The sequence below is a fragment of the Sturnus vulgaris genome, chromosome 14, assembly GCF_052056855.1.
Source record: "Sturnus vulgaris isolate bStuVul1 chromosome 14, bStuVul1.hap1, whole genome shotgun sequence".
NCBI lineage: Eukaryota > Metazoa > Chordata > Aves > Passeriformes > Sturnidae > Sturnus > Sturnus vulgaris.
This window is the reverse complement of record NC_142256.1, coordinates 1,442,756-1,727,864: the sequence shown is the minus strand read 5'-3', so window position 1 is coordinate 1,727,864 and position 285,109 is coordinate 1,442,756. Positions and strand designations below refer to the sequence as shown.

General features: G+C 48.5%; 2 protein-coding genes and 3 long non-coding RNA genes across 11 annotated transcripts; 4 read left to right on the top strand and 1 right to left on the bottom strand.

Annotated features, from left to right (window-relative positions):
- Positions 1 to 7,249: 7,249 nt before the first annotated feature.
- LOC148222085 (uncharacterized) lies at positions 7,250 to 29,127 on the top strand. The gene is made up of 5 exons (XR_015806645.1): positions 7,250 to 8,594; positions 10,756 to 10,877; positions 13,218 to 13,373; positions 16,430 to 16,504; positions 27,117 to 29,127. It is a non-coding gene; the product is annotated as an uncharacterized LOC148222085 (long non-coding RNA).
- A 5,651-nt stretch (positions 29,128 to 34,778) lies between these two features.
- LOC148222084 (uncharacterized) lies at positions 34,779 to 41,673 on the top strand. Of its 2 annotated transcripts, XR_015806647.1 has the most exons (3): positions 34,779 to 35,806; positions 37,902 to 38,194; positions 40,825 to 41,673. It is a non-coding gene; the product is annotated as an uncharacterized LOC148222084 (long non-coding RNA). The 2 variants fall into 2 exon arrangements; XR_015806646.1 differs by lacking the exon at positions 40,825 to 41,673 and having other exon boundaries at positions 37,902 to 39,768.
- Positions 41,674 to 93,256: 51,583 nt separating this feature from the next.
- On the bottom strand, positions 93,257 to 167,524 carry LOC106853687 (gamma-aminobutyric acid type A receptor subunit theta). 2 transcript variants are annotated; one of them, XM_014877086.2, is made up of 9 exons: positions 166,888 to 167,524; positions 162,713 to 162,801; positions 141,140 to 141,207; positions 117,819 to 118,039; positions 104,126 to 104,208; positions 100,088 to 100,225; positions 98,512 to 98,664; positions 95,379 to 95,635; positions 93,257 to 94,384 (listed from the first exon to the last, which is right to left on the bottom strand). In XM_014877086.2, exons 1-9 carry the CDS (start codon positions 166,965 to 166,967, stop codon positions 94,007 to 94,009), a joined length of 1,467 nt encoding a protein of 488 aa, XP_014732572.1. In that variant the 5' UTR covers positions 166,968 to 167,524; the 3' UTR covers positions 93,257 to 94,006. The 2 variants fall into 2 exon arrangements, with proteins under 2 accessions (XP_014732572.1, XP_014732573.1); XM_014877087.2 differs by having other exon boundaries at positions 95,391 to 95,635; positions 166,888 to 167,022.
- Positions 167,525 to 167,539: 15 nt separating this feature from the next.
- LOC148222083 (uncharacterized) lies at positions 167,540 to 180,593 on the top strand. The gene is made up of 3 exons (XR_015806860.1): positions 167,540 to 168,075; positions 168,657 to 168,790; positions 177,203 to 180,593. It is a non-coding gene; the product is annotated as an uncharacterized LOC148222083 (long non-coding RNA).
- Positions 180,594 to 182,347: 1,754 nt separating this feature from the next.
- On the top strand, positions 182,348 to 279,228 carry LOC106853776 (gamma-aminobutyric acid type A receptor subunit alpha3). 5 transcript variants are annotated; one of them, XM_014877238.2, is made up of 10 exons: positions 182,348 to 182,413; positions 216,057 to 216,176; positions 220,199 to 220,320; positions 244,763 to 244,830; positions 248,206 to 248,426; positions 256,082 to 256,164; positions 259,934 to 260,077; positions 261,540 to 261,692; positions 263,958 to 264,169; positions 270,865 to 279,228. In XM_014877238.2, the coding sequence occupies exons 2-10, from the start codon at positions 216,088 to 216,090 to the stop codon at positions 271,192 to 271,194; spliced, it is 1,422 nt and encodes a 473-aa protein (XP_014732724.1). In that variant the 5' UTR covers positions 182,348 to 182,413; positions 216,057 to 216,087; the 3' UTR covers positions 271,195 to 279,228. The 5 variants fall into 5 exon arrangements, with proteins under 5 accessions (XP_014732724.1, XP_088029457.1, XP_088029459.1 ...); XM_088173331.1 differs by lacking the exon at positions 182,348 to 182,413 and adding an exon at positions 205,753 to 206,096; XM_088173333.1 differs by lacking the exon at positions 182,348 to 182,413 and adding an exon at positions 206,264 to 206,282.
- Positions 279,229 to 285,109: the final 5,881 nt, after the last annotated feature.

The following is a 285,109-nucleotide window of genomic DNA, read 5'->3' as shown; positions in this document are numbered from 1 at the left end:
TTCCTACTAATTTTTTTAGACATCTCCTGATCTAATATTTCCACATGTGGCTAATGAAACTCTAAAAATAAGAACCATTAAAACCAAGAAAATATCAATTTTCTTACTGATGGATTATTTTTAAATGAATAAAATAGCTAAAATGGAGATTGTATAGATAAACAGTGTGTGGTTTGGGGTTTTTTGAGATCTAATCATGGTGCAAAGCAAGAAAATAATATTACTTTATGACATGGTAACAGCTAATGTTGAAATGTGTTAAAGACTATGGGTAAAACACTTGCATTAGTGTAATGCAGCACAGTTATTTCTCTGTTGTTAGGTTGTATCTAAGTAGGTATCTGGAGTAGCTTTTGTTCAAGAAAACAGATATCTGTGAGGAATAATACCATGTGTATACTGCCTGAATTTAATAAGCAGTAAATTACATTCAAAATCTGATGGGAAAAGTTTCTCCTCAAAAAGTTCATGTCAGAGCAGCTCTGTCTCATCAGTGTGTTTAAATAAAAGGGGGAAATACCCCTAATGTGGCCTGCTCCCAAATTTTTCATCATCCAATTAATGCTTTAGTAAAACATCCTATTTAGGCAGAAAAAATGCTTTGGTAAAACCATGGTGAGTTGTTTTTCCATGAACTGCCTGCTGCTGTTTCAGTTATAGAGCCTCAGCAGCTGCAGATGAGCATTGCCAATAACTCCTCAACAGAAAATGCAATGTATCACCAGCAAAAAATCCTCTGAAAACTGGGTGCTCATCATCAAGTTTGGAACCTGCATGGAGGGGTAAACCACAAGGGGGAAAAAAGTCATCTCTCACGTGGGGAATCAGAATTCAGAAGTCCCTCCTTTGTCATGGGTTATTTGCACCACTTAATTAGTGGCTTGTCTTTATTTTCTTTTGCCTTTACTCAGAGTCAGGATTAAAAACACAAGGAACAGCTCACAGCTGATGTATACTCAATCCTGCAAGCTGGAAAACTGGATTAATTATATAAATAAACAATCTGCCCTATCTGTTCCATGGGAATTTTGAACAAAATATTCCAGATTTATGGAAAAACGAAGACTTTACTGAGAACAGTTTTTATAAGGGGTGCTAAGCTGCTGTCTGGCGTGCCAATACCAAGTCAAACACTCATTTTTGGAAAGCCAGTGCTGATTTTGTCCCCCTTGGAGCGGGTGGTGACCCTGTGGTGGCACAGGAGGGTGCAGCTGGCTGTGAGCAGGAAGGGTTAAGCTTTTTGGGAAGTGCATTGTTTGGAGTTTCCCAGCGGGTGGCTCATCTGGAGGTGCAGCAGTCAGGGAGCCTCATGTCCAGCAGCCACAGAGTCACCTAATCAGATGTGACTGACACTATTTGACATGACAAGTCACCCAGGAAAGTGCAGCAGAACAAAAAACATATTTTTTTCCCCTGAAAATTTCTGGTCAAAGCGGCTGCGTTTCCCCAGGTTTTGTTTGATGATGGGCAGGGGGAGGGAAAACACATGAAAAGGTTTCCTGATGTAGAAAAAACACAGGCTATTGTCACATGGGCACAATAAAACTTGGGCAGAGAGTGGTTTTTGCAGTCTTTTCATGGAGGAAGCCCTTGGGAATGTTATAAATACATGTTATGGTATAGGCTTTTCACAACTATTAAGGTGGATACTATATATGAGGTGTTGAAATGGTTTTTAAGATATAATTTTCTTTAGGAGTAACATAAGCTGATAAAGTGTGTTTGTAATAAGTGAACTGCCTGCTTGGTTGGATGACACCCAGTGAAGACACTGCTACTGATACACCAACCACCTATAGAAATTGAAGACCACAGCCTAAATTAAGACTGATAAGAAAAATAAGATAAAAAAATTTAATTAATAAATTAAAACCACAGCCAAGAAACACGCATGCTCTAAAAAGGCGGACTTGAAAGAGTGGCCATGTAAAACAGTTCTTGGAATATAAAAAAATAGTTTATAGAAAAGTTTGAAAATGTATGATTGGTCTATAAATATGCAACAGGCTGATGAATTTAAGGGATGTCTCCAAAACAGCAGGGGTGCTCTTGGCTGAATACCAAACACCCAACTGTTACAACCTTTTCCTTTATTATTTGTCTCTTATTGTCTTTTACTAAACTTTTAAAAATCTACCAAGAAAGTAAACCTCATTTTTCACAGGAATATTATTTCTGTTTGGGTGTGAGGAGCTGAAGGGACAGCAAGGATGCATTTGTGATGTAGGAACAAACATCAAACACAGGAGGGCTTCAGACAGCATCCACAGAAGAAATCAGACACCTGAGTAACGTTGTATGGTACAGGCTGGAGATTTCTTCTGTTTGAAAGCAGAGTTCTGGCAAAAAAATACTGGAAAATCCACACCCCTGGGTTTCACACACCGAAGGAGAAAAGCTCCTCTTCAGCAGAGTTTTCTCTTCACTTCTGGCTCAGTGCCATGCTCTGGACATGAGATGTTGGATCCCACAAACCTGGGATGTTTGAGCTTTCTGTGCTTTCTGGCCCTGCCCCCTGGAGAACACTGCTTTTGACCTGAGGCCTTGGAGAAGGCTCCAAATTTGAGTGATGGAGTTAAAATCACAGGTGTGTAGCTAAAATAAAAGTATGTAATATCACATGGTGAAGGGTTTTAAAATTAAGGTTTTTAGAATATAGTAATGAGACAAAATGGAGGATTTGGGGTGTTGTTTCTTTCTGTCTTCTTTCTTCTTCATGATTTCAAATAGTAGTTTCTAGTTAGATATCAACTGCTGCACTGCAGGTCACAGGAGTTTAGTTATTAGGTCAAAAGTACAAATAATATAGGTATTAATTCTCTATTAAACTATTTAACTTTAAAAGATCTTGTAACTAACTCAATTCACCTCCATTTTGCTTGTTTTTAGCTGTTGCAGAACTTTCTGTACTTTAGATAAAATTTAATAAACAACCAAGGCCGAACACAAGAAAATTCATCTCCTTCGTGTTTTTCATCATGACCCTGAGTGAAGACAAAAGAAAATTAAGACAAGCCACTAATTAAGTGTTGCAGTTACCACCTTTACAATGAGACACAAAATTTTCACAGGGATCCCAAAGTTACTCTCAGGATGAACCCCAGCCTTCTTCCACTTCTGCTTTGCCTGAGCATCCACACACAAGGATTGCAGCTAAAAAACGCCTTGGAAATCCTGATACACCTGCTTAGAGAAGGGACGATTTTCATTTTCTTTGGAGTCCTCTATAATTAGAAATGTCCAACAAGTTTATTCAAAGAAGAGTTCAGCTGCAGCTTGGTTTTGCAATGCTGCTTTCTCTTTTTTTTTTTTTTTTTTTTTTTTTTTTTTTTTTTTTTTTTTACTTTTTTTCTTTTTTTTTCTTTAAATAATTGATGGCTTCATTTAAAAATTGATTTATATATGTAGTTTGGACATTATGACAATCCTGTAGGAGAAATGATTGAAAGAGGTTTGTGAGAATTCAAACAAGGTAAGATATAATAGTAAAAAAATAGCTGAAGAATGTTCAGGTCCTAAGAAAATTATCCCATAATTAAGTTCTCTATGGTTTTTTATTTAGCCATCTTATGCTTTGTAACCTTTTCTCATTCTTTCTCAGTGGAGTTAAACAGGCAACAACTTATATGCAGGAAAATGTAAAGGTGTAATATATATATACACATATAATGGTATAAAGTTCAGGTTTCTACAGCCAGGTAATGAGAAATCAACACTCAAAAAAAAGTGAAGGCATTTGCTTTTTTGTTGTTGCCTGAATGTGGATTTAGGAGTTTAAATGTAAATCCCTGAGTTGGTGTTTTGTGCCATGTGACAGCCAGATCCATGCTGTGATAGAGTGGCTTCTCAAGAAGCAAGAAACTGAGGTATCAGCTTTCAAGAAGCTGCCTTTTATTTTAGTTCTGCAGTATTTATCCCCTCAGACTCCTGCCAAGCACAGGAGGAGAAGCAGCTGTTTAAAATTAGAACAGTACACATGTTAACAAGTGCCTGGACATGCTCTAGCAGAGGCATGGGAATACACTGGAAAACAACAGGAAAACAACAAGCTTTTAAGGCTGCTTTAGCTGCACTGAGAACTGGTGCTGTCTGAGAGCTCCAGGTCTCTAGGTGTGACCTCTTTTCCAGGCAGGGCTCCTCAGCTGCCTGCACATTTTCTGGGCAAAGAAGGAACTGGCAGAACATCCCTAATTTTGGATAGGTATTGGCACAGAGCATTCTGCTCTGGAGGAGTTTCTGTGATGAAAGTGTTGTTCCCATGCAGAATGTAACATTGGGAACCTCCAATTTCCTGTATAGAGGAGTTTTTATATTCAGGCAAGCACAAATGGGTGTGCTGAGTTGGTGCCTGTGAGTGTCAGTCTCTTCTCACTGGTGATGAGTGACAGATTAGGAGGAAACAGCCTCAAGTTGTGCCAGGGGAGGTTTAAGTTGAAATTCAGGAAAAAATTTCTTTGTGGAAAGGGCTGTCAAGCATTGAACAGGGAGTTCAGTGCAGTCACCATCCCTGGAAGTGTTCCAAGAACGTGTGGAGGTGGCACCTGAGGATGTGGTTTAGTGGTGAGCACAGTGCAGGGCCGATGGTTGGATTTGGTGATCTCAGAGGTCTTTTCCAACCTGAGCAATCCCAGGATTCTACATTGGGTTTAGGAGCTTGGTGGGGGACAGCTTGGCCCAGGTGGGGTCAGTGTTCCTTAGTTTTGGGATAATTTTGCTCTCACTGAGAGCAGGTAGAGCATCACTCACCCTTCCCCTTGCCCTGCCCTGGATGTGTTTGGACAGCTCCACATCCACATCTAAGAGCAGTGGGAGTTTTGCACCACTTAATTGGTGGTTTGTCTCAATCTTTTTTGTTTTTACTCAGAGCCAGGATTAACAAATACACGATGGAAAAGTTTTTTCTTGTGTTTGGGCTTGGTTGTTTATTAAATCTTATCAAAAAGTACAGTGTTTAACAGCACTTCCAGTTACCTGCTAGAAGGGAGGAAAATGGAGAGAGATTCAACTGCTACAAGGTTTCTTAAAGCTAAACAGTCCAATAGAGAATCAACACCTATATTATTTATACTTTTAACCCAATAACTAAATTCCCATGACCCTCAGTGTGACACTGAGTGACCAACCAGAAACTACTGCCTGAAAATATGAAGAAGGAAGAAGAACACTGAAAGAGACACCACCCCAAATCCTCCATCTTGTCCCATACTTATGACTATATTACAAAACCCTCAAATTTAAAACCCTTCACCATGTGAAAGCACACACTTCTATTTAACTACACACCCATGATTTTAACTCCATCACTCAAATTTGGAAACTTTCTCCAAGGCCTCAGGTCAAAAGCAGTGTTCTCCAGGGGGGTCAGTGCCAGAAAGCACAGAAAGCTCAAACATCCCAGGTTTGTGGGATCCAACACAAATCTGTATAGCAGTGGAAAGGGGTTTTGACCTTTTAAGTGAGGCAGAAATAAGATGCACAGTTACATGGTTGTCTTTTATGACAGGAAGAAAGAGCCAAGTTTTTTCAGAAACACACTTGGTTTTATAGCATGACTGCAACTCCAAGAGTAGAGAAAAGGTGATTGGTTCAGAGAGAAGACACCCCATGGCCAGGGCCTGGGCACACACCACAACAGGTGTTCTATCTTGTTATTAATTCCTTTTTATTTTGACCAAATGATCACCCTGGGAGAAATTCTCCCTAGCCTTGAGCTGGCCCAGCTCATGGGCTGGGAACAGAGCTGAGAAGCTCCAGCCTGGAATATTTTTCAGGCTGTAATTTTCTTACTTTCTCAATATGTGCCCCACACATCTGCTGCCCCTTCCCGACTCCCTTGTCCTCAGAAATGCCCTCTCAGCCTCCTGTCCCCCAGGGACTGGAAACCTGAGCCTGCGAGCCTGCAGCTCCCAGGAGCAGAGCACCACATTAGGCTGGAATGATGACCTGGCCAGGGGTGTTTCCCCAGGGGTCTCTCACAAGATATTATTTCAAACCTGGGATCGCCTTCCCAGAGCCTCAGGACTGAGTGTCAGCAACATCCCCTCTGTGTTTCCAGACCTCTTCCACTCTAATCCTTCTGTTCTCCTTTTCTTTTCCCCTTTCCCCCTCTCAGTATCTCTGTGTCCAGGTGAATCTCTGCATTCCTGGGTTAAGTTTGTTACTGTTTGTGTTCTGTAAACCCGACTCTTGCAAAAACATGGATTATTGAGGTTCTTAAATACAGGTACATTGCACTTCCCAGTTGGTGGTTATGGATCGATTTTGCATGTTTAAAAACTTCTTCCTGGAGTTTTCCAAGTCCACTTAAATAAAAATCAAACAAAACACTGTAAAGTGGAAGTAACAAAGTTTTTGAGGGGGATGGTTGAGACCCAACTGTGAGAATGTATCTGTTGTACTTTTGGTTAAATCACATGGAGATTAAGACTTTATTTTAGACAATACCTTGGCTACTCCTAAGAAGCACCAGAGTATCAAAAAGAGTCTTTCCAATGTGCTTTGGTTATGTTGCCTGTTACTCTGATAAAAGGTTGCAGAAAAAATTAAGGTTAAACTTCATGTTGTTCTCCCAGTTTCCTTATAATTCTGTTTTTCATGTATGATACAGCCATTAATGTCTGGATGAACAAAGCTATCTTGCAGAAATTCTAAATATTTGAATCCCAGCTTAATAGATTGAAGGAGGAAACATAATTATTTGTAAAGTACGCAAAAATAATTATTTATATTCTAAAAAAATAATAGACCCTTCTGAATTAATTTGTATATATCCTTTTTTCAGAGGGGATTGTTTAATTCCTGTTTACAAGTGTTTGGCTTTTGTAACTATGGTTTTGCTGTAAGTTTCCCCCCCTCTTTCCCCCCTTCTTTTTCCCATTAGAAAGCCATGCTGCAACCTATTTGTTCAAACAAAGATGTTTCCTCTCAATAAATCATCAGATGAGTTATTGGCTTCATAATCTTTACTTAAACTCAAAAATATCCACATGGGTGCACAGCATTTGGCTAATTAATTTCTGATAATTTGCAATGTTCACAGCCAGCTGCCAGGGGCTCCTGTGAGTGTTAATCTGTTAGCCATGGTGAACTGATTGGAGATCTGCTCCTGCTGGTTGCCAGATAAATTCTTCCTATGACAATGTCACTAGGTTAATTAATTCAATTAATGACTCCCAGTGCAATGTTTTTCTTTGTCTTTTTCATTTGCCACAGGCTGCTGAACAGGTACTCCCAGGGATGTATTCTGAAGTTGTGTCACAGATAAGGCATTATGTACCATTTGAATGTCTGAAGTGTCTTAATTTATTTTTTAAATGAAATTTAGTAGCAGTTAATTCCATCAGAAATTAATTTGTTTTCTGTTTTCTCTTAAATGTAAGCAGTCAATTACCCATCACCTTATTTGCAGGTGCAGTCATGAGTTTAGGTAACTTCACTGTTAGATAATTTTTACTCACTGTGTAAATTCTCTCTACAGGTGTCACAAACTGCACATTTGCTTTCACCCTTGAAACAGGAACTTCCAATCTCGATCATCCCTCAGGTGTATCTGCCTCATCACCCCAGATCCAATAATAGAACTGTTCTCTGTTTTGAACTTTAAGAAGTAGAAAAGTGCATCTTCCATATAGCTGGTGTTTTTTTCAGTAAGGAAAAAGTGAAAGGCAAGGTGCTCCCAAAAGGGAAGGTGGAAAGAATCTCACAGGCAGCCTCAGAGACTGTCAAGACTCTCTGACTTGAATGCCACCTCATTTTTCTGGGCACACCTTGGAGGGTTTGGAGAGAGCAGCCTTCATTTTTTAGATTAGCTCATCTAAAAATGTGAGTAAAGCACAGAGAAAACAGTGAAATGAGAATGAAAGTCAGTTTTTCTCCTTGAGCTTCAGCTAAGGAGCAAAGCAGGGGCACCATGACCCCCATCCCAGTCGTGGTCTCTGTTGATCTGCACCACCACTCCTTGGGCTTCCTGTGATCCCTCTGGATTTACATTATAAATTGATTTTGTACTGAGGTCACCCTGTATTCTCTCTACTGTGTTTCCCATCCGTGGCTTTATTTCTATTCCTTTTCTTGAATACGAGATGAAAACACGTTTGAATGTGAATTCTGGGTTTGGAAATGAACTGGAGCAAGCTGTAAATCCAAATTCCACCACCAGTGAAGTTCTGCCCTAGCAGCTGTTTTGGGTGAGCCCCTATTTGGTATGTGACTAAATCAGAATTATTTTAATCATCTGGATGACTGATTTAAACCCAGAGAAGGCTCTGAAAATCTTCCAGCAAAAGCCGTGTCTTGCCCTGGAGCATCACAGCAACCTGGAGGAAAAATGCAGTGAGGAACACGTTGAGATGTTACTGGGAGATCCTCTCAGCATCCCCCAAAAGCTCACAGCTGATGTCATCTCTGCAAGCAAGGTGTGAACGTGGAAAACCCTCTCTCTGAAGGATCCAAAGGAGCTGTCTGTTCCATCTGGAACAGAGAAATGCCAGAGGAATACCTGGCATTTGGGACTGGATTTTCAGAGACTCCTGGTGCTTTTCTCCTGTGCTATATTCCCCTCTCTGAATTGTGGATTCCAGGCTCCCCTTTCCCAGGTGAGCTGAGGGTGAGGTGATCCCATTGTTTGGTGAGGTTCCTGCTCTCCCCAAAGCAGGGACAACACCTCAGGTTCACTGCTGAGCTCTGCCAGCCTCAAACAAAGCCTGCCCTGAAGTTCATCTTCTGGCACTTGTCCTCTAATGAAAAGCCTGTTATCCCCCCGAGGGGCAAGTCACCACGTGCTTTTCTTCAAATCCAACCCAAACACACCGTTTTTAAATAGAAACACTCTGGTGGTTGGTGTCAGGGCCCTTTAGCAGAAGCAGCTGCCCAGGAGCAGCATTTCATTTTAGCTGCTATTTCCCTGCAGTAAATGCTGCCCTTTGTCTCCAGGAGCTGAGGGATAGAAATCAGGATATGCAAATTATGGCACTGGATCTTAATTATGAGCAGCAGGTGTCTGTGCAAGAGAGCTCAGGTGAGGGGGCACCACAGCTCCTGTGCCTTGTCCCTGTTGTACAAAGGCAGGGCTGCAAAGTTCCAATTAATTATCCTCGTTAATGAGCTCGGCGACCCAAGCCAAAGGAGAGGGGCTTGTCTGCTGCTCCAATTTAGCTTTCCCCACAAACAGGAGTTTAAAAACCAGTGATGCAGCTCAGACTCTGAAGAGCAGCAGGAGACAGCAGCAAGGATAAAATTACCATGATAAACCTCAAGAAATCAATTTGTGGGAGTGCAGACTATGATGGATCATCCTGCTGGAGAAATTAATTCTCTGAGGAACATTTCTTCAGGATGTCTTGACCAGAGGAGCATCTTCCCAGCCTGTTGGTAAATGTGACCATCTTTGGTCACTGTTTACCTTTAACTGATTTAAAAATGGGAAATTATTATGATTATTTTAAAATTTTTGTCAGCACACCACTAATCACATTGCAAGCATTAAGGTCAGGCAAGTTGGGGGCATAATTCATGGCTAAAATAATATATAAATTAGTGTTGGGCTGTAGTGTCTCTGCCTCATGTCTGACAGGCACAGGTAAGGGATGGTGCCTCCAGACCAGGTAAAAGCCACACTTTGTCCAATCTGAGTGGATAATTCAGTTTCTATGTCCATTCAAGGATGATTTTTGTACCAAGGGTGCAAATATTGTACCAATTATTGAAAAAATAACCATTATTTTTCCTTTTTGCTCAAGTTGCCAATCTGTTTTGTAATGAAACGAATAAAAGCCAAGTTAGATGCTGTGGTTTCAGCTGATTTAAGGTCTTGCTGCTGCTGTGTGAAAGAGAGAATCTCAGTCCCTGGTTGTGTGATGCTGGCTTGGACACACGTGAGGCTCTGTACTGAGTCCATTCAGCTGCCGAGCAATAGAAAACCAACCCAGAAAAAAAGAGTGGCTGAGATCTTCCTTCTTCCTCCCTTGTTGAGGTGAAACCACCCCTTTACCCCACCAGAGACATCATAATTCTCTTCTAAGCAGGGAAGTTTAAGTAGCAACAGAAGGAGCCCCACATGTGTGAATAGTCTGCAAAATATATTTTAATTGAGGGTGGTAATTTTGGGTGGGGACCTTGGGCTATTTCTGGCATAACCCATTTTTTTTTATTACACAGCTCTTGGATTGGAGCAGGTTCTGTTTGCAGCCTTTCAGCAGTCACCTTCCCAAAGTTTTTTTGGTTTTCTTTCTTCTTTCTGCCCCCTCCAACTGTGGCAATATCTAAGCAGACATCTGGGCCCTGATTATGCACACCTTGTGTGGCCACTGGGGCTGGTGCAAAGTGTGTGTAAAAAAGCATCATTCTTCTGTGGCAGTGTTTTACACCCCCTGGGTAAATGATTACCTGGGGTCCAGAGAAAAGAACTGTCAGCCTCAGTGCACCACTGTGCAGTTCTGCCACAAATTTGGAGCCCAGACGTTTGAAGGAATCAAATATTTTCCTCCTTAGGAAAACAAAATCAAATCCAGAAGAAAGAAAAAATCTCTACCCACTGTCACCATGTGGAGGAAAGGCATTTGGCTGGCTTGGAGAAGAATAACTGAATGGGAAACAGTCTATATAAACAAATAATTATTAAATAAAACAATTTATTTCTTTAGCTCTGCTTCTTCTTGCAAAGCAATAATCCCTGGTCTGTTTTTCAGTAGGAAACTTTGGGATATGGGTGCAAGTCTAAAATGGTGACATGCTATCCATTTGTAATTCTTTCCACAGCCAGGAATATTTCTGAGTGAGAACTGAAGCATCTCTGCTTGTTTGGAGGAAATGCTGTTACACAATGCAGGACAAAACAGTTCAAGCCACTTTAAACAGGATAAATGGATGAAGGCTTCAAGGTAGGATCATCTGTTTATTTACACCCATTGTCCCCTTGTTTCCCACACAAATATATTCTGTGTTTAAAATTTATAAAGCTGGGCAAGCCCTTCTCACGCTGTTCTCAGTAAAATATTGCTCACAGCATCTCTCCGAGGGGCTGCTGACAAATAGGCTCTTGTTGTCCAACTTTCCCTCTGCTGAGGTTAATGATTAAGTGGTTCAGGAGGTTAATTCCTGGAGATAGTGTTGTCTTTGGCTCGAACAGATGTTGGTAGTGCTTTAATGTGGTTATCAAACTCTGCTGCCCTTCATCCTTTGCTCTGTGCAGCCCTGGGCATTGTTCCCCCTGCATTCCAGGCCCCCTCTATGGAGATCCAGCAGAGCTGAACATACCATTGCCTCAGGGCTGCCTCCCCCGGGGTCACGCTGGGTGATGCCCAGATCTGCCACACAAACTGATAACAGCAAGATCTGTAAATATTTGGCAGTGCAGGAAGGTGCAGGATACCTGTTGGGGCTCATCTGTAAAGCCACTCACAGCTTTTCCATCATCCCAAGCCCCCACAGGGCAGAGCTTAGCCCCAAAATCTGCCCCTGCTCCCCTCAGCACCTCCTGTCTTGCCAGGATGTGAATCTCAAGGGTGCCTGAAGTGTTCTGTGCTGTAACCAGCGCCTTTAGCAGCCTGGTAAATCCCTGGGGGCTGGACCAATATTTGCAGCCTGAAGCTGCACCATTACAGGAGCTGCTGGATGTGTGCAGGAGTCCTTTATTCCCACATCTATTGCCTCATAACCAGCAGCAGCAGCTTAAAAATATATAAAAAAAATCATAAGCTTTATGATTTCTATAAACAGGCATTGAAGGGGTTAATTTTAGGCTGGCCTCATGCTGGAATTGGGTATATTTGAATGTCAATACTGCCAATGGCATAAGTGAAACATCATCTTGGATTTTACCCGTTTGTCATCATTTGTGAAATTACTTCCTGTCCTCTCCCTACACTGCTCCAGACCTGCTGGCAGGAATCCTGTTGGAGCTTTTTAACCTCACTCAGTCTGCATAGGACAGTATCATTTTAATTATTGCACTGGTTTTCTTGTTATGTGCATTTTGGTATCACTCACTGACAAATTGTATCCAGATCAAATACAGTATAAAGGACTGGATTTTAATTTGGGGAAGAATACTGTTAATTTGAAGGAGTTAACCGGATTATGGAATCCCATGAACTTTGTGTTTCTATAATATGGAGATTTTTAAAAGCAGTTTGCTGCTTCAAAGAGAAGCACATCCTGTGCTTGGTCCTGTGACCAATCTGGTCTTGTTACCAAAATACACATTGGTATTTTAAATAAGAAGATGCAAAAAAAGAATACAAATTTGGATTTCTATAAATAGTTCTTGAAATGGTTAATTTTAGGCCGGTCTCATGCTGGGACTGGTTATATTTGAATGTCAATTCTGCCATAAGTGAAATATCATCTTAGACTTTATCTGTTTGTCGTTATTTGTGAAACTTTAAATGGAGAGGAATTGTGGCATTTTGCTTTTTTTTCATTACAAGCTGGGATGAAACTCTTTGTTGGTCTGTCATCAATTAGAAACTCCCTCCCAGCCTGTCTAAACTCCCTCCCAGCTTGTCTTTCCCTTTCTCTCTCTTCCAGATCTTCCAGATCTTGCCCTCTCTGCCTTTGCTCCTTCCTTAGAGTTCACTCCCTGTATTTGCTGTTGGTGCTACAGAGGACACAATTCTGATTTTAATTCAATTCACAGTTCTGGAGTGGTGAGAGCCAGAGGGAGCTCACAGCTCTGAGGAGTTCCCAGTGTGGGACAGCCAGGCTCAGGCTGGGTACATTGGTCAGTCACACTGAGCTGGGCACAGACTCTCCAAAGTGCTCCTCCTCACCCTGCTGGAGCTGGAGCTGTGATTCCCAGAGGTTTCCACAACAGTGTAGTTTAAAAGTTCCTTTCCCCATGGATAATTTATGTTTAGCCAACAGTCTGGGTTAGGCTAAAGCTCTCTGTGCTGCTTATATCAAACCAGAGAGTTACAGAATCATGGAATGGTTTGGCTTGGAAGGGACATTAAAAACCATCTCATTCCACCCCTACCATGGCAGGGACACTTTCCACCATCCCAGGCTGCTCCAAGCCCCATCCAGTCTGTCCTTGAACATTTCCAGAGATCCAGGGGCAGCCACAGCTTCTCTGAGCACCCTGTGCCAGGGCCTGCCCACCCTCACAGGGCAGAATTTCCTCCTAACATCTACTTGAAACCTTCTTTCTTCCAGTTTAAATCCATTCCTGTTTGTTACTCCATGCTCTTCTGAAAAGTCCCTCTCCATCTTTCTTGCAGGCTCCCTTCAGGCACTGGAAGGCCACGATTAGCTCACTCCAAAGCCTTCTCTTTTCCAAGCTGGACAATCCCAGTTCTCCCAGCCTTTCCTTGCTCAAGAGCTGCTCCATCCCTCTGACCATCTCAGTGACTCCTCTGGATTCGTCTATGCCTGATGTGAGATAAAAATTGTGGTGATTTTATAAAACCCTGGAGGAATAGCCCCATGAATATTTCTGTGGAGAAGCACAGGCATGGAAAGATGGGATGGCAGGGAATGGAAGGAGCAGGACCGGGGACAGGAGCAGGGACAGGAGCGGGAATAGGGACAGGAAGGGGAGTGGGGACAGGAGCAGGGACGGGGACAGGGACAGGAGTGGGGATAGGGACAGGGGACAGGGACGGGGCAATGACAGGAACGGGGACAGGAGCAGAGACAGAAACAGAATCAGGGACAGAATCAGGGACAGGAGCAGGAGTGGGGATAGGGACAGGGACAGGATCGGGGACAGGATCAGGAATAGGGACAGGATCAGGGACGGGCTGTGCAATTCCTCCTCTGGAACAGCAGAGGACGCAGGAGGGCCCGGCCCGCGGGCGGATCGGAGAGAGCAAAAAGGATGGAAAACGGGCAAAAATCAGGGAATTAAAGCTTTTATGTGCTTTATACAATGTCTGACGCATAGGGAGAAACGCAGGTGACCACACGGAGCTGTCTGCAGCACGACAAAAGGAGCTGTTGTGTTTTAAACTCACTGAAAACAGCCGTACCCCAGAACCTCATCCCCTCCCCGCTATCCCTGCCTGTTTAGGTCCGATGTCACTGGGCATGAATTGGGAATGATGGGGACACTGTCCATCCTGAGGAAAAGCGGGGCTATGGCGCAGTGAGCGCCTTTGGATTTCCCCGGGGCTGCGTTTCTGCTGCTGGGGTTGTGCCCCCCTGTGCGCGCCTTGCACCGGGACATTGATTCCCATTTCTCCATCTCCGCCTGGAGCTGCGGGACTCCAGAGGACGGGAAGGGTTTGGTTTGCATGTGGGTGAGTTTCAGATGGCCGGCGGCGCTCTGGGATGTATCTGCTGTAATTGGTGCTTGCTCTGGGAGCAGCTGAGGACTGGGATGAGCGAGCCTGGCTGTCCCTGACCCTTCTGCCGGGATTCAGGGATGATTCCTGCAGAAAAGCAGCCCCTCGTCCCTGCTGCTGATTTCCAGCTCTTCTCCAGCTGCGGTCCTTGTAAAACACATCATCAAGCGCGGCTGGCTGAGAAGTAACCCAGCAAAGATAAGGAAATGATTCTCCTTCAGCTGCAGCAATTTCCCAGCTTGGCTCATCACAGAACTGCACACAGGAGGAACAGGAAAACCAGCATGGAGAGGGGGATGTGACTCTTAGCCCTGGGCCAAGTGCCTTTTACCAAGCTGGTGCTGAGCAAAGCTTGTTCTGAATTAGAATTCATTAAAAAAAAAAAAAAAAAAATTGGTTATCATCCCTGGAAGCACAAAATCCATGTTCAGCAGTTTCCCACAGAGGGGAAGAAATATAGTGCAGAAAGAGCTATTTTTGTTTTGAAATCCTGCGAGGGGAATTGAGCCCAGACCTCCACCTCACGGGGCTGGGGGATGTGACTGCTTAGCCAGAGCTGAGCCCTCTCACACCACAGGAGCCTGGAAAACCTGGGAGGAGAGTTAATTAACCATCCAGCACTGAGGAATGATCTTGGTGCTGGGAAAAGAAAGCAACCAAATAAAGGGAGCTGGTGCAGAGGAATGAGGGAATTAGGCTGGGCAGTGGAGCAGAGCAGCAGTTCTGCAGTGGAAAAGCACCACGGGCTGCAAGGGGCACCAAGAGTTTTCTCAAGGTCCTTGTGAAGGGTTTGGTGGAGGTGTTCCAGCATTTGGGACATGTCACCGAGGTTCTGCTGGGTGCCAGAGGTGGCAGGAAGCAGTGACACCGAGTTAAGGCCTTGCCATAGATCAGTCACAGCATGGTTTAGGTGGGGAGGGACCCTAAAAATCATCTCCTTCCAACCCCCTGCCATGGGCAGGGACACCTTCCTCAAGGCTACAGGGAAGAAATTCAAGCCATGTTCTAAAAGAACTGTACAAACCTCAGGGTAAAGGAGAAAAGTGAACTACAAGTAAGCAATTTGGTGGAGTTTTAGAATGGAGAAACTAATTTCTCTTTAGCTGAAGTGCTATAATGGAGTAGAAAGTCTGGAAGGTTTTTTTTTTCATGACTGTCCAGGCATGAGAAAAAATCCAGGTTCATTATTTTTCCCCTTGATTACATGTGTGAATTTTCAAAGTCAGCCAAGTCAGTGGGGTACACAGATTACAGTAAGATTAAAAAACAGCTAAATACTTACAGGCATCATCAGGTCCCTTTGGAAAGCCTGTTGGCTGATGAGTGTATGTTTCATGAGCATCTTTCTGGAAAAATGATGAGTTATTTCCTGCAGCAGAGCATGGGAGGTCTCAGGTTGTGTGAAAGTCCTTTTCAGATCACTTTTACTTGTGATGCCCCAGTTATTTAAAAGTCTGCTGCACTCTAGAGGATGAAAATATTTGTGGGGCAAAAACGTGCCTTGGATCCTCTTTTCTTTGCTCACGTCCCTGGGTGAGGCATTTTTGCACTTTGAAACAAGGAAAGTTCACAACAGAAATGTTCAATTAACTGTTAAACACTCTCATCAATTCAGGGATCATTTCCAAATCTGATGGATGAGTTCAAAATCTCCAATTCATTCTAACCATCAGGCGGAAAAACAGTTGAACTCCTGAGGAGAAAAGAGCAGATAAATGTTGGAATGAACTTGCATATCTTTGAGAGGTGCAGTGCTCTGCAGACAGTGAGTTATGAATAGGAAAACTTCCCAAGTGTGTATTGTAAGCAGAATAATAATGGGCAATGGCTCAAGCTAAGTGTTTTTTTCCTCTGGCTTCATTTAGGTCCCAGTTTAAAAGGCATGGAGTTTGTTTTAGTGTACACACGGGGAGAGTCTCACACCATGCACAATTATATTTCCCATGACAGTAAAAAAAAAAAAGGAAAATCCTATTAAAACCAATATGCAAATATTCAAGTGGAAGACGAGAGCTGAAAGAGGACTTTATGAATTCTTGGCTAAATGAGTAATTTCTTGAACTCTCAAAATTAATGCTAATTTTAAATTAGTTTATTCGGACAGTTAGGATATATTCTGAATTTTTAAGCAGTTCTGTTTCTCACAGGTGCACCCTATGGATTCACACTGCAGGAACTTCTGGGATGGTTTTTAATTAATGCAACCTGTAAGCCACTGAAAAGTGAGTGGAAACAAATGCAATTCCCTGCTCTATAATTGTAGGATTCTGTTTTGTGTCGCAGCACTCTTAAACTCACAGATTCTATATTTTATTAAAAATAGGTTATGTAACATGAAAAAACATAGTGAAGTACATTTTTCTGAATGCCATCAGAGTTTCCTGTAATTCTGCATTATGCATGAACAGACTCAATTATATTTCTATGAGATCTTTAGACTCCGGCTCCGCTGGTTTCCATTCAAACCTGCATTTTGAATATGCTGAGCTATGAATTAAAAACCCAAATTCAAACAAAACCAGCAGTAGGTGCACTGATAGCAGTGGAAAGTCTTTTTGCCTGGTAATATCCATCCTGTAACTTTTCAGGATATCCAGATTTCAGCTGTTCCTGCTCTTCTGGAGCTATATGACCTGGCATTAGTGAGCTATTCAACACAGAACAGAGGTCAGTGTGTTTGTTTAAACAATCATTAAGTAGTAATCATTTTAATACAAAAATGTATCCCAGCTACTCAATGGATTCTCAGGAGCACAGTGTCCACTCTGTGCTTAGGGTTGTGTGGAAAAGGAAGCTGGAAGAAAAGGAAGAGTTCTGCCTCCCATTCTGCAGGCAGAAAATTCTGTCACTGAGGGATCAAGAGACAAATCCAGGCTGATTCAGGGAGTTGGTAAAACTGAGCCTAAAATTAGTGAGTCTCAGGGTGCTGTTCCATGATACAGCTGAGCTGCTAAAGCTGCAGGTCCTGCTGGAAAGGGAGATTGACTGAGCCAGGGCAGGGAGCCCAAGAAGCCAAAATCCCGACTCACCCCTTCTCCTGGGAGTGGGAGAGAGGAGCAGGCCACAGGGCTCCCCTCTCTTTCTCCTGCTGTGCCTTCTCGAGTGGTTGCAGAGCTCTGGGGATGCTTTTTGAGCCTGTCCCTGCACCACAGCCCCAGGGCAGCAGAGGTTTGAGGATGGAAAAGGATTCTGCCCTGCTTCCCACCCCCACCACCACTCCCCTGGCACCCCTCCAGCACAGCTGCTTGGATTTCACTCTTAGATCTCTGTAATGCATCAACAGTGAAATTAATTTCACTGTGAAATAAATAAACTGTGGGCACGTGGGAATAAGTTCAGTTGGCAGAAAATGGCATTTATGGTACAAGTGTATCACTTCTTATTGTTTGTCAACTCTTTGAAATAATAAACTTCACTAGTTGACCCAAATGTAAGTACTAAAAATAAACAGATCAGCACCACTTTGCTTGGTTTTTACAGAATAAAAGGCTCCTGTTATTTTCACAGCCTGATTTTTCCATTTCCCTTAATACCCTGACCTCTCTTTACTGGTCCACTTATTAGTAACACTTACTTTTGGGAGATTGTAACGTCACCGAAAGCACGGAAAATACAATTCCTCCAGCCATTAATCCTTGTCTTGATGCTACCTCCACAGCACAAAGCCTCTCTCTTTTACTCCTGGCTTTTTTTCTCCCTCTTTTTCTTCCCCCTTTTTATCCCCTCTGTTTACCCCAGTGTAGCCACTCCACGAGGTAATTCCCTTTGTGACCAGCTTGCTGCAAACTATCTCCTATTTACACTGGCTGCAATTTTCAATTAAAGACAAGAACTTAACTTTAGTGGAGGGGTCCTGTAGAGTCCAGCATTTGGGACTTAAGATTTGCTTTCCCAGCTTGAGACTTTGAAGTTGGGAAGCTCAGAGAGAGCCTGGATGAGGTGGCAAAGTGTCTTTCACACAAGGGCTTTAAAGCAGAAAACATGTTAACCCCCAGGCTCTGGGGCTGGCAAAAACAAAAGGTAGGAAAACAAATCTCATGCAGAAATGAGGTACAGGCCTGGTACCCAGAAACATGATTTAAGTGGCTGAGTTAGCCTTTGTACAGTATAATAATGTCAGTGACATAAAAACTGAGCTGCTTTTAAAGAATATCTTGAAGTGTCCAGTCTAAACAGATTAGGCTTGAAGCAGAAGACTGTGAAATGCCACTTACCATGCTGTTTAAAGCTTATAAAAACCAACTGTAGGCAGAAGGAACTGTAAGCTTTTTGTTTGCTAAATAAGCAGGACACACGAGAAATTATCATCAGACAACGAGAAGAATTTCAATGTACAAAATTCCCCTTAGAGTTTCTCATTTTACTCTGTATATATTGGGGTAGCTTAGGAGACTGCAAATCAATTTTTTTTAATTTAAAAGATGGCAGGTGCCATTTATTTTCTGTTTATTTTGTACCTACCACAGAGTAGATCATATAAATTGGGAGATTTTCTGGCTATATTAAGTTATATATTATATCTATATCTATGTCTCTTATAGTAGACAGGAAACACTCCTGACTATTTTTGATCCTCTCAGCCCCCAGCTGAAGAAAAACCATGTCTAAACCAACCTTTTTTCCAATTTCTGTCAGCTCATCAGGCTTTAAACCCCCTACATGCTGCCTGCTAATAAGAATTAAATCATGTAATAGCCAGTGGATAAATTAGCTGAGCACAAATGCAATGCTTTATTTAACAATTTTTATCATTATTTCGAAGCATCCAAGAAGAACAGGGTCTGAAAAGTTTGAAATCTGAATTAGCTTAACTACTTGTGACAAGTTTACACATGAGAGACATCGAGACTGTGTGTTCTACTTGCTACTTTGAGTTTCGTCCTGGCTTTCTGTTTGAAAGATCCCAGCCAAAGTTAAATCAACCCACCCTTTGCTGATTTCCAACATTAGACATGTCCCCAGCTCTTTTTTTTTTTTTTTTTTTTTTTTTTTAACCTTGCTTTCAGGCTGACTTTCTCCCAATTGAAATTCAGTTCCTGAATGGTCGGTTTTTCCCTTGCTTCTAAACATTGATAAAAAAGGGTTTTCTTCACTCCCTCAATTTGATGTGACAGGGCCCTGACATGAATAATGGACGTGTTTCTTTCACAGGCAAATCAACTTAATTTAGCATGCTTTTATACTTTCAATAGCAAAGCCACAAGCCTGTAAATTCCATGAGATCCTTTAGGTTTGCAGAAATCTTTAGAATTAGCAGAAAATGTATAAAGTAAACAGCACTTATTTTGTCAAAATACTTGAATAACTTTTATACAGGAGCTAGAGATGAATATATCACTGCCTAATCAGATTGTGATTTACATGCAGTTGAGGATGGGCTGCCCGGGTTCAGCCTGCGCTTCTGCAGAGGCAGAAAAGAGGGGTAGGAGGACTAAATAATCACAAATATTAAATAGAATTCAAACCTCAAACTCTCTTCTGGAGGTGAGGGAGAAAGTAGAATTTGAAGAAGAGGTTTATGCAATGGAGGCTCTGTCAGGAGAACTCCATTCTCTGCCCATCTCCCTGGAGAAGTTGCTGCTTTGCAGCTTAAGAAATGAGGAGGAAAAAAAGAATATTATTTATTATTTACAGAGGAGGGTGAGAGACCAGAACAATCCACCAGCTTTAGAAAATAACCTGCCTGTGTGCACTGACAGATATTATTTGGGAGAGGTCAGCCCTTGGAGCCCTGCTGTCACAGTTTGACGTGTGCCAGCTCCATCCCTGTCCCCCTTTGCTGCCCAAGGTGTGTCAAAGCAGCGCTGGAAGATTTCCTTCATGCTGAACAACAGCAAAACTCCTCTTTGAAGCTTCAGGGAGCAGCTTTGGGCTCCTCCTTGGCCGTGTGGTTTTTGGGATGTACCAGGACTCGCTGGTACCTCCCTTCTGCCCTGCCATAAATCTGGTGTGAACACAACAAATACAAGGGTGAGCTCTGCTCTCTTCCCCGGCAGAAAGCCAAGGAGGGGAAATGAGGGGAACTCTCTCAGCTTGCCCTTTTCACCTTTAGGACTCATCTCCCAGCACTGCTGCTGGTAGCCAGCAGCCTGGTGACACTATCAAAGGAAAATAGAGGTTAATTCTATTGTCATCACTTATTATTGTAACATCAGGCAGCTGTAACAGCTCATTCATTAAAATATCCTGATAGTGGATCAGTGAATGGGAATTAGGTTGGTTTGGGGTGTACAAACTTTACTGCTAAAATCATTGTGTTTGCATAACAGAGTGTTAAAAAAATAAACCCTTTCTTTGTAGCATTACATAAATAAAAGAGAAACTAGTTTAGAAAAGGGTCTTCTCGAATGAAATGCTGCTTGACTCGAAGCCATCAGGCTGGGGAGGGAAAAGCCAGCCCACAGAGATGCTCTGCTGCATTCAGCCTTGCTTGCCTTGGTGCAATCAACGTGGCTGAGGGGATCCCACATACCTCCAGGTCTGTCTGTAATAAGTAGTTAATCAGCCAATTAGGGGAACCAACAATTACAAATTGGGAAGAGGAGAACAAGGAAAGAAGAGGAAGGGGAGTGAGTCAAGGTAGGCTGAAATCCCTTTAAAAAGGTTTCTAACATTAACTCCCAAAGAATTACGTTCTACCGTACCTTGACTGATTTGTTTCCCCCCTACCTCCCCCTTCCCCTTTTCCTACTCGTTGGGTCAGTTAATTGGCTGATTAACTAGCAATTACCTCTGGGACCAGCTCTATATAGGGTCTCTTTTAATCGAGAATTTTATTGACAAAGGCACCAGAGCAAATTCATCTCTGGTGCAAGCTTGCTGGAGTGAATGGCCTGACACCCAGGACAAAGTTGAGCCATTGTACCACGGGCACTGTGTTTTTAAAGCATTTGATTAACTCAGAACTTTTAAAATTACATTCCTTTTCTGCAAGATCAGTTCATTTTGGGTAGGAGAGGGAACAAGAGCTCGGGAGGGAAGTCAGATGGGCGATGTCTGGAGCAGCAATTTCCTCCAGCCCTGGCTCTGGATGGTGACAGAGCAGCTACACAGGGTGACACCTCCCTTTTTTCTCAGGCTGGCACTGCTGCAGCCTTGCTGGCACGGCTTTTTCCTCAGCATGTGCACAGTGATTAATTGGCAGCCCTGGAGTGTGGGGGTATCTCTTCATTGGCCTGGTGGGCACAGCTGAGCTCCCAGCCAGGGGAGAGGGTTCCTAACAGTGTTTGGGGTCTCAGCATAGATAGTAAGGCAGCTCAGCTGTCCCTGATCCCTTCTCAGGCCCAGTTTGGACCATCTTTTACATGACTTTCCTTCTCCTTGCTCCTGGCACTCTGCTGGATTCCTGCATCCCTATCAAACCCTGTGATTTGTGCTGCAGGAATCAAACCTAGTGCATTTATTGTATCAGAAAGCCTAAATGGGACACTGCAATTAGAAATCCTCCATTCTTGCATGTGCCTGTGCTGTCTGGAGCTGCTGCTCTGCTGGGAAGGGAATGCTGGACCGGGCTGGAGCCTCCACATGGTTACCAGGCAGTGGGGAAAGCACGATGCAGGAGGGGATGGAGATCCTGTTCTGGGAGAGCCAGCTCTGAGCACTGCAGCCAAAAGGCAGAGGATCAGATTATTGAGGGATCTGGCAAATTCCCTAGAACACTGGGGCCTGGCAGGAACACATCCCTCCCTGCATGAAAGGGGCTCTGTGTTTTACAGCTTCAAACAGCTCATGGGTTAAAGATAGGCCAGCCTGGGAATAGAACAGCCTAAAGACCAGGAATATGGGGTATCTGTGGGGAGGGAAAGAGTGGCTTTTTCCCTTGCTATGCCACGACAAAAACCCCCATCCTGCTGCAGACGAGGCAGTGACAGGTCTAGCAGCAGATCTGTGTCTGCCACCCTGATTGTGGAGCTCCAGATGCTGCAAGGAGCAGCGCAGGTGGGGCAAAGCAGTTTTGCAAATTGAGAGACAAAAGGCAGAGGAATAAGTCATAAAAGTGACAGTGGATGTTTTATAGAGGTAGAGGGACAGAGGTGGGGCACACAATTGCATCCTGTCCCTCTGCAGCTGTCCAGAATTTGTGGTGGCACCTTCTGTAGCCAGCAATGCCATCTGGAAATGTCCCTGTTTCCACCTGGGCATCACCTCTGCATGGGTGCTCACTCTCAGTCCTGTGGTGAGGGCATCATGTCAATGTTTTCTTGCTCCAGACCAAATTTCCCTGGCTAATCCAAGTTGTATTGTTAAAAATGTTGATGATACAGGTCCCTATATAATAAAAATGCTGGTATTTTCAATAAAGCCTGGTTAATCCTTTCTCTTCCAAACTTCTGCACTTGGAATGAAAGATTTAGACTGGAAAAAGCAGAGAAAAAGAGGGGGAAAACTTTTTTTCCCCTAATGAAAACATGCTATCTGGTTCAGGGAGCAGCTGAAAAAAAAATCAGTGGAAGAAAAGCCTTATCATAATTGGTCTCCTTACAGAAGACACTTGCTTTGCTGAAAAAACTCTCTTATCCTCATAATGATAAGAAACTTGTAATAGAATTCCCAGGATCTGAGGGATGTGGTTATCAGAGGGGGAAAGTAGCTGTGCCTATCTTTGAAGCAAATTCAATCCCACGAGGTATTTTTGAATCTGAGAACACCTGATTACCAGTTTACATGTGAACTAGAGAATAATACATTTGAATTATCATAAAAGTGATAAAACGTGTTCCTCAGACCCAGACAAAGCCTGTCACTTTGGTGGGCACAGCTCTGGATTTCCCTGGAATACAGCTCATCCTAAAGCTGGATGTTTATCAGTGTTATGGAGGGACTTAGTGGAGAGCTCACCCAGAAACATTGTGGATTACTGAAAAACATTCCTGTCTTTAATGCTGAAGGGTTTAGAAGCCTCAGATTAAGGACAGATACTCCTCAGATCCCAGGGCTGCACTGAGGCAGGAGGCCAGACAAAATTCTGTTTTTAACCTTTTAAAAGCAATGTGTATTTGCCCTATAAATTAAGATCCAAATTTCCAGGCAGAAGCAGTAACTCTGCTCCTGGCCATGAAGGGAGGAAGGAAGGAGCAGTCAGAGGGTCAGGATGGCAGCAGTGCCTCTGATCCCTCTCAGTGCAGGAGCTGGTGCTTCCACAAACCATTCCAAGAGGTTTTCAGCCATGGCAGACTATGAAGGGAATGGGTGACAGGTCCAGGATCATATCCCAGCACCTGCTAAAATCAGGATTTGCTATAGGCTAGAAAAGTTCTTTCCATCCTGAGCCAGTGGAGGTCTGTAAGCCAAGAGGTGAATGCTATGCTGGGCACTTTAGCATTCCAAATCTTCTGTCCTTGCAAAGGCAATGAGGGAAAAGGGATTTTGCGTCAATTGTTTGGTGGAAGATGATCTGGAGAAGGCACAGTTAGTCCTCTGCAGCAAAGGACACCAGCTGGGAGCTTTGTCTATCTAGGAAAATGCACAACCTGTCAGAAGTGATAAATAAAAATGATTTCTCATAGCTTTTGAAGCTCTGCTTGTCCTGAGCTGGACAGCTGTCAGAGTGATGGTGGAAAGGTGTGGTTAGTGTGGTTTTGAGGCTTGCTAGAGAAACAAGGACCTGGATGCACTATGTAAAAACCAAAGGAGTATTTTGTGTGTCTTATTCTTACCCCTACTCCTTTGGTGTCTCTTAATGTTCTGATGGGGTGGAGGGAGAGGGGTCTTTAATGGGTGCTAGTTTATCCCTACGTGGTGTCATCAACTCATCAGGAGGGAAAGGGGCCTCTTTCCAAAGCTGTGGGATGGCAGATCCTCTCCCAGTTGTAAACTGGGATTGAGGCAGTTTTTATTCACTGCTGAACCCGGATTAGACATGTAAGGAGTGACAGCATAGGCAGCCCATCATAACAACAGCACAGATATCACAGAACCGGACCAGAGGAAGAGAACTGGCTGCTTTTCAGTGAATCAGTCAGGTCCCCCTTGGGATGTGCCCTGCAGCCCCTCTGGCCAGGAGGCTGCTCCCTCCCACCCGTGCCAGGAGCGACCACGATAGCACAAACAGGTTGGGGGCAGTGATAAATACTGTCACCTGTCTAAAAAATGTAAAATACAGGACCCCAGTGCTGTTGTTTCCCTTCTCCTGCCCCCATGCATCACTGCAGAGGCTCTGAACAGACGAGCCCACTATTACAATGTTGTCAGGGCCCTGCTAGTTTTCTAGTTCATATCCTTGTTCATGCTGTTTGCTAAGTACTTGTTCACTGTGACAGCTTTCAGCAAAACAGAACACACTGAATGCTTCTTTCCAAACAGCTCTGTCCTGCTGGGCTTCAAGTGAAACAAGCCCTTCAGACTCCATCATGTGAACTTTTCATAAGGAACAATCTCCTTTAGACAATTCCTTTCAGAGATACTATCCGTGAAACTGGGGCTTGGGGATGAGGTGACATCACAGCCTTCTTCCTCTGGCCAGGGTCATGGCCACCAAAGTTGTATTTGTTAGGAGGCCTCCACATGGCATGGTGCATGATTTCCTTAATTACCTAATGTTTCCCCATTAAAAAAAAAAATAAATCTGCAACCACTTGAGAGTGTATTTAATATGTTTTCTGTTGAAAGAAAAGCAAAGGCTTTTGTGCAGACAGTCTGATCCTGGCTTGTGAAAATCAGAACTCACTAATGAAAACATAACTAGCCTGCAGTTAAATCTTAAAGGCAGATGTGCCAGAGCTGGTGGACCAAGACAAGCAGATCTTTGCTATTTCCCTGGTTGGTGTCTGTTCCTTGTCTGCTCTCCTGTGCCCTTGGTGGTAGCAGCCAAGTGTAGAAAAAAGCAGGAGGTTTGAAGAGCAAGGCAAGGTGTGCATGTCCTTACCTCTGAATGAGCACATAAATGGGGCAGAAAAGGCTGGGTTAGAGAGTCTGGGAGTGAGCAAAACCTTCATTTGTGCACTTCAGCACAAAGAACTGGGTCCCATGGTTCTCCCCCTGCCTCACTGCTTAGGGCAGACCTTAAAAAAGTTCTTTCACTTTTCCAGGCGGTGGAATTGGAATTGCTGATCCATGAAAGTTGTCCCAGCCCAAATATCACCGAATATCCACCACCCCGAATATCTGCCATGCGTGGGCAGGAGAGGAAAAGTAATGTGGTAGAAGCACCAGAGAAGCTTGAACATGGAGGAAACTGAGGGGAATGAAAAGTTTCAGGTTTAGGATTGGATGCAGAAAATGTTCTTTTGGGTAGTGGTGTGTCCCACTGATATAGGAATGGAGATGTAAGTGGCTTTGTGATTTTAACTATTCCTGATTTGTTAAAAAAGAAAAAAAGAGATCTCATGAGCACTTGATATTTTATCCTGGTATTTCTATACTGTATTAAAGAATTGTTCTTCTGCATTGCCTTACAAAGAAAAGGAAAACCCCAAAGTGCGTTAGGAAAGCATCACCCTTAAATAACTTAAAATGCTAACTGGAAAACAAATCTAAGTAAAATGTCCTTCAGGAGAATGTGTTAATAGCGTGTCAGCTGCATGGTGATATTTGTAGCTGAAAGCTCTTTGTTTATCCAACTTCCATGATGAAATGTATGAGAATTATGAGCTCCAGAATGTGTCTTTCCCTTAACACCGTTGTATAAGATGTTGTTTTTAACTCAGATGGTGTTTCTTCCCCTCTGTGCCTCTCTAAATGTTATTTTCTGAACAAGGTTTGATGTATGTGGCTGAGTCAATCTGTTAGCTAAACTTACATGGCACGTGATTTATATGAAAATTTTGTCTATGACATATATACTCTTTAAGATACTTTCTGTACCATCTTTGGGTGAAATTAATTATATAGGCTGAAAAATTTACTTTGTTATGTCCAGAAGTATCAATTTAGTTTATCTGACTTCCTATCAATCTTCATTCGTTTTTTCATTTTCAGTCAGACCAGGAAATTCCATCACTCTTTTTTTTTTGTCTGGCCAACAATTCAGGACTAAGAATGTGCAACACCAAAGCAGTAGGTCTCTCTTTTTATTCCACATGCTTCTAATGAGAAATGCAAAAAGTTCTGCATTTTGCCTGCAGGGTTCTAGATGAAGTTGGTAAAATTGGGGCATGATCCTGTGGAAATTTGTGCACACATGGAGTGGTTCTATTGCTGCTGTTGGGGAAGCCATTCTTCTTCCCAGCTGCATCCCACCTAAATGAGAAACCACTTCATGTGAAATTTCACAGGTATTTCTGTACCCAAACAAAGAAGGAAAGTTTGAGAACAAATTTTAAAGATATTGAACAGACAATAGATCTGATAGATTTTGGTTGGAGCATTTACAAATGGTCAATAGCTGTGATTCCCTCACTGATGTGGAAAAGGGAGACCATCCTCAGACTCAAGTGTTTGTGTTTCTTTTCCTTTTCACAGCTCAGTGATGTGCAATTTCCACCGAAGGCAATTCCCACTGGGGTTTTTTTAACACCATAATCAATATATTAAAATTATTTTAGCAACAATTAGTGACTAATAATTAATCTTGCTAAAAAAGAAGAAAATGAAAAGAACAACAGAAGGAATAGACCTCTGAAATAATCTCAGAATATTTACAAATCAATTTGCTTTAATGTCTGTTCTAAATGTAACCATAATGAAATCATACTTGGCATTGATATTATTGCTTTGGAGTGGTTTGCCTTAAATTATTCATTGTATCCTAAGCTGTCCAGTTCACATTCAGCAGGGACAGGCAATGATAACCAACCAATTTCAGGGTCAGCCAGGTGTGGGAGTTGGTCAGAGATCTTGGGGCTGTGCTGTACAGGAGCTCATAAATTACAATTTCCTTCTGTTTTGTGTCCTTAGAACACTCGGAGGAAAGGAGGAAGAGAAATGTCTGCATGTGAGAGAACTCGGAGTTATCTGCAATCACGGATTGCATTTGTTTGTGCTGTGCAGAGCTCGACTATTTCCCTTCCAAAGCGCCCATGGCAGGTCTGGAGTGCAGGCTGGAATAAACACAAACAGACGAGGCATTCATAGCCGGGGCAATTCTCCCCTTCACCCCTCTCTAAACTGAGGAACGCACGTTTCCAAGTGGGGGGATGAGGGGATTGAGCTTTTTTTCCTAAGCAACCCTTGCTTTTTCACGATTCATTAAACCCTTTCTCCCTCGCGTGTAATTGGACCCCTCTCATTTACATGCATGAGGGATGCATAACTCTGCGAGAGGTGCTGTGCTCAGGGAGGGGGGGGGTGTAAAAATAAAATAGAAAAAAAGAGAGGAGCCGGCCCTTGGGCCAGGGTGAAGGAGACACGGGCAAACTTGGCGAGGGAGAGGCTCTGGAAAGAGCCGGGGCTGTGCCAGGGCTCAGGGAGGGAAGGATGCCTCGCCTGACCCCGACCCTGGTCCTGGCATCAAACCCACCCCAGCAGTGACCTGGGCTACCCAGAGAAGGCAGCAAACAGCCCTGAGCCTCCACACAGGGGCACCCGGTTGGTTGGTTAATGAATGGATGAATTAATTAATTCATTTGTGGGCTCACACCCCACCTGCCGAAGCTGCACCGGCAGTTTTGGGATGCTGGAAAGGAGGAGTTCCCTGTTCCTCCCTTCCTTTGCACTGTGGAAAATAACTCCTCACACCCCATGGACTTTTTTTCTTGAAGACAATGTCAGAGTTTTAGTCAGCTTGTTCATGGCAGGGAAAAGCCTCCAGCCAGAGGGTGAAATATTTAGCTGGTGTTTTATACTGATACATTTCTGCTTAGGAAACAGCACCTTGCTCTCAGGAGAAACTGCTCCTCTCTTTCTCTGTGTTGCTCATCTTTGCCCAGCCCTTAAAGTTGCTGTGGCAATGCTGAGCTGCGTTTAAAAAAAGCTCTAACATCATCTCTCCCACTGGCAACTCCTGATTTATCAGTAAGGTGGAGGTATAATCAAGGTTGTTAAGATCTAGATACTGAATAGCAAAGCTTCTATTTTAAGCTGTGGTTTTGGCTATATAATGCATGGGACAGACTGCTGGGTAGGTCAGACAAAAAAAAAAAAAAAAAGACGGTTTGGTATCTGCCCTGCAGGAGAAGGACCATTCCCTCTCCAGGAATACCTGCTCTTCCTCCCAGCCCTCCCTCTGGGGAACAAGCAGGAATGATTCTTTTCCTGGTAAAGAAAAAAAAAAGAATGCAAGAAGCTGACTGGTGCTGTGGGCAAAGTGTAAATATCTTTACATTCCAGGGGAGTTTGTGGGAAGGGGCTCTGCATGGCATGGAGCCTTGATAATTCACTTCTGGAGACAGCAGCTGGCTTTACATGTCTTAAGAGATGCTGCTTTATGGTGGTAATAATTTGGTAATTTTTAAACCCTTAACAGTAAACAAGGAGTGTGATATGGCCCCATGGTGTAGCACTTAGATCTCTGTCTTTTGTTAAGATTTTTCTTTTAGTTTTTATTTTTCCAATGATTATTTTATAAATAAGTAGAGTACTTTTGATGGAGGAAAATATTGAAACGCTATGAGGGCTTATATTTGTTTGTGTGTTGTCTATGGGAAAAGTTTTTAAGGAATGAAATAAAAAGAGTACATAGAGGTATTAATGAGCGTTTCTTCTAAGCTCTTACTTTATATGCCCAAGCCCATCTTTTAGCTTAACTTCCATTTAAAAAGTTGAAAGAAACGAGGAAATCCCTGCAGAGAACAGCCAGCCACACTTCTGAATTTCAATGTGTCCTTCTAGACGAGCGCTTTTTATTTTAAATGGTAAAGTTGTTGCTTTAATCAGGAGACAATCCTCATATATTAGTTGTACTGGCTTATAGTTGTGAGAGCTAAATGATACACAAAACTGGATACACATCTTTGCAGGCCTATAAATGGGGAGGACTGAAAGCAAAAGTAAACACTAACCTTGCAAAATAAAAGAAGTTAAAAGATAAGTGTTAAGGACCTTTTCCTTTTTTTTTTTTTTTTTTTTTTTTTTGAGAATAAAACAAGATTTAGTAGCTTTCCACTTAATTTAAATGAAAAGAATCGCTACCTTACATATTGCACTGATAATGTGGGGGAGAGCGAAAACAAAACCGCCTTTGTGGCACTGACACCTCCTTTAGTTGTTGTGAAGAAACTTTTCCCCTCGGTATCTGCTAACCAATTCTAATTAATGCCGCACATTCCTCCACTGAAATCATTTAATGCATAACAAGGGGGTGGAAAAAAAAATAAAAAAAGGGGAGAGAGAGGGAGAGGGAAGAGATTCTCAATGCTGATGATTGCCCTGTTCGAATTATGGGAGTGAAAGCCCGGGCCCCCCTAACCTACTGTCTATAAAGCAGAGCTTTGAAAGAGAGCTGTGCCCTACAAAAGCTGTCAATCTGCACTGCCCCCAAAGCCTGGGTTCACATGGATTCCAGTGACAGCCCTCCTCCCCCACACACAATACATCAATCTGTCTCTCCCCCGAGCACCCAGAGCCCATTGTGCAGCCCGCAGGTGCCTCACACAGCACCCATGGCCGCCCTGGGAACGGCCCCACAAAGGGCCTGGCTGGCCACATGGGCCGGGGACACTCGGCTCCTTTGGGCTGCTCCTGCTGCAGGTTGGTTCTGCCGTCCCCCTTGGTCCACCTGGCCGCCCGGTGGAGAGGGAGGGTTTGGTGCTTGGGGTCTGGGGTCTGGAAAAGTGGGTGTGGAGATGGATGGTGGCGTTTCTGAGGGTCAGGAGATACAGAGACAGCAGCTGCTCCTGCCCAGGGAGATGGGAGGGAGCTCCAGCTCTCATCCCAACACCTTAATGGGCAAACAAGCCTTGAGAACCTGTCTTGTCACTTTGGGGCAGACATAATATACAAAGGGATGCACTACATTTCAGAAGGCTAACATCTGTTTATTACAACAGCTAACTTCTTTTATACCCTCTGCAATGTTTACACTTTATTCATTGGTTACAATAGATCACTATAACATTCATTGGTGCAAAACCATCTCCACCACTGATTTTCACAAAACTTTTCTAAAAATACTTTTCTAAAAATACTTTTCCCAACTGCAGGTTTTTTCTCTTCTCTTCTCTTCTCTTCTCTTCTCTTCTCTTCTCTTCTCTTCCTCTTCCTCTTCCTCTTCCTCTTCCTCTTCCTCTTCCTCTTCCTCTTCCTCTTCCTCTTCCTCTTCCTCTTCCTCTTCCTCTTCATCTCCACTTCTCTCTTATCTCCATACCAATGGCCGTGGTAAAATTCCTTTCAGCAGTAAACCTTATCAATTAATTCTCTCTGGCTCACAGACCAGCTGTAAGCCCCTTCCACACTGTCTGTTCTGAATTATCTGTGTCTGTCTGGCACAAGGGCAAGTAGGCACCCAGCTGTCCAGTGCTGGTGGCCCTGAGAGGAGCTGGCTGCTCACTTGGTCCTGGGCAGTGAAGGGCTGGCCCAGAACAGCATCCCAGGTTTTCTGCAGATTTTGCATAAACTGCTTTGTCAATTGGTGTCTCAGCTGGCCTCCATGTGAAATGGAGTGCAGGTTTTTGTCTCCTTTCCATGTTGATAGGAACTATCAGTTTTGGGAGACAAGGATGTCTGTGTGATTGCACGGGAGGAAATTCCTGCCTTAAATCAGTGGCAGCAGTAACGTGGATGAACAGAAGGGCTGCTGAGGCACAGGGATAAGGGTGACACTGGTTCTGCTGCTGCTGTCCATGTCTGAACTGTGAACGTGCCATGTTCTGCCTCACCCTGTCCCCCTTTAGATCTGCAGCATGAGGTCAGGTTTGGAGAATCAGGTTTGGAGAATCCAGAGGACATCCATGGAGCCTGGTGTGACAGGGAACTGCACAAGGAGGCTGCACATGGAGAGGGAGCTCACCCCTCACCTGCTGCTACAAGAAGTGTGTAAATGGCTGTTTCTGCTGGTTTTCCCAGCTCTTTAGAGCACAAAACTTCTAATCCCATCCACTGGAAATACACCATCATCTCAAGAAGAATTGCAACTTTAAATTTGCTTAATTGCCTTTTACTGATGTTAAAATTTGCATGAAATAAGCTGCTTTCAATTCCCCTTTACATATATCAAAAAAAAGCAAGCAAACAGAACATAACAGCACGAGCTTGACTTCTTAAAGCTCCTTCCCAGATTATTTTGTTCTAGGGTGTCCCAGGGAGTCTCCCTTTCTCCTCAGCAGTGCCACAGCTCTGTGCACCCTGAGCTGCAGGTCTGGCTGGGTGCTGAGGACATCCCAGAGCTCGTGGTGTGGCTCCTGCAGCCCTGAGCTGAGTGCAGGCTAATTGCTCAAATATTTCCTTTGCACTTGGTGAGGTTCTGCTTCAGCGGCTGCAAATTAAAGTGACACTGCAATTCAAGCCAGCACAATGAAATGATGCTCCTGCTGCTTTGATGTTGGTCCTTAGATAGATAACGCCTTAAAAATAAGGAAAAAAGAGGAACTGCTGACTAATTTGGTGCTAAGCATCAGCCAGAGATTAAAAATGACCACGTGCAGAGCCTGCTGGTAGGAGTGGTGATAACATCTGTAGGTGAAGACAGGTAAAAATCCTCTGGTTCACCTGCAGCAGTTAAGGGTGTTCCACTTTGCTGGCTGAACAGCTACATTTCAACTTGCATTAATCTGGGTGTTTATAAAACACCAGCCAGAGCTGGGGCTGAAGGAAACAGCAGTGCAGCACAGTCCAGGTGAGCCTATGGACAAAAGTGTTTGCCTTGAGCTTATTTAAGGAAAATATCCCCTATGCAGAGTGCTCTGCTGCAGGGAGACAAGGAGCTGAGTGTCTGAACAGAAATGGTTTCATGGGCATTGACATTTTCTCTGTTTGGACTGACAGAGCAGCCTCAGGCAGATTTTGAGCCTCCTGCCAAAATACATGGCAGAAATAAATTCATGCTGCTGTTGACTTGTTTCAATAATTTCTTACAACATGAGAACAAATGATCCCATTGCCTGATACTTCTGGTTTCCTTGATTCTCCTTCAAGACTAGATGAGTGTATTCTTCAGTGTATCAGAACACAGAAAAGCTTACTTGATCCAAGCTGAGTTTTATTTACAACAGGTTCCTACTGATGTCAACAGTAACTTTGCTCTGGCTTTAGGGATAGGACTGAGTCTTGTTTTGGAGGCTCACAGCAATTCTCATCCACGCTTCTGTGAGTGTTGCTGTCAAGTTGAAGCTTTAGTTTCCTTTTCAGGACTAGATTGGCTCCAAAACCCCTCAAAGATTCAGTGTTTAATACAGTTCACTAAAGACAGGTGTGCTCAGCCTGTGCTGGGACAGGGCAACAGTGCAAAATAAAAATTACCTGGGTAACATTATACTTTGCCTTTCTTCTGGAACTCAGCTTTTAAATTGCTGTGATGTCTTAGGGTGACTTTATGATGTTGAATTGTATCCCCATTCATCTATTTAGCCCAGAAATAAGTTTTGTGCCTTTAAAACTAGATCTGAGAGCAAAGTTGGGGGGAGAAGGAAAAGCAGTGGAATATTTTTGTGGCTATATTCAAAAACAAAGAGATAAGAGCTTAAGTTTTCTCTCAGTGCATGCTGTCTGCAGCACAGACAGTGGGAGAGATCTCTCCTTTGCTTTTAGTTTTTTTAGCTAGCTGAGGCAGAGAAGTTCCCTGGACTGTGGGTTTTTCTTTTCCTGAGCTGTTCAGCCCTGCTCTGACTGAAAACCCAGAAGAACACTGGGAGCTCACACCTGTGAGCTGCATTCCAACACCAGAGGGACTGAGACACTCAGTGAGCCAAGAGAAACCCATGAAAAGGACTCTGCCTCTGAATTTGCCATCTCTTCAGAACAATGAGAGGTTCCATTGTTTAATATTATTAATTTTTTTTCATGTTTGTGAGTACTTTGCTTGGTAAATAAACAGTTTTCTCCACTTTTCTTGGAGGAGATTTATCTCCTGAACAGGTGGGAGGAAGGGCTGCTGAATTTTGCCCTTTAGGGAATCATCCCTTTGCAAGTTCCCTTCCAGATTTGTCCCAAACCAAGACATGTGGCCACCAGTGACATGGAAATGTTTCCTTGAAGGCAGCAGTTCCACCAAGGGTTTTTGAGACACTCTTGCCTTGAGCAGCCAAAAAAGCTCCTTGATGTTCCTGACCCCTTTGTTGTGATTATCTGCACAAGAAGGCAAGGCCTGGCAGTCCTGGCCACACAGTGCTCTGATTCAAGCTTTGTTCTCCCAAACTTAAACACCTGAGAAGAAGTTTAAATCTACAGGAATAAAGTAGTGTAAATACAGCACCTCTCTTTAGAGGTAGCTGCTCTCACCCAACACTAAATAAAACCCACAAGGCTGTATCTCCAAAGGACCTGTCTTCTTCTTTCCTAAATAAGCAACCTCTTGCATACACACAGGTTAAAAATAAAGGCACAGCCTGGACACTAGGATGAGCTCAGTAAGATCTGATGCACGATTTGCAGCGAGGAAAGTGGAGCTGAGCTACAGAAGTGATTCATTACCTCTGCATTCAGCCCCAGCACAGCGTTGCAGACAGTTATTCTGGGCCTTAATTGCTTCTGTTAACATCATATTCTAGAGCTCATTAGTGATAAACAATGTGTATTAATATCATTCAGACAAGAACTAAAGATTAAGGTGGAAATCCATTTGCTGTGATGGCCATTAGTCAATTCAGAGCTGTTGAATGATGCTTGAGAATCTAATATGAATTGGGAGAGTCAATATTTCATCAGGCAGATCCTCTCATCCTCCTGTGAAAAGTTCTTTGTCTAAAAAAAAGTTACTTAATGAAAAGTGTGTGCTTGAAAAGGACACACACAAAGTGCTGCCCTGCTGGTCTCCAGCAGTTTCAGTCCTGAAGGGTGGGTAAGGCCTGCTTTGGGTCTGATGGAAGCATGGAGCAGTGATTCTCCCAGTGCAAGTCAGCCCCAGTGTTGCCAAATTAATTATTTTCAAATGTAGAGACTTGACAGCTTCACTTCTATTTTCTGGCCCAGGCAGGTCACTTTTTGTAAGTGAATACATGCTGGGATTTCTCCAGATGTGAAGGACTGAGGGCATAATTTATTGCTTAGTTTGTTCTTCATTAATACTGGGGAGAGCCCACAAATGGCTCAGCACCAGGGGGACAAACAAGAACAGCACCAGTGACACAAATATTCTTTTCGCACTCAGAAGTGCTGCCTGCTCCCTTCTCACACACCATTTCTTCTCCCCTTCTTCCTCAGTGGCAGAAAATGTCCATTTCTCTTCATAACTTTGCTTTGAGCGTCTTTTTCTTTATGATGTAGAAGACCCACAGTGCTGGAGCCCGTGTGATCTGAGGAACAAACGTGGTGTGGGTGATGGAAAGGCAAAGCAGCACCTTCAGTCCTGCACTGGGCCAGCTGCAGGACTTCATAGTAAGATCTGGAGTATCTTCAGAGAGTTAAAAAAAATAATCTTTAAGATTAAATTTAAGAAACTGCCTTTTTTTAGTTTCTTTAAAAAAATAGTAGACAGGTAGCATGACTATTGAGTTACTTATAAATCAGAAGGTTTGGAAAGGAGTTTATAAACACACACAGCCCAGCTACAAACAGGAATTTCCTACCTCCAGTGAAGGTGTGTTTTCTTAATAATAAGAGGATTGTACACTGAAAGGTCTTGCTTGGGTGGGCTCATAAAGTATCCTTGTTTGAATACATCTCCAAGATAAAATTTGTTCAACTCTGGGAAAAACGTTGTGACCTGTTTATGCAGAAGGTCAGACCAGATGACCCTAATGTTGCCCATCTTAGAACCCAAACTCCTGTGAAAGCTGGGAAAGTGCTAAAAAATCAGCTGGATGTATTTGAATGAAATGACCTGTGGTTTCTCTCGGTAAGTTTCATGTGTGAATTGCCTGCCCCTCACCAAAGGAATACAAATTTCTGCTACTATTTTTTTTTTTGCTTGTTTGTTTGTTATCTGGGAAGTGATTTAACTAAAGAAATTACTCTGCCCCACACCTAAGGAGGTCAGCTAAAGGCTTCTGCTATCAGAGATCACCTTTTCCCCGTGCTGAATGTCTGCAGAGGTGTTTGGGGTGATAATTGCTAATGTCAGCACAATGATCTCATGTTTAGCCTCGGTTTTTATTTATTCCCCAGCGCAATCATTATTTTCTCTTTTCAGAGCATTAGGAGGGCATTTCAGTTTACAGGAGGCTGCACAGCTGAGTGAGTGGCTGCCTTTGCCAAACCTCCGGGCTTTTCAGAGCACAAATGCCTCGAGTTACCCTTCTCACTTGGCTCAGCGAGCGGCTCTAGGTGTCCAATGCCCAGGGCTAATCCTGCCTTTATTCCTCCCAGCTGCGAGCTGGATGGGCTTTGTAGCTCCCGCGGGAACAGCCGGGCAGTGCGGGGCTCTGTCCCGGCGGGGGAGGCACTGCTGCTCAGAGCCGGGTCCTGGGGACACCCAGGGAGGGCTCCTTGCCACCTGCGGGCACGGAGTGCCACCTGCTGCGGTGCCACAGCGAGCAGGATGCTCTGGGAGAGGGTACCAAACTGAGCTGGGTGTTTTGGGAGCGGGTACCAAATGAAGCAGGATGCTCCGGGAGCGGGTACTAAACGGATCTGGATGCACTGGGAGGGGTACCAAACTGAGCTGGGTGTTTTGGGAGTGGGTACCAAACAGAGCAGGGTGCTCTGGGAGCAGGTTCCACACAGAGCAGGATGCTTTGGGAGCAGGTTCTAAACCGACCTGTGTGTTTTGGGAGCGGGTACCAAATGAAGCAGGTTGCTTTGGGAGGAGTACTAAACCAATCTGGTGTTTTGAGAGCGGGTACCAAACTGAGCTGGGTGTTTTAGAAGGAGCCAAACCAAGCAGGATGCTCTGGGTGGAGATTCCACAAGGAGCAGGGCGTTTTAGGGGCGGGCTCCACCCGGAGCTGGGTTTTTTTGGAGTAGCTTCCACACCAATCAGAATGCTCAGAATGGGAGAGGGTACCAAACCGGGCCGGGTGTTTTATGGGCAGGTTCCACAAGGAGCAGGATGCTCTCTAAGCTGGCAGTAACCACTTAAAATACTTTAATTCATCCCCATGCCATTTTTCCAGGCTAGAGCTCAGGTAATGCCCTGCTCAGGTGTTCAGGGGGCTACAGGAGGAGAAGCACTGATGGAATTGCTACAATTTATCTAAGAATTGCATGTCAGTCCTCTCCTGTTTTGATTTTTCAAACTTAAAAAGAAAGTTTTATTTTGTATTTTTTTGCTTTTTAGAAGCAGCACATTTTCAGATGTCTGTAACACTGACAAAATTTAAAACTGTGTTCCAGTTCCATAGTTCTAAAATGTATACCCAAATGATATTTTGCCACCTTAGCCTTTTGTGGATCACACCTGCAGCTAATCACCACAGAAGAAAATCTTAATTTATACCAATTGAGGGTGTTAATTTTTTTCATTCTCCATTTAAAAAAATATTAAAAAAACATCTATCTGTGAGTCAGAACCCTCCCTCTTGCAGACAATTTAATCAATGACTGTCAGAGCCCTGAGGGCACAAGTGGGTCCTATCCCTGTCCCCGGGGTCATCCCATCCCTTTGCTGCAGCCTGAAAACGATGAGCTAAACCAGCCTCATTTATAGCTGCTGTGTGCTAGCAAACCTTAGTACAGGCCAGGCTGAAATGATGCAGTTTTGATAAAAATGCTGACGCCTCTTTGTTCTTTTCCACAGCTCAGAGAACTGTGAAGAAGAGATTAAAAAAAAATCTAAAATAAACTAGATAGGATGCACAAGATGAAGAGTATTTAATCACCTTTAATCACAGTGCAAATGTGAGGACACCACCACGGGAGCGAGTGTTTGCACTGGTGCATCTGCTTTATTTTACCCATTATTTCTACCTATGAAATAGTGGCAGTTGTGACCCTCCCTTATTTCTAGAGCTGACATAATTCCCTGTCTCAGCCAGGGTCCAGCTGCAAAAGAGCAGGGAAAACAAACTGCTCTGGAATTTCCTAGATTTTGGAAAGGCTTGTAGGTTTTGAGTTCGGGTTTGGGAGTAGCTGAATTAGCTCCTGCATCTTTTGGGAAGGGATCTTCAGTCTTCAAACACATTGTCCTAAAAAAGGGCTTCCCTTGGTCAGATACCCCACATGGGGCTGTGTTCTCTTTTGGGTTTCTCCCACCTGATACTGGGCTGTATGGATTGTTTTTCCTTGTCCTGACAGCCAGAAGTCTGGCTTGTTCCTCTGGGCACTCAGGGCTCTGCTGTGGAACTTGTCCCTTGCAAGGACATCACCAGAAGCTGATTTAGTGCTTCTGGAATCTCTTAAATAGAACATGAGCTGACTGAGGGGGAAAACACTTTCCCTGCAGGCTGTGAGCACAGCTCTTGGGTGTTTAAAGCAGCTCCTGTGTGATGATAAGATTCCTGAGAGGCCTTTATGACAATTCTGGTTCCAAAGCAGCTCCTTTGGGGCCCTGTTGCCAAGGGAAGAACGTGCAGAGATGCTGGAGAAGAACTCTGGAAGAGGCTGAGTTGGGATGGGTTGGTCCAGGCAGTAATTCAGATTGGAAGGGACACCTGGATGTCACCTCTCCCACTGCCTGCACAAAGCAAGTCCAATTCTGGCAGGTGGATTGTGCTGCAGAATTTACAGCTGCCTCGTGTTTTCGGTGCCTTAAGTTCTAACTTTTATATTTTTCAGATTCTGTACTGCATTGGTGCGTGACTCTGAACTTCACATGAAGTGTTAGCAAGTTCTCCTCACAGCTCAGGCACACAAAACAATCCTTTTCCAGCCCAGAACCAAGGACAATATTGCAGCTTCAGGCCCATAAAGTGCAAACAGCAGCGGATTGAGGAGAGAATCTGGGCGGATGGGACTGCAGAACCTGGAGCTGGAATTGGACAATTAACTCCAGTATGGAAATGGACCAAAACTTGGAAAAGTGTGAAAACTCGTGACCTGCAGGACATTTTGGGTGGAACCACAGCCAGGTGAATCCTGTGAAGGGCTTTTGATAAATCCTTACTTTATTCCTTTAACTCTGTCTAGCTCTGTTCTAGGTAGCCTCTCCAGGCATCATTTTGAAATGCTGAAATTCTCTGCTCAGGTCCTGAGGGGTGGTCCCAGGGGTCCCTTTGGGCTGAGGGGAGGTCCCAGGGGTCCCTTTGGGCTGTGGTGCTGTGATGTGGCACCTCCTGCACGGGGAGATGAAGCTCTCAAAGCTGTGACCTCTCTGAGGAGCTGGCAGGAACAGCCCTCAGCTGTCCCTTGGCCAGGCTGAATTCCTGGTGGGGTCTGTGTTACCCATGGAAGAGGCAGCACATCCAGAGACAGGTGCCCGGTGCTTTTACATTGCAGCAGAGGTTTTGAGAAGCTGTGCAGTGATCCTTGGTTCTTCTGCCATCGTGTGGCTGCCAGAGGGATGCTGGGCTGTGTCCTCTGCGGGGGACAGGGCTGGCTGCCAGCTCCCTCCCTCGCCTCTGTGCTCCTCCGGGAAAAAAGGATTTATAGGGCTCAGCACAGAGAAATGAATGCTGGAAAGGACTCCTCAGTTTGGGGTGGAGGGGTTTGGGAGCCTTGTCCCCACAGAGTCTGGGGTGCAGGGCACAAACAGCCTCCAGGTGCTGTTTCCACCCACCCCAACCTATGTCCAGCTCTGCGCTCCTCAGCAAAAGGAGGACACAGACTTGTTGGTGCAAATCCAAAGGACGCCATGAAGACGGGAATGGAGGGAGCACCTCTCCTATGGGGAAGGTCTGAGGGAGTTGGGGTTGCTCAGTCTGGAGGAAAGAAGCTCTGGGATGACCTTATTGCAGCTTCCTGGTGCCTAAAGGGCTCCAAGAGAGCTGGAGAGGGGCTTGGGACAAGAGCATGGAGTGACAGGACAAGGGGCAATGACCTTAAACTGAAACGGATGGGTTTAGATGGGATATAGGGAAGAAATTCTTCCCTGTGAGGGTGGGCAGGCCCTGGCACAGGGTGCCCAGAGCAGCTGTGGCTGCCCCTGGATCCCTGGAAGTGTCCCAGGCCAGGCTTGGAGCAACCTGGGACAATGGAAGGTGTCCCTGCGCATGGCAGGGGTGGGACTGGATCATGTTTAAAGTCTGTTCCAACAGAAATCATTCCATGATTCAGCTGTGCCCTGCCTAGCAAGGCTGAGTCCACACTGGGATTGGTACCGAGCATTTATGAGAGGCCAAAGAAAGTAACTGGGAGATGCAGAGCAAAAAGGACAAAGCTGTTCCCAATCTTCTGGTCCTTTCCAGCAATATTAGGGTGGGAATGACTGGGCTGTGAACAGGAATATGTGTGAAAGCACTTGAAAAACCCTTGGGTGTGTGATGGGGTATAGATGGGTGAAATCTGTCTAAGAATGCACCCAAGTAGGTTAAATCATGTTATCCAGAGACAGTGTAAATAAATACCGGTTCTGCAACCCCCTGCAGCCTACAAAGGAACAGAAAGCAGAGCCTTAAATTTTCAATATTTATTTACATTAAAACAGTGCTGCTCATATTAATTTATAACTGATTTAAGGTCTTGCAAATAAAATGCGTTTCTGTAAGGAGCTGAAGTCAAACTTTTGTCACTTTTGTGAGAAGGAGAGAGCACGGTGGTCCAAGAAGACCATTTGGCAGGAGGGAGGGAGGAAGGGAAGGAAAAGGCAGGAGGGCATTTCCTTTCCGTGCTGTGATGCACGGAGAGGAGGAGGGATGCAGCTGGAGATGAATGTGACAGACACTGCTGCCTCTGAGCACGGGCAGCACAGCAGTGGGATCTTCCCAACCAAGACTGGAGTGGAAAGCAGCACTTCTCTGCCTTCTGACCTTCCTTGTCTGGGGTGCTCTTGTGCTTCTCACCAAGGCTGAAAGTCTTTTCTTTATTGACACAGCACCTCTCGTGTGGGTCCTTTGTGAGGAACTCAGAGCCAAACTTCCATCAGAAGAGCACAACCCTTGAGCCAGATCTCCCAAAGATAGGTCCCTTGCCTATCCACAGGAATTCATTGCTCACAACACCAGACCCAGTTTCCTCCAGGACAGCATTGTTTGAGTGATGTGCTAAGTCTTTAAAACAGAGGGCATCCACCATTCCCTAAGGACAGAGCCTGACCTGGAGAAGTGTTTTGGTCCTTTCTGCACCTTGCAGTGTGTATTTACACTCAGGGTACAGGACAGTCCTACAGAAAGTTTCACAGTGTCTCCTTGGCAGTACCCAGCCCCACTGCAGCTGGATGTCATCAGCAGATTCCTTCACCAGGTCACAACTGAGGTGCAGCCTAAGAAAGGCAAGCATTTATTCCTCGTGGCTCAAAGGCAGCTGAAGAAGTTCTTTGTATGTTAGAAGGTGTCCAGAAATTGCCTCTTCACACTTTTCCCTGCCTTGACACTTTCCTGTTAGAAAAGGCAACAGTGAAAAAAACCTCAGAGCGCCTCCTCTCCTTCAGCAATGCTCCAGCATGCCAGGACAGCTGGTACTCAGTGGGGTGCAGCTCTGAGCCCAGGTTACACCCTAAAACCACAAGGTACAACACACAGGGAGGTCATGACATTGTCCCCTACACTTGCAGAAATGTGCCTGTTTAACTTGTGCCTTCTCTTGGTTTTTTTTTTTCTGACAGAGCTGTGCTGCTGGCAGTGCAGGGCATGGAGCAGCAGCTGCCCAGTCATTCACATCTGGAATTCGCACTCTGTATCTTCTTGGGGTGTTCTGTGCAGGATGAGGAGTTGGACCCAATGATTCTGTTCTGGGTATCCCTTCACACCCCTTATTCCCAACCCTCTGCCACCCTCAGTGCAGACACAGAGCCACTGCAGAGCTGTCTGGGAAAGCTCCTTCCCCTGCCTGGCAGCCACAATTGCAAGGTGTAAAGAAGATTCATGTCCTCCCCACACCTGTCATCTCACCCCCAGAACATTTTGGGATAGGTCCATTCTCCTGACAGTCTCTCCCTCCTCAGAATGGGAGACACAATCCCCCAAACCATGAGTTTTTAAGTCCAATCGTTTAAGTGTTTACACACTCAAGCACTAAAAGCTGCTTCATGATTTCTCCACTTCAGAAGGTGGAGGACAGAGAGGTTGCAGATCACGACTTGGCTTAAGAGCAGCTGAACATTACACTCCAAGGGCACTGCAGCTCCAGAGCCTCTGCCCAGCATTACACAGACATCAATCCACACATCCCAGAGCTCTTGGCAGACCACTTGCTCCACTGTGCTGCAGACAAAAGGCTCAGAGCACTCAGCAAATGAAGATTTCAGAGAACACTTAATTTAAAAGCTAAATATAGTATCAGAATGATAGTTGACAGTGCTCCTCTAATAAAAAAAAAAGTAATTTGCACAAAGATTCCTACCTTTCAATCGATAATTTGATACCTGAGGAGAGCTATTTTTCAAGTACCTTGTTTTCCATTCCTAGAGCTGTCACTGTACCCACTATAAAATCCCAAATGCTGTATTGACTTGAAATAAAGTGAAAACCTTTAAATGTCCATGCTGAAGTTCAGGCCCCTGAGGCAAAAACCCCAGTGCTTTTTCCCAGCATCTGCATCCTTGTGGAGCCAGCAGTAATTCAGTTAATCAAAATGAGACATGCTAATCCCCTCCTGTGGCTTCTGAGGGACACAGAGCAGAGCCAAGGGGTCACTCTGGGTTCTGCCCCACCAAGCACTTTGTGATGCAGCTGCTCAGAGCAGGACAGGGCAGTGCCACAGGCTTGGCTAAAGGCAAGCAGGGCTCTTCCACTGCTCTGTGCAAACTGAGCCCACTCCCATTTGGGAGGGCTGAGGGTGATGCCACTTTGGTTTTAACTTTTTTTTTTAATTTATTTTATATATTCTCTGTATTCTTTACACATACATTTGTAGCCTGTTTATTAGTGGTTTGTTTTCCAGTAATTTTCCATGCCCTTTCCCTAAGCAGAAAGACAAAGCATATTCCAAGGGCCCCTATCCCATTTTGGTTCTCCCTGGCTACCAAGGTTGAAAACAGCTCCTTGAGACACATTTTCATCAACAAAGTACAGCTAGGAGTACAAGGAGGGGGGCTCCAGAGAAGGGGCTTGACCTGAGGGATAATTGCATCACCACTTATCCTCCTAATTGGTGATTTTTGTCAATTATGCTAAATTCCTAAAGCCTGTCAAACTGTATTCATCCCCAGGGGGTGGGCTTTTTTGGATATTTTTCCATAACTGCCCTTGGAAGCCTTCAACAAATATCCACTTTTGCATTACCTCCTATATTAATATTATCTCAAAAGCTTGTGTTGTTTCATTTCTAGGTTGAAAAAGGCATCCAAGGTACAACCACCAAGGCCATCACTCCAGATGACTTTGGTGTCCTGTCAGTCTCAGTGTCACCTTTCCTCCCTGCTGCATGGCCCTGTTGATGCCTTTTGGGGCAACCTAAAAACAGAGGCCAGACAAAATTAGGGGAATAAAAAGCAGTTCTATTTACTGAAGGGCCTTCAGGGACATTATGGGTAGACAAAGGCCCTCAGGGGCTACACCCAAAATTGGACAAACCACAAGTTTGGTTTTCACACTTTTATAAGTTTGGCCCATTTGCATATTGGGGGTCAATATTCCAAGTACAGTTTCAGGTAATGAAGTCATTTACCCCAAGTTTGCTCCTCCCCAACTCATTTTTGTTTACATTTCTTGGGGCCTGAGACAGTGAGGTGTCCTTGATTCCCAGGCTGGAGAGGAATTGTTGTGTCTGACCAAAATGGGAAAGCAGCAGCTCACATTGTGTATGGAGTTCAGAGTTATACACTGAAGAATCGCAGGATTACACATAAATGAGAAATGCAAAAGCTAAAATCCTAAGGCATCACTGTGTCCCAAAATGGCACGGACTCTAATGGGAAGCCAAGCAGACACACACCCATGACATTTCCTCACCTCCCACCCCAGCTGACCTCAGTAACTGCTTTGCTTCTGAATTCCTGCCTCAGTCATGGCCAAGAGGAGCCCTTGCCCTGCAACAGCTCATCAGGTGCCTTGTGCTGCTGCTTAGGCTTTGTGGCATGGATTCTGAGAGCAGCCCAAGGTTATCAGCTGTAAAAGCAGCTCATATGACACTGGAGCTTTATCCAAGCATGCCCTGAGCCTGAGAGCTCATCAATAGGGAAGAGACCCAGACCAAACAGCACATCCTTAGAGAGGATGATAAAAATGGGAGAGCAAACCTGCTCTTTCCAAGATACACAGCTGCCTCAGGGCATGCTCAGCAGAGCTGTCCCCAAAGCTACTCAACAGATGGGTGTGTGCTCCAAAATCCAACACAGAACGGTGTGTGCCTCTCCCCTGCTTCCTGAGCAGTGGCTTTTATCAGAGAAAATACCCTGGACCAAAGGAAACCCTTCCAGAGACTCCCAGGCTCCTCCTGGGGACCAATGTTCCAAAAGAAAATGTTACTGAGCCCCAGCAGCATTGGTGAGGCACCAGGCAGGGAGCTGAGAGCAACAAAAAGCAGGAGGGTGTTTCTCAGGGCGCTGCAATTCCTGACAATTCCCTCCCTTCCAGAGGATGGAGATTTGAGTGGAACAGAAAACCAAAGCTCAGTTTTGCTCTGGACTTACTGAGCTCAGTGCCAAAAGTAAAGCCAGGTCTGAAAACCTCAACCAACCATTCCCACGTGTCCTTTGCTGCTGATCTTTCCTTCTTCCTAAGATTTTCCTCTTCTCCTCTTTTCCTTGCTGCTCCTGCCCAAACCTGGCTTTAGGAACACCTCACTCTGCTGCCCACAGACCTGGGGAGGCTGAGCAACACCTGCAGTGCCACAAAACCAGGTCTGCACAGAGCTCCCACCTGCCCTACAGGACATGTCTGCATAAACCATCCACAATTGTGATGCACAGGCCCACAGTGGATGAGACAGAACAATTAAAGGGTATAAAACTTCACGTTGTTTTTCAGCTGAAAAAGAAGTCTGGGAATTTGGAAGGCTGTTTTTTCTCTTTTCACTTTTTTTTTTTTTTTAAAGCTGCCTATTATGTCAGAGGGGAAAAAAAAGTAGAAAAGAAAAAGAGAATCAGCCTTTGCATGTGATTCATGTCTAAAAACACCCACGCAGCTCGTTGCTCTGACCTCAAAAGACAGAAATGCTGCAGCAAGACATTTCCAGAGAGAGAATCCATGGGCACTAAACCACGGTGAACAAAGAGCTCACGAATTATCAGCTCCTCAGAGCTAATCTGCCAGGCAAATAGTAATACAATCACTGTTGATCCCCAACTCTCATTGTTTCCAAGTTATACTGAATTTTTTGAAGGATGGGAACTTGTCACTGCCTTCAGCAGATATAAGCTGGGAGAGAAGCAAAAAAAAAAAAAATAAAAAAAAATAAAAGAGAAAAACCTAATAAACAAGGAAACACTTTTTTCCTGCTGTGTAAGCAAGCAGCGACTGGGCATGGCCAGCGTGGCAGAAATGCTTCTGAGTGTTACTTTCATCAGGCTATTCAGGAACACTGCTCTCCAAAGATGGCATGGCCAGGACTGCCTGCTGTGCTGTCCCAACCTGTCACACATCAATCTCTCCAGATTCACTGGAAGGGAAGGTCTGCAGGGGCTGCCTGTGCCTGTGCTCTGGATGCCAGCACAGTGAAACCTCGTTTGGGAGGGATTTCACAGGCAGGAGGTTGGTGATGCCCTGGAAGTGGAGGATTTTATCCAGGCATGACCCAAGGCCAGGCACTGGCTCATCAACCAACCATCAACCATGGCAACCAATCCAAGCAGGGATGGAAAATCCAAAGTAAAGTCCATCCTTTCCTGTGGTTACTGTGCTGCAAAGAGAGAGAAAAGACAGCAACACACACGGACCTCTTTGAGGAAAAAAAGGCCAACTTTATTGTACAGACATCCCATATTTAAAGTGTGTTACGTGCAGCTAGGACAGGACAGTATTCATTGGACAATTGGGAAAAACATCCTTGGGACAGCACCCCAGGATGCATCCCACAGGAAAGACACCAGGTGTTAATCTTTATTATGAATTCCACTCTGTTTTTCACCATGTTATCACCCTGGGAGACTTCCTCCCTAACTGAAGCTGCAGTCAGCTTGTCAGCCTGGGAATGGAGCTGAGAGTCAGGAGAAATCCAGGCCTGTAAAGGATTTCCAAGCTGTAATTCCCTACCTCTCTAATGTGTGTGTCCACACTTTCCTCATCCCCAGTGAAACAGTAAAGGAGGAACTTGCTGCATGTATATCTCCAGATGAATCTGCACAACTAATTACAAACTCATCTTCTGTGGTTTAAAGAGCTCTCAGATCCCAGAACTTGGCTTCCAACCTCTTTTCCTGCTGCTTCATGTGTTCTCCAGCCAGTTTCTGACTTCTCCATGAATTTTGGGATTCCTGGCAAAGCAATCCTCTCCATGGAGATGGAATCACCAGGGGGTTTGCACCGAGACCCTCGTTTGCTCAGTGCATATCCAAGTTTGGAATTGTAGCCCCACTGCTCACCCCAGCCAATTCTTCCTCAGAAACAAGGAGCAGGCTGCAGCTCTCTGTGGTTTTAAGCACCTCTGCCCAGAGACAATGAAAAAGCTGGAATGCATTTTCCAGGTGAAATCCACAGCAAGAACATCCAAACATCAGCCATGGATTCAGCCCTTTGAAGATGGGGAAGCCTCTACAGCCTCAGGCTAGCAGAGTCACAGGATATTTATAACTAAAAAGAGAAATCCCTCCTCTGACAGTTTGAGCACTGAGCCTCCCAGTCCAGACCCCTCTGAAAAATTCCCTTCTTGGAGTCATTTTGGATTGAGATGACCTGGACATCAGAATAACGAGCCCTTACAATTCATTAAAGCCTTACCTGCATCCAGGACAGTTTTCCACGTTGTTAAACATTGTTCTGGGAAATTCATGAGCTAAAGATGATTGTGCTTCAAAAACGATGTATGCCTGAGGGTAGAACATCTTGTGAAAATACAGAACAATCTCAACATGAAAACCTGACATTTTATTCTAAAAGATGAAGGAAAAATAGTTACTAATGCTCTAACATACAGTTTAAGAATTTTGTAAGAATTTGCCTTTTATTTTCCAAATAGAAATAGTTTCTATAGTGAAAAAAAAAACTTGTATAGAGCAAAAAACATGTAAGAGGGCATAAAATTCTGAGTTTGAGGGATCATGAGTCACATGCCTGCCCATCAGTTCCTGTGTCACTTCTAACAGAAGATGAAAGCAAAGGCAAGGAAGGTAAAAAGCAAGACAAAACTGAGATAATACTGATTGTCTCCAACATCTCAAAACCCTTTCAGCTCCTGGGACTCTGAGCAGATGCAATCCCTCTGTCTCTAGCAGCACTTTAGGGATGTCTTTCACAGACTGACCATTTCCCCCCGGATCCCATATAAACCTTTGCTGCCCATGGTTTCCCTTTGCAGGAAGATCTCCAGTTCAGCACAGGCTGAGTGAGCAGCCACAGCCTTTTCCTTGCCTCCAAGCTGCTCCTAGCAGTTTTATTGGCTGGCTCCAAGATGTTTGTGGTGGGAAAGAGGTCAGCAGTGAGTGCCCAGCCCCTGTCTCCACTCTGCTCATGTTATGTGCACAAGATGTGGGCAGAGAGATGAGAATTTGGGGATGCTGAATGGTGCAGCAGAATTGAGTATAATAATATAAAGCCTTTCAAGAGACTGATAGGTTCCCTCCCAAGTTGTCACAAGGCAAAAAAAAATATATATATTTCAAAGCCTTCATTGTCAACCTTTCTGCATGAATAAACAATTCAAAAATAGCAGAATTCCCTTTGATACAAAAAACCTGGCTTCTGCTCAGCGGTGCTGTTGAACAAGCAGCTTCTCCTCTATTGTTTCTTCCCAGAGACAAGCTCTGAGCTGTCCCCATTGCAGGTGATGCCTGTGAGGGGTGAGAGGGTGCGACAGGCACTTCAGAAGTTTCCTTTTTCACCTGTTCAGGGAAGCAGAGCTCTGAAGCTCACAGCCATGGAGTGATTTCTTGCCATTTCCTCTCTTTGTGCTTCGCTGCAGGTTTCCACCTCTGCTCTGCAGCACCCCAGGGAAAATACATACTACTTGTAAGCTGTCAAGGCTAGGTAGCTCACTGAAGGAAGTCATAATCAGGAGGCTAAAATTAGCTGCAGAGCAGGCTGCATCTTCACTGGGAAATACTGGGATGCTGCATACTGATCGAGGTGGAAAACAGGGAGAGCAGCCCTGGATGCAGTGGTTAGCAGAGAAATGACAGAAGCAGCATTTCCCTTCTCCCTCCTCTGCCCTGAAATATTGCTTCTTTTTTAATTTCTGTACCCTCTTGGTCTCTATCCGTTTTATCCACAGCAGTGCAAAGGGTTTCCTCTCTTCCACGCTTTGCATTGTTTGTTTCTGTTTGGATTTTTTCTTTCTCTTCCTCTCCTCATTTACCCCTTTTCCTTCTCTCCAAAGATCCTTCTTGCATGGAAAATGGCAGCCACCTGCTCCTATTGTGAAGCTGCTGCAAATGGGAGCAGCCACTTTACTGAGCACAACTGCCTTTGGGCAGGAGCAGGCCCAGCTGGGACTAAGATCTACAAGTGGACAATTAGCAGCCAAGTAGTGGACTGAAGCTGGTTATTTTTATTGCTGCCCTGAGGAGATAGGTCAGGCAAGGCAAAACATTAGGATAACCAGCAAACTGTGAGCATCTGAAGCTCCTGCAAGCCCTGAAATGCCTCATTTCTGCCCAGCACTGGGCAGCAGGGAGATGTTTTTCTCATCCTTGTGTTTGTAGCACGCAAGCTGTTGAAAGAGGAGCTCGATGATCATTTTTCATGTCTCGTTTTTAATTCCAATTTTGCATTTTTTTTCTTTGCTCATCACATCATGATCTGTCACTGCTGGCTGCCACTGGTCACTGTGGTGCCAGAGTGGCATTTTCCACTCAGGTGTGCATGAGGTGAGACCCTCTGTGCCGAACCCGTATCTCCAGAACCAGCCCAGGGACACAGGACAGCCTCCAATGGACCCATTTGTCCAGTCCTGCTGCCAAAGGAACAAAAAATGGGTGGCCACAGTTTTGTGATGATTCTTTGTGCATCTCTACCATCGACCAGCACTGCCCTGCGAGGCCAGGGTATGGATCAGATGTAGAGAGGAGGAAAAATTTCTTCATGGAAAGGGTTGTAAAGCACTGGCACAGGCTGCCCAGAGAAATGGTGAAGTCGCCACCCCAAAATGTTCAAAACCCATGTGGATGTGGCAGCTGGGGACATGGTGGTGGTGCTGGCTGGATTTGCTCGTCTCAGAAGTCTTTTCCAACCCCAGTAATTCCACGATGGAGAAGTTGCCTTAAGCTGTGTTGTGTGTGCCAGCACAAAACTGCAAAGCCTGCCAGGAATGACCTCCCTCATCACAGACATTTGACTGGACTTTGCTTCTTTCCAATTTTCAGGTGTGTTTTCTTGCAGGAAGAGCAGAGGCAGAACTGAAACCTGCTTGTCTGAATCCTCCACGTGCTGTTACGGCTGCTTTTCGAGCCACAGTGACACCCCATGTAGTGCCAACCTGGCAGCTGAGCTCCCAGAATAGCTGCACAGGACTTTTTAAAAATCTGTTGTGATGTCAGAAAACTTCCCTTTTTAGCTTTTGCCTCATCTATCAGCTATAACTTGCTCGTGGTTGCTGAGCCATAAATAGAAGCAAGCAGTTAATGTAGGCTAGGGTTCACAAAATCATTTCAAGGAGTTAAAGATCATTAGGAGAGAGGCAAAATCTCCCACAGGGTATTTATTGCCTTAACCTTATGGCAGGATGAGAGGCACGAAAATGGGATGAAAATGTGCAATGCTTTATTGTAATGCAGGAAAGCTTTTTCAACATATTTTGTATCTATCATCATGAAAGACTTAAGGCACCAAGCAGATAAAAGGCTTTGTTTGACCTAAAAAAGTCAAAGGTTGAGAACGAGGGGGGACAGACAGAGGGACTTGTGTTCAACTTCCAGAGCCCAATTCATCTCTCCCTGCAGTGACTGAAGGAATTATCTTCTACCAGTGGGCTCTGAATGCAGCTTTGGGTGAGGTGGAGACATCTGAACACACATCAGAAGTGAAACAAGGAACCAGAGCCTGCCCAAGTGTGGTGTCTGCAGCTCCCCAGCAGCTGGGACCCCAAGCACAAGCTGAAAACAGGTGGGGACCCAGCAGGGTGAATCCAGACTTCTCTCCCCTCACTCCTAAACCCCTCTGGGGCCTTCTGAAGTTGTTCCAATTGGCAGAGCAATGATCATGATTCATCCCACACTGACCAAACCCCACCTCAGCTCCAACAGCTCTTCAGTCAAAGCACTGAGCATCTCTGCCACAGCCAGAGAATCAGAAACATCACAGAGTCCAAACAGCAACACGAGTGTAGCTCAAAATCCACTGGAAATGGACATTTAAACCAGAAACAGTTGCCGTTCTTTGTCCCTGGCTGTTTACCACAAAGCAGGAATGTGCAATGACACAACTCACGTGCATCCACTCCTTCAGGAGTTCGTGAGCACACCCAGGGACCACCCATTGCTCTGGCATTTGATAAAACTCTGCTTTGCAGTGTCAGATCCTAGGGAAGAGAAAGACCAAAACTTTAGGGGAAGAATGAAACATGACAAAAGCTTCTCCCCTCCAAACCAACAGTGAAGCACCCTATTTTTCATAACTCCATTCCCTTCCTCCTATTTCCCCAGTTCATAGGGGGCAGCTGTGCTTAAATACTAAGAAAGAAAACATGAAATGGTGAATTTTGGGAATCAGGGAGACTGCTTCTTTGGGGAGCATGGTCTGCCTTATGAATCTCAAATGATGCAGGACAGAAGGCTCCCTCCATTTCCTTTGCTGAATTCCTCTCCTTGAACAGATGTGCCAGGACTCTGCCACCCCCCTGCTCTGCTCCAGCCTCAGCCACACTTCATTCATCTCCTTCCCTTCCCTGAAACCCGAGTTATGCAATCCCAGATCATTCATTACACCCTGGCAACCCTGAGCCAAGTGGAGCATGACAGAAACACGGAAAAAATGGAGCCAAGGAGCAAACCTTGATGCAGCCCATGGGAAAACTCCTGCACATGGCACACACATCCCTCCAGCATGGAGCAACAGAGCTGTGCTGCAGCCAAGGAACAGCAAAGGTCACAGGCAGAAGGGGCTGGTATCTAAGATAAGATTTTTATTTTCTTTTAAAAACAGTTTGTCGACAGCTCAGATAATTTCCAGGGTTTTTTTTCTGTTTGAGTTGGAATCCTTGCCTTTTTGTATCTCTGGTAAAGGACAGATTTACTATTCTGCAATTGCATCTTTAGCATCAAGACTGCATCTTTCACTAGCTGATCATATTCCCCCCTCCTCCTTTTATTTTTTTGTTTCTTCCCTTTTTTTTAACTCACTGGGGTTGCCAAAGCATCACTGCCTCCTTTACCTGGGAGCCTCTTGCAAGAGCCCAGTCATGGACCAGCCACCTCAGTTCCTTGCATCTACTTGTTATGAAGGTATTAACCATCAACAAAACCCTCAAACAGATAAATCAAACTGCATTGCACCAATCAGCACTCTTTTACTGGACAACTGTGTCACTCACAGGAGAAGTGTTCAGCCTCAGAATGTCCTTTGCATGAAAAACAGGACCCCCCAAATAGTATCTACAGTCATGAGAAAAAGATCCCCAGTCTTTGAACCCAAACCATGAAAGAAGGGGTTTATAATTATTTTGAGAATTCAGTCATAATCACCATTTTCCATTACTGCAGGACAAGCAGCAGGAACACAGCCCCTCTGCCTCGAATAATTTCTCCAAGAGAACTGCAGGGACATACAGAGCATCATGTTGAGTTCAGAAAAGTACAACTCTGGGATTATTTATCTCTGTGGTAGAAGTTCAGGTCTCTGCCTGGTGACTTTCATGTTGTTTCAGATAGGGATTCTTGGAAGATTTCAATTTCAGATTAAAGATTTATGAACTTCATGTTAGTGTCAGCATAGCACGCCTGCAGGTGATCTGTCCAAAGGCATCTGGTATTTGAGGACAGCACTATTTGAATCCAATTTCTTTTGGGGTTTAGCTAGAGTTAGGAAAACAGAGAAGACTTGCACCTTAGAGATGCTTAGATATCTACCCAGATTGGCAATGAAGTTAAAAACAAAGCTCAGTACAGTTAGTTATCTGTTACACTTCATTACTGGCTTTCCTAATTGCAGATTCAGTGCTTTTCACTCAAAGCACCCCTGAGCCTTCAGTAGGGACAAAGAAGGAACATTCCTGTGCCCTGTGCCCCTGCTGTCGCTGCCAGGATTTTGCTGCTTTAAAGCTACACTTTGCAGGAGAGTGAAACACTGAGGGAGACGTGGGCTGTAAAACAAGTGTATTTCCACATGGAGATTCAGGGCTGCATTTGAGGGAAGGCACCATCGAATTTGAAATATAATCTCAACTGAAAGACAAAACTGGTGGGGGCAAAATATTAAAGAGAGAGCAAGAGGCTATGAGATTACATCATGCAACCTTTGGGGCACGTTCACTTTGATTTAAACGTTCAGTTCCCAAGGACTGCCACTAGATGGGAATAAAAACCAAAATAAGGGTCAAGAGAGGCTTGGCTTTAGCATCTCTGTCAAGTGCAGCTGCAGGAGATTTCCAGCTCCACGCCAGTCTGTGAGCCCAGAAGAAAGGTGATGACTTTTGGGGCTACCTAAAAACAGAGGCCAGAAACAATTAAGGGAATAAAAGCACTTTTTTAATTGAAGGGCCTTCAGGTATATTTAGGGCAGACAAAGTTCCCCAGGGGCTACAGCCAAAAATACATGATGGGTCACAGGTTTTCACACTTTCATTTTGGTCTATTTGCACATTGGGGGTCAATATTGCAATTACAGCTTCAGGTAATAAAGTCATTTACCCCAAGTTTGCTCCTCCCAGCTCACTTTTGTTTACATTTCTTGGGGCCTGAGACAGTGAGGTGTCCTTGATTCCCAGGCCTGGAGAGGAATTGTTGTGTCTGACAAAAATAGAAAAGCAGCAGCTAATATTCTGTATGGAGTTTATACACTAAAGAATTACAGGATTACAAATATATGAGAAATATAAAAGCTAAAATCCTAAGGCATCAAAGGTGCTGGTCCCATGAAAGCCCAGCAGAATGACAGAATGTGACCACAGCTCCCAGCAGCAGCTGGGCTCTCCAGCTGTGCCAGAAAAGCCAATTTCACAGTGGCCCCTGATGGGCTCAGGACAGAGCCAGCCCTTGGCACAGTCCCTCAGGGCCCTGGCTAGGAGCCACACTGGAGCTTTAGGCATCCTCCTTCCCAGGAGCTGCCTGGGCTCTACACCCTGCTCAGAACAGAGCTGGCCTTCCCTGAGTGCAGCTCAGAGACAAAAACAAGGTTTTTCCCTGGACATGTCACAGAAAAGCTTTGTGCCACATTAGTCCTGCCTGTGGATCAGATATCCCACTCCTCCACTGCATTTAGGGTAAAGGGGAGAAAAGCCACCTTCACCTTCTGATCCCACTTTATCTCAGATTGCTCAAATCTTCTGAAAAATAGCCAGTACATCAGAGAATAATTGTAGCTTTCAGCTTTTCTGGAGCAGACATCATATCAGACAGCAACTAGCATCATTTTGAGGTCCAGGATCACCTGGCATAGCCTGGGTTTCAGCAGAAAGCCTCACTGTTAAGCTTGGGGATGCCTATGGATGGCAAGGGTGTTCCAGCAAAACAGTCTCCTCCTAAAAAGAGCTCTTAAAAACACCAGGTACTCCTGGAAAAGTACTGGATTTGGGGTAAATAAAAAACAGCATGAGCTCAAAGCCAGTTCAGAGCTCTTGTTTCATCATCTAGTCCCCACTAAAACCAGTGCTTCAGTAGGGACAACCAAGTGGATGCACCTGCTTTGTCACCTTCCCCAAAGATCATCTTTCCACCAGGTTAATTACCCCATGTTACCCAAATTAATTCAGCCTCATCTCATGAGGTCACTTCTGGTGAGGGGGGTGTGGAGCTCATTGTTTTTCTGTCCAGTCCTGGGACTTGCCTTGCCTTACCTTGTATGATATGAGGTTGTCACACAGCTCCAGAAGCTCAGCTTCTCCTCAGATGCAAGGTGATATTTAGATGAGATATTAGGAAAAATTCCTGCATGGAAACATTGGAACAGGCTGTCCGGGGAAGTGGAGCCACTATTCCTGAGAGGGTTTAGAAAAGCTGTGGATGTGGCATTTGAGGACGTGGTTCAGAGGTGAATACTGGGTGGTGTTGGGTTGATAATGGAATAGTTATGATTGGAAAACACCTCTGTAACAGACATAAGGAATGGGAAAGCTTTTCTGTGGCCGAACAGGGTCATTAATAGCATTTCTTGCAGTGAGACAAAGCCAGGGTAACCTGGTGCCAGCTGCAGAGGGCTCCCACGATGGGACAGTCACCTTTCCTCTCCACAGAGCATCCCCCCACATGCCCAGGAAGGGCACTGGCATTCCTGCCACTTCCACAGGGATTGCCATCTCCCTCCAGCAAGGTGTGGTCTGGAAGGAGAATCTTAAGTAGAACATTTCAAACACGGGACTGCTCGAAGCAGCACAGCACTCTGAAGGTGTCAGGAGTTAAATTGTTCCAGAAGCACCCAAGCATGTGCTGTCAGCAGCAATGCTGCTTTGGCAGAGGGGATGGACAAAACAGCCTGATAGATCCTTTCCTTCCATCCTGGCATCTCTAATTTCTCTGTTCAAGACTTGTAATTGCATCCTACGTGTCAGGACACATTTTGGTTCCTTGCTTGATAAAGCACTGGGGCCAGTAAGATCATTCAATTAACTGCACAGTCCAATACCTCCCCAAGCACCAAACCCATCCCAGATCAGCTGGGATCATCTTCCTGTGCCTCTGCAAGGGCCCAAGGGAGAAGGGAGCAGAGCAGAGAGAAACATTCATTCCCCTCATTTAAAAATGTAAAGCACATTCAGGACTGTGTGTAATAGTGTTGTAAATCTTATTTCCATAAAGTACCTCCAGGGCTAATTCACGAGACATTAATCATATTCCAGCTTCTCCCAGCTGTTAACTCATCTGCAGGGTTTTTAATAAAAGATTTTGTGTGCATTTTCAAGAGGCAAAATTGTACCAATGAGGGCTGGTCTACTCGGAGCTGAGATTTCCATGGTCTGGAATAAAGCCACCTTGGAGGCTCCCAAGCCTCTGCCCAGAAGGTTTCTCTGCCCAGCTGAGCCCTCCCCAGCTCCAGCCAGGGTGACCTCACACTCCATTCAATGACACCCCATGGTGAGGAAGTTTGGCTAAGAGACAGGCAATAATATATTTCCAGGTCACTTCTTTCAAGTGAAATCTGATTTATTCCCAGCCAGTTCATCGGTGTTGTTCAGTGGCAGAACCCTTAATTACTCCTTTAAATCCCATTATAATTTCCAAGCACTGCTTCCTTCTAGCCTCCTGGAATTATAATCTGAGTTATGGATAAACACAGTGCCAGGGGTTAGCTCTTGCACCACTTTATTAGTGGCTTGTCTTCTTTTTCTTCTGCCTTCACTCAGAGTCAGGATTAAAGCACAAAAGAGATGGATTTCTCGTTTGGACTTGGTTGTTTATTAAATCTTATCTAAAGTACAGAGAGTTCTGCAACACTTCTAAAAACAAGCAAAATGGAGGTGAACCTAGCTAGTTACAAGGTCTCTTAAAGCTAAGCAGTCCAGTTAAAAGCTAACACTTATATTATTTATACTTTTGACCCAATAACCAAACACCTGTGACCCACAGTGCAGCACAGACTGTCAAACCAGAATCTACTGCCTGAAACCATGAAGAAGAAGGAACAAGAAGGAAGAAAGAGACAATGCCCAAGAACCTCCCTCTTGTCCCATACCTATTACTGTATTCTAAAACCCCTAAATTCCAAACCCTTCACCATGTGAAAGCACACACTTCTATTCAACTACACACCCGTGATTTTAATTCCATCATTCAAATTTGGAAGCTTTCTCCAAGGCCTCAGGTCAAAAGCAGTGTTCTCCAGGGGGCAGGGCCAGAAAGCACAGAAAGCTCAAACATCCCAGGCTTCAGGGTTCCAAAGACACACTTTTTCCTTGTCACAGGATCACAGATACCTCCACAGTCAATCCCTGTGCTCTTCCTGCAGGTGAGGCTGGGACAGCAGGGGAGGGATGGTGCTGCCAGCCAGGCAGCAGCTCTGCCCTCAGCCCCTTCTTCCCCAAGCTCCTTTTCCATATGCAAAGCCAGATTTGGGAGGATTGCATTGTCTAACTCCATCCCCTAAATCAGCTTGTTGGCTAATCCTGTTTAAATTGCACTCCACATTTGAGGGAGCATCACCACTTGCAGAGCCCCTCTTGCTCCACTTAATTACACAGAACAACACCACACCCAGCCTCCAGCTACAGGAGCCTCGTTGTCACAAAGCAGATGATTTCCAAAAGCAGTTTTGCCTCCATTGTGAAGTCTATAAAAATTAAAAGCAGGAGACACCTGCATTCATCACAAAGCGAGAAAGCTGGGCAGCTTCCCATTATCAGGATGAATAATTTTCGATATCAGCACTCACTCAGAGTAGTATTCCTATCTGATAACTCAATTTTTCTCGGAGTTTCTTAACCACTTAAAAAAAAAGCTGATTTAAAAACTAAAAAAAGCCACTTCACACTGAAGTATCCAGGTGCTCACATCTGCTGCTTTCCAAAGGAAGACTTTAAACTTTTTCTTTCCTTTCCTCAGCTGAAGGTAATCAGCAAATTTGCAATAATTCCTCAGGCTGTGCCTTTAGACACAGAAATCACTGATGTTACTAAATTTAGGTATTTCTTACAAAAGGACATGGGCAATAAAAAGCCAAATGGAGCATAGGTGGGACCACATTAGATTTAGAGCTACAGTGAAAGGAGAGATGTTTTTCACATCTGGTTTTCACTGGAGGAGAAAGTTTTGTAAGTAGAAGTGGCTGTTGGTGAGCAAATAAAGCTCCATATTTCAGCTTGTGCAGCTTTCCCTGGATTTTTTCCTTGAAGACAACTTCAACCTCCTACCATAATCATTTGTGGTGTCAATGTCTTCCAGTGATCCCAGATGTGGAATGGGACCAGATTTTTTGCCACCTTCAATCCCAGCTGTTTTGCCAACTTGAAGGACCCCCATGGCTGGGTTAAAGTGACAGGATGCCTCACAAAAAATGAGAATTCCCCAGCATGAGGTGAGCTCTCAGCCAGCAGCATCACAAGGAATGCTGAGGCAGCCAACATCTGGACAGGCCAGCCAGCCAGGAGGCAGTGCCTGCACATCTGGCAAAGCTGCTGCTGTACACAGAGATGGGCACCCAGCATTTCCTGGGAATGGGGACCTGGCTCTGAGCCTGCACTGAGCACACAGACCAGGGGAGGGGGGAGGTACAACCTCACCTAAAGTCATGAAAGTATTTGTAAAGATAAAGCAAAAAGCAAAAAAAAAACCAAAAAACCCAACCCAAACCAAACCAAACCAACCAACCAACCAACCAACCCACCAAAAAAACCACAACCCCCCCCAAAACAACAGCAACAAACAAAAAAAACAAACAACCCAAAACCAAAAAAACAACACCAAACCAAAAAAGCCCTGAGCAAATGCAAGTCAAAATGCTGACTGCTGCTGTGTTTTGGGTAAAGTACAGTCCGTGCTCCAGGTTTTTGTCTGTTGACATCTACAGAACTCCTCTCCCCAAGCTCAGCACAGCACAAATGATGCCCTTGGGACTGCACCCTGGGCTTTTGCTCTGTCTGCAGCTCTCTGCTCAGAACATTTGTGCTGCCCCTCTCCTCCCTTCTCTTTACCTTTGCTTCCTCCTTTCCAGGAGCCTTCCTTCAGAGGTGACAATCCAATACTGCAGCTATGCCAGATATGTCACTCTCCAAAGAAAAGGGGACATTTTTTCTGGGATTATGATCCTCTCTCCTGCTAATCCACTGCCCACCACTGCCTGCAACCTCCTGCTGCATCTCAGCTGGGTCTTTAACACCATAAACCAGAAATACCTCATTAAAGGCAGAAATATTTAGGAAAATCCTATCAACACTCTGACTGTGTCATGACTACAACCAGGGACACAGCAGCAAAAAAAACCCAACAACAAAAACAACCCCACCACCACCACAACAACTCTGATTCTTTTTCTCACCTTTCCTTTGTTTTCCTTCCTAAAGGATGCTGGTTTTTTTCCTAAGTTTCTGTAGGTTCCCTGCTGCCCCACACAGCCAGAGAGAAGAGAATCTCCACATTGTTGCCAGACAACCTCATTCACAAACTGAATTGCCTTTGCTTCTTCCCAAGGTGAAATGCAGATTCTCATCACTGCTATTATCTATGTGCTTCTTTTAAGTAGGAAAAAAAAGCCAATACCAAATGTTATTAAAGCTATGGGATACCAGCAGTTACTATTCATGGTTTCTATTCTGTGGGGTGTTTGTACTTCCCTTCTCACAGCCCTCGCTGAAAACCCAACTTTCCCCCCACAAAGACCCAACCCACCACACATTTGGCTGCTGGCAATAATTATTTTGGAGTCCAACAGCTGCAACTGAGCAAAACCACCATGAGTTTTGTGAGCAGCTTAATTTGATCATCTGGATAATCTATTTGTTTTCTTAGTGTTAGGTGGTTTAGATTGATTTTGCTATTATTTGCAGCTCCACAGGAAAGAAAATTGTTAAATAATTTCTTTTTTAAAAATAAAATTGTAACAATCATTAACTGTCAACAGAGCATCAGACAATGCGGCAGCAGCAGTGCTGTACTACCCTGTGTCCCCTCACTGTCCCCTCAGCAACACATCCTGAACACCAGAGGGGAAAATTAAAATTAAACCATCCCAACCTCAGAGCTCCAGACCTAAGACACAGCCAAAGCAAACTTTCTTGTTTCAGAAGTCCCTCATTACTTTGGCTTTTTTTACCTGATTTTTCTTACTTCTCCTCTGTAGGGAATAGAAAAGGTATAGAATTTTTAGAAAGCTGTGTGAAAGTAAATTTTAGGATGGAGAAATGTAAGAATACTGAAGATGCAAGGACAAGAAACAGTAGGACTGTGCAATTGTTTATTTACCTGTGAAAAAAGATTGCCTTGATTGGGCACTGCAAAATTCAGATGACTTACAAAATGCATTGTTAAATTTTTCACTCACCCGAGTCTCAGGCAACTCTTCAGCAGCAGAACCACATCTCCAGACCCTTCACAAAAAATTCTCCTGCTTCACCCAACCTCTATCCAGTAATACCACACCTTTGAGCACCCCTCAAAATATACAACATACAACTAAAAACTTCTCCCCAACTCCATCACCAGCTTAAAATGCTCCTCCCAAACCAGCCCTGTCCTGCTGGGCTTTGCCCCTTCCAGCAGGGCTGGGCTGGGCTGGTGGTGAGCCCTCTGTTGTGTGTGGACACCAATTCTTCTGAGATAAAGCACTCCACAGCAATGGAGCGTAAGCAATCAAATACCACCTCTTTTCCCCCTCCAAATTTAAGATTTCAGGAAATCAGGGGGAAGTTTCTGCCTGTTTAGAGAGTATTGTTCATATGGCAGCACTACAGGACTTGATGCTCCTCTACAAAGTGTTCCAAGGAGAAAATGGCCTCAAGTTATGTCAGGGGAGGACTGGATTGGATATGAGGAAAAATTTCTTCATGGAAATGATTGTCAAACATCAGAGCAGTGAAGTGGTGGAGTCACCATCCCTGGAAGTGCTGAAAGGACATGTGCATGTGGCACATGGGGACATGGTTTAGTGGTGAGCACAGTGGTGGTGCCAATGATGATCTTAAAGATATTTTCCAACCTTAACGACTCCAGGACTGCTCTGTGATCTGCAGATAACATAAACCAAAGCTCCTCGTGCCGCTTGCTCCCAGGATTAAAATCATGCGGGGTCTGGGACATAGCCCTAGCAAGAACAGTTCCTGATTTGTGACATGTCAAAGCTCTTTGCCACGCTCTCCTTAAGGAACAATCCACCCTCCATTTCCCCCACCCCATCTGTGATTCTGCAGCTCAGAAAATCCCACATCCCTCCACAAACAGCAGCACAGCTGCACCAAGGGCAGCACTCTTCATTTCCAGAGCGATCATGTGAAGTCTTTAAATCAACACTTGAAGACGTGTTCACATTCTGGGAATTCTTCAACATTAACAGATGGATTGGTAGATGTAGTGGATTAATCTGGGTACAATATAATCCAATGTGATACTCAAGTGATTCAAGCAAGGGAACCACATGCAATGACTTGCTTGAAGAAAAATAATGTATTTTCTTGTCAAGGGCATCAGGATGTTCTGATACTGACCCTCCTCCTGCATACACTTCCTATAAAAACATGCCCTGCAATCGTCTGTGGCCAGATGGCCACAGGTTTCTCTAAGTGAGCAGCATAATTCCCACACACCCTGGATTTCATTGGCTCCAGGGAAGACTCCAGTGGAGAATTTCCAGTCAGGCCAGTTCAGGACAGGCAGCACAACCAGTTTAGTCCAAGCAGAGATTTGGACACCTGGCAGGGAGGAGAAGCAGCAACCATTGAGGCTTAATTTTATGCCCAGTCAGGCCTTCACACCCTCTCACTCAACTCCATAAATTAGGCTGCTCTTTTCCTAAATATTTGCTTGGAACAGCTCCTGACTTTATCCTGGAAGCTGAAAGATAAACTCTGAGGCTCCTGTATCAGGCCAGGCTACCTGTGCTGCACCATCCCAGCTGTCTGAAGGAATCCTCCCTCTCCCCAGGCAGACCTTTCTGTCCCTGGGTGCCAGCCTGTCACCCTCTGTGCACTGTTTCATTTCCCTGACAGAGCAAGGAAAATGCTGCAGAAACTGCGGGGCTGGGGCTGCTCTGACCCCCCTGCAGAGGGGAACGATGGCATGGTGGCAGCCAGGTGACCACTGGTGACTTTGGCCCCTTTTTTCCTCGGCATAAGTCATGTCCTGGCTTGGGAGTGATCCTGACACCTCAATTCTCCTCATTCCCAGATTTCCTCCAAGCCTTCCCCTTACTGAGTGATTCTTGGAGTGTTTTGTGGGTGGGAGTGGGACTTGTTTCACCCAAATACCTGTGTGGTTTTTCCACCCGGAGCACTGTCAGCATCCTTGCTTTTCCCTTGGTACTGTGTCTTTTTCTGTAGCATTGATCTCTCTTGGGAAGACAGCTAATGTGTGTGATGATCAGACAGTCTGATAAAGGAAAAATGACATGTACTACACCAGAAAGGGAAATGAAAGGGCTTTTTTCATGCCTCTGTGTTTCTTAATAGGCTTTAGTTGCCTGGATCAGCCTCATCTGGGACCCCCCATGTCAACCATCAGTTTAACATCAGCTCTGACATGGTTTTTAGCTTTGTCTTCAACTATTCCTGATTTAACTGGAAACATCTTCCTTATCCTGAGGGTGACACAGGCTCACCTTTTTTGATGTGGTGAGATTGCACCCTGGCTGCTCAAGGTAGTGCTGTGGTCACTCTGTTCCCAGCTTGGTTTTCCTTTCCTTGGCTTTCCTCTCCTGCTAGATTCCCTGGGTAGACAAGATGGGAAAGGGAGGGTGAAAGGCGAAAAACCTGCCCCCATGCTCAGACTGTCACTGGATAAACAGCAAAGGCTGTTGGTAGTTTGCAGCAGGCAAATCTAGAAATTAAAGAAATAAGCCACCTTTGCAGGAGGGGAATACAATGAACCAGAGTTTCTACTGACCCTTGCACAGCCCTTCAGAAAGAGGGAGACCCTACATCTCCCGTGCTTGGCTGTGAGCACATGATGATCTTGTGGAGAGCTGAATTTCCAGGGTGCAGCTCAGCTCTGGTGAGAGCCTCTGGCAAACTCCTACTGCTTTGCACAGCATGGAGAAACACCAGGCTCTCTGCTGATGTCACTCGATGGATTTGTCAAACACATTTCTGCAATTTCACCATGTTTATATGTAGTGCAGAACCATGAACTCTCCCTGTGTTTGATACAGCTTAAATGCCTTGAATTGCTTGGAATGGAAGGCTGGGGCTGTGTTCTGGGGCTGTCCCCTGTCACACCGAGGCAGGAGCTGGACAGGTGGCACATGCCAGGGTTGGGCAGTTTGCCATGGTGGGATAGTGCTGCGAGTCCTGCCTCAGGGCACACATTCTGACAGTGTGGCACACGATGTGCTGGTGGCACTGCCAGCTCTGGGAGCATCTCTGGGGCTTGCAGTTGGCACAGGAGACCTGTGGGAGCCTCAGCTTAACTCGGGGTCAGGTCCCTCCTAAGGGAATTTCTTGTTCTTTCTCCCTTTGCATCATGCCAGGGCTCCCTGGTTCGAAGACCTGGTTTAAGGAACTCCCTTTCTTTCAGAAGAGTCCCTCTTGGAGCAATTTAGGCTTTTTTCCCCTCGATTAAGGGTTTGGCTGACAGCAGGTGCTCCACTGTCAGTGATGACAAGGGAAGGAGTGCGGAGCCGAACGGGAAGGAGGAGCAGAAGGAGCAGCAATGGAGAGCAGCAGCACTGCAGTGGTGTGTGAGCTTTGGCATCAGCCAAACTGGGAACGGGGACGTGTGAAAAGCAGGGTCAGGGGATTGTCAAGAGCAGGGAAGCTGCTGAACAACTCAGCTCTGTGTGGCTGCTCAGCCCCTGCACTGCTGGTGCTGTTGTGAGGCTATTTCAAGCTGTTACTGGTCCCTGACCCTTGTAAGTCTGGCTGCAGCAGTGGGAATGGGCTGGGAGCAGGGTTTCCCAAGATGTGGGACATAGATTCTCACTGCTGCCTTCAGAAGCTGGTGGTGCTGGGTTCTCCCGTGCCTGTGGCTGAGGTCAGAGCCTGCCCAAGCTCCTTCACAGGCCATGACTCAGAATCTATGCTGTACTGCATGTCTCATTCCCACAGATGTCATGAGGATGCAAGGGCTGGGCACAGAATTGGGGTCTCAGCCATGCCCAGAGCCCACCTGGGACAGAACAGGGCTCTGCCTGCTGGGCAGGGAGCACAGGAGGACTCTGTGGGGTCCATCCTCACCATCCTCACCAGCAGGGCCTGAGAGCTACACAGGGATACTCCTTCCCCCTGTTCCATGGGCAGGAATTGCTAACTGGGGTCAGCCAGTGGCACTCAGGAAGATGAAGCACCTTTATTCTGGATACTCCTTTCCCATCACATCCCTCTGGCTGGTCCCAGCCAGAGTCCATCTGTGGCTTTGCTAGTGCTCAGTGGAAAAGAGAGGAGGAGGAGGTGTGGGTGCTCCCTGGATGGCAGCACTGGGGCTGTGGGAGCCCACTCCTGCTCCTGTCCAAGGCTAATCCTGCCTCTTGGACTCGGTGCAAAGAGCCTCAGCCATCAGCTACAGTGACAAGTGGGCTTTAATGGTCCCCAGCAGGCAGCCCTGGCCCTGCCAGGCTTCCCACAGCAGGGCTGGGAAGATCAAAGCTGCCATGTGTGAGTGCCAGCCTGACTGATGGGGACACAGGGAACAAATGTGATTAAGCAGGAGGGATCAGGCTCTGCCCAGCACCTTCCCTGGCAGCAGTAGGAGTTTGGAGAACAGCTGGTGTTGAGGTGCTGTGCTGTCCTGGGAGGATGAGGAGGAGGATGAGGAGGAGGAGGAGGTAGGGGATGAACTGATCCCTGCCCAGTTTCACACAGTGCCATGTGGGAGTAGCTCAGCTCTTGGCTGTGCTGTTCCAGCCCTTCCCTCTGCCCTGAGAGCACAGGGACAGGGTCTCCTCCTCCCCCAGAGCCACCTTGGCCCACTCTGTGCTCAGGTCTCACCAAACCCCTCCTCAGGAGAGGGAGATGGGCAATTCCCCTGTGCTGATCCCACTCCTGTGCTGACTTTGTAACACACATTTACCATGAATTAATTGTGCATTATTAGCATCCATTATTCATTCCTATGATGTGTGCATACATTTGTGGTGCTGGATAGTAAGGGAATTATGCCAAACAATTAAAGGGCTCTCCACAGAGGAACAGCCTCGAGAGAAGGGGCTGTATCACAAAACAAGGAGGGATTTAGTGGAACTGGGTGGCAAAGGAGGCAACAGACCTTGCAGGAGGAAAGCCAGGGCAGAAGGCAAGAAACCAGCAGAGATGTGTGAATTACAGCTGCCTGAACAGTATTTTTCATGTGAGTGGCTGAACCCAAAGAAAGCAGAGGGAATTTGGGTCAACCACTTTGGCAAAACTGAGTCAGGCCTAAGTAGTTCCTTCAACAGGAAAAGAAAAATGTTCTTTATCATCTACTCTGGTTTTTAATGTTAGGCTAAACAAAATTTGCTTCAGTGCTGAAAGTTCAAAAAAGACCATTTCAAAACATTTCAACTTGATGTCAAAACAAACCCTGCATACATTTGGCTGAAGCTGTTTGTGAAATTAGACACAAACTTGCACATAGGTTGGGTCAACTTGAAAAAGGAAAATTTTCATCAATTTGGCATATTTTTTTTCATATATGGCATGGTGAGGAGGGGAGAGGAAGGAATCTCCCAGTGCTCAGGGGAGAAAAGCAGATCAAGCAGCACAGCTCAGAGCTCTGTGTGTGTGTGTGTGAAAAATCAGAGCTGCAGCAAAGCTGGAGAGGGGAAGCTCAGGTTTTCAGAATCCATCTCAATTGACAGAGATAATTACAGGTGCCATGTTCCCAATTTCTTCTTCTGAGGACTCTCTTCTTTAATAAACTCATTCTAACAAATTGATCACAGCCTCTCTGGTACTCAGCACATATCAAAGTCATTTTTAAGATTGAAGAGAACACTTTGGGTGAAAAATAGGAACCAGTGCCAGACTTTGTAGAGATCTAAATCTACCTCAGCTGTAACACAAGTGAGTTAACTTGCTGTCTTCACATGCCCACTGCTTAATGTGTTCATGGATGTCTGAGGTTCTGAGCTTTGGTCAGTGCTGAAGACAGGATCCAAAAAGACTCCTGGAATTTGCTCATGGTGTTCTCTGTGGGTTGCACCCCAGCTGGGGACACCAGTGAGGATCACACTGCAGTTTCCCAAAGCTGCTTTGGACTCCCCTGGGCAGTTTTGGGCTGACTTCAGAGAACCAGACAGAAAGTTTTGGGTTGGAAAGGACCTTGTTCCACCCCCCTGCCATGGCCAGGGACTCCTTCCACTATCCCAGGTTGCTCCAAGCCCTGTCCAGCCTGGCCTTGGACACTCCCAAGGATGGGGCAGCCACAGCTTCTCTGGGCACCCTGTGCCAGGGCCTCCCCACTCTTGCCCAGCAGGACAAGTGCATTCATATAAACAATATAAATAATACAAATGCAAATAATAAAAATAGATTCCTACATTCTGGAGGACTTTGAGTAGACAATTGCTTAATTTGGTCTAGGTTACTTCTCTTGGTCATTCCCTGTACTTTTTTCCTGTATTCTCAGTGGAGTGTTTGTACCAGCATAATTCTAGTGAAATAACTAGACAAGAAGTAACTTTTTCACAGGAGCATCCAACATGCTGAAGACCCTTTTTTCTAAACCAATATAATTAAACCAATGCCTCCCAAAAAAATCAACAAGTGATTTAAACTCAGGGTTTTAAGTACATTTCATCAGGCAAATACCACGAGGATGCTGCAATTCCCTTTGATGAATTAGTCTGAGGAAAGCACCACAATTAACTCTCATAACTCCAAAATAAATACTTCTTAACCCAAACTGAGAGCACCCATGGTGGCATTATTCAGGTGAATGAGCTGTAAGTTCAGGTAACTGGTGCAGCCACGTGGAGGTGCCTTGCTCTGCACAGTGACACATTCAGCTGTTTCATCTGGCCCCAAATCTTCCACAACCCTGGCTGTCAACAGGAGGCAGAAAAACAGGGATAGGCTTATCCAGGAGTGCCTTCCTGGTGTCCAGCTGGACCAGTGCTCAGTCTAAGGTGGGCTTCACCTGCTGCTTGTCAAGGAAAGCAGAAGAAACTCTGTGCTTTCCTCGAGGAGGATGGGGAGGAGCAGCTGAGGCTGGGATTAAGAATAACACATCCCAAGGGAGAGGGGCATGTCCAGGGCTCAGAACAGCACATTTGCTGCAGCTACAGCTGGGAATTGTCGTGGTGGATGTGGGGAGTTATAAGTCACTGCTCCACAAGGTTCAGGAGCTTCGTGCAGCTGCTGAAATTCCCAGAGTGACAAGGGCTGAGTCAGAGATCCCAACCCTCCCCTCCCTGTCCCTGGTGCTCTCCCAGACCTGCATCTCTCATCTACCATTTCTAGCCAGGAAAGGCTTTGTCTGCACAGAAAACTGCATCACTTTTATGTAACAGAGCCAAGTAACACAGAGTTACAGCCAAGACAGACACCTGCACAAAGCCTCTTCTGGTGCACCCCTTGTGCCAGCTTTCAGCATCTAAAGCACCTCCTCTTGCTCCTGAGGGACAGCATTGGCAGTGTCAGGGCTTCTCAGCCAGCCCCAGGACAGGGAATGGCTGCTCTGTGTCTCTGCTTCACTCCTTGGTCAGCAGGACACAGGACACAGGTCCTGACTGAATCTTTTTCCTTTCAGACTCAGGGGAAGCTCAGGTGTGCTCTGCTGGGTGGCTAAAGTGATGCTCCAGCCCCTCAGTGTCCCAGACTGACCCCAGCACTTGAGGAGTGGTCTCACCAGTGCCCAGTCAGGGGGACAGTCTCTCTCCTGGTCCTGCTGCCACACCATGGCTGGGACAGGCCAGGTACCAGTGGCCTCTTGCCCACCTGGGCACACACCTGGCTCATGCACAGCTGCTGTTGACCAGCACCCCCAGGGCCTTTCCCACCAGGCACTTTCCAGCCCCTCTGCCCCAGCCTGGAGCTGCAGGGGTTGTTGTGACCCGAGGGCAGGACCTGGCTGACCCTCACACAATTGACCCAGCCTGCCCAGATCCCTCTGCAGAGCCTTCCTGCCCTCCAGCCAGCAGTGCCTTATCAGAAAGGAGCTTCTTGGGGCATCCCACTGGGAGATCAGGCCTTGGAGGGAACAGCAGCAGCATTTTGCAGGGCTGGGAATGCAGAAATGAGCTGCTGGCAGACTGCTCGTGCCCAAAGGGACTTTGCAAAGAGCTGGGTGGGTGGCTGGCAGCCTGGGAAAGGAGCCATTCAAAAGCAGAGGGAAATGTTTTTCCAGTTCAGGTGTGGTTTCCATGTTTCATATGCATTTTTTTTTCAGCCCAGAAGAGGAAGACATTTTCAGCTGGAAAAAGAAGGCTTGAAACAGAGCAAAGAAGAACATGTGAGCTGCTGAAACCTTGCCCTGCTGAATTTTGTGTTTTGTTTCACTGCTGACCATTCAAATGCCAAGTATTTTGAGCTACAAGTGGACGTAAATTTATGGAAATAAGATTGATGAAGATTGACTGACCACTGCCAGTGCCCCCCTCATCCCCTGCTCCCCTTCCTTCCCCATCCTTGAAGGAAAGGACTGGGCAGAGTGGGGAGGAAACTCCCGTGAAGACAGCCAGCTCATGGCTCTGCTGAGGGCAGGCAGGACACCCAGCTGGGCCATCTCCCCTCCAACCTTGCTGTACTTTTCATTTTTGGCTGGGGATGGGAGCTTAATTTTGCTGCTTTAAACACATGCAGGCTGCTCTGCTCTGAGAACATTGCTGTGGTCATTAAAAGCAACCACAGCACTGGATCCCAGCTTCAGCCTCCTGCAGGGGGACAAGGGACAGCTGGCAGCTCTCCAGGGAGTCCTAAACTCTCCTGAAGTGACAACTGGCCTGTTTGCATCGAGGTTGTTGCCTGGAAAGGCTGACCTGGAACAGAGACTAGAGAGAGATAAAGGAATAAATAGATATTTATTGAAAGGGATAAAATTGGTATTTATTGAAAGGGATAAAATAGGTATTTATTGAAAGGATGCACTTTGAGTAGTGTAAGAGCCTGGCTGGGGCTACACCCAAATTAAATCCAACATGGATCCTGGTCACAAGTTTTTACACTTTTATAAGTTTTGGTTCATCTCCACATTGGGGTTAATTATCCAACCACAGCCCCAGGCTATGAAATCTCAGCCCCTTGGCTTGTCCCCTTTCCCCCACCGTTGTTTCTGCTTTTTTGGTACCAGTTGTCCTTGATTCTTTAGCTAGAAAGGGATTGTTTTGTCCAACTACCCTGTGAAGAGAACTTACTAACACTTAATATGAAGTTTCATGTTAGGTGTTAGTTCATATTTCACTAAGCAGCAGAGATTCTGAAAAATAAAAAAATAAAAGCTAAAACCCAAGGCATCAAGGTGAAGACTCCAGCCTCCAGGTAAGGAGTGCAGCTTACTCTGGAGACAAGGGAAAGATCAAACCATCAGTCCCTGAAACACCAATAATCAGTGCCAGACCCTCAGCTGGAGGAAAAGCACATTATTTCTCTCTAAACTCCCTGAAAGGAGGTGGCAAGAAGGGGGGTGTCAGTCTCTTCTCCCAGGTAGGAAATGACAGCACATGAGAAAACAGCCTCAAGTTGTGCCAGGGCAGGATTAGATTGGATATTAGGGAAAATTCTTTAACTGGAAATGTTGTAAAGCACTGGAACAGGCTGCCCAGGGCAGTGGTGGAGTCACCACTCCTGGAAGAGTTAAAAAATAAGTGGATGTGGCACTTGAGGACATGGTGAATATGGTGGTGGTGCTGGGTTGACAGCTGACAGCAAGAAAGGTCAAATCTGTTACATCAACTTCTATTTTGGCTGAAAAAGTATTTGCTTTCAGCACTGAAAAAAAGAAAAAAGGCTTCTCCTGGGGTTACTATTTTTGTGGCATTTATGGTTAAAACAGACCCCTGCTGTCTTGCTTTTCAGGAATATTTTTGGATTTGTCGGTGCTCCTGGGGTGTCCAAGGCTAAAAATATTATTTGAGTTTTTGTTGTTCCTGCTTCCAGAAATAATCCAAACCCAAATCCCCAAACAGAATCTCCTTAGGGGTTGTTGAAAGGTCAGTTTAAAGAGTTTTTACAAGGTGGATTTTTGTGTTAAGGACACCTGGCCTGGAGCTTGCCATAGGTTTGGAGAGGCACAAGTGCCCAGCAGAGCAGAGAGAGCTGGAACAAGAGAAAATAGCAAAATAATTTAAATAAATAACAAAATAATTTTAAAACCTCAGTGCCCCCAGAGCTGCTGGCATCCCTCTGGGGTGCTGTCAGCATTTGGGATCAGGATGAGCACATCCCCATGGACAGGGAATGGGGGCAGGGAGGGAAGGGAGGGAAGGCAGGAAAGGCTGAGCTGAGCTGCAGGAGCCGTGGTGGGACAGGGCGAGCTCCCCTGAACAATCTGTGCACAGAAACTCACTGGGGTGAATTCTGAGCTCCAGATTTACAGCTCTGAAACCAGCATTGTAAGGAAAAGGAGAAGGTTGGGCTATTTTTTGTTTGTTTGCTCATTTTCTGAAGTGGCAGCTTGGATTAGAGCTGACACCAGGAGGATAAGCACTGAATCCTGGGCTAAATATTTCATTTCCACAGATGCTGACATCAATTTGGTTACAAAGACACTCTTTTGCTTTTTTGCTTTTGTTTTGTTTTGTGTTGTTTGCAGGCTTTCATTTAGGGCTATCTGTTTATTCTTTTATACAACCTTCTGCTAAATTTTGGGGTGGACAAAGAAAAATATAACTGAGCTCAAAAAAATCAACTTAGAAGCAGAATGAGGTACATTACAAGGAAAAAAAAAAGGTGAAGAAGAAAAACCACATTACCTCATCTTTCTTACAATTTTCATGCACTTCATGCAAAGATCAAGGAGAGCTTTGCCCTAATTCATGACAAAGAAGAGCAAAGTAGCCCCAGAGATGGGGTTCAAATTTGGGCAGAAGGGAGTGGGTCAGGGTAGGGCTCTCAATTTGCTGTTCCCTGCTCCATGACAGATATCCCTGATATCAGAGAGCCCATCTGGGACACGCTGGGCTCCAACAACCCCAAAGGTGTGCACCCCTGCCCCTCATTCACAGGTGATGCTGCTGCTGGAACAGCGAGCAAAGGGCAGCTAAAGAAAGGAATAATGCTGAGGCTTTTTTAAAAAAAACATTTTTTTTGTTACAAAAAGCTCCCTTTTGTTACATTCCAGAGGATTGCCCAAAAACTTCACAAGGGAAATTATGTTTATGCTTCAATGCAGTGAGCAAAAAGCATCTCATTTCCCTGCTCTGCCATTCAGGCTAAATCCGTCTCTCCCTGACACTGGTCCATTTGGAATTCATCCACTGAACTTATTCTGGATTTCCGCAGCGGCATCTGGGAGCGGAGCATGGAACCTCATTTATTTATTTATCGAGGCTTCTGTGGGTTTGGGATTTGTTCCTGCAGGAGGAAACTTCCTGCCCGTGGATGATGCTCGGCTGGGGATGCCTCGATGCCCCAACCCAGGGGAGCAGAGCCAAGGAGCCGTGACAGGGCTGTCCCCTCCCATGGCCCTGCCAGCTCCCAGAGCCCTGCCCGGGGTCTTTCCTGCCTGGGCTGCCTCTGACATCGGTGCTGAGGCGAGGGAGACACGGAGGGATGAAAATAGCACAGCTCTTAGCAGCTCTGCTCGGAATTCTGCTGCCATTTAAACGCCTTTGTCGGGAGAACAGGAGCACAAACCTTTGCTTTGAGCAGCTCTTTTACCTCCTGGCTGCAGGTCTCGGTGCCAGGAATAACAGAGTCCAATAACAGAGGCACTCTTTGGCTCCCAGGGATGCTCCCGAGTTCTTTCCAAGCACAACCCAGTGCTGGTGGCTCAGTTTGAAGGTTTCACTGGATGGCAGTGAGATAAAAGAGGCCAACCCCGTCCTTCTGCCCCAATTATTTTTGGGGTAAGGATCAGCCTGCATAAGGAGCAGTGTCATCAGCCTGCTGTGGTCTCTGCATCTGAGTCTCTGAGTCTCTGAGTTCCAGTTTCACCTTCTTTTTGGGGCCAGTGGCTCCTTCTCTTCTCCTCCCCTCACTTAGGAAAACAGCCATAAATGGTCCTTCCTACTTGGCAAAAAGTGTCATCTCTGAATGCAATTTTCTCTGCTTTTGTGCAAGCTGGGATTTTACAGACTGGATAAGGTATCAGCTCCTTTAGGAGGGGGCACATCAGGTTTTCCCTCACAAGCACTTTTAGGTGCTTGGTGCTCCAGAGTTGGGCACATTCAGGAAAACATCCCAGTTGTGCATTGCTCTAGACCAGGAGAGTGCCCCCAGTGTCTCCTCCTCATCCCAGCTCTACCCTCCTGCCTTCCCACATCATACACACAGAATTCACACAGTCTCGGCTGATCCTAGCACTGGGTTTGGCCCCTGCTCTCCCTGTGGTTTCTGCAAAGCCCCTTTGCTACCCATGGCTGTTTTCAAGCAGGTGACCTGATAATGCTGCTAACCTTTCCTTCTGTGCTTCCATTTGGGTCCTTGAAGTGGGGAAAAATAAAAATCCGGGGCTCCTGGGCAAGCACTGCCTTCTCTCCTCCTCTGAGTTTTCCTTCAGGAAAACAGGTTGGAAACTCTCAGGCCCTTTAGTTTAGAGTTTCCCTCAGCAGCACCTCGTTCTGCAGTGCTTGGACTTGAGATGTTACAAAAAAAAATTCCTTCCCTGCCAGTCCAAGCACATTTCCATTAAATATCTCCCTCCTGCTCTGCAGACTACAGGAAAGTGAGAGCTGTGTGTGTTGTAATCTCTCCTCCACACCACACTGAACGTGGTTTCCTGCTCCAGTTCTACCCACAGATTTTTTGGCAGCAGCACCCCAAACACATCTGCACCCCCAAAGGGAGCCAGGCCAGGGAGCTGAGATACCCACCCCAGTGGGAATTGCTGCTCCCAGTGCTGCACACCTGGCCAGGTGTTCTCAGGAGCACCTGGGACCAGCCCTGCAGCTCAGGTCACACGTTCAGAAGTGGAGGTGGCTTTTGGGCTTCTCAGAGAGGGAAAAGTGCTTCAAGGACTCAGATATCAAACTCTGGCTCTTGTTTAAGGCCAAATTCCCAGCTCTTTGGGAAGCTTGTGTAGCAACAGAAACCCCAGGCTCACCCAGCCTGCCCCAAAGGCTGAATTAGGGTCTGCTGAGCAGCAGCAGCAAGGGGAGAGCTGGGACTGGGTTCAATATGAGGTACTTGCATGATATCTTTTCAGGACTACCTAAAAACAGAGGCCAAACAAAATTAAGAGAATAAAAAGTGGTTATATTTATTGAAGGACCTTCAGGGACCTTTAGAGCAGACAAACCCCCCAGGGGCTACATCCAAAAATGGATCACGGGCCACAGGTTTTAGTATTTTTATAAGTTTGGTCTATTTGCATATTAGGGGTTAATCTTCCAATTACAGCTTCGAGTAATGAAGTAATTTACCCCAAGTTTGCTCCCCCAGCTCACTTTTGTTTTCATTTCTCAGGGCAGTGAGAGACAGTGAGGTGTCCTTGATTCCCAGGCTGGAGAGGAATTGTTGTGTCTGACCAAATGGGAAAGCAGCAGCTCACACTGGGTATGGAGTTTAGAGTTATACACTAAAGAATTGCAGGATTACAAAATCCTGAGAAAGAAAAAAGCTGAAATCCTATCGTGGGTACCCACTACTGTCCTCAGCTCCCGTGGGCTCTGCTGACAGAACCCAGCCAAGGAGGGGGAATGGGCAGAGACACACCTGGACCTGGTTCTGGAAATGGTCCTTGAGCTGTCCCAGGGGAGCCTCACTCACAGAGCCAACCCCTGCCACAGCTCCCCCTGGGCTCAGGATTTGGGGAATGAGCTCCTGTATCCCACGTGTGAGGGAAGCTCTGGCTGTGGGGGAACTGGGAGAAGCACAGGCAATGGATGGGGATAAACCATCCCAACAACAGGCAGTGCTGAGACTGCCCAACATGGGATAAACCATCCCAGTGCCTCTGCCCCAACACCTACAGGATTCCTTAACTGCCCCCCTTCCCCTCTCCCTCCTCAACTCCATATCCCTGCACTCCCCACTAGGACCAGAAGCTATTTTCCTTTCTCCTTCCCCTCTTTCTGGTGGTAAATCCTGCTGAATTCATGGAAAAAAACACCCACAAAAGTTGGACACATTTCACACATAGCTGCCCATCTCTGGGGACCACTGGAGCTGCATCAGGAGCTGCTCTGGGGCAGAGCCCCTGGGACCCCTGCTCCCCTTCCCCAGGGATGGGGCTGCTCTCTGACATGCTTGGCTGGGCATGAGAATGTCAGGAAAATTAATGCACAAACACCAGAGGTTTATGTCCAAAAAGGAGGCAGAGGAGTCCTTTTACTCTATTTGAATAAAGGGAGAGGCCATGGGGCATTCCCCTGGGGTCTCTCAAATTTTTGGAGGACGCAGCCTCCTTTTTATCCTAATTCCCCTCTCTCTTTCCCCATGGGCTGAGGTATGTGAGAGGTCCAGACTTCCTGGGATAACCCTCCCTTTTAATTTTTAATTCTTATAGAATTAATTGTTTTCCCCCATTGCTTCTTTCATCTTTCAATATCCAATTTCATTTATCACCAAATCTACAGTTTGTAAAAGCAAATACCTTTTTCCATTCATCAATCAGTGGAATCCATCCCATTGTTTCTTTTATCTCTCAGTGCTAGTTTTATCTACCAGCAGACCCACAGCTTGTTTGTAAAGACAAATCCAGCATTCCTCTCAAGAAGGTTCCTTAGAGGTTCCTGCATGTCCTGGCCATGGTGGAGGCAGCTCACCCTTTGCTCACTCTCCTCTGTGTCTCTGGGGAAGGGCTCAGCTCCTCTCAGCCCTCCCAGAGCCATCCCTGGTCCCCAGATGGAGGTGGACACCTCCCTGTCACCACCCAGCCTTGCAGCACCCTGGCAGGCTGTCCTGGGAAGGGGGAATTCAGGAGGGACAGGCTGAGTTTTCTGAGTTTAACTGAAGTGCTGCAGCTGCTTCCCGGTCAGGAGCTGTGGGATGCCTGCCCTCCTCTGAAAGTGGTTTGCTTTTTTCTTCTGCCTTCACTCAGAGTCAGGACTGAATGCTCGAGAGATGGATTTCTTGTTTGGACTTGGTTGTTTATTAAATCTTATCTCAAGTACAGAGAGTTCTTCAGCACGTCTAGCTATCAAGCCAAAAGTGAGAAAATGGAAGTGTATCTAGCTAGCTATAAGGGCTTTTAAAGCCTAACTATCCAATTAAAAGCTAACATCTATATTATTTATACTTTTGAGCCAATAACCAAACACCCGTGACTCGCACTGTGGGATTTTCTATCCAACCAAAAACTACTACCTGAAATCATGAAGAAGAAGGAACAAGACGGAAGAAAGAGACAATTTAAGAACTTCCATCTTGTCCCATACTTATTACTATATTCTAAAACCCCAAATTCCAAACCCTTTACCATGTGATATTACACACTTCTATTCAAACTACACACCAGTGATTCCAACTCCATCACTCAGATTTGGAAGCTTTCTCCAAGACCTCAAGTCAAAAGCAGTGCTCTTTTGGGAGTCAGTGTCAGAAGAGTTCAGAAGAAGAGAAGGTGAGAAGAGAGAGCACAGAATGTTCAAAACTCCCAGGCTTCAGGGTTCCAACATTCCTCCATCTCCTGCCACGGAGCTTGCAGGGAATTGCTGTCACACTTCCTTCAGGAGGGGCTTTCTGGATCCTTTTTCCCCCCCTGTGACTCTCTGCCCCCCTGGCTCCCACTTGTCTGGCCCTGCCTGTGCTCTGCAAACCCCTCTGACACGATAATCCATGTTTTTGCCAGCTCTGCTCCCTGCTGGCATCACCTGGATGATTCCAGCTGTGCTCTGGGCCTGAGCTCTCCATCAAAAAGGGAGGGGTAACCCATCACCTTGTCAACAGCCTGGGCTAGGCACAAGCACAAGCAGCATTCAGCTGCTTCAAAGATGATTTCAGCAGATGGAAGTGATTCTGCCCAGCTGCCCGTCACTGCTGACCACAGCTCTCTGTGAAGCAGAGCTGACGGTGTAAATTTGGGGTGGGAACAGCAACATTTGCTCATTGTGGCAGTCGATGCTTTTCTTTTTGTGGTGCTGTTGCCTCATTGCCCCTGAATCCTGACCCTACCCCTGAGCTGCTCCCTGCTGGGTGCTGACAAAGAGCTGGCACCAGGAGCAGGAATGCTCTGCCTGGAATTGCAGCCTGGCCCCACCACCATGCTCAAGACTCTTCTCTAAACACAATTTGTGCATGAAGAAATCCCCATTCTGATGTTTTGCATGTTGGAAGCCTTAGATTGCTCCCTTTCACTGTTCTCTCCAGAAATCCAAGTGGGATTTTCCCTTTCCAGGCACAAGAAGCATCCTGCTGATGGGGGCAGCTACGTGGGTGTGATAATTGCAGCCCACATCTGCCTTGGGACTGCAAACCCTGCAGCTGCTGGCATGGGGGTGTGCAGAAAGCTGCTGTGAGAGTCCTTCAGCTGCCCTCTCCAAAAACAAACCATCCTCTCCCTGGAAAAGCACCCACTGCTGAAGGAAAGGGCTGCTCTGAGTGGCAACTCTTTCACCACACAAAAACAAGCTGCAAAAACAAGCAAACTCTTGACCAACCATCGCATTCAATTAATCCCCACAGCTGTTGGACCAAAGTAACCAGGGGAGAGGAAAGCAGGATTATCATATCCCTTTGCAAAGGTTTGTTCCCTGTGCAGGAAAGACCCCTGCTTCCCTCCCTCTCCAGCTTTGGAGGAATTACCCACACAGGTTTTATTTGGTGTTTCCCACCTCTCTCCCTCATTTCAAATCCCTGGGATTGCCACACCTTCTGCACTGGAAACAAAGCCATAAAAGAAATTGGAAGAGAAAAGGAGAAGACAGCCCACTGATCCCCCAATTAGCATGGAGCACTTAAACAGTCAGAACTTTGCATTTTAATTGTGATCAGTCCAAACACAAAAAGCTGAAGTGACAAAGCCCACAGCTAATTCCAGCTGATTAAATAACTCCCCATCCCAACCTTGTGTGTGTTTCTGGTTTAATTCCTGGCCTCTGGACACAGCCCCACTGATAAAGGCAGGGCTTTATTTTTACTCTCCTCCACCCAAATGAGTTTGCTTCACTGAATCCTGTGCTAGAGCCACATCTGAGCTCTTTCCCTTGGTCTGGAGCTGTCCTTGGGTGCCAGGGGCAGCCCCAACACTGAAGCTCTGGCCATCTTTGAAGTTAACTTAGGTCTTCAGGCCCGTTTTGTCAAATAATGAGTATCCCCAATTAGAGAGATCCCACTGCTGACCTGGGCCTGTGGATTGCTGGCTGACTGCCTTCACTATGGAAATTTTTTCCTTTTCTCTAATAGAACTTCTTCTCTTGCAATTCTGCCTCTGATCCCCTTACTGTGAAAATTAATTAGGAGAAAATTAAAAGAGAAAGGAACGACATGGACCCAAGAAGAGCTCTCAGTCCTTTGTGAAAAGCAGGACACACTGCAGAGGCTCAGCTTGGAGCACAACAGACCCAAACCGAGCCACAAAACCAAACTTCCTGGGGACTGAGCTCCAGGTGCCCATGTGTGGAGCTACACCAAGAGACAGGATTCTCAAGAAGCAGCTGTCCCCAAAACAGGCTTCTCTTTCCAGTATTCAGTGTGGACACAGTGTTAGATCTGAGATGGTCAGCCCACTCTTCCCACACAATACAATGCCCCCTTCAAACCCCTGGGAAAGCAGTGACTCTTTGACCAGATCAGATTGCTCAGAGCCCCATCCAACGTGGCTGTGAACACTTCCAGGGATGTGGCATCCACAAATTCCCTGGCCAACAAACTGTCAGGGGACATCACACACCGAGGTGTGAACCTCTAATTGTGAGACTGGCAGTTCTTTCTGGAGGTCCTGGCTGAGAAAGCTGGGACAGGCACAGGGAAGAAAAAGAGCTGTGAAAACTGTGTGAGGCCAGCACGGAGCCCTGAAACACATTTATTAAATGAAACAGCAGAGAAGCAAGCAGGAGGTGTAATTCTGATGTAACATTACACAGGAAACTCCTCCTGAAGTGGGATCTGAGGGGCAGAAGGCCTGGAACCCCAAAATATTGCTTTGAGCCTACACAGGAGGAGCAGGCTGTTGGAGGAGGCAGAGGACTGAGGGTTTGATGACCTCTCTGGTGCCCATTGTCCCTGCTGCTTCCTCACAGCAATGAAATGTCAAGTTGGCCTTTAGAGCTCAGAAGCAATGAGGTGCTGTGGCTGTTGTAGAGAGCTCACACAAGGATTTTCTTTGCTTATTGTTGCTTTGTAAATGAGTTCCTTTTAATCAAAGTGCTCCTTACCAAAGAACAATTCTTGGAAGCAAAAGTACAAGTGGATATACTAGCACACATCCCTGTTGATGCTGCTCCTTGCTCCTCAGGAGGACAAGGGATGCCCAATGTCACCTTGAGTCTGCCACTTCCCATCCTGCAGGTGCTCAACACCCTCTGGAAGACGCCTGGCATAATCAGACACACACTTCAAACACATCCCATTTCTAGATGTGGGATATCTGGAACTCTTTTGGTTTAGGACAAGGTGTTCAAGGATATCAAAGCCCCAAACTTGTGTTTGAACTTTCATCTCCTCCTGTAAGTAGGGCTGTGCTCACGCAAACACTCTATTTTTTGTTAGTCGAAGTGAAGAAGCAATTCTCACAGAAGGGTGGGAGATGAGGAGTGTATGGATTTACACTGAATCAGATATTCCATACAGAAGGCTTAATTCTTTTTTTAGCCCCATAGGAAGAAAAGAAATGAAGAAACTAAGCAGCCTCACAGAACTGGGGCGGAAGGAAAAATCCTGATCCCACCACAGGCTCTGCAGTCACACTCAGCTCCCTCCTCTGCCCCAGGGGCTGGAAGCAGCAGGTCCCACATCTCTGGGGTGGGCAGGGCACAGCAGGCTGCTCCATCCCTCCCATTTCCATGGCTCTCCAGCTTCCATGAGTGACAGGATGGTCACAGGAGACAGGGGCTGCACCCCCAGAGGCAAGCAGGGAGAGGGTTTGACCCTGTGCCTAGGAAAGGACTGGGAAATGGTAGGAGGCAGACAGGCTCCATACCCCCTCTGCTATTCCACTGGCTGCCTTCAGGGCCTTTTTGGCCATATTCAGGGAAATTCCTCACCATGGGAACATCATGCACTTTTCACTTTGCACATCATCCCTGCACCTTATGGAAAGTTACTGGCCAAAGGAACTTGCTGATGGAGGAGGAAAGGAGAGCACCTGCACAACTCTCCCCTTCTCCCTGCTATGTGCAGGGTGCTCAGGAAAAGGCAGATTTCCTGCTCAGATTTCTCCCTCCCCAGACCAGCACAGCTCTTGCAGCCGTGCACACTTTCACTACGTGCACTACCAAGTCACCACATCCAGGGGACAGCTCCTCAAACCTCTCTGCCAAAGCCCCCAAAAAGAGCTATTATCTACAAAGAGCTGGCACCCAGACACTTGGCAATATTGATCCCCCAGCTGCTGATGTAGCAGGAGGACAGGAGCCCCCTGGGCACAGCTGGGGTGAGGAAATCTGGCATCCTCTGGCCATTGAAGGGAGCCCACTCTGCTTGTTTCAGTCCCCTTCCTACTCCCTTGCTCTGTATTTACTGCAATAAATCATTTAATTAATCAGCCTGAAAGGGTAGATAGAAATCCCAGTGTAAGCAATGGATTTCTAGGGAGAGAAACCCAAATCCATTACTGGAGCTCGCCATTCATTCATCTCCATTAGCAAATGCCTTTGCCTGCCATTCCAGGCCCTGGCCCCAAAGCTGCAGTGCCTGCAGGAGTCATGCAGGCCATTTAGCAAAGTCCCATTTTCCACCAGCTCTTGAGCAAGAAGGCAACAGAGCTCACCAGTTTCCATATGACCCTGTGCAAGCCTGAGCTCTGAAATTCTGGGTACCATGGAACGTGTTTGCCTCACAGGAATGAGCTCACAGCTCAGCCCCTGCTGATGAGATGGGGAGAGCTGGGGCCGAGTTCACAAGAAGCTTTCACACCCCAGGGACAGAAAAGAGCAAAGACAAATCTCCATGGACAAGTTTGGGGTGTGAGTACACTGTGGTATTGAAAAAATTGACAGAACATTAAACAAAACAAAGGTGTTCAACCTACCAGGGACTCTGGCTCCTGTGACCTGGTTGGTACCAAGTTCTTCCAGCTCCAGTCTTACTCCTATTTATTTATTTTCTAAGTATAGCTGATAACTCTGTATGTCCTTCATTCCTTTCATGCTCTTAGGAGCCTTTTCCCCCCTCTCATTTTAATTTCTCCTCTGTACTTTGCCTTTGTTCAATGCATCCATTCTGCCTTCTCTGTTTGCCTTCTGGCTGAAACACTCATCCAGCTGAGGTTTCCCCTCCTAAGACTTTCCCGTCCTCCTGGAAAGCTTACAGAAGTGCTGATGCTGCAAGCTCTGTCCCTCTCAGGAAGATGCATGATGCAGGTGGGGTTGCTGTCCTGGGACTGTGGGCTGCTCTCAGGTTAATTTGTGAAATTACCTTCAGACTCAGCAGCTGCTGGGGCTGTTAGTACTTCAAGAGAGAAGAAAAATGCTGATGGGAGCAGCTGCCTCTGTGATTTATAAACCATACAAGAACATCTAAGCTCTGGAGGGAGCTGCATATGGAAGGGGATTTTCTTGTGAATGACCTTCTTTAAGAAAAGGTACCAGGCACAGGTTTGAGGGGAAATTTCAAAAGACTCCCTCAGTGGTGAGAATTTCATCTTCTTTTTGCCTGTCTACACATCAATCCCCTCCTTGCCATAAGGAATGACAATGAAGTGCTGATCTAATTTTCCTAATTCTCTCTGTAAGACACAGTCCACTCACCCCTAAGGTCTGTCAGGATGCTTTTCACTACCCCAGCACCTCAACATGAACTGGGAACTTTGTGTAGTGGCAAGCAGGACGATGTGTGTGCAAATGTGTAGGGAGGTGAGGTGATGGTGAAACATTCTCTTCTGTTTGATCAGAGAATCCCAGGATGGTTTATGTTGGAAGGGACCATGTTGTTCTACCCCCTGCCATGGGCAGGGACACCTTCCACTATCCCAGACTGCTCCAAGCCCCTTCCAGCCTGGCCTTGGACACTTCCAGGGATTCAGAGGCAGCCACAGCTTCTCTGGGCACCCTGTGCCAGAGCCTCACCACCTTCACAGAGAAGAATTTCTAAAGTTTAAAGGTTAAATCCATTATCCTTCCTGACAGCCTCCTGTGGACATCCTTTTCATACAATTAGGGTGACCTAAGGTGCACAGCAGCATCTGCCAGCCATTGTAATTATGGGTAGTTATGAGAGCTCCTCCCTAATTTGCCAGCAGACACCTTCTCCTGCCTCCAGGGAATCCAGTGCTTGCCACTACTCCACGTGGACAGTAAATGACGTTGTCTCGTTGGGATGACAATCCTGTCTCCTCTTTTTGAATGTTACCAGAGCAGGAGCAAACTCTTCCTGCCAGCAGGACTCTGGCTCCCTTCCCCACCAAAAGCACAAATGCTCTGATTCTGCCATGCCCCAGTGGAACAGGATCTGCACAGGGGCATCTGGGGACCCGAACTCCACATTTCTGTTTTTTCTCTGTTTATGCCATCCTTGGGTGGTCACTCTTGCTCTGCTCATGCCCGTCCTGAGGCATTCACGTGCTCCAGGAATGTGAATCATCCTCACTGTTTCATAACGTGAAGCCAGGTGGAAACTTTATCCAACGAAAATGAAAAAATGAGCAGCCCTGTACTTCTGTGCCACCCTTGCTTGTACTGCATTCATTACACCTTTTCCTTTGTCCAGCAAAGGAGAGAGTCCAAGAGGAGACAGTCATATTCTCCTGTGGGGATTTGGGGGTGGACTTAGATTTATGTTGCAGGGAAAGGGACCTCAGGAGGTTTTGGACTGGGTACAGAAAACTGTTAGACACAAATATTCAGTAATCATGAGTTATTTGCCTTTCTGCTTCTCCAAAATCTTGTTTTTGACTTGAAACCTACTACCTCAGTAATAAGCATTTAATGTCAGATTCTTTTAATTTATCTTCTGGTAGCAGGCTCCAGCAGTCACATTTATGAGAGTTTGTCTCCATGACAGAAACTTACTTTTTGTTTTTAAAAGCAAACACAGCCCTGGATATATTCCCATGAATCTAAGAACATGTTGTTGTGGGGTTTTTTTTGAAGAAGAAGGACTTAGAACTAGGCTCATGATTAATTCACCAAATTAAATTAAACCAGTTGGCAACTCTGATTTAAAGTTGGCTCATTTTCACCCATCTGACTTCAAAATGGCAGAATAGATTTTGATCGAAGTTTAGAACAAAAAAATAAATAAAAAAGAGAATTTGTCTCAGGAAAAGGAATAAAAATATGAAATAATAATAATATTTGTGTTCAGCAGAAGAACCACCTTGCCAGCAGGTGCACAGCAGGGGCAGGATGTCTTTGCCAGCTCACAGTGGTGTCCAGGTGCAGAGCTGAGATGCCCCAGCAGTTCTGGAGCGTGGTCAGTGCTGCTCAGCACAGTGCTGACCCCCTGCCCTGCCCTGAAAACAAACTCCACCTGCGGCACAGCCTTTAAACCCAGAATTTGGGCATGGCCAGCAGCAGCTCCCGCTGTGCTCAGGGAGGGAGGATGCTCCTGTCTCCCCATGGCAACGGGGAGAGGGATCCAGCTGAAAATGTGCTCATCCTTCCTTCCCTGCCCAAATCCCACGGAGTGAGAGCGTGCACAGCGGGAGCCTGTGGGTGGGTGAGGATGGATCTGCCCCGTGGGATCAGGGATTGGTGCCTGGGCCCTTTCCAAGCTCTGGATTGCACCACCAAAATTCTGCATTTTCTGCACGCAAAGAGCTCTTCCCTCAGGGCTAGTGCTGCACAGATTTTGGAATTGGTGGATGAAGAACAATCTCATGTCTGCCTTGTCTGCTGACTTCTTATTTCTGTGGCTTGTGCTTAGTTCTTGCATGTTTAGCTGACACCTCTCACCTCAGAGGCTGCTGCAGATGAACTTTTCTGTTGTCCCACAAGTGCAAGGAGAGGGGAAAGGGATGGGTGGATCTTTTTTCCACAGAGTATAAGACCCTGGCTGAAGTCAGACCCTTCCTTGACAAGGTATAATGAGCTTTAGGGAGCTCTTTTCACACATTTCACATATAGAGCAATATTTCACATATTGGCTACAGAGGTGAAGTTTTGATCCTAGAGCTGAGATGACCATACAAAACCACTGACATAAATCACATTTTTAACCAGCAACTTTTCTGGAGACCCTCTTTCCAGCTACAGACTTTGCTATTATAATTTGTGCCTTCATTGTTGCAAGGCCAGGCTCCTTCACTGTGCTCAGTGCAGTTCAAGATTTAAGCAAACTCATTTTCCAAGGCTGGTGCAGACCCTGGCAGGATGCTTGTCAGCAGTATCTGTTGCTGGTTTGTTTGTCCCTGAGCACATTAACTTTGTTTGAAGCAGGATTTTGGAAGATTTTGGCCACATTTTGGAAGTATTAGTTCCTCAGTTGGATGGAGAAGGAGCCTTCCTCCCTTAGGCAGACACACCCTGGGTTGAGGTGGTGATTTCTGCTCTCCAGGCTGAGAGTGGCTTGCAAGGACTTCACAGCACAAGGTCCATCTGATGACTCTTCACAAGAAAAATGGCTGGATAATGTTTGCTGTTCTTTTTTTTTTTTTCCCTTCAAAAACCTGAGTTTTGTCAAAAAACTGTAAAAAAAAGTCAAGCTGTGGTGATTCAAATGAAATGTTCTTCAGCTGCACTGAAATAACAGACTTTATTTCATTTCACTTTTAGCATCAACTCTGCTCTCAATTTGTCTCTTTCTGAATTTCCATTCTTCTGCCTTTGCCTGCCTGAAATTAGACAATGAAAATGGTGTTGATACAGATAAAAACATAATTTATTCTTGAAGACAAAATGCTCCAAAGACATACCAACAAAAAATGGAATCTTTTTGACATCGAAGATTTCACATGCATTAAAGATATCACTTTGAAATTTCCAAATAACTTTTCCTTTCTTTTTAGAATCTCTAGTCTCTCCCATATTGAAGAGGCCTTATATTTGCTTTAATGCATGGGAGCTGGCAGAGCATGCACTAAACTCTGCCTTGTTGCTCCCTTCCAAACTTTTGGAGGCTGATCTGCAGTGGCATTTCCTGCAAATGGAATTAGGAGAGTTTGGACTGACATTCTTCCATGCTGTTATACAAAGTGATCTTGAGAATTTCTTCATTCCAGCCTCAAGAGAATTTCCAGGACAAACCAGTCTGAATATGCTTTAATGTTTTTACAAACTCTGCATGTCACTTTGGATATTATTATTGTGCAACTTAAATGCCCAAAACACTGAAAAGCCTGAGGAACCTGGATGCTTTAATCACTTAAGCACTTGTGAAAATGTGGAGCTCTATCACTGTTTGAATATTCAATAAGTTTCCTAGCACCATTAATGATCATTAATAATTTCCTTTTGCTGGTTTTTGTTGGGAATCACAATCTCTTTAGCTTTCATTTGTGCTTTTGGGGATCCTCAAGAGTTTGGACACACAAGGCTGAGGACCAGATGTCCAACTCCTGTGTCAGGTTTCAAGTAACTTCAGTTATTTGAAGTTACATAAATATATAAAAAGAAGTCTGTATTTCCCACTGATCCCATATTTGCATAAAGCTGAAGTTTTACAGGGAAGAAAGAGGCAAGAGGAGAGGGCAGTGATGCTCCCAGGGCTTCCCCACTGCTGGGGCTGCAGCTGCAGCCTCTGAGCTCAGCAGGGCTTTGGGGCTTTTAGAGACAAGAACTGTCCTAATGGCTGGTGAGGAGAGAGGAAAGTTGAATTGACATATTTGAAGAAAAGAATAAAATGGTTTTGTGTTATGTATAGAGTTCAGTGAAAGAAAATAAAGTCCAAAGACCAAAAAAAAAACAAACAACCCGACGAAAAACCTTCATCCCCATTGCCTGCAAAATATCAGAGTTTTTTTTTTTGCTGAGTGGGTGGTGACTTCAGCCAGTGCTGGGGAGGGGAAGCAGGACTGGATTTCACATGCTGGCTGCTGAATGCAGCTCCTAGCATGAATTTTGCCCCTGAATTTCCATCCAGCAGCCACACTGATCCCACTGGCAGTAGGTAGGGAGAGCTCTGGACACTGGGATGCCCAGCTAGAGCATATCAGGCACTGAAAATATTCCTGTTTTCCTGCCCGAGCGTGGGGGAGGCAGCTCCTCTCTGCTTCAGGGCTGCAAGGATGGCCCTGTCAGTAGCGAGCACATTCCCAGCATCCCACCAGCATCCAGTAATTGTTTGGTTTGTGTTTCTAATCCTTACATTTCTGCTCACAGGGCAGAGCCACAGAGATGTGGAGCAGACCAAGCTGGAGAGCAGAGCCTGGGTGGGGAATGGATTTTGGGCTGGGAACATCACTTTGCACCCCAGGGAAGTGGGGAGTCAAGGCCAGCTCCCTCCTTTCACTGCCATCATCCCAATCCCAGCCCTGCCAGCATCCCCCAGGTCCCCACAGCCCCTCCAAGGGTGACACCTCAGCTCAACAGAGTCCCCCTGGCTGCACAGGCAGCATGACTTGAACATCCTAACACCTCTAGATGGCCTTTTGAACTTCCAAAAATAAATTTGGGAGCTTAAGTCTGGTCATTAAATACCTCCATATCTTGCTGGAAGTGCATCAGTCATTTCTGAAAGGAGCCCTTTCTGAAAGGCCTTGAATATTTCATTTGCTTTTGGAAATAGGACTGAAGAGCCCGCGAAAATGGCTCTTTTTTTGCTCCTCAGAGTCAGGGTAAGTCACTCACCTTGTGGTGGAAAAACAAGACTGGGAATTTATTCTGATTTTCCCCTCTGCTCTAGGCAGTGCCATGGAGCTTGAGCACATTCCAGCTCTTGGTTCAAGCCAGCAGAACATTTGGAAACGCAGAAAACTTTGCTTAGGTGTTAGCAAAGTCCTTTGGACACACCTTTCAGGTGGCATTAACACAGCTGTGTTTAAAGTTCAGGACAGGTTTGGATCCTCTCTATGGCAAGGTACAGACTTGGCCTTGAAAATGGAAACACAGAACATTCAGACCAGCAGAGAAGGAGCTGAGTGTTTCACCTTCAAAGGCTGTATTTTATAAGTGTTACTTTTGTTCTGGGTAGGAGAAAAAAAGCGCAAACCCAAAAGCCCGAGAAAGATTCCTAACCAGTTAATAACCAACAGTGTTCAAGTACATTTATGTCCACATACAGCATTTGTTAAAAAAAAGAAATTTTTTTTTTGTGTTTTCACACCTTTTTTCAGAAAAAAAAAAAAAAAAGAAAAAAAAGAGAGAGAGAATAAATTAATGTAATAAATTAATGTACACGTTACATTATTTTGGCACTGGTATGGACCATTTTTAAAAACATTTGCTGTTAGTATTTATCATGTTTGTACAAAATTGTAAACCATTTTCAAGTTTGTTGTTTTTTTCACTTTTGTTCATCATCACCTTTCAAAAACTGTCAGTACAGGAATGGAAACACCCGAGAGAAAACCCCAAAAGAAAATCAAGGCAGCTCTCCCTGCCCCTCCCCACCCTTCCCCCTGCCCTCCTGCCCACTGGCCCTAAGAGAAGGTGAAGGAGACAGTTTTTGAAAGCACCTGGCAGCAGTTGGTGACCACGTCCTTCCCAGAGCCCTCCTGGCTGCCCTGGGCTCCCATGGACTCAGCAGAAAGTGCCACCCACCAGTCACACCTTCCCACCTCTAGAGTAGACAAAGATGGCTCTTTAGGTCATTTAATTTTATTTCTTTGTTGGTTTTTTCCCCTTTTTTTGGTTGTTTTCTTTTTTTTTTTACAAAAATTTCTACATCTAAATCACTTTGCTAGAAACATTATTTTTTCTTTTCTTTTTTTTTCACCTTTTTCTTTTTTACATTAGTTAAAGCAGAATCTGCTTTTGTGAAAAAAGACAAGGATCAAGGTCTTATTTCATGCAGAAAAATGCAAATTAAAGATCATAAAAATGGGTGATTTGTTCTGGGTTGGGGTTTTTTTTGTAGTTTTTTTCTTTTTTTTTAATTTCTTTTTTTGTTTGTTTGGTTTTTTTTATAACGCTGTACAGGATGCAACGCAGCCACTCAGAGTATGTTAAGATGGTTCACAGCAGTCCCTTGGATAGCACACATTGACACTGGCATTGATCTTCCTCTCCTCTGGTCACTGCTCTTGAGCTGTTTGGATTTCAGGCCACATCAATTGTCCCCAGTCAGGGGAGACTCCGCAGCTCCTTGGTGGGTGCAGCTTGAGAGGATGAGCCAGAAATGGAGCACATTTTCCTGGGAAGGATGCCCCAGCCTTGTTTTTGTATCTTTTTTGGTGCAACATCCCTGTAGTGAGCACACCGTGAAAGGGCCCTCCAGGAGCTGGGTTCTCTTTTGGAAGGGGATGTGATTTCACACAAAGACACAACATTATGACATGCCAGGCAGTAGAAAAAGAAAATAAAAGCGAAACAATCCACCCCACAGACCTGACCACAGCCCTGCCACCAGGGTCACGTGTATTTACCAGAGGTTGGGATATTTCTGGGAAACTCCTGAGGCTTTCCTTTATCCTCAGTTTTTCCATTTTCTCCTCTAGCACCCAGCTACTCATCCTCCCAGGTATTAAAACCCTTGTCTGTGACAGCTGCTGAATCTTTCTGGGGGTTTGCTCGCACAGAATCTTCCCTCTTGGCCTGCCAAGCACATTGGCCCCAGCCCAGTGAAGCTGTCAGATCCAGGCAGGATTTCAAGGAGATGTGCAGTTGTCAGGTCTGCTCCTGTGCTCAGACTTGAGCAAGACATGGGGCTTTGCTGGGCTGGGACTGTGTGGGTCTAATCTCTGCTTTGCCCATTCCCTTTCTTGCTTCAGTGCAAGTGAAATGGGAGAGGAAATGTTGCCAATTCCCTTGCTCACCTTGCTAGCCTTGGCAGGGGCTGAAACTCGGGGATTTGTGCCCAGTCTCTGCTTGTGAGAGGCTCTGGGACACACCTTCCTTCTCTCTGCCTCAAAAGGGTCACAAGGGTGGAAAGATCTCTAACAAAAGCCTGGAAGGTGCACTAGCAGAAGACCTATTCCTGTACAAAACTGCCACCACGGGTCCCCAGCTGTCCCTGAGGCAGGTAGCACAGTGCTCCCCAGACTTTCAGGCTCTGTGGGACACTGTTTCTGGAGAAAAGATGTTAAAGCATCACCAGTTGTGCCAGCACCAGCTCTCTCACGAGGTGCTCCTCCCACCTGACCCATTGTGCACCAGGAGTTACCTGTTAGCCCCTGCACTGAGACCCTCTGGTCTCACTGGGCCCTGGCAGGGCTTGGTGCTGCTCCAGCACAGCCAGGGGATGGTGGAGAGAGAGAAAAGCCCAGCCAAATGCACCATCCCCTACAGGTGAAATGAGAGCACTCCCTTAGGGCCACAGTCAAGACAAGCAAGCTCATCCCAGCGTGGAGCAGAGCCTCTGTCAGTGCAGAGGCCCTGCCAGCTCCCTTCCCTGCAGGCAGGACATCAGCCCCAGAGAGAAAAGCCTCTGCTCACCTGAGACAGGCTCCTCCTGGGGCTGGAAACCCAGCCACTGTCCCTGCCTGAGTCCCCAAGGGGCATCAGCATCACAAAAAAGGGAAGCACAGTTTCCTTCCTTGCTGGCCTGGCTTCTCCCAGCCCGTGGATCCCCAAACCCTCCCTGCCAGGCTCATCAGCACCAGCGCTGGGCACCAAGAGCCACATCCAGCAAAGCACAAGGTGGTCAAGGCATGTCCAGAGGGCTGGGAAAGCCAAGGAAAAGATCTTTGGTCTTTATGCCTGGACACTGTCCATCAGACACCCAGCAAGGTTCCCAAAAAAACATGGACTCAGCGTCTAATTAAGCAAAACTATTAACTCTGATGCTTCCCCACATCAGAGCACTGAGAGCTGGGAGGCATTAGGCTTCACAGAAGGCGAACCAACACGGATCCACTGTTTAAAACACATACTGGGAGAGAAATTATCATCCCCTTCAAAAACATAGCGTTACTCACCGCTATACTGTTTCATCCTTTCTGGGGGAAAAGTCTGCCAGCATAAATGCCAAGCTCAGCCTGTGCAAATGATAAAATGTACATCCCTGGATCATAAATGGGTCTATCACGTCTCCTCTCCTCACTTTGTCATACACATATTCAGTATTATTCAGTGAGTGCCCCTGGCACTGGCAAGTTCTGGCTACCTTAGATGGGAGCAGACAGCCCACGGCACGGAGCTGGGGAGCAAAGCTTTGGGATGCTGTGGGTCCACTGTCTCCAGAGGTCTGTGGTGACACTCCCAGATTCTGGGAGCAAGGGACTGCATTTGGTGGCAGAGCACAGTGCAGTGCAGCAGCTTGTGCTCACACAACTCCCCATGGTTTTGTCTTAGCAAAGCACCTGCCCTTGGCTCCCCACCAGTCCTGGTGGCCTGGTCAGCAGCAGAAAGGGCTGATGGGGGGCTCTGGGGCGGCCCCACACTGATGCACTCCAGCCTTTCTGCTGGAGAATGGCCTTTCCTAAGAGGATTGAGACTCCCCTTAGGTCTGCCTTCCACATAAAGTGTTGGTTTGCTTTGTTTTTACTCTTTTAGTCTTGCTGCAATAACACAAACAACAGGACATTTATTGGCCCCACTGCAGAGAAGCCACACTTCTGCCCCACGGAGGCAAGACTGTCCTCTGCTTTTCCAAAGCACTAAACACAAGACAGGCAATTCCAGTTCAGGCTCCCACTGGCCTTTACTCCATCCACATGACCCCATTTATGCAAGTGACAGCTGACACCATCCTCCCCTCCTCACCACATCTCTACTACAGTAAGGCATGATGCAGGCTGGCTCTGGGAAAAGACCCCAAGCACAAGAGATTGGGATTTAGCACACAGCCTCCTCCCACTGGCCTCAGGGGTGGTGGGATCAAACACTGAAAAGTTACTTACATACCATCACTTCCACCTCTACTGCCCACCTCTTCTGTGCTGCGCTCGGAGGTGGATCAGGGAGCCAGCCCCAAGGTCACCATCCCAGCACCTCTGTGCAGGCACAGGCACAGCTCTGCCCTCCAATCCTGTGGGAAAAGTCTGGGGAAATGGTTATAGTAGCCTGAAGGTCAGTGCTTCTTTATTGTACTTGTCACCTTTCAGCTGTTCTTTACTTCTGAATGTACAGAACCATTTTTATTTGGTTTACATCAAGACATTAGAAATCAAACAACTTCTTTTTTCTTTAAAAAAAAAAAAAAGGAACAAAAGGAAATGAAAAATAAAACCCAACACTATATACATCTTCTCTTCCCCAGTCTCTGCTCCCCTCCCTCCCACCCTCCCTCCCTCCCAGCATCTGCGTTAGGTCCTGCTTCCAACACATTGGTTTCACATCTCTCACCCAAACCGTGCCCCCACCCCAACTTTCACATCTACTGTAAAGACACCCCACCCTGCTTGGTGAGCCCAGTCTCCTCTCCAAGAAAGCATTTGGTAACCAGCAGGACGTTTCTGGCCTCATTGTCTCTGGTCTGACACCGGGGCAGGGCTCAGCCGTGCCCCAGCCTGGCACAGCGGTCACTCCCCTGCACATCTCAGCCCAGTTCCTGCAACTTTGTCTGGATGCAACTGATTGTCCCTGCCCCCAGGGACTGAGCTCTGCTGATGGCCGTGCACCCTGAGTCTCCCTCTTTTCCCTGTTCCTGACCTCCCTGTCCCCCAGAGAGCACAGGCTCTGCCCACCAGGGACTGCTGCCATGGCTGGGCTTCCTGGGGTGCTGCCTGCAGCTGTACCCAGCCTGTCTGACTCAGGGATGTCCCCAGTGCTCCAGCCCCTGCAAACCTGCTGTATTGCACATATATTTTCAAAAGTTCTCTCCTATTTGCTTCTGAAGTTACAGCTCTCTCCCATCAACCAGCTTTTCCTCAATCCATCCTCTCCATCAGGATTCCAGTAACCACCTTCCCTAAAGCCACTGTCCTTTGGTCTGCAGCTCCAGAGGCTTCTCTTCTCAGAGATTTAAACCCCTTCCTCCTCCCCTCAATAAAGAAAACAAAGCCAGCTCCCTTCCCCACCCCTTATCTCTTCCTGCCAGACCCTCTGGAGCAGATCTGGTCAAACAGACTGGCCAGATCAGTTCTCTTCCTGGCTCTGTTTCTGGGAAGTGGATGTGCTGTCCATTGGACAGAGGAAGTGCCAAGCCTTGGCAGGTTCCCTACTTATTTGCAAGACATAAGCCGCTGGCGTGGTGTCGGATGTGCATGCAAGAAAGTTGGATGCCAGTTAAAACCTACAGTCCTGTTTGTTTCATGCACTGTGAACTTATCCTATATACACTACTGGCTGGTTTTATGCTCGAAGACATGAATATAAAGGTTTGCATCTTCCTTAGTAACCTTAGTAACCAAAGCTTTTCTGTCACCCATGGAATAGCAGGGGTTGGCTAGCAGGGCTCGTTTCCCTCTTCTGCGCTTCCTCTCATTGTCTTTTCATTTCTCAATACTCAAGGCAAAGGGGGGATAGGAAGGGTACAGGCAGAATTACAGTCCCAAGGTCCCAGTCACTAAAGGTCCCTGAGTGACAGCACTATACAGTATCAGAAAATGAAGCAATAGAGTTGTGTTGGCCATGTATGTCCTGAGAGAGATTTCATTTCTATTTCTGCTCCACCTCCTCTTCCACATGCCTTCCTTAGGCTGTTCCACATGGAGAAGGTGCAAAACATTCTCCTCCAGCCTGGCTCCCTCAGGCAGCCCAGAACATCCCTCATACTCAAATGCTAAAAAGCACAACCCAGCAAGCAGCAATCCTGCCCCAACTGCCAACAAACCAAGCCCTGAGCATTGCCTTCTGCACCACTGCAATAAAAGCCAGAAGCAGCTCCACCTCGGAAAAGCACTCACAAACCCTTTCCTCCCCCTTTCCCCTTGGTGAAGAAGAGGAGGGCAGCAGTGGGGATGCCAAATGCAGCATGGAAATCCCCTCCATCTTTCTGCTAACACTCATGCTTGTGATGGCTTGAAACCTCTGAGCCTTGAGTATCAGTAAAATGCCCTGTTTTTCCTTCACTAAGTCCTTTCTGGATCACTGCACCTCGAAACAAGACAGGGGTTTGTTGCCTTCCTTAGAGGTGGGCACAGACAGCTGTGGAGGGGGGACCCAGAGGTGCCACCTCCCTTTGAGAGGAGAGCATCCCTAAAGGCCTTCAGCATCCTTCCCTCCCATTTCCTACTCCTCATCCCACTCCCAGGACACTCTGTTGTTCTCCAGCACTCTGCCCCATCACCAGCAAGTGCAAGGCAGCTCCTGAACTGTGACCAGTCCTGATCACACACCCTTTGGCAAAGATTATCGTGTTGGACCCAAAAGTCCAGGAGTCTGGACGTGCTGACTCTGTGAGTAACACTGACCTGGTAATACCAAGTTAGAAACATTCAAAGAGAGAAGCTAGGATGACTCCTGGTAAGAAAGAGAACCTAGCCAACAGAGAACTGAGGCCACAGCACAGGAGTCTGGCTCCCAGTCCCAGCAGGTGAAGAAATCGGCTAAGCAGTGCTTTTATTCCCTGGAAAGCTTTTGGATTGTCACTGGGCTCAATCCTGGATTGAAGCCTCAAATATTAAACACAGCCTCCCAATGCCTGGTCTGCAGTTTCTGGAGGCTGTACCTGCAGGGCCCTGGTCACTCAGGACCCCACCCCATGTGGGGCTCAGCACCCCAGGAGCAAAGAGCATCCGTGGGGCTTGCACCATCTGTGTGCTGCTGCCCCTGCCAGCCTTGGGGGCCAGCTCAGAGATCTCTCAGGTGCCTAACTCATGCCACACACTTGTCAGGCTTTTACTACAAAATTATCAGATTACTGGAGTTCCTGAGTCATCTCCCTCAGCTTCAGAATTTCTCACCATGCAGCCATTTGTTTTCCCTCCAATCTTAACAGGCTTCTACCAACTGCTTTTTTTTCTCCCCACTTTAATCGTTCTGACCACCCTTTATATTGCAATCACATACATAAAGGGTAAATTTGTAGATATTTTATTTAATCATCAATCACCTGGTTAGACTGTCCTTGAAAACTGGACCTGCTGATAGGCAGTCTCCATGTGGGAACTGCAGCCACGGCATGCTCATATCCATGGACATTGTACTGCTGCTGTCATAAAGCACAACTTTATGACTTCCATTAAAGCATTTTAAAGATATTTCTGAATATAATTGTACTAGAAAGCATAACTTCCTCCACTGGAAAAGCTTTAAATTCCTGCATATCAGGTAGACAGAACTACCTGATCCTCCAGCCACTATCCAGACTCTTATTCCTATACAGACCCATGTAGACCACGAACTGCAGCAATTTGGGGAAAACCCATCCCCAACAGCATTGCTCTTGGATGGGGAAACCAGCAGGAGACTGTTCTGCAGGGCAGGGGAGAATATAAGTCTGGTTTAACAACTGTGCTAAAACCTTGGTGAGTCCAGGGAGGCCTGGACCAAAGGTGTGCATGCATGAACATGAGACACGTGGGGAAGGGGGGATGTTCTGCTCTTATGCTTCAGATTCTGCATAAGACACGTTACTGATATAAAAATAACAATAATTACTCTGATGAGGCCTGATCCTGCTTCAGCCAAGTCCAGGCAAAACTTTCCCAGACTGCAGTGTTACTAGGTCAGGCTTGTAGTGATTCACATTTTCATAGTACTGTACAGACATAAATTAGTGAATGAAAGATGTGCATCATCTGAAAAACAGGAGTTTCCCTGGTCTCAGAGGATCACTCTGCTCTCCTAAGCAATGGGAATCAAGGAAAAGGGAGGAGAATGCTAGTAGGAAAATAAAAGGATGGTTGGATAAAGGGCAATGTGGGTGTCTGTGGGTCTGACAGGAAAAAAACTCTATCAGGTAAGAAGAAGGTTCTCATCATTACTCCAGGAATGGCAGAATGACCCTAGGGTTAAAGTTTTGCACTTGTGAATTTAACATTTTCATGGCTTTTATTAATATTATAAGGGAGATTATCAATCATCAGTGATTGCCAAAGTGGCCAATAATTCAGTGATTTTCCTGAAAGTCACTGGCTCCTTTGGAAAAGTCTGACCTTGCTGTCCAAGGCCAAGTTCCCCTCCTGTACCTTCCTCAGGAATGCCCGTGGATGGAAGCCCCTGGGGACTCGGGAGCTTCCACAAGCACCAAGCTCAGCATTTTCACTGCAACCTTCACCCTGCCCAGCCTTTGGAGACCATAATCTTCGATGCTCCATGGAACTCTACCTCATCCTCAGCTTCCTCATCTGCAAGGAAGGGCACAGGGTGCTTTTCTCTACACTCTGTATATCTTAACAGACATAAAGCAAAGCCTGGTGGAAGCAGCACAGATCAAAGGCTGCCAGCTCAGCATTCATTCCTGAACTTCTTAGGAAAGGGGATCATTATCATTTCCCTAATTTATTCATCCTGAAACATAACGAAGTTAATGTCATCCAGCCTTTCCTGCACCTTGATGCAGGCTATGGTCACTCAGAAGGCTGGAGTGTAAATCCATTGTCTGGCACAAGGGACAGGGAGAGGGGGAAGGGTTAAACTGCTTTTCTTTCCAGACTCAGTAAAGAAGATGCAGGGTGGGAATAACTAGGAACAACCCCTCCTTTGAGGGCTGAATCAGCTTAGTCTCCTCGGGATCAGATGCCAGCAGTGAACAGCAGCACTGCCCTGTTGCTGATCCCCAAATCCCTCTCTTCCCTCAGCAAATGCCAATTTGCACATTCTGCCTCCCCAGCTCTGCCTCTGGAGCTGGGACCCCGACCTCCAACCTGGTGAAGCTGCAATGAGCAAACAAACCCCTGCTACTCCCCACCCCAAAAACACACTGCCAGTCACTTAAATGTCATCTGTGTTCTCTTCCTACAAAAGATATTACAAAACCCCCCTCCCCAGCCCCCCTCCCCAGAAAACATGCTTGCACACACACACACACACACACCCATGGACACACGTGCCCACACACACACAGATGCTCCACACACACACATTCACACAGGAAAAACAGCTTGCAAACTCCTGAAGGTGGAAAAAGGCATCTTGCAAATGTGCCTTGGTTTTGATAAGTTCCCTCCTCCCCCCCTCCCATAAACCCCACCTTGCCCCTTCCCTCCCAAATAATTGCCTCGTCCTCCCCCCCCTTCCCAGCTCTTCCAAAATAAATATTCTTTTTATTTGTTGGTTTAAAAGATTCTTTTAGGCTTGTAAGCAAGAGAGAGGGAGAGAGAGAAAAAGAAAAGAAAAATCTCATAGCGAGAGAATGAAACCCCATCATCTCATGAATCCATGAAAGAGTAAACATGAAGGGGTTAAGAGCAGTGACAGAAGAAAGATTAAAAATATATATAATAAGACTGAAAAGTGAAAGATGAAATTCAGTAGTGAAATGGAAGTGAGGATAGAGCATTAGTGAGCACAGCCAAAGATAACCTATCACCCCCACCAGTTTTTGACTCAATTTCTTTAAAGCTCCCCCCTCTTTTTTTTTTTTTTTTTAAACTTTTCTTGGTTTTGGGGTTTTTTTGTGTGTTTTTTCTTTTTTCTATCTTTTTTTCTTTTTTTTCTTTCTTTTTTTTTTGATTTTTGTTGTTTTTGTTGTTTTTTTTTTTTTCTTTTTACAATGGTTTAAGTCCTTCAGCAGGAAACCAAAATCAAGACAAACACATCCCTCCCTGAAACCAAACCCCCTCCCGTACCTTTCTCTCCCTTCACCCCACCCCACACTCCGTGGTTCTACATGTGCTGAAAAGAGAAGAGTAAGCTTAGAATAAATCTAATGAACCATAGGAATAAATGACAATGATAGTAAAGAGTAAAACCCAAACCCAAAAGACCACAACACTCCCGTGTTGTCATTGTCTGAGCGTCTGTCCCTATTATCTCTCTGGGAGGCCGCAGGCATCAATTCACATAGTACAACCAGTAAACAAGGTTGAAGAATCCAAAAGTGATCGGAAAAATGATCCGTGACCACTTGTCAATGGTGCTGACGTCTGTCAGGTCAGGGATTTTGAGCTTCAGCTTGGAGGAGCGCCGGCGCAGGCGGCAGTTGGCGCGGTTGCGGGCGGCGGCGTGGTGGCTCAGCGGCACGTGGCGGTCCAGGGTGGGGTGGTGGCCAAAGCCATCCCGAGAGGCCAGCGGCTTGCGGAACTGGATTGCCGAGCCTTCGAAGGACATGACAGAGTTTCGAGAGTCGCCCACGCTGCTCATCATGTCCGTGGTCAGCAGCTCGTTGCTCATCTCCAGCGTGCTGAGGAGGATGTTGCCGTAAGGGTCGACCTGGAGCGGGGAACACAGACACAGAGGTACTGGGGTGTCCTGTGCGCACCTTTAGGGGCGGTTCTGGACAGATTTCTGGGTGAAAATGCTGCTGGGAATTAAAGAACTTATAAATTTTTAAAGTAACTTCAGTCACGGGTTGGTTGGCCTTTGCCAAAGAGGAGGGAAATTGAGGTTTCTCTTCAAAAGATTCTGTTCACCGAGGGTTTGAGTCCCACGGGGTGAGGCTTCAATCAACAAAAAGAAGATTCCTAGACTCTGAGAGATTAATATCTACAGGCTGGAAGTAGCCAGAAGATGCACAGGAGATAGAGAGACATTAACAGATATTAAACCCCTGGCAGGTTCCCAGTCTGGGAAAAGATTGATAAGAGAGCCAAAGAACGAGGACCAAAAATAGCACTGAAGGTGAAGGAATCAATAACCAATAGGAGATCAAATAATTAGAATTGTACAATTCTATTACAAGAATTCCACAACCAAAGAATGAGAATTTCTTTGGGGTTTTTCAAACATATAAATGTGTAAAAATTCTGGTAAAGAATCACATGTGGTTGGAATGATTTCCACTGAACATCCTGGCCAAAATAAAGTAATGCCTAACTCATTAATACTTAAAATATGGTGTTGGAGAGTTTCCTTTCTTCTCCAGAGTTTGGTGACAATACCCATGATGGGGTCTGGACATGCTGCATTTGAGGGTTATCCTCTGCTGTTGGGGAAGGAGCAGCCACCTGTGCTTGCAGCAGATTTTTAGTGAGGGAAGTGTGATTCTGCCAACACAGGAAGACCAAAATCCACAGAGGGACTTTTAGCTACACCTGCCCCACGCAAGGGGAGGGCTCTGATGAGACTGGATGAGGATGATCACGGAGGAAAAATTCCCAGTAATCCCCAGACAAGGGAAACTGGGGTTCATCTCTCATGAGGAGCTCTGCAGCTCGCCCAGTGGAGAGCCTGAATTCTCGTGCCACAACGAAAGGAGAGGACAAACCTGCTCTCTCACCCTCTTCTCCTCGTAGCGGTGGCGCTCGTTGTTGGCCTTGCTGATGCGCTCGCTCTGCTTCTTCTGCTGCCGGGGCCCTCGCCCAAAGAAGATGTAGTTGACAAAAGCATACTCCAGGAGTGCCAGGAACACGAAGACGAAGCAGCCCATGAGATAAACATCAATAGCCTTGACGTAGGGGATCTTGGGGAGAGTCTCCCGCAGGTGGGTGTTGATGGTTGTCATGGTGAGCACCGTGGTGACCCCTGTCAGGAGAGGGCAGGTGCTTTGTTATTGACGTGGGATGGTTTCCTGAAATGCCTTTCTCAGCTCCCACATCCCTCCTTCCAGCTGGACAGCCTCAGGAGAGGTGGGAGCAGTGCTACTGGGAAGGAAGCTGTCATTATTCTAAGCCCACATGCTCGCTACAAATTGCTGCAGAGAATGAAGCAGCGGCAAACAGCTGGACAAAGCGTCAAAGCTGAGTATCACCAGCAGGATGGGGATCAGCATCCTCTGGATCCTGTTTCTTTAAGCCCCCCCCATCTTCCCTCTTTCTCTCAGTGTGGTAGGAAGCATTCCGTTTTGCTCTTTTTTACCCTCTTCTCCTCCCCTTTTTCTCCTTCATGAACTCATCAGGTTTCACTGTGTGCTATGGAATGCCTCAGCATCTCTGGCATGAGTTTATAAGCTGCTGTGTCTTTCCTATTGGCCATCAATTGGAGAAAGAGTGAAGAGATTTCCTCTTCATGGCACTCTCCTTTTTTTGCCTGCCTCGTAGGCTTCTGTCCTTGACCCCATCAGTTCCCACCTTCCTCTCACTAGCTCTACCATTCATTACATCAATTATCACTTGTACACATTCCTCCCATGGTTCTCACACTCTCCTTTTTAGTCCTCCTCACATTTCTTGCATCTTAAATAAGCATTTTGTGAACGCTTTTGTCCCCATCTACTCAGTTCCAAAAGCCTGATTCACTATGATTACTCTCACAGCTCCAGTCCTCTTCTTCAGCTTCTTCTCAGACTCTTCCCTTCTCTGTATTGTCAGAGTGGCCTCAGACCTGCCTCTTTGACACTCTTCTGCCAGCTGTAAAAAGATGGCAACAAACCTTCATACTTCTTTTGGGGGTGGTAACTCTTCCTCTTCAACCTAGTTTTCTCCTTCTTCTCTAGCTGTTCCTTCTACCTTGCTGATCTTCTTTTCTCCTTTTTTCCTCCTCATCTCTGTGTTGGCAGCTCTAATAATCTCCATGACCTTAATTTGCTCCTGTGGTTTCAGCCCCACCTCTACAGTGATGGCTCTCTGTGCACCCTGGACCTCTGCTTGTCCTGTTTCCCCTTCACCCTCGCTCTGTCTTTGCTGTCATTCTTGATAAAAAACTGGAAGAACTATTAGCCTTCAGTTGGGTAAACAGAAGGGAGATATATTTATATACACACAATATGGCCTATATTTAGGCAGTAGTCTAAATATACAGAAATCTAAGGCAAAGAAAGGGAAAATAGAATGTTCTCCATGTCTCCATTAAGAAGTGGACAAATTGCAATGGAGATTTAGGGCAGAGGCAAAGAGGAGCTCTTTGACTGTGTAAGCAGGTAAATCTGGAGATAAAGTGACCAGAGGAGGCTGTGGAGTTTCTTTTTTTGGAGCTTTTTATGGATAGGTTAGGTCAAGAACTGTCAGGAATAGTTTAGGGAGAGCTGTTGCAGTTCTGATCTACAGTGTTTTTCTTCTGTCTTCTCCCTTGAGTCCAGATGTCAGCAGAAATTCAACAGCTGTGCATCTCACCTCCACCCTTTTGCTTGTGCTTCCACAATGTCTGCCATGGTCTCTTTTTCTTCTCTCTCTGATTACACTCCTGTCAATACAACTTGCCCTTTTAATTTACTAAATTCTTCTTCTTCCCTCTCTGCTCCAGCCTCTCCAAGCAGGCAAAGCCAAATCATCTCCTTTAAACCTTTGCACCACTCACCCCTCCTCTGAGCCTTCTCAAACCCTTTCTCCTGGAGCTACTCAAGCTTTGCTGTAAGACCCAGCCTCTACCTGAGCTGCACTGCCTCTCTGAGCCCTGTCCCACTCCCAGATCCAACCCTACTCCCTCCTTACCTCTCCATTGCCTCTGAACTTTCCCTCATTCTCAAATGCCAGCCATCCCCCCTTTCTCCTGTTCCTCCTTCAAAACCCTCATCTGCCATCCACCCCCACTTCCCTTCTGTTGCTTAAAAGACCTCATTTTTTTCCCCTCTTATAGGAAAACATTCCTATTTAGGGGAGCATGTGCCAAAGAAGAGCTTGGACTTTAACTGCTGTCCCACATTTTCCTTGGCCATGGAGGTCTCCATCTGCAGAGAGTGTCTGTATGGGCCTGAGCCATCAGAAAAATGTGTAATGCCCCTTCCTTTATTTCTTTCATCTTTTAACCACTCCCATACACCTTTTTGGCTGTCCAGCCTCATCATTAATCACCCAGCTGACCACTCCTGGCACACCTGCTGACAAAGAGGTTCCCAGATTTGTGTTCTGAAGAAAACCAGTGCAAACCAGAGCAAAGGAACTCATGGCATATCAGGGTCCCACATACTCGAGAATCAGTGACCATCTGCATTTCTGTTCAGAGAGTTTAAACTCACACACAGAGAATTTTTGGTAGGACTTTTACTAATTCAAATAAAACAGATTCCATTTTGGGAAGTACTAATTAAAAAAAACCAAACCAAACCAAACCAAACCAAACTAAAACAAAACAAAAACACAATCAAACAAACAAACAAAAAAGCAGAAACAAAAACCTCAAAACAAACCCCAAACCCCCCTAAAACAAACAAACAACCCCCCCCAAAGAAAACCCACCAAAACCAGAAAACTCCCCCAAAACCCCCCAAAAAACACAAAAAACCCCCCCAAAACCAAACAAAAACTGCCAAAACAACAACAAAAAAACCCCAGCCAAACACAAACAAATAGTAACTCTTCTGATTGAAAATGGAAAGATTTTCTCAGAAAAAAAACTGTGTCCATTTGGGATGACAGCTTTGATGAGCTTGCTTAATTGCTACCTGATAAATAAAAGGGATTTTCTTTCTTACAGCTGATGTCCCTTAAAAAAACACCTCCAAAATATAATGAAAAGGTGCATACCCAGTGCCACTCGTGCAGCAGAAGCATCATAATTGATCCAGAAGGAGACCCAGGACAGGATGGTGATGAGGATGGATGGCATGTAGGTCTGCAGGATGAAGTAACCGATGTTCCTCTTAATCCGGAAACTCAGGGATAAGCGCAGATACGAACCTGCCAAGGGGACATTAGAGGAGGATGTGGTTTGAGGGGAGGGCAAGGCTGTATTTGTGCTAAGAGCTTAGGTTAGGAATTGAAATTTTGTTTGGAAAAAGTTCCCAAGAGGCAGGAATAATGAGAAATCCCCTGTTTTCTGCAGCTGGTTTTGCAGACTGGTCAGTTTATGCAAGGGATCTCTTCAGAATCTGCTCAGCTGTCCCAAAGTATTAAGAAGAAAGGAAACTCTGCATAAGTCATATTATTATATCAGCCATCATGGGAGAATGGCTGTTCAGAGCTGGAATTGCTCTTATGGTGCCAGCCAATCTGATGGAGGCTTCCACAGGAGACTTTAACCCTATATTTGGGTGCCACAAGATAATTTTCCAATGTTTCATGTGCCAGCTCTGCCTCCAAACAGCAATGAAGATCTGAATCATATTTTTCCCATGCTGTTCTAAAAATGGGTTATGGTCGGACTGGGCAAATTCATATGCAAATAGAGTACTGTTAGTTAATCTGAAGGTCTCTTTTTTATTATTTTCAAGTTGTTGCAACTTCCTCCTAATTTTTTAGCAAACCTAATGAGGATAGTGAGGACAATAAATACTTTTTACAGTCCTTCCACTGGAGCAGGCTAATTTTGACAGGGACAAAGCTGTGCCTCTTTCATTGCTGTGAGACAAAGTCCAAGTCATTCCTCCTCCCCACCTCTGTCCCTCAGGCAACACAGGAGCCTGAAACATGGGTGTGATCCTGGCTGGCAGCTCAAGTAACAAGAAAACAGCAGTTTTAAACCATCAAGGATGTAGCCAGGGATAAAGGAGGTATTGTTCTCTCACCACCACGTGCCACTTGTATGGCTTGAGCACAATATTTCACTAGTTTTTTGTTTTTTTTTTTTTTTGACAGGTATGTGCTGTGCTGTTTTGGCAGTGAACTCCACCTCAGACCAGCAACCAAAATCCAACCCCCTCCAACCTTCCAGCCAGCAGCATCTGAATCGTCCCAGGTATTCTCTCCAAACCTTTTTATTGCCATGTACAGATGGGTTTGCATCATTTCATAGCACACTTGCTTCTCAGTGGATATATTTTCTCCTTACTATTGCACCCACATTAGCTTTGACACCCAGATGTAAACCACATAAAAATCAGATGAAGGCTGAGAACCTTCTGAAGAAGTTCTGAGCTCAGTCATTATTTTGACTAAGAAACAGGAACAATTGCGGCAAAGAAAATGATCCTGAAAGTCTTTGAAGAGAAGCAGACACAAAAAAAAAAAAAAAAAAAGGGAAAGCTGGTGGGTGCAGAAGACAACTTTATTTTTTAGAGGAACCCCAAGGTGAAGCTTGGATCCTAAGTTAGTAGCCCAGCACCTGGATCAGAGGATTCAGACCAGTTTGCCCAGTGCATGCATCCCTTCACCAGAGACTCACCAGTGGTGAACACCACTTCCCTGCTGACCAGCCTCTGCTCGATGATGGTGAACTGGGGCAGCTCCAGCACCTCCATCCCTGTGACAGCAGAGTCATTCCCTTGCCAGAAGAAGACAATGTCATCCACCGTGTAACCATCTGCAGGGAGGAAGGAGCACACAGGCAGAGCTAAGCTGACAGGCTGCACCAGATGACACCTCCATTTGCACTAAGGTGATCTGGAAAAGGGTCCAAAAGAAAGCCCACCAAGCCTAGCCTCTCCCTGATGATTTACTTCCCTTCTTCAGCTGAGCTTGGTAATACAGTCCCCAGGTGAAGAGGAAAAATTGGCCAGAACTCCCACTTCTGGCTAGAATTCAGAAACAAAAGGTGAGGCGTGGCCCATCCAGCCTTGACTTGCACCACGTTAATTCCATGGCTGATATGACAGGGACTTGTGCACCAGAAGCCTCTGTCAAATGCACCAAACACAGCGTTTTGCTTTTTAAAAACTGCCTCCTTTTACCAGGAGGGGGAGACCACACAGTACAGACTGGTGGGACTGGGTAAACAGGGCAGCTCAGTATCAAAAATTCCCAGAGAGAAGAAGATCTACAGCAGCAGTTTGAAAAGAAGTTTGAAGATCAGAGCACCTCTCTTTTCTAAGTACTCTCAGTCAAAATTCAAATCCAAGAGGTGAACAGAGTCTCTGAGGCTGGGGGCTGCTTTTACCAAGTGCTGGCTGAGAAGAGCAGAAATGGGAGAAGAGAGGAAGTGGAGTGAGACGCAGATATTCATCCCTTACATTTCAGGGCCATGGGTTTGTTAACTCAGCCAAGCTTCTTGCTTTAACCCCAAAATATCCATGGCAGACAAGGCTGCATGGGCTGGAAATGTGACCCCCAAGTGCTCTGGACTCGTGGGGAATGAGGCCCAGGGGATGGAACCATGAAACCCCTCAGCCACCAGATGTTCACAGCCCTGCCCTGTCCTTGTGGCAAGGATTAATCACAACCTGAAAATCAACAGTGCTTGTGCCTTTTGAAGCCCTTTGGCTGTTGCTGCACAAGTGTGGCCTCAGATCCCAAGTAAAGCTTCATGGGAGCAGTGAGATAAGCCAGGCTTTGTTACAGCTCAGGGCAGGGGTGCATTTGGAGCCTGAGCCTCACCTGTGGCCACAGCAGCTCGTGTTCAGCACCTGCAGTGCAGCACAGCAGCCTGGCTTAGCCTCCCACCCTGGCAGCACAGGGTGGTGGCCATGGCAGGCTCACGGCCACTCAGCAGAGTGCCACCACTCCCAGCACCAGGGGATCACTGGATCAGGGCAATGAGGAGCTGTTGAATGCACCACCGAGCAGAAATCCTTCTCGGGGGGCTGAGGGTTACCCCAGCTCAGAGCTGAACCTTTGAGGACAGTGTCATCCCGAAGCTGCTGAGTGGACAAAGGGCTCAGCAGTGTGGTGTGATCTCACAGCAGACCCTGCTTTGAGCTACAGGCTGGACCAGAGACACCTCGAGGTGTCTTCCCAAATGGAATTATTTGATGACTTTGCAGTCTCTCTCCAAGCCCACACCCTGTGCTCTCAGTCATTACTGCACTTACTCATGGGTGCTAAAATATAAACCCAACCTTCCAACTGCCACGCCACATCTGCTGCTGATGGAAATCAGCTAAGCCAGGGCTCCACCTCCTCCCCCAGCTGGCATGTTCCTGCTCCCACAGTGGGAAACCATCACACCTTGGAGCCCACAAGGGTTTCAGGAGCCTGGGATTATCCTCACACGCCAGCTCTGTGCACAGGACCTGGTGTTTGCATCACTCAGCTCCGGGGCTGTAACCAGCAGGAAACATCCAAGTCTCCTCACTCCTGCTGATTCCAGCAGCTCCAGCACCCTCCCAGCTCAGAAACGTTGTGTGTGATTTCACATCTCAATTCATCTGGCTCAGACTCTCAGCCTCCTGTGGTAGTTCCAAATTTCTCCAGGAGGTTCCCGAGCCCTTTCCCCCCACCATTCCCCCTCTGCAGAGGTGAACTCAGCCTGTAAACAATTCACCTCCCCACCTCCTTTGCAGTAAACAAGCCAGACCGAGCTATTGAGGTTTCTCACTGCACAACATCTGCTCCAGCCCTTGAACCACTTTTTTCCTCAACCTCTTCCCATTTCTTAGCTTCCTCCCTAAATTTTGGAACTCCAACGTAGGCAGAGCAGTTTCCCCATCTCAGTGACATGTTCAGAGGCCAATCAGTCCTGATGGCATCAACAGTCCTGAGCTCCCCTGGTTTCTATAACAGGGCTTGCTCCAGCCCTTTGTGTCAGAGCCACAGAACCTCCAGCCGTGGCTCCCGGGGCTGCCATCCCTTCCTCACCTCCCGTGTGGCCCCTGGGGATGGCCCTGCAGTCCTGCACACAGGCACAGGGCTCTGCATTTGGCTCTGCTCAAAGCCCTTCCGGATGGATTCCCATTGGGAAGGATTCAAATGCGCAGCGAGTGAAGCCCCGCACGCTGCTATCTTCATCATCCACAAATTTAACAGCACTGACTTCAAATTTACTTCCTGATCAGCAATGAAAATGTCAAATTACAGTAACTAATTTTAGGAGATCTCACAGTTAACTAGCTCTATTCCATTTATTCTATGACCTGCTGGTGTTGGGTACCAATTTTTGTGGTTTTATTTTTTTATTATGGCATTATGCAATATGAAATCGAGCATGTTTTTCATGAAGCCATTTTTTAAAAGTGTTTCTAAAGGGAAAGGTTGCTCGGTCTAAAAATAAATGCTTCGCTTTGATTTCTAGCTTTAAAGAGAAAACCAAATTTCCATTTTACTTCTAAAAAGTAAACGAACTTTCACAAAGACAAGTCATTTCCATCTGAAATATCGAAAAGTATTGATGTGACGTCTTAAAATGTCAGATTAGCAGCCTGTTTGCAGCCTGCCTCATCAGGTTTTTGTTGGATCCTGGCACACAGATAGGCAGGGGTATACGTGGTGAGGGATATTTTTGGGATGGAGAGATGGGATCAACAGGCAGTGCTTATCTCCTACAGGTAAGAGCCCCGAGCTGCTGTGGGGCAGGGGACCCCATCTCCCTTCTGCTGCTTCCCAAACCCAGCACCACTGCATCAGAAAAGGGCTTTTTCTCTGAGGTTTGGGTCAGTTTTGTATTTTGAAATACATTGGTTTTATAATTCAGCCCTAAAAAGGACTGATGTTCCAGAGTCGTGTGGAAGCACAGAAAATGGAGCCCTTCAGATTGTGAATGTGCAAGTGTGTAAAAGACAAAAGCTCTGAGGAAGGAAACAATTGAATCTCCTCATCTCAGCCCGGGTCTCAGGAATATTGTGAGCAAATGTAGCTTTGATGAACAAATTGGCTTGACATGACCCATTAAGAACAAAATCTCGACAGGGAGAACTGTGGGTAATTCCCTGCCTTCTGTTTTCTTGGTTCTACTGCAAACTGTCCCCAAACTGCTGAGGATTGGCAGAAATGACATTCTGGCGTTTGTCCCCTCACATCCATCCCATGACCCTGCTCGTCCCAGCACCCAGGATGGGTGGGATGGGCAGGGCAGCTCCCAGCCATGGGTGCTGTGGGAGCAATTCCCAAATAACCAGCACTGGGGCTGCAGCAGCTCTGCTGGAGCTCTGCTGCTCTGGCCCAGCCCTGCAGGGACACCACGGTGCATCTCTATGGGAGAGGTGGGCCTGCTCTGCCAGCACAGCTGGGACAGGATTTCCATGGGACTCCAGGGAACATCCAGGCAGGGATGAGGGCTTGGGGGCCATCTCCCACATGGAGAGGAGCCAGCCATGAGCAAAAACAGATTCCCAGGGCTTCCTTAAGGCTAAGGGAGGCTTCCACCACACTCCTGGACTGATTTTAAAGCCCAGCCTGCTAGAGCTGCATTCTCCTGGGAATTTCCCCGATGGGTGGGGGAGCCTGGTGCTGTAGCAGCCCTGGGAGCATCCCCAGGAGCAGGGAGCTGTGGCCAGGGTGGGTGGCACCAGGTGGCAGCGGGTGGCAGGGGATGTGCCCGAGGCATACGCACAGCTCTCGATCTCCAGCGTGCAGTTCTGCTGGTCCAGCGGGTACCTCCGCAGGTCCATCATGCAGGCGGCCGTGGTGGTGATCCTGAAACGAGAGGATAGGAAAAAATATACATATATATGTTAAAAAAAAAAAAAATCTGTTGTGTCTGCTTTTTTCTCACCAAAAAAAAAAAGAAAAAGAAAAAAGGAAAGAGAAAAAAGGAGAAATGAAAGGCAGAAGTGAAAGTCAGGCAGCATTTGGGGCCGCTGTTTCCCTGGAAACCAGGGAGATCCAGGGTGGGAGGTGTGCAGGGCGGGGGGCTGATGCTGCTCACCCCCAGTGGCACGGCACAAACCCTCCGTGACTCACGTCAGCGAGGCAGCATCTCTGTTCACGGGGTGGGCAGGGAGCTGTGTTCCTGCTCTGTGTCTCCCTGCAGAGAGACAAAGAACCCGGGAGCAGGCACAGCTCCGACTTGGGGGGGCAGAGGAGAGGAGAGGCTGCCAGCATGGAACAGGGAGACAGCAGGCACATGTCCGTGATGGGATTGATCCCGTCACCCAGCAGTGACCTCTGATAACCACATTATCACCCCCCTTCCCTCATGAGTTACCCCAAATCCCCAAATTACAGCCCCCCCATCCCTGTGCCCCTCCATCTTACCCACTTTGGCCCTGCCAAACCCAAAAACCCAAAGTCAAACCCCAAACTCCAGAGCCCTCTGGCAGAGCCCTCCCGCTCCATGCCCCGCTAACAGAGGCACTGGTGCAGAAATGATTGCCTGGTCATCAAAGACACGTGGGGGATGTGTGTGGGGGGGTGTGCATCCCCCCAAAAAAATAACTATGGGGAGAGGATGAGGGTGGGTGCTGCTTTGGGGGTGTTGGAGCACGGGGAGGACACAGAGGTGCCCGTGCTGAGGTTCAGCTGAGGATGCCAGCAGGGTCTGTGTGTGTGTTACACCTTGTACAGGAAGGAATATTGTACTGCTCTGGGGATTTTGGGGTGGGATAGATGAGGACAGGGGAGGCAGGGACAGAGTTAACTCCCCAGCATGGCAACACCACCCTGGAGTTAACAGGCTGCCCCTATTTCTGAAATCTATAGCTCCCCTCACCCTCCAATGCAGTCTTCTTCCCGTGCCATGGATGTGTGCAGAGTGCTGGAGAGGGGGGAGAGATTGCTGCATTCTCCCCCTATTTTTTCAATTAACCATCTGGAAGGCATTAATCAAGCTACACATTTTTTACTATGTAGGCATAACCAGTGAACTGTTAACTAGAAAGCTTTATCTTGTGAGCCCTGTGGCCTGAGAGAGAGAAAAGAGAGGGAAAAAAGGAAAAAACAAGAAAGCAGGGAGGATGAGATGGCGAACCAGTGAAAGAAAAAAAAAAAAAAAGAAAAAAGAAAAAGCAAAAAATATCAATGGTAGAAAAAGAGACCAGAAAAGGGGAGAATATGGGTGAAGCTGGACATAAAATTGGAAATGGGGAGAAGGGGGGAGAAGGCGGGGGGACAGAAGAAGGTGGAAGAGGGCTGCCCCAGTGGGCTTTGGGGACAGGGGCTGTGGCAGGGCAGGCTGGCAGCCCCGCAGAGCTGCTGGCTCTTTAAGAAATCTCGTGTGCTAAATTTATCTTCTCTGCTGTCTGTGAAGTCTGTTTGTAGGAGATGAAGCCTTGAGGAGAGCCTTTGCCACTGCCTGCCGTGCTATAAATAGATCCGAAGAGACGAAGGGAATTTATATATATCCTCACTGGGTCTAGATACAACACTGCAACTGCCCTCTCTCCGAGCAGGGGGCCCAGGCGAGCTCTTAACCCTTTTATCTGTAATGCATTTGGGGTGGAGGAGAAAGCTCAGAGGGGGGAGAAGGACAACAGGACAGCAACCACTTAAAAAATTACCACCACGGCTTTGCCGTGGCGTGGATTGCCTTTACAGCCTGCCAGCTTGGCAGGTCTAGGAGAGCAGCTGGAAAAGCAACGCCTGTCCCACCCTAATCCTGCTGTGCTGGGGTAACTGGGCGTCGGGGTGGTGGGGGCAAATAAAAGGGGAGCTGCAACCTTGGCAGGAAAGGCCAAGGTGGGAGGTGCAGAGCCCAGGGTGGCGGGGACCGAGGAGTGGGATGAGTCATCCCCCGGTGCCGCACACAGCATCCACTCTCAGGATTGTACTGCACCCCTGGGAAACCGCGGCCACAAACGCGCTTCCCTCCTTCCCCTAAAGTGTGAGACGCAAAAAACACCAACAAACGTATTAAATGAAAAATTTTCCACCCCATTTGTGAAGCCCCAAGGGCAAAAACCCTTGCACAGCGTCCATCCCAAAATCGCAGCCTGGCTGGCTGGGCTGGCTGCAGAAAGCACACCCAGGCTCCTGCTCTGCTCACAGAGGGACCCTCTCGCCAGGATTTGCTTATCACCTGCAGTGCTGGTTGGAAATGCAGAGCGTGACACAGTGAGATATGGCCACCACACTCCATGCACCAAACCCTGCTCACACTGGCAGCTGGCATAAATCCACAGCCACTCCAATGATTTTTGCAAGATCACACCAATTTATATCGGCAGAGATTTACATCAGGGCAGAATTTAGCCCTGTTGATTCAAAAGGAAGGGACAGGTAGGACAGAAAGGAGAAAAACAAGATTAAGAGGACATTTGTCCTCAAAAAACCAGATTATTTCTTTCTTTCCAATTAAAGGGCAGGTATATCCACACTGTGCAGCTCAGCATCCTCCAGAGATACTCCAGTTGGATGCAGATCCCAAACTCCAGGTGATCTGCCATGTAAAGCTGCTTGGGCAGGTAAAATTGGAACCATGTCAGGTTTTGCTGTGGTTTTTGAGCAGAGGTGGCACAGCTGTGCCAGGCTGTAGGCACCTGCTCATCCAGAGTGTCCCACCTGCAGTGCCCGGCCAGCCCAGGGACACCAGCACTGCAGAACCACCCAGGTGTGGGGACCTGAAGTGGAACAAGGTTCAAGAGGCAGCTGGGCTGGGGCACCAGGTCAGGTCCTGCTTCTGGGCTTGCTAAACCCTGATAAACCAACCCAGTTTGGGATAAAGCAAGTGATGTACCCCAGAGAGGATGGAGGTGTTTAATCCTTCAGACTTCACATCTTATGAAGTATCCTGGACACCAACTTCCCTTTGATAGACCCTGCTTGAAGACTCAACATTCACCTGCTCCTGGAGGGGCCAAGGAGAGCTTTCTCCTCTGGTGGCTGTGTACCAGGGGCAGGTGGGACTCATGGAGGGATGAGAGGCTTTGTGCACCTCTGGCAGTCAAAGGGGAGCATGAGCAAAACTCAGTCACCCCAGTGACCTTTTGGGGTCACAGCAGGTGCCACCTCTGGTCCAGAAGGCCACAGCACCAACCTTTGCCTCATTCTTCCATGGGTATAAATGTATTACCTTGACACACTCGGAGCTGTTGTGTGAGGGGATGGGTTTGCTTGGTACGTGGGAGGCTGCATGGAGAGGACAGGATAAAGGGACGGATGAGGGGACTGACACTCAGGAGCTCCTGTCTCAACAGGGTTAAGAGAAAACCAAGGTGGTAGGAAAGAAAGAGGTGGAAAAATGAGGAGAGATGATGGCAGGAGCACAAATAGGGAAGACAGGAGTGGAGATGGCAGAAAGGAGAGCAGAGAGTACAGGACAGACCAGCAGGGTAAGGGGAGAGAGGAGGATGATCAGGGGACGCACGGGGTAAAGCCAGAGGAGAAGGAGAGGTTAAAAGAGGGAAAGCAGAGGAGAGGATACTCCCTCAGTGAGCAGGGGGATGAGGAGACAGGGAACAAACCATGATGCTGTAAACAGCTCTAGACAGAGCACACTGCCTCCAGAAGACGCAGGCACAGTGAGAGGGAGCAGGGAGCAGAGGGAACGCCAGGGAAGGATGCCACCTTCCCCGTGGCGTTAGCATGAGGCGCTGGCGCCCGGCCAGCCTGCATCTTCTCCCTCCCCCTCCTCCTCTCCCGCTCCTCTACCCACCTCCCTCCCCTTTCAAATTCAGAAATTTGTGTGGTGTGAAATTTCATCTGCCTTGACGGCGATTCACAGAGACGCTGCCCGTGGAGGGGAGCGGCTCTCCCGCACCGAGCGCTCCACGGAGCGCCCAGCGCCTTCCACACCCAGCCTGGCCACACCACCAGCACCCTCCAGCTCCCCTTCCCTCCCTCAGGCCATCCCTGACCACCCCACAGGCCTCTGGGTCAGCCCCTCACGTTCTCCATCTTTACAGCTCCTTCCCTACAAAAATTAGAGACATTCATGCCCTGGCCCCTAATAGTTTCTCCCGGGGTCTGTAGGCAGTTGTGCCATCCAGGTAGCCAAGGCCACCTGCTCTGCTACTGCACTGCACAGCTGGCAGGCAAACACAGCTCATCTGGGGGAGACTGGGCTCGGGAGAAAGCACAAAAAAAACCCAAACCCAAAACCAAACACCAAAAAAAAACCCCCAAAAAACCCCAAAAACCAAACCGAAGAAAGGGACAAAGGGACCTGGATGAGATGTTAAGCAGCTCAGGCAGGCTGATGGAGATCCCCTTCTCTGCCAGCATCAAGAGGATCAAGCAGAAGCCAAGGCAACATGGATACCTCACTCTGGAGAGTGCCCTCATCCCCAGAGAGGTAGGGACCACCTCTAGAAAAACATCCATGGAGCTCTAAGTCACACAGGGCTAGTTCTGGGTGCCTGATTGTTACAATGAGGAAAGCTCTGCTCTCTTGAAGCTTGTATGGCCAAAGCAGATGTTGGCGTGGGGAGGGGGCTGCAACCTCGACTGCTGCTCTGCACTGAGCCCAGCAGCAGCAGAGCACAGCCCCACACAGCTGCAGCTCAAAAGGGAATGCTCAGGTTGCTGCAAACCATCAGTTCTCCACAAATATTTCAGTTCTCTGACATGAACACCACCAGCCATTTCATTCCCCCTCTGATCCTCCTCATCACTGTTTATTTATTAATGGCTTCTTCTGTCTTATTTGGAATGATTATATAAGTGCACAGGCATGGAGCAGGATAGAGCTCCAAGCTGCCATTAAACCCTGCTGTGGTCCAGGGTCTCCTTTCCACCTCCTCCTCTTTCCCCTGGTGCTGGCCACCTTCAGGGGAGCTGCTCATTCAGCTCCTGCCCATTCAGCTCCTGCCCATTCAGCTCCTTCCCCAGGCAGATCTCCCTCTGCTGCAGGCTCTGAAAGCCCTCAGCCGCCCATTCATCCTCTGCCTCATCTCCAGAGTGCTGGGAGAACGGAGCTCACCAGCCACAAGTAGGAGGGGTAAAAGATTCCTTCCCCAAAACGTGGCCTGACTGCACAAGGAGCAAGTCCAGGCTTTCCAAGGAGGACTGAGTGGGAGAGAGGAGAGGAGAGGAGAGGGTCATTACCTTTGAGGCATTCCTAAAGTGACTGGGGGGCTTTCCCCTTAAAGCTCACCCTCACAAAAGAAACTTCTGCATCATGACTGTGTCTAACCCAGCAAATTAAAAATGCCTGGCACTGGTTTCTGAGGCCAGTGTCAACTGGCATGGAGCAGCCTTGGTCTACACTTCAATTCCTACCCCCCAGGAAAGGGTCTGGCTGCATGCACAAAGCCTTTTGGGAATGGTCACCAGCCTCTGCTGGGCTCTGACTGGGGAATGCCCAAGGGACTGTTTATGGACACAGAGCAAAGGCAGGAAACAAACTGACTGTGGAGGACACTGATGTTCAGTGTCCAGGAATATTCCCTGACACCTTTGGCTTGGAAAGGACACTGACTAAAACTCAGTACGGCTGAGAACAGGAGGAGAACAGCACAAATCCCCCCACTACTGCCTTTCTAATTCCAGGGGAGACACAGCCAGCAAGCACCTCACCCTATTTCCCAATAATGGATGAAATACCATGATGCAGGGGCTAACACAAACACTCTCTCAGTCAAAGACAAACATTTAAGTTGCTGGTTGCAAATTTCTGGATTCCAGATCTCCTGAGAAGCTAAAGATGCTCCCATCCCCTTGGGATGCAGGCTCCCAAAGCTCACAGCAGTTTGCAGCAATAAGGAGAAGGGATGGAAGCTCAGGTTCTGCAGGACTTATTCAGGCTCGCCCCATGGGGCAAGTTAGACTCCTACGGGAATTCTGGTGACTAAGAGTAGAAAGAGAGGCAAAATTACTGTTTTGCTAAACATGGGAATAAAACCAAAACCGAGTTCTTATTCTGTACATTCTCAAAGTCAGTCATAAAAACATGCTGGCAAATGTCACCTTCTGCCTGGCAGTAAGCACAAACTTCCAAGGGCCTGAAGGGATTTATAAACCCGTGGTGAATTTTGCCATTCTTTTAACACAGTCTGATCTTTGCAAACTCCTGGAGGTCATGATTGAACCAAGAGAAAGGCAAGGATATGGAATATTTTCCCCTTGTGTCTGTTTGCCCAAAACTGACTCCACAAGCCTTGGCACAATCCTGCTAAGGTCACTCTGTATCCAAAAGCATCTGTGCTTGCATAGGCATCCTTTGATAAATAACAATGTGCACTGCACTCAGATGGGAGAGGAAAAGGAAGCTTTTCTAAACCAGTACTCAGGGTACCACTCATCTTAACCAACCATTTTTCCACCCTGGGAGAGTGCAAAGCTGAGCTGCCTTGACTGCAAGGTTTTGTTTTTCTGCCCTTTTATTCCATCCCAAAGCCACCGTGCATTTGGCCAGCTGCCAGCTGAATTGGGGAACAAGAGGGAGGTTTAAAAATGTTAAAACACCTTTAAAAATGTTATTTTAAAAATGTCCTTTCTGTCTAAAAATGTTCTTTTCCTACAATTGTTTCAGATATCAGTGACTTGCACTTAACAGAGGTATCTCCCTTCACGAGCATCAGGCTGGCACAAGTTGCATTAATAAAACAGCATAACTTAAACCTGTGGGAGGTGACAAAGAACAGGCAAAGCCCAGAGACAGGCTTAGGAGTGGTGGCTGGGACAGGATATGCAGGGAGATGAAGAGGTGCTGCCTGGGTGAGCTGGGGGTTCAGGGCACACCAGCTGTCTCAGGAGACAGTGGATGCTCCCTGACCTCTGCTAATAAAAAACTCAGACTCATAGGAGATGTAGCACAGGCAGCAATTCCAGCCAGGATGGTGCTTGCCTTTGTTCTTGCAACGTTAAGGATGGAGGAGCAGCTCTGGCTTTGCTGCTTTGTCCTATTTTATTCTCCCACACCTTCTAAGACTATTGAGAAAATTCATATTATTAAACTTCCTTCAAGTGCTTCCTGTTAAATCCGTCATCCCAACCCTAGGAGACAAAAATGCGGGAGAGGATCTTTCTTTAACCTCATCTGGGGAGCTGAGCTCTTCATTAAACCCTGATTTCCCCTCTAAGGAACTCCTCTCCAACCTCCACATCTTTGTGCTGGGGAGCTGGCACAAGGCAGAGCCTGGGGGTGGGAGCAGGACAAGGCTTTAGGATCAGCTCCAAGTGGGGGGATGGAAGAATGGATGATGGATGGATGATGGATGGATGATGGATGGATGGATGAGGGATGATGGATGGATGGATGATGGACGATGGATGGATGGATGGATGGATGGATGGATGGGTGGATGGATGATGGATGGATGATGGATGATGAATGGATGGGTGGATGATGGATGGATGGGTGGATGATGGATGGATGGATGGATGATGGATGATGGATGATGGATGGATGATGGATGGATGATGGATGATGGATGGATGGATGGATGGATGGATGGATGGATGGATGATGGATGATGGATGGATGGATGGATGGATGGATGATGGATGGATGATGGATGGATGGATGGATGGATGGATGGATGGATGGATGGATGGATGATGGATGGATGATGGAGGGTGGATGGATGGATGGATGGATGGATGATGGATGGATGGATGGATGGATGGATGGATGGATGGATGGATGGATGGATGATGGATGATGGATGGATGATGGATGGATGGATGGATGGATGGATGATGGATGATGGATGGATGGATGGATGGATGGATGGATGATGGATGGATGATGGATGGATGGATGGATGGATGGATGGATGGATGATGGATGGATGATGGAGGGTGGATGGATGGATGGATGGATGGATGGATGATGGATGGATGGATGGATGGATGGATGGATGGATGATGGATGGATGATGGATGGATGATGGATGGATGATGGATGGATGGATGGATGGATGGATGGATGGATGGATGGATGATGGATGATGGATGATGGATGGATGAGGGATGATGGATGGATGGATGATGGATGATGAATGGATGGGTGGATGATGGATGGATGGATGGATGGATGGATGGATGGATGGATGGATGGATGGATGATGGATGATGAATGGATGGGTGGATGATGGATGGATGGATGGATGGATGATGGATGGATGGATGGATGGATGATGGATGATGGACGATGGACGATGGATGGATGGATGGATGGATGGATGGATGGATATGAGCCCAACTTTTGCACTCCAGCTGTCACAGGGGAGACTTCTGTTGCCTTTGCCTAACCTTCAGAGGGAGCAGGCAGAGCTCCCAGAGACTGGGTAGAGCCTGAATCATCTCTCACATTTCCAGACAAACCTCTCTCAGGGAGGGAAAGGGAAGCAAAAATAGTGGATTTCTTCCCTGCTGGCCTGTGAGATGGGAGAAGAAATTGCTCAGTGGTCTCAGTACAGAAAAAAACTCCTCGGTGTTAAAAACTCCTGTCTTAACCCATCAGGCCAGATTCTCTGCAGAAAATCAACGAACACCCGTGGGGAAAACAAGGAGATGGCTGCACAGCAGCTCCAAGTGAGACAGGAGCAGAAGAAACCTTTCTACTGGCTGGAGAGCTTAATAACCCCAGACTGGGATCTGGGGAATGCAACACTGCCAGGGCTAAAACCTGATCAAGGGGCAGGTTGGGGATGGGGGTTTTGGAGAAGCCTCAGGAGGAGCCCCAGCCGTGGGGAGCAGGCAGGGCAGGCTCTGGGGTGGCAGGGGGGGCTCTGACAGTGGGATGTCAGAGGTGGGATGTTGGACATCACCCTGCACTGCTCCACAATGCCAGGTGAGCCAGAAGGGATGTCCTGCCCAGCAGCAAGGTCTGGTCCCCAAGTGGGCCAGCAATGAGAGGGTTGGTGTCCCCCAGGAGTCCCCCAGGAGCACCTGACTGGTGAGAAGTCACCACGGAGAGCAGAAATTAAGAGCTGCCAGGGCAGATACACCCAACATCTCTCAGCTTAACCCGCAAATTTTGAGGTGTTTGAAGCACAGCAATTCTCTCCCTCTTGCTTTACGGGATTTTTTTACCCTGATGAGAGGGCTCAGGAGAGCATTCCCTGGGTTGGGAGCCCCACGGTGTCTTGGCACCCCTGAGTGCTCCCGAACTGACTCATCCCTGAAGCACACCTCGTTACATCACCAGGGCCAGGAATAAAAACCCCCACCTCACACACGCACACGTTCCCAGCACCACCCCCACCTTCGCAGGAGGAGATCCCTCCTTCCCTCCGCGCAGGATTCTGCTTCCACCACCAAATTCCTCCGCAGCTTTCCAGTTGCTCAGTTTACACTGCCTGGGCTCCTCGCCAGCCAGGCATGGTCCACGCTGCTCCCTGCCTGCTTCCCAACATCCCAGATCCCCCACGAGCCCAGGGATGCAGCCTGGCCTCCTCAAATCACCTGTTTTGCCAAAAAGCCGGTTCTGCCTCTAATTAGAATGAAACCAAACGGCTTCAAGATTTCCCTGAAGGGGGTTTTAAAGCTGCTTTCAAATACAATTCCCCAATTACCACAGGAGAATTTCAGCATTGTTACAGTGGTTGCTATTTTTAGGTTTCTGAAAACAGACAGCAAAATGCTGGTGACATCAGCACTTGACAAGTGTCGACTTGTTTCACTACCAAATGGATGCTGCATGGTCTGAGGAAGGAAAGAAAAATCCCAGACCAATGTGTAGCTTGAATGTGTGATAATGTAAAGCTTATTGAATATTGGGGCAGGGCTCCAGACAGTGTCTAGAGGTCGAGAAAAAGCCTTGGTAATTCTTTTACTCAAACATCAATAGTGGTTGTAAAGCTGCTTGAAAGAGTGAGGGAAATATTGACCTAAGTGAAACATCAACATTCTCTGACATAGTTTTTCTTAAATGAAAAGATTTCTCCCTAATTTTTGTTTAAAATTTGATGGGACCAATGCAATTTCTGACCAATTAAAAAAAAAAAAAAAGGCGCCATTAGGTGGAAAAATATAATAAATTTAGCCAGTGCTATGCAGCTTTTCCTCACTGGTATACCCACCTCCCTCCACCACCCAGCAGCTTTGTCTTTGTGGGTAGCACCTCCAAGCCTCCCTTTCTGTTGCAATATTTCCACATCATTTTATCACTCCCCAGTTTCACGCCGTGGGTGAACATCCCTCCTGTGCTTCACAGGCACTTCTCATTCCAGCAGGGTGCTCAGGGCCCAGGTGAGCTCAGGCACCACCGTGCCAGGTTACACCTCCTGCATCCTCCCATCCCACTCGGGGCTCATGGAGCTGGGAGTGCCCTCTGGGCTGGCTCGGGGCTCAATTTCGCCTTCTGGGATTTGTGCCATCTGGTAACTGGGAAGGGGGTAGAGAACACCAGTCCTGCATCCCAGCATCACTGCTGCTGTTTATTCATTCCTTTTGTTGGAGACCTGGCAACCAGCTTTTAATCTGAGCCCCGTGGGAATGAATTTTGGAGTAAGCTTTTGTATCGAACGCTTCCCTGAGATGGAGCTGAATTGCACTCCCTTCAACCATTAATTTGCTAATTCCACCAAAACCAAGAAGAATATGCTTTTCTGACTCCCAGCTTTTGCAATGGATTACAGGGCTTCATTTACTCGTGCAAACAAGTTATCTGGAGCCTGCTCTTGTTCTCACACAAGTCAGAAACTGCTCATGACTTGGGCGTGCCTTGACTTGGACCCTGGGGTCTGGTCCAGGGATTGAGCCTGGTCCTGCTGGTCCCTGGAACACTTGCTGAAGGCAGAGGCCTGCCAGGATGTCATCCTTCCCTGCTCTCTGACATCAGAGCCTGCTGGAAAAAAAATGAGTGTTGTGCCACAAATAGCATGATTGAGTCACTTTGCTACAGGATCAGCTCAGAGGAGGGGGAAGCGCCTGGCGAGAAGGTGGCAGGAGAGGAGCAGGAGATGTGGGATCTCACTCGGGGGAAAACAGGCAAACAAAGGGAAAGGAGCAGGTATTGCCTCCTTGGGCCCTCTGCCATCAGGACCACTCCATTTCAGAAATTCCTCCACAAAATGCAAGACAAGAACAGGCTTCAGAGCACAGGGCAGACCTGCACTTCCCTTCTTGTTGGTAGGGCAAGCCTGGCTGCACATTTACAGAGAGGAGGGTGAATATTATATTATTATGTACACAGGTGAATATTCAGGGACTGTTTTCTTGCTTGCTTACACCTGCTGTGTATTTTTTAGTAGGATCACCATTATTTGCACCTGGAAAAAACTGGACCTAGTACTCCTGTTTTCAGCAAAATTGCAGGAGTCAGTGTAGAAAGCAGCCCTAAAGAAATCTTTTTCCTACCACTGTGAGCAAAGCTAGAGGGACTTCAAGCTTTCAGGGCACCTGGCTTGTACCCCCAGTGCTTCCAGCAAGCCATCCTGACCTGAGGTACAGCTGAGGAGCAGTAGCTGCCATTGCTCAGAGCTTCACTTCTGCAATTGCCATTTTCTCCAGGGGCAAGGGAGCAGCTTCCAGGAAAACCAGCCAAAAGTCAAACCAACACACAACCTCTTAGTGAGGCCCTGGAAATAGTGGGCAAACAGCTGTCATTTTCTTTCATTTGGCCTGGGTGCAATTTTCCTCTTCTCTCCCGTTTGCACAGGTTATTGTAGGGAGCTGGGATGGGAGGAGAAGGGAAGGGAAATGTGTGAGGAGCTGGCACAGTGTCCCATCCCCAGCCAGCTCGAGTGCAAACCCTCCAAGGATTTCCAGTGCCTGTCACCCGTGCTGCTTGGTTCACACTGCTGGTTCTTCGAGCTGACTAAATGGCAGATGATAAAAATACACCAGCACTTGTGCTGTGCAGGTGTGTGCAGAGATTGCCCACCAGCCTGGGGGAGGCAGCTCTGTGCTCAGGTGGGCTGAGCAGCAGCAAAGAGCAGCCTGAGCCCCCTCCTTCCTGAATTTATACTCCTACCTGCCCCCAAGTCAAAACATCTTCCTGCCTGGCCTTCACTCCTGTTTTAATACAATGAGACAATCCGGGGGAGTCAGCTGTGGGACTGCTGCAGTCTTTCTGGTGGGTCAGTAAAGCCAGCCTGGGGCTCTGTGACAGCTTCAGACAAACATCAACTGGCCCGAGGGAGAGAGATGGATGTACCTATCCTGGGAAGGGAGAGGCACAACAGGGTCACAAAGCTGGGTTTGTTTCCTTTTCACTCTCTGGGCCTGGAGCAGAAGCATTCATTAACTGAAAGGAGAAAACAGCACAGACACAACCCCAGGGACCCCAGGATGCCCCTCAGCACCAGCAGGGGCTGCTGCTCCTTTGGCTTCCCAGGGCTCAACAGGCAGGATGTTCTGGGCAGCCTCCTGCTTTGCCATGCCTACACCTAGCCCCACCCTCCCCAAAACAGCCCTGCCACTCAGAGAGGTGTAAAATAATCCTACAAGTCACACTTTGCCACAGAACACAGCACAAGAGCTGATACTGTAAATGGGAAGGGTGAGTGTACCCTCTCTGAAGGGATACCCCTCTCCTTTGCTGCACTGGGACATAAGCCCAGAGATGCTATCACAAATATTTGTAGAGGCAGATCAAAAGAGCCAGCTGTGAATTTTGGTAATTGAAAAGAAAAAAAACAACAAAACCCATGACAAAAATAAAAACCCTCACCAAACAAACCCAACAACAATAACAAAAAACCAAACCCAGACAAACAAAAAATACTTGAAATAAAGCAAACAAACACAGGGTTGGAAAAATCATTTCCTGGATTTCAGCTACAGCATCCTGGAGCTGCAAATTTGCCCTTTAGCCCTCTGCCTCTCCATTTAATGTTATTACCTCCCCTGGCCCCTTCACATACTCAGATAACAGAGTAAGACCAACCTTTTCTCTCTCCACTTCCCACAAGCACAGTAATTTCAAAGGCCTTGGACTTGCCTATGTCAGTTTGTTCCAGATACCACAAAAAGTGTCCTCACTGAGGACCATTCTCCTACCAGATATCAATTTTCAAGCCTCAGTCTTCAGAATTGTTCTAGTAAACAGACATTCTTTTTAAACCATACACAAACCTATCTTGAACACAAAAAAATGACTGAAGTGGTTTGACTAAAAGGCTACAGAAATTTAACCTTGGATACCACAGTAACAAAGGCTCATCTTCATAGCCCAAACTTGCAGAAAATTACAAGCAACTGAAAATGAGTGTTTCAAATGGAAGTGTTATGCAACATGAATGACAGTGACCTGAAACTCCCAGAGCAGACTATTCCCCTCTCCAACATCCATCTATAGCAGCACAGGAAATGTCGGAGGCCTGAAAGAAACAGCCACTTCCAGCTTAGAGACACAAAACCATGCAGCACTTGAGCATCTTTTTGGGTCCTTGCCTTGCCAGAGTATTTTTGGACGTGGCAGAAGTTTAAATGAGGTGTTGCTTTTGACAGCAGCCATGAAAGCAAAGCCTTGGACTCACCTCAGGCCGTAGAGGACGGTGCCGTCAGGATGGAGCCGGATCATGCGGTTCTTCACCGTCACCCCGTGCAGAAAGGACTTCTTGTCGTTCAGGAAGTAAGTGTCAGGCAGCCACAGCTGGTCAGCCACCCTGTTGTCCAGGGTCAGGTTGAGAGGAAGGTCGTTGTAGGCCAGGCGTTTGTCCCGCCAGCTCTGCTGGAAGTACATGGTGATGGTGTAATCCTGGAGAGAAAGGGGCACACGTCAGCCTGGGGCCATGCAGCTCCATCCCTCCACCACTGCCACTGCCAACACCTCTCACAATTCCTTGGCACCCAAATGTTTGGGTCCACATCTCCAACACTTTTTTTTGCTTGTTTTTTGGGTTTTTTTGGAGGTTTTTTTGTTTTTTCTTGGGGTTTTTTTCGGTTGTTTTTTTCCCGTTTCTTTGGTTGGTTGGTTGGTTTTTTGGCGGTTTGTTTTGGTTTTTTTGAAGGATGTGTGCTGTGATTTCTTTGAAAGTGGGAGCAACCCTGAGTTTTCCAGGGGACAAAATGTTACCACTCCAATTAAGCAAAACTCCATCCCACTCCTGCTGTCCAAGCCTGCTGCACCACCACCAGCAGCAGTTCAGGAGCACCAAAGGGTGTCAACCATCAGTGCCTACCCAGCAAAGACTTCCAGGGTTGTTCTCCCACTTCCCTCACATGAAGGTCACATAAATGCCATCTGCTCATGCCCAGGCACTGCTCTTACCACGCAGCTGGTAAAAGCCAATTTTGTTTCCAGCAGAAGCTGAGGCCACTCCAAAGGGCACAGGGAGAGCCTCACCTCGAGGCCAAGGTTTCAAGGTCGAGCCAGGCCAGCTGTGACAAACTCTCAGCACTTGCCTCATTACAGGAGCTAAGTTGGGAGTTCATCGTGGTTCTCAGCAAGGGACATATGGGGAGGAAATCTGTCCTCAGTGGAGCATGATCCACTGGTAAAGGGGCAGCTCCCTGAAAAATTCCCCATAAATTTGGACATCAGGAGGAATTCCTTCATGGAAAAAGTTGTTAAACATCAGAATGGAGTGGCTAAGGAGGCGGTGGAGTCCCCATCCCTGGAGGTGGCCAAGGAACAACTGGACATGGCACTCAGTGGCTGACAAAGCAGGGGTCAGTCATAGGTGGAACTCAGCCTTGGAGGTCTTTTCCAGCCTAAATGATTCTGTGATTCCCAAACCATCCCCAGCTAGCACAATGCCATACAGATCTCCTGCTCTCCTCCTGTCTGATAGAGAAAAGCTGACGCTTAAAACTGTTGCTAGCACAATAATTTTATAGAAGCCGTTTGGTGGCTGAAGCTCTGCAGAAACCAAACCCATTTCTGGGCACATCCAGGACACATCCAGAGGCCTTGGATCAACCTGTTCAGAGGCACAGTGTGGTGCCACATAAGAGAACAGTTTCTTCCTTTCAGGTAAACAAGCAGTGTAGGAAGGAGTCTTGTCCACACTAATAGCAGGAAATATTCTCAGGAAACATTCTCACAACAGGTCTTAAATCGGCAGGGAGACAAGATTTTGGGATAAACAAGATAGTACTAAATTAATAGGATGTTGATGAGGAAGTGGGCACAAGTGCTGTTGACAGTGACCCTACAGAAGTCAGAGATTTTTCCCCAAGTCCTTAAATAAAAAGCATTTTTGCAAATGAACTAGAACAGGTGGGATCATAGAGACATTGTCTCTTCCCAAGAAGTCCCTACAGTGCCACAGGAATCCTCTTGACCACATGAATTTGCAGGATGAGCCTTTCTGCTCTGCAAATCCCAGCTCTGTGCGAGGGGCTGGTGAGGAGCTTGCTCATGCACCAACATCTGGGCTGAGCACGGAGGCATCTGCCTGCCTGTCTTCTCCCACAGACTTCATTCAAAGCCAGGTTTGATTAACACCTCTGAAAACAAGCTCAAATAATCCCACATCACGGATAATGCCAGCTTTTGGGTATCTAACTATGATTCAGAAATCCAGACCCACATGCACATCCGAAAGGTCACGGAGTAAATCTGCGGAGTACACCAGATACAGAGCTGTATCTGTCACTTTCTGTGCTGTCTTGAAAAGAACAAAGACACAGTGACAGCTTTCTGGCCAAGGAACTGTTTTGCTCTGCTTTTTAAAGGGCTGTAAACTCCTGCCTCAGAAGCCTCCAGTCCATCTCTCTGAGGCACAAGCATTCTCATTTCAGTCAGGACCCTCCAGAGGAAGATGCTGTCCCCAAAACTCCTCCCAGGGTGCTTGGGGCTGCACTGCAGTGAGAGCACAGAGGAGCAGAGCACCCAAATTCCTGAAGCCTCTTACCCCTGTTGGTAACAGACTCATGCCCTGCCTGTGGGATTCCTGGCTACAGAGGCATCCCTTCCATTCCCCCTTTGAGAACTCTACCCACACATCTTGGCAGCTCCTTCACTGACCTGCATTTTCCTAATCCTTGACAGAGCCCTGTAACACCTCACCCCTAACCAGGCCACTCTGCTGTCACTGCAGGCTCCTGCCAGCCTTCAAGCAGCAGCAGGCAAGAGGTGGCACTGATCTCCAGAAGACAAAAAGGGCAAAGCTGCTCACAAAATGAACAAAGCACCTTCTAAACACATCCTCTGTATTTCCAGCACTGATGGGAACAAACTCAGAGGGGTGCAGAAAGAAAAGCCTACACCCCAGCCATCAGCTAGATGATGTTCTTCAGGTGCAGAGACCTTCCTGGGGAAGAGCAGCCAGCCCAGCCCAGGTTGAGCCCTGTTCCCCAACCTTCCTGGCTTTCTTGGCACAATAGATTTCTTTAGGCAGCGTCATGGAGGTGAGCACTTGATGATCATGGTTCACACAGTGCCTCAGGTTTCCCTCAGCCTCCCTCTCTCCTGATTCCTGTGCTCCACTTCTTGTTCTGCTGCTCTCATCAGGTTATTGAACAGCAAGCAGGCTTTCTGGGCAGAAGGAAGAGCAGGGCAGGTGTCCATCCACAGTGGTCAGCCCTCCCTGGAAGGACAAGGGGCACTGACATGGGATGGGCACAGAACCAAGCTCTGGGGAAGGGAAGGTGTAATGGGGTGGTGTTTGCACCACTTAATTAATGGTTTGTGTGGAGTCTGTTCTGTCTTCACTCAGGGCCAGGATTAAAAAACACACGAAGGAAACAGATTTTCTCGTGTTTGGGCTTAGCTGTTTATTAAATCTTATCCCAAGTAGAAAAAATTCAGCAACACTTCCAGCTACCAGCTAGAAGCGAGCAAAATGGAGATGAATCCAGCTAGCTACAAGGTCTCTTAAAGCTAAACAGTCCAATAGAGAAATAACACCTATATTATTTATGCTTTTAACCCAACAATCAAATTCCTGTGACCCTCAGTGCAGCACTAATTGTCCAACCAGAAACTACTGCCTGAAACTATGAAGAAGAAGGCAGATGAGCACTGAAAGGGACACCACCCAAAATCCTCCATCTTATTCCATACCCATCACTATATTATAAAAACCTCAGATTTAAAACCCTTCACCATGTGAAAGCACACACTTCTATTTAACTACACACCCGTGATTTTAACTCCATCACTCAAATTTGGAGCCTTCTCCAACGTCTCAGGTCAAAAGCAGTGTTCTCCAGGGGGGCAGGGCCAGAAGACACAGAAAGCTCAAACATCCCAGGTTTGTGGGATCCAACAGGCAGGCACAGGCTGGAGGCACAGGCTGGAGGCAGCACTGACATGGTCCCTACAGCAATTGAGAGGTGCAGAATGCAGGATGGAAGCAGTGAGCTTGCCTTTCCCTTCATCCCCATTTCCTGGTCAGGCAGTTATGAAGTACCCATGTGCCACCCTAACATCACATCCAGGCCAGGCTCCAGAGCTGCTGAGATCTTAATCACAGCCTTCCTTTCCGAGGCACACACAAAAATGGCCAAGGGTGACATCGTTCTGCAGAAGCAGAATGGCCAGATGGAGCCAAGGCATGCAGGGGTTCATAGGTTCAGGAATCAGAAGTACTGAGCCCGATTTTCCTCCAAGTCTTGGATGACTATGCCTTTGTTGTGGGGTTTTATCTGTCACTGGGCTAATATGAGGCTTTCCCAAACCTCCCAGTAACCCAAGGCACTCACAAGCCTGCTGATGCCACAGATATTGCACAAGCTGGTTTCCCAGAATCACCAGCTGACAGATTGGCCAATTTACTGGGTTCAGTGAAGAACTTGGAATTCAAGCACACCTGGAGCCCACACACCCCTCCAGCTCTTCCTTCTACCCCACCACTGAGGCACTTTGGTGGGACAGCACAGCTGGATCTCCCTGCTGCCTGTGCCAGGGATTAGTGAGGGGTTTTCCCTCTGCACACACCCCAGGAAGCAGAGTTCTCCACTGGTGCTGCTGAAGGTGCAGGAAAATCTGACTTTCCATTTGCCTCTGAACTGGCAGCCTAGACCCTCTCCACGCTGCACCAGTTCAGCTCCAGCAGCAACAAAAATGCTTCCAAATGATGGATCCCACTGGCCCTTTGTGCAGGATCATAAAATGCTCAGGCAGGACTAGAGTCTGGCCATGGCCATTACAGCCGGGGCAAGGATGGGAGCTCCCAGCTCGCCCTGCCAAGTTAATCTGAACTGGGACAAAAGGCAGGACCCAGACTGGAGGGGGCACAGGTGAGCCAGGCCACCCTGTGCAACCTCCTGCTTCACCTGGTGCCTGCTGGGGAGGAGACACAAGGCTGGAAGAAGGGAGATACCACTCCTCATCAGGAACTCCCTGCAGGTTGCACTGCACTTTGGAAAGTGTTCAGCATGAACCTGGAATTTATTTTAAAAAAATAAAATGCTGGGACAGGGCAAAGGGAGCTTTTGAAGGGTGGCTATGACCAGAAATTGCATGCCTCCCCTTGTTCTCCCTTTTTCCATCCCAAGAAAAAGCAAGCTTTGCAAGGATACCTGCAAACTCTGTCCAGCTGGGCTTTGCTACCAGAGCTCAGCTGGCCATGCCAGGCTGCCCCTGCCCTGACCAGCATCCCACTGTGGGAGGCTGAGATGCCACAATCACAGCTCTGGCCAGGGGGAAGCTGGCCTAAGGAGGCTCACTGACCTAAAAAGCACTTGCCTCTTTGCTAAAAGGGCTTGTGTGTTTCAAAACAAGCCTCTCCTCCATCTCTGCCAGCCCAGCAGTGGCCACATCCCTCGGTTTGACCCGAAGTTTGGTACCCAGCAGCTCCCAGCTCCAGCACCGCTCTCAGCCCTTTAACCCCCTGCAGCAGCATCGCTGAGCATCAGCAGCATCCCTGAGCTGCCCTCCTGTCCCAGCGGTGTGCAGGATGGCTCTGGGCACCACAGCTCCCCTCCCGGAGCTCGGGTGGCACCTGAGCCTGCTGGAAAGCCGGGAAGATGCTGAGCCTGGCTGTCCCTGAGGGATCCCTGCACATGCCTGGCTCGGTGTGCTCCGCTGAGCAGCTCCGTGTGAGCTGCCAGAGCCATCTCCCCCCTACACCCCCTCTCCCAAGATTTCCAAAGCTCTTCCAAAGGCTTTTTTTCTCTTTCTGCCTTCCTGCTCACTGAGGCACGCAAGGCAGAGGTGAGAGCTGGCAGACACTCATGGGGCAGAGTTGCTCTCCTGTGAGTTCACCTAGAGGGACACAAAAAGTTTTGCAGAAGGAAGAGGAGATCGCCTGGGGGGCCTCATGTGTTGGAATGATGGAGTGTCCTACCAGCTGCTGAGGGCAGGGATGATAAAATCCATCTCCGGATGAGAGGATACTGATAATTACAGCCTTTCCTGAAGCTCGGCTGAGACCCCAAAACCAAAGAGGGTGTACCGTGTGAGCGGCTGGAGTGTTGACACGGCAGGGGCATGAATGGAGGAAGGTATTTCCTGCAGAAACCCAGAGGCAACAAACTCAGCCAAGCATGCACAGGGATTCCCCAGACTCTCAGAGGACAGGGCAGAGAAGTCTGAGGGAACAGCAGCTGAGTCACAGCAAGAAGGGAAATAAGCTGGCACTATTGGTATGAATTCAAGAAAAGATTTCCACTGGCTCGTTTTCCAAACACCTTTATTAACTTCTATCCTTTAAGCTGCTTCTCCTTCTCCACCTCACAGAGCCCCTTTTGGGAGTGAAATGCTCCTTGGGAAGCAAACCTGGACTGGCCTTGGACCCCTCCCCACTGGTGCTGGCTCTGTGCAGCCTCGGAGCAGAAATGAACCCACTGTCCCACAACACCAAAGCTGCCCCTTGGAGAAGGGTTAAGATGCCAGACCTGAGCATAGGAACAAACACCCTCGTGCAGAGGACGGCAAAGTTTGGGAGGACCAAGGCAGTGAGAGGATTTGTGAATCCAGGGGAGGAGACTAACACACGAGAGGAGCCCCTCCTGCTGTGGGGAGCACAGGCTGGTGCTGCTGAAGCAGGGGCAGGCTGGAGGGCAGGAGGGTGCTGGAGCTTGGAGGCAGCAGATGTTGTCTGAACCCACCATAACTCAGTGAGGACACAGAGCAGTTTGTTGTGTGCTAATGGCGTGCAGGGATGTGCCCAGACCACCAAGGGACACTGCACTTCAGGGAACCTGAGCTTCCTTGTCTGCACACCAAAGAACAGCAAGGGTGGACAGGAGCACCACAGGGCACCGTGTCCCTTTCTGTCACTGCAGTGAGTGGAGGGATACAAAATTAAGGAGCCCCTCTTCTCCTGCAGTCCCATGTCAGCCTGCAGGACACAAACCTGAATCAAGTGGAGTTCTTACAAATTTATTTGTGCTGATTTTGGAGACAGAAGTGTACTGTGTCAGACCAAAATTCTTTGTACAGCCATAGCCTGTATTCAGTAACAGGAAAGAGAATGGCAGGGAGGAATATAAGTTCAAAAGGGTCTTTGTTGTGATAGTTAATTCTGCAGCTATTTGGACTTAAGGATCTCCTCAGTCAGAGCTGGTACCCTCTTAATCAAAGATACTCAGTTTCTCTTATGAGAGCTTATCTTATTTCTCAAAATATTCAGCTTTTGGCATCTGCACTCCTGTGGCCGTGAGTCCCACAGTTGACTTCTTCACTGTATACAAATCACTTTAAACAGGTGCAAATCAGATTTTCTCTTTTCCAGCTCCCTTTAGTGCTTGTATTAAGCTGGTAAACAACCACAACCTTGTGCTCTCAGGCTCACAGGGTACCACCTCCTTTTAGACACTTCAGGGTTACTCATCAGAGCACAAATAACTACAAACACTCTCAGAAGTAGTTGATAGGCTCTGATAGAAGCAGGAGACAGCAAGGCAGGGAGAACTGTTGCAGGGGTTAAGCACAGAGCAGAGCTCTGGCAGAGTCTGACATTCAGCAATGGGTTTTTGCACAAGAATAGACTGGAGGCAAGGTAATGGAAATAACTTTCCACAGAGCCTGTGCAATTAGATGTTACAAAAGCATGAAGGCAGGAGCGTAAGAGTATTTTGGAAGGTCTAAGCATTAATATGGAAAATAAATTCAAGCTGATATGGGAAGGATCTCACAGGAAAGAATAGCTCAAGGGTGCTGAACCTGCTGCTTCAAGGCTCCATCTTCCAACTGCTTCCATATTTGAGCAGAACTCCCAGGCAGCTGCTCCCTAAATCCCCAGCACAGCTCCTAAGAGACACACATCATGGGCAGGCTGGGTCAGATCATTTTCCTTCGTGCTGTGACCCAGAGAACCCTCAGCACTGAACTAGTCCAGAGGCAGAAGTGTGCAGGCTCATTAGGGGCTCCACTAGACTGAGGCATCAGGATCAGAAATTGAAAGAATAATGTGTGTGGAGAGGTCAAATATTTGCTCAGATACCAGCAATTCTGGCAACACAGATATTGCTCCTGTGCCTGGTCCATTTTTGTGGATGACAAATGAGTTGGATACCTTTCAGTGGGGCTTTGAAAGTGAAGGTGACTGTTCCAGGCTGCTACTGGAGGCTGCTTCACCAAGCACTTGTAAGGCACTGGGAACAATAACTTTTCTGCAGGGAAGAGAGTGCACTGCTCTTATGCTGCTGCAGGACTCTGGGCATGAGGGATAAAGGAGGTTTTGCAACTCATCTCCAGCTCTAGCTGTACCACTTGACTTCCCCCCCCGGCTTTGATAAAGAACCTCCTTTTGGAGAAGCAACCAAATAAAAGTCCTTCCCTATATAAGCAAATGACATATGGTCTCCTTGTCCAAGATCACAAAAGAACATTAGGAAAGCCAAGATGCTCCAGAAAGAGGGAGAAAAAATGGAACATCTGACTTAGTAAAAACCAAGCTGCCACTGCCAGAGACTAATGAACAGTTTGCTGGCTTCAACTTCTTTGATGATTAAACACCAGCTCTTGTTCCCGTCATTCTTGGGAAAGAAATTAAAGGACAAAGTAGTCCTCAAGTATGTTTCATTTGAAGGAGGAGATAGGAGAAATAAGAAGAATTGTTTTGAAGGGGAGAAGACAGGATCTGTCTGCAGTCAGCTGCAAGGAATTGGAACGGTGTAAAATGTACAGGAATGTACGGGAATGTACAGGAATGTACAGGGATATATGGGAATATATAGGGATGTACAGTAATATACAGGAATATACAGAAATGTACAGGAATGTACAGGGATATACAGGAATATACAGGAATGTACACAAGAAGGACAGAGCACAATGGCCACAGCCCTCCCTCAGCAAGCTCATCAAAGAAAACTACTTAGCCCTCACATGGGTTTGTCCATCTCCAAAGAGATAAATCAAGGCATCCCAAACCTCAAGGTGCACCAGTTAACCTGCCAGAAGGAAATACCTGCCAGCAGCCTTTCCAGCCCCCAGACAGCAGACTCTGTTCAGACTCTCACCTTTGCTTGAGGCAGGAGGCAGCAGCTTTTGTACTTACTGTACTTTTCATGGGGAGAGCATCCTGCCAAAATACTGCTTTTAATTTCTGTTCTGGTGCAAGTGCCAGTGCCCAGCTTACAAGTCTGAAGTTCTGCATGACAGCTGTTGGACATAAAGTGACAAATAGTTCGGTTACTGCCCTTCTCTCTCCACTTTGGCCTAGCAGGCAGGAAAGATCTTTTCCACCTTCCTTCTTTTTAAATAGCCAGATGCCAGCACAGAATTGGGCATCAGGAAGAGCACTCTTCCAGCAGTGCAAAGAAGGATTGGCTTCTAGGATATACTCTGTGCCCTTCTGTGCTGCAGGTCTGTGTGCTCTTGAACTCATTTTCTTCAAGACCTGAGAAGTACTTTGCATGGATACTTTCCCCTCACTAATCTGATCTACTTTTGTAGTAATTTGCATGTGTTTAATTGCTGAATGCATGACCAGAAACTGGGACAGGTGTCGGCAATATCCTCAACAACTCAGGGTGTGCGGGGAAAGTGTGGCTTTGTTGCCCTATTTCTCTCCTGCCTGGCCCTATCCCTGCAGCACCTGGAATGGTGCTGGCCCTGCAGGTGTCAGTGTAGAGGACATAGCTGGGTCCTGAGCCAAAGGGATCTGCTGTGACAAGGCCTCCAGAGTCCCGAGTGCCCAGTCTGAGCACCACGTGTCACCTGCTGAACTGCCCCAGTCCTGCTGGAAAGAGATCAAGAGCAAAGAGCCAGAACTGATGGGCACAGGGATGAGCATCACCTGCTCTGTGAGCCCAGGCAAAACGGCAACCTTGCTCTGAGTTACAGGCAGCAATCCCAAAATCACCACCTGCAGCACATCTTCCTCAGGCAAGTGCTTTGAAAACAATGCCAGGCACTTTCTACCCCTGAGCCATGAAATCTGTGAGCTGGTGCACACCATTGCTGTGAATTGCTGCACACCATTGCTGCTGGGCTGCTCTCCTCACTCTGTTCCCTCAAGTGCCAGCAGCCAGGCCAAACCCAGAGCTCTTTCTCCCCTTTGATTGTATTGTTTGTGCAGCACCAGCTAGATTGCTCTCAAAACTCAGCACAACTTGAGAAATTTCCTTTTCCACAGAGCAGCCACTTAATGGGGGCACATTTTGGTTTCCTGCAGCTTGCCATGGCAAACCAGCACAGAAGGGCACACTTTGGCCAAAGACTCACCTAAGGGCAGAGAAGCAAAGCCATACATAAAGTTTGGGAAAGGCACTACATGAATTTGACCCTTCTGGGGGCAGATAGGGATGCTGTTACACAATTTTCTAATCCCAGATGGGCTGGGAACTGATGGGGAGTTCACATTTATGTTTTGCTAGAGCATCAGATGTCTCCAATTGGCTGCTGCAAGCCTTCTCAAGTCCCTTCTCTCTCTTATCATATTTACTTAAGGCAAAATGTTAATGTAACCCCCTTTGTTAACTCTCTTAACCTCTCCCCAGACACACACAAGGCCACCCATGCCCACAGTGTGGGACACAAGCATTAATGCCCTACCTCTGGAGTCCCAGAGAAGAATTATGACCAGGCATTGCAGAGCTGGGAAAGGGAATCCAAGAACTTGCTTTTATAACAAAAATGCTTTTTGGTGTGAAGTGCTTGGTGATTTAAAGCAGATTATGCTGACCCACCACAGAAAACCCTGGTGCTTTCCAAGGCCATCTTCACCTTCCAGTGGTGACCTGCACTAATCCAGCCCTCTACCCCTCTGCCCTCCACACTGCTGGTGCCTGAATCCCAGCTCTCCCCTTTCCTCTCCTTTCTGGCACTGCCCTTCCTGCCTTGCAGCCTGTGCTGCCAGTGTCCTCCTGTACACACATATTGGCATATCTAATATACAGCCATGAAAGCTCAAAAATGCTTTTAATAATTACTTGGTATTTAATTAAACATGCAACAACCAGCCTATTAGAGTAAATTAAATCTGAGTGAGACATTTGAACAGCGACCAGTGAAGATATCAGTTTCCAGAGCACTCAGAAGGATGGAGGAAGAAAACTGGATTATGTCAAGGGAAAGCTGATGCTGGAAGATGAGTGATGCTTCCTAAACCTTTCCCCCACATCTCTGGGCAAGTGCTAAGTGTGTAAACACAGAAATTATTTCTTCCTCCCTGAGGAAAAAAATTAGACAGAGCTTGTAATTCCCTGTGCTGTCAAGACCTCCAGTGCAGTTTGGGGCTGCAGAGATAGGAATTCATGTTATAAATAAAGCAATATTATTACTTTACATGGTGAAATAAAATAAAAAATATATTACTTTACATGGTGAAATAAAATTAATATATATCCAGCTATGAGCACTGAAACCACGAGACTCTGCAACAATATCGAGGCACACAGGGCTTTGACAACATTGTTTTAACTCAGGGAAGGAAGGTTTCCTGTTTCAGAGTCCAAAAATTGCTAGATAGATGTCATTTCCCAGGAGTTAGCCAGAGGCAAACAAGTCCTTTAAATCATTTAAGATAACTAGCACCTTCTGGGTGAAACCATCACCTCAACTAGGCTGGCACAGATTGGCTTGACCAAAAGCTTAGACTGGTGTTTGTTTCCTGTAGAACGCAAAGTTTGGTCACGTAGGAAGGATGAAGTAGATGGTGGAGAGCAGGACATATTTCTGGCACGGGGGCTCAGTTAGGTCAGGCATGGTCTCAGCACAGAGGATGGCAGCCCTGGGGTTGGGAAAACAAGACCTGATTTTCAACAGGAACAAGCAAAGTGGGTACAAACCATTTCACCTGCAAGCCCTCCTGCACCCAGAGACCCAGTTCCGTATCAGGGGTGACTTTCTGCACTGAATATTCTGCATCTGTGCAGAATGTTCACACCTCAAGTGACAAGCTCAGTGAGAGGGAATGGTGTTAGAGAAAAGGGCCAGCAATCAGCTTTTTCAGCTGTAGTGTGGGCAGAGCACTGCCCAGTCATGCTGGGACAGCAAGAAAGGGCAGGGGTATCATCAGACCTGTTCTAGGAGAGAATTTCTGCTTGTCAAGGTTACTGAAAACAGCAATCATGATGGATGGGTGATGGAAACCTCCTTCTCCATGTATCTTGCTGGAACCTCCAAATGTAGCCGTGGAAAGGGGTTTTAACCCTTTAAGTGCAGCAGAAATAAGATGCACAGCTACATGGTCATCTTTCATGACAGGAAGAAAGAGCCAAGTTTATTCAGAAACACACTTGGTTTTATAGCATGACTGCAACTCCAAGAGTAGAGAAAAGGTGATTGGTTCAGAGAGAAGACACCCCATTGCCAGGGCCTGGGCACACACCACAACAGGTGTTCTATCTTTGTTATTAATTCCTTTTTATTTTGACCAAATGATCACCCTGGGAGAAATTCTCCCTAGCCTTGAGCTGGAGCAGCTCATGGGCTGGGAACAGAGCTGAGAAGCTCCAGCCTGGAATATTTTTCAGGCTGTAATTTTCTTACTTTCTCAATATGTGTCCCACATCTCCATCCATGGGTTAGTCTGCCCGTGGTTGTTCCAGGCTCAAGCCAAGGGAACCAGCCCAGGCTGAGGCCAGCAGAGTGCCCACCATATGGACCAGGCTGGCCTCTCCCCCTTCACCCCTCCCAGTCCTGGCTGTGGGATCACAGACCTGATGGGTGGGTGCTGCTAGCACTGAAAACAGCATTCACACTGCAGCTGTACACAGCACTCCTGATCCTGCTGAACAAGTCAAGCTTATTGCAGGATGCATGAAGGAAAAGAAAAAGAAAAAAAAGAAGAGGTTTCAGCAGGCTGTGGAGGTCCACAAGCAGAGCAGACTTTGAGTTCACAGCCAGCTGGATGGGGAGAACAAGCTGCAGTCCCTGTCCACGCTGAGTGAGTGCTCGCTGCAGCACCAGGACCAACAGTCCTGGAGCCAAGGAGCTCTATTTGCAGAGCTGGCAGGGAGCCCACGTGAGCTCAGTAAATAAAGTATCCAGATAATAAAAATACCCAAAAACACGGTTTAATTTTTTTTTTTCCTGAGGGACCTGATGTGGAGGGAAGCGTAGGGCAAACCCATCCCTCCAGAAGAGTGGAACACACAGAACCTGAAAGGTCTGGTGGCTCACAGCTGGGACAGCTAAATACCTGGCACTCCTTTTTGGGGCAAACAGCTGGGACTCAGGATAACAGGGCTCAGACAGCAGCTTCTGTATTGTAAAACCCCTGCAATCCTGGCTACAAACTCTTGATGGATGAAAGGGTCAATGCTTTGTGTATCAGTGACCTAGGAAAGCAACAAAGGAGGTGGTCAGGGGCACAAAAGCCACAGCTGCCTTCCCCTGCAGCCACACTGAAGATACAGGAGACACTGGGCTAGCAGGGTGCTGCAGAGGGAAAAGGAGATGAGATCCAACCTGTAAGCAATGAGCACGTTTTGGGTTTGCTTCCCTCCTCACCAGAGCCTCAGATGGGAGCTCAGAACATCCTGGAAAATGCAGGCAGGGATGTATGGGATGGCATGCTCATCCTGGTGAGCCAGCACACCCTGGGACAGGCAGCAGGAATCAGCTGTGCACACCTGGCAAGCAGTGACATGGGAGGGGACAATGGATCTCAATGGATCTTGCCTTTTACTCCCTCCTCTGCCATTTTTTTCTGGCTGGGGCTGACCTGAGGTTCTGTTTGTGCCAGGGCAGCAGGGACTACCCACAGCTGATCCCACATGCATGCAAGCCCTCCTTCCCCAAAATGATCCCTTCCTCTGACTAGAGGACCTCAGAGGATCCTCTCTGGATCTCCAATCAGCTCAGCAGACCCTCTTCCTTCTACCATCCCTTTTCCTTGAATGTTCCTTTTTCTCTGTAGCCTAGCAACTCAGCACAGACTCAGAATATTAACAGCTCCTGTCCCCACACACGATCTTCTCCAGAGGCCTGAAAAATGTGATAGCAGAGAGGCTGAGAGGGGTAGGAGCATACATGAGATGTGGGGAGCGTGCAGGGAGCCTCTCCCAGCATTCTGAAACAGCAGAGCCATTCAGCTGTCGGATCTGCCACCTTCACTTAACATGTACATAACATATAGAGCTATTTATAGCCCCATTTATTTACATATTCAAATAGCAGCACGACACGCAAGCACTTGTATTTGGATTTAGGTTCTATATTGAGGTACTGGCACTCTTGCACAAATACATTCTCTGTTGCTGGGTGCTTTAAATGTATATATGACAGGATGTCAGAAGGTCAGAATCTCAAGGTCTAATTTGGTTTTCAATCAAATCAGATGAAGCTTTCACTTGGGGGGAAAGCTACTTTAGCATTCTGCAGTAATCCTCTCCAATGCTGCAACATTGCTATTGAAACAGGTGGCAGTTTGGAACACTGCTCTCAAATGGAGCAGGCTTTTTAATACATGTATATATATATAAAATATATATAGGCTGGGGGAGTTTTGCCCATGTAAAAACATGAATAAAAATTTAAGCAAGGGGAGGGTGGTGGTGAGGAGGGGAATTATCCCAGGCAGTTTTCTGCAGTAGGAATTCTAAACTACTACAGGGAAGCTGGGGTGCAAGCTGAAGTGGTTCATACCAGCACCACACAACACTGACATGTTCAGAGCTAAAGATAACTCGGCTGCTAGAGGAACAGATGGAGCACTGCAATGCATAGCCCTGTTGAGCTGAAAGCACGCTGCAAACCATGCAGCCACAGCCTCTCCTCCTCCCCAGCACGACTCCTGTGCTGCCGTGGGGTGCAGCCACCTCCCAAGTGCACAGTGAGCTCGGCCTTTTCTGGGACTGCACCCAAACGGCCCCGTTTGGGAACTGCCTGCTGAGCAGAACGTGGGAATTCCAGTTCTGGGCTGTGTCAGCCCTCCCCAGGTTGGACTGGCATTGGAGGACTCTCAGAGCTCCTCAGGGAGAGCAGCCCCCTGGAAAGAGTCACAGAGGGGGATCACTCTTGACAAGCATTGCCACCAGGTTTTATTCGTGCTGCAAGCCCCAGGCTCTGGGCTGGGAATCAGCCAGTTCACCCCACAGCTTTCCCATCACCCAGGATTTCCCATTATGCAGACAAAGAGCATCCTGCAAATTCCCCCATTAAGATATCAGGTGAATGCTGGAAGATCCTCAGGCAGAAACAAGCAGGGTAGAATAGAAAGCTTCAGGGGCAAGGGAGAGAATCATTCTCTTGCCCAGTAGTTCAGTCTTTACTCAACTGAGAGCTTGCTCCAGCGAGGTTCCCACAGCTCACCTCCTATTTATGGCCAAATTGTGCCAGTTGGACAACAAAAATATTCATTCAAGGTCATAATGAATGTTGAAAAAATCATAGCCCATCAGCACAAGCGCAGGGGAGCCCTTTTTGGGGAAGCAATGGAGCTGTCCCCTGACACCAGAGAGCCTCAGGTGGCAGGACTGCTGCTCCACCAGGCTGCTCCCAGCTCCACAGGCAGCGAGTCCTTGAGACCTCTGCCTCCAAAGGAATTCCTGGGGCTTTGTGCAGATCTGGCCACAGCATTTGGAGAGACTGCATGGTGATCTTTGGCTTGTTACTTAGCAACTGGACTCTAAGTAGTAGTGAATTTACTGGGCTGTCACTGCAGTAGAAGCAGAACCAGGAGCAAGGGCACAGGGAGAGTTTTGTCATGGGAATGGGATAACTTGTGAAGTATTATGGAAGGCAGGCGAGATTTTTCCCTTCTACAAGTTGCCATAAATGCAGTAAATATTGACATATGAGTCACACTGACCTATTTTCTAGCTTTTAAGCCAGGACAATTTCTTTGCAACTGATTTCAGAAGCAGCAAATAGGGAGCACTTCAGGCCCCTTCACGAGTCACTTTATTCTTGACTGGTTTATGCAACCCCTTTGGAAGAACCATCCCCATCTTCCAAGGAGACAGGGGACCACCCATTGTTTAAACTTGAGCATCCAACCCCACCAGCACCACCCTGCACAGCACCCCTGGGGCCAGATGCTTTCCTTGTCCTCACACACTACCTCAGTCCAAGGGATGTTGCAGCACAACTGGTGGGAATTCTCTTAAAGAAAGGCATTGTGTGATGTGAGCAGCGTCCACATCTGATCCTTGACTTTTCAGGCAGTGTCAGTGCTGGTGAAAATCACCCTCAGCATCACACTTATAGGATATCACTGCTGCAAGGATGAAAACATCCTAACCACAAATCTAATGATGGCAGGTGAGGTGGGTCCCTGACATCAGCTTTGCAAAGGTGTTTCTGGAGCTCAGTGGTTTTCTACTCTTGCCCTCTCTCCAGAGGAGCCACAGAGCAAGCACTTGTGCTTCCTGCATGCGAACGATCATCTCAAAGCTGCCAAATCCAGAGCGGTTTGGAGGTTACTCTCCACCCTGCCACAGCCATCTTTTATTCTTCCAAACATCCCTGTGGCAGCAGGAAAAAGCATCAAAATGCTGTTGCTTTCCCTCAGCCAGCCAAGTGTCCGTGTGTCTCCCAGTTCCTTCTGCTGGAGAAGCAAAGTGAGCAGTCCCCAGGGTGACCTGTGACTGATGGCAGTGTGCACATGGACCTTTGCTCCCCTGGTAAGTCTCCCGTTGAGGAAAATGCTGTTCCACGTGTACAGAACCAGCACTGTTTGATTTCCCAGCCATGCCATGCACTCAGCCCCTCACACCAGGAGCTGAAGGGACAGGAGCTGTGTGAGCCCAGCTGGGATGAGGAAGCCCTGAGGAAACCTTTCATCCCAGCTGTCTGCTGCAATACCCTGCTTTAGACCACAGCACTGAGGAGCCCCTTGTGTATAAAAAAAGGACATAACCCCCACCTAGCCATGACTGTAGGGTTAGCTCAGCCCAAGTCAGAGCTCTACCACCCTTAGCATGAGCACATCAAGACTCACAGAATTATTAAGGTTGGAAAAGACCTCCAAGGTCATCAAGTCCAACCTTTGACCAAATACCCCCATGGCCACTAAACCATACCATAAACTGCCAGGGATGGTGTCCCTGGGGAGCTTGTTCAAATTCTTAACCACTCATTCAGTGAAGAAATTTTTTCCTGATATCCAACATGAATCCCCCCTGAATCCTTCTCCACCACCAAGGCCTCACAGCACCCTCTGCTACCTACAACACTTCCATCCAGGAGCCTCCAGCAATCCAGCAGGATTGTATCCCCTGCAGCACCATGGCAGGGCACCATCTGCAGCTCAGCACCAACCCTGCCTCCTGCTTTTCCTGTATTTTGGCAGTCCTAAATATTCAGCAGCCTTGAATAGCAAGATGTAATATATACACACACACAGAATTTAGATACCACAGTGTCACAGGGATACCCAAGGCTACAGAGAAGCTTTGCAGCGCTGGAGTGTCATGTCATGCTTGTGTCTCACTGCATATAACTCCAGAAAACTCTGACTGTAGGATTCAAATGCTTTAACCTTTGCTTTTAAAAAACGCTTGGATACCCAAGGACATAGAGACTGAGAAGTATCTGTATGTCATTTCTCCATTGAAAAGAGACAGCAACAAAACAGAACATTTTCAATTAAGAATAAGGAAAATGTTGACACATTTGAAAACAGTAGATGGTACTAAAAGGCACAGCATAATAGTAGAACTTTCTTCTTTAAAATATTGTTTTTTAAGGCTCGAGACATCTACAGCAATGGAAAATCCTTTTCAAGGGCACATTGCAGCAAAGTCGTGTTTGTCCAGTATTGCAGGTGTACATATATTCCAGTGAAAACAGAACTGCAAACCCTGCTCAGGACAGATTCCACCACAAAGTGTATTTCAAGCACACTCCAAACCTGGAAAATTTGGTGTAGTGAGAAGAGTGATGTCCCACTGATGATGGCTAACAGGTTGTAGGAAGAACTGTCCTGGTCAGGAACACTCTCACACCAAACCTGGTCTACTTCATTTTGGGTTAAATGCCAATTGAAAACCCTTGCAGCTCATGGCTGCCTTGAGACACGCTTTACATCTCTCTTGAACAGGGAAATCTGCCAAAGCAGACAGCTTGTTTTTCAAGCAAGCTTTGAGAAGTTGGGAAATAACAGGCACGATGCTTCCTGCCATAACCTCCAAGAGATCCAGTGCAGTGTGCCAGCACCAGAGCAGTCACTCCAACAAGGCACAGCCTGACAGCAGGGGCACAGGGCTGGGAAGCAGTGAGGCATTGCAAGAGCTTGCCCAGAGAAGCTGTGGCTGCCCCTGGATCCCTGGAAATGTCCAAGGCCAGCTTGGACAGGGCTTGGAATAACTTGGGGTAGTGGAAGGTGTCCTGCTTTGGAATGAGATGAGCTTTAAATCCCTTCCAACCCAGACCATTCTGTGATTCTCTGAAGCAAAACATCAAGGTCAGCTTTGCCAAAGATCCTGCCTCGACCCCCAACCCCTCCCCACTGCACACTGTCCCCCAGGAAAAAGAATTGGCAATCCCACAGGCATCCTTCCTTTCACACCCCTATTCCTGCAAATGTTTTTATCTGGAAGCCTTGTTTCCTACACTAGCCCTCTGCAACAATCCTCTTGTAACTTTTCAACTTGTCACCAGGTTTATAAAACTTTAAAGCTGGTGCTATAACAAACTGAAATGATGTTATTGCAGATGTAGGAGAGCATCTTGGGATGAATAAATTATAGGAGCCACAAAGAAATCATGACTATAATGGCTGGATGCTCCGAGCTGTCTACGGTGTGCAGACACAGGAGGGAGCAGGTTTAGGACTGCACAGATCACAGGGCAGGAAAATTGAAGCGTTATGAAGGGTAACCTCCTCTTATTTCAAATGCATACAAAACTTCTGGTAGTTTTCCTTGTTTAAATAGTGCATTAATACTTCAAGGGAGTCTGAAGTGTCTGGTGCTAGAAAAATATTCCCCCAGAGATTGCCTAGAGAGGGAAAAGGCTACATTGGAAGGGTTAGTCCATGTCTAGTCCCACCATGCAGGAATATACAGCACACCCTGAGCAGAACTCAGCTGGAGGAAAGGACATCCAGAGGGGGGGAAGACTTGCAGCTCTTTCTGAAGCCATTGGAACTGGACACTGCCAGAATTGCACCACCAGGGCAAGCTTAGGGTGAGGGACTCTGGGCAGCATTCAGGCCATGAAGCACAAGGACAGACACGCACAGGCTGCTCCAGCTGAGTGTGACATGAGCTCCACACTGCCAGAGCTCTTCATTCCCCAGCTCAGGAACACTGCTGGACTCCTCAGTAACCTGACTACACCAAGAGACATGAACATGTCACTGCCCCAGTGCCACTGCACACCAACAAGAGTCTATAAACACCTGCAGGTTGTTGCCTTGATGCCTTAAATTTTTAGCTTTTATATTTTCAGGTCCTGTACTGCATTAGTGAATAACTCTGAACTCCATACAGAGTGTTAGTGAGCTCTCTTCACAGTTTGGTCAGACAGAACAATCCTTCCAGGCCTGAGAACCAAGGTCACCATCAAAACCTCAGGCCCCAAAAGGTATAAACAAAAGTGAATTGAGGGGAAGCAAACTGGGGGAATGTGACTTCATTATCTGAAGCTCTAATTGGACAATTAACATCTCACATGCAAGTAGACCAAACTTATACGTGCCCAAAAAAACTCATGACCATTGTGCACCTTGGGTGTAGCCTCAGAGGCTTTTGCACTGCCCGAGGTGTATCTGTTAAAGGCCTTTAATAAACTTTTAATTTCTAAAACCAAGTTTATTCTTTTAACTCTGTCCAGCCTCTGTTCTAGGTTGCCACTCCAGGCATCACCCTGCTCTCTGCAGCTCATTCCCAGGTCACCTCAAAGGAGATGGGCTGGGTGAGTTATCCAGGAGATCCATCCTTCTGTCCTTCATGGGTCACCTGAGCTCCTCAACAGCAGCAGGAAGGCATTTCCTCCTCTCAGCCTGCCTTCAAATCCCCGACTTGCAAATTTGTACAGGAGATGAAAAGACTCCAGCAAGGCCTTTCATCTTCATGGATCAGCACTTCCCAGAGGGTCTGCCACTCAAATGTGCCCTCCCCAATACCTATTTGGCCTGGCCCCTGGCATCCTTCCCCAGACACTTCAATTGATGTCACTGATCTTGGCTCAGCAAATAATCCTTCTAATCACTGACAAGAACAGAGGCTGCAGCTCAGCCTTGCTTAGCCTTGCTAAGGGGGGGTACACAGCAAGAAAGCATCACTCCAGAAAGTGAGCTGACAATATGGCTGGCCACACACAGGCAGCAGCTGCCATGAGCCAGGAGGAGACACTTTTTAAAACAAGGGCTGCAGTTTTGGTCTCTCATCACTGGGAGATGGTTCCCACTGTACCTGTGAACACCCTGCAGCCTGGCATGGCACAGGATCTGGGAAGGTGCATCAGCTTTGGGTCTCAGAACACACATGGCAGCTGCAAAGCATTCTGTGTGCCACAGTGTCTGGGAACATCCAGCGTCAGGACATGACTGTGCTGCCTTTTCAGAGAGCCCTGTGTCCTCCAGGGCAGGGATGTCACCACATCTTCATTTTGGGAACACGGTTCCCATGGGAGTGCTCGTGGATGGAGCTGGATCCCTCCACAGCACCACAACCAGCTGGACTCCTGTGGAAAGCAGCTTTTGGAAGCATGCAATGTCTGGTCACTGACAGCACTTGTTCCCCACCACCAGGCAGGCAGCAGGCGCCAGGAGTCCCAGGGAAAGGCCTGGGAGAGCTGGGGGCTCTCCTCACCCTGCCCAGTCCCAGCACCAGGGCCATTGTTCCCAAAAGGATGTCTGAGGATTAATTAATTATCCTACAAGGGGCAGTAAGTAATAACACTCCTTGTGGAACAATAGAAGCTATTTGGTCGTCATGACAACCCAGCTTCACTTGTGTGCCTTTAATTTATTCATTGCACAGTTCCTTTCCCAAGCACACATGATGCCAAAAAAATGCCTTGTTTTTCTTGCCAGTATCCATGTCCAGAGCAGGGGTAAAACACAGCCCTTTCCCCGGGGCATCTGTCACACAGAAGAATGATGCACATATAATCCCTTCAGCCTGGAAACTTACATCACATGAGAACTCTTCTGCTCCCTAAATGTTTGTTCTTTAAGATGATTCTGATTTTTAACTCCTTTTTGAAGCTGCCTCACCATGGTGCTCAGACATCTTGATCCTGAATAAATTCTCACCTACAGCCACCTCATCTCCCATCCCCAAACCTTTCCACACTCTTTTCCCCCACCCCAATCTACATAGGAAAAATGGGCAGAAGATTATTCTTGTCAAACAGAGAGCCAGGAGGGATAATCAAAAGCCTAGAACTGACATTCCTTCACACCCACAGGAGTGTGGCATGGACAGTGGTGCCCAGCCTGACCACAGCCATTCCAGCACCATCAAAGCACTCAATGTCCATCACTGTGCTGCTCCGATTCTGCAGGATCCAGAGCAGCACGTGGATGAAAGTCTATGCCAGGAAGTCTGTGCATCACAGAGGGATTATTGTTGCTGTTTCTCCCCCAGTTCTGTGCCAGAGGGAAGCAGGGGCTCACTGGAGAGGGCAGAGCACCACATTTGACATGGCAATGTTGGAAAGTGCTGCTCACGCCTGCTGGACAAAGCTCTAGATCAGCCTTTTTAGCCCATGGACACCTCTCCAGCAGGAGGTTCATCCTGCATCTGCCTCTGCAGGGCTCAGCTGCCTTCACAGAATGGGTTGGGTTGCAAAGGGCCTTGAAGATCATCTTGTTCCAGCCTGCTGCCATGGCAGGGCCACATTCCCCTATCCCAGGCTGCTCAGAGCTCCATCCAGCCTGGCTTTGGACATTTCCAGGGATCCAGGGGCAGCCACAGCTTCTCTGTGCCAGGGCTCACCTCCCTCACAAGGAAGAGCTTTTTCCTAAGATCCAGTGTGAACCTACTCTCTTAGTCTAAATCCATTCCCCCTTGTCCTGTCTCTCCAGGCCCTTGTAAAATGTTTTTCTTGTGGGCTCCCTTCAGGTACTGAGCTGGCTTTTTTCCAGGCTGAACAATCCCAGCTCTTCCAACCTTTTCTCCCAGCAGAGCTGCTCCATCCCTCTGATCATGCTGGTGCCTCCTCTGGACTCTGTCCAACAGGTCCCTGTCCCTCCTGTGCTGGGGACACACCTGCTCAGGCTCACAGGGGCAGGTGCCTCAGGCAAGCTGAGAACCAACCCCCTCACCCCTTCCCAGTTATGTTTGTGCAAGTCTTGGTCTTAAGCCACAAATCCAGACCCAAAATTGTCCATTCTGGCTCTAGCTGGAGGGTGACATTTGGTGCAGCATCCCAGAACATCCAGGTCCAAGCTGGGCCTGAGGGAGGAGATGACTCAAAGTTGAGTTGTGGTCTGACAGGTGAGATAGATGGAACTGGGTTAAGCCATCTGGCCATGCTAAGCTGAGCCTAAACTCAAGCACAGCTACCCAGTGGCTCTGTACCCAAATCTAGGGCCACACACACTGCCCAGTGTCACTGGACTGAGGTGTCACAGGTCACACAGAGAATTTGAGTGATGCTGGGATGGTAGCAGAGAGTCAGCAAAAGAAACTTTCACATAGGAACATGAAGGTTCCTGGCTGGCTCTTCCCCCGGGTCATTCCAACAGGTATTCAGGCTTTTCAGGCAGTTTGGAAACAAAACCACCTGGTCAGGGTGTGTCACCTCCCCTCCTCCCCTCCACAGAGCAGCAGAAGAGCAGAAAGGGAAACGGGGCAGGAGAGGCCAGAGACACAGAAATGGGACAGGAGCAGTGGGACACCAAGGCTTTAATTGACTTGAGCTGCAAGAGCTCTAAACTGGCCCAGGATCCTCCTGCACGGCTCAGGGAGTGAGGAGCTGGACAGGAACTGCCAGCAGCCTCCCACTCCACTCAGCCTCTGGGAAAGGGGAAGAGTCTGGAGGAAAAGCCTCTGGACAAGGGAGAGAAAGGCAAGTTTAGGCAATTACAACATAATCCACGGCCCCTGCTGGGTGCTGAGGCCTTCTGAGGGACAGTCCTGAATGTGAACCTAAACCATGACCAAAGTAATCAACAAACTCCGCAGATTTCACCCCAAACCATTGCCACCTGAGCAGGTAATTTTTTTGTTGTTCACAGTGGTATGAAAAGCTCCAATCTATCAGTGCCACCCCAAAGCAGATTTACATTAGATGCCCCTCCTTCCAGCACAGATCTCCAAGGAAATGTTGAATTACCACCAGCAGATGAAAATTCAGTGTTTTTAACTTGGCAGAGCCAGACTGACCATAAAGCCACCTTTGTATCAACCAAAAAAAATACAATTCACATCTACTTTTTTAAGGCATAAGCTTTTCTGACTTGGGGAGGTGTCTGCAGCACAGACAGAAGGGATACGAATCTCCTTTGGATGAGATGCCACAAGCTCCAGAGGTGCCAGCAGAGATCCAGATGCCCCCAAGGAGCCATTTGAAGTAAATCTCAGCCAAAAAATGGAAGAATACTTTATAGTTTGTTGGTTTGGGGGTTTTTTTCCCTTTCTTTCTTTTTTTCTTTCTCTTTCTTTCCAAACTTACCATGTTGACTTCAGAGATCTGGTCAATGCTGGAGATGTGGATGCTCATTCCCACTGTGACAGGGTTACCTGAAACACAAATAGGTTGGGTTAGGACCATATTCAAGTCCTCCTCTCTTATGTGCAATATAAGAATTGCCTAGAAATGCATGGATTTCATTTTAAGCAGCCCCACATTCCCTGAGTATCATGGAATTGAATGTGCTCAAGTGATTAGATTTCTCTCACTCCCAGACTTACAGACTCACCCCAAGGAGTAGCGCAGCCTAAGCTTGATTTTTTTAATTCCTGGAAGTTAATTACCCCCTAGTAACACAATTATCTCTGGTTATTCCAAATAATCCCTTCAGAGACCATCAGTAGGCTCCTAGTGGGCTCACATAAGGTGGTCCTGATTGACCACACAAAGAACACAGCACCCAAGCCCATGGAAGCCATGGGCAGGAAAGATGCTCCAGCTCACTCCTCCATCACTCTGTCAGCTCTGAGCACTCAGTCTGAAAATCCCAAGTGAGTTTTAATACCCAAGGCACCAGACAAGAACAGGAAACAGATCTATGAAGTGGAAAAGCAGCATTTGTAAGGTGGCTTTTCAAAGCAGAGCTCGTTTTGGAGAACAGGACAGTCCTTACAGTGGGGTTTGAGCCATAGAAAATAATTTACAGTAAGACACACACCCACTACCAAACCCAGCAAAAACCCTCCTGTAGCTGGAGATGGGGTTTTTTGCATGTTACCCTTCCCCTGCTCAGGCCCACCAAGGCAGAGCACAAACCCAATCCCACCCCAAGAAAAGCCCCTTTCCTCACCCATGCAAGGTGGGAAAATGATCCCTTGCAATGCGTCACTAGAATGGGAAAGACAAGCCTTTGTGCCACTCAAGGTATTAACTCTTCCATGCACTCATTAGTAGATCTAAGTGCTGAAATATTTACAGATAATCATGAAATGGCTTAGAAAGTAATTAGGAGATTGGGGGAAAGGGGAGAAGTACACAACTGGAAATGAAGTGATTTTTTAATTATGTGTTACCAGAAGTAGGAAAGCAGTGTCATTAGGGGTGCCTTGTGATTGGGTGTGCTGTTCACCGAGACCCTCTGCTGCAAATTAAGCAGCATTATCCTTTAATGGAATATGAACAACACTGAAAACATCAGAATCAACCACTGTAATTAGGCCCTGCTATGCAAATCTCCTTAAAGAGGCAGTGCAGGCTCCAGCACCCCGGGCTGGCTGACAGGGTGCCCGAGGCAGGGGTGCTCAGGAGACCTGGAGGAGCCTCTGAAGATCCCCTCACAAACACAGCTTAGTTGTGCTTGTACCTTCATCCTTCACTAGGGAGCCAGGTGGGAAAATAACCAAGAGTCACGGCAGGGAGAGACGATGCTCCTGCAGCCTCTTCGTGCCAGAGGCTGACACAGGCACAGCAAAGCTTTTAAGGAAGTCTCACTTTGATAGTTTGTCTTTTTTATTTTTTTTTTCCCTGAAATCAGGGTCTTGTGATAGAAGCCATAGCAGGAGGAGGAAGTCAGCGTTGCCCTGAGGATCTTGCAGGCTAATTAGTTACAGGAGGAGAGTCAGGGCCACGCACGGGGCTGCAGCAGAGCCTGGGAGAAACAAGATCCCCATTCCAGAGCTTTTCTGCTGTGCAGTGCTGGTCCCTCTGATGCCTTGGGTTTTAGCTTTTATATTTTTTAGGATCCCTACTGCTTAGTGTGTAACTCTGAACCTTCATATTAGGTGTCAGTAAGTTCTCTTCACAGGGTAGTTGGACAAAACAATTCCTTTCTAGCTAGAGAATCAAGGACAACTGGTACCAAAAAGCAGAAACAACAGCAAGGGAAAGGGGGCAAGCCAGGGGGCTGAGACTTCATAGCATGGGGCTGTGGTTGGATAATTAACCCAAATAAATATAAACCAAAACTTATAGAAGTGTAAAAACTTATGACCAGGATCCATCTCAGATTTGATTTGGGTGTAGCCCCAGCCAGGCTCTTACACTACCCAAGGTATATTCTTTCAATAAATTCCTATTTTATCCCTTTTGCTCTGTCTAGTCTCTGTTCCAGGTCAGCCTTTCCAGGCAGCACCTCCAAGAGTGCCCCAGTGCCTGCTTGGCTTCCAGCCTGTCCCCACCAGTGCTTGTGCCTCTGTGGCACTGCATCCCCTCCTTGCCCTGCACCAACCAAGGGTTCTTTCCCCCACCAAAAGCAGCAGGCTGGGAGGTTAGAGCAGGGGAGCACTGGCAGTGGGGATACACAAATCTCTGTCAAAGCCAGAGCTGGTGCAATCCATCGTATCCGTGCAGACATTTGTGCTGTGTTCATCACCATGGTACCCGAGCGCCCGGGGTCATGCAGTGACTCAGTGTCAGAGCCAGGGACAGCTCCAGAGCTCCCCACTCACAGCTCCAGGAGCAGCTCTGGGGTGGAGGGATCAGCTCCCTGCAGAGTCAGCAGGGCTCCTCTTGGCACTGCCAACTCCTCCACGTCCCATCTACCAGAGAATTTGGGAGGCTCCGCTGCCCACCTGTGAGCCCTGGGACGTGTGACAGTCCTGCAAACAATGAAATGCCACTCCTGCCTTTACTGCACCTCCTTTATCTTGATGCCAGGGAAGCCATTTCACCTTCTCCAGCCCTGTTGTGAAGGCTGGCTCCCAGTCTGCTCAGGACAGGGATTCAGGAGCATGGACACAGCCAACACAAAAATATGTCCTGACTCTCAGTGCAGCCCAATGGAAAACCAGGCCAGCTGGTGCCCAACATTCAGACTTTAAGTAGTACAGAAAAATAAACAAAGGACATAAATTCTGCCAATGTTAATAGCTTCAGGCAAGAGGGATACAAAAGTAGGGTATTTCAAATATGGGATAACATCATCTGTAGATTTGTCCAGAAGAGACAGAACTCTGCATTTGTGGATCCAAGACAGGGCAAAAGAAGTAAACCTGATATTAAAGGCCCATGCTTTTATCTGTGCCTTGCCAGTGAGTACAAAGAACTAGGCTTTCTCCCCTTCAAGAAAAAGCCTCTGCCTGGAAAGAATTTGTAGGCAAGATCACGAGTGAGGGAGTGTGAGAAATTCTGCCACTTTTACCAGTGAATGGCACCCTCACACGTCCCTGTTTCTCACCACCACTGGAGAGTTCACCAGCATTTTGTCCCGAAAGTAGTTTGATGCCTGAGAATAATGCACTCTGGAAGTTGGAAGGGAAGCAGACAAAAGAGTTATAATAAAACCTGTCCTTTTTCTGCAAGTGATACTTGTCAAATATAAATACAGTCAAGGTAGAGAACAACTTGTGCTAATCTGCAATATTTTCCCAGCAACCAGTTATTATTTTCACATTTTATTTTATAATGCATAAAGCCCCAGCACCTGCAGTCACATTGATAACAGAAATAACTCGGCACAAGTGGAGAGGAAAGGTTTTGTTTCCAAGCCTGTGTGTGCCTGCACTCCAGCCAGAGGTGATGGCAGCCTGGACTGGGACATCCCTCCCAGGACCCAGCCTGGTTCTGAGCCTGCAGAGCTCACTGAAGACAAAAGCACAACACTCAGGGAAACAGGGGGGTGACAACTCAGGCAACTGCCCTGAGCTAAGGTCCAAGCTGTCCCCTCTTCACTCCTACCCAAGGAAGTTAACACTAGAGCAAGCTTGGACTCCTCTGCCTTCAGATCTCCAACTGCAGCACAGACACAGCCAAAAAGGCTCCAAACCAGTGGGCAGGTGAACAGAACTCGATTTATGGCCCACTGAAGCCACATCATTTTTATGAACTCCAGCCAGCACTTCAAGGTTCCTGGTTCCTGCTTTCCTGACCACGTGGACTTGGCACTGCTGGCAGAGCCAAGGTTTGCAGTTGCTGAGGGACAGGGATCAGCCTGAAAATGACTCTTTAGTCTGAACGACAGGAACAAAGGCATTAACAGGGTGTCAGAAATTTCACAGCTTCCCTGAACAATACCTTCCTGCATTTCACTGCACTGAAGGCTTTTCCTAGATATCCAAACCAAGTCTTCTCTGCAGTTTAAATGTAGTTTGGTCTCATCATTCTCCCCCTCCACGACAGTGAAAGAATAAATCAATCATCCTTCCTTAACAACAGCTTTTTTGTTCTGAGAAACCATGACATCCCCCTCCCTCCCCCACCCATACTGCCTTGTCTAGATTAAATGCACCTGATTTCTTCAACCTCTCCTCAGAGGTCATGTTTTCTAAAGCTCTGACAATTAGTGCTGCTCTCCTCTGGCCTTTTGCCAATTTGTCTACATCTCTATTTTAAAGCCTGGTATCCACAAACCAGCCGCTGAAGTGATGACACACTCATACAGACAAAAGAAAAAGAAACCTTCCCCTGTAGAGAATCCTCCCAAAACCACAGAAACGTCTCCAAGCCCGCTGCACCCATCCTGGGAGCTGCTCTCTGCGTGTAGGAGGTTGGAGATGGCAAAGGGGCAGCTGAGCTCCTGCCATTCGAGTGCATCACGCGTGCAGCAGGAGGGAGCACAGCCCTGTCTCTTCTGGACAAGAGGAGAAATTGTTCAAGACAGCTCTGTGCATGAGCCTCAGCATTCCCTGCTTGCACCCTGCCTGTGGCATCACCAGTCTCTGAGATCCCTGCAGCAGCAGGAAAGCTGCTTTTAGTTCTTCTGCTGAGTAAACAAAGCCAACCAGAGAAAATTAGAGGCTTCAGTTACTAAACCTACATATAGAACAGGTCTGTGCCTTACCCTGCAATGGTAAATACCCATAGGCATGAGACTCCATCCATGCAAAACCTTGCTCCTCACTCCAAACCCTCCAGAAGCAGAAGGGCAGCCCCAAATCAGTCAGTCCCGGGCAAGGCTGCCCTGCCCTGCCTGGTGGAAGTGTTTCTGCACGGACAGGGTGGTGCAGGCAGGCAGGGAGAGGGCCAGGTTTGCTGCTCAGCAACCACAGTGCCTCTCTTGTGTTTTCAGTGACCCCCCACCCAACAGGACCAGCTCCTGGGACAGTCTCAGCCTCACCACAGACCAGCACACAGCCTGCCATTCCCGGACTGCCAGGACTTTTCCCTTATTCTTCACTCCTGAACAAGGCAGGAGCGTTCAGCCTCTACTGGTTCTTTCTGCAGAAAATGGCTTGTCCAGGCTGCTGCCTCTGCTTTGTTCCCAGCACTGAACCTCGGGGCAGCCTGGCTTTGTGTTTCCAGCTCAGACCCAGGGCCCACGTCACGGCTAAGTGCAGCCATGAGTTGGTTACACAAGGCTTGGCAGACGGGGTTAGTTGGGAGCCAAGAGCTCACAGGTAATTGGAGGTGCAGAAGGCAGCACATCCAGCATCGGGCTTGTTGCTGGCTGAGAAGCTGCTGCCAGGATGAAAACATTTATCCTCTTCATAAATCTCCCTCTGGCCCTCCCAAAACAGATAGCCTTGAATCATTTTCGGCTGATGGGCTAATTAGTCCTGTGCCGTAGCTTTTTGAAGCCACCCAAAAGATAACTCAGAGGCCAGCCTGTTGTCAGGACACTCAAATTTACTACAGCCCAGTGCAGGCAGAATGGAAATGCTCCTGGGTTTTCAGCACACAGGAAAATTGCAAGAGGAGTTCACAAATTGCTGTCTGCATAATAGCTGTGCTTACAGATCTCAGGACCAAGGCTCTGCTACAACAGTGAGACAACGTCTCAAAGATGCCAGCCCAGCAGGCTGCACAAGCCAAGTCACTAAGAACTTTCCCAACACTGATTTTCCCATTCCTTTCCTTTTATTTTAGCTTATGTACAGCATCAAGCACAAACTCAGTTCAGTGTTAACTTTGCTTGAGGAACAAGAGAAGTTGACCATGTATCATGAAAGCAGAAATGTTCTGGGAACCACTTTCATCCAGCATCTCTGATTTGCAGTGACATCTAGAAGCACCGAGTTCAGCAGGGTCCCTTAAGAACCTACTCAAACTTTTCCAGTAAAATCTAGGTTTAAACATCCATTTAACACTTTCCAATCCTTTTCCCATTTGGGTTTTCTTTCACTCTTATTTCCATGATCTCTCCCCCACCCAGAGCCAATGCTGTGCATTTCTTTTGCCAGGTTTAGCACAACAGCCAGGAACATCAAACACATTTCGAGGCTGATATTGAAGCTCTCCCTCTGCTCCCAGCAGGTCACCCCATGGAATCCTCTGGATTTCAAAGGGCAAAGCCCTCCATGGCTTTACATTTTTGGGCACTGTTACACATTGCCAGAAGGAGAGATGGTCTCAAGGCAAGTCAGCAAATCTGGCATTGGCTTTTTGCCTGGGGGGGAAAAGGTTTTATGAGGGACTTGCCACTGCTGAGCAATCTCTCAGTGGGATTTTGGAGCTGAAAGACAGAGCCCTGACCTCCAGGGTGTCTGGGGATGTCAATGCGTGCTCTTTCCCCATGGATTCATGGTTCTGCAGGGGCAGGAAAGATATCTACCACCACTAGTTCCCATGGAGACTGCAGCTGCTCTCCAAGTAGGTCTGGTAAAAAACATTTTTTGGGTATGACAGGTTTCCTACATTTTCCCATACTCCTTTAGGGGGTGCTTGGCCCTTTCTACACCACTGAGACCATGCATAGAATGAGATTTTGCCTAACCCTGACATGGTTTCCATCCATCCATCCATCCATCCATCCATCCATCCATCCATCCATCCATCCATACCACACCAGGCACAGCACCACCCTGTGCAAGGAGGATAATGAGGATTTCCAGCCTGTGCCATTCTCCTCTCCTGAAATCCTGGCACTGTCACCTCAACCAGTCAGACATCTGAACTTGAAATATTTATTTAAGAAAGGGGAATACTTGGGACTTCCCAAGGAAAATGCCAAGCTGGAGGAAGCTCTCACCAGGGTGGTGATATCAAGGACAGCACAAAAGTAAAATGGAACACCTAAGGAAGGGCACAACCCCAGCACAGATTTTGAGCAGACTTTTGGAATACCCAAACATGAACATGGTGCAAGCAATGAAGCTCCTGTTCAGTGAGGAAGCAGGAGCCCCAGCCCTTGCAGAGCAGGCAGAGCTGACCTCTGTTCCTGCCAGCACTGCTCCCTGAGATGCTCTTTGCAAAGACACAGGTTAACCCGGAGAGCAGCAGCCACAGCCCCAGCCTGCTGTCACATGGAGTGTCCCTATGGACCTGAACAGTCACAGAACATCTTCTCAAGCAAACTGTGCCTGCTCCTGAGCCAGGGCTGAGGAATCCTCCTGGAGGAACAGTGCTTTCCCAGGACAGGTGCAGCACCCATTCTGTGACTGTTCCAGGGGAAGCAGAGAGTTAAGGAGCACAATCTGTGAGGCACAGTGGATTACCTAATCTATCTCACAGGTATTTTTAATGGATTAGTAGGTATTAGAGTGGGATATTGCAGGTAACCCATGGAAATTTGGAAGTGAGAGAGAACAATCAGCTGTCTGCAAAAACACTGTACAAGTTGTCCCAGGGGGATTGAAGGATTACAGAGGAAGCTAAATCAAGGTTGATTTTAAAAGATGTTGGTAGACAGCTACCCAGGCTGAATAAAAACAAGATCTCAAATGTACAGGCTTTAAAATGGAACAAGAGAGCAGACACCAAGCCTGACAGCATCTGGACTGCCAGTGGACCCAGTCCAGCAGAGCACCTGTACACACACACACACACACACACACACAGGGTTCTCAGCATTAAAATAATGTTACTGACTACTCAGAACATCATCTGTTCTTGGAAGAGGCCTAGGTCAATATTCAGGACATAGATTTTTAAAGCTCTTTCATCCTCAGCAATGAAAACAGTCTTCCAACAGCTTCTGCTTGTGAATCTCTTGCCCAGATGATGCACAGTTGGTAAGGTTACAGCAAAGCAAGAGGAAAATAAGTTCTCAAGTTTGTGAAGCTCTAATTTAGAGACACACAACTGCATCACCTCACCAGAACTGACCATCATCAACCTGGCATTGACCAGGGGGTCCAAGCAATCAACTCTTTGAGAGCAGCTTTACCAAGAGGACTGAGAGCCAGCTCCCACCCTCCCTTAAAGCTGGCAATGCCCAGCTGAGACAACAGCTTGCTTAGCAGGGATGTCACTGCCATTGGACTCTGTTGGAGCAGGGGCATTGCAGAAGGTGGATCCAGACCTGACCCCTGGGAGGTGAGGGCAGTGCTCCAACCTCCTGGAGGATGGGTCACTGCCCTCCCTGTGTCCCCCGGGGCACTCCTATGGACTAGTCTCGAGGCTTTGCACTCTGCAGGGCACACACTGGCTGTTCCCCTGTTGGATCCCTCTCTGCAGAGCTGGCACTATGAAATATCACCTTTCCCTCTGTTTACAATGAGCAAATCCCAGGAAAGCAGAGACACTGAGCATCTCAGGTCCCTCCAGCTCTCCTCCACCAAGAGTAGTAGCAGGAGGACAGTGGGGCTTGCCAAGCAAGTGCCTATGGTAGACTGACAGCAAAGCAACACAAGCCAGGCTCCTTCTCCCCAGCAGCAGTGTGAAGCATTGTGCCCACGCTCATCAGCCACCCCCACATCGCTCCACCTGAGAAGACTTCCCTCCTACCTCTGTCAGGATCCTGGCAGGGAATGAATCCCTCCAGGGACCTGCCAGAGCAACCCTGGGGCACAGCTCTGCCTGCCTGGGAAGGGCTGGTGGACTCAGGAATAGCCCAGTGCTTCTGCTTTTACTGGGATCCTCAGAGCTTGTGTTTGCCCCATCTCCTAGAGCCAGCCAAGGCACTGCCAGAGCCTCTGCTCCTCCAGCTGGGGCAGGCTCAGAAAGCCTTTGGCACCCTTCTGCTCCTCCTTTCCCAGCCCAGCACCCTGCTTTTGAAGGATTGCACACAAACACAAAACATTTTGAACTCTTGGGTGCAAAAGTCAGCAGGGTATTTAACTGTGCACCAGAACACACCACAGGCAGCTGCCCCATCTCCAGCTCCCCAGGTCAGTCTCTGAGCAGATCAACCCCCAGGACTCATCATAGCCTCAAAACCACTCTTTACAATGCCCAATGTTCATTTTCTCTGCCAGTTGTGGTGCTACAAGGTCGACAGAGGCACACAGGTTTTAAAGCAGGTTTAGGGCTGAATCCCAAGTGCTGAAATACCTCCCCTAGCATCATAACACTCCTTGCACAGCCAGGAGGCAGGAGTTCAGCAAAATAACTGGAAAACCACAGCACCACCCTCTTCTTCACAGCCAAACCACCCCTAAAGGCAAGGGTGGTGCTGCTGTATGTGGGACACCTATCCCATCCCATCCCATCCCATCCCATCCCATCCCATCCCATCCCACAGGATCCAGCCACTCCCTCCCTTCACAGGACACTCCGTCCCCTCAGGTCAGGTTGTCAGAATGGCTCACAGGGGAGGTCTTTTCGCAGTTTTCCCTGCCTGGCAGCTGTGGAATTTCTCTCCAGCTGCCCATTGGAATGTCTCACTTCTCACCTGCCCACTCAGGGCACGAAGGTGCTGACCCAACTTTTCAGTGCTGGAGCTTTCCTGGCACGTGAGCAATAAATGTTTTCTCCATGGAGGAGCCTCTCTCTTGTGTGCTCTGGAAATATCCCCCCCAAAGCTACTGCAGACCTGGCCTGGGCTATAGGGAGTGACCTGCCTGGGAAAACACCCTCACAGTTACAAATCCTGAGCCATCTAATCCCCTTAGCTGCAAATGAGCTGAGCCAAATTAATTTAAATGGGTTAACACAAGCTCCTCTGTTCACATCAAATCCATTTCTCTGCCTTAGAAGTGTTTGTAGCAACAACAAAATACCTGGACTTGTCATTTTTATCAAAGTGACAGCAACAAGGTGTTTTCTCTTTTTTCCTCCCTGTTTTCAGGTTTTTTTTGAGTTAGTCACACCTCCTCATCACTGTTTCCAGACTCTTGTTTTTAAAGGATATCACTCCTGGATTGGATCTTGTTGGGCATCCCCAGCATGTGGGGAAAAAACAAAAGGAACAAGATAGCCAGGTTGGGACCTGGTGCTAAACTTGTGCCATGCCCAAGGTTATGCTCACGGGAAGTCAGAACAATTTACAGGGCAAGCATTGAAAAAATTGAGTGAGTCAGACCTGAAAATATCATTACATTTACATTAAATTCATATCTCAGTTAGGAATCACGAGAAACAAAGCACACACATGAAAACAAGCCTCCCCCTTTCCAAATGTCATCCATGGGATGAGAAGTTTTTATCCCTCTGTTTCTGAGGCTCTTGGGTGTGATTTGTTCAGGTGGTCCTGCCCCTTCTCCACAGTCTGAAGACAGGGAAGGTCTTACAAAATTCAGTGGTGACCAAGGACTGCAAGAGTTTAGTAGGAAAAAGGATTCTAAGATGTTCACTTTTGAAAGATTGCCCCTGTGCTGGTGTTTCCATTATTTCAGTAAGACTTGATTTGCAATAATGTCTGGGGCAAAAGTTGCCTTTTAGCCCAGAACCTCTTTATTAAGACATAAAACTAAGTCCCATTTGCTCACCAAAATAATTGCTTTCACTCAGGATGCATGGATGAGTGAATCTTGCAGAGCTTTTACATATATATTCATCTCCAGCAATTCATCAACACAATAAGCACACATTATTAACTTGAGTACTCATCAATTTCTTTTTTTCTGGAGCTTCAAATACTAGCAAGGAGCTAGTGTGCAATTGGGAAGAAAAACATGTAGGGGAACTTGTGATAAATGTTCTATTTTTGCTGTGAAAGGAGGATAAGAATTCAGCTCATAGCTTACCCTCTCCCTCACTTCCAAAAATTTCCTGCCAAGCTGAGATCCTTCTCCAGAGGCCAGGAGAGTGGGTTTTCCTGCAGACCTTCTCCAGGTGACCTCTGTGACCTGGGTGGCCTCCTCTCCTGGCCTGGCAGCTTCTGATCTTACCCCCAGAGCTTTGCCACTGCCATGGGCACCCCCTTTTCTGTGCATCACCCATTGGACTGGCCAGCACAGCCCTTGGACGTGACTTTTCCCCTGGCACAAGGTTCCCCTGGCCTGGAAATGTCACCTGCTGTGGTGTCACCAGCACCCAGCTCCTGGAAGGGAGCAGTGAATCATCTCACAGAGTGTAAGAGAAGGGCAAGAAGCACCCCAGGCAGCTGAGGGGATGTGTTTGGAAAGATCTGCTGGCCAGAAAACCCATCCTGGGTGCTCTGTGAAAGAGCAAGGAGCACTTTGGTGTTCTCCCAGCTCAGCTGCCTGTCCCAAATGTGAGCACAGGTGACAAAGCATCCCAGGAACCAAAGCACTCACCCAATTTCTTCCCCTGCCACAGATAAAAGCCCACCGTGGCTTTCAGTTCCTGGAACGGCTCTGCAGGCTCAGAGTGGAGCCTCACATGGGGACAGGGAAGGCTCTGCTGTCCCTTCTTGCTGACAGCCCCTGGGGGATTCACTGCACAAGCACAAGAGTGAAAGCTGGAAGCACTGCAGGACACCCTTCCTGCTTTTACTGCTCTGTGACATGACCATACACAGTAAATATATTTTCTGCCACATTTAGTGGTTTTTAAAACATTTTGACAATGATCAAATTTACAAAATTTCTCGGAAGGGGTGTTGAGTAAAGTCCTCCTACTTCATCTATCAGAAGGGGAGCTATTTGTGAACAAGATTGATGCCCATTAATTAAGAGCCTTTGCTATGGCTATACCATGACATTTCTCTGCAGCAAGAAGTGGGCCCACCTGCCTGTTCCCTGTGGTTCCCACAGAACACCACATCTGAAGGAAAGGTCACAATCTGGTGACCAAGCAATGACCCAGAGCTCAGGAGGTGCTTATGTCTGTTCTCACAAATAAGAGAAAAGCAGGAACAAGAGCTTCCCAGTGCCAGTCCTGGTGCTGCTGTGGGTTTTCAGCATCACCCCCAAAAAACGGCCACCTTTTGGTGTCCCCAAGGTGCAGAATGGCCCCAGTGGTGGCCCAGCCTCCCCCAGGTGGTGGGGAAGATTAGTAAGTCAATATTTGCACAGCACAGGAGCCTTGCTGATACCTGTCACACAGAGCCCCTAATACCACCCAAGAACAAATAATATTTGGGCATACTCTAAATCACATCCTGATTTGAGAATCCTTTCTGGCGAGTGATGATGTCCAGGGCAGAGAGAGCACAGCTTGATTTTCAGAGCCCAGGCTGAGCTGGCAGAGCTGGCAGGTAGAAATATCTTGTTTTGACTGGTAAACTGAGCAAGTTTGACATGGAAACCACTGAGGGAGAATAAATATGGAACAACAAGATGTAATTTTACAGAGTCTCTCTTCCAACTAGAACTGCACTCGGAGTCATCCCAGAGCTGAACTGAGAGGTCCTGAGGTCTGGGGAGGGGAATTCTGGACACAGTAGGTTGGGCTGAGGCTCAGCCCTTCACAAGCACAATTATTTAACAGCACTATCCCTGCAGGACTGCAAAGAACAGGAGAAACAGAAAGGGGAGGGGAGAAAGATCAGAGGAAAAAAAAAGAGTTTTTAGCTGTGACACAGAAGCAGGGATAAATGCCACAGCCAGAAAAACAGCCTATAGGAACAGCACGATCAGTGCTTCCCAACCCAGCCTGAAATTCCTGCTCTGCTCAAAGCAAACAGCAGCTCCCACATCCCAGCAGGAAGGGAGAAGAGCTCTGCTTCCTTCCATTTCACGGGAACAGGATCAATCCCTAGATCTCCAGAAAATCTCTTTAACTGACCAACCTGTGCTCCACCATCCACCTTTGCCCTTTCTCACACATGAGATGTGAATTCCTCTGAAAGACCTTGTGCCTTCATCAGACACATCTTTTGTCCTATCCATGTTTCTGGTCATGCTTTAACAAGTGCATGAAATATCAAGATATAAAAACCTCCAGCAAGGGTTTTCTGCAAGAATGGATTTTACAGACCAAAATTTCTCAGTACCACCAAATAACCCTCTTACATCCAGCCAGCCTGACACTGTAGCAGCCTGCAACTCTTTTTCTTTGAACCAGACATAGGTGAGAAAAGTGACATGCACACACAGAGTCTCTTTCAGACAGCAGTACAACTACAGCACATTTCTTGGCTCTTCTATTTCATGTTTTTGGATTAAAAATACTTCTCTAGCTAACTGGGATACTGGGAGTCTTAGGAGATGAACAATGCAGGTATGTAAAGCTGCTCTGATGAACAGCTCCAGGGCGGTGGGAATATATTTTGACTAATCAAAAGGACTTCTACTAATGGATTTTACACTCCTTTCACATTCTGCTTTCAGTGGCAGTCCCTCAAAGGCAAGTTTACTGGCAGGAATAATCTCAGAAATGGTGAGTGTTACGTAGATGTTTGTCGAGGAGGAGAATGGGTCCAGGTGATGTGGCAAACATCCTCCAGACTGGCTATAAGCAACAATCTGCTTTTAGTCAGTTAATTAATTAAGAAGTATTGGAATTATGCTGCTAATCAGCAACTCTAATACATTGCATCTTGATGTAAAAAGTCTATTACTAAGGGTGGAGGCAAGATTCCTGGAATAAAAGCTTAGTTAAAATGATGATGAGATCTTGGTTTTAAGAGAGATCTCTGAGGGGTCCTTGCTAGCCCAGTGCCCTGCCAGGGGCTGGAAGAGCAGCTGTGTCAGGGCCTGAGCAGAGCTGCAGGGAGAGACTGCACCAGCCAAGGGGAGAAAAGAAGGAAAAGGGCAACCAGATGCATTTATCCTACACAGGCTTGGGCATAAAAATGGGAATCAACATCTGCTCCAGTGCCAGTGGAAGTACACTGGAATGGATGACAGAAAATTCTATGTTCCCCACTGGACAGCAAAGCCTGAGAAGCAGGCACAGCTCTGTGGCAGGCACACAGCTGGCTCAGAAACCCAAGGCCGGTTTTGGGCTGAGACTCAGGGGAATCTCCATTGCTGCCTTCCCCCAAAACTGCCTGCACTGCTCTGTGCCAGGGATTCCTGTCTCCAAAGGAGGATAATAAATGTGGCCACACATGAATGCTCAAGGGTGTTCAATGTGCACTGAGAGGTTCACTGTCACACTGGAAGAAGGGGCTGGTCTAATACTCTAAAATATTATTGCCCTCAAGAACAAAATCCCGAGGAAAACAAAATGGATGAAGGTTAAGTGGAAGGATGCCCACTGCTGAATGGATGTTATGGAGCCAGCTCTTAATTAAACTGTCCACAGCATCCTTGCTCATTCCTTTCCCTTGATTGATAGAGGATGGATTTGCAGGAGGGCAGTGCTGGCAGTGGGGTCCCTGCCCGCCCTGCAGTGAGTGAGGGGAAGCCCACAGCACAGGGAAGATGTTTTTGTGACTGAGCCCTGTTCTTCATGCCCAGATGTGTCACAGGGTTCCTGTGTGCTCTGTCCCACCCAAAGCTCAGGATTTCAGTGAACTCTGCATGTCTCCCTCTCGGGGCACTGGGGCTGAGCTCTCAGAGCTGTGGCTGAAATCAAGAGGAGCTGTGCTCCAAACAGGCAGTGCCTGGCTCCAGTGCTGAAGAGCATCCTGGAAAATCACATTTCCACTGGGCACCCCTCAGCAGGGGATACCTTTGGCTTCTCGGGGGAGACGTGTGAACACACTCCTGCTGTGCTGGTGTGCTTGAGAGCAGTCATAAAAACAGCTGATGCTGTGTGGAGAGCAGGTCTGAGCACAAAGCAGCCAGGAAAGCACAAGACCAAGATGGACTTTGGGTGCTCAGTCCCAGGCTGGGCATCAGACAACCACCTCAACCCACCCTAATCACCTGCTGTGGCCACCTCAGCTGTCCCCAGCCTGTCCCCTTCTGGAGTGAAGGGAACGAGAAAAATCAGCTCCATGTGTAAATGGCATCTTGCTGTGCTCTGTAGGGCTCTGTAGGGAGGAAGCAACTCTTGGACCTTGGGGCTCCTGATGCACCCTCACAAGGGGATCAAATATAGATCCCCAGAGAAACCCCAATTCTGGCTTTTTCTGAAGTCTTGTGTGTCTGACTTTACAGCCTCCAAGTTCTTCTTGCAGCATGTATTTCATATAAAAAGAGCAAAGTGAAAAAAATAGACATTCCATCATGTGGCAATGTGTTAACATCCACATATGTCCCAAGAAGGACGGGATCCTTTCATTTCCTGCCACTTCAGTTAATGAAGTAAGACACAACAGCAGGAGGTTGTCATCTTCCTTCTGGATTAGCCCTAGAGAGGATGTGACCCATGGTCTGGAGCCAGAAGTCACAAAAACTGGGGAGGAAGTGAGGGCTGAACAGCTGCAGCCAGTTTTACTGACCAGGAATGGCCTTTTCTTAATGCTCTTTATTCAGGAAGGAAAGTGGGACTCCTGACATCCCTAGCAGGTATCCACCTTTCCTTCAGCCTCGAGTGACACTGGGGTTTACAGACTTCCCAGACAGCTTCTGTCTCCTCCTTCTCAATTAACTCCTTTCCCCAGCCTGATCCATAATTTCTGCTTTCAAACCCAGAGATGCTCTTCTGCCCAGCCACGATATGGGGCCAGAAGGGTGGCATTTCCTGGAGGAGTTCAGCATTTCAGGTTCACCCAACTCTGGGCAAGTCCTCCTGTAGGCAAGGAAGGAGCTGTCCCTGGTGGGACCAGAGCCTTCCTGCTAAACCTCAATTCCCTGCCCCAAAAGAGCTGGCTCAAGGCGTCTCAGAAGAAAAAGGAGAATTGAATCTGGCTGCTCTGAGATTTAAACATTTTTTGCCACAGAAGAGGAGGGGAAAGCTTAGAATTAAAGCCTAGAAAGGCAGATGAGCAGCTCCTGCCCCAGACAGCAGCCCAGGACCAGCACCCACTGCTCTCTTCCAGCCCCACACCCTGGTCCCCCTGCAGCAGCATCATGCTCTGAGGTGCTGCCCCACACCACAGGAAGTGGGCACACAGTCCTTGTGCCAGCTAGGTCACTGGTGGCCCTGGGGACCCACCTGCTCCACATGCACAGGGGCCAGCTCTGCAGTCGGTGCTGCCAATTTCATCCCCCAACATTTTAGGGCAGGAAAAAAAAAGCCCAGCATGTGCATGCTTTGGCTTGTTCTCAGAAATTTCTGAATCATTTTTCCCAAAATTTCCCCCCCTCCCCTTCAAAAATCCAAAGCAAGCTAGCTGCCTGGGAAAAAACACCACCCGACATGCGGTGGAAAACAGGGATGTTTTCGGGAAGGCTTTAACAGTTCCACCAGCCTCGACCATGGAAGAAACCAAATTCCCATTCCTTCCAGCACAGCCCCACTAAGAGCAGCTGTTTCCTGGGCTGGTGGGGCAGGGAAATAACACAAGCCCCCCATCCCCTGCTGCATCCTTGCCAGCCAGCACAGCCGCTGAGCCCCGCCAGTTTTGGAGCCCTGAACCACTGACGATGCTTCACTGCAACACTTTATGCATCAGCAATCATTTATTTTTACAATTCTGGCTTGCAAGTGATGCTGTTACACAGGGAAAAGCTGAGGATTTCACCCCCAGCTCCACTGGATTTGGAGTGGCCACTGAAGAAGGAATACTGGGGAATAAACAGGGCATGGGAGCAGGGCTGGGTGCCCAGGTGGGTGGAGGTGTGATGGAGCAGAGAGGAGATGAGAGCAGGAGGGGCAGGGGACAGGGTGGACGAAGGCCAAAATATTGCAGCAAAGAGGGGTTTGGATATCCCAAATGAGGGTGATGAGAGCTGGGAAGCCTCACCCACGACACAAAGCAGAGGAGGAGCAGGACACAGGCTCATTGCAACCCTAGACCCCTGAAGTGCTAATTTTCCTTAAGGAAATTTGAATTAAAAATGGGGCAGGGGAAGCTGCTGATCCACAGGCGTGAAAACCCAGGATTTACTGTGCAATCCCAAGGGCTTCACGGTCATTCTGCTTTCACCAGGCATTTCCAGACACTTGCATACCCCCCAGGAGAAACACCAGGAGCCCTGCACTCCAGGAGGAGTTGAGAGTCTCAAGGAGCTGAGAGTGCCCTCACCTTGCTTTTAACTACCAAGACCTGCAAATGGTGCTGGAAAACCATAAAGAGCCATCTGCTTGGAACTCTTGCAAAGTTTTGGGCTGGGAACGTTGCACCAACAGAGAGCAGCTGAGTCACTGAGCTCAAGTGGGATCTTCCTGCCATTCCCTCATTGCCTTCTCTACCCTGGGGCAATATGGTCTTAGTTTGCTTTCTTTTCCCTTCTTTTTTTTTTTTTTTTCCCTTTTTCTTTTTTTTCTCCTAGGGAACTAATGCTTTGGAAAGTGAGTGCCTAAGAGCACTTACAAGAGCCAGGGTGCTGCTCTGAAAGCTCCCTGCCCACGGCTCTGCAATCATTCCCATACATTATCTGCACCATCCCCTGCTCACCCAGTCCTAAATCATGAGCATCCTGCTTGCCTCGTGGTGTAATTAGTGTGCTGTACAAATCACCCCCAGACTGTCCATCCCTCAGGGCCAGCTGGATGCCACCCACCTGTGATTTGGTGTCCCTGTGAGAGCGTTGTGCTGTCCCAAAGACCAAAACCCTGCCTCTGCATTGTTGCTGGGCTTACAGTACCAGGACAAAGATCTCCCTCTTGGAGGCCTGGCTGCATCTTGAGCGAGATTCCTCCTGAAGGCAATTCCAGATCCCTACCACAGCCCTGGCCAGACCCTTTGGACTTGCTTGCCACGACCCTCTCGTGTCCCCTCAGTGCCCTGCCCTGTAGCAGCCCTGTGCATGTCCCACGCTGGCACTGTCCCACATGTCTCCAGCATGGAGTGACACTCCAGGGCTTGGGGACTGTAGCTCAGACATGACAGGGGACTGTTCCTCAGGCTGCTCCCACCTAACCAGGGTGGCTTTCTGCTGGAGCTGCTCCCAGATTTTCCCATCATCTCCATACGTCTCCAGCTTTCCCCCTTTGGTGTCCCCCCCACCCAGCCAAGCTCCCCAGGTGAGCACACGGCCCTCATTGCCATGGCACCACCCCTGAGAGCCGACCTGCTCATCGGCCTGATGGGTTTCCAAGGGGATGGGGGAGAGAGAGTGGCTGATGCTTCTCAGCCACTCAGCTCAGCCCAGAGCTAACGAGGCATCTCAAAATTAAAAAGTGAACTGCAATCCCCAGCAGGCCTGTCCTCCTTTTGGCATTAGGCTGAGTTCTCTTTCTTTCTTTTTTTTTTTTTTTTTTTTTTTTTTTTTTTTAAAAAAAAGAGGGCTGGGGAGCTGCGAGTTGTATTTGGAGCTATGGAAGCACCACAGCCTGGCTAGGTGGGGGTGCTGGGATGAGCCTTGGGGCTCTCTTAGAAAGCCTGTGAGGGGCAAGAACTGCCTCACCATGGCAAGTGGTACATGGGAACAGGTTCTGCCAGGTGCTTTCACATCCAAAGGATCCCAGCTCTCCTGCTCTGCAGGCAGGAGTGAATGAAGGAGGAGCCCCAGGACGTGGAGGTGCGACACTGTCCCACCTGAGAGGGTGGGGACAGTGCAGGGTCACTGCCACTGATGTGGGGGCAGGATGGCAGGAAGGAAACAACTCTGCTGCAGGAGGAAAACATGGGGAAAGCAGCAGGAAAGAGCAGGGAAGGGAGGAAGGGAAGCCAGACTGGTTCATCACCTTTGTGGGTTGCATTTCTCACGTGGGAATCTGTCTGGGAAGGACCGTGCTGTGCCCACACCTCTGGGGAACCCAGCACTGGCTGCTGGGACCTTCCTGCCCCCAGTGCCTCGTCCTTGAGCCAGAGACTGAAGACTCTGGCTTTAGGGGCACAGCTCACCCTGCTTCACGGGCAGCTGCTTTGCTTCAGTCCTGTCCACTCAGGCAGGGAGCTGCCTGTCCAGCCAGACCGCCTGGTCACTCTTGGCCAGCCCTGAGACAGCTCCATGGCATTCCTTTAGGGCACAGGGCTCCCAGCAGGACCTGCCACCCCTCCAAGGTGCCACCTTAGCCATTCCCAGCTCATCCCACCTGGTGTTCCCAGGATGAGAGCACAGGTGAGTGGTGGGGTTGCCTCCCCCACAGGGAGGGCTTACACCCCTTTTGACCAGCTAGGAGAGGTGGCAGGATTGTCCAGGTGGAGCACAGGGCAGTCCTGGAGAGCAGTCCAGTCCTCAGGGTACTGGAACTGGAGCTCAGTCCAGTCCCACACGTCCCTGGGAGACAGCAGGGTTGCACACTCACAGGTCGCAGGGCTTTGCCCAAACTGTGCCTTTTCCATAGAATCACAGAACATCCAGAGCAGAAAGGGACCCACAAGGATCGTCCAGTCCAGCTCCCGACCCTGTCCAGGACACCTCAACAGCCCCAGCCTGTGCCTGAGAGCATTGTACAAACACCCCTGGAGCTCTGGCAGCCTTGGGGACGTGCCCATTCCCTGGGGAGCCTGTTCCAAGGCCCAGTCACCCTCTGGGGAAAGAACCTTTTCTTAATATCCAACCTGAGCTGTTCCTGTGGGTCCTGTGGCTGTACCAGCTGCACACAACTTATTGGGGAGAACTTCACCCTCTCCACAGCAGGACTGTGGATGCACTGGGAGCCACACAGGGTTAGACACCTCATGGCATGATCCCACTCGATTCCACCTAGAAATGGGTTTCATCCAAAACCCCAGAGAACTGGTGAGCTCTGGGTACAGCAGTGGTACAAGGAAACTTCCACCCTTTTCCCCTGGTCTTGTAACACCAACCATCTCCAGCTTCTAGGCTGTTGTGTCAGCCCAGCTGGAAATGCTGCAGGAATTTTGCCTGGATAAGCTTGTCCTGGTGGGAGGGAGCCAGGGATGCTGATGGTTTTGGCATCCCTGCACCATGAGCACCAAGGTGCTCTTCACTTCTCATGGACAAAGGGAAGGACAAGAAAGGGTGAAGGGCAGCAGTGAGGCAATTACAGGGAAGGGGGTTATGGCCATAATTCTATTTCTTTGCTTGAGTGAGGAGAAATGCAGCTTGCACTTTGGGAATTCAGACTGAAATCAACTGAAATGCCACGGCTGCCCAGCCCCATCCATCCTGCAGCCTGGGAGGATGCAGTGCCTGCCCAGCCCTAGCACCACACAGACCTGGCAGGGCCAACAGAGCCCTGCACTGAAGGAAGGGCTGGGGCTGTCCTGGATGCCCTGGGGACCTGGAATCAGGAAACAAAACCTGCTGGACCCCGAGCCCATGGCTCCCCCTGCTCCGTGCTCTGCAGAGCCAGCTCCCCTCCTGCTTTGCTGTATCACAATCACACTGTGCCTTCACTCCGTGGTTCTCTTCCAGTTTTGTGTCATCTCCACGGCTCCCCCCCTCATAAAATGTGACTGCAGCAATTTCCGTGATCAGGGCTGGCCAGGTAATAGGGACATTCCATGTTTGCCTTTAAATCAAAGCCAGCCAAATCCCATGTTCAAAGGAGAGAGGGAAGATTTGGAACCCCTGTTTGCCTGCAGAATGCTGCATCCAAAGTGTCTCCCCACTGCACTGGGTGACTTCCCAGGTGTTCCTGAGCACTATGGAGGGATGGGCATCATCTCCCACCTCAGAGCCCTTCCTGAGGCCAGGGTCCAGCAGCTCCCCCTGAAAGCCCCTGTTCCACCTCGGGGTAGAACAAGGAGATGAGGGCAGTGGGGATGGTGTTTGTGGGGATGGAAGGGAAGCTCTGCTGAAGGGTGTGGGGTGGTCAGTGCATGGGGCAGGTCTGGGTGAGGTGCAGGGAAAGCAGAGGTTTCAAGGAGAGATGAAAACAGTGATGCACTGGGGTGCTTCAAAGCCTGATGAAATCAGTGAGGATATTCCTCCACTCCCAGCTTCTAGGAACTATGGATCAGCCCTGCTGGGAGAAAACTGCTCCCTTAAACCACTAAATAATTGTTCCTGGCCCTTGTTCCCCCTGAGAGCACAGGCATGAGCCTGTTTCCATCAGTGCTATGGAGAGGGACACCTCGATGTGTAGCTGTCCTCCTGAGAATCCCCCAGCCCCACACACGAGGAGGAAATAGCATTGCCCAGAAAAGACTTAAAACAGCCAAGCTTGGCAGGCTGAGTGCAGAAATCCTCAAATCCTCCTCCCTGTGCTTTTCCAGTGCCTGCTCGTCTCCAAGAAATGGACCTCAGCTGGAGCTGGGAACACGACAGTGCCTGAATTTCCATATTTCATCTCCACCAGGCCCTTGTGATTCTCCTGTTTGCTCACAGGACCCAAGGGAGGAATTGAAGATCCTTGCACCTCCTGCTGAATGGCAGCCAGGCCACCAGTCCCCAGGGAATATTTTGTGCCTCACTGTTGCTGAGGGAGCCTCAGGCCAACTAGCAGCCCCACCAGCAGTCACCTCAACCCTCTGCAGGGAAAAGAGCCAAAATATCTGACATTGGGAGCAGAAATGGATGAGGGATGACTTGTCTGTGATGGAGGAAAGCTTGGAGCAGAGGAAAAGCTGAGTGTCTCTGTTGTGGCAAAATATCCCCAGAAATGTCACACCATGGACAATCCAGCCTGCAGAGATGATGGAAGGAGAGGAGCCAGTGAGAGGAGAAGGGAAAACAAGAGGGGTGAAAGAAAAGTGAGGGAGAAAGCCATAAGGACGTGGGGGGTGGAGTTGGAGATGTCTGAGGGGAGCCTCCCTGCCCAGGTGGGATGCACAGACACAGAGCAGCCCCTGGCCCCTGCCTGGGCCAGCTCACACCGTACCTCCAAAGTCAGGCCTGAGGCGGACGTCATAGCCCTTCAGCAGCTTGTCCACAATCTCTTTCACCACAGAAATATTTCCAGTGGAGGGGCTGAAAGACAGAAGAAGAGAGTTCTCGTCATGCCATGTGGCACCAGGGGTCCTGGCCAGGTACCTCAGCATCCTCCACACCCCAGGGCACCAGAACACCCCAGCCATGGGCAGAGCCTCTCTGTTTTCTCTCTCACTCGTGTTTTCTGTCCTTGGCACAGCTCTCAGCCCCCCAGCTGCCCACGAGCACCCCCTAAGCCATCCTGGGAAGTTCTCAGAAGTCTCAGCAGTGTTTTAGCTCCTCTTCTGCAGCTCACCCTGACTCCAGAGCACCCCAAGCTTTGGTATCCCTCTGGTGTGAGCCCCCCTCAATGAGCCCCCTGGCCACTGACCCACACACTTGGGGGGCTTCCCTGTGTCCTCAGAGGGGAGCACAGACACACAGAGGCAGAAATTGTCCTTTCTGTCCCCAGGCTATGCGTGGGGCAGCTGCAGCCTCTCTCTTGCAGGTGTCACTCCCTTTCCTCAGCCAAGCTGGGCTTTTGCTCCACGTCTCACATCACCCATCACAGACTTGGCATGTCCCAAGGTCCCCACTGCACCCAGTGTGACCCTGCACTGTCACACACCCCAGTGCAGCCTCTGCTTCTCACTGCACCCAGGGGTTCTTCAGGTTATTGAAGCAAACGAGAAAACCCTGCTCCTTTTTCCCCTGTGGCCTCAATATATACAGCTGATCTTTGCCGTGTAAAAATTCAGTTTCTGTCACTCAGCATCACTGTGACTTCTTAGCAACGCAGATCAAGAGGCAGAGGCAGGGAGAGAGAGTCCATCTTCCCCTCTGTGTGCCAGAGCAATCCTTTCCCTGCCAGCCCTTTAACCTGCACACAGAGGGGCAGATGTCCTGCCTAGCACCAATCCAGCCTTACAGCAAGAAGGGAGCTCCTTCTAAAATCAGCCCAAGGGCCAAACCAAAACTGAAGGTGGGAAAGCAGAAAGCAGGGGATGCTAAAAATACTGGATCTATTCAGTGCTGCGGGGTAGATCAGGTTTGGTGCCTGAATCCCCAGCCTCTGTGCCACCCTCGTCCCCTGCTTTGCATGAGAATGGAGACCCTGGCGCTGACAAGTTCTGCTCTTTGCAGTCACCCACCACAACAGCATGTCTCCCTGTCAGCACCGCCTCCCCATCCATCCCAGTCAGCCTGGGAAGCTGCACCACGGCACGGCCTCTGCCTGCCAGCCCCTGCCTGGCTGGACACACAGACACACAGACAGACACACAGACACACAGACAGACACACAGACACACAGACAGGCGTGCTCTCCTGGCTGCAGGGACTCCCTGCACACAGACACACAGGAGAGCCCTGGGGGCAGCTACAAAATGTGCAAAGGGGTGTGTGCATGTGTGTGACCACATCCCAGCCAGGGGTTGGGGGTGCCTGGAGGTGACTGGAGTTGACTGGAGGTGCCTGGAGGTGACTGGGGGTGGCTGGAGGTGGCTGGTGGTGACTGGGGGTGACTGGAGGTGGCTGGAGGTGATTTGAGGTGCCTGGAGGTGATGGTGGGTGCAGACCTTGCTCTCCTGGGCTGTGCTGAGGCTCTGGGCTGCGGACACAGAAGCAGGCATTCGTGGATTCCTGAGTCGGGGTTCCCTGGTGCCCAGACTCTCCCTAGGGGTGTGGGGTGAGGCAGGTAGGACCACCTGGGAGCCTGGGCAGCTCTCAGGGCTCTGGATGTGCAGGAATTTCTCAGCAGGACAGGGATGTGCAAATGTGAGGCAGCACCCAGCTCTGGTGCATGGACAACCAGGGATCCCTTGTGCTGGAAGGGGAAGGGGTCTGAGCTCCACTCCTGAGAGTAGCACAGCTCCCCCTTGCACGGCTTTAATCACTGTGAGAAGGCCAGAGAGGAGTGCTCAGGTGGGCACTTCCACAACACCGTGTCCAGGCTTGCAAGGTCCACATGCACCTGTGGATTTCTCTGCAGGTGTGTGAGGTTTTGAGCTTGCAAAACACAGTCCTGGCACCGAGGATTGAGTGTGCCACCAGCATTTGCTCATCTCTAGACAGACATTCTGAGGTACACAGATTTCCATATTCATAATATGGACACTGTTCATTTCTCAAGGGATTTAGGCACCTCTGTTTGGCTTCCTACAGTGCATAAAGTCAGGAATCAGTGTTTACCTTATTAATATAAGCAGAGAAATTGAGGTAGAGACAGTAAACAGTGTGAAAGAAAGGGGCAGAGTGGGAAGAGGGCCATGGGGACTCATTCCTCCTCACCAGCTACAAGGTGGCCTAGTGAGGGAATAAAGCACCATGATTAAGGACAAGGACTTTTGCCTGCCAGTGCTCCCTCTGATCCAGAAAGCCACATCCCTCCCACTGAGGAGGCAAGCCGTGCATTTGCCCAGCTGTGGGCGAGCAGCTGCATTTCCAGTGCTATTCCTGGCAAATGTGGGTCTGCATCCGCTCGGGGAGCACACGGAGCCAGCCTGTGATCTGAATTCCAGAGCAATGTGCCCCTGATTCTGTGTCACTGGGCATGTGCTCTGCATATCCACGTACACTTGCAGCCAAACATCTCCATCCCAGCACCCCGTGCTGCTGGCTGGGCTGTGTAGGAGTAGCTGGAGGCTTGTGCACATGGAGAGTGTTTTGTCTTAGCTGTGCACAGATACACACGCAGAGCATGGGTGACAATTAGTGCTGGACATGCAAACACACACGCAGGACACACCTCTGAGCAAAGGGGGTTGCTGTGGGCTTTAAATGTCACACATTTGCTTGGAGCTGCCTGCATGTGTGTCCCCCCACAGCGGGACCACGCATGAATGGTGTGGGCAAGGTGGGTGAGCCTGTGTGTGTGTGTGTGTGTGTGTGTGTGTGTGTGTGTGTTTATAATGATGGGAACACGAACCTGGGCACCCACAGCCCCACAAGCACCTCTGTGTGTTTATAATGATGGGAGAACGAATCTGGGTATCCACAGCCCCACCAGGGCCTGTGTGTGTGTTTATAACCATGGGAGCACAAATCTGGGTATCCACAGCCCCACCAGGGCCTGTGTGTGTGTTTATAACCATGGGAGCACAAATCTGGGTATCCACAACCCCACAAACACCTGTGTCTGCATGTTTAAATGATGGAAGGACAAATCTGAGTATCCAGAGCCCCACAAACACCTCTGTGTGTGTTTATATGTGTGTTTATAACGATGGGAACACAAATCTGGGCACCCTCAGCCCCACCAGGAGCTCTGTGTGTGTCTCGGGAACGCGCTGCTCCCCGTGCAGGGCTGAGCAGAGAGATGCCACAGCTCCCCCGGCAGCGCGCAGGGACAAACGCACCTGCCCGCAGGTGTGCGCAGGGAGGGAGGGAGGGCGAGCAGCGCTCCTCCTGTGTGCGAAAGCAGCGGATGAGCGAGCAAACAGGTGACTCGGCACACCTTGGCCGGGCTGGGTGGGCTCCTGCAGCTCCGGAGCGCTGCCAGGGCTCCGGGCGTACCCCGGGAATGTCTGCAGGCTGAGCACGGGGGCAGGGGATGCTCAGCACTCCCCCGTGCCACGCAGGGCACCGGAGGTGTGCGGTGACACACGGGCGGGCACGGATGGCTGCGCACACGGATGGGGATGGATGGCACCCACAGAGCCGCGTGCTGGTGCCGTGAATCCCTGAATCCGTGATTGATGGAGGCACGGCCGCGGGCATCGCCCCCGGAGCTCCGCAGAGCCGGGGCTGTGGCACAGCGCAGCTCGCCCGGCTGCGTGTGCGGGCTCGGGCACGGCCAAGGCGGCTGTGCCGGGTGCGTAGCGCAGCCCCGGGGCTCCTGCGGGCTCCATGTTCCCCTGCAAACCCCCCGGTCTGGCCATTTTCCCCCGGCTTGGGCAGGGGGACGCGCGCACACGCTCTGCGAGGTGGGCTCCGTCCGCAGAGTCCGCTCCTCATCTCTGGGATGAGCATCCCTCCTCCCCTGGAACACGGGCTGGGGAATAACAATAGCAGGCGGCGGGGGGAGCGAGCTGGGGAAAGAACCCCCTCCCCTTTCCCACATCCAGCTCGGTGGAGAAACCCCCAAACAAGACAAACAATTCCTGTGCCAGCCCCCCTGTCCCTGCAGCCTGGGATCGCAATCCTTACCTTTGCGCACAGCAGGCGACACAAAGAGCTGCTAAAGCAGAGACAATTCCACTCAATCTGTCTGCCTGAAATGTCCACATTTCCACAAAGACGAAGGATGAAAAAAAAAATCTTTGGAGGGGAGGGGGAAGAAAGATGGATCTTCAGAAATCCCCCTCCGAAAAAAGGGGGGGAGGGAAAAAAGAAACCAACCCCCCCCCCAGTTAATGATTTCCTAGAGAAAAAGAATAATGAAAAAAAACCTAAAAAATGAGGGGGAAAAATACCCCCCCACTCCTTCAGTGCCAGTCAAAGAATTCGTTTCTTCTTCCTTTCAGCATCCTCTCAACAAGAGACATCCTCTGGCAATGGAGAAAATCCCAAGAGAAAGAAAAATAAAATGCCCCAAAATGGGCTCAGCAAAATGTGAAATCGAATCTCACAGGTACGCGGCAGAAGAAGAAGAGGAAAAAAATTTAAAAAAAAAAAAAGGAAAAAAAAAAGGAAAAAGAAAAAAAAAACAACTCAGTGTCCCCTGAGCACTCCACTCGGATTATTTTTCCTCCTGCTCTTTTGCCATCCGGTTCTGCAGATGTTGCATGGCTCCTGCTACCCACCTTCAGAGAGGAGGAGGAGGAGAAAGAGCGTGTGTGTGTGTGTGTGTGTGTGTGTGTGTGAGTGAGAGAGGGAGGGAGGGAGAGGGAGGACGTGTGAGTTTTCAATATGATTTTATTCTGGATTTTACCTATTTGCTCCCCCTTTCCTCTTTATTTTCCGAGGGGGGAAGGGGAAGCCACCCAACCCCACCGTGCAGTTATTTTATTTTAGGGAAATCTCAGGCTCGTCACTTGGGTGGTTTTGTGAAAAGGCTAAAAAGAAAAAAAAAAAAAAAGAAAAGAAAAAAAAAAAGGAAAAGCAAACGCAGCCCGGTAAATAAAAAAATACATATATGCATGTGTAGAAAATAAATAAATGCCTGTCTGCGGTAGGAGCTGCTCTCGCAGGGAGGGCTCGATGTCTCCCTAGTGCTGTTGCCGCAGCTCCTGTGGAGTTTTGCTGCTCATTGCAAAGTCACAAGAGGAGGGGAGGAGAGAGGGAGTTTGTGGTTGGGGAGGGGGACTCTCCGGACAAATTGGGATCCTGACGTCATGGCTGACAACATTAACCCCTGCTGGCTTGCAGAGAGGATGGATGAGCATTTTTGCTGAGGTGGATTTTTGGGGTTTTTTTCCCCGGGGAGGTGGGCACAGGGATGGTGATGGGAAGGGTGATGGCATTTTGGCGAGCGGGGGGCTGTGCCTGGGCTAGAGTGGCTCAGCTGCGAGCGCTGATGGGTGCCTGAAACACTGTCATCAGCACAGGCTGAGCTTCCTCCTGCAGCAGAGATAAAGAATAAGGTGATTTTCTCAGAACGTCTCCATGCCACAGAGCCCAGTGGCCTGGTGGTCTCCTCCTGGGGCGCTGGGGGAGATCTGGAGGCTCTGGTGGGGCTGGACACTCCCCCAGGCTGGGGAAACCCAGCTCAGGAGGGATGCTCAGATCTCCCTGAAGGATGCTGTTATGCATACAATGGGGTTTGTGGGAAAAGGGAGCCTGAACTTCCAGAAATGCTGCTGGATTCAGCTCCTGGTGCTGGGGCTTTGTCTGCTGGAATGGTAACAGCCATTGAAACCATCACAATCTCCTGTGCACCAGCCTCTGATCTTTGTCTTAAAAAAGTAATATAATTAAGGAACTCTACATCAGGCATGCAGTACTGTACTACAAGGAAGATTTTTTTTTTTCCCTAGGAAAAAGAAGAGATCCAGCAGCACTTTGAATGCAGAGTAGAATCCATGGCTCAAGGAGGAAACATCTGAGCACTCATCACCCTGGATGGGATCTCTGCACCTCCCTGGCAGCTCAGAGCAGCCTTTCTGAGCAGGTAAGTCCTGGTTTGCACCTGTGTGTAGATGGGCTCCCTCTGGGACAGGGGGCAGAGCTGATGTGTCACTGCAGCTGGGCAGAACCAGGTCCAAAATGCCTCTGAAGGGACACAGGGCAATGTCCAGTGCCCACTCTGCCCATGTCCAGCTCCTCTGCCCTGCTCTTCCCTGCAGGGAGATCTGGGAGAATCCTTGTCCCTGGGCTTCATGATGCTCCTTTCCCTCATGCTTGGCTTGGCTCTACGTGGTTTCCTCATCAGAGGCACACCACAGATCCTGTGCTCCCAATTCCCCTTCTACCAGAAAGTGCAGTGGGGAGTGACCTTTCTGAAGAGCTTCTCCCTGGCAGGCCAGGCTGGGCTGCAAGGCAGAGACATCAAACCGAGAAGAGCCGAGTGTTGTGCTGGCCTGGTGTCACTGCAGGGAGCTCCTGGGGGCAGTGAATGTGAGGGGCTTGTGGGGAAAAGGAAGGCTCGGGGAAGGTTGAACATCTACAGTGAGGCTGGGCTAGAATGGGAAGTGAAAAGGTCTTCTCACGTACTGCTGAGGCTGGTGGAAAAGGTTCTCTGCTTGTTTAGTGCCCAGACCACCCCTGCTTGTCCAGACTTATGCAAATTAAGCTCAGAGCAGTGATCTCCTCTGTCTTCTCAAAGACCAAAGCAGGTGAGTGGCACTTGTCACACGCCAGTGAATGTGCCTGCCCCTGTGGAGGCAGGGCTGTGCTGCCACTGGCCACTCACTGTGGCCTCCCACAGGGAGTCCAGGGCACAGGGACCTCACCAGGACACCTGGCTATGGCTGGTGATTCTTCACTGCATGGTAGCCCAGAGCAAGGGCTGGTCAGTGCTGGCCAACCTCAGGATGCTCCTGGGCTTGCACACACCCCATGTCACAAGAGATTCATGCTTTGTCAGCTTGTGGCTCCCTGGTTCCTGTGGCTGAGGGGTCCATGGGAGATTGGCCAAAGCTCTAGGGTGTCTCCACAATTCTGCTGAGGAAGAGGAACCAGCCCAGCAGATCTGGTCCTGCAGGATGTGCCCGTGTGCCCGGGATGAGCTGCCTGGTGCCATCAGGTGCTGGCTGCTGTACAGGTACAGCATTTACCTCCCCTGCTGCTGCCAGCACACACAGCTCCTGACAGCAGTGCCTTTCTCAAGTATTTACTCTGATTTAAGCTGCTGGGCACCAGGGAGGAGCTCTTGGGGAGATGAGAAGCATTTGCCTTTGGGTACCAGAGGCCCACTGAGCCCTGCCTGGTCCCTTCCTGTTCTGGCCCCTTTGCTCTGCTCCCTCCCACCAGCTATGATTGCAAGGTACTGGCAGGAAAGGTAAGTGGAAAGCAAATGTCAGAGGCATACATGAAGAGGAAAAATTACACTCACAAATGGTGACATTTGTGCTTGCAAGTTCGCCCAGTTGGGAGCAGGAGCCATGTCACATGAATTATCTGACCACTCAGCCACAACAGGAAACTTTGGGAAGCCAACTGCTTATCAGGGAATGCATCCAAAGGAGCTGCTGTATGCTCCTGAATAGCCTACCTGGAGCCTTTTCTGGAATAAAGTTATTTATTCTGGAGTTAGTGACCTATCTCTGCTGGGTCTCTTCAGGGCTGATGCAGAGTAAAACGTGACCATGCTCACTGAGGGGATTGTTCCTTGCCCTCCAGAAGATGAGTATCCTCGAGCCCCTCCCAGAGCCTCAAATGTTGTGTCTCCCTCCCCTGCTGGGGGCTGTCTGCTCTCCAGTGAGGGCCCAGTGATGGGTTTTTCTGAAGTTCACATTCTGATCCTGAAAATGTCTGTGAGAGGCTGCTGGAGATGCCGTGTTGTGGCTGTAATCACCCTGCAGAGGCCACAGAGCATTGTGTTTGTGGCTATTTGCTGTCCCCTGCTATTAAAATCACTCATTTTCACTCTTCCTTGCTGCTCTGCTCCACACCCTGGCTACCGTTCTTCTCCAGTGGCCACTGCCAGCTCCAAGCCCCAAGTGCTGCTTTTCCCAAGGGTTTGCCATCAAGGTGAAAAATCTCCCTCATTCCCTCTCCCAGCCAGCTGGAGAGCTGGCTCTTCTGTCCAGTCAATTCCCAGAAGAAGATGGTTGTTCCTCTTAAGCAGAAAAAAGACAAGAGCTGAGAAGGCAGAACTTTTATTGAACCAGAAATGTAATGGAAGTCCTGCAGAAAAGGAGAAAATCCAGTCTTACACTGGCATTTCTGTGCAGAAGATAAAAAACAGCCTGGAAGTAAATGAAGTGTACCTCAGGAGGTGGAAATAGAGACAAGCAGAGGCAAAGGGGAGTCTTCCCACCGGGTCCAGAATACAGCCTCTGCAGCTGCATGCAGGACTGAGCTCACCAAGCCAAAGAGCCTTTGCAATTCCACTTCCAGGTTCCTGCAGGAAAAGTTTCCCTCTAGCTATCTTACAGGACTAAGGCTCCATCATCCTCACAGTGCCCTCTAAACACGCTCAGGTGCTGGCAAGGAAAGGCCACAAGTCACAGCCCCCTTGGGCTGGTGGGGCTGGCAGCTACCAGCAACAGCTGTGACTCCTGTTCTGGTGACTCTGCATCCCCTGATTCACGAATGCCTCCTCATGTGTTAGCCCAGGAGCCTCTCTGCTCTCTGCTAGATGTTCTATATTCCTGAGGGAATGCCTCGGGGTGCATTCACAGGGCTCCCCAGCTTTGCCGAGTTAAAGATCCTTCACCACTTTGCAAGGCAGTGCAGGCTGATGCAGAGCGAGTGGAAATGTTGGCCATTCTTAGGAACTGTGAATGGGGGAATTGATGAGCAGAATTTGCCTGCAGTCCTGTGTGTCCCCTGTGCCCAAATCTCTTGAAGTAGAGCATGGAAAGTGTGGTGGGAAGGGAGAAAAGATTGCCCATGGGTTCAACCACCTCCCTTTCCAGCCTTTAAGCTTGTCTTTAAGCTTAGGAGGCTGCAGACAACGTTTAGTTTAGGCTTCCCTTCACTTGAGAAATGGTCTGGCCGAGCAAAGGTCCTTTGGTTAGGAGAGTGCAGAGGTGCTGTGCTGGCTGTGCTTGTTGATAGCTGTGGTTGTTTAGGTTCAACTCTTGTGTCTACAGCAAAAGAACATCACTCCCAGCGCCACAGCCTCCTCCTGCCGTGCACAGCCAGCCTGCAGGGTGACAGTGACACTGCCCTGAGCCTGTGGCACAAGGACAACCTGCTCCAGCCACGCCCGAGGTGGGTGATGGGTGATGGGGAAGGCAGGTGAGTCAGGTCTGCAGGGCAGCCTCAGGGCTGGCACACATCCCCAGCAGAGCTGAGGTGCCAGGGGAGGTGTGAATCCATCCCTGCACGCGTGTTGAGGTTTGCAGAGCCCCAGTCCTGTCTGTCTGTAGGTGCCCTGGTTGATTTTCTCTTTGCATTTCCATGTTGGTGCTCAGGAGGAGCAGTGATGCCCCTTGGGACCGGCATTTCTGATGGTGCTGTGACTGGCAGTGTGAAGGGCACACGGCAAAGGCCCTTCAGCCCCTGCAGATTGTTAAGAAGTGCCCCAAAATGCCTCCCTGCTCATTATTCCAGTGATGGAATCTGTTCTGACTCTGAGGGCTGGGCCCGTGTCCCCCATTAGCCCTTCCCATTTCAGAGGGTGTCACAGTTCTCACTCCTGGGGATGCTCCTTCCCACCTGTGCCAGCAGAGGAGTCCCCTCGTGAGTCAAAGCTCCTGGTCTGAGTCACAGAGCTACAGCAAAAACATCTGGAAGTAGCAGTGGAATTGATGACAAGGATCTAGGTAAAACATTCCGCTCCTGACTATCACATGGAGGTGTGGACGGTTTTATCTCCTTTTTCTCCTTCTGACCCCGCAGCTCTCCTGTTCTAGGGCTCAGCAGCAGCAGCACCCAGGAGGAAGGAGGAGCTGAGGACCCCAGGTGCTGCTCCCTGCAGGGACAACGTGTTCCCACAGCAGGTGCCACCTGCCTCTGCCAAAAACCCTGCAGCATCCACCACCTGCACCAAGGGGACACAGCAAAGGTGACAAGGGAGGGTCCCTGGGGACACCTGGGCTCCATTCAGCCTCAGGGAGTCAAGCCCAGATCTCCTACAGTCCTCCTCTGTGTTTATCCCGTGACAAAGCTCGTGGTGTGTCCTCCATAGGCAATTCCCCTTCCTCCAGGTCCTGGTTGAATTAATTTTAACAGGCCTGGGCCCAGAGGTGGCCCCTGGGCCAGGCCTCCATCTGGACTCTGTGCCACCATCAGAACCCTCTGAGCTCTGCCACTCAGTCAGTTCTCAACCCAGTGCCCATCTCAGCCTCTCAGCCTCCCCACCCTCACCTCATAACATCATGAGGGTGTTATGGGAGAGTGCCAAGAGCCCTGCTGAGGTCAGAGCAGACAGGAGCCACTGCTCTCCCCTCATCTACCCAGGCAATTCCATCCCCAAAGCCTGTCAGATTGGTCGAGCACGATTTCTCCTTGCTGAGCCTGTGTTGACTATTCCTGGTAACCTTCTTTTCCTCCACCTGCCTGGAGGTGACATTCAGGATGAGCTGTTCCATAACCTTTCCAGGGATGGAGCTGGGGCTGACTGGCCTGCAGTTGCCTGGGTCCTCCTTCGTGCCCTTTTTGAGCACTGGAGTGACTTGGCTTTTCTCCAGGCACCTCTCCTGTTCCCCATGACCTGTAACTGTGATGAGATTATGGCTCTGTGACCACACAGAGATCCCTAAATCTTCTTGTTTATCCCCCATGCCGTGTGCATTGGTGCACAGGCATTTCAGAGAGCTAATGGAGCCTGAAAGTTCCCAATAAAAGGTGCAAGAGGATCCCCATAGCTGCCAATCCACACCTTTCTAGTGTCACACTGTGCCAGGGAGCTGCTCTGCTCAGTTGCTGCCCTGGAGCGGACCAGGACCCCCTTAACCATGTTCTGGTCTCCACTAGAAGTGCCCCATTCCCAGCTGGGAGGTTTCTGTCTTCCCAAATTTGATCTCTCTCAGTTTTGACCAGACACCTAAGCCAACTAGCAGGTTTCTTTCTGTGGTGGAGACACTCCCAAGTCCAACTTTTAGTGTGGAAATGCAGGAGGGCAGGTGCAAAAAGTGCTTTCTGAAGGCATATCCTGCTTTGGGAGAGGTGTGCCACCTTCCTCTAGCCCTTCTCCTGCCTGAGACAGGGCATTTGTAGCACATTCCCCCTGGGAACACGACGTGGGGTCCTCCTTGGCTCAGCATTTCGTGCAGGATGACTCGTGTGCTTTTCCATGGTGCTGAGCCTCTGCAGTGGTTGCAGGAGGCTTTGGCTGACAGCTCTAAACAGGTGGCTGAGCGCTGAGTGACTTTTATGACCTGGAAAGGGTGGTAATTGTGCCAAAATTAGCTCTCAGGAGTGTTCTATGGCTGTCATGAAAGGCGATTTGTACATTATGGGTTGGGAGACAGTGAGAAGTGTGTCTTGCTCCTGAGATAGATCTGACAGTCCATCAGCTCACTGACAACGAGCAAGCTCGGGTCGTGCCTCAACTTCTGGAGCCGTTTCAGCGTTTGGAGTTGTGAAAACAAAACTCGTGTGTAATTCCTGTGCCGTCTGAGGGTGGGACTGCTGTTAAACAATTCCCTGTGGGACACAAGGGTCACAGCAGGGTTTCCCCCCACTCCAAATGGGGCTGTGCCTGGAGGGAGCCTCTGCCTTGCAACAAAACTCAGTGTGTGACTTCCCAGGAGCCAGGCTGGCAGATGGGGAGGCAAAGCAAGGAGCTGCAGCAAAGCCAGCAGCCAGCAGTGAGCACTGGAGACCCCTCAGACCTGCCAGTGGGGCAGGTGAGGTCCCTCTCTGGAAGAGCAGGAGAAAAATTCCCTGTATCTGCAGTTTGTTTGGGAGCTTGGGATGAAATCCATGTGATGCTGTGTTGCCTGGCAACAGACTGAGAGTGATGGAGCACAGGGCAGGAATTCTCCAGGCTGGGGAGGTGATGGAGCACAGGACAGGAACTCTCCAGGCTGGGGAGCAGCTCCAGCCACGGCGCCTGTGTGTGTGCACAGAGCAGATGGAAGGGGGAGAGGCACCTGGAGTGAAGACATGGTCACAAAAATGTGTAAGGGCCAAGAGGGAGATCAAAGTCCAACTGAGGGCAGGGAGAAAGAGAGAAGTCAGGGAAGGGAAAGGGAAAGGAGAGCCCAGAGAAGACATCTGGCCACTGAAGGAGCTGCAAAGGCTCCTGGCTGTCACCTCCCAGGGACAGCTGCTGTCTCTGCTCAGGTGAATCCCAGCTTTGACAAAAGAACTGCAGGAAAATGCAGTTTTCCTTTGAGCACCTGTAGTGATTCTTCAGGGATTCTCTCAGAGTCCTGCTGCCTTCACAACAAGTTTTGAAGCTGATTACACTGATTTGGGCTGAGGGAACTGTTCTGAGCAGTGATCATCCACACAAGGTGACACTGGGAATGGCACCAGCTCCCAGAGAAACCCCTGGGAAGGTTCCACTCCCAGCTAAACTGTTTTGAGGGTGCACTCAGGCTAAGGGTCAGGCATGGTCAGCACAGAGGTAGTGAGTTTAATCTTAATTTCCTCCACCTTTAGCTGTTTGGAGAAAGAGAAAGAGGAAGGAAGGAAGGAAGGAAGGAAGGAAGGAAGGAAGGAAGGAAGGAAGGAAGGAAGGAAGGAAGGAAGGAAGGAAGGAAGGAAGGAAGGAAGGAAGGAAGGAAGGAAGGAAGGAAGGAAGGAAGGAAGGAAGGAAGGGAGGAAGGGAGGGAGAGAGGGAGAGAGGGAGAGAGGGAGAGAGGGAGAGAGGGAGAGAAAGAAAGAAAGAAAGAAAGAAAGAAAGAAAGAAAGAAAGAAAGAAAGAAAGAAAGAAAGAAAGAAAGAAAGAAAGAAAGAAAGAAAGAAAGAAAGAAAGAAAGAAAGAAAGAAAGAAAGAAAGAAAGAAAGAAAGAAAGAAAGAAAAGAAAGAAAGAAAACAATGTAAGAACAGGGTAAATGACAAGGAAAGAAGTGGTTTTCATCCATAGCAAATGATTTTGGTCTTCAAAATCCCCCCTAAAGCCACAAATCTCCCTGCACATCTGTCCCTGCATTTGCATACAGAGCAGAGGGGACCCCCTGCCAGACACACCCAAGGAATTTATTGAGGTGCTGTTTTGTCCCCAGTTCTCTCTGCTCACATTTCAGCCCATTTTCATCACTGAGTCAGGATGGAGGCTGAGCTCAGCCCTGACACCAACATTGCCCCTGCACAGAGCATATTGCAGAAAATGACATCCCCATCCCTTTGGCCACCCTCTGGCTTCTCTTTTGCTGTTTTAGCCTACCCACAGCATCCCCCAGTGCCCTCAGGAGGAGGAATTCATCCATGTTTCCTCTGGGACACATAAAACAAGGAATTCTGTTCACACTCACATGGTGAGGGAGCAGTAGGGTTGTGATGGGCTGTGATTTCCATGTTCTCAGCTCTAGACTCTTAATAATTAAAACTTTTACCTCAGTATTTTCCATTTTGGTGGTTTTTCACCCAGTCTGACTATAAACAGTGCTGTAACAGGACTTTGACCTGGCAGGAAATTCCAAACCCAGCAGTTAATTTATCCCAATTTGAAAAGACGAGCAAAAATAATTTATCTAAGTACAGCTGCTCCTGAAATGTCAGGATAAAGTTTTGGTTTTAGCTGTACCTTCCTTGTCATTTATAATAGGAGGCAATACTAAATTTACCCTGGTAAGTGCTTCAACACTCATCAGAACAAAGCCTATTACAATTTTCTATCATGAGTATGGAGGGGAAAAAAAAATCATTCTGTCTCCGCAGAACATCTCCACTTTGTGCAGTGTTTTCTGAGAAAATTAACCCACTTGCTCTCTCTTTAAAAATTAAGGTTCAGCAGAGCACCTGAGAGCAGCAAGGGAGGCAGAATTCCTGGGGGCTGGTGCTCCTTGCAGGATGAAGCAGCTGGAGCCCAGGACGTGCTCTGGTCACACTGACTCTTGTGTCAGCTGCACTGCTGCCCTCAGCTTCCCAAGGAAAATCACTTTATTTTTTTTAAATTTTATTTTATCAAGAGTAATACTCCACAATGTGGACAGAGGAGGGTTCCAGCCTGTTCCCTGTGAATCCTCTCCCAGCCATCCCTTAGCAGGCTGCTGTCCCTCTCACTCCACTGCTTTTCTCAGGCACAGAAGTCTTTTCCCAGGCAGAGCTATCTATAATTGAAGCAATAGCTGAACCATCTGATTTTCCACCACCCAACACCTCCTGCTGCAGCTAGCACCAGCCTAAGGTGAGTGCATAAAGAGACATAACACTTTAGTAACATGTTACATTTGCTTTTTGCTGGTGCCAGCTGCTGCAGAAGGTGGTAGGGAGTGAGTTGAAGCTGGAACAGGAGATTTTGGGAAGCTGTTGCCATAAATCCAGGCCACATCTAATCTGAATTTCCTTCACTTTTAGCTGTTTGGAGACAGAAAGAGGGGGAAACAAAGAGAGACAAAGAGTGAAAGAGAGAAAGAAAACGACGTAAGTAATCTCATATACAGAGTGACCCCAGGCATGGATATAGGGGTGCAAGATTTCTCTGCGTGTGCCCATTTCTTCCTCACCAAAAGGTGCTTCTAATTATTTCCATTCAGGCTCCAAACTGATGGTTTTTGTGCTCACCAAATTCACTGAGGGAGGAATGTTTCTATCTAAAGAAGTCCATAGGGGAAATTAACTTTTCCAAGGAAGCAGCAGGGAGGAGAGAGAGCAAAGCAACGGGAAGGAGAAGTGTAAAGCATCCTGCAAAGCTGCTCTGTGCAAACTCCTCCAGGAGGGAAAGGCAGCTTCCTTCCCTCCTGGAAGCAGGAAAGCAGGAGTGGCCACGGTGCTCAGCTTTCCTGTGGGATGTGCAGGCTTGCAGGTGGGAGCTGGGACCTCTGGGACCCAGCAAACCCTAAACTGGTGGTGGTTTTCATGGGAACACCATCTCTTTCTTTGCTTGCTTTGGTGTTTCTGGCCCCCACTTGCACCCCAAAAGGCTGTGGGAGATGAGCAGGGGCTGGGATGAAGCACAGGCACAGTTTGGCCATGCAGAATCACACCACGATGTGGGTTACACATTTGGCTGGTCCTGATTTTCCACAGCCAGCAGCTACTCACAGTGGGCTGGCAGATATCTATCAGTGGTGCATTTTTACTTGTTTCTTTACCTGAATAAAAGCAAATCCCCCTGCTGCCCTCCCTGGGGTCCCAAGGGAAGTGAACTGCCAAGCTTAAAAACCCCACAGCTCAAGCTCAATTCAGGCCTTTGCATCTCCTTGGTTCCTCTTTAAAGGAGGGTACAGCACACCACCACCCTCACTGAAGAGAGCTGACCTGTATTTCTGCTGTTCCCTTGCTCCAGTCTCTGTTCCCCAGAGCAGGGGAGGCTTTTCCTCCACGGTTGGAGAGGACAAAGCACTTTGTAACAAAACCATGAGGCAAGCCAGGGACAAAGACAGAGCTGGATGCCTGTGTCCCCAGGGAACCTGCACCTGAGATGCCTTAGCCAGCACCCACCCAGCAGGAGGAAGAGCTTCTGATCCTGCTTCCCAGGCCACCATTGCAGCTCCTGGATGTGAAGTTGTTTCCCAGACTGCCAACATAATTCTCCCAGCAACAGTGACCCAGCTCTGCAGAGAAACCCGAACCAACAAATTGGTGATGCCCAGACACCAATCACAGAAACACTGGTGGCAAGAGAGCTCTGGAGATCCAGCCCAACCTCCCCTCACACTGAGCCATCCACACAGCCCTGACCCAAGGGGATTCTTGTTTTCCATGCTCACGAAGGTGCTGCTTGATGTGTTCCTGCTTTCTCTCCCAGCACAAGCCCTGTGCCACATCCCCACGTTGTCACACTGGTGTGACCTCAGGACCAGGCAGCAAATCCACTGTTCCCCTGTCCTTGGAGTCAGCCAACACCCCGAGGGGGTCTGATGTGTCCTGGTGGGGCCACTCATATTTACACCCACCACTCTCGAGGCTTTAAGGGAACTGGAAAAGCTCTTTGCTTTATTATGTCTAACAGCGGAAGTGCAGGGGTCAGGAGAGGCTGTTTTTCGTGCCAGGGTGTCCTGATTAAGTCAAGCACTGGTGATGGCATCTTAAAAGCAATGAAGAGGGGTAAATCATCTCCCAGCACCGGAAGCTCTGGGGAGAAATTACCAAAGAATGCACTTGTTAGAGTCAGAATGGGCCAGCACATGCACATCTCTCTGCCAGGAGCCCCCAGGAGAGCGGAGTGGTCCCTCACGACACCGGGGCTGCAGGCTCTGTTGGCATGGCAACGCGGGATGCTGGAGACGAGGAGCGGGAGTTTGCACCCGGCAACACCGAGAAATGTTTGATAGGTTTAAAAAATGCCAACCTCGCACACTGTCGTTGTCTCCTTGCCTCCCTCCTCCCTCACTCACTCACTAACTCACTCACTCACTCACTCCACCTTGTGCTGCCAAGTTGAATAACGAGTTATTGTGGTGGGAGAAAAACGGCATCATCTGTACCCAGCTGTCAGGGAGAGGGGCACAGAGGGTTGAACCGCTTTTTCTCCCGACAGTTCCCCATCCCCCGCCAGTATCTCTCCCTGTGGAGGCAAAGGCAAGCAGTGGAGAGGGATCTGGGGTTCCAGCAGGAGGGTCAGACTCTGTTTGTGCCGTGATATCCCACATTTCTGTGTGTTGATACACTCCGGACTACTTTGCCCTCTCCATTACAGGATGGACATGGCAACTCTGATTTATCTTTTTTATTTTTAAAATGGTTTAAGATCCAGGGCTTTTCAAGCATTAAGTAATTCTTGTTCACCACTAGAACTCATGCAGAGTATTCCTTATGAAGTAAACAGGAGTGAAGAGGCAGAGGGAGTTAAAAAGCAGATTTTTCTGCATAGCCAAAACCTTTGCTGCTTCCATCTGGGATGCTGGAGGTGAGATCAGGACTCCCTGCACAAATGGCAGCTGCAGAAGTGCCTGCTCCCACTGCAGGGGTGACCTCCCAACCCAAAGGAGTTTGTCCCCAAGTTCAGCAGGCAGGCACGTGCTATCCTCCTGCAATAATTTGGGACAGTGTGACAACCACACAGTGCCACACGGGTCTGGCTAATGCCAGGATAAAAATCCTGCTGCTCTCTGTCTGGGTATGATGCCAAGGGGTGTTTCAATGTGGTTCTGGCTTCTCCCTGGCCAGGGCTGCAGATTGTCCAGGCTGTGTTTCAGGTCTCCTGCAGGGGCTCACTGAGGTTTCCCTCCAGCAGCATCCAGCTCTGCAATGGCTCTGTGAGCCTCGTGCTCCTCACCAGGGCTGTGTGTGCTGCTCCTCCCCAAACCACCAGCCTAGAGCCAGAGCTGGTTCTGGGAAGAGTCACCTGTGACACCTGGAAACGCTCAACCAGCAGGACACCCACCCCCAAAGAGATTTTCCCTAGGATGTTACAGCTGTGAAACAGCCCTGAGTGCATCACCAGGCTCCACCTGCCCCAGCCAGCCCCACCTGGGCGATGGGATGTCCACCTGTATCTTCCCCAGCACAGACAGGGGAGCTTCTCTGTGGATCCTCCTGCAGCTCATGTCCAAGGAGGAAGGCCGACAGCAGAGGTACTTCTGGAAAGAAGGTCCCAGTTGAGTCCCCTACAGTGTAATCCCTATTGTAATACCTCCCAGTGGGCAGAGCATGAGCCAGGTCCTGCTCCTAATCCCTCCTCAAGGTAAGAGTGAAGGTGACCTTTCCCTTGGCAAGAGGGACAAGGAAAGAGCAATGTTCTAAGGTCACCATGGAGGCCCATGCCAGAGAGCAGTGCTGTCACTAAAGCACACCTTGAATTCCAGACAGGGTTTAGACTCCAATATTTTGCACTCAGACCTGGTTGGGCATGATCTGAATAGGTGAGGAAGACACTTGTGTCCTTTTCTCATGAGGGTGAAAAGGCAGGAGGGGTTGGTCAGTGGGAAGAGCCCAGCTCCCAAATCTCCTGGGCTGCCTCCCTTGCAGGGGCACAACTGCTCTGCAAGAACTTGCTGGTGTCCTGGTGTCCCCATCTGTGGGGACAGGCAGGATCTTTCCATGGCTCAGGGGGGGCTCAGTCACAGCAGCTGATGTGTTGGCTTTCATTAGGAGCTGAATTTTTGAATCCTTTCCTCAGCGCTCTGCTGGTGCAGCCCCTTTCCCCAAATCCTGCAGAGAGGCACAAACTCCCTCACAAGGGATTTCCTTGGCTGTGTGGTTTTGTGTGAGTGCTCAACCCTGGTACTGCTGCTGGCAGAGGGAGGAATCCCCCATCTCTGGGGGGAGCAGAGGGGGATGGAGCTGCTGTTTTCCTCCAGCCCTGCTGGATGTGCAGGGAAGAGGAATCCGCTCCAGCAGCTCGTCACTGTGCCAGCACCAATCGTGGCAGCACAGGGAATCCCTTTGCAGGGAGCAGCTCTGCTGAGCCCAGCCAGCTCCTGACAGGGATCCTGCACACACACACAGCCCCCTGAGCAGCATCCCACCTCCTTCCCCCCCAGAGGAGTCCTCAGAGCTTCCTCTCTCCTCTGTTCTTTTGTGTCCCCCTGAATTCCTTCTGCCTCGCTCCACGCTGCTCTGCAGCTTTCTGTGCTCAAAATAATTTCTGCTCAGGGAATTCCTCTCCCTCCCTCTCTGCTCTCCTGCAGTATTTCTCGCTGGCCTTTGCCCTAAGAGATGTAGTTGAGCATTAGCCCAAACATCATCTCCCACTGGTGATCTGTAGCAGACTGGATGACTTTAAAACCCTCCTGCAAAAATATCTTGTTTCAAAACCAGAGCAGGAGAGAGGAAGGCTTTGCTCTCCAGGTGGGGTGTTTGCTGAGGAATTTTTTTAAGCACTGAATATCTTGGCAAAGTGCTGTGTTCACCTAGGGCATTCCCAGCCCAAGAAGGAACAAAATCTGGACCTGGGAGCAGCAACCTTGGCACTGCTGCCAGCATCCATCTCCTCTCCAGCCTCCAGCAGCCACCTGTGATACTGGAGGGAGCCTCTGAGTCCACCCCATCATCTTCACTTAATCACCTGCAGCTCACAATCAGCATATTTATATTGATATATTATATTTATATTACATGTACCTGATTGATAGGTGCTGTGCTGCTATGGGAGGTCTCACAGGTTGGGCTGGGTTAATCCTGGCAGCAGAATTGTGGGGCAGAGTCTCTGGATTGTGATGAGAGATTGAGTGTCAGCAGTGCAACCAGCTGCCCTCAGAGATGGGTCTAAGGCACTGCAGAGCCCGGGTTTTTTATTCTTTGCTATAATTAGGGACTGTTTATTACTTCTGTCTCTTTTACTTCTGTCTCTTATTTTAGCCTTCTTCCTTCTGCAATGAGCTGCTGAGTTTTGTGATTCCTTTGCAAAGTGTTGAGGGGACATGAGCAATTACTGCCCCATAGCAAATGAGTTGGGTTTTGCTTTTTGAGCTGGCCCTAATACTTGCTGAGCCCTGAGAGCAGCCTGGTTGCCAGGGTGCTGTGCGTGCTGTAATGTGTGCATGTGCTGCAGCTGCTGCTCAGAGACTCAGTGAGGTAAGAGGAGGAGGTTGTGTGTTATACCCTCCCTTTTAAAATACTACAGCAGCCTAATGCGAGCTTGTGATGGAGGGAAGAGCAGCTATTTTTAGCAAAACGCTTCAGGTGAGTCGAAACTTTCCCCTTTGTTGCCTGCATCTTCAAAGCTCTTCTTCCAGCCTGGAGAAACAAGGCTAATCAGCCTCTGCTGCTTCCCAGTTCTCCCAGCAGCAAGTCTGCAGGCTCTGGGATGCTGCAGCCTGCCCAGTGCTGGGCCATGAAATGCAGGGATATAAAAACACCACGGACATAAGAAAGCTGGGAAATGCCCTGGGTGGCCTTGCCTTCCAGATGGGCTGGGCTGTATTGGAAGCTGCTCTTTGGGGTTTCTCCAGACATGGTCTGGATTAGCTGGAGGGCAGGGGATGCTGGAGCTGTAGTGCCATGGGGGTGTGGGCTGTGGCACTTACCCAGAGGCTCTGGAGAACCAGAGAGGACCCCAGAACAAACATTCCCACCGGACCAAGAGAAACATGAGGGGTGTGTGAGGAATGGGTGCACAAACTGCAAGGGCAGACAAGCCCAGGGGTTGCCTTGCTGGGGTCCCTCCCTGCCTTGAGCTGTTGTGCTGCTGTGCCACAACTGAAATTAAGGAACCAGATGTGAGACTCTCCCTGGGGAAACCTGGAGTGGAGCCAGTAGGAAAATATTGTCTGGCAGTGAGAGTGTGAGGAGTGACACAGGGAATCTGTGAAGGGACCTTGGTGCCAGCAGTGACAGTGGTGGTGCAGATGTGACCACAGGAGTGGCATCTGAAGGGTCAGGTGGGAAAGCTCCCTTGCCTTTGCCTGCGGAATGTCCCCACTGAGCTGTGACAAGGGGCAGAGGGGCCTGAGGGTGCCACCTACCCACCCCGTGCTCCCTGCTGAGGAGGTAACCTGGGCTGGCAAAGGGCCACGATCCCAAATTCTTTGGGTAGCACTGAGGATTGTTTGGCTTTTCTCTGAAAGATTCTTCTCCCCAGGTGACTGGCAGAGCCAGCCCCCAGGGACAGTTCTGTCTAACCCACTTTTAAACCATGCACTTAATGCAATGAATCTCCTCGCTTTTCTCCAAGATCTTCACTTACAACAAGATCCCTTGGCACCCTCTTTAAAAAAAGAAGCCTTGCTGACATGCCTTTATTGGGCTGCTCTTAAAGCTGGCACAATTAAACAGCACAGATAAGAGCTGTTCTGCAGCCTGCATTCAGTTAGTAAATATTAATGCTGACTTTTTTAAGGTGAGTGGTGTGTTCCTGTGTTGCTGGCAGCTAGCTTGGCTGGTACAAGAAATGGCTTCACTTTTGATAAGGGCTCAAAGAAGGTTTGAGCTCTTGGAGTTTGAGGCCAGAAGGGATAATTTGAATAAGTTTTTTTCTATCTAGGGTATCCTGAAGTTTCAGCTGGTTGACACTTCAGTTGATGAGCCCTGTATGTTCAGGATGAAGGCAGAGGAGGTGTTTGGCAAGGCCAAACAGAAGGGTTGTATTTTGATTTATAGATCTCTTGTAAACAGAAGATCCTATGCAAACAGGCATGGAATGCAGTAGCAGGCAATGCAGTACTTAATTACCCCAGCCGTTAAAATGTGTGGTTTATGACTCGTTTTCCCTGGTTAACTCCAAACTCTGGAGGTCACTTCTGGCAGAGAAATGTTTCTGCATCCTCCAAGCCAGCCTTGTTTCTCACCCTCTCCTCTCCCACGGTCAGACTAACCCAGCTTTATGCTGAGTTTAGAGGGCTTTGCATTTGCAGCTTCGTTTTTGATGGTGTGAGCACCTGCAGTGTCCTACCATGGGCACAAGGTGTGGGAGCTGCTTAGCTGGGAGAGCAGGTCTACAGCTCCTGGGAGTGTTCATTTGGCATTCCAGCTCTCACTGGGAGCTGGTGAGGATGTCCAGAGTTGTCCCTCCAGTCCAGGGGATTACAAATGATCTTTGGGATGGGGCTGAAATGTGGAAAATGAGGAATTGTGGCCGGAGATGGAAAATTGGGAATGGGGCTGGGGTGGCCTGGGGTGAATGCCAAGCAGTCCATGCTGTCAGGGGGATGGTGTATTAAAAATGCAGCTTATCATCACTCCAAGACTCTGTCTGGGGCCCAACAGGTCACAAAAGGGAGAGAAAATCTGGCTGGAAGTCTTACTGGAAGGCAGATGTTAATTTTAAGGCTGCCACAGGTCCTAACCAGTAACAATCTCATGTCTTGTTTGCTTTGGGCTGACAGGGAGGTGCTGAAGGTTTTTTGACTCCTCATTGCACCTCCTTCTTTCAATTCTGCACCTGCAGAAACCAGTGTGACTTTTGCCTAATCAAAAACCTAATTGGACAAAAAACAACAGTGTGGCTTGGCTGGTGAGAGGCTGGGTTGTGACATCTTACAAGGAAACATATATATATAAATAAGGCAATTTATGCACCTCTCTCATACCTGGTAATGTAAATGCACATTTAGCACAGGGGGAATTGCTGGCTCTGTGGGGATTGAAGGCTGTTTGGCAGAGCAAGCACTCTGCCATCAAATGAAGAGATCAGCCACGCTTCCTGGAGCCAGCGAGCCTGGGTTATATTTAACCCAGCAGTTTTCACACTGGGAGAGTAAGTACATACTTTATATCTCATTTCTGTCCTGGGTGCCATGGTGCATCACAATTGTGGCAGGGGTGATCCATTCCCCATTAACACCTTTACTGCTGCTTAGCACATCTGAGGCTCCTGGAGGGTGGGGGAGAGAGGAGAGAGAGGCAAAAGGGACTGCAGAGCCTGAAGCCTCTGGTCCTGGCTCCCCTCCCTTCCCTGGCTGGCTTCCTGACATCCTCCCAAACCTGCAGGGAGTGGTGCAGGCAGGGCTGAATTTTCTCTGGAACATTAGGAGTGGATGAAAACATGAAGCAAATGGAGGACGAGGTGCAGCCTCCCCACCTGAGGAGTCTGGAGCAGCTCTGGAGGCTGAACAAACGCTGTCCTGCCCCTTGCAGGGCTTGGCTTGGACCAGGGTGCTCACCGCTCTCTCTCTCTCACCACCCAGTTCAGAATGGGAGTGACCTTCATGGGCCAAGGCTGAACCAGTGCAAGGTGAGCAGGAAGGACCAAGATCTGGGATTGCTCTCCTGTCCTTCCTCTCCCCAGCCTCTGGTAAATGCTGCTCCATGGATCTGGAGCTTGGCAGCCTCAGGGACGGCTCTGCCCAGGACCTGCTCTCCCAGGAGCACAAAGACGTGAGGGGTGTGATGCCTCAGCCTGGAAAAGGGATCTGGAGCTGAGTGCTGGAGCAGGGAAGGAGAGCAGACAATGCCTGGGAATGCAGATTCCCTGCCTCGCCCCAGAGTGAGCTGTCCCCTCAGGCAGGGCTGCAACAGCAGAGGCAAAAGGGACCTCAAATGTCACACTGCTCATTATTCCTCTGTAGCACCCAAAGTCTTCAATTAACAGTAATCAACGCCCTTTCTCCTCACGGAGAGACAGGAGTGGAAGCTGATGGGGGAGCAGGAGCAGAGCTGGAGGGTGCAGAGCTGCCCCTGGGGCACTAGGCAGTGACCTCCTGCCCTGCAGGTCAAGGTTTTTCTGCCCCTCCTATCTGTCCCATGGAATATCTGGCATCACCAGCTCTGTTTACAGGTATACATGGAGAACTAAAAATGCTTTACAGGAACAGGTTTATAGACCAGGTCATCTTAAAAAATAGGAGGAAATGGGGCATGTTATTGTAGCAACATGCCCAATGTGGCAGCAAGTCTGACAGTCAAGGCCATAGACCTTGCAGGACCTTAGGAACCCATCCTGAGCAGGTCTGGGGGAGTATGAGGGGGCTAAATCTATCTCCTGCATGGCAAAGGCAGTATGGGTGCCTGCTGATGCCTAGGAAGGGATGGAGATGTGGAAAAGAGGCAAAATAACAGGGTCTGGAAATAGCTGGCCAGATGTGTGTCGTGAAGGACAGAGCGTGTCCTGCCTGGAGGAGAATTGTTCTCTGAGAAATGGGACCTGGGGCGTGGGGTGAAAAGAGGGGCAATGCTGGCAGCTTCATTTCAGGTTAATGAAAATATGATTAACAGTTGTAATTAACTGATGAGATGGTGACTAGTTCTCTGCCCCCTCCTGATGATTGATGAGGTGCAGAGACTGCCTGTGTCCATGCTTTCTGCTTATGGCAGCACTCTGCAGGAGCTCAAACTTTCTGCCTCTGACCTGGCTCTGGAAGGGGTTTCTGTGGCTCTTGCTGCTGGGATGGGAGTGTGGAGCTGCTCTCTTGCTGAGCCTGACCCCAGCCCTGCCTGGCTGGGAGGTTTCACAGCAGGAAGGGAGTGCTGAGGCAGGAATGGGGTGAGGATGTTGGTCTGTGGCGGAGCAGCTGCTCCAGAGCCAAGCTGGGAAATGAAACCTCACCGAGGGCTGGGGCCAAGCTGAGCTGCAGGAGGGGCAATTTCCTGATGTCAGGACACCTCTGTGTCTCTTGCTGTGTCCCTGGAACTGTGGCACACGCTGAGCCTTGGACCAGAGGGGTTTGGGGTGTGCTCACAGGTGGGAGCCATGTCCCAGGTTCATACTGGGCTGGCTCTGAGCTGTTGTCAGCAATTGCCTGAGGCAGTGCTGCCCTGCTGCTGCATCACCGAGTGAGTGCCCCTCTCCTCTCAGCAGCAAGGTCACAACTGCAGAGTGCCAACTACGAGGGATGCTCCCTGCCTCTGCCCAGTCCAGGCAAGGATTATTAAACTGTATAAAACAAGACTGAAAGTACCCACAGAGCTGAACTTGCCACCTTGAAAAGCTAGATTAAACCTGTAAAAATATGTGAGAGCAATACTGGAGGAAGTCACTGTGTGCACGTTAGGAGTAGGGGAACCACTTACTCTTGTTTATCCCAGTATGAGGGTGCCATTTGTCCCTGCAATGAAGACAGATGGCACCACAAGTGCCCAGGGCGGGTCAGAAACTGGTGCTCTGCCCCATCTGAATTTCTCTGGAGCAATGGTTAAGGATTTGCTTTTTGCTGTAAAGGGGAAGAACGGAGCAGGTGAGCTATATTTTGTTTGCCTGATTACATATGCATGATCTAAAAAAAGTGACTCTCCATTTTCTCCAAGGATACCTGATGAGCATTAAAAATACAATTGCAAGAATAATCAGGTCAGACTTCAAACAAATGCAGGGAAACAGCTCTGTTCAAGAAATAGATATCCTGTTATGTCACACTTTGTCTGAACAGTTCTTAAAAAATGATCTTCCTTTTGGAGATGAAACCAAGGCTTTTCAAACCCAAAAGCTGTGAGTAGCCAAGGAGTTCTAGCGGGGAAGAAAAGCAAACCCCACAGTTTTATGGGACCTCTCCTGAGCTTACAGCAGGGAGTGGCTGGTGCAGGGCCCGTGCCTCTGTGGGTTAAAATAGGTGCAAACAAAGGGATAGGAGCAGAGAGGGTGTGGGGGCAGCCCTGAGGGCAGGGGACTGATCCCAATCCATGAGCCCTGCTGCTGTGGGGCAGGGTGAGTCTGAGGAGAGCAGTGAGCCCATGTTATGTCTGTGGTAGCCCAAACTTGGGGCAGAGTTGCTGCCTAGATATGGTTGGGAGCTGCAGGGACAAAGTTTTTTTGTGAGGGAGCCTTTTCTTCAGCAGTGTCAGGGTTAGAGGAGCTGCCAGTTTCTGTGGGGTATTGTTGCAGCAGACCTCTCCTTAGGGGTAGAAATGAGCCAAGACACAGATTCTCATTCAACAACATGAAAAGGGTCCTGGTTTATTCTTCTTTACAGCTTAGCCATCCTGACTCTGACTGCAGCAAGCTTCTACTGTAGGGTCCAACTGCAGACTCTAAATGCTGGCTATTTCCTGCTGGACCATGACTGCAAGTATTGGTCTGCAGACTCTGACTCCATCAGACCCAGACTGACCTCACAGCAGATCATTTACAGCAGCAACTCTCTTCCTTGTTTTGTTCCTGGATCATTCCTTCTTTCTCAGGGCTCCTCTACCTCCTCCAGGTCCTCTTTCTCCAGACCCTCTGCCTCCAAGATCCTCCTGACCAGCCAACCCACTCCTTTCATCACATTTATTAAGGGCAAAGCTATTCCTCTTTTTTAGTAATTAGTACAACTGTGACTTAACAGGGGAGAGGTCAGCTGTAATCTCTTCTTCTATACCTACAGGGTCTTAGCACAGGTGCAGGGAAATGGAACTTCTCCATCCCTCCAAAACAAAGCCAGCAACTTCTCAGGTGTCCAGCTGGGAGAGTTGTGTGGTCAGAGAATTTGTGCAGATCTGCAGGTGGGGTTTAGCCCCTGCTTTTGCTCCTCACCTTAATGGGGAGGTTTGACAGGCTGGAACAGCAGAGTTTGCAGCTCTAAATCTACTGAAAAGCAACAACTTGAAGAAGGAACTATCCATAGCTCAGCCTGAAAAAAAAATCCCAGATACATGAAAATGCCATCTTACAGTCACTTTACCTGCAGAGGGACACTTTCATGCATCACTGGGATGCAAATGCTTGAATAAGCTTCAGTTTAAAAGGGAGTTCATCTGGGAAGGGAAGGCAGAGGTCTCCTGTGGGCATGCCCGCTCACCAGGAATGTGCTGGGTGACCTCAACAGCTGTGGCCGTGTCTGCAGGTGGCCCTGCTATTGTTTTACAGCTTTTCACATGAGCAAGTCAGTCTTGCAAAGATATTCTGGAGCCCTGGGCTGCCAGAAGTCGTGTGTGAAAGGAGAGAAGTGAGGGAAGCTGCTCTGTGTCCATCTGATGAGAGAGCTTTGTCTCAGCTGGAGTCTGGAGAGTGACTCTGAGATCAGGGGAGCTCCCTGTCTGCTGTTCCATCACTTCTCTGCAGGTATAAATATGTGTAAATATGTGTTTTTGCACACCCAGGTCACTGCTGCTGCCCAGCTACCTCTTGTCAGTGGGCTGGGGCTGTGAGAGGCCTGTCCCACAAACAAAAACCTCGTGCAGTGCTCCAGGCTTGGGGCAGAGTGGTTGGGAAGTGGAAAAGGGAGATCTCTTTCCAGCAGAAAAAGGTCTGGGGGTGCTGGTTGGCAGGGGCTGCACACGAGCCAGCTGTGCCCAGGTAACCCAAGCAGACCTGTTACCTGTTACCTGTTACTATTCCTGTCTTGCATCAGGAACCAGGGCAGTGGCTGTCCCCCTGTGCTGGGCACTGCTGAGGCGAAACTTCGAGCCCCGTGTCCAGTTCTGGGCCCCTCAGTCCAGGAAGGACATTGAGCTGCTGAGTCAGTAAAGCTGGGGAAGGATCTGGAGCACAAGTGCCATGAGGAGAGGCTGCGGGAGATGTGGGGGCTCAGCCTGGAGTAAAGGAGGCTCAGGGGTGTCCTTACCACTCTCCACAACTCCCTGACAGGAGGGGGCAGCCGGGTGGGGGTCAGCTCTGCTCCCAGGGAACAAGGGACAGGATCAGAGGATATAATTTCATGTTGTGCCAGGGGAGGTTTAGGTTACATATCAGGAATAATTTCTTCACAGAAAGGGTGATCAGACATCGGAATGGGCTGCCCACGGAGGTGCTGGAGTCACCATCCCTGGAGGTATTTGAGCAAAGATTGGACGCGACGCTCGGTGCCGTGGTCTGGTTGACAAGGCGGTGATCCACCAGAGGCTGGGCTCGGTGATCTCAGAGGTTTTTTCCGGCCCAATTGATGGATTCTGGGGATTCTGTGGGTTCCGTGCAATCTGCGGCGGGGCCGGGACCGGGGCCGCTGTCGTTCCCCACTGCGACGGGCAGGGGGCGCCAGACCCCGCGGAACGGACGGGAGACACGGGGGACAGTGGGACACGGGGGGACAGGGGGGACAGAGTGACACGGGGGGACAGTGGGACACGGGGGACAGTGGGACACGGAGGACCGGGGGGACGCGGGGGACAGGGGGACACGGGGGGACAGGGGGGACAGAGTGACACGGGGGGACACGGGGGACGCGGGGGACACGGGGGGACGCGGGGGACACGGGGGACGCGGGGGACACGGGGGACAGTGGGACACGAGGGACTGGGGGGACAGAGTGACACGGGGGGACACGGGGGACAGTGGGACACGGGGGGACAGGGGGACACGGGGGACAGTGGGACACGGGGGGACAGGGGGACACAGGAGACAGCCGGATACGGGAGAGACACGGGAGACAGGGGGGACACAGGGAGACACGGGGAAGACAGGGGGGACAGAGACACGGGGGACAGAGTGACACGGAGGACAGGGAGACACAGTGGGGGACAGAGACACGGGGGAGACACGAGAGAGTCACGGGGAACAGAGGGCTGGCACTGACTGTCCTGGGGACAGTCTGGCTGGGGAACAGTCCTGTGCTGGGGACAGCGAGAGCTGGCATGGATTGTCCTGTTCTGGGGGACACAGGAGAGAGACAGGGGACAGTGAGAGCTGGCACTGACTGTCCTGGGCTGAGGGGACATTGAGAGCTGTGCTGGGGAACCCCGGGGTACAGCAAACCCTGTGCTGGGGAACAGCGAGCCCTGGCACGGACAGTTCTGTCCAGCCCTGTCCTGGGGGACACCTGGGCACAGCAGCCCCAGCCAGGACACAGAGGGGATTGTCCTGCTCTGCCCTCACCTTGAGTGCTGGGGCAGTTTTGAGTGCCACAATGTAAAAGAGATCTAAAGCTGTCAGCATCCAAAGGGGGTTACAGGGATGGTGAAGGGCCTGGAGCTGCTGAAGTCCCTTGGTCTGTTCAGCCTAGAAAAGGATAGATCTCAGAAACCTTACAGCTTCCTCACAGGGGACAGCACCAACCTCTGCTCTGTGACAATGACAGGACCCGAGGGAATGGCCTGAAGCTGTGTCAGGGGAGGTTTAGGTCACATTTTAGGGTGGTCAGGCACTAGGACAGGCTCTCCTGGACAGTGGTCACAGCACCAGCCTGACAGAAGTCAAGAAGTATTTGGAAAATGCTCTGAGGCACAGGGTGTGACTCTTGGAGTGTCCTGAGCAGGGCCAGGGGTTACACTTTGATCCTTGTGTGTCCCTTCCAACTCGGGACATTCTGTGAGACACTCATTCCCCATGGGGTGCCAGGGCTGGTCAGAGCAGTGTGGTGGCAGTGCCTGTTGGGGCCAGCCCAGTCTGGATGTGGCTCCTGTGCTGGACCCCTCTGGAACAGCAGCTTTGTGCCAGGGACAGCACCCCGGGCTCGGAGCTGGCCTGGGCTGGGCTCAGAGCTGGGCTGGGCTGGGCACAGCACAAAGGTTTTTTCTCTCCGGAGCAGTTGACTCCAGGCTCACATTGATTTCCATTTGAGTCAGGCACTGCCTAAAAGGCCCAGAGGGAGCTTGCACAGCATCTGGATTGCTGCAGCTTCCAGAGCGAGCCTTGCCAAGGCTCTCAGGGTGTGAATAGCTGAGGGAATCCCTCTGCAAGCTCCCTGTCAGGGATGCCTCTTCCTAGGTCTGACACGGGGTGTTCTGCTGCTGATCAGTGCCAGAGCAAAGAAGTCCTGCCCTGCACAACCCAACTCCTTCCCAGGTGTGGTTTTACTTCCCTTGGCAATGCAGGAAATGTGTAGCAGTTCTCATCGCAGAGCCATAGAATGGCTTGGTTTGGCAGGGACCTAAAAGATTATCTCATTCCAATCCTCTTCCATGGGCAGGGACACCTTCCACTATCCCAGGTTGCTCCAAGCCTTGTGCAACCTTGAACATTTGCAGGGATGGAGCAGCCACAGCTTCTCTGGGCAGCCTGTTCTGGTGCCTCAACATCCTCACAATAAAGAATTTTTTCCTAATATCCAATCTAAACCTGCTCTCTGTCAGTTTGAATCCATTCCCCCTTGTCCTGTCACTTCATCCCTTGTCAACTATCTCTCTCCACGTTTCTTGTTGGCTCCTTCAGGTACTGGGAGGTCACAATGAGGTCACCCTGAAGCTTCTCTTCTCCAGGCTGAACAATCCCAACTCTCCCAGCCTTCCCTCCCAGCAGAGCTGCTCAATCCCTCTGATCATGCTGGTGCCTCCTCTGGACTGGTTCCAGCAGCTCCAGGTCCTTCCCATGCTGGGGTCACAGAGCTGAGGGCAGCTCTGCAGGTGAGGTCTCACCAAAAGATGTTACAGCAGCAAGGACAGGGGCAGGCTGTCACCTCCCAGCACCTGAGGACCTTCCCAGGTGTGCAGTCCCGCTGGAAAACACCTCTCATGGATTTGGGGAGTTCCTTAGACCCACCCTCACAGCCAGGGCTGGGGCTGTTCCTTGTTCTGCATCAATCACTGCTCAGCTCTGCCTGGCTCCCGAGGCTCTGAGGTTTGTCTTTGCAGTTTCTGTACTTTGCAAACTGGTTGATATTATCAGCCCAGGTTCAAAAAAGTATCTTTAGCAGCAAGTACTAAACCCTCTTTTTCTTTTACATTTTTAAAGGAAAAATTGTTGTTGTTTTTTTTTTTTTCTTTTAGCGGGAGGGTAAAAAAATCCAGTGGAATAGGAGACAAAATACTGGAAAACAAAGGTGTCCAGGGCAAGGTGCTCTGAAGTGGGGGGCATAAAGAATCAAACCAAACTACCTGAGGTGGTTGGGATGGAAAGCAATCTGCCTGCAGGAGCCTCAGGAAGGACTAAATTCCCTGAGGAAGCCAAGAGCTGCAAGTGGCCCAGGGAGCCTTTGCAGTGGTCCATGGGCTGCCAGCCACAAAGTGCCACATCCAGAGCAGAGGCCACCCAAAAGCTGCCCAGGTGACTAAAAGTGTGGCTGTTCCACACTCCCCATCAAAAGCATCACATGGAGTGCAGAATATTAAATCCACATGATGAACCCTCTCCTGGCCAACAGCAGTTGGCCATCCCCAGCTGTTCCAGATGTGCTTGCTGTGGGCTGGAGGCCAAGGACAGCTGGCTGCTGCTCAAGCTGCAGCTGCGAAATCCAAGCCAGGCAAAGGCATCAGATGGGCTGAAAATTCCTCCCCAGAGCCTGTGGTGAGACCTCATTGGTGTGGCAGTGCTAGGAGGGGTTTGCAGAGCTTGCTGGCTGTGCTTTTAATGGTTTTTAGGATGTCTGGACTCTGCTTGCACAGAACTTTTAGGATGTCAGCCCTGCTTTCATACGTGTGCCTTTCCACCTCTTTATTTGCCTGCTGCTCCTCTCCCCTCACCTCTACACTCTGGATATTTTCCTTTTACAGCTAAGGGTTTTAGAGTAAATGAAGTACTGGCTCCTGGATCAGCCTTTTCAAGATGTTGTGCTTCCGTGTCAGCAGCTGAGCATTTTTGCAAACCTGGCATTCTCTACCTTGATTTCATTAGTCTTTTTGGCCTAAAAGTTTCCTTTTGTGGTGCTTAGGTTCTTGTTTGGTTTTTTGTTTTTCTGCCAAGTTTTTGTTGTTCGTGCTTTTATTTGTTTGGGTTTTTTCCCTAAATTTTTATCCTTCTGCTCTTTGCCAAGCTTTTTTCTGCTATGCATCCTGATGTTACTGAAACATTTCAGCAGTGAATCCTGAAGTTCAGGGGGATGAAAATTCAACCTGCCTCTCTTACCTTACCCCACCCCTTGCTGTGCATATGCATCAATAGATCCCAATTATGTGACCCCCATTGCTCTTCTCTCCAGCACCTCTGCCTCTCTGAGCACTTGCACTCAATGTGGCTTTTAGGGCTTTTCTCCTCCCTGTTGTACAATCTGCTGCTTTGCTCGGTAGTACTCATCACTATTGTATTAGAGTGCTTCACACATGGTAATGAATTTAATTTCACACCACCACTACTGGAAGACAGGTTATTTTTAGCCTCTCTTTAAATTTGTGAGAATTGACATGCAGAGCTTCAAGCAGGAGAGCACTGGATGCTTCTGGCTGTCAAGCTGGAGATCTCTGGGGTCATTATTTTGGAATACTTAACCCCAGAGGGTTCTCTGCAGGGCAGCTGCCCCTGAGTAAGAGTAAGAGGTGCCTGGCACACCTGTAATTCAGACCCAGGCTGTCTCTTACACCTCTGGGAACCAAAGCAAGTGGCTCCCTATGGAAACTTGGGATCAAATCCTTCTGCAGGAGCCAGAGGCAGCATCTGCTCCCACAATGTGCCCTCACAAGAGGAGCATCCTCTGTCCTCCTGCAGCTTCATGGCTGTCTGCTGTTTGTCCCTCATTATCAGCTACAAATAGCAGCTCCCTGTAAACAGGAGCTGCTGCTCCTCCATTGTGCTAATTCCATCTGGGACAGATACATCTGGCTGGCTGCAAGAGCTGGAGGTGCTGTGGTGAGGTAAGGGGATTCTGTAATTAAACACTCTCGTAATTTGCTGCTCTTCTATCTGTGCATGAGGGCAGCAGGGCTGCTCTGAATCCTGGCACTCCTGATTGCAGAGCTTGACTCTCTGACCTGGTGGATATTGCTTCTGGAGAGGCTTCACGGGCTGTTGGCAGCAGACACTTGTGGCCATCGCAGTGTTTATGGGCTCTGGTCCCCTCCCCACGTGCTCTGGCTGCTCTTTATGACCCAAAGTCCTGTGTTTTCAGCCCAGAGTTTGACCAGTGTGGCCTTGGCTGAGCTGTTCTTACCTCCTCCACCAATCCCAAAATCTCTGTGCTCACAGGTAGAGCTGTCAGCCAAGGAACTCCTTCTTGTCCTTTTCAATTATTCCAGGTCTTCCCACCCCTCTAAACACCTTTCTCAGCTTTGTAAACTCAAAGAAGGAGACCCTGCTCTCATCACAGCTGGAGAAGCTGAGCTCAGTTTGCAGCTGCCACCAAACAGCAGCACAAAGGTGCTGGAGGATAAATCCCAAGGGAAGAGTGAGCTCTGCACCCAGAGCCTGCCACGCCTGGACACTGATTCCACCCAAACCAGATTTATTCCCACTGGGAGTGTTATTTTTGAAGGGCACTCAGGTTGCTTGAGGGCTGAGTGGAGTCCAGCCCCCTGCAGCAGTATGGGAAATATATGTCCCCTTGTCCCTGGCATTTCTGTTCCTGCTAATAGTGCTGTTGGCCAACACTCTATCAGGGATAATGATATGGACTTCAGGCAATGCCATGTGATCGTTTTCCTCGTGGATCGATGCTCAGGTTGGCTCGGCAACACAACCACAGAGCACGGATGTCAGAGAGAGATGGGAGAGCAGTGCAAGAGAAAAGGAAGGTGGCAATTCCTGAAGGAATATGTGACTAATTGCTGTGCTTTGAATCCAGGGGATTTGAGAAATGTCTGTACAGAGGCTGATTAATTAGTGGTGATGTCATTCTACTGGCAATCCCAGGGCAGGCCAGCTGTAACATCACCTTTGGATGTAGATCTAATCCTCAACAGAGTGTTCTGCACTGGAGTGCATAATGTGGAGCTGCTTTAAGACAGCCACAGGGAAGCTGAAGAAACGCTGCCACTGTCAGGGCAGGGACAGGGAGTTTGCCCTTTTGTTTTGCAGTGTGACTGAGGAGCGTGGGTCCATGCCTGTCTGAGGGCGATCACTTGGACTTTCTGGGTCCTGGAGAAGTTGGAACTTCATCAGGTTACCCTGCTGCTCAGAAAAGCTTTCCTGCAGCATGCCCCTCCCTGGCCTCTTTGGCATCTGGAGACTGCTTTACTAAACCCCTCCACCCTCAAAAAAAATGGAAGGGGTGAAATTTTGCAGTTATATTGTGTTGGGCTGAATGCACGGCTGCCTTGCTGAACTTTATTGCCATGCCCTGCAGGAAAAAACTTGGATTTTTTCACTGAAAGGATGAATCTTTGCAGGCTGACAAAATGGCCCTTTGGTAAAAGCTTTCTCATCTGGGGACAAAGCTTCCACCATTCCTTCCTAATAGTGTTGAAGTAAAAAACATGGGAGGGCTTCTCTTCCTCCAATGGTCTGCCAAAGCCTTTTCTGCCTGGGGACTGCTTTGCTTTGTGGAAAAAGGTAGAAATAAGCAAAGGGCTTCTGTGGTTGTTGGGGTGAAGTAGAGCTAAACCTCCTCCTTCCCCCACAGCTCCTCTTCAGTGTCTTTTCTTCTCATAGGTTCTGCTTTCTTCCCACTTGATTTTTTTTCCCCCTCCTCTTTATATAATATTTTTCAATTTTGTTGTTGGCAGCTCCTCTGTTTCAGATCCTCTTCAAACTTAATTAATGTGCTGCTTATTCCCTCTTCCAGATCGGTAATTATTATATTTAATAAGACCAGATCTAGTCCTGATCTGTGCATTACCTCCTGCTATCTCAACCCTTTCCAGCTTGCCAGGATGTCACAGCTCACAGCAATGCAGCAGCACACCAGTGCATGCAAAAAGGTCAGAGGGGCTTCCTTGGCAAATAAAGAGCAAAAATACATCAGACCTAGGGAAACCCAGCTTGTGTTGTTAAAGAGAGGGTGGAAAGAGAAGCTGCTGGGGTGGTTCTTTCCCTGCAACAGTTCCTGACACGTTGGATGGATCCAGATTTGCAAATCCACAGAGCAAGGTCCCCTCTGCTGCTCCTGGTAGAACTGATGAGCCTGCTCCCTCTGTGGAACGGGACTGTGGGCTTCTGGAATTCAACAGAGCTCTTTCTTCCTTCTCTGCCTTCCTAATTATCATCTCTGCATCTGCTAATCGTCAGGTTTTCACCAAAATCTTGGTGGTTTGCACGCGGAGACATTTCCACTTATGGAAGAGGGGAAAACCCCCCTGTCCTGTGGACAGGCTCTGTCTGGGGCTCTTTGGGGACCTTTGAGATGCTCCACATCCCCAAACGCCGCCTCCATCGCCTCCTCCAGACCAGGGAAGCTATCTGGGGGTTGCACAGCTAATGCCTGATGCTTCCCACCGATCTTTTGTGCAAGAAAAGCAACAAAGTAGCCTGATTAACCGGGATTGAAGGAATTAAGACCGTGTTTGTGGAGATAGTGATCAATGAGGTCCCTTTTAACACACTTGTTACTCTGGGCTTCCTTTGATTGGCATTTCAGGAGCTACAGACCATAAATTACCTTGATGGATTCCCCTGTGCGCCTGAATTTAAAAGAGATGAGGCAGAGGGTTATTTTAGTTAATATTCCAGTGTGTGACTTGCCAGGTGGTGTGCAGCTTCTGCCTTGACTCATAACCTTTGTTCTTTCAGTTTTCCAGTCCTGTCCCACAGAAATAGCACTGCAGCTGCCCTTGAACCTGCCCCTGGGCTTTCTGTAGCTCCCATATTCCCTGACCCAAGAGTCCTCTCTGCCTGGACCATTCCTCCAACAGTTTATGCCTTGAGGAGGGAGCAAGTGCTGTGAGGCTGAGGCAGATTGATTACTGACACAAACTTTTGGCAGGACCTAGCAGCTACTCCCAGGAGACAAGCTGGGCTGCTGGCATGGAGAATTAGCTAAAGAATTGTTCCTGGGTGCATGTGGGTCCACTGGGGAAATTTTGGTGCCCCCCACTGCAGCCCATTAGCTCAGTGAAGTGAGAGGCTGCCTTCCTCGGATTAGAAAGCACTTGAGGATGTCATTTACTCAGGCAGATTTCCCAGCTGACTGAGCATTCTTATTCCACTAATTACAAATCAAGAGGGTGGTGTGTGCATTGGCTCCCAGACAGGAGGAGTCCTCCTCCCTAATGGTGGGGCTGGCTGGACTAGGGGAAGCTGAAGGGATCCTGACCATTATTATCCTCTCCCCTCCTATCAGCTGGAACAAAGTAAAGCTAACGCTGGTAAATCCTGCAAAATTTGGTGCTCAGAAGCTGCAGCATGGTGCTCTCTACGTTGCCTCTCTACGTCCAGCCCTGCAGGTGAATTCTGTCAGCACTGGGACTCACTCAGAGCCAGGACCCCAACTTTTCCTGGCTGCTGCTGTGGGGTCGCCAGAGTAGCCCAGCACCTCACGTGAAGGTGAATCATTGAACCTGAATCTTTGGTAGCTTTTGACCAATGTTGTCTTATTCAAACTGTTTTCAGCTGGTGGGGGAGGGAGAAGACATAGGAAAAGTGGCTGTTTTCAGCTTCCCAGTACTGAATGCTGGGGGGCTTTGGGATGTGGAGTTGAAACCATACAGCTCAACCAGCTTCAGGGCTGTTCTGGATCACACAGCTCGGCCTGTTGTGAGCATTGCTGCTTTGGGGGAAGTTACAGCATCTCTTTTCTCATTTGGAGTGTCCCTGGGTCTGTGTTTTCCTACTTGGCTGAGGCAGGCTGCATTTCCAGAGGCTCCACATCCCACTGCCAGGCACTGAGAGAAGCCGAACATCTGCCTGGCTCCGTGCCCCGTGGTGCTTCCTCCCGTGCAGAGCTGTTCTGCTCTGCCACCAAATGCACAACTGCCCTGGCTGTTTTTCTGTGACCTGTTTGCACCAAAAACCCCCTCCTGAAGCAGGCAGGCCCTGGGAGAGCGCTGATGATCGTTTGTACATACATTTGTATGTATGCTGTACATTTGTAGTCACAGCTCCAGCTGGATCCTCCAAGTGCTGTGCCAGGGAGGAGTTCCTGGGACCCACAGCCTCGTGCCTGCCTCGGTGCCGGCCCAGTTCTGGCAGCAAACTGGTGCTGGGGTGTCTAATGGTGTGACTGATTGTGTTCCAGAGAGTGGGAGTCTCCACCAGTGTGGGGGAAGTTAGAGAAGGCCAGGAGCTGGACTGATGGCTAAGCCAGCCCTGTGTAGATGGTGCAGCATGAGGACCTGTGGGCATAACAGGAGAGTCTTGGGGCTCTGAAGTGATCTTTTTTGGAGCCTTTCTGCCAGAATGAGGCTACCACACAAACCATTTCTGAGAATGATGCCTTAAGTTTTTAGTTTTTATATTTTTCAGGTCCTGTACTGCATTAGTGAATAACTCTGAACTCCATACAGAGTGTTAGTGAGCTCTCTTCACAGTTTGGTCAGACAGAACAATCCTTCCAGGCCTGAGAGCCAAGGTCACCATCACAGCCTTAAGCCCCAAAAAGTATAAACAAAAGTGAATTGAGGGGAAGCAAACTGGGGGAATGTGACTTCATTATTTGAAACTCTAATTGGACAATTAACATCTGATATGCAAACAGACTAAACTTATATCTGCCAAAAAAACTCCTGACCATCGTGACTCGTGCACCTTGGGTGTAGCCTTGGAGGCTTTTGCACTGCCCAAGGTGTACCTGTTAAAGGCCTTTAATAAATACCCACTTTATTCTTTTAACTCTGGTCTAGGTAGCCATTCTTGGCATCAAAAAGTTCCTCCTTTCATTAACCACTGAGCTGTTGGGTCAGCCTCAGCTTCCATGAGGGTGGCTCCAGCAGCCAGGGCTTGGAGTGGCCTGGCCCTTGCAGCCACCTTAATATCATGAAGAGCTCTCATTCCCTGGGTCTCTGCTGGGTTTTTTTCAGTTAATTAGAGCTGATAAAGCCCACTGGCTGTTAGGCATTGCCTCAGTATTCCTGTGCTCCCTGTAAACTTCACCAAATATGACATCTGAATCTTTCCAGGGACCATGGCAGTGTGGTGACATTTAGAGCTCTTGTTAAAACAGCAGGTTCAGCTGAGGTCTTTGGGAATCTTCTGCTCTGCTGCTGACAGGCTCTTTCCACAACCACACTGCATGGGTGACTCTGCTGCTTGATGGAGGGGATCCTGAGATGGCTGTTTGGAGAGAAATAAGCTCAGAGTACAGATGTGGTAGGTCCTGAGTGCACCAGAGCTCACTCTTCCTTGGGGATTTATTCTCCTGATGGCTTTTGCACCCAAAGCTCAATAGCATTTTTATGCCAGAAGGCTGCTGATATAAACTGAGCTCAGTTTATCAGGCTGTGATGGAGGGGAGGGAAGACACGGTGTCACATATTGTGTGAAACATGAACAGAGGGCATTTTCCAAACGCTTCAGCTGGCATTGTCAACCCCAGCAATTTTTAGTGTGAACCTTCTCATAGCTGGCCCTGTTTCAAGTTCTAGGTTTTGGCTCTACGCCACTCGATTCCTTCTGAATAAAAATTGAGTTCACAGCTTTGTGGGTGCAGAGAAAAACTTGGAAGGACCCTGGATCAGAAAAAGCCAAGCACAAACAGGGACTAAAAGCCAGCCTTCATAAGCACTTAATTTAGGTGTTGGGTATCTAAATTGTTTAAGAATATTTGGAGTTGACAAGCATGTGCAACATCAGAAATAGAAATGCTGAGGCATCGAAAACCTTATGACTCCACAGGGGGATCTTTGAACTGATGCTGTTGTTGTAGCTGCAGAACAGAAAACAAGGAATATGTGAACAGGTCTTTCTCTCCAGGTTTATTTTTGCTCTTGCCAAGGGACTGCAGGACAAATACTGTCTCTTTCAGGCCCATTAGCTTTTATGAATTTGTTCCACTGCCAGCACATAGCTTTTGAATTTCGAGACAGCTCCCCCTGCTAAAAGAGCTCTGGTACTTCTCCGTGTAGTTGGACCTGGCTTCTGGAGATTTGGATGGCATGTTTTGTCATAGAAACAAGACTCCAGCTCTCTGCTTTACCAGGATCTGCCTAGACACAGCCCTTGAGCTCTGCAGTGCCTCACAGGAAGGGATTTTTAGCTCTGTGAGGTGTTGTCTGGGTATGCATGTTGAGCATCTGTGTGAAATAAAAATTTACAGCCATCCTGATGGTCATTGCTGGGTTTCCTTGGGCATGCCTGAGCTGTTGTTAAACCCTCAGATACACTGGAACCCTCATCTAAGGCAACAAAGATTGTGGTCTTGTGTAGAAACACTGCAAGCATCCCTCAGGATTATATATCAGTAGATACATCAATCAGTTCCTCTCAGGGAATGTGGAAAGGAGAGGAATAAAATATCTTTTCCACTAGTGCATGTTTGGTTGTGGATTGTGAGTGACCTCAGTTTAGCTACTGGATGGCTGTGCCTTAGCCCATCACCTTCCCACCAGCACAGTCCCAACAGCTTCTGAAAATGGTAATTTTTCTCGCTTACTTTGCCAGGCTGCTTCTTCAGTTGCCTGAACTTCTGGTGGCAAGAGCCACTTTCGTATTTGTCTTGCCAGGATTTAGTCCCAGCACTATCAGGTGCTTGGAATTTATGGATGGAGTGACAATCTGCATAACACGTGGGATGCAAAGCAAAAGCTCTCTCCATTTTCTGAAGTTTAGATGGGGGAAGAAAGAACAGGTTTTGCTGTGTGTTTGAGAGGGTGAAAGGAGCATGTAGCCCCTTCCCATGAGGAGAAGATGTGTGGGGGAAGTCTGTTCTTGTGGGGACCAACAGATTGTAGTCACCTGCTTTGAGCTGTGCTGGGCTAACACATTTCTTGAGCATTTTAGTGGCTTTTGTCCCCTCAGGGCAAGCTTTGAGGGCTTCACCATGGTCATGGAGGGCAGCAGTTGCCTTCCCAAGGGGAAGGAGATTGTCCCTTTCTCCCTCAGCCCAGTGCTGTTTTGGGGGGTGTCCCTGCACTCTGCCCAAGGGCAGCAGAGCTCCAGCTCCGTGCTGGTTCGTATGGGTGGCTCCAAACCTCCAGCTTGCGGATGCTGCCTCTTTGGATGGATATTAGACTTTGCTTGAGGGGTGAAAACGTGGTGCTACAGATGGCAAACAGCAGCCCCAGCTGGAGGCTGGGACAGTGGCATCCGGGGCGAGCCGTGACCCCGAGTCCGACCGGGGATGAAAGAGGGTGGCAGATTTATGGCAGAGAGGAGCCGGGGGTCTCTCCGAGTGGAGCTGGAGGCGAGTTGCCATGGAGATGGGCTAATAAAGCACCGGCAGCAGCCGGCTCTGACGCTGCTCCGGTTGCAAAGAGCAGGCGGGTGGGGAGAAGGGGCAGCTGCCACGTGGGGATGGAGAGAGAGAGAGAAGGTGACACCAGGAGAGCAGGACAAGAGTTTGGTCTATAAGGCTGTCGAGCTGTCCCTGAGTGCTTTCAGAGTGGAAGGGAATGGGAGAAAAGAGCTTTCCTGTCCCAGCTCTTTGGGTGCTCCTTGGCGGTGAGTGACCAGCAGCTTCCAGGGAAAGGAACATCTTTGTTCTGGCCGCCTGTCTGCAGGCTGGCTGCTTCCCCTGGCAGCAGGAGAGGGCTCCAAAGTGGATGTCAGCTTGCAGGGAACCCCTCACACAGGACTGGCACAAAGAACTCGGCTGTGCCCAGCACTGGGTCCTGTTTTCTCCACGTGCCAGCTGCTCCATGCCAAGGCGAGTGCCCGAACAGGACATTTGTAACTGCAGTGCCCTCCCCGTGTGATGATCTCTGATCCTTGGAGCGGCTCTGTGCCTCCCAGTGCCCCTGTGGGAGGTGTTACTGGGGCGCGTCCCTCCCAGCACGCTGCCCTGCTGCCTTTCAGTGCTGGGGAAGGTCAGCTGTGCCCTGGCTCAGCCCTTCCCTGCGACAGAACTGCAGCCAGCTTCCTTGGATGCTGGCTTTGGGTGGGAAGAACGGCCTGGACTTGCCCCCAAGAGCTGTGTGTCCTGGAGGTTTGCTGCACATCCCTAAGCTCTTGCTCCAGCCTGCACCTTCAGAGTGGACCCTCCTGCTTTGCTGTTGAAGGGCTCAAATCTGCAATTCCATTCTGTTCAAGGGCATTGCAGCATGGACCTGAAAGCAAGCAGACTTTTATTCTGGCTTGTTGAGCAGGTTGATGGGAGGGAAACGCTTTGCTAATTATTAGCAAGGTATTCCCAGGCTACTGAACTTCCATTGTAAGAGATTACTCTTCAATAATATAGTGACAGCCACATTTTAACCTTGATCACCATAAGAAAGGTTTTGCTCAAAGCCAGGAGCTCCTGGACTGTGCCAGAGTTCAACGAGATGTTCCAGCAGGTAAAGGCAGAAATGGAGAGGTTAGATAGTTTAAAAAAGAAATTAAAAGCCTTACGATGGAGAGATGCATTAAAAGATAATTGCTTACAGGTTTCACAAGATGTTTTTATGTCTCTTAAATTGATGAATGTATCCACAGGGGCTGATAGTCTTAATGAAGGGTTACCTTTACTTCTGAATAGAGCAGAGATCAAAGCAATTACAACTAGGTATTGATAACACTACCCATACCCCCAGAGAAAAGGTTGTCTAAAATTGGACTTCTTAAGCTACCTAATGCCTGCTTCCCTGGCCAAAGCCTTTTCCTTCCATCCTGACAGCATCCCCTGTTGTCCAAACTCCTCCTGTGCTACTGCTGGATAGCCCTGATGTCTTTAATTCCATCATCATGCACTGTCCAGATGGTGGGAGCACTCACTTCCCTTATGGGTCAGCTGGTTTTCTGCACTGGCTGGGATAAAGGAAGATTTCCACAGCCTCCCTTGATGTCTCTGCAAGGCTAACAGGTGGGGTGAGAAAATCATGAGGGGCATGAAGATTTTTGGCATCTCTGGCACAGCCTCTCTACTCCAGGAGGGCTTTGACTGGTGGATATTTTGATTAATGGTTTGGCAGCTGGAAGCAAACCTTGCTGTGGTGCCCAGGTGCTCTGCCAAGGATTTGCAAGAACTGATTATGGTGTGGATCAGCACATCTGGAAGGGCAGAAAGGGTTACAAAGTGCTATCCACAGACCTCCTAGTTTGGGAAGTGCCTCTTTCTTAGGTGCTCTGTTCTTAGCACCTCATTGTTCATCTGGTGCTTTCTTTTCTCTCTGACTCCAATTGGTCCCTTCCCCACCTTTGTAAGAACCTGGCCTGTGCTGTGGCTACGAGGGGAGTGATCCAACTTGATTTTTAGATTCTTGGGAAAGCCCTTCCAATAAAGGGCCTTATGCCCAAGACTTGTTCAGGCTGCTGGCAGTGTCAGAGACCTCTGAGCAGGGGAGGCAGCATTTGGTGAAGGCATCTTAGGGCAGAGTGAGAGATGTTGCTCCTGGGGAAGTGTGTGTGCCTGTTGCTTGTGGAAGAACAGGCCTCAAAGAGAAGCATGCTTTTCACTGCCTCTGACTGTTAGCAGTACTTAAATGTGTAAATCTTGGAATGTTCTTCAATACAAGCCATTTAAAATCCTGAGTCACTTCTGTCTCCGGATATGCCTATCTCACTGATTCTGTTTCATGCCTCTTCTCATATCCAAGGCAGCTCATGCCAGCAGCTGAATCAGTTTGGAAAAGAGGAAGAACAAGTATTAGGATGATTTCTGCTTTCAGCCTCAAGGCTCTCGATGTCCTTGAGCAGGCCAGGTCCCCTGTCTGGGTCTGGCCATCCTGGTGTATTCTCCAGTGAAGCACACCTGCCAGTGGGCCAGATCCTTGGGGCTTTTAGCTAAGGGAATGGCTGTGCCTTGGGACTCCCTCTGGGCTCTTCCCTGTTCCCTTGCCAACACTCTTTTGTTCACAAGCATATAAATGAGGAACAAAAGAGGTGGCTTGAAGGAAACGTGGATGTAAGCAGGAACTCTGTGTGAAGAACTATGGCCATACTGTGTTGCTCACACGGCTCTTCCTTAGCTGACCATGCCCTGAGTAGGACACTGGATTAGCTGCTGATGTCCTGAAATCTCTTCCAATAAGAGTTTTCCTATGATCCTATGATTTGTCCTAGTTTTGGAGACCAGCAAAAAGCTTCTCTGCTGGCATGCACACACAGCTGTCTTCTTGAGTGATGCTTTATTATGGCAGGAGGAATTCAATGCAGAAACAGAGTTTTTTAAAATGGCAACAGCCCTACACCATGTACTGGGTGCTGTCATTCATGTGTGAACAGTCTAAGGACAATTAAAATGTTGGCTGTCCACACGAGATCTGTAAAGTAAGGTCTCTGCTGCTCAGGCAAAATATTTTGCAGAGGACAGAAAAGAAAAACTTGAAGGTCTTTCTGCTACTGCAAAATTGTCCTGTGAGTATTTAATCTCCATTGTCTGGGGTTGGATGTAATGTTGAGGACTGGAGAAACTTATCTTGATTAGGGTTTGTGGTGGTTCAGAGCTCCTGTAAGTGAGCCAAGTGCTGCAGTAACACTAAAGATGCTTCCTGATCTGGTCTAAAACATGGCAGATTTGATTGTGGGGGCAGTGACCATTTTTTCTTCGAGATGTTGGCCTTCAGATCTTGTGAGGTCCTCAGGTCTTGCCTGTGGATGCTGCCCAGCAGAGAAAAGCAGAACTCTGCTGGCATTTAACCTGCTGCTTACAGATACTCTGGGATACATGGGTTAGTAAAGACAATCCTCAGACCACAGGGAGATGAAATTTGGCTTTGAAAGAGATATGAGGTTCTCTTCCTACTGTCCAGGAATGCCATGATAAATACTCCTATCTCACCAAAGTCAGAATGGCTGTGGTCTGCAGGGATGACGTAGAACCGTGATTGCCCCTAACTTTCTCCTGGAAGCAAGAACTGGGTCATTTTCTAATACCTCAATGCAGAGAACTGACAGTTAAATTGGATTTAATCACCCATGCCTTGAGGGCCCTTGTCCTGAAGTATGTTTCCGTGTTACTTTAAGTATTCAAAACCAGGAGTATTTTATGGAGGAGATCCGGGGGGGTCAGCAGTGCCTGCAGTGATGCTCACCCCGCACCCTCAGTGATGGAGGGCTGGTTCTGTACCTCGGAGTCAACTGCGGCTGAGCAGGGAGAGCTCTGCAGGGACAATATATTTTGAGTGTGCCTCACTGTCAGCTTTCGCCTTCCCAGCTTCGCTGCCGTGTGGCTCTGCGAAACCTCCCCGAGCCCAGCCAGCTCTGGCCAGCCCTTCCTCTGGGATCCCTGCGATTCCACACCGCTTCTGCCCCTGCCTCCGCTGCCTACTCCTTGCTGCATTTTAACCTCTTTTCCTCCTCTCCCCTTCCCCGCGTTCGTTCCCCTCTGCCTATCGTTTTATTGCGATAGAAGCCTCGGCAACCCCAAGTTGTGGGCCAAACTTCCCTGCCCCGGGATTCGGCCAGGCCTGGCAGCGTGGAGGCAGCTTGGGGTGCTGCCCACCTCCTCGCAGGAGCATCAGCGCCTCCAGGAGCTCCCCCCTTCAACAGGTAGGGAGCAGCCAGCCCCGCTCTGCTCATCCTCCGGCGCCGAAAGGATGGCGGTGCTCTGAGGCCGGGGCTGGGCGGAGGACCCCGGAGCATCCATCGCTCGGGGAGGTGGCCCCAAACCGGGGCAGCGACGGCGACCCATCCCCGCTGCCTACGCCGCGGGGCGGGCGGCTCGGCACAAAGCGGGTGGGTAAACCCTCCTCCGGGGCGCGGGGAGAAGGAGGAGGAGGAGGAGGAGGAGGAGGAAGGCGGGGGGATGCTGCTCCCCTCCCTCCTTCGCTGTCTGCCTCGCTCGCCGCGGCCGGAGCAGCGCGCAGGCGGCACTGGCAGCCCCGGCCGGGCGGCACGGCGGGCTGGGGCGCGGAGCCCAGCGCAGCGCTGCGGAGCCCAGCGGGCTCCGGCCGCCCCCCGAGCCCCCGAGCCCCCGCCGGGGCAGCCGGTGAGTGCGGGCGGGTGGGCGGCGGGCGCGTCCCCACTCCCCCGGGGCTCCCCGAGCATCCCCGGCGGAGGAGGAGGCGGGGAGCAGCGCGGAGCAGGGCAGGGGATGGGATGGGGCTGCCGAGGGCTGCGCTGGTCCCTGGGTATTGTCTGGGGCTCGGCGGACAATAGGCGGAGGGATGAGGGAAGCGGGGGTTCGGCCGGGCGGGTTCGGAGCATCCCTGATCCCGCGGCAACTCCCGCGCGTGTCGGTCCGGAGCGCAGCCGTGCCCCGGTGCTCCCCGCCCGGCATCCAGCCCGCCCGCCTGGCACCGCCGGCTGGACCACGGGGAGAGCGACTGCGGGCAGAAATGCCAGGAGGAGGACAATCCTGAGCCCCCCACGGGCTGGAGCCGGACCGGCAATGCAGGGGAAGGGCTGAGCGAGGAGAAGGGTGTAGTAAAGCAAAGTCAAATTTCCCCCGGAATCCTGCTGCCAGGCCTAATGGGCACAGATGTTGTGTTGGGCTGGGGAGGGAAAGGAGTTGTGGGGGCTGCGGTTTCTGAGGCTGGTATGAGGGGACAGGGGAAAAGAGGTCTAGGTCTTTTCTCCTTCTCCCAGAGTTACTAGGACTGAGATATGGATCATTAAAAAGGAATAGCCTAAAGCAATTAAGTGGCAGAGTCCCCACTGCAACACTTATCCATTGTTCCTCGCTCTGCCTTCTGCCAGAATGGTTCTCGCCTGGACAAGAGAAGTACAATTGAACAAATAGTTCATTTCCCTGGCCAATTGCATCTATAGTGTCTCCCTCGAATCTGCCACTGACTGGCTGCAAATGCAGCAGCGTCCCCAGACAGAAGCAGAGAACCAGGACCCTCTGGTGAGATTCCCGCTGCTGTGGGCTGGCAGGAGCAGCTCCCAGTGGCTGCTCACCCGGGTTGTCCTGATGGCAACAGCAGAGCAGGTTTGCTCCTTCACCTCACCATCCCCTTAGTGCCCTTCTGGGGAGAGCAAAGAAGGAAACCAGCAGGTGCTGAGGCAGGACCAGCCCACAACTAGAAGATGCTATTTGTGGTTCAGGCAAGTCTTCTCCTTTATGTAGTCTGTCTCTTAACTTTTCCCTTACCCTGGAGGATGCGGGATTTTGAGGGGTTTTGAGGTGATGCTGTTTCGGTGGAGTTTGGCCAGCCTGTCCTTCAGCCTGTGCCCGTGGTGCCCGGGTGCCCCGCAGTGCACAGAGGCAGCAATGCTGGAGCCTGACCCTGCTGCTCCTTTCCGAGAGAGCTCCGAGCAGCTGGAGGGAGGGATTGCAGCTGCACCTGGGGCCTCGGCACACGCCCGCCTGGAGGCTGCTGTGTCCTTTCCCCTGGAATCTCCTCCTGGCTCTCCTGGAGGCTGCTGTGTCCTTTCCCCTGGAATCTCCTCCTGGCTCTCTGTGTGCAGCCAGTCCCGGTGTGTGGAGAGGCACAGATGCATTGTCTGCACTGCTGCCAGACACCCTCGGCACGGGGGGACTGCTGCTTTTCCTCGCTTTGGAGCTTCTTATCACAAGTCTGCATCGTGGAGCTTTTCTCCTTCTGTTCTTTCTCCTTTCCTCTCCCTTTGTCTGTAGACTGCCACCTGTCCCACTTCACTCAGCTTCTCCTTCGCCTTTTCCTGCTTAATGTGTTCTTTCACCTCAGTTTCTTTTTGTCTGAGTAGACCATGTCCTCTTCAGCCTGCCTCTCTCAACACTGGAGACAGAGGCCAGCCCCTCATCTCAGTCAGAGTATTCCTGCCAACTGTTTACAAAAAGTAGCACAATACCCAGGCTGAACACTGACATAATTACATACCCAGCCAGAGAGTGTAGTAAATAATCCAGCTTTTCAGGCTTTTGCCCAGTGGTGAGTCTTTTGCCATCTCCTCTGCCCATGGGCTAAATGTATTATACTTGGCTTGCATTTACTCATATTCTGGAATCACGGAGTCAGCGCAGCCGTGTGTGGATCAGAGGGGATGTACAGGGATGCCTTGCACCATCTACACTCCCCATGCCTGAGTGCACTGTGTGTCTCAATCTGCTCCTGGGGCCAGGCTCTGACACTCGTGCTGGGCTCCTGCAGGCACTGCCAGGGCAGGGATGGCTTCTGAGGTGTGGAGATTGTTCCATCAGCAAGGGAAAGATGGCTCTGGGGTGAAGGTTAAAAGTGCCAGCAAAAACCCCGGGGTTTGGTGCACAGTGTTTGCACTGCTGGCCAGTTTTCCAGAGGTTGGTGTGTACATGGAATTGCAGACACACGGAATCGTGGATATTGTCAGCACGGTTGTATTTCCAGTTGTGATTGTGAGCCTGAGTCTGTCTGCAGTTGCTTTGATTGTGAGTCAGTCTGTCTGCAGTTGCAGTAGCTGTGAATCAGTGTCTGCCTGTAATTATGTGGGTGAATCAGTGTTGGCTTGTTACACTATGAGTGCAAACGGTTTCCCATAGCAGTTGTGGGTGTGAATCACTCTACAGTCCCTCTGGATGTGTTTTTGAGTAGAGAGATGCAATACTTGGATTAATTTTGTTTTGATGAGGAAAAACTGTCAAGCTGGTTCTCATTTTGGAAAATTAAAGCTGGTTTGGGAGTTGGGCACAGACCTTATTTCTTCGTTACCAGCAGAACAACTTACCAAAGAAATCCACTTTAAGGCTTGCTCCCAAGGTTTACATGTTGATCTAAACGTTTAATTTCTTTGCTTGGTGCCTCTGCTTTCCAAGTGTCTTCTGCTGGCGTCCCTTGCAGAGCTGCAGCCAACACATTCGATAACCATCACGTGTGCCTCGTACCTTGTGTGTGTGGCAGATTCACGGGAAGGTTGTTTATGGCTTGTGCAGTGCCTGTGTGTTTGCAGGGACGAGCCAGCGTGTGCCTCTTGGCTAGGTGAGCACAAACATTTCCGTGCTCAGGAGTCGAGGACTGTGTGGTTCCTCTGCCTCGCTGCGAGCCAGGGCTGTTTCTCTAAGTAGGTGGCAAATAGCAAGTTGGATTCAGGTGGATGGAGGTGCTGCTGCCTGTTTCTTGGTCTCTGATTTCTTTAAAACACTGTAGCAGCTTCTGGCCTTCAGCAGCGTCTGTACAGCACCAGCCAGCGCTGAACTAGAGGCAAGCTGGAGAAATCCGGGCGACCTCAGGTGATGGAAGCAGAGCACGGGGCTGGATCCAGGCTCCCAAAGGCAGCCTGGCCCTGTGCTGGCTGGTGCAGGGAGAGCTCGGAGCTGGCAGGGCTGGGCTGCTGAACTGGGTGTCTGTGCCTGCACTGTGCAGCGCACACGGCCGTCCCAGCGAGCTCATTTCAGAACAAAGGGATGCAAACAACCTGGGAAGCGAGGGGATGTGAGACAGGGGTCTGGTGAAACACCACAGCGTCTCACTCAGCCATTTCTGGCCTTCCAGATGAACTCTGGCTGCTCATTGCTGCCCCTGCCCTCAAATGAAGAGCTCTTTTTGTTCCAGGGGTCCCTCCTTTTTCGGCTGGAGTGATTGAGAACTGAAGAAAACCCTCCCCAGCAGGGACACAGGGCAGCGTGTGCCTCGTCTGTGTTTATTGCTGCTGCACTGAGCACTTGCTGGCTGCTGTCTCTGCGGAGAGAGCTTGGAGCTTTGCTCAAGGAAGCATTAAAGAGGCACAGCAGTGGTCACCAGAAGCCTGGTGTGCTCACAGAGGGTCAGAGACAGCTGGACAGAGCCCAGCCCGTGAAGGCTGGATGATTCTGCAATCCTTGATGGGTCTTGAAGGACCTCTCTTGTTGCCTGGGACCTGTTTTGGAGAGGCTCCAGTGCAATGTGGAAGGGTTTTAATGAGCTTCTTGTGCTGTGCAGGTGCTGCAGAATTTGGGGGTAAATATGCAGGTGTTGTGAGGTCACAGTGCTGTGCTTGGCTGTGCTGCCGTGCAGGTGGGCAGATGGTGCTTGACACCACCAGGGTCTGGATCACCCTCTTCTTCCTGCACAGAAGTGCTTTGATCTGGGCTTTTGGGCTGAGGCTGCCTCTTCTTCCCAGTCTGATTTCCATCTGGCTCCCAGCATCAGCTCCTCACTGCGCAGCCCTCCCTGAGGTACCTGACTTGACAAAAGATGTGCAGCTGCTGCAGGTCCTGGGGGCTGAGTGGGAGCTGTCAGTGCTCTGCACCCCTCCAGCTGATGCCCCTGGTGTCCATGCATAGCATGTGGGGATGCTGATCCAACGACACCACAGGTGGACAGCATCTCTGGTTGCAGTGCTGGGGCAGATTTGTCCTTTGGGCTGCTTCTGAATGCTATCTGCATGGTGAGACTATTGCTGAGTGAATCTGATGGTTCCCCTGGCTGTGCATCCTCCCAGGAGGCAGTAATTCAGTGAGATACTCATGTGACTCTCACAAACGTGCTCAGGTGGGTTTATGGACCTCTTCTGCCTTCATTTCTTTTCTGGTGCTTACAGTATTCCCCTCTCTGGCCGTTCTCTCAGGTGTTTTTGCAAACTTTCCCTTCCAGTCTTCACCTCCAGAGTTCTGTGTCTCTCCCTTGTCAGCAGTAAGTCTGTGCTAATCACTCTTTTCTAGGAAGGCACTTCGGAATATTTAATGGTTTCTAGAATAAGGATTTCTGGGAAGATCAGGCTCAGTGTGCCAAGTCAGGAGATACCCAATGTTGGCATAGTTACTAGGGTACCTTGCTGATTTGGAATTTCCAGCATTCCAGTACTTTTTTTGGTTTCCAGACTCTCTTCAGTGGGAAAAGGAAGGAAGGAAGGAAGGAAGGAAGGAAGGAAGGAAGGAAGGAAGGAAGGAAGGAAGGAAGGAAGGAAGGAAGGAAGGAAGGAAGGAAGGAAGGAAGGAAGGAAGGAAGGAAGGAAGGAAGGAAGGAAGGAAGGAAGGAAGGAAGGAAGGAAGGAAGGAAGGAAGGAAGGAAGGAAGGAAGGAAGGAAGGTTGGTTTTCCAATTTCTTGTTCACAGCACATCCAACAGGAAGACTGTATTTCCCTGGAGTGTCATTGTGCTATGGCACTCTGCAGATTGGACAGATTGTCTTGGAGAGGAGTGAGAATGCTTGTGAAGCCCCTAGGTGTGTGGTTATAAAGACACCTGACAAATTCCACGTGTTGTGAACTAGAAGTATCGCTGGATTCCAGCTGCAGACTGTCAGCAGGGCTCCTTGGAAAATCTGCATTGGATTCAGCTGTGGAGGGTACCAGCAACTGCACAATTAGTGCTGAGTGCATTTGCTAAGCGTGCCATTAAGGAGTGAGCAATGGACAGATGGAGGAAGGAAGAAGTGCAGGGCTGCTCTGAGCACACACCATCCCTCCAGACTCCATCTTGCACAGACACAGAGGAGAACCAGAAGCTCTGGGGAGATGTTCTTAAACTTCTATGGAAGAGGGGGGTCAGTCTAAAGAGTTGTACCATTATTTTCTGAGCTTGAAAATTTTGGCATTCTGAACTTTTTTCTTCATGGACACTGTACAGTTTTCCCTTCAGCAAGTCCTAGTGAGAGATTTGGGGTGTTTTTTTCATCTTTGAGGCTGTTAACAACCAATTAACATTCCTAAACCCTCGCTTGGTTACATGCAGTTAAATGCACGTTGCCTGCATCCTCCATCCCCTTTCCGAGGATCAGGGATCTCTGCAGGTATTCAGATCAAGGCGTTGGCTGATTCAGAGCTTTCCTGAGTGGGAAGTGACAGCTGAATAGCCTTGCACGAGGACAGCCCCAGCACGGGCTGGAGCAGCTCCAGTGCTGCTTTTCCTGAGGCACTCTCGTGGGTGCTCCCATCCCTTCCCTGTGCACCGAGGGACTCATTCGCCTGCTCTGCCATCAGCATCCTCTCCAAGAGCTACTCTCGTGTGCTAAAATCTGAGGAGCTCAGTTACTGGGCTGTTGAAACCTCGAGAGATATTTTACAAACTGATTTTATTAGGGAGGCTGTGTGGCCAGTAGCTGTTGGGCTTTTGTTGCCTGGAAAGGCTGACCTGGAACAGAGACTAAACAGAGCAAAAGGGATAAAATAGGTATTTATTGAAAGGATACACCTTGGGTAGTGTAAGAGCCTGGCTGGGGCTACACCCAAATTAAATCCAACATGGATCCTGGTCACAAGTTTTTACACTTTTATAAGTTTTGGTTCATCTCCACATTGGGGTTAATTATCCAACCACAGCCCCCGGCTATGAAGTCTCAGCCCCCTGGCTTGCCCCCTTTCCCTTGCTGTTGTTTCTGCTTTTTGGTACCAGTTGTCCTTGATTCTCTAGCTAGAAAGGAATTGTTTTGTCCAACTATCCTGTGAAGAGAACTTACTAACACCTAATATGAGATTTCAGAGTTACACACTAAGCAGCAGAGATTCTGAAAAATATAAAAGCTAAAACCTAAGGCATCACTTCTGAAGCACTTGCACCAGTTGGGTTCTTGTGTGTGCCTGTGGTGGGCTGTCAAGGGCCCCAGGAAAGGGGAGAAGTGATGCTGAGAGCTGATGTGCCACGGGAACAACACTAGGATCTGGCTATAGGGAGCTTTGGATAATCCCCTAAACTGTCTGAATGGTGAAATCTCCTCTGCAAAAGCTTCCTTGTACTTTCCAACACGTTTCCTGTTTGGCAGCAGGGTGATGATGAGCAGGATTGGCTCTGCTTCTCAATCCATCTCCAAGTGTGAAGTAGCCACAGAATGAGGGAAATGCCCTGCAGCCTCTTCTATCCAGCTTCCCGAGAAAAATGCAATGCATGAACCAAAGGAAAGTGGTAGGAAACAGTCCCAAGCTGTTTTCCATGCTGTGTTGTCCTTCCTGAGTCCCTAAGTGCAGCCACAGCAAGTCCCCATTTTGGGGATCTTCTCAGTGTGAACAAACTGATATTTGACTAGCAAAATGTTTACTTGGGCAAGTAATGAAAACAGATTTTGCTCCCAGTGCAGGTATGTAGAGCTCATTCTGATGCTTAAAATGAGACTGAAGCACAAATTTGACTTAATTCAAGCACCCCTGTTATCCTTGGTTAGCATCTTCCTCATCAGAACTATCCAAAGTAGAAAATGAACCTTCATCTCTGTATAATATTGAAGGAAAACCCTGTGAACAAGGTTTGGTGAAAATGCAGTTGTTAAGAGCTCCTTGGCACAGACAGGACACCCACATGGAAGGTGTTCTGGATTTTGTCACTGTTCTTGACCCTCTGAATTACCTTGGTCCTCCATTTTCTAGTACTCTTTTTTTTTGTTTTGTTTCACTTTTCCACTGATGGTTCATAATCTGCCCCACACATGGTTTCACCAAACATGATAAAAATCATCCCTAATGTTCTAAAGGAGCCACAAGAGCTCCTGCAGAGCCAGGAGGCACCTGCTGCAAATCCAGTGTTCTCCTTTGTGTGGGGATCCCTGGTAAAAGTCTGCTGGCTGTGCAAATTCTGCCCAAACAAAGCATTTTTTGAAATCAGCAGTTGAATGGGAAAATGTTGATTTCAGTGAAGATTTTCAGTGGTGTTTTGTGGAGGGGAGAGGGTAGACAGCAATGGTTCTTTTATTTTTTTTTTTTTTTTTTTTTTTTTTTTTTTTTTTTTTTTTTTTTGCTTTTGGCTCACATTTGAAATCGCCTTAGGGGGAAAAAATCAATTAAATACTATTGTATAATATGCAAGTTGAAATGAAACAAAAGGGAAAAGTTGAAAGGAAATCTGTTGAGAAGCTGCTTATTGAAGAAGTTCTGAATTTGCCTTGTAAGAAAAATCAACATTTTATCTGTCCTTGTCGTGATTTGGAACGAATCTCCCCGAAATGTTGGAATTTCCCACAGAACAGATGTTCAGCCAGTTAATTTGTGCTTCAACAGCAAATACTTGAATTTCCAAGACTGTGTGTCCCTTCTCAGCTGGAAAGTGGTGAGAGCCAGAGGAGCCATCCCAAATCAGAGCCATGGGTGTGTCCATGCCAGAGGCTCCTGCACCTCCTTTGGTGTGAGGATGAGTTTCCCTAGAGGGCATTCAGGTAGAATCCTGATTAATAAAGCCTGAGCACACTGTGCCTAAATTAATCCGTGCATTAATTTCTGCAAGGATTTTAAGTGAGTGATGGGGAGGAAGGTAAAGGTAACTAGGGCCGAATGCTGGGTTGGTTTGGGTTTTCCCCCCCCCCCCGTGCCTGCTGTTAGTGAGTATCTTGCCAGAACAAAAGCTGAGGTGGGTGGTGAGGGCTGGTGGTGTCTGCCTCTTCCCTTCTGCCTGCCTGGCAGCTCATGTGCTCCTGGAGCTAAAAAACAAGGATCAAGCACAGCCTCCAGGGAGACTGTAGGGCCACACTGCTGTGGGGAGACCAGCTGAATGCAAAAATGTGATAAAACACAGGACCCAGCCTGGCCTTGTTCCTCCTCTGTTGCAGGGGCAGGGGTAGCCAGGTGCACACTGAGCCATGTGTGATCTCCAGGTGTGTCCAGGCTGCTTGGCTGAGCCCTCTGCACAGGATTTCTGCTGGGAGTTCTCCTCTCCCACATCCCTGTGCAGAACCCCTGCTCCTTGGCAGCACTCAGACAGTTCCCCTGCCCATCCTGAAGCAGCCTCAGCTGGCTGAGAATTGCCATCCAGGTGCTGGGGTTTGGCTTTGCAGCCAGCACCTCCTTCAGTGCTGGAGGGAGCTGCCTGAGGCTCTGCAGCGTTGAGTGCAGAAATCCAGAGGTCACATTTGGCTGGCACCAGCACCTTGCCCTGGTTTCTGCTTGCTGTGATTGACTGGAGCCTTCACTGCTGGCTCTGGGGGCTCAGAGTGGGGCTGCCTGTGCCTGGTGCTGGATCCCCTGTGTGCCACACAGGGAGCGTTGTGAGGGGGAGATGTCACGACAAGCTGTATTTATCCAGGCTGTTGCTTGGCAGTGCTGCTCCAAGGTGCATCAACATAATGAGATACATAAAAGGAGAAGGCAGTTAAATGTGCAATAACATCACAATAAAAGTAAAACTGAGCATTAATGAAAACTCTGAGCACACTAAGTGTAGTATCGTCGAGCGCTCCCACCACCTTGGGCCTCGGTGGTCAAACTTAATAACAATTTCTGGCAGTGTCATTACGGGAATTAAATGAGGTTTAACTGTCTAGAAAAATATGTTGGGGGAAAAAAATGGGTCTTGAGACTTCACAAGTGGTTCTGCTGTGTGGATGTCACCGAGGTAGCAGAGGCACCAGGTGAGCTGGGGACTGAGCCTGCAGGGTGAGGTGGAGGAAGGGATGGGTGGAAGAAGAGCCAGCGTGGTTGCTTTGGAAAGCGACGTTTGCACTTGCTGCTGAAGCACCTGGGGAGCTGCAGGATCTGCTGTGAGGGTGGGGTGAGGGTTATGATGTGTGTACCTGCTTGGCTCTGACCCCGTGATGCAGCTTCCCCAGGGCCAGCAGTGCTCCAGGGCATGATGCTGCCTCTGGCTCCTGAGATTTCAAATACAGGACCCCAGAAATACTGACTGTTGCCCAACATGAAAAACAGAACTATTTGCTTTTCCCTAGTAACTAAAATCTCTTTTCTCTCCTCTCTTTCCACTGTGTCCCTCCCTGGCAGGTTTTGGAGGCTCGTTTTGCACACTGACACCATGGCACTGAGGCTCTCAGGAATGGGGCCCTTCTCCCTCCTCAGCCTTGGAGTCCTGGTCCTGCTTCTGGCTCTCCCTGCTGATGCTAGGTAAGGTGGTGAGTGCTGAGCTGCAGTTCTCTTACTGAACTTAAATATCCTGGGGTCAGTATGTGTATGAAGCAGTCCAGGGCAAAGGTCTAAAGAGTTTCTGCTGTGTTTGACCCTCCCCTTGTCCCCATCCCCAAGCCTTTCACCCAGGGGCTATTCAGTCCCTAAGGTGGCCGACACTGGCATTATTTGAGGTGCTCTCACTGAGATCAGTTGTCAGCATTTTTTGCAACAAAACCTATTTTCAGATCTGGCCTCTGCACAATTCATTCCGAGCAAGGACTCTGCTTGCCTGAATTTTAACCTGGAAGAGAGATTCCCTCCACCTCATTTAATATTTTAATACTTTTTTAAAGAACAGAAAATCAATCTGCTTCATCTGTTTGGCTGTTAATGGTGTAAAGACCCATGGGCAGCACACCTGACCTGCTGCAGCACCAGGGTTCTCTGCCAGTCCTGGCAGGGGTTGCTGCTCTCCTGTGCCTGGGTGTGCAGGCTCTGGCTGCCCTGGCAAGGAGAGTGCTGCTGCCAGCCTCACCTTCCCAGCCTCTGGAAGCAGTCTGGAGGAGATGAAAGCCTGTTAGTCCGTGACTGCATCCTGCCAGAGCTTTTGCTGGGTGAGCTCGGGGAGCCCTTCGAGGAAGGAAGAAGGAGATGCCGCCAGCTGTGGGGAGGGAGGAGCTCTGCACAGAGGTAGAGAAGTGCAAATAATACATGACTTCTATAAAACATTTAGAAAAGCCTTTAGAGTGCCAGATATGGACCCTGAAATGCTGTCTGCTGAGTTAGAAGTCCAGAAAGGAGCAAGGATCTTCATGCATGAAAAGATGTCGGTGCTGCCCCTCCCGCCCTGTCCTGCCTGTTCTGCTTTGCCTGCTCGGATTTGACTTTGCAGCTTGCCTTGCCTGGAAGTGCTGACCCTGCCCCTCTGCACAGGCACAGTCAGCCCTGGGCACTGGCCTTTCCCCCGACAGTGGCTGTGGGGCTGTCCCCATGCCCTGTGCCTGCAGCTCTGCCTTCCTCCCTGCTTCTCCTCCCCATCACGTATTCACCAGAGCCGCTGCTCCCTCTCCTCCTGCCACGCAGGGATTGCTCAGAATATCGGTCCCCAGGAGGATTTGCTTCCTAAATTGTGTGCAAGGGGACCCCTGTGCTGATGTGGCACAACTCCCCAGAGAGCCTGAGCACAGGTGGCAAGGTAATGACTTTTCCTCAAGCCTATCCTAATTAAATTTGCTGTAAACCTCCGTTCTTCCTGCCTAAAGGATTTTAATTATTTTAAAACCTTGATCCTGCACATCTCTTTGCAGTTCCTTTATGCCTTGCTAAAGGGCAGCTTTAGCTTTATGTTGAGGTGAGGTGAGGCAGCCCAGAGCTTTCCTAGAAAAGGAATTATTAGCCCAGATCAGGTGCCAGGCAGAGGTGCTGCTGCCTCTCCCCGCCTGCACCTTCCCTTGTCCTGCCCACACTGCTCTTCCCCCAGCACCTCCCAAGTGAATCCCACACTGCTCACATTGAAGTCAAACCCTCAAATGTCAGGCTAAGTAAAACAGCTTTGAAATTTGTAAACTCATTTTTCCCCATCACTGCTGAGCCTCCGCCAGGAGTTCCTTCACAAAAATCCGTTCTCTCACTCTTTATATTATGGGTAATTTTTAAAGATAGCTTATAAAACATTAATGAATGAGCTTTTCATGAGCATGGTAGCTATTCATAAGTTATAGAGGGTTATATACTCATCAGCAGACACTGGGACAGATTGCTTTTAACCACGACATCTATTGAAAGCTGGTACAATTGAAATCCCACTAATTACTGCAGGCATTTGTTAAATTTCTCTAAACTCTCCTTACCTGCAGGGAGTTCAAGTTCAGATGAAAAGCCAAAAACCAGCATTTGGATTCAGCTGGAAATCTTGGAGGCTGTGATGCAGTTTGTAATGTCAGGGGTGTTGTGATGTTTGGATCTGGCAGGTTGCATTAGGGCTGGGTCAGGTTTATCCCAACCATGCCTCACCCTATGGAAGCTGGAATTTCAGCGCTGTGTTACCCTCCTTCTGTTCCTAGAGGCTCAACTTTCTGCCTTGACCTCTCTTCCAGGTGTTGCTTTGCTAAAAAACAGAGGCCAAGTGGTTCCTGTGAGAGGTGGGATGTGCCCCTGGAGAAGTGGACCTCAGGCACTTGAAATGCAATTTCCCAGAGTGTTTGGTCAATGAAGCCAATGAAAATTAATGTCAGAATTGCCCAAAACGGAATATTTCAATTAACTGCAGCATTCTAAATAGTATTGATTCAGCCTGACTCTAAAAGTACCCATACCCTGCTCTCAATTTTTCCTCTTTTGCTAGGAAATACTCTTTGCTCCTCTTTTACCTTACAGAATCTGGGTTTTCTGTTGGTTGAACACTTTGGTAGAGAACTCCAAGCCAGCTCTGGTAGTTGTCACCTTACTGGCTCCTCACAGTGTATTTACAGGTGCACCAGCAGTGTCAGGGGTAACCAGTCTGACCAGATGGGATGCAGCAGGATTAAGCTTTGAACTTCTTAAATAATATTCCTTTTTCTGTAGTTTCTTGGTTTTTTCCCCCATTTACTTAATGATGCGTGCTGAAACCAATGTCTGCCACACATCAAAAGACATAAGGCTAAGGTAGGAAGGAAAGAGGCAGAAATGTTAGAAAGTGACAATTTAGGGGCTTTTCTTCCCCCAGGGTGACACTTCTGATGGTCATAGGTGCTGTCGTTGGTAATTGTAACCATGAATTAATTTCATGTCTACCACCTCTGGTTTGTGGCATTTGTGATCTTCCTCTGGCCAGTACTCCCCAGTTACTCACCTCTCCATTTAGTGCCAATTTGCCAGTCAGGGCTTCCCTGCTCCCGAGGGGTTCCTGTAGCTGCTGCTGAGCATTCCTCTGCTTCAGCAGCCTTTTTTCCCCTGCCTGGCTGGGCTTCCTCAGCCATCTCGCTGCCTGTTTGTGCCTCTTAATCTTTTTTTTTGCCTCATTTGTCTCTCTCTTATTTCCTCTTCCATCTTCCTTGAAAACTCTTCATCTCTATAGATTTTTCTTTTTGTTTTCTGTTACTTAATCTTCTTCCTTTCCATTTGTTTTGGTCCTAACAGCTATTTCTGCTGGGGAAAGCTGTGCTTGAAGCCACAGCACTGCTGGTCTGTGTCATCTGAAATCTCTTTTAGAGGCAGGTGGTTCCAGAAGGACTCACAATCTCCTTTTCTGTTGATTGAAAGGGAGACACAAAATGCAAATGTATTACTTGAGCCCCTTGTGTTTGCAAAACTGCATTGAAGATTTTGTTCAGTGAGATGTGCTTTTTTAGAGGAATTTACTCCTTGTTTTATACCACCTGGGGCAGAATGTGTTCTGAGGAAATCATCTTGTTTGGGGGCTTCCAGGCTTCTTGTGTTGAGCAGAGATGGGAATGTGGAAACTCATTTGTTTTTATAAATAGGGAAAGTTCAGCAAACTGCAGGGCTGATTCAGTAAGTGTTTTAATGATGAGGCTTTAAGCCTGTTTCCTGAATTCTTACTTTTCTGTCTCCCCTCTTCCCTGGGGCAGAGATCTTTGAAATGGCTCAATCTGGCAAATAACTGGTGTCACTTCTTCCATGCTGCCTGTAAGGAGATAGTGGCACTTGAGTAACTGAGCTTCCCACAGCCTCTGCTCAGAAAATGCCCATTTTTAGGGGCAGACAGGGGATGCTGGGGCAGCTCCTTGATAAAATAGGGCTCTTAAACCCTCCCCGTGGTGCTGCTGGCTCTGAGTGGGGAAAGATAGGGAGGGGACAGTGGGGGGGTCTGTGAGGACAGAGGGGAATTGATCAAAAATGCCCTGTGCTGATCAGAAATGACTTTATGACTTTATCAGAAGCTGAGCCCCATCCTACCCTCCAGGCTGGAGCAGGAACCAACCTGCGCTCACTCCCTGTAAGTGCTCAGATCATGCACAGTGCAGATTTCCCTCCTAACACTTTTCCCTGCTTTCTCCCCCTGCCCCACGTGCCAGGCTCTCTCAGAAACACGTCTCAGACGTCGTGGATGACAGCAAAGACAACATCACCATCTTTACTCGCATCCTGGACAGGCTCCTGGATGGATACGACAACCGCCTGAGGCCTGGGCTCGGAGGTCAGTCGGGTGCTCCCACAGCTGGGTGGCTTTAGCAATAAAAATGGCTTTTTTAATTTCTAGTACCTCTGGTGCTGTCAGGAGGGGAGGCTGATCAGTGCCAGGCTCAGTTTGTGGCTGTTTACCCATTTTCAGTCTGTTTTACTGTTGGATACCTCGTGGGCTGAGAGGGGCAAGTGGAGGCCTGAGACAGAGCAAGGACAGGCCTGTAGATGGAACGGGTGTGGGTGAACCTATTGCTGCTATTTTAGAGACATCACCCTTAAAGAAATGCTGATATATTCAGAAAGGAAGACATTGAGGGGCTGGAGAGTGTCCAGAGAAAAGGTCTGGAGCACAAATCTGATGAGGAGCAGCTGGGGAGCTCAGCCTGGAGAAAAGGGGGGACATCAGCTCCCTGAAAGAAGGTTTGACCCACGTGTGGGTCAGTCTGTTCTCCAAGGTAACAAATGGCAGGACAAGAGGAAATAGCCTCAAGTTGCACCAGGGGAGGTTTAGATTAGGTGTAAGGAAAAAATTTTCTCAGAAAGGGTTGTAAAGCCCTGGAAAAGGCTCTCTGGGAAATGGTAGAGCCACCATCCCTGAAAGTGTTGCTGTGGCACTCGAGGCCATGGCTTAGTGCTGAACATGGTGCTGGGTGCACAGTTGGACTTGACCTTTCCCAACCTGAACCATTCTGTGGCTCTGTACCAGCAGCTTGCAGTACCTTCAGCTCACCACCTCCATGTTGGCATTGCTTTTTAGTCAGTTTGCTTTGCTACAGAGCCTCCATCTCCACATCTTCTCAGTGATTTCCCATGCAGCTGTCACCTGGCAAGCTCTCCCCCCGTGCTGCTCTGGGCACCGGGCACTCACCCAGGCCCTGCTGCCTCCTGAGCTGCATTCGACACTGCTGCCAACATTGCTGCTGCTGCAGAGCTCCTCTGCAAGCTCCTACACTTCTCTGAGGTGCTTCAGAGAGAAAAGCCATGGCAGCCACCTTCCCACCTAATGCCTACAGCTACAGTCAGCATGATCTAAGGGGGCAGAGGAAATGGGGGAAGTGTGGGGAAGACAGGTGTGAGATTAGGGAGTGTGGGCCTGGGTGGTTTCCTGGTGTGTTGTTGCTGTGGCAGAGGTGGCCCCTCTCAGGTGCTGGCAGCTGTGTGTCCCTGGGGGATGTCCCTGCACTGCTCTGAGCTGTCCTGTTCAGCAAAGGTGTGCTGCTGGACCATGATTTCCAGCATACATAGATATAGAGCTGGAGTCACCACGTGCTGTCCCATTTTCCTGCTGCCAAGAACTGCTTTCCTGAGCTCTTGCATGTTGATGGGATCTCCTGGAATGGCACTTTCCTTCTCCAGAGCAGCCTTGACTCCTCCCAGCCCCGTGTCCACCACTGTGCCACTGCCCTCTGCCCTGCAGCTGCCCTTAGAGACCATGCCAGACCTGGGGAGGAAGGGCTTTTCCAGTGAGCATCACCTCTGCTGTGCTGCAGGACCCAGACAGGAAAGGGTTACAGTGTCTGCATAAGCAATCAGTCAGTTTTATTGCTTTTGTTGCTTGTTTCTTTCCCCCAGAATTAACTGTTGTCCCACTAATAGCTTTGCTTCCTCAAGTGTCCCCTATGGCTGTATTGATTTAACTGAAACGAGTTCTGTACGGGGGCTGAGGGGGCATTTATGCTCACTGTAGGCTCAGCTGCAGACAAGCCCATGCTAAGTATTAGCAAGAGGAGTCCCAGGAGCCCCTTGCTGGGGAAGTTCAAACCTTTCTTGGAACATCTTTGCTCTGTTGCTTTAGATCCTTTAATAACGTGTTTAACATAATAAATTGCCTTTGCCTGAGCCAGCCCTTGAGTGTTTAAAGACTGTTTTCACCTCTGTGTTCCCTGCTGAGGCACTCTGGCAGACCCAGATGGGAGGTGTTTATGAAGGCTGCAGGTTTTGGGGGCTCTTGACTGGCAGGGAGTTGTCCTCTGTGTATGGAGCAGCCTGGTGAGACAGGCTCTCCTCACTTTTAGTTGTTTTGCCCAAGGCTGAAGCCTTGGAGGTCTCTCAGGAGGAGAATTAGAAGGAAAGACCTCTCCCACTGCTGCTGGTGGCCAGAGAAGCAGAAATGGTCCTGCTGCAGACTCCAGAGTTTGGGGTTGATGGAAGAGCCTGGGGTGACAGTCAGCAAGAGATGAGCTCCTGCTGTCCAAGGCTGTGTGAGGGCTGGGAAAGAGATTGCCTTGCCCCAGATGAGCAGCTGTGCTGCAGTGGGATGGGTGATGGACAAGGAGCATTGGTTTTCCTGTAAAACACCACTGGGCAGTCCCTGTAGTCTGCTCATTTCCCTTGGGAAAGTCTTCCACTGCTTTTCTGAAGATGTCAGGCAAGAGCATCCATACCCTGCAGTCCATGGAAAGAGCAGGCGTGGGGATCTTGTGTCCACACCCAGGCAGGTGGAAGGATGGAGTTCCCTAAATTGTGTGTAACCTGTGTGAAGCAGGACATGCAGGCTCTTTGTCTGGCTGGTTTTTCCTGTTCTGGATGAGATGCCCCTGCAGTAATTTGGGACATGGAGGGCTGAGCAGGGTTTGGGGCTGCAGCACCTCTCAGGGCTCTGCAGTGCTGTGTGTGCTCAGCCCTGTCCCCTCCTTCAGCTTCCCGTGCGCCAGGAACCGAGCAGTGTTTGTTTAGACTTTGGGAGAAGACACTGTGTAAGCAACAGAGTGTTAATGTGATGACTTCTCCCCTCAAGATAGCCTCTTTGTATTTATTTTCTTATCCCCTCTGCTTGCACCATCTGCTGCCACCCACTCTAATAGCTGCCATGCCAGAGCTCCTCTTCCTACCAGGATGCTGCAGACACGAGCTGAAGCAAACCCATGCTGAGGCTGCTCAGGAGTGCCTGGTGCTGCAGAGCCTGGCTCCAGGTGAGGGTGGCCCTGGGCCTGGCTGCTGCTCCTGCCCCAAACAGGAGACACCCAGTCCAGCCAGGCTGTCCTGAGGCAAGGGGGAGATCTGTGAGCACAGACCAGGCTGACATAGAAGAAGAAAGGCAGGGGAAGGTGGCTGTCAGACCCTTTCTTCTGCAGTAATACCATGTAGCACTGGGGACATGACCATTTGTATCACAGTATCTGGCAGGAGGTTTCTCCCTGTCTCTGCCAGCTGAGCCAGGAGTGGATTCCTCTTAGGAACAGAGCTGAGTCTTTTCTTTGGCCTCATAACCACTGAAAGACAGTCTGGGCTTGGGGAAGGGGTAGCTGCATAAACAGAACATCTAGGACTCAGACTGGGAGAGGAGAGGGTGGCTGTCAGCAGAAAACCCGTGTTTCCCCTGGGAGAACAAGGGGCAGATTGGTTATTAAGTCAGAAGAGGAACAGCAATGGACCCCGAGGGAATGGAGACATCTGTTGTCATGGCCAACCTTGTAGGATCAGAAAATGTCCCAGGAGAGCTTCTGTGGACAGCAGGGCCCTCTGCTCCTGGCCTGGAGCTGTGAAGTCACACAGAGCCTCTGGCCAGCCTGGAGGGGCTGCAGTGGGAAGGGTCAGCCTGTAGCTCTCAGGTTCTCCTTGCTGGGGCTCCCTGCAGAGCCTCATTTATGCACCTGCAGCTCACAAGAGCAGGAGAGAGGAGATGTGGCCAGGAGAAGGAGGTGGAAGTGGCTGACCAAAGGTGAGATGTCCTGTGCCCAAATAGAAGAGATGCTCAAGGAGCAGGATGCAGATGAAGGGACCACAAGTGACTCTTCATAAATTACAGATATACAAAACTCCCCTGTGTGTCCTTGCAGTCCTTACAGGCCCAGTGTAATGTCCAGCACAGTGACCATGAGGGTGAATTCGAGGGTCAGTGGTGCTCCCTGGACAGCTGTACCTCCTCTACCTCATTTCCTAACTGATGACATTTGGGCCTGTTTTGCTGCAACTGAAACAGAGCCATTCTGGGAATGCCTGGGCAGGGGCAGGAGTGGACATTTCCAGCCTTTTCCTTCCTTACAGCCTCGAGAATGCTTTAAATACCCTTTAGCAGTGTAGAGCTATCAGGGAGCAGCTTACTGCTCAAGGAGGAGGCTTGTGGGACCTTTCACAGCTGTTTGCAAAGCAAGGCAGGGGTTTCTTGCCGCTCAGCCAGAGTCTGGAGGCTCCACAGGGCCAGGGGTGTACCTGAGGTTCATTTGGGGTAAGGGTGAGGAATCCAGAGGGCATCTGGAGCAGTGCTGGACAAAGTCTCTGTACTGGGTTGGGAAGCACTCCAGAAAACTGCTGGGCTTTTCCAGGGCATGCCAGGAGGGAAAGATTTTGCCCCAAGGAAGAGAAGAGAGTAGGCTGCTCAGTTTTCTAAAAAATGAGTTGTAAACACCTCAGATAAGCCAGTTTCTCCAGTTGCAATTAAAAAGCAATTTGTACCATGTTAAGCAGCCAGGCTGGGATCGATCAGTGTTATCCCTCCTGGATGCAACATGACTGACAAGGTAACTTGTGGTATTTCCCTGAAGTTTCTACAGCATCTCTGGAGTCCCTGAACAGCTCAGCCCTGCTGAGGGGGTGGTGGCTGCTGAGCATCCTGCCAGGCCTGCTCTCTGCCAGGGGCTTCTGGACAGCTGAGATTTAGGAACCTCCTGAAGTGTCCATGGGTTTAGCAGACCAGCAAACACAGGCACCTGGATGAAAGCAGCTCAATTCCCCAGACAGAACAAGGCCCTTCACCCCTTTGGTTCCTTCTTCCCTGGGAACAGGGCATGGCACCCATTCCTTGTCCCTGGGGTGGTCCCATCCAGGCAGAGGGGAGCCCCAGTTTGTACCCTCCCAACTGGGTGCATCCAGAGGGTGAAACAATCCAGGCTCCTCCTCCTCTTCTCCACTATGTTGTTTTTGGTGTCAGCACCTCCCAGCCTATGTTGGGCTCAAGCAGGACTTGGTGCAGTCAGGGCCTGCTGCTCATAACGGGACTCAGGTCAGGGGTGCCCACCTGGACCTCTGGTGCCTTTTATCTCTCCTTCTTGTGTCAGCTCTGTCTTGCCAATGGTTTTGATCTATAGGCACCTGTTAATATTTATCCTGCTGTTATATTTCCATGATTATTTTGCCAGCAAAGCACACCTCAGTTGGAATTTCTCTCGTTTCCTCTTTCTGTGGTGCAATGCTGCTCCCTGCTCTTTTAATGATGCTGTAGTTTGGCAGGATGGCTCCTGAGGAACATCTGTATCCCTGCCTGGCCACCTGTATTTCACTAATTCAAGTATTGATGGCCAAGAGGTTTTGGATTTGGATTCAGAGCAGCTCTCTTTAGGTTGAGACATTCTCAGGAGATGCTTGGTGTGCTACACCTCAGTGCATCTGTCACTTTGGCCTGACCTCCTGCAGGTAAGGGCTTGTCTGTTACTGGGGGAGCATTAAGGCTGAGGGGCTGAAATAGTCAGAATAATTAAATTACAGAACTGCCTTCTCTTAGAAGTACAGTGCTTTCCAAAATGGAACAGCAAGACCTTATCTGGCTGGCAGGATCCAAGAAGAAATCGGTTTGCAGTAGAATTAGCCTATAATAGTGGTAAAAATTGTTAAATTGTCCAGATTGAAGCTTACAGAACTTTTATTTCCTAAAATCTGGATGAAATGTTGAAATTGTCCTTTTCACTTGTGGATAGGTTTTTCACCTATGTGTGATGAAGCTGCCTCATGAACATGATCACAAACTGCTGTTTGTGTGAGAGAAACATGAGATGACAAACAGAGTTGTCCTCTGTGATTTATTATGATTTCTGGGGTTTCAGGTCGGTGTTTAATCTGTTTTACTGTCTTAATGTTCCACTTCTCCCAACTTCTCATCTCTTCTCTCTGATCTGACTTCGTGCTTTATATTGATTACTCCAGGGAGGAATTTGATCCTTTCTTAGGGAAAAAACAAAACAAAATCCATGTCTTATCTCAGATTTTTGTCTTTGTGAGAGCTTCCTTGATGAGTTTTAATTTGAAGCTGAGACATTGCCTGAATAGCGTTTCCTTCTGTTTACCTTTCTGGGCAACGGGGACCCTGCTCTGTCTCGTCAAACTTCTGAAGTCAAGATCTGTGAACAAATTAAAGAAAGGTTGTCTTCCCCTCGGGGGCAGCTCTCCAAAGGCAGCTTTGCTGTGGATTTGCAGAGCTCTGGTGCTCCTCTCTGGCACAGAATTCCCGGTGGTGTTGCTGTTGGAACCCCTGGTGCACAGCTCTGTGTGAAAAGCCTTGCACACATCAGAAGGCAGGCGAGGAACACGGCCCTGACAGCTGTGCCTAAGGGTGGAAGTCTTCTCTTAAATAAGTTATGAATGTGCTGAGGGCAACAAGCCTGTATCAAAGCTTCAGGGATGTCACAAGCACTCGGGAGGGGCTGGGAACCCATTGTGGAAGGAGATTGATTGCTTTTGGTGTGAAACACCTGGCTTTGGGTCAGCACAGGTGCTTTGGGGGCATCTGCCAGTGCCAGTGCAGAGCTGTGAGTGGGTCAGAACGCCAGGTCTGTGCCTGGCCACCCTCTAAAGGGCAGTCATGTGGCCAAAGCCCATCACCAGCTGTCCTTGCTGTGCACGCTTCTGGGCTCTCCAGAGCAGCCCAACCAACCCCCCAGGCAGTGGGGTTGTGATTTGTGAGAAGGTGTTTCTGCTGCTCCCGTGGATGCCTTTTTACAGCTGGTGCCTTCCCTGGTGTGTGTTTCCGGCGAGGAGCTGCTGACCCTGCCCTGCACCCACGTGTGTAGGCAAGAAGATTTTCCCCAGGGGGGCAAGAAATTTTTCTAGGAAAGGAAAGTCATCTGGAGGGCATTTTTGCCCCAGTAATACTGGAGTAACATCTCAGAGCTCCAGTGCTGGCTCAGACACCTGCAGTGAAGCAGTGAGAACGTCGGGCAGCTGATCCCTGCCCGAGGGGGAGCTGTGGATGTGTCAGAGACAGGGTGATGGTGTTTGTTTATAATGACTCTGGAAGGCGATAGCTGATGTTTCAGCATGTTGAACATGTGTTAGATGGGTTTAAGAACATTAGTAGATGATGTTATAGATGGCTATAAACTGCTTGTGAGGATGTCTTTATTGATCTGTTGGACTATGGCAGCTTCTCCTTTATTAGAATTTCCATTCATTCAGTCCCATGTAAAGGATTTATAATGTGGCTTTGATAGGGATTGAGAAATAAGATTATTTTATTGGATGTAACAGAGTTTAAAAACAACTTTAATTGGTTTGTTCTGGGAAGCTGGTGGTGAAACAACTGGTCAAATACTGAGGAAATGGCAGCTATTTTATTTGTCGAGCTAGAGGATAAAATGTTTGCAGCAGTTCATGTAGTAATATAGAGGTATTGTTTATGTCTGATGAGGCAAAGTCATTGATCGTGTTGGTGGTGAATTTCAGCCCTGACCCATCTGGAAGAAGCAATCAAAGCACATCCATCTGAGCACCCTGTGGAGGGGGGATTAATGCTGCTGCTTCAGACCTGTTAGCTTCTTAATGCCCTTCCATTTATTTAAAGGTTATTGTTTGATTAAATAAAAATATTGAAGTGTTTGTGAGGGTGGAAGATGCATGGGGCTTTGGGCAGTGCTGCAAGACTCTAAGGCTAAACTGTCCCTTAAAGGTCCCTTAAGCAAAGACTATTAAAAGTCAGAGGGAAATACCCTGTTGCAGTAAGTAGCAAAGCTCTCACCTGGTGAAGCAGGAATTTCCTGTGATATTTCTTTGTCTACTAACTTGTAACTTAACTTTAAAAATGTGCCTCCGAAAGATGTGCAACTAATATTTATTAAAATAAAGAAACAACGAGTGCTTGTGGAGTACTGACAATTATAGGCACAGAGTATAGCCTGGAGAGGGATTTTAATCTGTAATTTGCATTGTGAGGAAAGGACACCCCGTTCTCTTTACCTTCTGGAAGGATATAATTCGAACCAGAGTGTTGAGAACAACAGGCATGGAAGAAGCATATGATTTTTATTCCCCCCCCAACCTGCTGGAAAATCCTATTGATGACAAAGTTCAGGCTGAGTCAGTGGATGGAACAACTCGTGACTGGAGCGAAATAAATTGTGTCTGAAAAGCCGAGATGCTGTTTTGACGTTGCAAAAGCCATTTCAGACAGCTCTGGTTTGGAAGGATCAGTTCTGATACAAGAAACTTTGCTGAGGAAAGGGTCTGAGGTCCATAACAAACCCCCTCAAAGCACAGACAGCCTTTGGCTGTGTAGAGTGCCAGAGGCTCTGCACAGGACTTGCTGTGTCCTTCAGAGCTCTTGTTGAGGAAGTTTTGGGCCCATACAAGCCAGATCCGGGTTTCTTTGCTGTCCTGCATTTGTACTCACTCATCTGAGTTCTTATCTCATCATGTGGATGTCACTTTAGCCAGCTGTGGCCACTGTCCTGTAAAAAATGAAGGTGCAAACTCTGTTGGGGTTTTTTTGCCCCCAGGCTGTGTTTTCTCTGAAGGGTCTGTGCACATGTGGAAATTGAATTTCAGGCTTTTGTGTATGGAAGATGAGAGCTCTTCCCTTTGGAGAGATGCACCTGGTCTCGCCTGAGAATTTGAAAACTCTTTTTCCTAGAAAAGGGCCTTGTTTGCTTTCGTGAGGAAGGGTTAAAAAACAAAAGCATGAAATCTCCTTTCTTCTTCCCTGATCAATCTAGCCATCATTATGGGAGAAGCTTTCTGATAGCTCCTCTTTGTCATGTAATGTCAATACCATTAAGTCCATTTTGGCAAGGGAAGCGATGTATAATTAATTTGCAAATCAGTAAAGTGGATGTGATTTTTATACAAAGGAGAAGGTCTTTAATGCACAAGGCTTTGTGTGGCCATGGCCATGCTTGGATGGGACCTCCCTAGAGCATCCCTGTCCCAGCAGTTCCCCTGTGTGTCCCTCTGGGGACACACCTTCAGTGGGGCCCATGTGCTGCTCTCCAGCAAAGAGACTGAGTCAACAAATAAATAGGAACCAGGTGGGGCAGGGCTGAGGTTAGGAGTGTGCAAGTGCCTCTGAACACCTTCCCAGTGAGCTGATTGAGCCAGAAAAATATCTTTAAGACTTTGCCTCCATCCACTGGTTTTGTTGTTTTGGGTTTTTTAAAGCTTTGGTTCTATTGGAATTATTAGTATTTTGATGCAGAACACATTAAAAAGGGAAAAGGAAAAAAATCCAAGCCCTATCCGGACTGATTTGTTCTCAGAAAGATGTTCAATTTTGTATGTATAATTGAAAGGGGCTAAATATAGCTGTATTAATATTTATGGGCCTTATGTTGGAATCAATACAAGAGTTGCTGTTCAAGGCAATTAAGCTTTACCTTTTCACATGTAGGATTTCGGTGTTTGGAGATGACATTAGTGGTGTGACCTGCATCCAAGAGAAAAAACACTAAAAGCATGCCACCATCTGTGGAGTATGATACCCTGTATTTAGTGCTGTTTGCTGACAGGCAGTTTGCCTCCAGTGAGGCTGATCTCTCCAGAGCAGGGCTGTTGTCTTAATAGCAGGGAAATCAGGGAAATCAGTGCTCTGGGAGGCTTGCAGGAGAACTGGCCCGGCTGTATTTTGGGAGGAACTGAGCAAGGAGACTCTGGTGACATCACAAAGTGAGGATTGCCCACCTCTGCTGCATCTGTAGCTGCTGGGCATAAAGGGAAAGTGATGATGGTGGCACTGCATGGATCCCGTTTGTCTTCACACCACCCACACCCCGGAGCTGGAACACGGGAAATGTGACTTGTGGGTGGAAGCGCACGGGGCAGGGAGGACTCTCCGTGCCCTGTCCCTGGGCTCAGGCTCTCTGTGCCTGTCTGCAGGGCCAGTCACAACCTTCATGTCATCAAAGCACAGAGAAAGCAAATCCTGTCCGGGGCTCTGAGCTGCTGTAGGGAGCGTGTGCACGGGGAATTAGGTCGGGGCTGTAACGATGAAAACAAGTCAGTTTGTGTTAATAACAAAGGCAAAGTGATGGTGTGCTGGATTTCTAAAGCACTGCCTTTCAAGAGAAGGGTATCATTGGGATAACATGACAAGAATCCTGTCAGTGGCTGAATTGCCCTGCATTGCTGCTTTTTGGAAGCTGCAGCTCCTCACTGCTCCAGTTAACAAAGAGCTGTTAGATGCTGTAAAATCTCTCACTGATAGGGACTGCCTGAGTCCTGCCTGTCTCCTAAATTTGATCAATGTGTCAGGCTTTTCCTTTCTTCCATCTGGCTCTGACAACTGCCTTTGGGAAGGAGGGCTGCACAAGGAGCCTTGCTAGGGGTTAACCTGCCCTCCCCAGGGCTGCAGGTGGAGATTTTATCTGTGATGCTGATCGTGGTGCTCATCCCTTCTCCAAGGACTCTCAGATCCTGAGTGGGTGTGTTTCTGTTCTTTTCCTGGTGAGTGGTGTGTTTTGGTAGCTGGAAGCCTTTTAACCTCCTTCAGTAACCATCAGGGGGGTGCATTTTCCAAGGATTTTTATTAGCGTTGGCTGCTGGAGCACAATGGCTGCTTAAACAGGGAGGGAAAAGTGGAAATCAAAGGGCACACCTGCCAAGGAAAAATTGGGGGCCATGCTCTCAGTGGTGGAAAATGAGTTTTCAACTCCAAGTGGCCCTTTGGAATTCCACCTCAGCTCTGGGGATTTGCTCCAGGTGACACTGACCCCAGTGCTGGTATTTCCAATTACTGGTGACATAATCCTTGCCCAAAGGTGCTGGCTCCAGAGCAGAGGAGTTTTTCTTGGTGTGCCTATAAGTGAGCCAGTCCCACCTCATCTCTGTTCCTGAACAAGGGCGAGCCAAGCCATATATTAAGGAACAAGGAAATTGCACCAGTTAAATTTAAAAAACTCATTTAGCTAAAGCAGTGTAAGCGCCCATGAATATTTATCTGATGTTATGGAAGCATGCGGACTCCCACCTACTTTATTAAATTGATTTTCAATAAAAATGCAAGTGGAAGACGTTTGATTAATGGCTGCTGGGACGGGACAATTAATGTGAAGTCTGGAGTCAGCAAGAAGTGTCCCCTGAGCCTGTGTGTCCCTGCTGGAGGCTGGGCTAAGAAAATGTTTTCAAACTCCTCCAAGGGACCACAGCAATGTTTATCCACGTGGTTTCTGAAACGGGGTGAACAGGAGCTGCTCTTTGGCTGGTGCCCGGTTTTGCTGAGGTCCTGACCTTGAAGCTGGTGTGTGATGTTTGCTCCCAGTGTTCTGATTTTCCCTGCTTTTCCCACCCCTCGGAGCAGGCTGCACCTGAGAATTAAACCCAGCAGCGAGCTCCGGCGCTCACGTTGGGTTTGAGTGAGGCTCCCTGGGCCTTTGCATTTAAACATGCCTGGGATTAGCTCCATCAGCCTCCAGATCTGCTCAGCTCCTACCAATTTCCTCGCTCGGATTTGTCTCCTGGAGGAAGGCAATTTGGAGCTGTAATGTTACAGCTCTATTAAGGATCTCCAGCGCGGATTCCCACCGGGATCCTCTCGGTGCTGGGGCCGCCTTTCCAAGAAGCTGCCAGGAGATGCTTATGGTGGGGCGAGTAAGGGTTCCCAGGATGGGATCCTGCTCAGTGGGGGCACCTGAGCAGCCCTGCAGGGCCTGGGGGCTCCCCTATCCTGGGGGGCAGCAGAACTGGGGTCTCCTTGCAGTCTGGAGGAGAAACTCTTCGCTGGGGTCTTGTGAAAAATCTCTGGAAGCTGCCGTGGGAGGGATGTTACATCTCCCGTTCTCTGCAGGGGTTTGCAGAGCCAGGGGTGCAGGATTTTGGGGGTGATGGTTAGGGGCAGGCAGCGTGCCTTGGTGGGGCAGGGAAGGCTGGGGTTGGGCAGGGAGGTGGTTCCATCTCAGCATCTCTCAGCCCCACACCTGTAGGGCACAGAGAGGCACCACAACACCATGAGCCACTGAAACTGCTGCCCAAGAGGCACCAGATAAACAACACCTGGGGCACAAATCCTTCCCCCAGCCAGGACGGCAGCCCCATGGCCAGGGTTCTGCACTGGGGAGCAGGATAAGCACTTGGATGCCCTCAGCCCTTCCCAAGGGACACATGGAACCCAAAGAGCTCCAGCCAGGGGGCACAGGGAGAGCATCCAGGAGCAGAGAGCTCCTGCTGCTGCACCTCCAGGATGGAGAGTCTCGTGCAGTCCCTATTTTGCAGTACTTTGGGGTTTTCTCTACATGCAAATGTGGCAGCAGGGAATGGGCATAGACACTTCTGGCACAGTTGGGCACTCCCCTGCTGTGCTTGCTTTGCTGGAGTGATGAGAACAGAAAGGAATTAAAGGGAAAAAAAGGGGGGGGAGCAGATGCTGGGCATGGACAAGAGTGATGAGAACAGAAAGGAATTTAAGAAAAGAAAAAGGGAGCAGGTGCTGGCAAATAACTGCATGGCAGAAAAAGAGAGGGAGAGTTGTGGTTGAAAACAGAAGCTGAGGAAAGGCAGATTGGCAGGCAGCATATTTCTGGAGACAGCTTTCTCCTCTGTAGGCTGAGTCACCTAAGAAACGTGTCAATAAAACGCACTCTCGGGCACTGTCTCTAATAAATATATATTTAAGAGAGACATTTCTTCAAAACTTCTGCGAGGAGATGTCGAATTCTGAAGGGATGGCATGAAAAATGACATCTCCAGTGGAAGCAGAGAGTTGCCATGGGAACTGGAACGCTTTGAACATACATCACTAAAACAAGAAAACATTTTCCCCAGCAAAGGAAATTAAAAATTACATACATCTGGAGGCATCTGCCCTCTGCCTGTCTCTGATGGGAGTATCAGAGTACCATGCAGCATATCATAATTCATGTAGTGGGCAGGACTGACAATTCCATATCAGTTGCTTAATTTTTGTGAGTAACTGTGATAAAATAAGCCTTTCTGTCCCTGGGACAATGCCGGTGCCTGAACAGTGCTGGGGAGGTGGAGATTTAGTGCCAAAACGGAATTTCCTCTGAAATTGTTTTTCTCACCTGAGGATAAAACAGTAGCCTGAATGCACAACTAAGCCCATCTTGCCACGTGGGCATGAATCCACTGCTGCCAGGATTTGCTGGCCCCATTTGGCAGCCAGGGACTTTTCCTGGGAATCAGGAGAAGGCAGGTGAGAGGGGATGTCCTGGAGGAGCACAGTGAGTGTTTGGAGGTTTATCTCGTGCTTTGGAGACTCTGTTCTTCCGTGCAAGTCTGGGGCAGCAAAGCCAGGAGGAGTTATTTGCACCTCGTAGTCAGTGCAATTCTTCCTTTCCTTTGTTTTCCAGTACATTTCCTTTTTCTTTCTTTCCCAATGCCTTTCTCAGTGTGTGGCAGAGGTGGCACAGGGTGAGCCCAGGGGAAATGCTAAATTGACCAGTGCAGGGCAGTGTGAATTAAATAAGTTTATTTGCACACTGTATTGGCATTGCTGCAATAAATAAGCACTGGCCGTGCAGCCCAGTGACCCGTGCCTGACAGGGGACAGACAGCTCGGTGCAGAGCTGGGCTCTGCCACAGACACCACGCTGGGGTGCATGAAGAAAGGAAAACGTTTTTCTGCAGTGCCCTGGGAGTGGAGGTGAAGGATGCCAGCAGCATCACCGGAGGCACACTGTCTGAGGAACTGATAGAGTTCTCTGCTGAAGGAAATGCCAGCCAGGAGCTAATGGATAAGAGAACCAGAGTGCGAATTACAGCTTTGCTCCCTGCTATGGTACTCTTGTATCTTGTCTCAGTACCTGGCGTTGGCCTCGGGGGACAGGCTTGAAAATTAAATGGGCCCTTCCTCTGAGCTGTACAGCAACCCCGGGGAGTCACTTTCTTCTCCTCTTTTTTTTTATTTCCATTTTTTGCCCACTACAGCCCATCACGTGTTCTGGCAATCCTCAGCCTGCAGAGCAACCTGGAATGAGATTCAGCCAGAGGCAGGGGCAGGCAGCACTGGGCTGAAAGGCAGAAGGGGAGACTGAGGCACAGCACAGCTGCCTTCAGTACATGCTCAGAGCCACAGGGCAGAGCAGCAGTGGTGGGGCTGGAGCCCAGAGCTCAGCCTGCACTTCATGAGACATCCCTTTTTTCCCTTTTCCCTCTGCAATGACATAAATTCAATGCAGTGTGTCTCATTTGGTTGGAGTGAGACTGTTTGATTTGGGGCCCCTCATGACGAGGGAGATTGAGGGGCCGGAGCATGTCCAGGGAAGGGAATGGAACTGGGGAAGGGTTTGGAGCACCAAGAGTGGCTGAGCCTGGAGAAAAGGAGGCTCAGGGGAGACCTTATTGCTCTGCACAACTCCCTGACAGGAGGGGCAGCCAGAGGGGGATTGGTCTCTTCCCTCAGGCAATCAGTGACAGAATGAGAGGAAATGGCCTCAAGTTGAGTCAGGGAAGGTTCAGGTTGAATATTAAGGAAAAGTTCTTTACTTACAGGGTTGTCAAAGCCTGGAACAGGCTGCCCAGTGAAGTGGTGGAATCACCATTCCTGGAAGTGTTCAAAAAACACATGGATGTGGTACTTGAGGACATGGTCATGGTCCTGGGGTGATAGTTGGACTTGATCTTAGAGGTTTCCCAACCTTAATGATTCTCTGATTTTTCTTGCATTTCCCTGTTTGCTTCTTGGCTTTCCAATCTTCGCAGCTGTTTTCTCTGTTGTCTATCAATGATTATCAGGTTGGCAACAGCAGTTTTGTATTGCACCTTCGTGCTTATCTTTTTCCTGGGGATTTGCCTGATGAATTGCAGAGCTCAGTAATTGCTTTACAAACGCCAAGGATGTTACTGGCACTGATCTGAAGATTTTGCAACTCCTCTCAGAGCAACTGTGGCCTGTTGGGAGGTGGTGATTTCTGTTCAAGAAAGACTTGCTGAGAGTGAGTTAACAAAAGGCTCAGTGTTTTTAGGAAAGGGAGTAAGCAAAAACCTGTCAGGGCCAGTCTGCCTGAGGAAGAAGCTTCAGAGGCACATGGCGTTCATGCAGGTTATGGATGAGCCTGTTGGTTTTCCCAGCTGGAGCGTTCATGTGGAGGGATACAGCAATGCTTTGTTTTGGTGCCTCATTTCTCCTGTGTTTGCAACCTCAGTCACAGCACCGAGGTGCTGAGCCCTCTGCAGTCTTTCCCTGAGGGTTCTGCTCACCAAGATCCTTTGACTGGTCAGAAGAACACTGTCTCTGATCCCTAAAGGCAGAATTAACTGAATAAGGTCATCAAGGCAGGCCCAAACCAGACCACAGGTGGCAAGCAGGTAACATAGAGTGGGTTTGCCTAATGCTGAGGTAGCAGACTGGCATTTTTGCCCTCACGTTACTGCTCCTGCAGCAGAATTCTCCTGGCTTTGGTTTCCTTAGGGCACAGCTGGATGTACCAGCTGGCACCACAGCATTGCCTGACTGCTCCACAGGGACCAGCAGGGATTCCCTTTCCCAAGCGCCTCTGGCTTAGCCATCAAGGCCAGGTTTTAATACTGAGTATGTTAAATTATGCATGCTAATTTATATTCACACATTTTCCCATTGTATTTATAATATATAACAAACATGTTGATGTAGCATCTCCCTTCCATTACCACAGGGTCTCAGAGCTCTGCAGAACCTCTAAAAGCATGCTCATACATACATATTCCTCCTCTGTCTTCCTGGCATCTGAGGGTGTCCTGGGTCCTTAAAATAGTAACGACAGTAGCTTTGTTCGTGCTGTCGTAGTTCTGTCTGTGGCAAAAATAGCACAGCTAATTTGTAGGCTCTGTTTGTAGTCTGCATGTGTGAGAATGAGGGGTGTGTATAAAGCCTCCATGGCTGCACACCCTCCAGCAGTCACTGCTTCTTACTCTTTCTTCTGTCCCTGATGGACTGGATGTTTATCAATAACTTTACTATATCCTGAGTCTAACCCCTGGATGTGTATCTTAATGTGGTGATAAGAATATGTGCACGTGGATAAATGGTAGGGCAAGCTAAATTAAATCACATTCTGTGAAGTCTTGTGGTAGGTTTTTAGCCAGGGCTTCTAATGGTGAAAGGCTTATCACACCCATCTTGCTGCCTTTTGTCTTCCATAAGCTTTAGAGCCTGCTGGCTGATCTGAGCAAAGCCTGACAGAAAAGGTAGATAACTCTGAGATTCGAAGTCCCTCCAAGATTTGTGGAATTATGAAGCTGAGTGGAAAAAGACCCAAAGCTGAGAGAGGTAACTAAGTGGGATAAACTGGTGTTAGGCATCAGAAAAACACGGAGGAAAAGCTGATCTGATGGGAAGGAGGGTTGGTTGGCTCCTCTGCTGGTAAAGCAGCATCTCTCCTAGGCTGCTCTGCTGGATAGAGCTGTAACCTGCAATCTACACTCTTGACAAGTGTGAAAAAATGCCTTTCACCAGCATGGGGGCAGGGGGGGCGGGGGGTGTGAAATCCCTGTAGCACCTTCTACAGCAACACCTGGACTTACTCAGCATGCCAGGTATGCCTGGAGTGCCCCTACCCTGGATGTGTTGAGAGAAAGGGGCAGTGCAGCAAGGTCAGACCAGACCACGGGGCTACCTGTGCTGCTAGCCCCACAGAAGTGCTGGGGAGGGAGTGCAGTTACTCACCCAAAAGGAACCAGCAGATGCCCCCTGTGCCCCTCAGAACTGTGCTGAAGAACAAAGTGGTCTGAGTGCTCTGCTTTAAGCAATAGTTGTGCCTTCATCCAAACTCTGATGGTTACGGAGTTGTGTAGGTGTAGAGAGAGCTCAGACCCGGGTCAGAGCCACCAGCACATGTACTGCACATTTGCAGACTCCTGAGGGATTTCTCTTTCAAAAACCCAGTTGATCTTCCCTATGCAATCCAAGGAGTTTGTGCCCAGGAATTAGACATCTATCTGAGAGTGTGCCATAAATCCCAGACAGGCCATACTCAAGTGCTAACTGGGTCACTTCATGGTCCTGCAGCTCCTTCCTGCAGAGGACATTGGCTGCAGCCATGTGAGAACTCTGCATCTGCAGCATGTGGTGTGAGACAGGGAATAAATCTATTCCCTGCCTCAGCTCTTCGTGGCCCTGCTAAGAAAGGGAGCCAGGGCAGGCTGTCTTTTTGAGGCTTTGACAGGCATCATCTCCCTTCATCTGTGCTGAAGAATTGAGCACATGTAATTGCAGACCATGCTGATCTCTCTCATCACGTGTGAACGGCTTCGTTGTTGGCTGTCTCTTGAGACAGCCCCTGAAATTCTTTTGAACTCCTCATTCTCCCTGAAATATCCAGGTTGAGGGGAGAAAGGAAAGAAGCACAGCTGGAAGTGACACCACATGCGTAGCTGTGTTTACAGATTGGATGATTTTTCTCTAGTCTGGCTGGAGGACACACAATTGTAGACACTGATGTGCCATCACACCAGAGAGAAGGTAGTAATTAATCACCATGGATCACAGAGCAGCAACTTGGGAACTGGCTGTACAGCAAATGCTGGCAGTGCCAGGGGATTGGAGCAGCAGCAGCGGGTGAGAAAATGCCTCGGCACCCCAGGGTTGGGGAAACAGGCTTGATGCTTTCCTGGCAAGCAGCAGATAGCCTTGTTCCCCATCTAAATGTGATGTCCTTTTGATCATAACCCTGCAGAAGTCACTGGAAGCATAACTGAGGGTGTCAGAGCTGTTACACAGACCCAGTTATTCTGGAATCAAGCAAATAGCTGGGCAAAACTGCGTGAGACAAATCGTTCCTGACATGGCAGAGCTAGATAAGGATCCAACCCAAAGGTCTTGTTGGCAATCCCCTGCAGGCTCTTACTCACCCCTGCTTTTGCTGAGATAAGACATTTGTTTCAGACATTTATATTGTTTCTTTCCTTACTATGTGGTTTATTCTGCAGAGTACAGATTTCCCAGTGCTCTGTCCTTGGCTGACCCCACTTTGCAGTAGATGAGCATCCTGTCGTCTTTAACCACACTGTCCCAGGTCACCAGCCCTAATCCACGGACCCTGGTGATCCTCATCTATGTGCTCTCTAGAGAGAGGCAGGTGCCATCAGAGGTGGTGAGGTCTGGGTGGGCAGAACTACCTCTGGGATTTCCTGTGGGGTCCTTTGTCGTGATGCTTCTGCCCAAGTGAATTTTCCTGGAGATGTGTGGGTGTTTCAGGTAATTCAGGAATTAAAGCTGATGTTGCTGTTATCTCTGCCTGACCTCTGAAGGACCTGCCAGCCCCCTGGTGACACTCCTGGCCCTGCTGGCTGCCATTTGGCACTGATAGGGCCAAGACATCCTGTGTATGGTCTTGCTACTTCTTCTCAGGAGTAGAACATGTACACACTGCTGTCCACTTTTGGGAAAGGTGCCTGGGCTGAGCTGCCAGACAGGGGTGAATGTCTGTGATAGGAGACTTGGCTTTCACTTCTGAGCTAGTCATTTCATATTCAAGGTTGCTGGGATGCTGCAACAGCCAAGCAATGTCTGAAAATATGTATTTTTACTTTGGGACTGGGAGTTTGAAGAGGTTGCTCATGACCTCTGTCTGTGTTGTCTGAGATCCCCAAGTCATAACCCAGCTGAGAAGAGAGAAGGGCTTGTGCTGAGACCTGCCTGCATCTCTGCTCTCCAGCTCTGCTCTTCCTTTCCCAGAGGCTGGAGGGAATGCTAGGAGATTCTCGTGGCTTTTTGCCATCTCTGTTCCCCAGCCTTTCCCTCCTGACCCCAGCAGAGCCTCTGCTCCCAGGTTACCTGGTGTGGAAGCACTCCAGATGCAGTAGGGATGTTTGTGGTCATGATATCAGCAATAGCTCATGCAGCTTTGTGGCCTTCTGTGTGGCAGGAGCTCTCTCTCAATGTCCTTGGAGTCAGCTTTATCCCCTGGCTGGGCTGGACAAGCCCATGAGGCATCAACAACACTGCAGTGATGTTCACTGAAATGTTTCTTCTCTGCTGCTATTTCTGAGCTCCCTCAGAAAAAAAAATTGCAAGAAAAGCAGCTCTGATGTATGTGGGGGAGTGATACTGCTCCCACAGCAGGAGAGCAGCAGTGAAGGCCACATCAGGGTTTTCTGGTGTGTGCTTGGTGATGTAGATATCTCCATTTCTGCAGCTTTAGGTTGTGGAGAGAGTCAGTTCAGTAGTTCACCCTCTCCTCTTGGACACCTACCCCTCTGCTTGTGCCTCCCTGTCCTCTCCCAGCACTGGCCTGGCATTCCCAAGTGCCAGGTTGCAGAGAAGGTGCCACATGCCACAACACCCAGAGACGTCCCTCCCTTGTTCAGTGCCTCTCATCCTGCAAGGAAACTCCATTCAGCTCCCACTTTCCAAAACAAGGCAGGTTAACAGGTAACCTGGCAGAACCACAGGTTAAAAGTGAAAACTGGAAAAAACACAGTTAGGAGCTGGGAAAGGCAGCCCTGGTGTGATGGGGCGGAAGTTGTCAGAAGGAGAGAAGGGACCCAAGGGTGCAGTTTCTGGCTGGGGCTGTAGAGTGACACCTCTGAAGGTAAAGGCTGCCCCAGGCTGTGGTTCAGCTCAGCTCCAGCGGGCTCATGGATCTTGTAGCAAAGGTCATGGAAAACTCTTTTGTTCCAGAGCTTAAAAGTGGGAGGAAAATTGAATTCCCCCAGTGGGAGGCTGAGAAGGTGAAGAATGAAACACACAAAGAGGTTCTGTGTGCAGCTGCAAAAATTACCTTCTGCTGCTTATTAATTAGTGTGACAAGGAGCTGGGGGAAGGTATGAGATGAAAGTTGGTAGTACCAGCTGACTTCTTGTGTTTCCCTTCCCAGAGATGCTGAATTAGCTGGAAAACACCACCCTGGTGTTTTTGGGTGTCACCTTGGTGTCAGTTTGGGTTGTGTGATGTGAAAGAGAGCAATGCTGCATCCCCTCTCTTCATAGTGCCACTGTTCTCAGCACAGGCCGGTGGGAATCCTCCCTAAAGGGTTTTGTGTGTTTGAGAGGACACTGAATAAGGGGACCTCAGAAATTCTTGAGCTGAGGATAAATGAAATTGTCTAGGAGGGAGTTAAGGGGCACTATCAGCTTGTTACTGCCTTTCTTAGGTTGTGACTACAGCTGGCTATGGGATATTGGAGCCCAGAGCAGAAACATCTCCCTCCAGGAGCTGACTTGGAGTGGATTGAGGGTTTCTACCCCTGGGTGCAGAAATTCCTGAATCTTTCTATTCTCAGGCTGTACAAACACCAACACAGTCGGGTTTGTCACCTCCGAGCTCCCTTAGGTCCCCGCAGAGCCCTGGAGCTGCCTGGAGGAGCTCCCCATCCCCTGGCTCATCCCGTTCCTCCGCGCCGGGGCTGTGCATCCTCCCTGACGTCAGCGCAGCATCCCGGAATCCCCTGCACGGAGCCGCAGCCGCTTCGCCCCTGCTTTTCTCAGCACGCATCACTCGGGAGCCCCCAGCGCCCGGCTGCAGGCACATCATCTCAGCTGCAGGCACATCATAGCGGCTGCGGGCACATCATCCCGGCTGCGGGCACATCATCCCGGCTGTGGGCACATCATCCCGGCTAGCTATAGGCACACCATCCCGGCTATGGGCACACCATCCCGGCTGACTATGGGCACATGATCCCGGCTATGGGCACAGCATCCCGGCTGGCTGCGGGCACACACATCATCCCAGCTGCGGGCACAGCCTCCGGGAACCCCCGCTTAGCGCGCCCCGAACCTCCGCAGCTGGCACACAGCTGGCCGAGCCCGGTTATCACGGTGTGATTCTTGAATTAACAGTACTCGTTGTGTGCAGGGGGAGGTTTAACACGAGCCCCCTGTGCCCCCCGTCCAGGATCACTCTCAGCTCTGCAGCTGGGGAGGGGAGAGGCAGCGAGGCGGCGGAATTCGTGTTCCAGCTCTGCCGCTGCTCCCGGTGCTTCCAAGGAGCAAGTAAAAATAGCACTCCGTCATTTTGTAAATAATAGCTATCTCCTCCCGGGCCCAGGGAGTCACGAGCACTCAAAGGGGGAGATTGCAGGAGAAACGGGGGTGTCTGCCTTGGGCCAGGGGCTGGAAGATGGAGAGGACTCGGATAGAGGCACAGGGGAAATGGGAAACCTGAAGCATCTCAGCGACAGCTGCTGCTGGTTGACACCTTGTGCACACCCAGGGAAGTGCCAGACCCTGCTGGTGCGGGACTGCGGGGGCTGGGTCTGTCCCTCCCCTCAGGGCTGCCAGGGGGATTGTGCTGTACACGAGCAGCCAGATCTGAGGCAGAACATTCCTGGAGGAGAGGGGTAGCTCTGCAAAAGCAGGCAGGTGTAGGAAGTGCCATGGTAACACCGTGGGAAGGGTTGGTTTGTTTTCCATTTGCATTGCAGATCTGCCCAGCTGTGGGGGATTTCTACAGGTGGGAACGAGGCAGCACAGCCTGGCAGGCAGAGAGTGGCTCTGTACCCCAGGGGGATACAGCCCTGGCTGACCTGCAGCACCTTGTTCTGCTCCCACACTTGCTCCAAATCGTTCCTAGAAACATGGTTGTGCTGAAACTTGGGAATAAGCTGGGCCTATAAATGAGCAGAGCCCCCAGACAAGGGAATCAACCTCAAACAAATGACTTGGCCACTTGGATCTCTAAATTCAATTCCAATGCTGAACCTGAAAAATCTCATGCTCGTCCAGTTTCGTGTTGGCTCCAGGTTCTTTTTTTGCTTTCTTGGTGCAGCAGCTCAGCAGGGTGGCTGGAAGGGGCTTGAGCAGCCCACCAAGGGCTCTGTTGTGCCAGTGTTGTGCCAATCCTTAGAGTAGCCAGGCCTGGGCTCTAGTCCTTACTCTGCTTCAGTTTCCTACCTGAACCCATTTTTGTTGCATTTTTGTTTCCCTGGTTATAAACAAGACTGGCAGCATCCACCTGCCACCCCAGCAGCCTTGAAGGCTCAACTCGTGCCGGTACAAAAATTGAATTACGGGGAAGGATGCTACTAGGAAATGAAAAGTGCCATTTTGTGTTCTGCAGCAGTTCTAGGGAAAGTGCCTACCCCCTATACAGCCCTTAATTGTTAAATCTTTGCAGAGAACTGGGCAAGACAGCCAAGCTACAGTGTGAGCACATCTATGGCTTGAGCAGGAAATAAGAATTTCTCTGCCGTGTCTCTAAGCAGAGATAGGAGATGCTTTTCTCTCAGCTTCTCTTGCTGAAAACACAGATGCAGTTTCATCTCATTCAGGCTCTGGGTGGATCAGTGTGAGGGTAAGGAGAGGGGAGGCTGCTGGGGCAGCTCCTGATTTCTCTGCAGGTAGAAGTCTCACAGTCACAGATCTGGGAGCAGTGCAGATGCTGGTGTTTTACTTATCTCTGGATTTCCCAGCTCTGCTGAAATCCCTGCCTGCGTAGCAATGATTTAATTTCAGAAATCTCTCCAGATCCCAGCCAAATCCTGCCCTTAGGAGCACATATTAACAGGGAGGGTTCAGTCTCGTTTTTGCCATGAGAGGTGCAGGAAGCTCATTTTTCTCAGTGCTGAGGGACATCACTGAGCTGGTGGTGAAGCCCCAGCTTGTCCCTTCACTGGGTACTGCATGGCCTTGCCAGGGGGTAAATCTGGAGTCTGGAAATGGGGGAATTCTCTTCAGACATGGGTTGTAATTAGTTAATAATATTAATAAGTTATTAATAGATTATTGAAGTTTACTAAAGCCATTATCTTTGATTGGATTTACCAGTAGATTGAAGGGTCAGGAAGTGATCTCTGGAGCTCTGTGACAGCCAGGTTAGAGCATGATGAGGACATAAAGGCTCATTTAAGGATTGTAGGATCATATCAAAAGGTGTCCAAAACTAATTCTGCCTTTTTGTCTTCTCCTGACTTACTGAATCCCTTCCCCTGTGCTTGGACCCAGCAGAGCACATTGAAAAGCACAGACCCTTCCATGACCCCCTGTCCCTCTGGTGCAGGGAACAGCTCATCCTGCACCTCCCGGGGACTGTCTTCCCTGGCCATGGGTGGCCACAACTCCTGATCTGCTGTCCATGGCTGCAGAATGAATGCTGGGGAGGGGAGGGAGAGTTTTGTGTTTTCTCCAAGACATAATGAGCTTTCTCTCGCAGCATGGGGTAGCAGAAAGAGCCTCGCATCACTAAATGTTCTCTGCTGTGTGCCTCATCTGGGGACTTGTTTGGAGGGACACTGAGAATACCCAGAGTGTTTCAGCCTTACAGGAGGGGCTCATTTTGTTTAGACCTCTGGGTGTTTCACAAAGTGTACCGCATACATATTTCTCTTTAACCTTCTTTTTATCACATCAAGATAAGATCAGGGGTTACTTATATAGCACAATAATATCAGCCATGGGCTGCATCAAAAGCTTCTCAGCCATAATAGCTAAAGACATGTATACGTATATTTTAGCCATTAAGGAGAAAACCCTGCCAGAATGCATTACCTTATTTTGGGATGTAAAACTTTGAAGCACAAACCTAAAGCTTCATAGTATTGCAAAATAACTCTCAGGGGACAGAAGGATTTCCATAACTAAATTAAACAATGGGACATCCAGGCCACTTGCAAGGCTGCTGCAACGGCCGAAATTGGGTACTGTGCATAAAACATGAACTCTGCTTTGCAGCTTTAAATTGGTTCTTTCATTAGGAGAGCAGCTCTGAGACAGCTAATGTCACACAACAGCAAGATCTATCCCTAAAGTGGGGAGAATTTATGGGAAGTGAGTGCTGAACTCAAGGCAGCTCATCCATCATGTTTTGAGCACAACCCAGTGGGCAGAGCATAGGACTGGAAATCTGGGAAATCACCGTGCCTTGATTTCCCTGCAAAGTGGGGTAGCAGCAGAGGTGTTAATTAGGAAACATGCCAAAATCCAAGGAAGTCAGGAGGGAGAGCTCTGTGTGCTGGTGGCTCTGTTCAGCACTCCAAGTTATCTGAAGGGATGAGGTTAAAACTGCCCCTGGTTTTAGCAGCTGGGCAGGCAGTGGGGCTCTGTGGCTTTGCAGGGGAAGTGGAGCTGCTGCTCAGCATCCATGAGGGAATCTCAGCCCAGGATGCAGGCGCAGCACGTGATGTGGGCGAGCAGCAGCTTTGTGAGAGTGAGGCACTTAGGAGAACAGCAAGCACGATGGCAGTAAAAGGCAATCAGAATATTGATTCTTTTTACATACAGATAAGCCTGGAGCTGTAACAAACCCAGGGTTCCCTAAAATTGCTGGAACATTGCTAGGCTGTTTATGTGGCTGCGAGACACAAAGGGATTTCAGCTTAAGAAGGAGTTTCAAAGCATCAGGGCTTACCTCTGTATTGAAAACGTGTGGATCTGTACCAGGGTATGGATCATGCAGGCACACAGATTCTGTAAATATGCATTGTCTGGCCGTGTGGGACAGATTTGTCCTCAGTGTAAGCGTGGGAAGCAGCAGAGCTGCACTGGAGATGAATGTGCCCAATTACGAGTGATAAAATCAGCCGTTGTTTGGGGCACAGAGCACGATGCTGCGGGTTCAGCAGAGCAGGAACAAACACCATATAACAAACCTCAGACCCTTGCCTGCACAAGGAAATTCAGCTCTCTAATTGCTTTTTTTTCCCCTTTTTTTTTTCTTTTTGTCCCAGACAGTGTAACTGAAGTCAAGACAGACATTTACGTGACGAGTTTCGGCCCTGTCTCGGACACAGACATGGTAGGTCATCTCGTGGGGAGGGGTGGCTTTTCCTCAGCTGCTGTGGATGTGTCCCACCCTCATCCCAGGACGATATGGGCAAAAGTGGGATTTTCCTAAGCAAAAAGAGCTGGTGGTATCTCAGTTCCAAGGGCAGACAGGAGTTGTTTCCCAAGTGTGCTTGGGCTTTTGGAAACCAATTGATAGCTGGAGGAATGAAGGTGCTCCTTGGGAAGAGAAGAGGATGCCAGCATCTGCTCTGGTTTGGTAGCAGTGTCAGAGAGAATGATTCACCATCAAACCACCCTTAGTGCCTGAACCGGAAGGGAGGCAAAAGAGAAAACAGACAAAGCATGGACTGATTGCACTATTTGGACATGTTCAGGGAAAATTATTAATGAAAAGGCCTGAGGTCTGAATTTAGGCTTGTATTCCCACAACGGTTTGTCTTCTAATTAAAACAGGACTGTGGAGCATAATTAATAGTGAGGTTTCTCAACAGCATTTCTTGCAGCTCGTATTCCACACACACCCAGAGATGGGTTGGCTGTGGGTGGTTGCTCAAGAGTTTCAGGATGCCACATGAGGACAGTTGTGCATTCAGGACTGAGTCCCTCCTGCATGTCCAGCCCCTGAGGTGACCTGATGCTGGCACAGCCCAGGCCAGTGTGGTGGGCAGTCCATGCCATGGAGGGAGCCCATTTTTGGGGAGGGAGCAGGCTATCACTGTCCAGGCCAGGCTGGAGCAGTGTCCTGTGGCTTTCACAGCCCCTCCAGAGCTGCAAGGGTTGAATTTTCTGGGCTGGCATGGCCTGAACATGTCTTCAGCTGTACCATAACAATCCTGTGCTGACAAGCAGAGGAGCTGGGGGAGAATAAAATCTCTGTGTTTCATGGAGTTGCTCACTCCATCACTCAAACCTGTGTTGCTTTGGGAAGACCACTCCCTCCAGGGCAAGAAGTTAAGTTGATGTCAGTGTAATCAAGATTATGAACCTCATCTGAGTTCTCCCTCTCTCTTCTGCTTTCCTACCACAGCAGACACCCATAATATATTCAGCAGTGGTAGCCCTTGGGGAGTGTCTGATAATTACTTCCAAGGTGGAGCATATTTGATTAAGGGAGTGTGTATAATGAACTGTGAAGAAAAAAATATGAGGTATTGAAAAGAGGAAGGTATTCTCTGCAATGTGATTTGACAAAATGAATTTAAAATTAGGACGACAGTTAAGGAATAATAAATTATTTCCCCTCTGCGTGCTTTCGTTCCGTGTATTTTACAAATGCATAGCGAATTTAGCGTTTTAGCTCTGCTGCTAAAAGCAAAGGAGAGGAACCCCATCTCCTCGGGAAGCGTGGGGAAATCCTACTCTGGGGCTTCCTTTCGTCTCGGGAGTGGGGAAGTCCCTCCTTCCCCGCTGGCATCTCCCTGGTGCTGTGCTCCCACCCTCCCACAGCTGCCCTCGGTGCCCTGGGAAGCAGCTCCAGCTCATCCCAGCGCCTGGAATTACGGTGATGGAGGAGAGGCAGGTAAAGCTGCCGTGGGGAGAGGGGAAGAGCAGCTGCTTATGAAGCGTGGAGGAGGAGGAGGAGGTGGAGACCTCACCGAGGTGCTCCAAGGGACTCCTAATCTCTCTTTCAGTTTGGAGAGCAAAGCCTGATCGGACCTGACGCACACCTCAGTCCTCGGGACCGAGCTCTTGCCGCTTTTCCTCAGTCCCGGGGGAGTTATACAAAAGAAAAGAAAAATTGAAGAGGGTTTTTTTGTTTCATGGATGGACTCTGAGGACAGAGTCAGTCTTGATGTTTTCAGTCACTTCTGTAGGCGGAGAAGAGAATAACACAGAACTGAGTGTGCTCCTTGGAAAGGGTGAGGTGGAAATAATGCTTTTATGGAAAGAAGCACAGAAAAGAGTGGAAGACTCTGAACATGATTTCTCTTTTCTTCAGGAATGATTCCTAAGCATTAAAGAAGATAAGCAAGACCTTGGAAGTCATTAAAACTGTTTTACTTCTTTGTCTGGCACTTTTTAAATAGGAACAGGGAATGAGAGAGCTCTTCTCCCGATAAGGACTTTCCCCAAACCTCCTGGGACTGCACACAGGCTCATTTCTTTGGGTTTATCCCAAGAAATAATGACTCAGAGCTCACTTCTATGAAGGGGCAAAATACCTTGTACAGGGCCCATGAGAATGTAGAATTTCTCTTTCCTTCCCCAGCCAAGATCCAGAAGGTTCATATTTGAGCGGGGGTGTCTCCATGGCCAGGGAGCAGGGATGGATTTATTTACTGAGATGCTTCCATTCAGCTGCCATCTGCTGCAAAACCTGTAGGAATTTCTCTGTCCTATAGGAAAGTGATGCACAGTGGTTTTTAAGCGCTGCTGAGAAGTGCTGCAGGAAAGAAATCACTCACAATGATAAGTTTAGTTGGTCCTGCGGCCTCCAGGAATGCATAAATAAAGACTACGAGTCTGCAGCAGCAGGGGGAAGGCAGAACAATTGGGACAGGATTTCCAAAGACCTTTCTGTCTCTAAAAGTGGTTTCTGAATCTGCATTCACTGAGTGAGAAGCTGGCCTTGGCTGCAGGGTTTCAAAGAGGTGATTTCTAACTGCCCCAGCTGGAATTTGGCCTAGGAAATGGGTCTCTACACTGGCAGAAAGAAGAAAAAAAAGAAAGAAAAAAAAAAGAAGAAGAAGAAGAAAAGGGAAATAAAACAAAAACAAACAAACAAACAAAAACCCACCCAAAAACAAACAAAACAAAAAAACAAAAAAAAAAACAAAAAAAAACAAAAAAAAAAAAAAAAAAGAGAAAAAAAAGAAAGAAAAAAGAAAACAAAAGAAAACAAAAGAAAGTCACAGGATCCTGTAATGCCTGTGAAGTTTTTGATTCATGATTTTCTAAAAGTGGCCTGGGGAACAAAATAACATTAAGATAATGTCATGCAAGTCAAGTTTATTTCTTTTTTCTTTTTTTTAATGAGCAGAGATATAATTACCAGCATCCTGGCCAGATTCCATCTCTAGGATCTTTATTTTTGCTTTCTGAAATGCCTGTGTAGCTGCACATAATGGCCTTCCTCCCCTGAAACATCTGGATATAGAGGTGGTGGTGCAGCAGGGCTACCCCAGCTGTGGCCACTGTAGGCTGTGCTGCAGCTTCTCTGCAATGCTCAGAAACACTGACACGCACATTTTGACATCATAGGTAAGTCATTTTCCAAAATGTGCTGAATCCCATCTATCCTGCACTGCTGTAAATCCCTGCTTCTTGTTGCACCACACTTCGTGCCACCCAAGGTGTGCCAAAACCCAGTTTGGTCTATGACTGAAGATGCCACCTCTTGAGCTGAGTAAAACACAACTCACTTTTCTCTCCTCTCTCCCCAAAGGAATACACCATTGATGTCTTTTTCCGGCAGTCCTGGAGAGATGAAAGACTGAAGTTTGATGGTCCCATGAAAATCCTTCCCCTGAACAACCTGCTGGCCAGCAAGATCTGGACTCCTGACACTTTCTTCCACAACGGGAAGAAATCTGTTGCCCACAACATGACAACCCCCAACAAGCTACTGCGCCTGGTGGACAATGGCACCCTCCTCTACACCATGAGGTGAGGCTGGGTCTCCTTCCAGGGAATCCCTGCACACACAGGGACCTCAGGGTGCATCACAGCAGGGTTTATGCAGGCTTCCACTAACTCTTGTTAGCAGACTTGAGTCCTACCCTGCTGCTTTCCATGCTCTCCTGGTTTCCTACCTATGGACCATCACTGACCCTCAGCCTGGCACATTTTTACAGGTAGATTTTCCCTCATCCTTTACATTGATTTTTTGCTTTTATGTGCCGAGGTAGAAGTGTTGGGATCTATAGTTTGTGAGGTTGATGTGCCACCTGGTTTAATTTTCTTCCTGACCTGTGATGGGATATGAATCAGGTATCCAATGTCGGTATGGGAACATTAGTCTGGGAGAATTTGTTATTGTCCAGCAGCTTGAGAACAGATCTAAATTTGTTCAGAATGTTAGAGCAGAACCATTTCACACATCTAATGAGACCAAGCTTGCTTGTGACAACAATGGGGTTGTTTTTTCCCACTTTGTGGAAGAAAAAAAATACAAATCTGTGTGATCAATGCACATCATTAGGGAAAAAACTCAACAAACAGCTAATTAAAAACTGTGATTTGGAGAAGCCAGGGTTGCAGGAGCCATAGGTTGTAAATGAAACAACAAGATGCTGATAAATGCATAAGAAAGGTATTGAGCTGATCTTGGCAAGATGTAAATCTTTGTTTTAAAAAATTATTTTCTCTGTCTCCATCTCCAAGCCAATCCTACCTAATAACAGGCTTCATTGTGGATTCTGTGTGCTGAGATGCTGCACTTTCACCTCTGTTTTTGAGGACCAGGCAGAATTTCATCTCTTCATAGTTAAACTGAATGTGAATCTACATGGTGTCAGCAAGTTTTACAGCCTGCATTGATAAACAATGCCTTACTTTTGTGCAGCAGTTCTCAAATATGAGCTAATCCTGTCAGTGCCCTGGGGGTTTAGGTCTCCACACTTCAATGATCTCACATTAAGGCAGATGGGGTAAATGAAGGGAAAAGCCCAACTTGACTTAAGGGCTCTGTTCTGCTCCCAGCTCTCTGACCTGCAAGTAGACAACTCACACTCCCTGCACTTTGTGTCATTGTCTGATTTTAAAGTATTACAGGAGCTGCTGGCATAAGACAGGGAACAAAAAAAGACTCAATTTCAGAGCTTTTAAATCATTTCACTACTTCTTTATTCAGCAAACAGCCATTAGCTTCAGCAAGTTTTGTGTGACTAAGAAAGTATTGGATTTATTTTTCCATTCAGGGCTGGGCAGGTGCCAGGATGGCAGCAGCATCATGAGACTCTTGGGAATGAGCTTCTGGAAGAAAAGAGAGTCTTGGGATTTTTAAAAATAAACTCAAATCATCCTTCAGTTTAGCCGTCTGCTGAATAACTGGGGAGTAAAGGACCTCCTTTTACAGGTGCTCCTCTCCCCTTAAATACATCCCTAAGGCTTTGTCAGAGGTGAGGAACCCACTCAGAGGCTGAGGGCTGGATATGAGACCTTTTGTCATGTTTTGAATTGCACAGAACCAGGAGCTCTTGTGCACAGAGCTCTTTTCTTTATCCAGTGTGTGAAGCCCAGGTGGAGCTCCGGGCAGCACATCCTGGAGCTGGTCCTGTGGTTAGAGCTGACCAGATGACCACAGTGTGCTGGGACAGAGCAGGACTCTCTGGGATTGCAAACACATCCAGGATGGGGTGTTTGTCCTGGGGCATCTGATGATTCCCTTTCCTCCTCTTGGTGCTGCTCAGAGACAGGGTCTCTTTTGAGTGGGGTGTCAGAAATGAAGATGCAAGGGCACAGACTGCAGGGCCAGGACCATGCCTCAGGCTCAGCCACCAAATCCTACCTGGCTTTGCCATTCCAAGGCACTCCCACCTCAATTCCCCTGTCAAATGATGGTAATATCACCCTTCCTTGTTAACTGCTTTGAAACTTCCTCCCAGGGAAGGGCTGAAGGGAGTCTATTGTTTTCTGTCCAAGTGATACATTTACTGTCCTCCTCCATGCCCAAGGACGTGCATGTGTGTCCTTCTTAAAGGAAGGTGCAGGATCTTGAAGCCAAATTCACACAGCTGACATCCAGCAAAGTGCAAATACCAAAGGGGTGCCCTGCTGGCTGGGGAGAGAGTTTGGGCTTCCACCACATTTCCAGTGGCCTGGCAGCACTGCCCAGGTGATCCCTTGCAGGCTCAGTCTAGATTGATACCTGGCCATGCAGTTTGACTCCTGAGAATATCCTGCTCCTTTCCCTTGTACCAGCCAATATCCTTGAGGGATCAGCTCTGCTGATGTGCAATTAGAGGCGCGTCTCTTGCTATTTGTCCTGCTGGGAAAGCCAACTTCTCTTAGTCAGGACTTACAGTTATAGATGAACTTGCTCTGGTGGAACAGCAAGTCTAACACATGCATCCAGCAGAATTACACCTGTGTGACAATATTTATAGCTCCTGGAGAGAGCCTCTTTATCACTGACCTGAGCTCCCAGAAGCCGCACAGCAGCTGTAGTCGAGCATCCAGAGATTTCCTACAGTCACGGCACATTCTCCTCGTGGAGCAGTGCAATGTCACAGTGCACACCCCTGACCACTGACAGGCCTTGGCACCTGGGCCACAAAACAACCTTTGTGACCACTGCACTGAACTGCATTTCTCTGCTCTCCAGGATTACTGCTCCCTCTGCATCTTCCCTGCTCCTCCACCTGCCTCAGAGGGCATGGGGAGTGCAGTTTTATTACATAGCCCTGCCTCTGCAGTCTCTTTTTGTGGAGCTCCTACACAATCTGAGTAGTTCACAAAAGCCCAGCTATGGTCTCTAAGCTCTGGTGTCAGACCTGAGTGCAACAACCTGGGAATTGTGCATGGATTACATAAGGAAGAGACAAAAGTAGCCAGCCATCTCTGGACGTACTCTCTGGCTCAGACTGTGTGGGGCACATAGATAATGTTCTGGTTCTTTCCCCCCTTGAAGCATATAAAAATAGTAAAAGTTTAATGCTGTGCTGAAGGGATTCAGCTTTGTGAATCAAGGTTTAAAAAGCTCTTCTGCTCTTAACAGGGCCTGTCAGAATGGCGTGTTGAGGCTTTGTGGTTATTGTCAGAGTAGTTCCCAGACAATATGTGCTCAAGTTATGCACTTGGAGGATGTTTTCTTTACCTGTCAGGTTGACACAATCACTGCATGCCAAAAGACTCTGCCTCAAGAGCCTGAGCTGCTGAAGACAATGTGAAGTCCTTGGAAGGAGGGCCTGTGAGCCCTCAGGTGAGGCAGAGGCAGAGCAGGAGGGAAAGCTGAGCCCAGCACACGTGCAGACCTACAGGGGCTGTGGAATCCCAGAACAGGACACAGGTCCTCTCCCTGCTGTGCCACGCTCAGGTGTTTGGGCTTTTTGAAATCACAGAGCTTTGCAGTGTCTGTCCCTCAGCAAAGGCTTTGGGTGTCTTTACTGGCTGGGGATTCACAGGCAAGCTGTGATGGCTCCAGGCTTTGCAGAGCTCTCCCCCACGATGGAGGTGCAGCCTCGCTGCAGGAACAGCAGCTGGGACAGCCCAGCACCAGCTCTCCTGGGCTCTGGGGGCTGGCAGCTGTTTGTCTGTGTCCCACACCAGGGCTGATCCCAGAAAACATCACAGACAGATCCAAGCAGAGCAGAGCTTGGCTGGCTGATAAAAACACAAGCAGGCAACAAGATGAGATTTGCTCCAACTTTTCCCTGCAGGAGCAGATCCAAAGACAAAAATGATTTGTTTTCCAGGCTTGGCTTTGTGCAGGCAGAGTTTTTTAAGGAAACTGTCCCAGGAGGGAGAAATCTTCAGAGAACACCTTATCTCACTGCATTTCTGCCATCATGGGCTGGAATCTCCAGGGACTGGGGGAGGATGGAAAGTGCAATCAGTGCTTCCGGATCCAGCACGAGGATCCTAGAAGCAATTTGGCTTTCAAAGCTCAAACCCCGGCAATTAAAACCTAACCTAGATTCTCCCACAGCCTAAACCGTAAACACTGCTCGTCCTGACTGTGGTTATTAATGAACCTCCTGGAGAAGAAATCAGGACAAAACTCCAGCAGTATCCCTGGCATAAACAAAGCCAGCCCTGCCGTGCAGGGTGCTGTCATGTTTTCGTACCACTCACACTCCGAGGGATTATTACATTTGCGTCCCAGAAATTGGGCTGAGATCCTGGCTCATCCTGCAGCTGCACGCAGGTAACGACAGGGGCTCTAATGACACATCAAAGGCTTTGCTAAGCTGCCGGTAACCATGAGAACGCCGCTGAAGAGGTTTGTTATCCCTCAGCCCCGGCAGAGGTGTGTTGAGCCTGATTCACGCTTCTTGCCATTGTGTTGGTGCAGTTCAAAGGACTTCCCGTGACTTTGAAAGAGGAAAAATACATGGGTTCTGTCCTGGATGTTCCACTTTCAGTGCCATTGTGCCAGCAAAGTGAAGAGAAAACGCGAGAAGTTTGGGGTTTGGCTTCAAGACAGTTCTGCAGAAGTTACTGCAGGTGCCTGGGACAGATGAGCCAAAGGCTATGACTGCTGGCTGATGTGATTTCTGGCACCTTGGCTATTTTTTATGTGCTCTTTAGGCTTTCTAAGGACATTTCAAGGCTCCTGGATGTGAATAGCCCATCAGAGCAATGAAGCAAAACGCAGTGGCTCTCTGGCCATCAGCTCCCTTGCACAGGATAAGGGACAGAGATGAGAATTTCTGCAATAAATACTTTAATCCAAATGCTGCAGAGGCTGTGGTAATTGTCTGGGGAGGGAAAGACATTCCTTGTGGTTTGACATTTTGACATTTCATGTGTTACCTGTGAGCCTGCTGACCTGTGGCTGGCTGAAGCTGCTGAACCAGACTCATCTCGCTGGAATGATGCCACTTGCTTTTTTATTTAATTTCGGGAGACTTAAAAACTCCTTCAGTTGTAGGTGGAGAAGTGGCAGATTAAGTTGCTTTTTCAGTGGTTTGTTGATGGATTCATTGTTTTATTGCTTGCTGGCTCAGCTAATAAAACAGGATTTTGATTTAAAATGCAGCTGCTGCATTCCCAAACATAGAGGGAGTCATCCAGAATCCATTAAAAGTTGTCTCCTTCCCTTAACAACACTTGCTTTTGTTGTCCATGGCCTGGAGAGGACAGGAGGGTTTGGCCAAGGTCGTCTCTGCTGCTATCCTGGTCCCTTCTGGAAGCTCTAAATGGCACAGACCCACAATCTGCAGTCCTTGGGGTCATTCAGCCTTAGTCAGAGTGGCTGATGGTCACAGCCAGCACTTGCAGACAATACAGTGGGTGGAGAAGAGTTTTCTGTGGTTTTTTGGGTGAGTTCAGGGTGCATCAGAAGGAAAGCACTGGTCAGAGCTGAGATCCTTTGGAAAAGCCAACTTTGGGAACTCCCAGCTAAGAACCTTCTGAAATAATAAAGCAATGAGGGAAGCAGATGAAAAAAACAGGAAGGTAAAAAGGAAAATTCTGGTATGGGCTGCTGAGGGAGACAGGGGAAATGCCTCAATATTTTCCTGACACAAGTGACAGTGACAAAATGAGAAGCAAAAGGTCCATTGCAGTTGGGAAAGACAAAGAAAGAATCAAAGATCTGTGAGAATATGCTTGACAAACTTGCCAGCCATGAGCTCCCCAAGTGGATTTTGAGCTTGCTGAAGAGAACATCACAAAAGAAACAACAGGAAGAGCAAGGCAGTCAAGTCCACACCAAGCTGCCAGGTTTTTATACCTGCTTCTTGAAATCCATATTGGAAAAGAGAGGCATCAGAGCAAATGAGCAATTTGTTCATGATGGCCTTTGAGTGTCCAGGAGAAAACAACTTCAATACTGTGCTTGTAGGTTTGTCAAAATCGCTGTCAGTCTTCAGTGAGTCTTGACTGAAGTCTAAAGGTCAGGTCTTCTTCTCTTTCATGTAAAACAGGTGAGGAAGAAGAGATCATCAAGTCAGGGAGAGTGATTTGTGTCCAACGAGCTGCTTTGGGCACACAGTGGTTCTTGGCTTGGGTGAGAAAGCCAGGCTGGAGCCAGATGTGAAGCAAGCAGGACACTCAGCATCCCCTCTTTGCCAGGTTCTCACAGGACACAGTGTCTCCATGGGCATGGATTCAGAAAGGGCTGGCACACTCACTGCAGGCCAGGCCCTTGGTCTCTGGTGCACTGAATTGTCAGATATTCTCAAAGACTTGGAGAACTGAGGGTTTATGCCCTGCTTTGAGTGCTGCAGGGGCTCCTGAGAGTTTGGACCACCCAGCTCTGCCCCACCAAAGTTACAGCAACTCTCCTCCTCTGCTTGTTGATTTAAGTCCTCTGCTCTCTCTCGTGGCATTGTCAGCTTTCATAAACCCTCTGGGAGCTGCAGGTGAAGCTGGATGTGGGTCTGAAAGCCCAGGGTTCCTCTGCTCCCCTGGCAGAGCAGAACTCCCAGGTGATGGGGAGGTTCCAGTGCAGCAGCTGTGCAGGGTTTGCTGCCCTTGTGTGGGTCTCCCTTCTCACAGCACCAGCTGCCACATGCAGCCACTGTGACTGCAACTGTGCCACCCCTGCCACCTCACAGCCATTCTGCTTTGTCTCCTCCACAGGGAATTTGTGAAGGGTTTCTTTTTGTCCACTGAATTTTATCATGCCAAATTTAAAATGCAGTCTTCTTCTCCTTTTTTTTTTTTTTTTTTTGTAGAATCATTTAAGGTTTATCTGCCTGAAATAAATAACCTTCTTAAAAATTTTATTCCTTTTTTTTTTTTTTAATTTTTATTCTTTGCTTTTAGCAAACAAAACCCAAAGCCTTTATTTTTTCAGGGTTTATTTTGCATTTGACTTAAGCCTCAGTATTTTCTGTGAAGAATAACTTAGCTGAACATTTTTCTAGCCAAAGGAAAATATCTCAATAGAAGCTCCTTGACCTTTTTGCACATGCCACCTTTAGTCTGTGCAGTTGCCCTTTGCATCCACATGTTGCTCCTGCCATGGTTTGTTTGCTGAGCCATCAGAAGTGAGTCCTTTTTTTCTCTCCAAAATGGTTCCTTCAGAGCAGATTGTTTTAGACATCTCCTGGGAAGTTGTCTCTCCTGGCTCCCTTTCCCTGGCTGCACGCTCTGCAGTGCTCCAGGAAGGAACACGAGCTCCCTTTTTTAGAGCCCTGTATAATGGATCCTTTTATGCCTGGCCCCACATTCTGCAGCACTCTGCTTTTATGGCTGTGCCTCCTTCACAAAGCTGCTTCCTGACAAGGTATCCTACAGGGATTTGGGGGATTTGGAAAGCACAGGTTGTCCTGCACACCCCCAGGATGTTCCAGTTCTTCTCCTGCCTGCAGCATCCTCTGCCTGCAGTGCTGCCAGCGAGGGAGGAGCCAGGGGAGGTGGGATGGGGTGTCCCACATGGACAGGGGGTGTTGTGTCCTGGTGGCTTCATAAGTCTGGACCTGGTGCAATCTGTCAGCCCTGTTCCCTGGGAGCCCCTGGAGCCCTTCCCCTCTGCTTTCCAGAGGTCCATGAGGTGTCCCCTGGCCCCAGCAGCAAACAGGAGTCCTGGGCTCTGGCAGATTTCCCCATTGCACGCAGTGGGTGAAGACGAACTTGATCAATAGGGTTGAGTTTACACCCTGGGAAAGGGCCAGGCCTGTCCCTGAGTGTCCCTGTGCTCTGTCCTGCAGGCTGACCATCCACGCCGAGTGCCCCATGCACCTGGAGGACTTCCCAATGGACGTGCACGCCTGCCCCCTGAAATTTGGGAGCTGTAAGTACCCCCAGCAGCCTCTGTGAGGAGGTGCTGCAGAGCTGAAGAGCAGTCCTTTCTCTGGCTAGTGTCATACAGTATTTTAGTAACAGTAATATTCATTTTTGCTAGTGATAATGTGACCAATTTTTTTTTCTGGTGTTTTATACATGCAATTCCTACCATCACTGAGCAAGCTGTGCTCAACTCAGGCTTACACCCATGGTTTAACCCTCAGGTTAGACACCCGTGGTTTTGCTGTAAATTTATTTAGAAAGTAGCCAAGTGGGAATTGGTCTCTTCTCCCAGGTAACAAGTGACAGGATGAGAGGAAATGACCTCAAGTTGTGCCAAGGGATGTTTAGATTGGATATTAGGGAAAAATTCTTCACTGTAAGGGTGGTCAAGCATTGGAACAGGCAGCTCAGGGAAGTGGTGGAGTCACCATCCCTCAAAGCGTTCAAAAAATGTGTAGTTTGGGCACTTGGGGACATGGGCCTGGGAGTGCTGGGTTAATGGTTGGACTTGATAATCTTAGAAGTCTTTCCTAGCATTAATGATTGTATGATTATAAATCTGAGTTCTGCTTTTTCTTCATCACAAAGGGATGCTGGGAAGACAGATTTGGGACAGCAGTGGTGGCAGCTGCTGGGTGTCCCATCCTGCCAGCCTGTGGAGGGCCTGAAATACCTGAATGGTTCCTCTGGCTCCATGTTCCCATGGAGCTTACAAAACCCTTGTCCCTCTTCAGTCTGTCAGGCAGGCTTCTCTCAAGGGAAAGGCTTGGAAGCTCTGGGAATCTCAGTCCCAGCAGCCAAGGCTCCTGGTTTAGGGGAGATTTACAGGCTGCTCCCAGCCTCCCAGCCTCCCAGACTTGCAGCTGCTCTGCTGCTTGGGCTTGCCATAGAAGTTCCCTTATCTCTCCCATATGCAAGTTAAATTTAGTTTGGTTTTGTTCCTAAAATGAGTGGGAGCCAAACCTCAAGACCCTGGTTCACCATGATGTGAAAGTAAACATCCTAGTCTGGCTCTGCCTGGAGCCTTTCCCAGGTCTAACGAGCTGAGCACCACTTGTAGTCTGTATTTGTGTTAGATGAGAGTTTACCACCCCCAGCTAAAGAATGAGCCCACACCAGTAACCCCCAGAGAAACCCCAACCTTCCCAAACTGACACTTCCTTCCTGGAGCCATTTGGGAGCTAACTGAGGACAAAGTTGAAAAGTTTGATTGGCAGAAGAGGAAATCATATTTATCATGTGCATCTGCTCTTCTGCCTCATGACGAACTGTACCCATGAAAGTGGATTATTCAGAACTACTAAAATACAGCTATTTCTTAGGCAGCACCTAATTAAATGTAGAACTCATTGCCACGAGACATCACTAAGGCCAGTAAAATAGCAAGCCTCAGAGAAGGATGAATTATTAATGTTAATTGACCTTGTGAGGAGGAATATCAAATCTCATACCTCAGGCCTAAACTCTGGGATTATTACAAGACTGCAGGAAGGCAGATTACTCCACATCTAATTGCTTATAATGTTTCTTGGTGAGGAGAAGAGATTAATGTGTGTATTTCTGCTGGAACACCCTTTGGGGTTATTTTTTTACTGATTTGACCTCTGAATGATTAGAGTTTTGAGACAGGGAGCTCAGAAAGCTGCCCCTGGTTAACATTAATGTGACTTTTTCTAAAGCATCCCACACAGCATCCGAGCTCACCTCTCCTGTGTTGGAGTGGGATTAAACCAGTGTTTTCACTGAAAAGCCATTGACAGCTGGAAGCTGCTCATTTTCAAGAAGCCTAAAGTGGGTCAGATTTGTAATTAGAAGGACAATGCCAGTGCCAGACCCATGCTGCTCACAGGATGTTGAGTTTGCCTCACAGACCATTTTCTGCTGTTCCCCACAAGTGGCTCAGCAGTGGCCTTCTATCCCTGGGCCACCATGGCAGCCCCTCAAGGGGGCAAGGCAGAGAATTTGCAGAGGAATTAAAGGCATCAGGCATTCCAGAGAGCTTCAGCTGCCCACCTGCATCATCCCTCAGGCCAAGTGCAGTGAAGGGATGGCTTTGCCTATCCCCCTGCTCCCTGGGACATGAACGTGCACTGCAGAGAGCTGTTCCTAAGCCATCACAGGACATTTGTACAGCAGCTATCTGACACTAGGGGAGCAGAAGATGTTGCTGAATTTACCAGTTCCTCTAAATGCCCACGAGCTGTCCCTGTTTGGATTGGATTTTGCATTGCAAACGAGGTATTGAGCAGAACCAAAGCAGCTGTCTGGCATTAAACATGTTCCAAGCATCCATGCCTGTGTGACATCAGATACCTTCTGTCCCACACAGCCTGATATACACACAACTGAATTATCAAGAATGGTGGCAATGAAAGTGTGGGCAGGTTCTTTTGGTAGGCTGAAAGTGGCAGTGGCTGGACTGTGACTGTAGAGCAGGAGGTGTTGCCCCTCAGGTGAAAGAGCAGTGGCTGAGCTCTACAGAGCTCTGAAGGAGGATGGACGGCTCCAGAAGCATGTGGAGGGCTGAAAGGAGGGGTTGGAAGAGCAGAGTGTTGCACATGGGGTGAGAGGTACCAGTCTGCATCAGAAGAGCTCAGGCAGCACTCTGGCCTGCTGAGAAACATTGGCTGATCATCAAAACCACTCCCAAGGCTTTGCACAGCCCCTGCTTAACATTGAACAGATCTGCCAAAACCCGCAGTGGGGGGATAACAGTGGTTGTTTTAGAAAGATCACAGAAATGTGATTTTCTCAGGACACAATCTCCAAAGCTGGAGCTGAGGCGTTTCTCTAGCAGACCTGACACATTGTTTGACCTGACCCCAGCCAAAGAATTCCTTCAGGTCTTCACCAGGAGAAGGTGGTAGGTAAAAATGAACTGAAAGCTGGTTTAGTGAACTTTGTTCTTGCTTAAAAAGCTGGTGCAAAGCTGGTATGGACAGGAATTTTGGGCCTTATGGGGAGAAATAGCTCCTAGCAGAGTGTGGAGAGACCCAATTTTTGGATAACCATAGGACTGGAAAAAACAAGAGCACTCTTGAAAGAGGGATTGGCTGGGTTAGACACCCATGGTTTTTCTGTAAATTTATTTAGAAAGTAGCCAGGTGGGAATCAGTCTCTTCTCCCAGGTAACCAGTGACAGGATGAGAGGAAATGACCTCAAGTTGTGCCAAGGGACGTTTAGACTGGATATTAGAAAAAATATGGACAAAATATGAAAAATTAGGACAGAGCATGGGCTCAGTCACAAACACAGCCAAAAAGCATTTAGGTGTGAGAGGACACCACCTCTAAATCCGAGAGTCTTGGAGAGGGTTGCTTTTGAGTGAGAGTAAAGACTTTTAACTTTTAAACCTAAAATTTAGCCCCATTTGCATTCAGCCTTTGTTGCCAGCTGCTGCCAGCAGGACTTTCCCTGTCCCTGGCATGGCAGGGCTGTGGCTGTCCTGCTGCCCCAGCATCCTGCTGGCCTGGATGCCTTCCTGTGCTGTCCCTGCTTGGAGCCAGCCCTTGCAGAGTCAGCACGTCACAGGGACAGCCTCTCTCAATGACAGAGCTCTGCCCCTCTCCAGCTCCCTTCCAACAACCCCAGCTCGCTCCTGCTCATTTGATTTAACAGTTGTTGATCTGCCTTGGTCTCTGGCCATGCTTGGCTGTGCTCAGCCATGTGGCTCTGAGAGATGCACAGCAAGGATTAATTTGGCTACAGGCTAATTTTGGTATATTTTAGGTCGGGCAGAAGCACAGATCTCGTTCTTCTCCCTCCTCTGCAGATGCCTACACAAAGACAGAGGTGATCTACACCTGGACCCTGGGGAAGGATAAATCCGTGGAAGTAGCCAAGGGTGGATCTCGCCTGAACCAGTATGACCTGCTAGGCCATGTGGTTGGGACAGAGATGGTTCGATCCAGCACAGGTATTTGTGGGACCACCATGTGGGCTGAGCTCCTCCTGGGATGAGATGGACTCCTGGGCTTGGAATGCTACGATTTGGAATAATTATAGAGGCAGTCCAGGACCACAGCACTCCCTAAGCCAGGAGGATGTGGCTGGTGACATCTTCAGCAGTCACCAAGAGGCAGTAAAGGGTTTGTTTTTCAGTGGTTTCCACTGAAAGAGCCTTATTGCCCACAGTTCTTTAGGGCAACTGATCTCAAGCATCTAAAAATGATCTGCTGTGTGGAAAATTTGCCCCGTGTTGTCCAGCTGGTTTGTAGTGCTGAGGCTTCATTTGTCTTGGATTCCTTTCCAGCCCCTCAGGAAAGCACTGCAGGCAGGGGAGGCGAAAGCAACATAATGTTCAGTGTGATTTTCATTGCATCTGCTTGCACAAATATTATCATAACTAATAGAAGATTATCCCAAACAAATGTTTCCTCTGATTAATGACCAATATTAATCATCTTTCTCTCCCATCTGCTGCTCCTCCCTTTCCCTCTGAATCCAGGTACCGATAGTTTCTGTTATCTCATGTGTGTCTCTCTTATTTCTCTTATTTTCCTTTTATTTTTTCCCTCTGTATGCACCAGTAGTTCTCTCATTTGAGGATATTTCCTCTCTGGTGCACTTGATTTTAATAGTGTCTGTCTGTAACAACTCATTTCACCTCCCTTGGGGAAATGTGGGGAGCCCAGGGAACTAAATGTCATAATATCTGGCCCATCTCTCTACTTAAGTTGTAGTAAAATGTACAGATGAATAACCTGGAATGCTAAGAAAGCTGCTAAAGGCTCTTGCATGTAATGATTTAGCAGAGCCATGCTCACAACATAAAGGCACAGTAATCCAACAAAATACCCAAAGCTTTGGTGGGGGGAGGAATAGGATGTTGAGGGAAAATAGGAACACCTGCCTCTTAAGTTCACAGGTGAGACCTTTAACAACAGAACTTGCCTTGATTTTTGAGATGGTTACAGTCGGGAAGGTGGGATGTTTTCAGGATTGTCAGAGAAAATAAAATCCTATGTCCTGAAATCCTATTAAAGCACAGCTATGATGTCTCCAGGATTAAGGGATCTTACTCAGAGCATGTTTCCCTGGGATGGGAGCAGGGTCAGGAGAGACCCCCAGGGGCAAAACAGCCGAAGATTTTATTGCCCAGTTGTTGACACTGGTTTGCCTTTGTCTCACACCCGTTTTGTAGTGAATTAAAGAAGACTCAGAAAAGTGTTTTGAAAGGACAGATATGATGTGAAAGGGGCTGTGCTGAGGCACACACCTGGCATGGCATGGCATGGCTGTGAGTGCCTGCACCCCTCCTTCCCACTGCAATGCCACTGAAAAGCCAGGAAGTGTGTTCAGGGCGGATCTCTGGAGTGCTCAGCTGGCCCCGGGCTGGGAAGCTCCGTGGCTCAGTCCCTCCCTGGCTGTCTCTGCAGGGGAATACGTGGTCATGACCACACACTTCCACCTCAAGAGGAAGATCGGGTACTTTGTGATCCAGACCTACCTGCCCTGCATCATGACCGTCATCCTGTCCCAGGTCTCCTTCTGGCTCAACAGGGAGTCTGTCCCTGCCCGCACGGTTTTTGGTGAGTCTGGGAGCATAGGGCATCCTCTCAGGATGGGGAGGAAGGGAAATAGGAAGGGAAATACACTGAGCATCAGAGCTGCTCTTTGCCAGGCCCTGACCAGCAATTCTAAGCTGCTGGCCATTCCCCAGGATAGCTTTCAGTGTCTTCCCAGTGAACCTGCTCCTTGCAAATCACTGCGAAAATACTCCTGGCCATGTCTCTGCTACAAGCCAACCCATAAATATTAACAGTAATCAAGGTATTGATCATCTGATTATATGCATTTGGCTGTGTCTGCTTATCTGTGTTGGCTTTAGAGCTGGGCAGAGGATAGGTACACGGGGAAGCATTTAAAGCCCTACCTTTGAAATTGCTAATGTGCCCCTGGTCACAGCTCCACATAACAAGTTCCTGGGCTGAGGCAGCATAACTGCATGGTGAATATAGTGTTATTATTTCCTTCAGCTGCTTTCAGATCCTCTCACCGAAGCAAAGTGCCAGGCTGGCACTGCACATATATTAATAGCTTTTACAAGCATTTAATAACAGAATTGCTTTGTGCTTTCCTGTCAAGGCCTTTAGTTCAGGATCTACACAGGCACTCTCCCAGAGCAGGTGTGATGCTGCAGGACTGGATATCCTGGAAGTAACATTGCCCAGCAGATTCCACTTAACAGAGAGGATATTGGACAAAAGTCCCCAAGCAGAGAGAGGATATGTGGTATCATATGTGATTCCCTCCAGTGTTTTCCTGAGAATTGCAGTGAAATAAGTTTCCTCAAGCAGCAGCTCAGATCAAGCACGCAAGAGCTGACTGAAAAATTAAAACCTACCTGTGTGACAAATGTCTTTGCTCCCAAATTGCCTTGCTTTCCTATTAAGAAAATAATGAGAACTCCAATTGTTTATTCCTTTTTTCACTCTGCCCCTCAGAAAGTATTGTCAACAATATCGAATTGAAACTCTTAAATTACCAGGAGTATGGCTTAAGGGAACTGAAAATTAGTCAATATTTTTATAATGTTTTTAATGCATTTTTAATTGAAAAGCACATTATTGGGGGAAAATGGATGGTAATGGCTGCTTGCTTTAATGAAAAAAGCTTTAAAAGACATTTTGCAACAGATCATTTGTTTAAGATAAATCATTGTGACATTTATTCTGGCAGCTTGGGCCACTGACAGCAGGACCCAGGATCCCAGGTGTCCATCCATGCAGGTCACAAGACACTATTTCTAAAACCCTGAGAGAGCTGTGTTGGATGAGTGGCCAGTTTCTGATCCTCCCTGAGATTCATAACCATCCAGCTGTTCTTTTCACTGTCATTTTATTTTTATTTTGTTGCAAAAGCAACTAGAGGCTTCTCCATGACATATTCTAGATGAGCTGGGTGCAGCATCGTGCATTTTACCTGCCAACAGATGAGGAATGCAGTGCATTCTAGAGCAGAGGTCTAGTCACTGGAGTTTGGGGAAGGTTAATCTCATCCTAATGAAGATGCTTTCATTAATTATACTCAAAACTGAACCAGAATAATTCCCTGAGCAACCTGAAGTTGGCCCTGATTTGAGCAGGGATTGGACAAACTGTTGCCCAGGGAAGCTGTGGCTGCCCCACCCCTGGAAGTGTTCAAGGCCAGGCTGGAGGGAACTTTGAGCAATGTGGGACAGTGAAAAGTGTCCCTGCTTGTGGCAGGGGTGGAACCAGATGGTCTCTAAGGTCCTTTCCAGCCCAGGCCATGCTGTGATTTTATGATTCTATGAACCTGACCTCCTGCCAGCCTGGTCTGCTCTGTTGTTGTGTGAATCATCTCTTAATTACAGCACGAATGTGGCTCCTACTTTTCTATGAAGGGAGTGGCAGCTGTTTTGAGAGAAATGAGTACAAGTCACTGTCTACAACTTCCTGAAAGGTGGTTATAGTCAGGTGGAGGTTGGTCTCTTTCTCCAGGCAGTACTGACAGAACGAGAGGACACACTCTTAAGCTGCATCAAGTGAAAATTAGGTTGGATATTAGGAAAAAGTTTTTCACAGAAAGAGTGATAAAGTACTGGAATGGTCTGCCCAGAGAGGTGGTGGAGTCACCATCCCTAGATGTGTTTAAAAAAAGATTGGATGTGGCACTCGGTGCCATGGTTTAGTTGAGGTGTTAGGGCATGGGTTGGACTCGATCATCTTGAAGGTCTCTTCCAACCTGGTGATTCTGTGAATTTTGTGAATTCTGTGAATTCTGTGAAAGCGCACAATCTCACAACATCCCTGTGTCCTGCCGTGCCCCCACAGGTGTCACCACGGTGCTCACCATGACCACACTAAGCATCAGCGCCAGAAACTCGTTACCCAAAGTGGCGTACGCGACGGCCATGGACTGGTTCATAGCCGTCTGTTATGCCTTTGTGTTTTCTGCGCTGATCGAGTTCGCCACCGTCAACTACTTCACCAAGCGCAGCTGGGCCTGGGATGGCAAGAAGGTGCTGGAGGCCCAGGAGATGAAGGTCAGCCAAGGCTGGAGGGGAGGGGGTGGGGAAGAAACGCTGCACGAGGGAGCTGTGCAGGGCACAGCAGTGGGTAACATGCAGCCCCGCAGCACTCAGGAGGCTGGATGCTACTCACTGCCTTCCCAGCCCAGGTCCTGACTGCAGCGGTTCTTTGAGGGGCGGGGAGGAATGGCCTGGGGCTGGTGAGCGTGCTTAGCTGGAGGGAAACACCCAGGCATGGCTGCTGGCTCTTGCTCTGTCCTCTGTACGGCCGTTTGCCAGAGGGAACATGGGTGCATCCATGCTTGGGGTTTGTTCTGCTGGTGGTCTTGTGTTTCCTTCCTTTTCTTCCAACCTAACCCTCCCAAACCAATGAACCAACCCAACCCAGCTCTCTAACCCCATTCCTTGTTGCTAGCATGCCAAAAACCCCAAACATGTCCCAGGACATCCACTGAGCCGTGTCCCCTGGCCAGCTCTGACACTGGTGCCATTGCCAGCAGCTGCCAGCAGCTGCTGCTCTGTGAGCCTGGGCACGGAGGGTGGGTGGGCAGCCAGCAATCCCAAACGCCAACTGGCAGCAGATTAATGCCTGGCATCACCCCGTTTTCCCTCCCCACTCAGGATCAGCCTCTCTGGCAGCTTCATCCTGACAGTCTCTGCTACCCCTGCTCGTGCCCCCCTGCCTCGGAACTGATTTAATCTTGGCTGTGCAGAGAAATCGCTTACTGTAGCATGCTGCTCCTTGTTTATATTTATTGAATCAATTTGAAAATCAGCTTTGTCCTTGTTCTTGGTTCTGGAGCCTTTATATTTTTCTCCTTTGCATTTTAATGTGTTGTTGGGAATTGTTGTGGGGCCATATGTTAAACACCTGACAGAATTGCAGCAACTTTTGGGAAGACAGCATCCAGTCATCTCTCTGGTGTGAAGGTCAACGAAGGTGAACAGAACCATCACTGGGTGTTGGATGCCTCTCTCTTGTCTTTCTTGGACTCTGTCTATCTGTTTGCTTTTGCAGCTGTGGTCTGAGCAGCAGACTCATGGCAGGAAGCGTCCAGAGGGGTCAGGTGATGGCCTTCCACTTCCACCGTGATGCTAACCTGGCCTCTAGAGATGAGAGAAGCCTTTCCTGAGTCACTGGCATGAGTGAAGAGTCAGGACAGGTTCTCAAAGCCCTGGTGTCCTTTTCAGAGATGGGCAAATCAGCACAAAGTCAGGATTCATACAGCCTGGGGCAATTATGTGAACTGGGCTGAAAAAGCAGTAAGGGCTCAAAAGCTGCAGTTTATCTTAGAAGCAGTGTGTTCCTCAATTTATTCACTGACCCAGCACTGCAAGACTAACAGTGCTGAAACAATAGGGCAAGAGCACACAAAATGTTCCTGCACATGATAATCAAAAGATAAAACAAAGCAGGACCAGGAAAGTTTCAGAGGGGGAGCTCTCCATCACTTTGCTGCAATTGGTGTCAGCCTGGAGAATCAGGAAGGGCTCCACGTTTGTGGATGCTTTTTCAAGCTATCTCTGATCTTTACTGAAGAAGCAAACTCACTCCCAGTTCCTGCAGCTCTGAGAGCTCCCTGAAGAGTGATGGGCTTTCAGGGAGCTTAGGAATACCTAACATATTTGCTTTCCATCTTTATTCCAATGAGTATTTCCAAGCTGCGCAATGGAGGTGCCTCATTGGCTCAGTTTCAGCCTTTAATTAGCTCTTCTTGAAACAATTGACAAGTCAGGTGGTTGAAACCATAAAAGGAACGAATAAGCAGAAGAATAACTATTGGCATTTTAAAGTGTTTGTATCAAGAGTAAAACTGCCAGTGACAAGCCCAGGCTGAGCCCTGGTCTCTGGAGATCTTTCTCCCCAGCCAAAAGCAATGTTCTTTATTGGTGTGATGGCAAGGATCCTCACTCCAGGTTTGGTTGCATGAACATGAGAAAAAAAACCACTGTAGGCAGCAGCAATGCTTTCCATCCCACTTGGATGGAATCAGTACCGTGGAAAAGCTGCTGGTTGCTGACAGACACCCCCAGTGTGTTTATTCTTTTTTTGTCCCCTTCAGCCAAAACATTGGTTTAGATGGGAACATCTGGAGTTTTTTTCAGGTAGAATCTAAAATGCTGGGCTGATCTTAGTGAATTGCTGGTTTCTGCATCATAAAATCATGATGATGTTCCGGCTGTAGCCACAGCTGGCTCTAGCTGGGAGTTACTCTGACCATTCTCTGAAGTTCTCCAAAGAAAAGTAGACAGATATCACCATAGATGTCACTAAAAACTCCCTTTAGTCTGCACTCTGATAAGTTTTGACTGATGTTTCTTGGACCCAAAGATTTTCCAAGGCTTTACAGCCTGCCATCAGTAATTGGTAGTTGTAGATGAAAAGTTTATTTTCTTTTTGTATGGTAAAGAGGCTGCAACCAGCCTAGAGGTGCAGATCAAATTGGAGAGAGGTACTTGAGTCCAAAGAGGAAAGGAACGGTGACTTTTAAAAATAAAACATCATGAGGAGGAAGGTGTGAGATGGCAGAGAGGTGTGAGAGGAGTGAGGGGCCAAAGAGATTGAAAGATGAGTGGGTTCAGTAGCCAGCAAAGCTCCTGATCTCCAGCATCCTCAAAATACCTTGTGTAAAGAATCAACTTCAGAACAGAAGAGCTGTGTCTGGACACAGAGATCCAGCCACCACCCCAGCCACAAGAATGGCCACTTCTGGAACCAACAAGGTCATTTCTTGGGTAGCTGTGAGGATCCAGAGAGAACAAGCAACGGTGACTTTGCTGCTGGGAAACTGCAAGGATGACATTTACCAGTGAGTTTACCACAAAAGTGTTGTCTGTTCTTCAGGATAGAAGATGCTTTGGATTTTGGAAGACACTTAAACCCATATCTGCCTGCAAAGCCATGTCTGTGCTTAGAACCTGATCTAGTCTGTATCTGTACCTGAATGACATTGCCCTGAAATTCTGGGTGTCAAGAAGCAACAAAACCAGTACAAGTATCTGCAGTCAGACACATAAAAACAGAACATGCTTTGGATGGCACAATAATCCTGGATCTTTATTTTTGTTGTAAGACAATAGTTCTTCAGTGCATAGTGAGGTTAAGTCTGGCTTTTTAATGTACTTTTTACTAAGAAAAACATGAGTGAGGTGCCTTTTCTACTGGCTGGGTAAAGCCTGGCTTTTTGTGCAACCCACTCTTCAGCAATTCTCAGGTTTGCCCTTTGATCCAGCTCCCTTGGGAATCATTTTTCTTTTTCCTTTGTTTCTTTCCATTTGTGCCATCTTTGTTACAATCCTGGAGGAACTCGAACCAACCTTGACAGGCCACCATTCTCAACCAGGTTGAAGTCTTTAGGGCTCAGGATGGTTCAGACCCTTTTTTTTTTGTCTGCCTCACTGTAGGCAATATGTTTTTGCTGGGACTTTCCCTTGCTGGTCATGCTCTGCAGCCCATGTGTCCTTTGTTCTTTGCACTTGCAATCTCCTTGATTTCCATGAGGATTTCAGAGCTCTTTTCCAACCTAATGGATTCTGTGATAAACACTGCAAGTGATTTATGTCCTCAGCACCTTCAGTACAGTCCATGAATCACTCTTCAGCAGCATTTCACCCTCTTTCTCTCATCACTGTGTGGTGTGTTGGGCTGATCATTTAATCCATCCAACCATCCAACCTCTTTGTCAGGTGATCCAGGGAGCATAAGAGCATTGGGACAAGTCCCATATAATCTGAATGATCCGTTTCTGGAGGAACTTTGGCTTGGTGTAGGGAAGGAGTGATACCTTTGCTGCAACAGCAACTGCAGTTGCTGGGCTTTGAGTTATGGGATACAGGTATGTCAGAGACTGGAGATGCTTGGGGGTCATTAAAGTGACTCTGCTCTAGAATGACAAATACTTGGATTTCCCAAGTTCTGCAGACACTGGTGACTTTCAGAGTTGCCTGTCAGAAGCACAGTGCGTCCAATCCGAATTTTCTCCTGCCAAGGAGCAGGAACAGAGAACTAAATCTCAAGCCAGTCATAGACAGAAGCAGTACTTCCCATAATTTAGATGTTCAGTTCCTCAGCAGAGAGGCTCAAAGACAAGAACATTTAGAAAAAATACTATTATTTTCCAGTGTGTGTTGTTGAACAACTTGTCAGACTGCACTATCTAGGGAAAAGATTTATCTCTACACCAGATTTTACAGTTTTTCCCTCAGGAGAGCAGCACAGGGACATCTTTGTGCAGCAATTTAGTCTCCCTGTGCTTCAACGGGGCCATAAGTGCAGGAATTGCTTTGCAAAATAGATGTTTTAAATAGGACAAATTTTCAAAGAAATGTGAGTGTTCCTCCTGTTTATCCACTCTTTCCTTCTGTTTCAGGAGGATGTGGAATTCCTCACAAATGAAGGTGCAGGGTGAGGGCTGGGGGCTACTTTGCAGCTGACAGCAACAAGCACATTTTGCTTTGCTTGATTGTCAAAATCTTGCCTGAAACACTTATTTATAAAGCAGAGTCCAGCAAACAGGCTGAACCATCTCTTCTGACATCTCAGGGGCAGAAGACATCGAGAGCACACACATGCCTCCGTGTGGGCAGTGTGGGTGTTCTGGGTGCCCCCAGCTCTGACCAGGGTGAGAACTCCATGGGCAGCTGGGAAAAGGCCCTGCCTGCAGGTTCCCAAGCCTCTGCTCTACCTGAACAACCTGATCTGAGGTCCAGGGAAGCCCAAATTTAATGCTTGGGGTCTCTGGATCACACTACGGGGAGCAGCAGCTCGCTGTCACCACCCACAGCACCCAGACCTGCCTGACTTTACTCCATTTCAGCTGTTTTCATACAGATCCACCTTCCAAACTCTGGGGCAGGAATGCTGTCCAGGTTGAAAATGTCATGTCACTTGTACTCATTCCTCTAGTGAATTACATGGCTGATTAATACTAGGATAATCACAGTTCACTACCAATTACATTCTGCGAACAAAATTCTGTTTTTCGTTTAGTTACTGATTATTAATTATTTTATTGCCTCCTGTAGCTGTGTTAATAAGTAATCATACTTAAGCATATTTAAGTGTTTTAATAGGTGAAACATCTTTAGCCCTTTACTTGCTTTTTGTCAGTTCTTTAGCAGGGAAAGTTCATCTGCTGTGCAGAGGGAACGTGTTAATGTGGCTGTAATGACTGCAGAATCAGACTCAGTTAATTGTTAAAGACCATAAAGTACTATGAACATGGTCCAAACAGTGGTTTAGTCTGGTCTGGAGTCTGAAGACATCTAGACCTCCTCCTAATAAGTTAATTTCTGTAATTGCTGGCTATATTACAAGGCTGCCTGGCTGTGGTGTTATTGGAGAGGGGTTTGAAGATTGCACAGAAGTCTTCTTTTAGTGTCCCTCTGAAAACCACAGTGGAAAAGTCTTTTCCTAAGGTAACCAGGAATATCCATGGTGACCGTAGACACATCTCAAATGGAAGTACAGCACTGAAAGCCAAAGCCCTGGGACTGTCTCTGCAGAGCAGAAGCTGGGCAGATCTGGCCCTTCCAGCTCCTAGTGCTGCCCAGTTCCCAGGGCAGTGCAAGCACAGGGACAGGTTCTTCTGGCTGCACTCTCTCTTCCTGAAGTGCTTCCCTCATAGGAACATGCATGACCATGCCCAGCAGCCCTGGGAAATGCCTGGGTGAGCCTCACCTTGTGTTTCAGTTGCTTTTGAAAAGGAAAAAAAGTCATCCAAAGGCACACCTTGTTCTGAGTTTAGAGACCAGAGTCTCCCCATGAGGCACCGCTGTGCCTGGTGCTGGCTGTTGGTGGAGCAGAGGCCACCCCTGGGGTACCTGAGTGCAGATTTCATTCAGTGGCCTTCTCCTTGTAGGCTTGGGTTGCTTTACACAACGCAGTGCAGCTGGTTTCAGGTGCCTGGCAGCAGCAGGAAGATCCCCAGAGTGGGGGATCCTTTCACAACCCTCTAGGTCCATCTTCCTGCCCACCCATCCTCATGAACACCTGAACTGTCTGTCTCCAGCATTCACCCTCATCCTCCAGTGCATCACATCTGACACACAAGGGCCATTCTCTCTGCAATTTGTCCTCACTGCAGCACATATACTGTCCCCCAGAGCCCTGTGGGAGGGATTCCCTCACCTCCCGTGGTTTTCAGCATCCCTTGGGTATGAAGGCAGGAGCCCTGCAGCGCTGTGTTGAGCATTCCAGAAATCCTGGTTGGTGCAAATGCCTTCCATCCATTCTGTATCTTACCTGGGTGGGTCGTGAGGTGCTCCAAAGGGTTCCAGAAGCAATTTGAACATCATTATGTTAAATTGTAAGGTGTTCCTGTGAGGAACTCAGGGCACTGAAATATGGTGCAAAAATATTGCAACGCTGTTGCCCACATTCGTAATATGGTTTTTTGCCACCAAAAAATAAAACCGAGCTGTAATCCTGTGTGCTGTGTCCTCCTGTCACCTGACCCAGGAAGCAGCCAGCCAAGCAGAAAATCCAGTTCCTCCCCAAGGATGACTTCACGGGGTGTCATTCCTTTTTGCCATTCTTCTTACACGAGGTACATTCCTCCCTTCTTGGCCTTCTGCTCCTTACACCTTTCTCCACCATCTCACCCGGACGAGCAGGTAAACTCAGAGGACAAAACGTTCCCCGTGCCATTCTCTGCCACTTCACCTCTCTTTGTTTGTTTGTTTGTTTTTTTCCTTTCCACCTCCCCTAGAAAAAAGAGCCGGTGGCGCTGGCGAAGAAAACCAACAACACCTACAACATTGTTGGCACCACCTATGCCCTGAACATGGCCAAGGAGCCCGGCTTGCCCACCATCTCCAAGAGTGCTGCTGCCACTGCCACGGCCACCAGCGTGCCCCCGAAGATGCCCCGCCTGGAGGAGAAGCTCCCCGAGAGCAAGAAGACCTACAACAGCGTCAGCAAGGTAGACAAGATGTCCCGCATCGTCTTCCCAGTCCTCTTTGCCATTTTCAACTTGGTCTACTGGGCCACCTATGTGAACCGGGAGTCAGCTATCAAGGGAATGATCCCCAAACAATAGAGCTGGTCACACAAACCTTCCATCAGTGAGCATCATCCCAGCAGGAATTCTCCAGGGCTTTCTTCTTTTCTTGTTTTGTTCAATTATTATTGTTCATTTATTACTATTACTATTACTATGACTATTATTATTATTATTATTATTATTATTATCATTATTATTATTATTATTATTATTATTATTATTATTATTATGTCACTCTTTTATAATGTAAACAAAACTGTGGTTTTAATTTAATCCCATATATACTTTGGTTTTGTTTACTTTGATGATGAAAGCTAATAAGAAAAAAAAAAAAGGGATCATAACAAGTTGTGCCTCTAACATCTTAAGTCTGCTGTCACCCATCTGACAAGTCACCCTGTGCTGCCATCTCTCCTCTGCCACCTCCTGTGGTCCCCATGGTCTTCATGCCTCTGCCATTTCCTGCTGTCCCCTGGGGCTGCTGCTCTGGGGCTCCTCCTCCTCTGTGCTGGGCTGCCCTAGCATGAGGGATGCTCCTGGACACCTGGGCTGCAGGGTGTGTCAGTCACTCAGCCAGGCTCCTCTTCAGTGCCTGGCACTTTGTGCTGGGTCCTGCAGCTGGGCTGTGAATGCAGGTGAGCTGGTCACCTGCAGGGACAAGGGAGCAGCCTGGCATGGCCCAGCTTGTGGCCAGTGCCTGCTGGGGCAAACCTAGCACTGCCGTGGTCCCCAGAGCCATTGCAGAGGTGGCAGCATCTTGTAGATATTGCAGGCCTTCTTCCTCTCTGTCTTCACCAAACCCAGCTGGTTATTTCCAGACAAGAAAGGTGGGAAAAGTCCTGGTTGGCTGGCATCCTGCATTCTTGGAACAATTAATGTTAGCAGAAGTTTGGTTCCTAGCAGAGAAATCATTTTTCTCAGAGTCAGTCAGGAAGTCCAGGCAGAAGCTTTACAAGGCCTTGGAGGAGATGGCAGCTGAGAGGCTGCATGCACTCAGAATGAGGTCGGGGAGCCACAGAGTTCTTGTTCGGATGGATGGTCTATCACTTTCTCCTATTGCCTCATCCACTTACCCTTTTTAGCAGATCCCCCCTGTCCCAGCCCCTTCTTCCAGCTTCATCTTCCTCAGCAGCCCTCATTGGTATCTCAGTGCTCACACGTGGGTTTAGGCAGAGAAGCTCCCTGCTCTCAGGTAAGCCATGCTGATGGGGAGGAGCACAGCCTGGGGAAGTCCTGGCACATCCCTGCTCCAGTGCAGGATGTTCCCTGTGGGACCTGCCACGGGGATGAGGCAGGGGACAGGTGGTCCCCAAGACTCTCCCTGCCCCTGGTGAGCTGGTGCACCCTCAGCACCACGGGAGAACAGCAGAAGGGGCTCTTTGGAAGAGCAGGGTGGCACTGCTGTCCCATAGAGCCATGTGAGCTAGGTGTCGTCCCACAAAACAACTGAAGTAAAACTCAGTCTAACACTGCACACTCTTCCAAGGAAAACCCTCCAGTGCCTTGGAGAGAGGCTTTTTCTCCCTTCCTGACCACCATAGTGCACCCAAACCAATGTTTGTCCCTTTCCCAGCAGCAGCACAAAGTGGTGACATCCAAGCCATCCGTCCCTGCATCCATGAGCACACTGTCCTCCTACAATGAGGGACAGACATCCTGTGCCTGATGATTCCTTGGGGTAGCATGGTCCTGCTGCCACAGAAGGGTGCACTCCCTCTTTCTTAGGCCTCCCTCTGACCCTCTGGCTGCCCCCCAGAGCTGCCTCCACCACATTTTGGGGTCATGCAGCCAAAACGAGGCCCCAGCACCCCCAGGGTGATGCCTTCAGCACTCCTTTGTGCCAGGCTTAGCCTCCCCCTGCCCGTGCAGGAGCAGGGCTGAGCACAGGGCACAGGATTTGCCCCACCTGGAATATCCATGGGGGCAGCAGAATGGAGTGAGGAAGGCCAGGGCACTTTGTCCTGCAGTGTGGGTGGCTCTGGTGCATGTCCTGCCTGTCCCTTACCAACCTCACTGGCTCAGCAGCAGTGCAGCCACTCCCTCTGCCCACAGCTGAGATTTGGAGAGGAGTTTGGAGATGTTTAGCCCAGTCCCAGGGTATTGAATCCACAAGCACATCCACATGGCTGGCAACATCAAGAAGGAGGAGCCAGACTCTTCCCCAAGCTGCTGCTAAGGAAACCAGCTGTGCCCACATCCTTTCTCACAGGATCTGCACCCCAAACCCTGTCATTTCTACAGTGCCTTTCATCCCCAAGGCTCCCTGCTGGGTGGGAAGACCTAGGAGCTCTTCCTGGAGCGTTGGGGTGGAGGAGCAGAGGGCAGGGCTCACCATCCTCAGCCCTCCTGCTGGGCAGGGAGGACATCCTGGCTTCTTTGGCACCTGGTTCTGCCTGTTGGGCCTCCTGCAGCTGCTGCAGCTACCCCCCTATGACATCCCAGCTGCCCCATTACTGCCTCAATGTGTCCCCAAGGCCCTGGCCCCCAAGGCACCCCCCACACTCCCTCCAGCAGTGAGCTCCCTTTCTGCCACCCTTCTGCTCCCTGGGCTCTCCAGTGGGCTCTCCAGCTGTCTGTTTTGGAAACATTTTCTTAAATAAGCTAGATGAAGAGTGTCTCATAAAACATTCATGTCACTATAATACTCAGGCCTAAGTGAATGGAATAGAAACCCTACTACAAGAAAAAACCAACACAATAAAATGGTCACAAAGAGTATGTTGTGTTTACTAATGGAATTACAGCAAGTTTAAATACTGCATCAATGACTTAGCTGACTTAGCTGGCCGTGCTGCAGAGGTGGTTTCCTCTGCTAGCCTGGGAATTCCCCAAAATCCCTTTTACCCCAAGAGCCAATTCGCTGTCTGTCAGTGTCTTCTTTGTAGATCTCTCCATAAATTGTCACAGAATCACAGAACGAACTAGGTTGGAAAAGACCTTTAAGATCATCTAGTCCAACCTATGAGCTAACACCACCTAATCAAGTAAGCCATGGCACTGAGTGCCACATCCAGTCTTTTATTAAACACCTCTAGGGACGGTGGCTCCATCACCTCCCTGAATGGAATTCGAGCATGGAATCATTCTTTTAGTGAAGAATTTCTTTCTAACATCTAACCTAAACTTCCCTTGGTGCAGCCTAAGGCTGTGTCCTCTCATTCTGTCAGTTATTGCCTGGGAGAAGAGACCAACCCCCACCTGACACAACCACCCTTCAGGGAGTTGTAGAGTGATAAGGTCACCTCTGAGTCTCCTTTTCTCTAGGCGGAACAACCCCAGCTCCCTCAGTCGTTTCTCACAGGGTTTGTGCTTCACCAGCCTTGTTGCCTCCTCTGGATGTGCTCAAGAATCTCAATGTCCTTCCAACACTGAGGGGCCCAGAACTGGGCACAGAAAGGTGTCAGGTCTTACCATCAGCTTCTCAGCAGCCCAAGCACCCTGGGGCTGCCTCTGCTGCCTGCCCAGGCCAGGTGGGCTCAGTGCTGTGGGGTGATGCTCAGGAGAGGGGCTGGGTCTTCCTGAAGTGCTGGACACAGCCCTGGGGCAGCTCCTGAGCCGCCTCCCTTCATTCCTGCTGTGATCTGATCACTCTCACTGAACTGTGGGGGTGAATTCCTGCCTGTCCCTCCCCGCATTCCCCCCCTCTTGTCCCTCCCCAGGACACTGCCCACTGCTCTGGCTTGCCCATGACACCCATCTGCTGGCTCTTCCAAAAGTACTGCCTGACAAAGGCTGCCTTCCTGTGCCTGTGTGAGCACGCCTCGAAAGCCAAGTCTATTCCCAACCAAAGCCTGGCAATGGGCTCTGAGTCTCTTTGCCAGCTGGAAGCAGAAATACCGGCATCCTTTGGTTAAAGACAACAAACCAAACAGGATTTCTAGTTTGGCTTCCAAGCAGGAAAGCATTTCGGGAAGATAGTTATAAATAAGTGGTTTAACATCTCCTGCCAGCAGACATCACAGAGAAGATAATGTTCTTTTTTTATAAAACTGTCAGTGACTCAAATTAGGACTTTTCCTTCTGAGTTAACACGAGGCTGTTGATGGGGGCTTCTTCTAAGTGCTTGCCAGGCCAGAGCTAATCTAGCATCAATTACTGGAGATTTAGGCTTACTGTGATAGCATATAGGGATTCCATTTTTATAGCTGATCTGTATAGAAATTTATCTGTATTATGACCACTGATAATCTAATCCACAGCTTGCAGACAGTAGGCACCGTGAACTTCAAGGCTCCAGTATTTCTTTTCTTCTGGCAAGGCCCAAACTTCCCTGTCTTGAAGAGATTCTCCCAGGCAGGAATTGGAAGCCTTTGAGGGTGATAAAAATGAGCTGTTGGTCTGCACTTTTGTTTTGCAGCTCACACCACCTGAGAAATGCATAGTGCAGTCCCAGCCTGCAGCTGCATTCCTGCTGGAAATGTCACGGGGACATTTTGGCACTGGTAGCTCACCCCTTCCCTCTTCTGAAACAACTCATGGGCAGCAGAGAACTGAGCCTGGGGAGGCAGGGACAGCTCCTCTGGGGTCCCTCAGCAAGCAGGGACAGCAGAGTGGTCACTGAGAGCTGCATTTCAGTGTTAGCACAGAGAACCTGTGGGGCCAGGCTGTCAGGAAGCCAGGATGTCATCCCTGTGGGGTGACAGGAGAGGGCTGGGGCAGAGGGTGCCACCTGTTCTCCAAAGGGCTGATGAAGTTACCCTCACAGAACGTCTTGAAAGCTTCTCAAACATCACCCAGCAGGGCTGGGACACTCAGGACGGAGCTTCCCTGCTCTCCTTTGTGCACCCAGTTCAGCAGTCCCCCTGTCCTGATCCCTGCCAGCTCAGTGGCACTGGCAGGCTCCTGGTTTGTTTGCTGCAGGACATCCCTGTGTGAGCAGACCCCAGGCACAAGATTGTCCCCAGGCTGTCCCTGCTAGCCCATCCTACGGACACCAAGTGCATCCATTTCTCATCCCTGTCTTGGATTCCTTTCAGCCATCCTTGGGGAGGATTACATCACATCCCAGGAAAGGGTTTCTCCTGTTGCAGGTCACCTCTTCTAGGAAGAGCCTCTGTTCTGCTGAGAACCTCTCTGAGACCTTCACAAACCTGGGGCTGCCTCTCCCAGGGGATCCAGGAGAGTTCTGCAGCACAGAGGGTGCTTTCCCAGCAGGCTTCCCTTGGGAAGGGTTTTTCAGGGATGTGCTAGTGCCTCCCTTCCACATTCTTGATCCTGGGAATGGTGGAGAGCTGAGGTGGGGCTGTCACAGCACACAGGTCAGCCTCCACTCCAGGCCCTCTTCCCCAAATTTTATCCCTCCCTGGGGCCACACTTCAGCCCACCCAATGACACATGTGTGGATGTTGCAGACTGCAGAGAAACATTTCCATGACTCCTGTTGAGGCTGGGGAGGGCTCAACCAGGGCAAAGGACAATTTGATGGAAACATAAATGCTCTATTAATATTAAAGTAGGAAGAGAAAACATCCAAGCAACTCACCAATCCTCTCCATATCAAGCTGAACTACTTCTGAAAGTAGTTCTGGCAAGAGGCCACAGCATAGATGAGATTGATGGCTTCCAGGTATAAATATTTACTTTTTACTTTTTTACTGTTTGACCTTGTTATTGTTCCATCAGCCAAAGGTTTTTACATATTTATATACATATATATGTGTGTGTGTGTGTGCATATTTATGCTCACAAACTCTTTACATCTAAACGTCAAACCTCCTTGTCTTTGAAATATAGAATGGCCACTTTTAATTATTTTACTTTCCCCTCATTCTCTTTGCTGAATCTTCTAGAGTGAGGTGAACCCTCTGGGGACTCAGTGCAGGCTTGTTGCATGCAGCAAGGCCACTGCTGGCAGTGCTGCCCAAAATCTTTCAGGAAAACTTAGTCCTCAGTGTCACAGCTGTTCCAACACATGCCCTGGACACAGGGATGTTCCTGAGATGGCTTTTTAACAGCTGAGTGCTACAAGCAATTGGTCCTCACCCCATGGCACAACCAGGGAATGTGCAGTGTGAGGTCTCCACCCTCAGTCTGCTTCAGGAGGGAGCACAAAACCTGGTGGCATCCACTCCAGCTGTCCCTGGCCAGAGGAACACCTTGGCCTCTCCTGCCTAGCTCAGGGGAGTGCTGGCACTGGGCTTCTGCTCTCTGCTCTTCCAGGTAGGATGCAGGGATACTTGTCTGTGTGATCATCCAGGTGGGATGCAGAGATACCTGGCTGTGTGATCATCCAGGTGGGATGCAGGGATACCTGGCTGTGTGATCATCCAGGTGGGATGCAGGGATACCTGGCTGTGTGATCATTGTGGGAGGTGTCAGCAGGAGCTGCTGCTGCTTTCCTGATCTCAGCACGAGCAGGACCACACACAGATGTTGGGTGGCCTGTGAGTGTGACCCCTCAGAGAGGAACCCAGCATCAGCTCCCTCAGCATCACCTCTGCCTCTCCCCTGGCTTAGAGAAGCATTCAGGCATATTGCAGGTGAACCTGCAATTGCACCTGTAGCTCCTCTGTTCCCCCCTCTGCTGCTGGAGAGAAGCTGTGGCAGTCAGCAGCTAGGGCTTTGTGGTGTCTCTGCCAGGAGAATGAAGGATGTCACCAATTCTTGTCCTGGGTCTGTGCCTGCCTCTCACCACAGGAACCTCTGCTGCTTTACAGTCTCGGGTTTGGCTTGGTCCCAGCACTGGTGCTGGTTTTTGCTCATGAAGCTCTAGAACAAAACATGTTCTGGCTATTGTCCTGTTCCTCCATTCCACACTGGTGCAGATCTCTGTACAAAACTTCACCAGTCCCATCTGCCGAGAGAGGGAAGCCTGGTTTCATGTTTGCTGTGTGAGCCAGGGTGCTCCCACAGACTTTGAAGGCTCTTGGCTCTTCTCTTCAGCACTGCTTGAAGGCCCTGTCAGCTCGATGAGACCACTGTGAGCTGCTCTCTGTCTCCCCTGAAAAGTCTGTCAGTGCCTCCTGTCTTTCTGCAAGGCACTCAGCAAATGTTACAGCAGTCATACATCGAATGATTTGATTTTTGCAACCACAGGAAGTAGGGACAGAGCTGGGAAACATGAGTCACTGCCACATTGCCTTTGCCAGGCTGCATTTAGAGTGGAAGGGTTCCTCTCTGCTGTCACAAGGGACTTTCTCAGCTCCCCCAATGCAGCCAGGTGGCCTTGAGCATCCCTTCACTAACCAGATTGTCACTGTCACTGACTTGGGGATAGCTGCAGGCACATGTCCTGCCTGAAGGTGAGGGCACCAGCTGCTCCTTTAGGTACAGAGAGTGGCACTAGCACCATGCCAGGGCAGCCCATCCTGAAAAAGAGCACACCCAGCAAATCAGAGACCACGACCATTGTCACTGCCTCAGGTCCAGTCTGTGCCCCAGTACGTCCTCAGCTTTGTTTTCCATCTTGTGAGACTTTCTTTACACCACTATGAGAAAGGATCTAGCTGGCAGCAGTTTAATGCATGACAATCCTGTTATAAGAGCTGTAAATAAATAACAACTAGGAAAAAAAATGCATTTTTAAAATTTTTTGTTTATTTTCACTATTGACTAGCTGGTAGCCACTTTCTTAAGGGATTTCTCATGGAAACTGTGACCTTTCTTCTCTCTATTTCTCTCTCTCTCTCTTTCTTTCTGAGATTTTTTTCTGTGTCTCAAATGCTTTTTGGTGCAATGTTCAATGCCTGTTTGTATTTTTGAATTGTATTTTTCAACCTTTGCTGGAAAAAAGGAAAAAAAAGGCCCATTCTAATTGGCAGGATTTTTAGTCCTGCCATTTTTTTCAGCTTTTAGCTTTTTCAGTAAGTTAAAGCGACAGAAAAATGCCTCAAAAAATTACAGTGAAGTTCTGAGAAGAGATTAGAAAACACCGGAAACAAGAAGTACATGAGTAAGATCAGCAAGTTGAGTGGAGGAGGAGGAGGACTCTTGTGACACCTACTAACCTCCTGATGTAGTACACAAGGTGGGACTAGACCTCTTCACTGAATTAAATCACTCCGCTTTTCCACTCTACCCACTCTCTCGAACTCCAATCAAAACAAATAAAAATTCATATTTTAAAAAAAAGGTGTGGTTTTTGTCAATGGTTATTTTCCCCAGGTCTGTTTCTCAAAGCTGAATCCTCTGGGCTTCGGACCACTTTCCCATTTGAGGAGTTTGTACCACTGGTGAGCAAAGAAGGCATCCATTAAATAATAATATTCTGGGGGAAAGTAAAAGAGCTTGAGAATATTTTCTGGTGCCCATTGTGTCACGTTTAAAACACTTTCCCTTCCAATGGCAGGGGAGTGGAGGGCACAAGGTTTGTAAAGTCAGGTTGGCTGGGGAGTTTGGGGAGCAGCTCGAGGACAGGGTGGTGGTGATGGGAGGGGTGGCAGAGGTGTGCCTTGCCCTCCCAGTGGGTGACCCATGGTCAGGGACTGCTGTTCCAGGGAGCTTTTGGGCATTTCTCTGTGTACAGCATGAATCATACTTTCTGCTTCTCTAGGGACAAGAAGAAGAGACTTGGCCAGGGTTAGATGGGATATTGGGAAGGAATTTTGAGGGTGAACACTCACAGGGTGCCCAAAGCAGCTGTGGCTGCCCCTGGATCCCTGGAAATGTCCAAGGCCTGGCTGGATGGGGCTTGGAGCAGCCTGGGACAGAGGAAAGTGTCCCTGTCATGGCAGGGGGTGGCACTGGATGGGCTTTAAGATCCCTTCCAACCCAGACTGACCATGGTTCAGACACTTTTCCTGCAGGGAGTTTTGATTGTGGCTCCCCTGTGGATATTAGATTTACACATGCTATATTTAATAGCACATAGCTGGCCATGCCATGTCCCCCAGCCAGTGTGACGTGCTCAATGTGGTCTGCTGAAAGGGAAAGTCAAAGGTGTGGGGCCTTCATTTGGACACTCCACTGCATCTTCTTGGAGCCATGAGATGTTATATTTAGCAGGTAATGAAAAGAAGGATTTTTGTCCCCATGTATAAAGATCTGAAATTAAGTAAATCTCTCCAAATGCAAAAGCTGAGGACAAATCACCTGAAAGAAATGCTGAAGTTCATCCTATTGCTATATCCTATTAAGCTTGAAACTTTCAGTGTTTCCCTGGACACTTTTCTGCATTTTTAGTCAAAATGTTAATGATTTACCCAAACCCAGTATATTCAACGAGGACTTCCCCCTCCCCCCAGCTACCACTGGGAAGTAGCAGGAGAAGAAAATAACTCCAGTGACAGCATCAGTGGTTTTCCACGCCTGGAGAGGGAAGGAAATGCCCTCTGCCTTCCCCGGATTCCCTGAGCACCATCTGTGTGCTGCACCAGGGACTTGCTGGTGGGACAATATCTCCAAATATATTGCAACCTTGGACAAAAAAATAAAAGTTATAGGTTTGAATTTGCTGCATTCAGCTGAATCCTCCCTCTTCCTCCGAGATTCAGATGACAGAGGAGGCTTGGGAGAGCTGGGGCTCGCAGCTGCTGTGGCAGATGGAGAGTTTTCACGGGTCTGGGCAGTACAGGCTGCATATTTATGTCTTCCTGAGGAAGGAGCAGAGCTTGTGGTCCCAGCAAGAGCAGCCCACCACTGTTTGAAACCATAAAAACTCAAACCTGAATTTTCACTTTCCCCACCACTCTGCCAGCCCCCCCCCGCCGCCTGAGTCCTTCCCTAATCAGGACTGCACAGGGTTGGTCCCAGCCTGAAAAGATCTTCCTGACTCAGAAGACAAAAATAAACAGCAATGTGAAATGCTTCCTTGCATTATCACTTCTCTACTTGAACCTAGAACAAGGACCCTGAAGAGGAACAGAGTGTAATTGCAGTGTCCACAGAAAAGAAATAGTAATGAAAACAGACAGAGCCGAGAGAATTGGCAGAGAAGAGGCAGAACAAGTATTTATTACCCCAGCACTTAGTGCTCAGGCTGACAGGTGTCTCAGGAATGCAATAGCAGGGTTTTATTATTAGGTGCTCATAACACAGAAGTGCTCAGGGTGAGGGGAGGGCAGAACTGCTGATGTGTGGCTCCTGAGGTGCCAGGAGTTGGGGAGCAGAAAATTCCTCCCCTGTACAGGCTCTGGTGTGGTCAGTAGGGATGGCTCAGCCACACAGCCCTGTGGAGGAAAGGATCCCCTCTGAGGCACAATGGTTTTATTTTGCCTTCAAAGCATTGCTGTTTCAGAAACCTCTTCTGCAAACCAGCTTCTTATGAGGTGGGGTGAGTTCCCCAAAGCCAGACCTCACACATTACTAATGCCTCAGGATTTTGTAATCCTGCAATTCTTCAGTGTATAACTCTAAACTCCATACACAATGTGAGCTGCTGCTTTCCCATTTGGTCAGACACAACAATTCCTCTCCAGCCTGGGAATCAAGAACATTTCACTGTCTCAGGCCCCAAGAAATGTAAACAAAAGTGAGTTGGGGAGGAGCAAACTTGGGGTAAATTACTTCAGTACCTGAAGCTGTAATTGGAATATTGACCCCCAATATGCAAATGAGCCAAACTTATAAAAGTGTGAAAACCCATGACACATCATCTATTTTTGGGTGTAGCCCCTGGGCATCTTCATCTGTCCTAAATGTACCTGAAGGCCTCTCAATAAACATAAATGCTTTTTATTCTCTTAGTTTTATCTGTTTTTAGGTAGCTCCATAAAGGCATCCTTTGGGGTGGTATGATCAGAAATCCCAGCACCAAGGCAGGTTCCTCCTGCAGAAGGAGCTTTCTTCTCTGCTTCCTTTCCCCTCTAAGACAGGTGAGTCCAACATTACACAACTCCCACCTGCAGGGCCCTTCCCAGAACTATTGATGCTGAATGATTTTTGCCTTTTTTCCTCTTGTATATTCTCTCTATTCCTTACACATACATTTGTAGCTCTGTAGCCTATTATTCGTAGCCAATTTTCTCTACCTTTTTGCTACCCCTGATAGGCAGAAAGACAAAACACATTCGAAGGCCAAAAAACAGCTCTTAGAGATATATTTTTATAAATAAAATTTAGTTTCCATCTGAAGGGGGAGGGCTGAGAGTAGGGGAAATTACCTCACCTCTTATGTTTCTAATGGGTGATTTTTGCCAAATATGCTAATTTGCTAAACTTATAAAACTGTATTCTCCCTGTGGGGAAGGGGGTGGGCATTTTGTGGATATTTTCCATATCTGCCCCTGGAGGCCTCCAATAAATACCAGCATTTATATTACCTCCTATACTAATATGATCTCGAGAGTGGGCTGGTTTATTTCGAGGTTCTTTAAGGTATCACTGTGGCTGTGCTGGCTGCCCTGTAAGCAAACACTTCTTTATTCTGCAATTCCCCTCGACCAAACACATCCATCAGCAGCTTGTCAGCAGGAAAACACAGCTGGAGACTTTGTGGTTGCAGAGAACCCCCTCACCTGGCAGGATTGTGTTTTCCCAGGATCCATCCTCTCTTTCCTTGGCAGCTGCAGTGGCTGCTCGGGGGATCTCACAGGCACATCACTGGAGGTGGGAGCAGAGCCTGAGACTTTCCTTTTTCTCTCCTTTCCACACTCTGGGACTTTCCTCTGCCCCCATCACCTCACCTTTCCACACGGGATGGGTGAGGTGTGAGCAGCAGCCAGAGCAGCGAGCACCTCTGGGCACACCTGGACACATCTGGGCACACCTGGACACACCTGGGCACATCCATTGCTTCCCAGCACAGATGTGCTCAGCTCCCTGCACGGATCCCTCAGAGAGAGGAGGATGTCCCCTTGTCCATCATCCCTAAACCACAGCAAGGCTGTGCAGGGGACAGGGTGACAGGGTGACAATCCTGCAGGGGTGAGGGTGGGTATCAATCCAAAAACCCCTTCAGAACAAACCCTTTCACCTCACAGCCACGGAAATTCACCCAAGTGAAAAAGAGTTTTTCTGGGGTTGTTTTGGACAGACACATGGTACTTGAACTTATTGAACACATTAGCTAAAGCTACTTTTGCATTTACTTTGTTGGCTAGTTGGTAAATCTGTACTACTAAAAGTAAACAAAGTAAAAGCATAACATGTCATTGAACCTCATATTTCTCTTAAGCTATTACCTTACAAAAAATTCTAAAACACTACTGATTTCCACACTAAAAACCTGAAGTTCACAATCTTCTGCAGGTGAAACACAAGGTGTCAGGTACAAGTTGGAATCCCTATGCAATTCATGTCTGTGTATCTGCCTTTTACTTATAGAATGATCAGTGTTTTCTTACATTAGGGTTTCACGTTCTGGTGGAATCTATCTGTGAAAATACAAACAAACTCTTTGCTGCAAATTATTAGGGGATATATGTAATAAAACTAGAAACCTAGAATCAGGGATAATTTAGATACAACAATCAACAATATTTTAAATTATAGATATACATTTATAAAATTAGATCATTATCAATTCTTGAAACACTGTCATCACCCCGGAGTCTGCAAACAGCTGACAAGCCTTGACTCAATGAGGAATTAGATGATCATGTCAGGATAATGAGGGGAATGGGCAGGGCTTCGGGGGAAGCAGGAGCTGTTCCAGCCTGTTGGATCTCACAAACCTGGGTTTTTTTGAGCTTTCTGTGCTTTCTGGCCCTGCTCCCTGAAGAACACTGCTTTTGACTTGAGACCTTGGAGAAGGCTTCCAAATTTGAGTGATGGAGTTAAAATCATGAGTGTGTAGTTAAATAGAAGTGTGTGCTTTCACATGGTGAAGGGTTTTAAATTTGAGGTTTTTGTAATATAGTAATAGGTATGGGACAAGACGGAGGATTTTAGGTAGTGTCTCTTTCGGTGCTCATCTTCCTTCCTCTTCATTGTTTCAGGCAGTGGTTTCTGGTTGGACAATCAGTGCTGCACTGAGGGTCACAAGAGTTTGGTTGTTGGGTCAAAAGTATAAATAATATAGGTGTTATTTCTCTATTGGACTGTTTAGCTTTAAGAGACCTTGTAGCTAGCTGGATTCATCTCCATTTTGCTCGCTTTTAGCTGGTGGCTGGAAGTGTTGCAGAACTCTCTGTACTTTAGATAAGATTTAATAAAACAACCAAGCCCAAACACAAGAAATTTGTCTCCTTCGTGTTTTTAAATCCTGGCTCTGAGTGAAGACAGAAGTAAATGAAGACAAGCCACTAATTAAGTGGTGCAGATACCACCTCTATACAGCCCTGCTCTGAGCCCAGGGAAAGGGAGTGGAAATCCTGGAACAGCTCTGCAGCATTAGCAGCAAAGCTGAGTTTGGGCTGCTGTGGTCCCTGCTGCAGGGGAAGTGCCCAGGTGGGATTCAGGCCTCCCCTACACCTCACCCCAGGGCTACAGAGGGTGTCCTGCAGTGGGGACTTGGCTGACACAGCCCCAGGACGCTCAGGTGGGACAGGGGACTCAGCCACCCTGGGAACAGCAAGGACTCTGAGCCAACAGGGCTGAGCCACCCTGTCACCACCACTTCTGGCAGGCAGAGAAAAAAATATCTCTGAAAAACAGCCCCTGGGGATGTTCTTCCAAAGGGGAAAGGGGCGGGAGCTGGCTGAGCATCAGGTACTTTATGAAAGCACTTTGGGATGCCCCATAAGCAGCAGTGGAGGCAGTGGCAGCAGTGGTTTGAGAGAAGCAGGACTGTGCCAAGGATAGTCCAAGGGCAGAGGGAGAACAGGCTGGTAGGGAAAAAGCAGTATTTTGTTTATTACACAGATAGAACAGCTGGGGAAAAGAAGCCAAGCTTTCCAGTCTATAAACTCTCCTTGGGATGTGGTGCTGTAAACTTCAGGCTTAGAGCTGAGAACTGGTCTAGGGTAAGTCTGTTCGTGAGGTAATCAGAAGGCAAAGATTTCCAGCTCCCAGCAAAGTGGCAACTTGCTTGAAAGGAGAAAGGTACTTCTTGGGATTTTATGAAGGAGACAAAATAGTATTGCTGAGTTCATCCAAGAAAAAAACAAAACGCAGTGATCTGGATTTAAAAAAA

Bases quoted from the DNA above. Each gene is read 5' to 3' on its own strand.
- LOC106853687 (XM_014877086.2), bottom strand. From the start codon at position 166,967: ATGTGGACATTTCAGGCAGACAGATTGAGTGGAATTGTCTCTGCTTTA. The intron at 95,636-98,511 runs GTATGCACCTTT...CTCTCCTGACAG, and splicing joins TGCTGCACGAGTGGCACTGG to GGGTCACCACGGTGCTCACC. The intron at 94,385-95,378 runs GTTTGTCCTCTC...TCCCCGCTCCAG, and splicing joins AGAAGAGGGTGAGAGAGCAG to GTCGACCCTTACGGCAACAT.
- LOC106853776 (XM_014877238.2), top strand. From the start codon at position 216,088: ATGGCACTGAGGCTCTCAGGAATGGGGCCCTTCTCCCTCCTCAGCCTT. The intron at 244,831-248,205 runs GTAGGTCATCTC...CTCTCCCCAAAG, and splicing joins CTGTCTCGGACACAGACATG to GAATACACCATTGATGTCTT. The intron at 260,078-261,539 runs GTATTTGTGGGA...CTGTCTCTGCAG, and splicing joins GATGGTTCGATCCAGCACAG to GGGAATACGTGGTCATGACC.